The sequence below is a fragment of the Stigmatopora nigra genome, chromosome 7 (genome assembly GCF_051989575.1).
Source record: "Stigmatopora nigra isolate UIUO_SnigA chromosome 7, RoL_Snig_1.1, whole genome shotgun sequence".
Lineage (NCBI taxonomy): Eukaryota > Metazoa > Chordata > Actinopteri > Syngnathiformes > Syngnathidae > Stigmatopora > Stigmatopora nigra.
The window spans coordinates 455021-697781 of record NC_135514.1 but is presented as its reverse complement, the minus strand read 5'-3'; the positions used below and the strand labels follow the sequence as shown (position 1 = coordinate 697781).

Sequence of the window (242761 nt, the reverse complement as noted above, 5' to 3'; positions counted from 1 at the left end):
TCTGTTTTTAGTTTTTATAGCAGTTAGGCTTGAAAAGCTCAGCTCACAGATATGTTGTGGAAAATGGGAGCAATGTCAGAACAGCTTTGTTGGCCAGAATGGGGAACTCCTTGGCAGCAGTCAACCAAAAACTGTCCAAAGGAAGATCAGCAAATCTTAGTTTTAAACCACGATCCTGTTTCAGTTCAGTTAGTTCCTCCTGCTCTTGTAAAGTCATGTCCTTTCCAACAACTGATGCCGAGCTGTATGGGTCCCTAACCCAGTCAAAGCATTCAGTGGAGGCTGAAGAGAAATAAAATGACAACTTCTCCTCAAGACTTTTCAAATGTTTACCTATTACCTCAGACAGTGCAGCAGTGTTGCTTTGCTGTTTGTCTGTGAGTGGGAACATCTCCAGGTTGGCACGTTGCACATGTTCTTGCCAGAGGTGCACCTTTAAACGGAATCCATTTATTTTATCTGTGCTTGTAAGCAGGTTTTCATTTCGGCCCTGCATCCTTGTGTTCAGTTCATTAAGATGATGAAATATATCAGCCAGGTATGCCAACTTTGCGCACCACTCATCACTTGCAAACAGATTTGAGTAATCAGACCTCTCATTTGTCAGAAACATTTTAAGTTCCTCTCGCAGCTCATACACACGGGTCAGCACCTTACCGCGCGACAACCATCGGACCTCCGTATGGAGCAATAAGGCTTTATGCTCCGCTCCCATTTCCTCGCACAGAGATGCGAATATACGGCTTTTCAGAGGTCGTGTCTTCACAAAGTTCACTATGCGCACCACATCGTCCAACACAGGAACCAGTTCTACTGGTAAAGTCTTCGCAACGAGGGCCTCACGGTGCAAAAAACAGTGCGTAATAATCAGATCTGGGTTTCTTTCCTTCACTCTACTCACGAAGCCTTTGGTGCGCCCGACCATGGCTGCAGCTCCATCAGTGCACACACTTGTGCAGTTTTCCCACGTAAGTCCTCCCTGGTCAAGATATTCCGATGTGACCCGAAAAATTTCCTCTCCAGTTGTTTTTTCTGGCAGTGTCTTGCAAAATAGGAAGTTTTCTCTAATGGCATCACCATCCACAAAACGCACATTGGCCAAGAGCTGAGAATGTCCACTAATATCCGTAGACTCGTCAACTTGCAACGCAAATTTCCTACTGATGCGTATCTTTTCCAAAACATGGCTTTCGATGTCTGTAGACATGTCATCAATACGCCTGGCAATTGTGTTATCAGAGAGCGGGACTTTATCTATGTCTTTAACCGCATCAGGGCCGAGCATCTCGTTGACAATGGCTTTACAGGCAGGTAGTATTAATGTCTCTGCCACAGTGTGCGGCTTTTTTGATTTAGCAACAAGTTCGGCGACTAGGTAACTAGCTTTGAGCGCTTTCTCATTTACCTTTGTGTTTTTTCTCATAAACGTTGCCTGTTTCTCTGTGTTTACATGCAGGCGAACAAAATAGTCTATCGGCTTGTTTTGAAGCGACGGGTGTTTCGTTTGGAGATGGCGTTTAAGCTTGCTTGGCACCATGGCGCTGTTGGATAGCTTCTCGCCACACACCAGGCATAACGGAATAGGTGTCGTCTCATCCCCGGTGAAAGTAAATCCAAACGAAAGATAGCTTTCACTATATCGCCTTGAGCTCACCGTCTTTGCTTTCTTTTTCCCACCACTCATACTAGGGCCTTTATCCGGGTCAGAATCTTGTCCAGGGCCCAGTTCGGAGTTTGCAGTTGTCCTTTTTAAAAACTTCTCCATGACTGTCACCACGGCCTCTTAGGTGCATCACTAATTTTCTTGGCGGAACGAGGCAATCAACTACGTGTTGCCACACGGACAAATATTACATTACGCTGCCAGCCTTTACAGCACGGACACTGGACAATGACATCATATTTGCAAAAAACTATTAATAAATGTTAATTTAAAAAAAAGGATATTGGATAATTTCTCACGGCACACCTGACGATCTCTCACGGCACACTAGTGTGCCACGGCACGGTGGTTGAAAATCACTGGGCTAATTGATGTGGTTGTGTTGATTTATCACCGCTAGAGGTCACTAAAGGACGTCACGTTTTTCCATGTCACCTATGCTCCGCATTCTCTCCTCTAATTCTTTTTACTTCATACACTACAGGCCAAAAGTTTGTTCTTTTCATGTATGTTGAATGATCATGCTATCTATTACTTTTTATTATTATTATGTACTTGGCAAAAAGGGAAAAAAAAGGTAAAATGCCTGAAAACATTCATATTCCAATCCGCTTATCCTCACAATGATGGCGGGGGGCCCTGGAGCCTTTCTGAACTCGCTATCTAATCAATCACTTTATCTTTATTTCCATATAAAATTCTTAAAACCACATAAAAGTGCACTACGAATGTCATAACAGTGCCATTGTTTGAAATTAACCTTTTTTTTAAAGCCTGTATGGTTAAATGTAATTAAAAGGTCGTCTCCAATCGGGTAGTGGTTAAGTAGAAATTGCTCCCAGTTCTGCCTGCTTGTGACTCAGTCTTCTTTTTTTATGTGGGGGCAATCCTATTGGCTAGACCACTTCAGGTTGGTGTGGTGGGAGTGGACGGTAGTGAGATAAAAGGAGAGAATGTCTCTTGCCCTGTGTACACCTCCACATCTAGTCATTAATACACTAATGTCACATTATCCATTTATTTACTTATTTATTTAACACCAAAAGGAGAGGAAATATCCACAATATACCACTTTCCAGGCTGTCCTCTGAAAATGTGAGTACACGCACACATACATGCACACACACACACGCACACACACTTCTAATCCTATTTCAGATTAGTGTAAGGATAATAGGCCAGTCTCTTAAGTGGAGAAAAGGTGAAGTACACTTGTTGCACAATTTAGAATTAGTGCAAAGCAAAGCCAATGATTATTTGCTGTTGTGTATTGCATCAAAGGCGAAATAATATTGACACCTTATTTATATTATTTTTCCATTCACTCCTTTATATGCTGATTGTTCCTTCTATTACATATTCGTAAGCAATGTGCTTATGTAAAATGCTTATATTTTGTTATTCTGAACTTCACAAGACAAAAGAAGTTATTACTGATACAAGATACACACTTTAATTCATGATAATGTGACTAAAAACCTTAAATTTATTGTTTACTTATACTTCTTGAATCTGATTGTCTTATCATGAGTACTCTAATTTTAACTTGATTACAGATTACAATATTTTTTTATTCCTTAGTTCATCTCATGGCTGATTGAATTGATTCTAAAGTATCTTAATTAGGATCTGAAATTTAATTAATACAAATCTATCAATGTGTTACTTTTTTGTCTTTTGAAAAAAATATTGACCACTGTTATGATTGGACCAATAAACACTTTGATTAAAAATTATTATGTATTCCTTATAGAGTCCGAATCATGAATGCAGCTGAGTTCCGACGTCGTGGAAAGGAGATGGTGGACTTTGTAGCTGACTATTTAGAGAATCTGGAGCAGAGACCGGTCTATCCAGATGTAGAACCGGGATATCTTCGATCCTTAATTCCGACTGAAGCACCCTTGGAACCAGAGAATTTCGAGGACATCATGAAGGATGTGGAGCGAGTTATAATGCCCGGGGTAAAGTTTCTCCTTATGGATGCCCAAAATGTTCATGTGTATTTTTCATTCTGTATTTTTTACAACATAACAAGCTACAGATTTATTTAATGCACTGGTATTGGTTACCCGATAGAATAAACTATCTAGCAGCCCATACAGTCGAATCTAGATTTACAAGTTCAACAATTTAAAAGTATTTTGACCGTTTTAGACTCAAATTTAGCCAAATTTCATTGCTTTGTGCAGAAACAAATTAATTAGTTTTTTAAATACTGTATTTGGAATGGGTTCTGTGGTGCAAATTCATTTTGAAATTATTAAATCAAGGTACTAAATTAGTTTCAGAGCAATTACACCCACATATTGAGTTGAGTTGGAAATGTGGCATATTTATCAATGTTTAAAATGCATGCACCACATTCTCAGTTTGGCAAATGAAGTTAAAAGCAAGGAAAAAAATCACAATGCCCCTGTCTGGTATCTCTTTTCTCAAATATATCAGTATTGCATAAACAGGCAAATCATCCTGAATTTAGAGGATGTCAGATGTATGGATGAAGACGATAACTGTCTATTCATGATGAATATACTTCACTCAAAGAGATGAGCTACACACTTAGTCATTTTAGTATTTGAACTGTCTCTTTGCATGACCTTGTGATCTCAAATTGCTTGTGATACCACCCATCTTTTTGATTCTAATTCAAGTTTGCCCCCACCCCAGTTCATTTTCTCAAATTTATATTATATTATCATCTTTATCTTCCCTTCATTCCAGATCACCCACTGGCAGAGTCCTTACTTCTATGCTTACTTCCCTGCTGCTTCCTCTTATCCTGCCATGTTGGCGGATATGCTGTGTGGAGGAATTGGATGCATTGGATTCTCTTGGGTTAGAAAAAACTAAACATTGCTGCCCATGAGACTATTTTTTGTAAATATTGAATATTTGATTCTGTTGTTCTCATTCCCAGGCTGCCAGTCCAGCTTGCACAGAGCTAGAGACAGTCATGTTAGACTGGTTAGGGAAGATGCTGCAGCTGCCAGAGTGTTTTATAGCTGGAACTCATGGCCACGGTGGAGGAGTCATTCAGGTAAATATGAAACCTATATCTGATTTATTTCACAGAATTACACACATTTCTCCATCATAGAACCAACTAATAATCAAACATTATTCCTTGAGAGCCATCCTCAGAATTTAAAAGTAAAAATACACGTAAATGTGAGCATTTATTATTCATTTCACCACTTAGAAACCAAAAAAAGAGAATTCTTTTGAGAACATTATTTCACTGTTCTTAATCAATGAGTATCAATGGGAGAATGCATGCAAAAATGAGCCACATATGGCTCCCAAGCCATAAGTTCCCTACCTCTGGTATAGTACATCAAATCTAAATTTGTTAAGTTCCCAAAAGTGCATCATTCATATCATTTACGGACAGGGAATAGTCATTTGTGGGAAATTAGAGTATTTAATTTTGAAAAATGAGCCATCCTTGAAATTGACCGCTAGTGTTTGTCTTCTTTGACATGTCCTTTGTTTGCACAGCAGCTAACATTGGAGGGAAATTGCCTTTTAATGTTGTTTTTTATAGGCACATTGGGACATCAATGTTTCGTTAATGTTTGTCACCTCGATATTTGAGTTCGTCAAACACAAAAGCAGTGAAGGATGCTGTTTGCATGCCTTGTATGTGCGTGTGTGGGAGGATGCATGTTGAGAAGTGGAGCATGAGAGTGCACTCTGATGATGGATCATTTCACGCACCTTTTATTATGGCCACCTGTGTGTGTGAGAGGAAGTGTGTGTGGATGTGCTTGCTCATTTGATTCATTGTGAGATTGTCGTTTATGTTTTGCTGCTGTCACTCTATCTGTCTCGCCCTCTTTCCCTTTTTAAGCACAGCTTCCGAGCTCACTATGGCAACAAATGGCCGCCTCTCACAGCAGCAGTGCTACTGAATGATGTGACGACACATTGCAATTGTGTGTGTGTGTGTTTTAAGGAGCCTTCATGTAAAATTATGTTAAAAAAATGGCTTGATGTTTCAAGCATTATAATTTATGAGAGGAAGACCTGTACTCAATTCTCTAAAGAACATATGGTACATCTCAATACATAAAATGACAGACAAATTCCAGCAAATTATAGTATGACATGAAAAAAAAAGTAGTAAACGCCCATACATAAACATGAGGACATTGTAAAGATGTTTGCTTTTATACATAATTAGTAGTAATTTCACATGAGAACTGGCATACAGAAAATCACCTGTTGTAAAGTGCATTGAAGGATGAGGAACAACACATGACTGCCAAAATGCTTCAAATATTATTGCTTTTTAAAGCTATTATTGCTGACAAAATGTCATGGAGTTTCTGCTTGATTTGCCCCCACTGTGTGGTTTGTTGATACACAAAGGACATTAACCCAAGCTGTTTGGTCGTTTTGTGTTCATTGATGGAATGATTTCAACATTGCATTGATTTGGCTGCCAGTTATGAAGCCAGGTGCCTCACAAAGCACGTTGCACATCAATATGCAGCCTTGAAAAATATTTACCGTATTGGCCAACAACCTCATTCCAATCATTTTCAGTTTTGGCAGCATAAAAAAAAATCAATACTACATGCAATTACAATATAACATTGGCATACACACGATCTGATATGCATAAAAGGGAAGGAATTAAGATTTTAGAGTAATTTAAGTTTCATACCTTGTAGGATTTAAAACATAATTTTTTGTTCCCTGTGTTCTTTCCTTATTAGTTATGCCTTTTTTTCCCCTCCTATTTATCTTATGCGCCCTTCAAATTCCCTAACAGGGCACAGCTAGCGAGGCGACCCTCATGTCATTGCTGGCTGCTCGTTGTAAAGCTGTCTGTCGAGTCCAGTCCATCAACCCGGAAAAGTCTGAACCCGAGATCCTCAAATGTTTAGTGGCCTACTCATCAGAGCAAGTAAGCAAAATATATTTCATTTCAAAAAGTCTAACACATGTTCAGTAGCCTGGTTAGTATGGGCTGGAAGATGAATGAACGAATGAATGGATAGGGATGAAAAGTATAAGATTCTATTTGTATTGCAATGGGCCACAGTCTTTTTCAGGTTTTTAATTTAAGGTCATCTAGCAACAGATGGAGATAAGACCATAGATCAGTCAGGCAATAACTGGCTACGATCAGGTTAAATAGCAGGCAGAGACTCAGTGATTGAATTAGGCACCACCTGAGGGCTGCGGAGACCTTTCAAAAGTAGAATTTGTATCGCCGGTCTCGTAACTTGCGTGTCTTGTCTTTTAAAACACACTAAATACAGGAAACCTATGATATATGAATGCTTCTACCTTGTAGTTGTCATTGTTTCAAAATGTTTTTATTCTCTAACCCTTTTTTTCCATATAAAAACAACCCTGAAGGATTTGTTCCTCACAAGAATTGTCATTGTTTGTACCTGTCACGTTTCCCTGTTTAGTCTCATTCATCTGTGGAGCGGGCAGGTCTGATTGGTGGCGTGATGATGAAGAAAGTCCCGACAGATAGCACTTATGCTGTCTCAGGTGACGCATTGAAGAAGATGGTAGAAAAGGACAAAGAAGCAGGACTCATTCCATTCTATGTAAGTGGAAACAACAAACACAAATTTGCTAAACCAACAATTGGCCAGACAGTTACTTTGTGCTTGTGGTACCAGCATGTATGGAATGCTAGTATGTATTCAATATTGCAGTCTGAAGTTTGCATACTATGCCCCCACTAATTAGACATTGGACCATATGCATGGCTTGTTAAAACTTCTCGTAAAAAGGTCACATAGTGCAGAGGTTTCTGTCAATAAGTGACATTTTGCAATGACATCAACCCTGGAGTTAAAGGAGAGATGATGAGTGTTTGCGGAACAACAATTTAAAAAATATATTGTGGCGGTAAACAAACCATTCAAAAATATCATCCACTCCCAGCCAGATAAATGCAATTTTATACTCATTATATTATAATATTAGACCTTTCAGATGGTCTAAATCAGTGGTTTTCAAAGTGGGCGGTACCGCCCCCCGGGGGGCGGTGTGAACTTTCAGGGGGGCGCTGACGAATAAACAGGCGAATGGGGGGCGTTGAAATAGTGAAGGGGGCGATGGAGCAATTACAGTAAAATGTGACGTTGGTGTTTGTAGAAAGACCGGAAAAATTGATTGTCTGTAATAAAAAGTCGACAAAAAACAAGCTTTATTGAAACAAGAAACGTTGTCTGCTCGAGCGCTCACGAGCAGCGCGCATATACCGTATATCACTAATTGTCGCGAGTTTATCGTCGATGCAGGCGACTGGGGAAACCACCACCATCCAGTCAGCCGCAGAGGAGCACACAATAGCGCGCCGGCAACGCTTAACCACAGACGTATGCGCACAGCGACCGGCTTAATGCATCAGCTATCAATTTTTATGATTCGAGGTGAACTGCGCATTGGTCTATTAAAAGAAACGAAATTAGCGAATAATATCTGAGGCGCCTGTCTTCTATTTATTTAAGCTTCGTTCGTTGGAAAGGGGTAAAGAGGGGGGCGTTGGCATTTTGGCCCGGCGGTGAAGGGGGCGGTGGCCAAAAAAGTTTGAAAATCACTGGTCTAAATGGTATAAACCCTCCATTTTGCAGTCTGCAGGCAGATCCTTCTCAAAGCGGACACTACTTTTTGGCGTAATTAAACTTTTGAGTTGACTTAAGGAACATGCTTAAGCACAACACATTACTTATATAATGTTCATGAGCATGTTTGTTTGTTTGAGTAATAGTAATACAAAAGATCATAATATGGATATTCTATGTGCTCAATGTCTTACAGTTCTGTGCAACTCTTGGGACCACACCATCATGTGCATTTGATCACATTCTTGAGCTGGGACCTCTCTGTGAGTATTTGCACGTATTATTATTATTATTATCATTTTGCTATTACGCAGCACATTTTGACCTTTAAAAAAGGATTTTAATTGCAAAAGCTATGTTTTTTTTGTCATCGATTTATCAATTATGTGCAATCTAATGGAGTATCATTAGACCATCTTAGATTGTATGATTGCAGCTTACACAATATCCTGTGTTGTGTTGTTATTGCAGTACAAAAGCATTCAATTTACAAATGATCAATATTGCTGTTTTTATGGCTACTACAGGTAATAAGGAAAACATGTGGATGCATGTTGATGCTGCATATGCTGGAAGTGCATTTGTCTGTCCTGAATTTCGGTCTTTGTTGAATGGCATAGAGGTATGTATGGGAATATATATATAAGTCAAATAAATACATATTGGCTACATTATTTGGCCTCAATAATGTCCAGTTGGACAATTCTATGAAATTCATCAAAAGAGATATAATACATAGTGTGTTTTGATGGACACCATGGGAGGATATTCATTTCACAATTTGTCATAGACTTTTATTTATATATTATTATTACTATAGGTTTTCAGGGAAGTAGAATTATCACTTGAAACCTTAAAATTAATTTCACGTATTTGCTATATATAAAGAACCTGTGGCTCAACATGTGTGAAATATCCCTCTTCACGCTTCATTTTGTGCTTGCTTTATCCTGTTGCTTTCTTCGGTTTTGAGATTCATTGATGTTAATGTCAAGTAGGAAGCTCGTCAGAGAGAGTAACAATCGGCTCTGCGTCCATGTCGAGGCTGTTTCTTCTCCTCAGGCTGTGCAGAGACGCAGAGATAAGGCCAGAGTCATTTCCTGGGGCAGTGTTAGACCTTTACATATCACTCTTTATTATACGCACACATTCAAACAACAGATGGACTTGATTTAAAAGAAGAAGAGGCTACTAGAGTCTACATAGTGTATGCAAATAGACATATATTTTTATGTACATATTTTATTCATCTACATGGAGGTTTAAAAGACAAGAAAAAGAGGAAAAAAACTCCTTTGTGGATGATGGATGGTTGGTTGCCAGGGGTGATGGACTATTAAGCATCAGGAGGCATGGCAACTGTCTTTTGCACATTGTTTCCTTTATATTTATATATTTATTATTTTAACTGCAGCGATTATTGCATCTGATGCAGGTCGGGTGGAAAGGATATTAAAAAGATAACACATAAAAAGACAACAAAAAGAGAGAAACTGATAAGAAAGCGTGCCTGATGCTGTGAATGAAGCCTCGCTTTTTTTCCCGACTGCTTTGTGGAAGCAGTTTTTGTAATGGTTGAAAACTACCTTGAAGTTTAGTTGTTGCAACACTTCATTTTAATTGACACGAACAAATTGTCTGGAGCAAATTTTTGGAAGATATTTTAACATTTGGTTGTTTCCTACCTTGATAAAAAATATCAAGCACATGTTGGTTTCCATTAATAGCTAAATGAGTACCAAAGCACAACAAATCCATCTTATACAAATGATTAATTTTCTTGTACATATAATTTGATGACAGCAAAAAGTCAAATCATTGCATCTTTCCCGTGTCTGTGTTCCAGTTTGCAGACTCCTTTAACATGAACCCACACAAATGGCTCTTGGTCAACTTTGACTGCTCTACCATGTGGTAAGGTGTCATTTTCAGCTCATACACACACACACTTGGGTAAAAGTTTAGTACTGTAATTACTTGTGTTAAGAGTGGCCCCGACAATAGCTTCTTATGATAATATAACAAGTTAACCCAATGTTTTAGCCTTTTTCCCACTGGGTAAAGGTGAAATAAGTCAAATGACCAGATATGCTATATTGTTCTTGTTTGGTGAAAATTGCTTGACTATTCAACAATCATTTTTAACAGGGTCAAGAAAAGGCAAGACCTTATTTGTGCCTTCAAAGTGGATCCACTGTATCTGAGACATGAGAATCAAGAGTCAGGTAAGTTCACACCATCAGAACTCCATAGCAATATCTCGGCTCTTAGTCAATATTAAAAAAAAACAAGAATGTTGCTACTTAGTACACATGGAAACATAAACTCTTGCGATTATGTTTACGGCATGTCTTATTTCTGTACTGTAAAATGCGTCCAGATACACAGCAAAAGAAGAATGTTTTGTTATAAAGGACAGGTCTCCAAAATATTTATTTTATTTCTTTAGATGTCATTGGTTTGTCAGACTTGCAGAATTACGTGCCATCTGACGAAAGCTTTCTCTCATTCAATCTGTGTCCTCCAATCTAATTAGTGGTTATTAGCAGGAATAAACATGGGGCTACATTCCGTGGGGATGATCCGGTTGCTTGTGACTTTGTGCAGTTCTTGTGCAACATTGTGCTTGTTGTAATATGTGGGATTGCCGCCTGGAAAACAAAAGAACACAGACACAAGAATACTTATTTGAGTATTTTTCAGAGGATAATGACGGTAATGATAATGATGAAAAGTGTTTAGTTTCTAGTAAGGTCTATGAAAACATCATGACAAATTGAATTTAGGCTGTCATGTATCAGACCTTAACACAGGCTCCTGGTAGTTTTCCAAAAATGGTTTCTAGTTGTATTGGTGGTGTGGTGATAATTATATAAGTTTGATATTTGATGTTTATTTTTTTTTCTTTTGTCAATAGGGCTAGTGACAGATTATAGGGTAAGAACACATCTTTATTTAATTCAATTTTTGTTTTAATAATTGAGCTATCCACTATTCATAAAGTTTTATTTATCTATTTTTTTAATTTCTCCTAGCATTGGCAGATTCCATTGGGCAGACGATTCCGCTCTCTCAAAATGTGGTTTGTTTTCCGCATGTACGGCCTTCAAGGATTACAGGCTCATATACGCAAGGTAATTCATTAAGACTACATTTCTGTGGCATTTGTCTTTCCATTGGTATTTAAATTTGTAAAAACAATTCATTTTCCATTGATTGATCTACTTATGTCTTTCTGGCTGCAAAAAAAAAGCTATTTATTACAATTGCATATTTGTCATTGTCAGGGTTAATTGCATCTCATTCATTTCTTGTAACCTTCCTGATACCACCAGTGTCTTCAGTGCCTTGCTTTATTCTCCTACCATTTCTTAATCCTGTCACTCACATGCTACGTAGTATACATCTGGTCTGTATCTTTTTTTTTATAGTAACATTTTCCTACATTTCCACAACCCCTCCTCCATACACCAAACCCATGTTCACTCCATCCCCCTTCCATTTATGGTGTTTCATGCCTGTCTTTCCTCTTCATCTTCCTATTTGTTCCCTGCAGTCGTCTCTGTCAATCAAATATGTCTGTTTTGAGTTTAAGCTCAATTTCACTCTACTCTCAAATTGAGTTATGAACGCTGGACTTCTAGATGACGTATGAGTAAATCAAATATGGAAATATGTTTCCTTTTGTTTTACTGACAGTGTCTGAACTGGGTCCTACTGTACATATGATGATTGGGATTATTGCAAAAGGTTAATGTTTCATAAAATAGTCATTCTCTCATGACTCACTAATATTTCAAAATGTTCAGTTGAAGCTCAGAAGTTAAATGAATGAATGAAAGAATGATTGCAACCCAACATTTTCATTTTATGTAAAATATCATTTTATTTCAAGCATGATTGCATGATTGCATAACAGCCTAAATTTATATTCATTGACACTTATGTAGAGGTACGGGGTTTTAGTTGTTGGATGAGTTTCGAAAAAATATCAATTGCTTAAAATCATAATAGTATTTAAATACATTTGATGTCAACCCTATTTTCAGAAGCAGATTTGGCAAAGATTGTGGTTATATGTATTATGGCACTGCCACCTGGCGGATATAAAGAGTGGACAGTAATATTCTCTGATATTTGCTTTTTTTTTCAACAATTAACCAAAAATGTACCTCAGATGGCAATAGAGTACGTAATGCAAATTTTACACATGTATATATTGACCACTTTTTTTTTTTTTTTTGCTTTAGCATGTGAGCCTGGCCAAGGAGTTTGAGAGTCTAGTACGGGCTGATAAGAGATTTGAGATCTGTGCTGAGGTCATCATGGGTCTGGTTTGCTTCAGGCTCAAGGTAAAAAAAAAAAAAAAACATTAAAAATATAATATTGGATAAAACCTTTGCAACTGCAGTGAGCCTTGGTTGCAATTGAGTTTGTCTATATTGTTCTATTCCTACAAAAGTTTGGTATAGACATTTATAGAGCCATATTAGTGGGATACTTCTAGTATTAAAGTGATAAGTGAGGCAATGTGTTCATATTTCCCTTCTCTCGCAGGGCTCCAATGAGTTGAACCAGAATCTCTTAAAAAAGATCACAAAGAGCAGAGAGATCCACTTGGTGCCTTGCCATCTCACCGGACGCTTTGTCCTTCGCTTCGCCATCTGTTCACGCACGACCGAATCTCGTCACATCCAGCAAGCGTGGCGGCATATCACAGAGTTGACCTTTGAACTTCTACAGGATTCCGTTCAATGACAAATGGAGAAGTGAGTCACACCCATTTTAATGCCTTGACAAGTGTACAGCTATAAATGTTGCAGGTAAGGAGAAAGAGTAAACATTATAAAGCTTCTTAAGAGGTCAAATGCTGCTTTGAACACGTTATTATTGCTGCTTTTGACCGCAATGGACTTTCAATCTATTTTAGCTTCCAAGTATAATGTATTTGATGTCTATAGCTGTCAATGGCAGCTAAAAAAAAAGTAAAATGGGAAAAAAAGTGTCAATGTGGAGCATGTGCGCTTAAATCTGTTCAAATGTGCTCTTTCCCTTTTGTTTGTGGTTCGCATGTGATCTCTGTTCTTGAGTGGATTTCTTCTGGGTATACTCCTGCTCCTTCCCAAATCTCCTATAGATATATACACATTTCTTAACTATTTATTGGTTATGTAGATTTGGAGTCCTGTGCAAAAAGTGGGTGGAGCATGGAAAATGAACTGTGGTTTCCAATGAATGTACAGTATTGCACTTTGTATGTGTTTTTTTTAAGTTTACGTGTTTACAGCTGTATGCACCCACTCTCATTAGTCCTAGTTAGAAACTAAAGTGAGCTGAATTAACTGACCGCTAATTACAGGTGTGACTAAATGGAACCAAACTATCACATCTATTTTTGTTCAATAACTATTATTCATATTTTATGAGAGGCATTTATATCAACACTGTTTATACATATTTAAATATTGCAATCTATTAGACAATTTAGCGACACAATGAAAGAGTGGGTAGCAAGTCTGTCTCACAGTTCTGAGGGTTCAAAATCTGGTGGGTTCAGGCCTTCCAGTGTAGAGTTTGGAGGTTTTCGGCGTGCCTGCATGGTTTTTTTTTTTTCTTCTGGGCACTTGGATTTCCATTATAAAAACATGCGTGGTAGCCTGATTGAACACAACAAATTGTCTATAGGTATGAGCCTGGTTATCGCCATAACCCAGGTGAGGATAGTCGACCTAGAGAATTAATGACATAAATTTAATCAGAGTTAGTTTCCCTGACTACCCCAATATGGTCGTAAGGGAAGGGTATTTTCGGGAAAATGATTATCGTGCTGATAAATCATGTTAGGCATAGCCAGTCGTGAAGATTGTTTTAGAATTGTGACATTGATGAGAATGGATATCAAATATTTGACCTCAATCATATTTGGTGGCCTTATATTGAATCATCGGTGAATGTTTAGGGAAGATGAGTCGAAAACTGCGTGAGAAAAAGGCGTTGTGGATGAAAGAATATTTAAATGACACACAAAACCCAACCTCCACTTAATTTAATGAAGGAACAGAAATGTTTACATTACTATTACTGTATTTTTATTCTTCTTATCTCATCATTGTGGAACACTCTTACCAAACAAAACTGCTGCTGTTTTTCTTGTGTCCAATGTCTTTGGCTTGGCTGTGTCTGTAGATGAATATCACACCCATTAAAATAATACATTCCAGTGATGTCTGGGAGAAAAAAAAAAATATTTTCTTCATCATACACACCAAAATTATTATTTGTGGAGGGGTAGCATCTTGCTCTATAATGATCATCATTCAAGAACTCAAAATCCTCGGTTTCCTTTACAATGTCTACTTTCATAATATCATTTTGCCAAACAATATCACTTAAAAGAGTGGCCCCATCATTGATACTGCTGGTATTATGTCCAATCCCAGTGAAAGCCTTCTGGCTGAAATGAGATTGTGTTTGCCAATGCCAGTAATGACTTCTCTAACTGATCCCATTCCCATGTTGCTATTAGAACCCTGTTCCCAGTTGCAATTCAACTTTTTTGGACTAAGAGACTATTCCAAATTGAGTGCATTTATGGGAACAGAACAAAACAGCTTAGGAAAGCCTGATTGCGTTGTAAAAACGTATTAAGGTTTTAATAATGCATTTATAGCTACAGTTCACATAAAGCTCTGACTACAAAATCTGACCACAAGAGGAAGCTGTTTTACACACCAGTAATACATCAATATTACCCAACCATTGTTCTCAAAGAAGATACTATGTAACACTTTCACTTACTGAGACATAATAATGTTACCTAGAACACTAAAATAATGGGTGATAGACTCTACTCCAACAAAGACAATACTTTTCCGTTTTATTGTAAAATAAGTATGATTAACACTAAACAGCAAAAAAAACTGAAAGAATTAGTGAAAATAGGAATTATGTGCCAAGACAAAGATTAAGAGCTACAAGAACAATTGATAGTTGATAAAGTCAAGAATTATTTGGTAATTTTACCATTCCTAACTGTCAGTGTCATGTTCACATCCCCGACTGACTGTCACCACATTTTTTTTCCAATTTTTTTTTATTGCAGACCCGCTTCACTTGGTTTCTAATTGTTCTTAACTACCATTTCTTGAGACCCCTCCATGCTGAACTTCTTTAATTAACAATACAGTACGTATTAAAAACAAGTCATACCCCTACTTCTGATGAATAATACGGATAACAATAGTTTCCAGTGTGAGCCCCAATGTTTAGTGCACTTTCATCACAATAACCTGGCATTTTATAGTCTCTTTGTATCTATGGTTGTAATGCTATCTTTACACATGGGGGCCATCGTGAGAACGCAATACAATTGAGCTGCCATTAACACATGACCCAAACGTGTTCTTGTTACATGGCCCGCATTTAATGTATTAAGTTGGTCTAAACTCTGCTAAACTCACAATCGATTGCAATGCTATTAGAATAAGTGTTTCCACTCACATAATTTAATATAAGTTGTGTGTGATATTTCACACTATTATGCCAGCGGTATAGTGTTAGGTTACAACTTGCCATTCTGAAATGGCATCAGAGTTTTGTTACTCTGCATGGTCAAAGTTATTAACAGTCTGTTTTTCTGTATTTTATACAATTTTGGATCATTTCAAATTGTGTGTACGCCGTATAACAACTTTTGTACAACTTTTTTTTGTATTTTTTTTGGAAAACCGATCTTGTCTTGCCCATTTCGGTTCTAATCCGTTTCACCTCGGTCCTTAGTTTAAGACGAAAGCATCATCGTTGATTGCTAATGTTGTCAGCTTTGAGCAAGATATGCGCACGTGCGTCAGTCAATTCCACCCTATTTACTATGTAAATGTAGCGTGTCAGCAAGCAATGTACCCAGACAGCCAAGCTCTATTCTGCTGTGAAAAACTGACCTTGATCCCTTTACTCACCCTATTCTGATTTGGGATGAAATAGAACACAGATAGCCAGCCAGGATCTCCCCCAAGAAAGCCCCCACCCAACTGCCTTTCTCGACCCTAGCACACAATGACCTCACTACAAATATTCTTCTAGAGGAATGGGCATAAATTTCCACAGACACACTACATCATTGAATAGAAGTAGGAAAAGGCTGGACAACAATGGTATATGGTACAATTTCACTTTTTTTGACCAATTCATTTTGTCTATTCTGTGTGATAGCTGAGAATCGTAGTGATGAAAAAAGGCACAGTGCAGCAGTTAGAACACTATTATCAAAAGACAGGTCGAAAAAAATAAGACAGTCATAAGACAACGAGTTCAAGTTGAACTGCTTGAAACGTGAGGCTGCTGTTTTTTTTTTTCTTTTCTGTGGAATTGAAGTGCTTCTGTTTACTAATTGATCTGGCCGCAACATGGCCAGAACATTTCCTCTTTGGTCAGGGGCCATTGTATCATCAGAGTGTTTAGTGCATTTTTGAAAGCCTCCATGTTGGGATGAGCGCAATTAGCATCAAAGCTTTTGGAAAGTTGCCGAGATCCCTCCTAATGTATGGTTAGTAATGGTGCAGGGCTAATGATGGATGCTTCTGTTTCTTTGTTATATTTCAGATAGCAGATAATGGATACTTTTATATATTATTTAATGGATGAGCTGTCGTTCACAATGTTATTTAAGTATGTTTTACAATGAAGATGTTATAGACACACTGACTGGTACAATTCTGCATCCTATATGCCAGTTAAGAGAGAGGAAATAAATAAATGTGCTCACTGTGATATTGAAAGCTTGAAATGGACATAAAAAGTACTAGATCATGTTTAAAAAAAGACTACAATATATATTATTTAAAATACCAAATTATAGGCCTGAATGTATACATATTTTGGAAAATCAGTCAAGAAGATCGCATTTGAAATGACCAATACAGCACAAGAAATGCTATTTTATTGACAGAGAGTTTGAGAGCCTATTTTACTTTCGATATGATGTACTGTTAATTTATAAGAACTTTGAGTCCTGACAATTAAGTGTTGACTGAATTTGTCAAAACTTGCCCTACTTGCTGACTTTGCTACTTGATTGCTTAATTCATGTGTGGGATTTTGTAGTCTGGGTGGTCTGCAACACCAACTATTGAAATCCATCTAAATTTATATTCAAGAGAAATAAAGAGACCACCCCATCACTATATTATCAATATGAAAACACAGCAAACACTTTTAATTAAATGTTGTTGATGGCTAAATCCCCGCAATACTAATTGCACATGTCCATATTTATTTTTGAGTAAGTGAAGAACAAAAATACTATAACTACTTAATTATATAGCACAGTGTAAACATTTTATGTGGAGGAACAAATGTCATTAACACGTGTGAAACCAAAGCGGTTCTGCATCTGTTTGGCACAGCTATTTCACCAGTTGCACATAAATCATGACGACTGAGGTCATGCAATGGAATACGTTTTACAGACTGAAAACATTAAAGTAGGATAGTTTCCTGACTTAAAAATCTAATAACCTTTCCTCCGTGTTCTCCTTTTCTCAGTCAGCGCTAATCAAATTGCATTTTCACTTCATTCAGGTCAGAAGCTTTCAAGTCATCAATTGAGCGTCTAAAAATATTTGATTCATTTACAGCATACTGAATTATATTCTAATTCATTTTAACCCACCAAGTCCATCTATTCGCGTTGCTATTTCATACCCCAAATCCACCAAAAGTAACATAATCCAATGCATTCAAAGTGAGCAGATGAAAAAAAAATCCCTTCAGTGGGAGAGGCAAGACAATGTTTTATTTTTGGCTTGCATTTTATTTGAATGCTTCCTATGAATGTGTCAAAAGACTCTTTCATGTGTCATGTCATGATGAATATGTTTTATGTGGTAATGAGAGTCTTACAACATGTCAAAAGAACCATTCAATAGATTTGTTTAAAACTAATTGCCTGCTGTTGACAATGATAGTTATGCAACTCCTTTAAACTTGGAAGTTTAGCCATGAATACTCATCTTTCAGTGCCATTGACACCCATAAACATCCAATCCATTTAGACCGGAAGTCCCTGTCCACACTTCCATTGTATTATAGCTCCACACATCATCATATGTTATATGGAAAATGACCTTTGCTCACCTTTACACCTGAAAACCAGCCCACCCATAAGCCCCCGGCTACACCACCAGTCCAACTCAAAGTTCTGCCCATGGTCTGAATATTCCCTAGTTCCTTAAGCACAACTGAAAAAAACATGCACAATTTCTTTCTGCTAATTTACAATGTCAAAGTGAACAAGCTATAAGACAAGTGCTGGTAATCTATTTTGGAGTTGTCAAGGAATGTCTTATTGTACGCTTGCCAGCTTCAAAATAAAAGTCAAATAACTCATGTGTAACACAAAGCAGTACTTGAAATTAGTAATACTTGAAAAGTACTTGAAAGGCTTTTAATTTGAAGTCAATTTCAATTTCTGCAGTCAATTTGACTGCAGTCGTGCCAATAATTATTCCTTGCTGCTGCTAAAAACCTGTTTTGTGAGTACTCAAAGTTTCCAAAAAGAAAACAATATAAAGCCTCGGATAATTGATTCCCAGCATCCTGTTAGCCAATACACAGCTCAACAATCGTTTAATCTCTGGATTACTGGAGGATTTTTGTTTGGATTGAGGAGATACAATCGCATTTTTTTGTCCTAAATGACTTTCTCACAGGTAGACGTCCAATCCAATTAAAGTGGGAGGCAGTGTCTATCAAAGACATTTTCAAGTGAGTATGGAGCACATTTGTCTTATAGGAAAAAAAGTGCTATGAGTGCAATATTGGCAACCACGTTACCACATAGAAAAGTATCGAAATTGGTCCCTGGAGCCAAAAGATGGTAGTGGTGCATCACTATGGTTTACAGAAGACAAAGGGTTGCCAGTTGTTGTAACAATGCATTCTCATAAACGACTTGTGGTAATGTCACAGTGAGAGGGTTTCCTGTGGTTTTTATTCAAACAGTTGTGAAGTAAGTCTTTGAAACGAATCCTTCCACTTTGGAGCCCACAATTGAAAGCCTGCTTCTTTGCCCTCAGGATTCATAATCCACGACAGATCCATAAAAACAGAAGTGTGATCCACAGATTTTGCTGTTTCAGCATCTCTGTGTAAATGGCCCTTTATATTGATTGTTGGATTTTATTTGGGTAAAATTTGAAAACTAAATGTTCAGTCAGGCTCGGCCGACTGGGTCTGAATCATCACTTTGAAAAGTTTCATTCATTTTCTGAACTGCTTATCCTCACAAGGGTCACAGGGGGTGCAGGACAAGCAACAGAAGAGCCTGAATTGGTGGCCAGGTGAACAACCTTTCACACTCACACTCATACCTCTCAAATTTAGAGTTCAAACAGCCTATAGCACATGTTTTGGGGATGTGGGAGGAAACCAGAGTACCTGGGGGGAACATACATTCTCTACACAATGAGAACCGACCTGGGTTCGAACCCATGGCCTCAGAACTGTGAAGCCGACACGCTAACCACTCACTGGATTTGATTGATATGTTGAATTCAAACCTGAACTTTGATATTTGGGGCGGAAATGTTTTATCAGGAATAACTGACAGGAATGAATTAACTGGGGTATCCAGGAACAGCTGTTTTAGGGTACGAGCATATAAATACTGGGAAACGGAATGTTCAATGTCTGTATGATCTGTTCGGGGAAGCCAGTTAAGATTTATTTGGATTTCCAAACAAATGCTCTCATTGTATACAGATGAATGAGATTTTAATCACAACCTTTTGTTTAATCAATTTGGTTGTACGCAGAATTATGTTGAAGCCTAAAAGTATACAGAGCTTCATTGGGTGTTTCTGTATAGACTGATGTTGGTGTTAATTTCTGTTAGATAACGTTGTCAATGTTGAACTCAGGGCAGCCATTCTTTGGACAGCACTAAAGTTATTCCAGTTGCATCCATCTAAAAATGAAGTAAGCATTGCAAAATATTGACTACAAATTCTTACTGCATCTTTTATGCACTTAATTTGTATTGATTCACTTTCACAATTTACCAACAGTTTTCTGTCCATTAAAAAACACAAAATGTGACATTTTCGTCTCTATGCATTGGCCCATCAAAAACACACGGTCTGTCATTTTCTTCTCAATCCTGTGGGTGGTGATGCATTTGTAGTAGTGGGAGTGGTAAAACAACATCCTCCGCCTTCCTTCCCCTGCACTGTTGTTGGGGTACACCACTCCTGTTTCTGGTGGGCTCGAAAATCTTCAGACATCTCCCACGCACAAGAGAGCCATCTCTTATGGTCTCTGTTTCAAGCCCCTGAGCAATTCCCCAAGGTAAGAAGCCTCTATGATCTCCTTTCTTCGAAAAAGATGTTTTGCATCAGATGACATGATTTAGAAGAAGGATAACAGTAGTATTTGTTGTAAAGCGGCAGCCTTCAAATGCTTAAGTATACTAGTTTCAACAAGCCAAAGCAATTGCATGTGCAAATATGTCATATTTGCGGGTTGTTACAAAAGAGATGTGATGAGAGTTGTCAGTTTTCCAACACTAAGAATACATTTTGTGTGCAAATAGGGCTTGGTCATTAGGGTATTTTTTTGATTTCTTTTAGATGTTACTTTGAAAAAAGTCAAGGCCATATTTCTTATTTAATTGGTGTGAAATGCTACAAATTTGTTGTGATCTAAACTCATTTGAAAATGAACTGCAATTGAAAGAAACGGCTGAACATGCTGTACATGTTACGCATCACCTTCCTCAAAAAAGGTCGATTTAATATGGTCTCCAGTATTATGGGAGTGAGAGGCCGTGACGTTACCCAAACATTGTCTGATTCTCCAAACAAGCATGACAAAGATGCAGCACCAATGCTGACACACTGACGAACAGTAAAGCCATGAATCAATGAGCTCGTGTTACTACATGCTTTTAGGAACCTTTTTTCTCCCCTTGCCGAGAAACACAGTCTAATCCTATTAAACATAACCACTCTTACTGGTTTTACACACTTTACCTGCACAAACAAAGATGCTGAGTTGTCAAAATTATATTCTATGAAACAGCAATTTAAAATATGTTCTTATTTGAACTTAAGGTGTGTTTGTGATTTCCACTGGAACGTTATGATAAGGAATAAGAAGCATACACTGTAATGGATGCACTGTAAAACTGACAGAAATATTATAGAAAAGACAATCAAAAACAGCTCTGAATGCAATGCAACATAACACAGAAAGTTGACTAACTTGTGTCAAATTAAACAAAAACTTACTCTACTTTCATTATGACTGCTGAATATTTAAAATCTATTCTGTATCGAATGTCATCAAGTTGTGCCAGTTTGCATCATATTAAGCCCATATTTCAATGTTTTCACCTTTTGTTTAAAATTACGATTAGGAAGCTGTACCATTAAATTGTGTCCTAATTACCATCTTAATTTGAATTTCAGTGGAGGTAAATGTTGATCTTAAATGGAAGGTGACTCTGAAAGTCTGTCATTATAGAGAACATCAATGAAGGAAAACCATCATTTGTAGCACATGGAGATGTGATGAGTTTCACAAATTGGAAAGTTTAATCATGTTTGGTTTTCTTTCTCTTATTAGTGGTGCAAATATGCCAAATGCTTCAAATGTGGTTTTAGACGAAGTGTTGGTAATTACATAGATGCATGTGTGCATTTGCTGGTTTGTGCAGTTGTGGCTGTGAACACGGCAGATTTCATACGCTGCCAATCATAGCAGCTTCTCTTTAAATAATGTGTGCAAGGGACAGGATGTGACCGGATATAAGAACAATTTGATATTGTTGAGTTCTTTGTGTTCTCCTGACATTTATGTCCCATGGTCATAGTGTATATTATTAATTCAGGTGAAAATACCAAAAAAAAAAGTATGCAAACCCAAAGATATCATTGCCACATTTTTGTTGTGAACATGTTTTCAGGATTTTTTTTCTATTAAGAATGAATTATATTGTATAAATTCAATACAGTATATAAAAATGATATGATTGGATTGGATTGGATTGGATTGGATAACTTTATTCATCCCGTATTCGGGAAATTACATTGTGGCAGGTAGCAAGAGGGTGATTAGACAGAATAAACAGCATCAATCATTAAAATCATCAAATCATTAAAACATAAAAGCCGCAAAACACAAAACGAACAAGAGTGGACAAAGCTACCGTGGCCGCCGGCTGCCGCTTAAACAGCGCCATTTGGTTGCGGTAACTGAATCGGACTCAAAAAGACATTGTAGAGTTGGACAAAAACTGGAACCCCACAGAACCCCCACAATTCACATTTTAAAGTAAAAAGCATAGTTTTGAAAAATCACCCCACACTGAATCCACCCCAAAAAACTAATAATGGCTTTTAAATGGATCCTATTTATGGTAAGATATTCTTTGTCTTCTCAGAGTAAATAACCTGAATTATAATTGTTCATAATAATAATCTTCCAAATACATACAGATGCATGACCACATCATTATAGGAAGCTTTTAGTTACAACCACAACATTTTATTTTTTGCCAACAGGAAATGGCATCACAACTGAAAGTGGGATACAAGTGTCGTATAGCCACAGTTCTACTCCTCCTCTTGGGTAGTATTGCTGGGCTCATTGCTGTCGTCGTCATCCAGGACCGCTGGAGGTCCACAGAGTACTCTTTGGAGGTGGGCGTAACAAACTGTCATTTACCTGATACCCCGTATACTCATTCACGGACACCAAAGTAAGCACAGAGCATGTAAAAGCTTCTTAAATTGAATCATTCATTCATTCACCTTCCAAGCCACTTAGCCTAAGTTGAATTCTTTCATTCATTCATTTTCTGTGCCGCTTATCCTTACAAGGGTCGCAGGGCACAACGCCATGGGCAAACATTTAGGCTCACAATCATGCCTAAGGGTAATTTAGAGTGTCCAATCAGCCTAATTTGCATGTTTTTGGAAATTGGGAGGAAACTGGACTACCCTGATAAAACCCATGCAAGCCCAGGGAGAAAATGGAAACTCCACACAGGAGGACTGACCTGTCTGGGTTCAATTCCCACTCAGTGGCAATGTGATTGTGAGCGTAAGTGCTTGTCTGTTTCATTGTGCCCTCCAATTGGCTGTCAACCAATTCAGTGTTTCCCCTGCCTGCTGCACGTAGTTGGTCGGATCTACTCCAGCACCCCCACAACCCTTGTGAGGAAAGGTGGTATGGAAGATGAATGAATGAATGAATGAATGAATAAAATAAAGAATACTGATGCTTTTCCTTTAAATGTCTGACATTTCTAACAATCTAATTCCCTCAATTGCAAAACATGAATACTATATTATTGTTCTTATATATACTAAGGACAAAGACAGGTTCTACTATTTGGATGGATTATTTGAAGTGAATTAGACAGGTGTCGGTCGTTTTGGAGAAAAAGGCTGTATTAGACTTTAAATCAGAAACCAGCTGTTTAACTGTGCCAAAAGTTACAGGAATTCTAAACGGTGACATTCTTTCTCTGTCTGCAGTACGGCATCGTGATTGACTCAGGATCATCTCGGTCTAACATCTATCTGTATGAGTGGCCAGGGCAGAAGGAGAATGAAACAGGAGTGGTGATGGAGAAAATGAACTGTCAAGTTACTGGTAAATCCAATCCACTGTTATAAGAAAAGTAAAAGAATGACATCTTGCAATTTTTACCATTATAATTCTGGAATTTATACCGAACCTTGTACTTGTAGGTGATGCAATCTCCTCTTTGACAACTGACGCAAAGAAAGATGCACTGACATGGCAGGGTTTCCAAAATTGTATGGCAAATGTCTCTGAAGCCATTCCCGCTAGAAAGCATAAAAGCACTCCTCTCTTCTTGGGAGCTACAGCTGGAATGAGACTCTTACAGTAAGTAAGCAAGGGAGCTTCCTACAGCATATTTTCAACATTCTCTTAGCAGAATGACTACATTCTCTCTTAGAGGCTAAACGCTCTAATATTACACATACAACGTGTAGTTATAGAAGACGTTTTTAGGGTTGCTTGGTTTTATTATGCTTTTTCCCTCTGGTGTCATGTCCGAGTGATTGCCCATTGTATTCAGCTGTCGTTTCTCCGCCCCTGGTGTATCTTTCCTCCCTCGTGTGTTTCCCAGGTGCTCCTTATTGTCTCGTCCACCCATGTCAGTTTATTTAAACCCCACTGATTGCTTTGTCATTGTCATATCGTCTGCTTTGTTTGTACTATGCCAAGGTGCCAAGTGGCCAAGTTGCCAAGCCATGCTCAATGTTCCCTGTTCCTTATTACCCTACGTCTTCCCGTCAAGTTTGATCCCTAAGTCGTTATTTTCTAAAGATCCTGCCTAAGCTATTAAAGATTTAGTTTGAGCGCCACTTCCCTCATCCTTTCCTGCTTCCCTCCAATTGGGTCCTATTCATTGTCTCCTCGCCACAACATGGAAAAATGTGACAAGACATACAAAATCAGCAAGCCAGTTGTTGTATAGTTGTCAGAGCAACATTTACAATTATATATGCCATCTAAAGAGCTCATCAAAATAATGTTTCTGGACTTGATTCAAACACAAAACCAATTCTTATGTAGGGTACTTTTGAAGATTGGTGAATATTTGGATGTGTTTGCAGTTAGGGTTACCATCATTTGACTTTTTCATGTATGTTTTGTTGTAAGAGAGAGTGACATGCAGCGAGCAACAAACATCATGGATAGTCTAAAGGAATATCTGAAGTCTCTGCCCTTTGACTTTCAAAATGCATCCGTCATTACTGGTCAGGAGGAGGGACTATATGGATGGATTACTGTCAACTATTTGATGGGTAACTTTCTTGAGGTAAAACTAACTAACAAACATGACAACATCTCTCATTAAAAGGCAATTCCAGTCATAAATACTGTGTTTTTGCAGGGTTTGCAAAGTTTGTTCTTCACTGGCTTACACTCAAATGTGAGAAATTAAAATAAGAATTGTTTCGGCACAATTTATTAGTGTAAAATGGAGTGATGTTCAGTATATTTGGATTCAAGATTAATAATTGGTGACATATGTACATTATTAATCCATGAAAATATTAAAGACCAGTAGGAGCTTTGTTATTTTGATGACCATATGTTCATGCAATTTATAATTGGATGGCTAGTAATGAGTGGTGAAGTTTCCTTACGATTTGAGTTTGTGACATTATCGAAAGTTCATTTCCAAATCACAATGAGTCAGTAAACAAGTTAAGTAATCCTTGACAATGAATAGTAAAGTTTTTACTACATATTTACTTTGCATGCGGATAGTCAAGAAATGTATTATTTGATATGTTAGGCGTGTAAAAAAATATGTTACACCCCATATTATTACAATCCAAGTTATATGTTCCTGTGCAAAACAGATTCGACAATCATTGAAATTGTGCCTTACATATATACTTCTTTTTGTGCTTGCAGAAAAGCCTATGGAACGCCTATGTCCGTCCACAGACATCCAAGACGGTGGGCTCGATGGATCTTGGTGGTGCATCGACACAAATTGCCTTCGCGGTGAATGACGACCTGGAAGGGCCTGACTACTTGCATGTCAAGCTCTATGGCTACCCTTACAATATTTATACTCACAGTTTCCTCTGCTATGGCAAAAATGAAGCTGGCAATAGGCTTTTGGACAAAGCTATCCAGGTAAACCGAGTTGAGGCAGGCAAGGTGCAAGGATGTGTGCAATTTCTAAATATTGAACTATAGTCTGTAAATAATTGATTGGTGAAGATAAGTATCTTCTCTTGTGCGCCCAATAAACAGGAGGCAACCAGTTAAAGACATGGAGAATAAGATTATTCAAATATTTATGGTCATGCTATTTATCAGTCTGAGAGAAATGCATTAGTTGCAGTTGCCTGTCACTTTTCGATTGTTACTTTACTTTTCTCCCCATTTTACTACAATCTAACTCTAACCTTGACTTCTTCGCATCCAACTTTCAGGAATCATCGGATCCTGCCTATGTTATCAACCCCTGCTACCCCGTTGGACTAAACGAAACCCTTATTGCCTCGAAGATTTATGGCTCAGGGTGTACTAAGCAACCAAGGAATTACAATCCAGATGAAAAATACAACTTCATAGGGTCTGGCAACTCAGAACAATGCAAGAGAATGACAAAATCCATATTTAATTTCACCACTTGTTCCTCTGCTCACTGTTCATTCGATGGCGTTGAGCAGCCACCAGTCACTGGAGAATTTATGGTAAGATAGATTGGACAAAAGTACTACACATACAAAGAAAACACGGACAAACACTTTGCATGAGTGACGTGTTTTCTTCTGGGTCTTCCAGGCATATGCAGGCTTTTTCTATGTTGCCAGAGCGTTGTTGATGAACGACAAAAATGACACTGTCACACCATCCGAATTTGATGAATTCAAAACCTCGATTGATGAGTTTTGTACAACACCGTGGAATGAGGTAACTGCTATTATATCACAGACTACAAGGGTATTTGCAGTTTTTCCTTAGTTTACAGCATTCTGAGTTTTACATGAAAATGATTTCAACCCAGAATGTAGTTAGTTAATAATTGGGATATGAGTAATTATTCAAGTATTTAATAATGTTGAATTACCCAACAGAACTTAAAAATAGGAAATAACATGGGACAAATTACCCTAAAATATTATAAAAGCTTTGACAGAAAAGCTTTGAGCTTTATATATATGTGTATATATACATATATATGCATATATTTGTGTATCCAATTCATATTCATATTTGTGGCTTAGAGGTTTGTTCACCTGACTCCCATGTGGGAGACGGGTTCAAATCCTGGTTGGGGTAACATTTTCCCTTAGTTATTTCTATGTATTTGTAGTCAAGACCTTCCAATGATGACAAAGGAGAGTGTAGCCAAGTTGTGGCGCAGTGGTTAACTCACCTGTCTCTTGTCTGGGTGGCCTGGGTTCAAATCGTGGTTGGGACATATTTTCACTTTGTTGTTTCTGTGTACTTCTTGTCAAGACTCTCAAATGATTACAATGGAAAGTGTAGTCACTTGGTGGTGTAGTGGTTAACTCACCTGTCTCCCATCTGGGAGACCTGGGTTCAATTCCCGGTTGGGACACTTTTTCACTTTGTTGTTTCTGTGGACTTCTTCTCAACAGACTCAAATGATTACAAAGAAAAGTGTAGCCACATGGTGGCACAGAGGTTAGATCACTGGACTCCCATCCGGGAGACCTGGGTTTGATTCCCACTGTCGTCATTTGGCTGATCACTACACCATGTAGTTCAGAAAATGGAATAAGAAGAAGAAGAAAAAAAAGAAAAATCTTTTTAATTTAAATCAAACACTTAGTCATATTTTTCAGTAAAACAATTAAGACAGTTGGAGGGGCCACTTTATGGCCACTTTATGTCGGGTTCTCGAGTCGGCCTGCGGCCGACTCTCGACCGCTTGCTCAGGCGTCAACCGCCGACACCGGGAAGCGAACTCACGTTCTCTCCGGCTGAAGGCGAGTGAGCAACCTACTACACCAAATCGTGCCCCACTTGTACGTAGGTGTTGAAACGTTTTATCCAAGGAAATGGGTGAAACACTTGCAAAATGCTTCATCCACCACTGAAGACTTATACACTGAGACATTAGAACTTATTCTTTTAACTGAATAATATTGGGAAAATCTTTGCTTGCACTTGGATTTGAACCCAGGACCACAGAGGTGTGAGACTGATGACTTATCCACTGGTCCACCACCCTGTGAGAGAAAGCAGTAGTACTTGTAAATTTATCTTGTTTATTCACCTGAATATCATTGGAAAAAACCTTTGCAGATGCTTGGATTTGAACCCAAGACCAAAGAAGCAGAAAACTGATGACTTATCCACTGGGCCACCACTCTCCAGTATTAGGCAGTAGTATTTGTTGTTTTGTCTCTTTTCACACCCAGATCATACTTAGTCCTTTATTGTACCTTTTTTTTAAATTAAATTCAAATTAAGCATTTTTGAAGGGGAATCCCTACTTCGCGGAAATTCACTTATCGCGGGTGGTCCCGGTCCCCAATAAGCGCGATGGCCGAAGGAACACTGTAGCTAGACAGATGTTTAGTTTTCTGTTGAAATGTTAATTGTATGACCACAAGGCATTTAACTTTAAAAGTTTGACAGTACTTGCTTGACTGATCTATATATATATATATGCCACTTTAAATAGCCAATTCAAATTCCTCTGTTTTTCTTTTAGCTGAAAAATCAAAAGCGTTGGATCCTGGTTAAGTACCTTCGCCTCTATTGCTTTTCATCTCATTACATCTTCAGTTTGCTGACTGATGGTTACAAATTCGACGCAAACACATGGAAAGACATTTACTTTCAAAAAGAGGTGAGTTGAATGAATGGCAAAGATCCCAACCAGTATATTTTTAGTATTGCTCACTGTGTGTGTGCTCAGACATGCAGCAAAAGTATGTGAGAAGACATCTCAGGCAAATAGATGAGTGATATTGTGTTGGAGCTGTTACCACCCTCTCTTAGCTGTTCCAGACACATTGTTAATGGGGCCACCCTTCTGAAAGATGACATGGTAATCATCCGCATTGGGAAGAAAAAAAAATGAAAGGAAGGCAATGTTTCGCTTTGGGATGCCCCGAGGATGTGGAACACTATTTTCCCCCCAATGAGGCTCCCTCAAATGAAGGGGGTTCCTCATGTGTGACTCAAGAGAAAACAAAAGTTGCTGGCACGTTTGATGTAGCATTGCAATTCACACACAAGGGATGTTCCTCAACAGCTGGCCGAATTCCCAAATGACAAGCCGACTGACAAGAGACTCTGTGTGCTGTGCGCTCTTTATCGCCTCTGGGTGTCTGGGAGGATTTTTTGGCAACTGTTACAAACAGACATGCTTGGAGGCTTTACAGCGACCCGCCATGAAGATTTAGATTTTCTGACTCATTCCTTAAGCTGGAACATGGAAACTTTTTCACAGGCTTTGTGAATTTACAATACAAGCAAAGTGCTGTTCAATTATTAACAGCGACAGCATTCAGTAGTCGTGGCTTAGTGGGTGACTGGTTAGCATGACTGTACTGCTTTTAAGAGGTCGTGGGTTCAGATATGGAAAAAAAAAATGGTTCTCTTGTTTGGTGTTTGCATGTTTTCTCTGTGCTCACATCCGTTTCTTTCTTCTCACACGTTATGGAGACCCAAATGTAGGTTAACAGAAAAAAAATAGAACGTGGTAAATGGTTTTATGTGCACCCATTTTGGTTTTTGGAAATGATTGTTGCCACACAAGTAATCTTGCTAAAATTGTCTTCAAAATAGACTATAATGCAAGAAGCTAATAAGATGACTCTTTTTCTTAACGCATCTCCACCTTGTGGTAGTTTAAAAAAAAGGTTTTGTTAAAATAATGGGAAACAAAAAAAAGGCATATCACCACACGTTCACTTGGGGGTTAAAATTAAACTTAGAAAACACACTTCATTCTTTAAATTATAATAGGTCAGTAATTAATTGTGAATTAGTTTTTCTTTGAGCATTTGTGGAGGATTTTGGGAGTTTGATATACTTATTCCAGTTTTCTAAGATATTCTTTTATTGTAGTAACATTGTCTATTCTCTTCTTTTCAGGTGAAGAACACCAGTGTAGGTTGGAGTTTAGGTTACATGCTTAGTAGCTCTAATATGATCCCGTCTGAGGTGAATGAAATCCTCCCATTGACTGATCCTGTCTTTGCCGGCCTAATATTTTTATTTTCAGCTCTGACTATTGTCACTGTCATTTTGATTTTCATCATTCTTATCCGCATATGCTACTAAGGAAGTTAAATGGTGTTCAAAAAAAATTCCAACCAGTAAGCATCAATAATTCATTGATGTATTAGCTAAAATTCTATAATGTAGCTTTTAAGTTTCTCACAATGTTGAGAAATTTCTATATGAAGTAAATATGAATACAGTAGGTCACGTTAAATAGATCTATTACATAGAAAAGTGCTGCAAACAGCCTAAGAAGGATTGGAAAAGGAAAAAAAGAGGTCCCTGTCCAGGCTACATTCTTGTTTGAGCCAGAAAAATCTACATGTGTTATGGGGCTCTGGTGAGCTCGCTCAATTGCAGCATCGTGTGGTGCACACCTAATTCCTCATCACAGAAACATCTGAGGAAATATTCAAACATTCACCACATTCTTCTTGTTATGAACCCACATTGTGCTTAACAGATCATGGAATGACAGAAAAAAAATACTATTATGCAAACAAACTTTCTTCTAGGGACTACTAGCTGTGTTTTTCAGTGGAATCCTTGAGTTGAAGCAAAATGAAAACTGAACATCAGGCTTCTATCCTATTTTTATTTCTATTTTGCAAAACAATAGCCCTTTTGTTATTGCTTGATATCGACTGGGTTGTATTATGTGGACAAATTTACTAATTTTCTTCTATTCACTAAATGAACACCAAAATATTATCAATGCAAAATAAAATTGACCGTTAAATTAGATATAATGTTACAAAACATTGTATGTGTGTGCATATTTATTTTTGTGTTGTATGTATCTGCTTAACACATTAGGCACCCTGATTATTATTACTTCAAAAACAAAGAATGTACAATTTCTTATTGTTGTAATGATTTTTTTAAATACTTGCAAAGAAATGAAAACCACTAACAAGGATTAGGATTTAGGATTGGTTTTCACTAGGTTGAGTTGATAAAAATGTTATATAAATATTTGGTTGATGTTTGCAATTGCCGTCCAAATGAGTCTACTCTATTTAGCAAATTACATAAAAATATGTGACAAAAAGTCATAAAAATAATGTGAGCATGCATTTCACAGACTGTATCAATATCATTGCATCAGACAGAATTATGCATGATTGGAAAATAAAAAGCATTGAATATGGCATCTGTCATTAAGGTTTGTGATGTTATTATGAGCCTATCTGTGGAGTTTGAATGTTCCATTGACATGCATGACATACATGTAGGCTGATTAGACATTCTGGAATGAAGGTGAGTTGATGTAAGATACTAAGTAAAATGTTACTCAATATTTGAGTGTATTAACACATGCTGTTTTATAGCATCACGACCACAAAAATCACGACAATCCTATGTCTACTTCAAAACATAGACATTAAGTTGGGAAGACATACCAGCTCGTGAAGCACAGTAAGCAAGCCACCATTTTTCCACATTCCAGACTTTCCAATAATGACAGAGTAACGTGTGGCCACTCCATGGTGTAGAGGTTCACTCACCTGGCTGGCATCTAGGCAGTAGGGGTTTGAATCCGAGGTAGGAATCATTTTCCCTTCAATAGAAACAACCATGTGTAGTCAAGACTTTCCCAAAATGACAGTTAAACTCAATTAAAGTCAGGTGCTACTTACTTTAGATGGCACCTGATTGGTTAAAATGTCGGCACTGGATCGGTTGGAACGAAGACCAGGACCCACTGTGGTCCTCGGCGGAATCGGTTTGACACGTGGGTCAAAGCAACAGTTTTATCGGCGCTTGTTTTATGCAGCAGAGCCTGCAGAACTGATTGTGAAGGCCTCAACGTAGATTTCTGACCTTGGCATCAAATAATGGCTGAAATGTGAAAACACATCTGCAAGAAGCGCAACCAGGGAAAAATTAAAGGAAGCTGACAGACAAATTTAATAAGCATTCATGAACAAAATATATTCAACATCAGTCTGTGATTAAGATACCTTTTAGGCCAGCAGAGAAGGCTTTCCAGGCCCTGAAGGTCCACCACAGTGAGCATGATAAACGCACCTAGAAAGTATGTGATCTGTTTGCTGTAATACTGCCATCTAGCGGTTCAAAACAATGCCTGCACAAGGCACACAACTTTTTTAAAGATTTGCATAGAAAAAAAATAACATTTCAAATTAATGTCAATATCCACTCAATCTACAGAAACTCTCAGAGCCACAATACTATGTAAGGATAAATCAACATAGTTTGGTCAAAGATGCACTTTTTCACGAGACTGGAAGGCAAACATATACTGGATTTTTTTTCATATATCATCACGAGTACTGTAACCTTATTATTTGATGAGTGTATACAGAACTTCAGATATCTTGTCTGTATACTACTCAAACCACTTGTAAAATCAAACATTTTAATTCCCCGGGACTGAAATCTCCTGATTAATGAAAATCTTTTTATTATCAACCAGTTGGTTAAAAAAAACAGTTGGATGCAAATTAGTCTTAATAGAAACCATTGGACATAATGATCGCCCATGGCATACACACTTTGATCCAGTGATCAATGAATAAGGGAAACGCAACAAAATGAAGAGATGTTCTTAGCTATTTTCTTCATCTTTGGTATAAAATATGCCACTTGCAGGCTGCAGGTTCATCACTGAAAAACAGCATTTTACTACAACTATTGCTTTTTCTCTGAATAATTTCAGCTTTTTTTTTAACAAAGTCAGAAAAGTTCTTTCTGTTTGTTTTTTCCTGTGTGACATGTAGAGAAGATAAAACAATGTAAAATTTAAACCAAAAAAAGAAAGTAGACAAAAGTAGTCCTCAATAAACTGCAATTAATCCAACCTTTCCCTTCGTTCCCCCAGTTGCACCATCCAATTTAGAATCATCTTCAAACAAATACAAGTCCTATACAGTATAATCTTTGTGAAATCTCACAAAGCTCTAAACCCACTTAGAGTGTTTTTCAATAGGTTCAACACAAGGATAATGGATTTCAATAATTTAAAGAAAATGAAGGCAAGAAAAACATGAAAACAAAGACCCTAGAAAACGACTGAAACAATGAAAAGGATTTAACTGATGCACAGTACAATGGATATATAAAATGTTCACACCCTGCACGAGGTTTCTGGGGTATGAGAAATTGAAATAATTACCCACCTCACTAATTAGTGTCACCTATAACCTTTTCAAAACTAATTAAAAAAAGAAATAAATCAGTTTTGAGAAGGTACACAATTGAAATAATGTGGTTGTCCAACTTAACAATAGAAATGAGGTTCTTTAAGAGACATAATTGGGTTTGTTTGCTGCAAACAAAGCCTTTTAAACTTCAGTAAGCGCCCTCCCGGAAAAACAAACAAAAAACAACTATGGACAAAACAAACAAACAACAACAACAACAACAACAGAAAACAATGGTAAATATAATACTACTATGAGAAAAAAAGATGCTTACCAGGACAGACTTCATTAGGGAGTAATCATAGGCACTTAAAATAGTATGTCAGGTGTGCAATTATGCAACCACATTATTTCAGCTGATGATGTACTTAGGTATCAGATTTTAGTTGTATAAGTCACAGATCCGATTCATGGTGGTAACCATTTTGATCTTACGTCTCCAAAATGTGGAATAGGGTGCACTTTTTATTTTCAATTTCGCTGAATATCAAATCAAGACAATCTTGTGTAGTTTTTATTGGAATTGTTTTTTTTCTTTTTAATAGAAAAATCTGAAAACCTACCACATTCAAATGTTTTTCTTTCCTGTACAGCATGTTGCTTGACAATTAAGTCTTTCCATTTTTTTTGTATTCCTTTGGAGGCAAAGTCCAGTCTTACTGGAAGAAAATGATCAACTCAGTGATCATTGTTGTCATTGTCTTTAAGTTCCAAAAAGATCGCCTCATGTCGTTTTCTTGGTTCAAACAGCTAAAAATAAAAAAAAAGATGGCAAAAAAAGTTTGATTTCATGTGTCAGCACAGCGGAAAAATTCACTGTCTGTCATTTTGTCCATGTGGCCTCAGTGTGTCCCTGTTTGGTTGGCGCTCTCTCAGTGCAGTCCTTCACAAGCCAATTCAGCAATCAGTTTGTTATCTGGGATAGAGACAAGTCAACAAAAAGGAAAGTGGAAATACTTCAATCATTGTTTAATCTGTCTGCCTGCACACAGCAGCATTTCGATAAGTGCATTTAAATCATGAGTTTCAAGTAGACACAACAAACCAGACGCTCATACACAAAGAGAATTGGGTAATGTGCCTTCACACGATAGTACCGCCTCGGGGCTGGCGGTTGATCCTATCACAACAGAGTGTGTTTAAATTGGCCATGAGTTAGCAAGCAGGAATTACAAAGATATGCTGATAGTTATCCTCAAATGCTACTGTCAAACACTCTGACACACAGTAACGGGACAATTTGAAAGCTTAGAGTCCTGTGCTGCCTTTCAGAGGCGTACAGGTCTACATTTCCTATGACACTTACAGGAACTGAAAAGAAGTGGAAATAGACACATTCCACTCTACAGGGAAAATTTTGCAAATTAGTTTACAGGAATTTGTGTGGCAAGCACACTTATGGGCAATACTGTACACGCATTTGACTGGAACATTTATAAAATGTATGTATTCTACATTTTCCGTACATTTCACGACACAATCTTTGGAAGCATGCTTGCAATTTTCCCTTATTGTTTGCAAAAAAATCACTGTGCTCAAACTAGGACACTAAAAGGAATTGGCCGCTGTCAGCCATGGACAATTCCACTGCTATTATTTTGATTAATCTGATCATCCTGTTTACAGTGATTAACTGTGTTCACCTCAACAGAAATTGGCGCAACCTTGACAGTGATTCGTTGTAATTCTGGCATTTTACTGCTCATTAAATTACAAAGATTAAACTTATGTCTCAATTGAAAGTAGGGTGAGATGGATTTAATGATGAGTAAAGGAATCCAAATGCAATCCAATCAAGGATGCAGCATTCACGTAGATTACACGAGTACCATTAAGGTACTAGTGTAATCAGGTAGCTTATACATGTGAAAGGACTACTCAGCTGTCCATGATTTAACATTGCAGCTCTAAATGGAAACAAAACAAAGTATACCCCTAAACTCAAACAGGCATGGAGCCAGGAATAGAACCCTTGATCTTACAACTAAACTGTAAGTTCTGATAAAATGAAAACATTTTGTATAAAAGCACTCTTATATTGTCAATTCATCCTGATAAAATTAATAAACAGTTACTATTTATCAGCACCACCAGAATTAGCAACATTGGTAATGTTACTGACTGCGTTTCGCATGTAAATGGGTGCTAGTGAGCTTCCTGGATGTTTACTTCAATGAAGTCAAAATAGAAAGAGGTGTCTCCACATACGTAGTCTGCTGGTAAGAGTAGGCAGTGCCATGTTCCCCTGTGTTCTCCACTGGTAAAGGTTGCTGCCCACTGTTGTCCTGCAAAGAAGGGGCAATAGTCTGTGCCGATGAGTCCGTTACCACACCCTGAACACAAAAGAGAACAATGCAAATATTGATACATAGGCAGCACAAACTGAGCAACACTCCTATTTTGAAGTAGGAAATGTCGGCAAGAGCAACAGTGGCCTGCATTCTACATTATGAAATCGCTCCGAGAAATCTTTTAAGTCGATCACAGTCTGTGTGCTTACTTCCACTGTGATGCCAGAAGCAGGCACTTGAGTGTACTGGGGAATGTAGGTTCCTTGCATAGGAGCAGCTGCTGCAGAAGGCATGTACTGCAACCAAAGAGGGTTAAAGACGCACACATTTTATATTTCATGAGATAAAACATGCAGTATTCTACTACAACATACAAGATAGGAATATGTCACATTTATGAATCATAAAATCCTGTCACTTATCCCATGGTGGAATTCAAAAATATTTAAATTTACTATGTTTGTGTATGCAGTAGTTGTTATTTTTTTATTTTATGCAAATAGAATGTTTAATACCAGACACATGCAGAGACACACAGGTGAGGGAAAGTCAAGGAGACTCACAGTGCCAGTTGTTGCCAAGGACAGGTGGTTCATTTGCTGAGTGAGAGGAGCCATCACGCCAGAGGGGTGAAGAGACAAGCTGGGCTCTATGGATGCAGACGGCGCTATTACAGCACCCTGAGGCACCGGGGAAGAACACAGACAAAATAGAATTATACAGAGACATATTTAGTTGGAAACTAAAGCAACGTTATTATCTCCATTTTGCCAAATCCATGTTTGTATTGTAAATAAATGTAATCGTGCATAAAAATAGTCTGTCTGACTGAGAAAAAGAAGGGAAAATGGAGAATAATCAATTAGAAAAATGGGCAAAATGATTTAAACATTTTGTTTACATTTGCAAATTACAAATGAGAGATGAGCAAACGGATGCCTATGCAAAAATAATATAGACTACATTATAACTGTATGAATGCAGTAATTACTGTGCATCGATATAGAACATAGGTGTCAAAGTGGCGGCCCAGGGCCAGATCTGGACCGTACTCAGTAAAATATCTCAAACCATACTAACCCACTTCTTATTTTAGTTAAGAAGATAGATTTTTATTTTACAAAGCAGGTATCTATTTAATTTCTGGACACGCCCCCTACTATCGAACCGATATCAGTTCAAGAATAGTCAACACAAGAAATGATACCATGGCCGTTTTAGTGTGATGTGCCATTGCCATTACATTTGTGTGGCATTAGAATATTATAAACAAAAGAGTTGATTGGTACAGCTGTGACTTTACAGCTCATATACATGTGGAACTGAAATTGAAATACTCTTCCAGATACTTCCTTGCCCTTCCTCAAAACTGAATTTAAAGTAGAGACAATGCAAGAGGTATGCTAAATTTTTTATCATTCCGGTAAAGTTTTTTAAATCAGGTCAGGAGACCCCATCCTAACTAAAAGGACTATAGAATGTAATTGTCATTTTAGGGTATTAAACCCAATGAAGCACAGATCTTGATGCACACTTTACCATATGAATTTAGTACTATTTAAAGTGATTTGTAGGATGGCAGGTGTAATATTTAGTTGCTTCACTGAAGCAATACATTTCACATACTAACCGAGAAGTAATGAAAGTTCAATTAACATGAAGCTTTTTGCCATGAGTTCACACAAACTGTTAGGACTGTATTCAGCAATACGTAGCAATATTGCGACAGCTGTGCTTGCTCATTGGAAGAACATAGCAGGCTTTTATCAACACCAACATCACACGTGAGGAGGAAGCACATCTGCATACTCACACAAGCATCACCCGATCTTCTAACAATTTATTGCACAGTAGTTTTGTCAAATGCAGCAGAGGCTTGACAGCCATGATAATATTCTTTTTAACTAGCACAACAACACTTTCCTTCATTTTGAGGTGTCTCATCCTCCCTCTCACTTTTTGGTTCGTTAGCGTGACGTGATCGCACAGTAGGTTACCGTGAACAAAGAATGCATCTTAATGTGTAAATACCAAAAAATTGTCTGAAATGATTAATTGCTAAAGGTCTTAGGTCTCCTGCAATGCGTACTGTGCACATTGGCTTCATAAAATATGAAAATATGAGCTTCAGTCTTATTCATTTTTTGAGAGAAGTGATATTTAGGAATGTTATTCTGTAAAGACATCCTCTTTATCCGCCTCAAAATTAAAAGTTTACTTTAGACAAGGGGGGAAAATACAATATGTACAATTACTGTAGCTCCTGCTTAACATTTTATGCAACCTTTTCATGACAAGCCACTTGCACATTGTTCTTCACATTTGTTATATTCCTCACAAAATACGAAAACGTGGCATGAAAAGGTTAGGGTATCTGAAATATGCCAACATATGTTCATGCCACTCATGAATTGGGATTTCTTCCTTATTAACATTTGGTTTATTTGGATGTCTTATCATTGCCTTCTCCATTTCACATCTCTCTCTGAATGCATGGTTAAGCAATGCACTAAATTCAAATAAGGATATGTCATTAATTATGAACAGAAAAATGATATGATTAATTAAGCAGTAAACATAATGAGTTCAAGTAGGAGGGAAAGGGTGATAAACACATCTTAACACACTGCATTTTTGAAATGAAATGTATTATTCCTATACGATTTCTCTTATTTTAATCTTTTGGGAGAGAATATAGTCTTGCTATTATGAGCGATTAGCATTGCTAGGCAGGGAAAGAAACAGAAGGCCAGAATTAGGATGCAGGGTCTTTGAGTCTCCCTCTTGGATGTGGCTTTACACCTTTAATGCATAACAGAGATTTTAAGACAGTGCAGGTAGGGGAACCAGACCAGATTTGTTTTTGTAATAGTTGGTAAATTGATTCATGGTTTGTAATGGAAAAACATTCTCTTTCGCTTTAAGTTTGGCCTGTGAATAAATTTCTACCGGTAGGGGGTAGAACTTTCTTTTAAATCACAGGCTAACGTCTTTGAGCTCTTCCATCTCGGAAAAGGAGATCAGACGTTTGCTGATTCAGCCAGACACATCTGACTTTTACTTGAGTGCCTTTGTCAGACTGTCAAAATGAGCAGACAAATGAGCAACTGTAAAAAAAAAAAAAAAAATCAAGAAATTGGCCCCTGATATGTATTGAATTTTGAAAATTGATAGACAGGAAAATATAGGAGTTTACTATGGAGAAATGCACCATGGACATGTGACATGAATAGTCAAAGAAAATTCCCAAAGTGAATAAATTAATGCTTTCAAAAAGAATGAAGAAAATGACTAGTCAAACTTACTGTTGGTTGCATAACATAAGGTTGATGTGGCATCCAGGATGTACTTTGAACCTATAAAGCAGAGAAGAATGAAATTAAGTGTGGTGCACACAAATGATAGGCCAAATAAAATTATCTAAAACACTCAATCTGAGGCCATGGGTGATGAAAAAGTAATTAAAAAAAGAGGAGAAGGGCAAGAGGACACAAATGAGAAGATTATAAAGATGTTCATTGTGTGGAGAGATAGATGGAAAGAAAAACTTAAAGGACAAATGGAGGGGCAGCAAATGTAGAGAAAATGACAAAAGAAGAAGAAGACAGAAAATGAATGATTAACCCATGCTTCTATGGGAACATTGCAGTCAGTGCTCTAGTCCCTGTGGTAACATGGCTTGAAGAATAATACAGCTGCAACAGAGGGTCCACAACACTATGCTGTAATTACAAAAGGAAAGAGATACCACAGAGAGCAATATAGTCTAATAATTACTGTTTCACACTCCAGGTTTCATCATCAAAGACAGTCTTTGACTCAAATCACCACTTTCATCTTTTACTGCTGTCTACTGGTCACATATTACATTAAGAGTAATAACTCTCTGAAGAAATCATACGTTGTTATATAAGGACAAAGACCAGGAGTGGGCAAAGGGCCGCTGTGGGTGCAGGAATTGGTTAAAACCCATCAAGATGACACCTTTTCACCAATCTGTATTCCTACAAGTGTCATCAGTATCTTGCATTCAGGTGCTTGTAGTTTCCACTAAAACCTTATTGGTTACACAGCCTACATTGGATTGTTTGAAACAAATAATTTATCTATAGTATAGCAACTACACTATCTCAAAAGCTCATGTGACTAGTTTGATCCACTTTTGTGTTCATTTAGTATCCAACTTCCCGGACTAAAGGAAGGGTAATAAAATAATAGTGCCAGCGTCTGCATTTAATGTCCTTAGTGCCTTATTAAACACATTTTCGATTAATGTACTTGATGTAATTCATGAATTTGGACAGTTTTTTTTGTAGTACATCGAGAGAAAAAGTGGTTTGAAATGATAATGTTGCTCAGTGTGTGGCTGACAGGCAGAAGAAAAGATAAGTAAACTACCTAGTTAAAATTACATCATGCAATCTGGCACAGTTAAAAGACCAACAGCAGGTGAAAAAGATGGGAATTTTAGATCAACTGCTGGAGAGCCCCCTGTGTGTTATAGAGCACTCATAAGGAAACCCATAACTGCTTTAAGCGGTCTGTCAACAGCCTTTACTGCCACTCCAGTATTTGACAATACATCCTTTGAGATTAGTAAAGATAATGTGTCCTCTTTCGGTCCTCATAATACCTGTGTCAAAAAGGAAGTTCGAAGTCATATGCTTTTTTACCTTTCAGTTTTTCATGGCTTTCCTAGTACAACAATTCTATTTACCATGGTTTGCTATGACACTGGGATGTAATGGTGCCGAGGCTATAGTCAAGATCTAATCCAGTAAAAGGAGAGGCACCAATTTGAAATGATGCACTATGAATTTCATGAATGATTTTTGGCTAATACCTTAAAATGAAAGTGATTAGGCAGGCTGACCTTGACATGGTTTGCAGTGGGGACAGAAAAGGCTACAGTATATCCTAAAGGGACCCCCAATAACACTCCAAAATTATTAAACTTTAGGTAAAATATTTGACTTTAATCTGTATGATTTTTCCTTCATTCAAGTTACACCCTGACCCTTTTGCTTAATGTCAAAAAGTTTTTTTTTGGTCAATAAATTTCAAAGATGCTACACCAACCTGATATGTGGAAACAGGAGAGGCAGCAATGAAGGGTGTGATTGACGTCTGAGCAATCATCCTATTGGTGGAGATGCTGTAGGGTGATGAATAGAACCTGCAGAGGCAAACAAAAGAAATGAAAGCTTCAGAATTGCGACCTTAAATTGAGGATGTTTCAGAAAATCGAGATGTACTGTAGCCTGAATTGCGAACCTCAAAGACGCAAGCACATTTGACATTTTTGATGCTAACAAAAGCCGAAAATAGCTGATGACAGAGTTCACAAATACATTATTAGATTTGTCGGGTAAACACTAATATATCAGGTTTAGCCGTACCACATCATCAAAGCGAATCAAAATCAGGCTTGACATCTAAAGGCTGCGGGCATCATTTATCACCTTAGCAGCTATGCATAATAATGCATTACTCTAATGTGTGAGTGGGAGATTTTCCAGTATTGCCCTTTATGATTCCACCTCCACATATTCCACTTCATGCAGCAGCAGAAATGGCATCTGTTACATATGCATTTGAACATATTCATTTGACTTCATATATCTTTGTTTGCTCTTGGGACTTTACTTTCCTTTACTGGAAACCCTGCACTCATCAGCTAATCAATCCCATGTTCTCTTGCCTGCCTGTGCTGAATTGGAAAAGCTCTAAGTGCTTTATTTAACATTGTGTAACTTGAAAGGACATGTTTCATCTGCCAGGCCATGTTTCTGTGCTCAATCGATATCTGATTGTCTATTCACTGAATAATAGAGGTAAGCAGATGCAAAACAGGTCCATCTCCTCAATGGCAACATAGCCACAATTCTTTAAAAAAATAATAACCATCTATTGACTAATTAGTAAGTAAAAATAAATAAAAAGCGCTAGATATTTTTCAACAGTGAAATTCAGGCTGGTTGGATGTAGACAACTACCACCCAAAAAGCCAGCACCCCCCCCTACCCCACCCCACAGACAATGATAATGTAGTAGCTCCACACATGGACAACTCCCTCCATAAACCCAGTAGGCTACCATCCCATTTAGTGTTCCTGGTTCTCTTTTAAATCCTCAGCAAAAACAAAGTACAAGAATATAACATTCCAACCCCAAAGACAATGTTACTCGCTTAGCGGCAGGAATAGAAATCTCATGAATTAGTTGCAGAACACGAGCTTTCTTGACAAGGCTTAGTTAAGGTTCATGTGTGTGTGTCAAGCTTATGTCTAGGTCTGTTCACTTGAAATTCTTAAAGTTTAATGTTTTTTGTTCATCAGTTTTGAAAGACAAAGAAACTGGATTCTCGTGATCTTTCTAAAATACATACATTTATAGGAATACTCAAGGTAGAAGAGAAAATGTACAGTATGTGCTAGTATAGTAGTGAATAATTAAAACAACTTGAATAACTATGTTAAAAATTTAGGAATTTCCATCTTTTCCCTGGTATAAATAGTTTTTTCCCCCCAAAAATGTAGCATTTAGACATAGCATTTTCCTATTTAAGGACAATCATTTAAATTATTGTTGTTTTTCTTTCATTTCTGCTTATTTCTAGTGAACTTAAAAATGGATCAAACCTTGTGTTTGTATGCTAGTCAATTGCTTGTTGCTTTTTTAATTTATAAAGACAAAAGTTTCTGCTTGCAGTGCACACATTTCTTGTAGTAAAGTTGAAATGGTCAACACAAAACTTTGCTTGCTTTACCCTGGGGGAGGCATAGTGAGAAAATCTTTGTCACTGTCTTAAAAGCTGCTGGTTTTGCCCAGCTGTGCTCTCATTATAAAACGGAAGGCATGCTGAAGCAGTAGCATTGTGTACTCATGGTAACTTGCCATATATTTTTTGCACTGTAAAATTGGGAGATATGAAATTATATAATGTTCATTACATACATTCCATAAGAGTATTATTTGCCAAAATAACCGATGTAATTAGTTTTGAATTTCTATTTTGAAATAAACATGAGCTCTCATTGAACAATTATGAACAAATCAAGTCAGTTTTGAAGAAATCTGATTTGCGGAGGACATTTGCAACTCTGCAAGAGAAACAATATGATTACTAGTGTATGAATAAACCAAGATGAATATGAAATCGCAAAGTGAGCAAAATAAAAAAGAAAAATCTCTTAAATACACATACTCAGAACCTTTGTGAATTACATACACTCACTTACTGTATTATATCACAAATGAATATGAATGAGCCACTGCTGCCAAGTTTTCCATTGGTCTTGTGGCTGTTTATTGTATTTTCATTAGAGTGATATGTACGGAGAGGGGAAAAAGAGTAGATAGAGGACAGATCCAAGGTTATTGATGGAGGCTATTAGCTCACTGCAGCACTTTGTCAATAAGGACTCAGGTATGGCTGTTTAAATAACACACAGAACATTGTAATTGTAAACACCCTGGACGGCTCTGGATTTAATTTAAAATCCATCTACGAATCCCTGGTTTGACCTAGCTTTACTGTCAGGAGTACACACTGAAAAATTAGTGAATGATTTAGTCCTGACCTATGAGACACTGGGCAGCAGAAAAGTGTGGGTGAGTATGCTGGGATATATTTGTGTGTGGGCAGAGAAAGATAGATGGCATGAGAAACAAGGAAAAAGCCGCAGAGAGACAAAAATGTAACCAAGGTAGGAGAAAAGTGCAGAAACTGCCTAAGACTTGGAAGTGCCATTACATTAGATGGGCATCGGACTCGAACGTCCAACCATCCTCACAAAGACATGTCATTGATTGCTGTCTTTCTATCTTCCATGGCCTTTTTTCATCGTTGCCGTTACCCTGCTTCTGACCCACTCCCTTTTTATTCAGAACCTCTCCTCCTTACGTCTCGACTCTGATTAGCTGCATTAGCATTTCCCAATCATGTGGCTCCGAGCCGAAAGATCTCTGCCGACCTCCGACAAGATGTCAGAAAGGGTTTTAAGCACATAAGTACACAAACGTGAGCGCATGCAGACCAAAAAGGAATTAGAAGAGAACAGGCATTATGTATGTGCCCTATGACTGACTGGTGACCAGTCTGGGGTGTAGTCTGCCCTTTGCCAGCAACCCCTGCAACCCTTTTGAGGATGGGCAGTACGGGAGATGAATGAATGAATGAATGAACAGGCATTCTGTATCTGTATGTATGTATACGTATGTATCATTGAAGGACACACATCACAAAAGTTAAAGGCCATAAGGATATGTAATACATTTACAAATATGATACTATATGCAATTAGGAGAAGTATAAAGAGAAAATGCTGTGCTGTTAAAGTGACAATGCGTCAAAAGCCCACCAGGGTGACTGCAGGGGAAGTGATAAAAGAGCCAAAGTAAAAGGCAGGCCGAGACAACAAGGAGGAGGAGAAGAGAATGGGAGCTGGAGAAGAAAAGCGTCTCATGGGATCACATCACTTGCCACATTCACACCAGACAGGTCCGAACTTCAATCGTCCCCTTGAAGAAGGCCGTCTAATCTCTATGGAAGCACTGCAAGGGGTCTCGGCTGATGAAAATCTTACAGTGGCACTGCAACAACGGTAATAGATGCTCATTTTGCTTCTATGACATCTACGGTACAAACCGTGGCCCCAAAAAAATGTACCAAAAATCTACAGTCAACTGGAACCTCTGTGGTTGTAAAATAATTGAACACGTTATTTTGGCAGGAGAGTAAGATGAGAACACAAGGGAGGTGGAAAGACTTGTGTTCGGAAAAGACCAAATTGGAGAGTTTTTGCTATATCAACAAATATGAGCCCTCGGTTAAAAGATGTTTTGAAAGTATTCTTAGGCTTTTGTGCAACAGGTGGAATGCAGTGTTCTAAGTACAAAATTGAACTATAAAAGACAAAATAAAGACATTTGTAAATCTGAAAAGAAACTATTCATCTTACCCGTTTTGTATTGTGGCTGGTTCATATGTCAGTGCCATCCCATTCTAGAGAAACAAAAGGAATGCAAAGTTGGTTTCAAGGGGAAACAATGTAAAGGTTAGTCAGCCTGTTATGATATCGTGAGAGCTTAAGCTCTTTTGCCTTCCAGAGATGCCTCCATGATCTTTAGAGTTATAGTATATAACTATGCTACATTCTGAAAACTATTGACCTCAAATTATTCTCAGAGATAGCTAATGAAGTAACATTAAGAAGGTATTTTTTCTGACAATTGTTACTATTATTACTACTAATATATAAAGTGGACAATGACACATTTGCACATATCTTAGATTACATTCATGTGTCCATAATAAGATCTCATTTTTAAAAAGACATTTCCAAAAGCAGGATATGAGAAAAATACACAGTTTTTGAAACACACGGTGTAGTTTTCAGACTCTTTCTTCACTGAAACAAATGACCATGGATGTAGATGAAAGCACAACTGCTCTGGCAGAGTTTAAAAGCACAAACAAACAAATGATTAGTGCTGTATGTCTGGACAGAGCGTGAATGTGGTTCGTAAAAAACAATCGTTGATTATTCAACTTTATTGTATTGCCCAACAAACTCAGACAGCAAAGACAAAAACAAGTCTTTAGAGAATGCAAGCCAATATAAATTTGCACTCCAAATTCATTTAAAATAGAATAGTGCAGGAAAAGCAGGTGCATGCTAAGAGTGGAATATGTGCTGTCACATATATGTATATATTATGCCAAAAGAATAATCAACAGATTTGTTTTCAAAGACAATTCCTCAATGATCTCCCCTGCACAGCCATTTAAATGTGTAATAATAGTATAGATTTAAAGCCTATGCCTGCTAATTTATTATCAATGGCAATGCAATATCCCACTGGACAGATCACAGTCTTATCATGAACCTAATTTCTTAATTCAAAATATGGTTTGGGATACAGATGTTTGGCGTTTTAAAATATCAAAAATTCTAATTACTAGTAGCGAACCCCAAAACAACTTTTCCAAACATAACACTTTAAACACTAAACTGCTGCATCAGTGTCAGCACAATAGCACAAAAATGAAAGACTTGAAACAGTCTCGCACAGTCTCAAATTAATTGCTGAATAAAAAATGGAAACTGTAAATGGGGAGAATTTGTGGCTGGCCTTTTCTCAAGCAAGACTTTTGTTCTTGTACTAATCAACCACACTTTGGCAAGCAGCGCATAAAATGCTGGATGTCCTCCATGTAGCCTCCATTTCTTTTGATTGAACTGTTATCACATTTTTCTTATACACCCTGGGGTAGAATTCAAAGATAGATCTTGGATAAGCATTACAAATATAATCAGGGAGAATTAGGATATATGACTTGTTTGAAATGGGACTATCGAGAACTATCACATGAACATTGCACACTAACGTGTAATTTAGTCTTCAATTAACATAGATAGCTTGTTTTAAGACTGTTGGGTTGAGGTAGAGAGCCCATGAAAAAACATGTTCCCCCTCCTCATTTACAGTCTAAAACATGAGATTTTGCTCTAAGTAGGTACTGTTAAGTGTCTGTTTGTGAATTGTTTGTCAAAATATTGTTTTGTCAGTAGATTGTGGTTCAGTTCTTGAGCTTTTTCACAATTTGGAAAATTCTGCTACTGCAATACTTTAGCTACATATACAGTAATGGTCTCCTTGGGGCAATGCATACCCACGGTGGAAGAAAAAAAAATGCTTGCCTTTATATCTCTGAAGAAACACCCCTCGTAGATATATATTTTCATTTGTCACAAGTTCAATATATTGAAAATTGTAGAACTCTATAAATGTTGACAAAGTCTTGTTTTCCTATGAGAAATGTGTATGAACCAGCATACTTGTCTTTAAAGATGCATTTTTGGATAGTTTCAACAAATAAAAAAACAAAAAAAATGGGGTCTTAAATGTCATCCTGTACAGTATACATGGCATTTTGCTTCAATTCTCTTTCAGTATTCTGTGTGGGTAGTGACATTCGTCACCTCCTTTGTTCTGGTAATTGAGGCTTTGGTTTCAAATTTTCATTTTCGACATTGCAAAACAATGTATCAATCTACTGCATTCAAGTGAAGAATTGCTCATGTCACTTCATTCACAGATGTCAGCGTGACGGAGGGAACAGACAGAAAATGGTAATCCATTGTTTTCATAAATCATCAACTGTAGTATTGGTTTAATTTTAATATCTTTATATGACAGCGTTCATATTCTCTGCGGTATCTCTAAATCCTCCTCAAATGTGTTATTCAAATTAAAGCCAAAAATAGTGTCATAAAACGCATGCCAAGCTCAGTTTTAAACAGTAATAAAATACAATGAATTGTGATTTTGTGAGTGTCTGTTAACAATATTCATGCAGATAGTGATTTAAAAATAAGAAGTGTTGATAATGACAGTGTTTATTTATGAACAAGCACATCTATCTTGTCTAGAAAAATCAAAATGTGACAGAGTTTGGCAGAATTCTCTAAGTAATGTGTTAGTTTTCTGTGTAAAATAATTACAAAGAAGCCTCACCTCTCCGTCCCGTGTCCACGGTCGTCCGTTCTGTGAATATTTGACCTGGGTTTGTCTCTTCTTTTGGCCTCCGTCAGCAAACTTGCACAGTAATGGCTCCGAAGGGGCTTTATCATTTGGCAGCAAATAAGTGGAGAAATATACACACACAGACAAAACCTTATTAAAACCACGCACAATGAAAATTCAACAAATTGAGTGCTTTATATGTAAAGCAATAAGTTCTGGCCTAATAAACAAAAGGTATTTTCTGTCCTATACACCCGACCCCTAAAAAAAAGCAAAGAAAACAATTCTAAGCCATCTTTCCCTGAGTCCCCCCCTGCTTTAACAAGTGCCACACTGCTTCCCTATCATGCTTCCCACCTCCCCTCCCCCTCAAGACAATTTGCAGGTAACCCTACAGTCATCTTATCTAACACTTAGTAGTGTTTGGGAAAACTACAATTAGGAGGAAAAATGTACAATGCCACATGTTAAATCAAATAATTTACTACGATGTTGAAGTGGAATAATGGCACTATTGCAATTTTAAATGCACAAAATGCACTCTAATATTGCTGTATTTTACCATTACATAGTTATTCCATCCAAAACAATGCACTTTAATATTGCTGTAATTTACCATTACATAGTTATTCCATCCAAAACAATGCACTCTACATTCTGAATGCAACATCACAACCTTAATTACATAACTTTCTAGTGCTGCGCTCTCTAGTACATATTGATGGAATGGCAGAATGAATACAGAATACATTGCATGGCAAAGACAGCAGACAAAGGAAACTAAATAGACCAAGCTTCATGATCAAGCCTTTTATGTCAATTGTTTCCATAAATTTCAATTTAAAATGTACACTTGTATCATTTAAAAGTCACTTGTTGGAGTATTTCATAGCACCTTGAAGCAGTTATACATACACATAAAAGAGCAATGCAAAGACTAGAAACATTCTTGAGAACTATTAAATGTATTAGTGTGGGTGCACTGTTACCCACCTTGTAGAAACACTTGAGGCCATACAGAAGCAACATCTACTCAAATCACAAATACGACCAGTAAATGAATATTATACAAATTGCCAAAGAACAGAGGAAGCACATGGTATGGGGACTATTCAAAACACTATTCCAACAGTCAAGCTTAGTTAGTTTTCCAATATACTGCAAAGTGGCGACAATACTGCCTCCCAGGGAAAATAAATGCAAGTAGAATTGGCTTCTTAATGGAGCACATTAAGTGGATCTTCACTGTTTTGATGGCTTTCATTACATTTCTTTATATATTCATGTTTTATTTATTTATATATTTCCATACTATTTTTGCTGCCTCTGCTGTTTGGTAATTGTTTTTGCTGCTGTATCTGCATTCAGGGGTGTTTATATTTGCAGTGGCTGAACTTTAACCTCAATCATCAAGGACTTATTAATATATATGTATGGCAAGTAATTTATTATTTATATTTCATCAATGGGATTGCAATCGTGAGTCTTTTAAATTGTCTGTCTAGTGCCTCTAGTCTATTACGACTACGGGACGATTCAGTTTTTCAAGGGACGGTTGCAAACCCTATTTGAAGGTGAACTATACCGTGGAATGACACCAGACAATACCACAGCAAATATTTTTATATTTACTGCTGATATGTATCCTTATTCCAAGTTATTGACCCAGTGCTGATGCAGTGGTCTGAGGGCTCTGCTGCCATTATGCTGGCCTGGGTTCAATTCCTGCGGCTGCAGGTTGCATCAAGAAGGGCATTTGACATGACACTTGTGTGACAAATTCAAAGAGGTAATTCTACGGTTTCACCATGGCGACCCCTGTGGGAATAAGATGAAGGTCCACCACCATTCTAGGGTATTATACAATTTTGCACCATCGACCCAGCAGTCGATATGTCTAAACATCCTTTCCTAAAGTTGAGGGGTAACTTCACAAGATCAATTTGCAAGAAGGGTTGGTGTTTAACACATGTCTATTTTTATTTGAGTAAAATTACTCTTCCTAATAATCGTGGATGTCCTTCAGTGTGGTTTCTCTTGTGTTAAGGCAAAGGGGGTACAATATGGAGGTGGTTTTAATGTAGTAAATTAAAATATATAAAGATTTCCTCTATATAATTACATTTTGTGATTTATCTCTAATTTTCTTGATAATTTCCATTCATTTCTTTTCACAGAGTTGACAGATAGAGAGCAGCCTGGATGGAAGATGACACCATTAGTCATGTTTCCACATGAATGTGCTCACTTTAATCACATTTCCATTAAATTAGCCAATGTAATCTATGCACGTCCACACATCAGCATGAACAACAGGAGTTGGTCACATGAAACAGAGCAGCTGGTGACATTTGCTCCACTCAGGTAGCCAAAGGATAAATAAAAAAAAGCCACTGATCAAAACTCAAAACATCACAAACCATTTAGAGAAAATGTTGGAACAAAATATATTTTTTGGCTCATTTGTTAAGGGGTAATGTTTCCACATTGGCACTTGGGAATTATGTATAATCTGTTTAATGGAGCAAGCATTAAAAATGGCATGAACAATATTCATGTGTGCAAGAGGAAACACGGTATACATTTATTCATCATTCAGAATTTTGAGATGGAGATGCTAAACACAGGAATGCCAGAAGTGGAAAGATACACTTGTGAATGTATAATAATGTGATACGAATGCCTTTGTTTCCTTTTGTGTTGTTAAATTTGGTTAAAAATATAAATAAAAAAAGAAGAAAATAGATGAATACACTTTTTAGAGCTGACTGAATTATTGAATTTCTTCACATTTTCTGTGATTTACCTCATTCAACCTTGGTCTGCTCACCTGTCATGCCTGGAGGAGTTTTCAAGAATTTTCCATTGAAATTTTGAATCACTACATCACACTTCTCTGTTGACTCCATCCTAGGAGATAGGAAGAAGGGAAAACATAAACATATATGAACATAGCCAAGGAAAAATTAGTTTGCCTTGCTCTTTGATTAGGACATCAGATTATTATGAGCTATGAACTGCTATACATATAAAAGCAATATTTCTACAGGGTTCTGTGTGTGTGCATATATTTAGTCTAGGGACTTTCCTCTTCTTTGTCCTCATTGAAAAGCTCCATTCAGTTTGAGCTGTTTTGTGTCATGTCCTCTTTGTATGCCCCCATTCAGCTATGTTCACCCAATCACCGCTCAATGACTAATTGCCTCCTTGGCAAGCAAAGCCAGTGTGTGAGTGTCACAGAGAAAAATGGTGACAAGAGAGATTGTGAGTGTTTTAGTGTGAAGGTTTGGTTTTATATATGGGTGGGGGGTATTTTCCTTCTAATAACAACTAACCCTGAAGAGAGACCTGACTGCATGTTAATCTCTGGCACACTCCTAAGTGAAACAGAGAGGATCACATGCCCCCACATGAACAAAAGCCCATAAACACACACACGTTTTGCACAAAATAGTACTGTATTAATTAAATGAAGGGAAAATCTCTTCTCTGGAAATACAAGCAAATCTTGCATTGCCCTTTTATTAAGTGGTGTATGTTTGCAGGTTTAACTTGTTATAATCTAACAGAATGATTTTTTTCACATTACTATACTAGCCTTAATATAATAACAGGTGGTGAGAAATAGAAAAATAATCCCATAAGTCTTATTTGAATATTAGTCGCATACCCAGCCAAACTATGAAAAAAGTGTGATTTATAGTGGAAAATATAGTACCTAAGTTGCAGTACTGTATATTTACTGTATGTACAGAGTAAATACTCTATTGTTAAATGCATACCTACAAGACATGAACATTAGTGATAAATAATGTCAAATTAAAGAAACTGCAATTATAATTTGTACCTGGCAAAACCAACCCCTCTGCTGAGTCCATTGGCATCCCTCAGTATCCGTGTTGAAATGACATGACCAAATGGCTTCAGCATATTCTCTAGCTCTTGCTCATCCATGAACGCAGGCAAGTTGGAGATGTAAAGGTTGGTTGGGTCCTGTTCTTGTTGCTGCATTGAGTAAATATGGAAGACATTGCATGTGATTAATGTCACAGTAATGCAGAAACATGGTATGCTTATTTTCTAATACTGCGTAATCCTTCACAGATAGATTTGTGTGAAAAAAAGAGACCAATGCTAGCCGTTTGAAAAGCTTGAATGCAAACGTTTACGTTTACATGTCATCTTTCTGTTCAAAATAATACATTGAAAGCCAGTTATTTTACTACCAAGGGCAAATCTGCTCTTTGCTTAATGTCAATGTAAAAACATTACATCTAAAGAATAGCACAAGAGTTTTGGAGTAACTTTTACACAGCTAATGAGTAGCCATACTGAGCACCCTTTTATCTGTTAAAAAAGGAATGTTTTGTTTCCTGTGAAAATATATGCAAGATTCCAGTTGCCACAAAGGACAAAACAACCTCCACCATCCCCTGCTTTCCGGATGATGATTATAATGCATGCCGATGCTTTTCCATTGCCTACCCGTGTTGTAAGAACTTATAAGTGCTCTGCAGCACCTGTGTGTGATTGTGCTGCTTGACTTTGTCAAAAGTTTCAGGAAACTTTGTGCAACAACGTTCTCACTCTTACACACTAAATGTTATTACCGCCCGCTCCCTCTCAATATGGATGCACTTACTCATTTTCACTGCAACATCTGTCATGAATTGGCAACAGGTAAGCTTTTAATACCCAAAGTCAGCCAGTCACCCTGTGTTTTCAACCACTATAAAAGATCACGATGGCATTGTTGCCTCAAATAATTGATTGTATTTACTCTATTTCATGATTAGGGATGATAGGGGGTGTTTTTACATCATCATAGTTGTAAAAAACCTCTTATTTTGTGTTATTATTATTTTTAAGTGTCCTAAAGTACTTTACCATAGTGTATTAAAAATGTGGTAAAACTATTTGTTGCTCAAGTACATTTCAAGTCATACAATTCTACTTTTACCAATGCAATATTTTACAAGGTGACTTTAGCCTCTACAAAAGTTATTTTCGATTAGAGTACTTATTTTACATCAGTTTTCATCTCAGGTGCTTAATACATGGGGGTTATTTTCCAATGATACTTTCGCTTCCACTTCTGCTCCTTTGTCAGATTAAACTATAATCTCCTGTAATAGTATAGCACTGCTGTCCAAAATGCAATCTGAATACATGATTAATAATTAAAGAGCAGACTCCCTCCTCTTTCATTCCTGGTTCTCCTGTCACTTTGTCACCTTGCATATTTTTTATTTTTTTTACTTTTTCCACCGTCCCTATCCTTATATCATTTTCAAGTACACGTCACTGACACCTTGCTCCTTTTCCATATTTCTCTATCTTCCATTTTCCCCATCTGACATCCAATATTTCATGATGACCGTCTGGGTGTCTAAACACTTTCTAACGGCTTAATCAATACTTAATGAACATATCATAAATACTTTATGAACCCTAAACCCTGATATCCCTAGGGTTTCATTAGCCAAGAAGATGTACACTTTTCTCCGTCCTCACAATGACTGGCGGCTCAGTGAAATCAACAGTCAACCAACATCTTTGAGCCTATCCTCAGTTCATTTTGAATAATTTGGGGCATTTTACTGCAAATGTCGAGCCATCTATCTTTTCTAAAGTGTGGAAAAGGAAAACCCAGACCACACCAATGAGACTGATGAAAAACACAAACAAACATTCGCAGAATGTCATTCATGTTCCGTACCTCTTATTCTCACAAGTGCCATTGGAGACTATAGGCTATAGGTAGGGGACACCACGAATTGGTTCCCAGGCAATTGCTAAAATATTTCTGATTTCATTAAATGCTTAATAATGCCCACATTTTGAACTGAGAACTACATATTTCCACCAAATTCCTTTTAATTGGAAAAAAATGTTAAGCAGTAATAGAATAAATTAGTTTCATGAGGTTCCATTATTTCTGTTTTCTTAACCACAATAACTACTTTTGTCATGGACCAAAACAAATTATTCTAAAGGGACAACCTCATTTGATTCGTGCAATCAGTTCTGGAATAGCCATTTCTATGGCTAATTGGCTATAAAGGTCATTAAACACAGCTAACCTTTAAAAGATTCAACTCATTTTAAAACCTCATTAAATACAAGAACCAGCTTTTAAAAGTGGTGTCTCAATCAAATAAGAATATAATTTTATTTTCATTCATTCAACTGCTTATCATCACAACAGTCAAGGGGGTGCTGGAGCCTATCCCAGCTAACAACTGGCACTGAGCAGGGACATCCTGAATCGGTGGCCAGCACATCGCTCGGCTGTCGTGCCACCCAATATAAATCAATATAAACAAAAATTAAAAGGTTGTTTTCTAGTCTCATGTTTTTCTTTTACAGAAACCATGGATCCCTGGCTGTATGACAGACATCACAGCTGGCTAGTGAGAAACTATCTGTCCAGTGTTGAATGATAGTTTGTGGCAGTTAGAGCACTTATTCTTTTTTCTGGTATTTGGCAACCAGCTGCCAGCTTCTACTTACGGTGGGCTTCAATTTAAGTATTACAATCATCCTTTCAAAGTAATTGAGACTAAAGAGTATATTTTCTGATTCCACAAATTTGTCTCTTTGAAATGTGTCTTCTTCTGCCCTCTCTTTTTTGCTGTTATCACCTCATATTTCTCTCGCATACCTACTTTGTCACTTCTATGTCCATTAAAAAGACGGTAATTCATCATAGTATCAGACACGGCTGCATACCAGCATGCAGGCTATTTCCTTACTTTTCGGCCAGCAGCCCAGAGTTGTAATCAATCACCCTGTTCGTGACAGTCGAGCCATCAGGGAGGTTTGGACACAGAGGAACCAGAGACAGTACTACAGATGGTGACGGACATGAATGGGATGAATCTATCACAGATGCCCTTAACTTTTCAATAAGTTTAATTTGAGGTGGATGACCCAGTAGTGGGAATGTCAAACCCATTATCATTGGCTATTGGACATAGTAGTTATATTTTGGCTTAGTTACTAGAGTGAAACCAGAAAGTGTATAATTGACAGATGTATGCAAAATAATTATAAAATAATTTAAGAAGTGAATCAAATTAGCATCTTTGTTTTTGAAGACATATACTTGTTGTACATTGGTCCTAATTCATAATTGATTGTCCCTGCATAAGATTATGGTAATTTTAATAATTTATGACTAATCTGGAACAGAAGTAAAGGAAAACCTGTGGAAAGCTTTCATTGAGCACATTAAATGAGGTGGAGGGCTGGCTCTGGCCCAGGGGTTTTGAGTTTGACACCTGAGCCCTAAAGAGACAGAAAAAAAATGATTGGCCGGGTTATTTTTTTTTTACTGAGATCTTTTTGTTGTTGACGTACATTTTATATGGTGAAACGACCACAATGTATGAATCAGGGCTTGAGTCTGTAAAGCTGAGGGAAAGGCAGTGAAATTTGCTCTGGTACTGTGGTATACGTCATGGTATTTTGATGTTACTGGCATCTGATTATTAAATGAGTAATTTGAACTGGAAAAAAATGATGTTAAATGTGAAAGTCAGACTCTGGTAAACACATTAGTCACTTGTTATAGTGGTGTTGTAAAGTTACAATCCTTATGTACTGTATGTTCGTAATATGTTGTTAGGGACATCCGGGTATCATTATCCTCTATTAAAAAAAAAAAAAACAAGGCATGAATGCATTATGCTTAGAACTTAGAAGGGAGGCAAAACAACCCATTTCTCATGTAGTTGGATCATCACCCACATTCAAAAACTAACTACGTACATAATATTGAAAAGATGATCAGCTTGCACGCCGTTCATTCTCTGATGTTCTCAACTGTCTCTCCTTCTGTACTCTATGTTGTAATCTCTCATAATGGGACTCAGCTGTTGGTCGGTCTAATTACTTGGAATGCAGACAGATGATCTGGATGACATGCTGACACGCACACATGTACCCCCGCCTCCCAACACACATGCACACATTTACACATGCACGCACATCAAACCCCAAACACACCTACTGTAGTGTCAAGGGGCTTGCATAAATTATTGTTGTCTGTTTATGCACTTGTCATTCAAAATGAGTGTGTACATATGATAGCAGCATATGAGGGTTTCTCAGCACCTTTGGTTGAATGCTAATTTCCTTTGGGTGCCAATAAACAGTGAATGTGTTTATGACCGCGGGTATTTATTCAAGGTTCAACAAATAAACACACAAATAAATATTTCTATACACACATAAATGAATGACTAAATAAATAAAGTGCTTTAATAAACTTTCCTGACATCTATCCCAATTTTACTCCCAAAATCGTATGACGTAAACCCCGGTATAAAATATAAACTCCCACTCCTTGGGTGAAGGATCTTAACCATTAGACTACAGGGTAGCATGCTTTACACTCCACTCAAGGTGTTTAACAAATTAAACAAAGGGAAAGCTCTGGGACTCAGATGGAATATGCATAAAATCTCAATTATGCGGTTGGATGCTTCAAATAATTTTCCCACAAATGAGGTGGTGTTAATGTAGACTGTTTTTTTAGTTGACCGAGGGGTCAAAGTATATATTTTCATTAAGCCCTGCTACCTGTGAACATGGCCTCGGTCTCCAATCTTGCTGTCAATGGTGGCTGGTCTTCAACATACCCAATAACCCTGCAATGCTTACTAAAGCAGATTAAAAGCAAGTCTACTAAAATAACTCATTGACTACCTCCTTCATCTCCCTGGTCTCTCTTTATCCTTCACTGAATAGCTTCTTAACTGTCTTCCTGTTCCAGAATTTTATTGGAAAAATGCAATAAGGCAGAAGGCCTGTCTGCTTGCAGGATTAACACTGGGGAAGCACTTGCTGAGATAAGGGAAGAGAACATTTTAAATCGTTTTTCAGTGATCATGTTTCAGTGACATTGATAGCGATAGACATCCAATCCATTTTGACTGGTATGACTTGCAACAAATGATTGCTACCATCTCTCCCAGACAAAATGGATTGGATGTCTATACTTTCGAGTCAGCAATGGCTGTCATGATGAAACATCAGTGATACTTTCAGTCATACAGCAGATATGTGTTGCACTTTTTCTTTGCAAACATAAGTTTTGCCCATTTTCTTGATGGTCTCGAAAACTGACAAATTTCATCAAACCTGTTGTTCCATCAACATCTTTCAGGCTGTAATTGGACAATTTGGGTCAAGTATGCAAAATGTCAAGATTTTCATACTATTATACGCTAAACAAGTCAATCAATCGTTGTATTTATAGCTGTTTGCAATCTAAACTAGTGCAAGAAAAACAGATTGAAATTTGAATTTAATTTCCCTTTCAATGTTACACATACATCATACAGGTATTGACTTGCTCAAAATTGGGCAAAAGGGTACTTTAAGATATATATACGGCAGTGTTTCCCAACCAGTGTGCCGTGAGCGAAGCTCAGGAGTCTCGCGAGAAATTACAGGTCATACACCATAATAATCTAGAGAGAATTCTAAATATTAAAAGATTAAAATCGAACTATAATGAGGTTATAATTGAAATATGAAGTCATATATTGTACTATAACAAGACTTGAATTGTAATATTATGAGATTAAAGTCATTTTGTATCTTACTTTTATGTAAAGCAAAAAATACTTAAATGGCATATAGACAAACATAATTTACAATCACATTCTTTTGCTGTCAACATGGAGGGTTCAATTAACCTATCATGCTTGTTTTCAGTGGTCGGAGGAAACTGGAGTACAGCAGGCACAGTGAGAACATGTTAACTCCGCACCTCTCAGAACTGTGAGCGACATTCTAGCTTCCCAACTTGGTTTGGCCATCCTTAAAATTTCCACTTAGGCATCCACAATTTCAGTTTAGGGGCTAGTGTTGTCTATTTAAAAAAAAGGTTATTCTGGTTCCTTGTTCATTTATCTGAAAAAAAAACCCAAACCTTTATGAGGATGTGCGGTGCAGAAGATTAATGTATTCTTTCTTTAAACACTTTTCAATATGCTGCATGTGAAATAGTGTCATGAACAATATTTCAATCATTACAATCCCTTTGCTAGCAATTCACTCTGCACTTTGCAGCGCATTTAGTGTTAGAGACCACACAGGGATCCAGATCACATCTTCAGATGTCATTTACTGTGCATATTAAAGCAAATCAAACATGTATGTGTACATGGTGGGCAAGGCAAACAAGGCTTTAAAGTGATGGTTGTTGCCATGGTTCTCTATTTGAGATCAGTGGGATTAACCTCCTGTGGAGGGCTTGAGGGAGACATGGATGCATGTGAAAAGAGCAGTACAAGGACAAATCAAAATGAAAACAGCTTTGGGTAAGAATACATCAATAACTATAGAAGAATTTGTTTTGTCCATGGCATGGCCTTTAATAAATCTAGATACTTTCCCTTGCAGAATTCAAGTCGAGTTGAAAAGGTAACATTAAATATTGTTTTCTACCATTAAAAAGATTAATATACTAAATTTTCACAGCAGTTTTGGAATTTTCCTTTCTATTACTTTAATTATTATTATTTTTAAGTACAGCCATAGACTCATAATTTATAGCCGCTGTTGCTTCACGGGGGTTCTTAAATGCTCTCAGAGAAGGCACAGTTGTTTAGTGCTGCCTCTTTATTAGCAAAAGATTTAGAATTAGCATTGAACTATAACTCTTAATTAAAAAATAAAAAACTAAGAAAAAGAGAATAGAGACAGGTGCAGTCACAGTTAAACTAGTATTGTATTGTTTATCTCACAACTGTGGTTTAAGTTCAGTTTAAGTATCTGAATATAAGATGTTTGCACAGTTTCAGGTCAAATGCAGTATCCACTGTTGATTTAGATTTTTTTAAGGGAAAAGTCCCTGGGTGTATTTTAAGCATTATTGAAATTGTAAAGGCAAACATGCATAAACAGGTCTTTGATTGAAAAAAATAAAATGGAAAATATAGTCATTACCCTAAATGTTCAACAGATTTATCAACTTTTATCAAGACAAGTCTAATTACCATTGCATCCTTCGCCAAGGGCATCTGGCAGGCAATAAGATGTCAGAATTAGGTAACTATCATACCTATCGCAACTACTATACATTCTGTTCTGAGCCATAAATTTGAAGCTTAAAACTGTCATCGTGGGTAGGCCACGAGGGAGGTGCCAGTCCCCTATAAAGATGTATGTATCTCGAAGACATTAATCTAGGTACATACATTTAGATTTTACAAGGACCCAAGGATGCATTTTGAGCCCAATACACCTCTTAAAAAACAATAAACAAAGAAACAAAAAAATCCAAAGGAAGTTGGGGAAGAAACTCTGAAAATGAAGATGTGAGATAAGTATGTGTCAACTGAAAGAGAAAACCGTAAGACACAAAAACAAAGCTTAGAGACTGACAGAGTGATAGGTTCTTCAAGGGGAAAAAGCCTCATTGGATTTCAGTGAGCATGTGCAGGAATACTAAAAGGTTACAGCGCTTGATTTGTGATATCCAACTCTGAAAACTCTCTCTCTTCCTCTTTGGCATTGCCTGTCCACAAAGTTTGATCGATAGCTGAATTGTGCCATCGGTTTGTGAATCTAGCCGACTCTGCTGTCTACTCAATGACAAACAACAAACAGGTCTGGCCACCAATAACAATGAGAGATGTGAGGACTGAGCACTCCCGTGGAATATAAGGCTGAATCATGCTAGTATAGTCCGTTTCAAGTATGTGTACAATGATCTTTTACAGTATGTGCTCCATGCATGGAAGAAAAAAAATGACCACTCAAATTCAGTCCATTTTAGTACCATCTGTTTTTCTCACATATTTACTCCCTCTCGTCTTTCACTTTGCATTCCTCCTTGGAGTTGAAGATCAATGACCACACCATATCTCCACATTCAGTCTACTCTGCCTCGCCCGGCTGCCCACTCGCTCACTGTATTCAACGTTCCTTCCCTCACTTGAAACAGCCCACTCAAATACTAATTCCACAGACGAACAAAATGTAAGGCATTTTATGATGTTTTGAAGTTAGTGCTATCCCAGCTTCATCAGAACAAAGCGCTGCCCCCACACTCAGCTGCCTACTGCATTGTTACCTTGGCATGGAAAATGTTTCAAAGTATTATTGTGGATTTATCATAATATAGTCAGTAATAATCATTCCGAATTACTCTCAAAAAACAACCAGTCTTTCAAAGAATGCCCTATTCTACTTGACAAAAAAGCCGGTCTGTTATTTATGCACCTATATGCCAGATGCTAAGGATTATTGTTGGTCCGGGCAAATTATCTGGTCAACTGAAGCATTTTTCCTGTAACAGGTATCATACACCACAGTGAGTCTAGTCTAACTATGAACCTGTCAGACACCTCCCCTTTAACCCTGTAACCCTTCCATTCTTTGTTTTTCATTTCTCACTTATCCACTTAACTCCTCCATCCTTCTTGGTACATGTGTGTATGTGCCCATACACAGGCCCAATCCATGGGCTGGTAATGCTGGGTTAATAAGATTGGAGAGCAGCTGATGGCTGTGCACATTCAGGCTAAATTACATTTAATTCAATTGGGTTTCGCTCACTTGGCTCCCTCCCACTCCTCTCCTATTTCTCTTCTTTTGACTCATTGTCTTTATCCGCTTCACATGGAGGTGCACACACAGACAAGAACACAGGATACAGTTCATATTTTATTTTAGAGTGATCCACACAAATTGTCTTTGTCCACCTGTCACTAAAAATTGGATTATTTGTAGTCTCCCAAAAAATAAGTAATACTGAGTTTTATAAATGAGTAGGGCATCTTTCATATGACCTTCCAGAGAAAATCTGAAGACAGATATACTAAAAATAAAAGCTGATATGAGCAATTCAATCAAGTCTCATGACTGGCAGTTGAAAATGTTCACGTTATGTGTGTATGTGATTAAATTAAACAAGTCATCAGTAGCTGAGTGCTCAAATCAACAACTGGGGTTTGTGTCTCTGATTAAAATTAGAATCCAGGGAAATAATCTCTTTTGATAAATGTAATTGTAATATGAGGCAGGTTTTTTTCATTAAATATTTCAATATTATTATTTCAGTTTGGCTGATAGTTTGTTTTTAATATACAACTACTTCTACCTTCATACTGTTGTCATGCATGCTGGACACTAGGCTCACCTGGCCGCTATTTAGGGATGGCTGACATACGTAATATTCTACAAGTATGTGGAATTTCTTTTATCTGTAAATTAGTAAACTTTAGCACTCCTGTTAACCAAAAAAAGTACATCCAAGATAGGAGAAAGAAAAACTCTCTCACTTTCATTCTGTCTCTCTCTCTTTCTTTCTTTGTTTGATCCTGCCCCCTGCTATCTCTCGCTCATGCTAGTGCAGAAGTAAACCCCCCTTTCAAATAGATTGAAAGCCTTATAACATTCCATGCAGTGTCAAAAAATGTAGCTATAGCTTTCAGTGATTTACCACATGCACACATCTTTCTTATTTGTATGAAATGCCAGGAAGCAACACTAGTAATAATTAACTTTGATTATTTATAACCCATTCATTGACTAGCGATGAAAACTCCTTGGAAAGGTTATGCCACCCACTCACAAACAAATCAGAGTGGCTAATTTGCTTTTTCCATTGAGAACATTCTGAATCCGTCTCATGCAATATATCCAGTTTCAATTGGTTTCCAAACATTCCAATCATCAGGGGAATTGATTTCATATGACAGACTTTCAAACATATTTTCATGTTTCAGTTTCCTCTGCTGTACTGTAAAGGCATTATTTTAACGTAAATGGATTTCCTTCGGGTCATGAGAAGTGCCATGTGGATATAATGTGCAAGCAAATAAATTCCCTGTTGTACGAGTAGTGTGGTGCTGATGGAAGGGTGAAGCTGCAGCTGCGGCTCAGCTAACGTGCTGTTTTTGCAGTGATGATCGAGCCATGTATGGAAAGTCGCCTCCGGAGACATTTCTGGCACACAACTGCATGGTACAATCACACCTTGCTATGGCAGTGCAGTCCATTTAAAATGGTGCAGACCTGCCTATGGAATGCCAAAACATTAAGGGCATGAGCATTGACATATAAATACAGTTGAAAACAGGTGTTGAATTGTAAGCCCTTTTCAAACTTGACTAACAACCCATCACACTTTGGAACAAAGAAGCTCCAAATCAACCTGAGAACCATTTACATACAAAGTGTCAATCCTACAGTCGTACCAAAATATCAGAATACACGCATAAGATTAGTGAGCAAGGATGAGATGGATTTGAATTCTTTTCTGATTATTGTCTTTGATTAAAAATGAAAGTTCCATGACCACCATTTCTCCAAAACTTTGACCTAAAAACTGAGTGTGTGTGTGTGACTGTGTATTATTTTATATTACTTCCAATGCATTCCAGGTCAAAAAGTTAGCCAGGATGTCAGAAACTCAGTTCATAATTGGTTGACGAAACATTGCACAGTTTGTGTAATTTCATTTCACTTCGCTTTTCCTTCCGTTACCCCGGAAACTCAATCTCACAGGAATGGATGACTCTTCTCCTTAATAGCAACTAAACACATCAGAACTGCTCTTTCAAATGAACCCCCCACCCCCAAGCCATTAGGAACAATGCAGAAGATAGAAGTCTAATGAAAAGAGGTGTAATAGAAGAGCAACGTGGCTCAGAGCCTTGCTACTGTTTTAATTTTGCTCGATGGTTGTGATGCTTGAAGAATGATGCGTTTTAATTGGACACCTCACAAACATCTAAACGAAGAACGTCAGAATTCATATAGTTTTAATAAATGAGAAAGAAAATCTGCTTAGTCCATTTTCCCAAACACAACTACAAGGCAGGCAGGCATATGCACAAAGCAAAATAGCTAGTTTGCATTTTTTGATATAAAACACACACACACAAAAGCTAAACTGAAAGACACTTGTGGGACCTGCTGCCATTGCTGCCATGTCATGCTGAAATACATGATAATGTATATTCTACATTTTTGTGCAGTCACATGAACCTATTGGTATGCACATACTATACCTTCAATCGGTGGTATAAATAGAAGAAACAGCTAAGAACAACATCAAAGCAAAATAAACTCAGCCGTATATTCTTTTTCAATCAATAATCTTGTCCTATCCATGCTGGCTGATCCCTTTCAGCATATGGGATTCAATTTATCAATAATAACCACACCATTGACCATTAAAAACTGCACATACGCATCTGTCTGAAGTCAATCGTAATCAACATCACAATGTCATTGCTAGGAGGACTATAGTTGACATGAGATAACAGCGGTTATCATCTCCACAGCCACAGTTTTTATTCTTTTTATTTAAAAAAATTGAATAAATGGCTGCAAAAGTCTTACCTTGGCCATCTGTGCCTGAACTCCACTGGCTTTAAGAGAGGCCACAGCTTTCTGTGCAGCTGAAGGGTTGTCAAAGTCAACAAAGCCATAACCTGCAATTCAAAAAATAAAAGACAACTTTAATGACATACTAAAAAGGCTCAGGTGAAAAAGTTTGATGTGGATGTGTCAAAAGTCAGGTCACGTTTTAATCGCAAGACAACACCATAATAGTGTGCATCCCAGGAGTCAAAAAAAAGTTTAAAAGTTTGGAAAGCAATGATAAATAATAACATTTTAAATTGTAAATTTGTGGGGTCGATGGTCATCATGATATGAGCATGTCACCTTAGTAGTTTTAAACAAAACAAACATTGTCACTAGAAAATGGGTCTCAATATGCGAGCTAATATTCATCATGCCGGCTAATTTCTATCATTATCATTTCTATGTGTCTAGTGTGTGTCATCATTTATCTTGTACCTACACAAGGGACTAAAGATGGAAATTAGCCCTTGGCTACAATCTTATCTATTTACATATATATGTTCATTAACTTGACTATAAATATGTTCATTAATATGTGCTGTCCCTTATTAAATAAATCAATCAATCAACATTAACTTTAAAAATGTGTTATCTTTTTCTTCTTTATACGTCTTTGTAAGTTCAGCATTTTCATGCTGTGCGTTAACAGTTCCTGCTAGTTTTATATTGCAGATAAAGCCCAAACATCAGAATATTTTCATTTATATGCAACAGTGCATAATAAAATTGTCAGTATGATAAACGGTTCCCCGCATGGATTTCTCTCTTTGTTCTGATTGACACACGGATTATTTGGCTTGCCTCAGCCTTTAATTTACCTCCAGGACAAAGGAATGTGTGTATAACTGAAGTCACATTTGTGACAAAATAGGAGCACCAAGAGGTTTCAGTGAAAGCCAGAAAATAGACACTAGCTGCTTCACTGTTTTAATGGTTTAAAAAGAGAGGGCACATAAAAAGAGCTAGTCCAGCTATGAAAATATGGCCTCATTGAACTAATAGCTTTGTGTCATGATCTGTTTGATCATGTTTATGCGATATATTAATAAAAGCTTGCACACTTGAGTGGAGCCAGACAGGCGTAATTTGAAAGCAATGCAGCTTTGAAACCCCTGAGTTCTAAGTGGGTTGTGTGATAATACAATTAAATGATATTACCAACGCCTCGACAAAATTGAAAATGTAAATATATTAGGTAGGGAATACTGGTTCCTTGCCTCTCTCATATAAACATTTAATCACATACTGAAAAACATGTGTTCTCGCCTCTCAGTCATCTCCAAAATTTGGTACAAAGGATAGTTTAGCTGACATGCAGAATCGTTCAAAGTTAGCAATCTGCTTTCACCGCAAGACCTGCCATGCATCCCCGGTAGTAAATTGTTAATATTTAAGTTTAATAAATTAAATATTTTTTATTAAATAAAAAAAGGATATGTTATGTATTAAAATTATAATGCTACATGTATTCAATAAATACCTCTATTTATATTGTATTTATATATTATTATATTGAATTGAATTATTGTATTGTATTCATATATTATTACATTGAATTATTGTATTGTATTCATATATTATTATATTGAATTTAATTATTGTATTGGATGGAATTGTTGTATTGAATTTATATATTATTTATTAAATAAATAGATTTTAATCTTTGAACATATATTTGTTTGCACACAAACATCAACACACACAGCCTCACACCAAACTATTTTCACAAGTTGAGAACTCTGCTTTAACATGACAACAATGCCAAAACAACAGACTGATCTGATCTGTCTTATTCTATTACTCTTTTGACTCAGTCAAATCTTACCCGAATAAAAGGCATGTCTGCTAACTCATCAATTTGAAAGGGTACCCTTCCTTTTCTGTCAGCCGCAAGCTATTTTTACACAGTCACTCCGTCTTCCTTGTTCAGCTTCCTGTCCATCACTCCATCCTATTAGAGGCTTCTCTACCAATTTGTACTCCCTTAGTCATGCTGAGCACTAATCTTGTCCCAAATAAATGCATTTGCAAACAACCCAACACTTACACCATTTTACTACATTTCACTGTAACTCAAAAACTGTTTAACAATTAGACAATACAGAAATTCAACATTTTTAAGGGAAGAAAAGGATTAAGGAAAGGGAATGCTGTAGCTGCTTGATTTTCTGGAGAAAATAAAGTATGAATATATACATATTTCTTCTGCCCGCATGTATCAATTACATCACTATAAAAACACCTCCCGCAGTTATACTGTCTCAGCAACAAGTCGCAGAAGAGCATTTGTCCAACAATGAGGCACAATTCATAAAATTGGTGACTAGAGTACAACTCAAATACTGTGTAACTTTAGTTAAAGTATGAATTTGTAAATTATTACTGTTATTGAGAATTGACATTCATCATCAGACAATACACACACTTGTGACTGACTCACCTTTGCACTGATTGGTGTTCTTGTCTAGAATTGCCTTTGTAGAAACAATTTTGCCATATCTGCAAAACGACAAAAAAAAAGGTTCTTGTGAACTCTGAAAACAGTTACCCCCTGCACATTAAAAAAAAATCTTGAATGTAGATTCCGACCAATAAATGATGCTAAAAAAAAATCTTGAATGTAGATTCCGACCAATAAATGATGCCAAAATGCAGAGTCCGAAGAAATCTTCTGATTTTTTTTAACATTGAACTAGGGTTAGGTTGTTTAATCTTCATCTCCCCATTAACTAACATTGTGTACAGTAAATCTCTTATTTTGCCTGCTCAAAAATTGCAATTTACAACATGGATACTCCATTACAGATAGCTTATACTGCGCTCTCTCACTTTTTAACTTAGTATCGACTGCACATTAAATCAACCAGCAGTACACAATTAATGAAAATCTTAACCTCATTAACGCATTATGATTTCTATTTGTGAATATAGTATTTGCAAGGGACCAGTTGTACAAGGGTTAGGCACAAAAAGTCACCAGGATCAACAAACTACCCGCTGTGATTGGCATACATAAACCATATATTTTGTCTTATTGTAAGTCTTGGCATCGCTACCTTTTTCTTTGTTATATTCTCTTCATTAACCCTCCTACCACTCCCGTTGGCCTGCTTGGTGTGCTCTGAAAGAAGTTAATAATATATCTTATCAGCTCTGTCTTTTAGTTTTCCTGAGACTAAAGCAGAGGAAAAGGCAGGCAAGCAATGAAAATTCACTTTTTCATCTAACAGTGTAACTGTGCAGCTTAGTATCAGTAGAATAATTCCTGGTTGTATAGCCCCACTTTTTAACATCCTTTATTTGACTTACCTGTAAGGGTTGACCGGTAATATCGCATATGGTGGTAGTACAAAAACTTCTTTTAAATTAGCTTGTTATGACATAGTGCACAATTTTTTTTTGATTGCAAATACCTGATATTATTTTTTTGCATTTTCATTAAATGGTTGACTTATAGATCTGAATTCTTGGTGTCACATAATTTGGAACATAACAAAAAGATCAGTACGTGAATCGGGTTTGAGTTATTCTTTTTATAGTAAATTATAGACCTGACAATCATCTGACGTTTGTTCCCATATTCCACTGACGTTTGTTCCCATATCCCAGCACCATACAGCATAACTATAGTCAAAACCTCAATCAATAATTAATAGTACAAAAAGATGTCCTATATCAGTTATCTCTAGTATTTGTCACAAATTAATACAATAGGAACACATACAAATGAGTTCCTTACTGAAGAATATAATGGCAGTGATTGGTTAAATACCATTACAACCATCATAGTGAAGAGGGAAGAAAGCATGGAGGAGTTAAGACACGTCAGTGCGTGAGGTATCCGAGAAAAAAAATGAAGGAAGTGAGGGAAATGTGTAATGGGTGGTGAGCGAGAATAGTCAGTCACAAGCTAAAATGAAATATTGACGGCAGGGAGGAAGCAATAGGAAGATAGTATGGGGTGTTTAATAAATAGGAGCTCATTTAGCTGTCACAAGCAGGAGCGTCTCTGTCAGCGAACATAGACTTTGTCGCCTGACAGCCTCATATCAAACTCTATTGGGATAGGAGATTTTGGATGTATAAAAAAAGACATTTGAGAGTATTAACAAGTCTACGGTCTCTGGCAGACTAAAACGATGCTTGCCAGAGTAGTTTTGACTGAAGTTGTGCCGTCTAGTGAAGAACATATTTGGCTTGTGGTTTGAGGCAAAAACCAATGAATGCAAGGATTGAAAATAAAAGGCAGAATAAATCTCCCACACATTTACACACACACGCACACGCCATCACAGATGAAAATCACTAAAGCAGTAATCACGCACTTTACACATGCCATCTGGAAATGCCCAAATCTTTGTTAACTTCGGCCTCCATGAAATATAAACACTATGTATGTATGTGTAAACTCCTATAATGCATGTGTGGCTAAGTGAGGCAGGACATGTTAGAATACATGTGGGTGTTTTCTCGAAATGATGTGATTGTTTGTGTATATTTGCGGGGTGATTCAAATTGCATGCAAAGATCTAATGGACCGGTGTTTTTCCATGTTGTTTTTTGCTGTGCCAAGAATGTAAAAACACTCTGAAACGATGTTGGCGTGTGCGTAACTTGCGTGTGTGAATGAAAAATAGAAGAGCAGAAAAGCGAAAAGCAGATACCTGGCTTGACACATTGTGATCCTTGAAACAGTATTCACAGTTGTCTCGCTTTCCAATGTGGAAAACGCACACAGCATATGTTATGGTGTTTCTGTTATCCCCAGACAACTGCACCTTTACTCTGTTGATAGGCTTTCAGAGTTAGGAGGAAACAAGACATGAAGGAAGGTACGAAGAGCAAGCCCTTTGACAACATTCTTGCACCATGAAATATAATGCTGTATGTTCTGGGTTTCCTTTATTCCTATTATCCGATTTAAGAAAAAACAAATTATCTGTTACTGTAAGATGGTGGGCGAAAAGAATATTAATATGGTGTATGCCAGTAGGGGGTTGCGGATGTGGACTACAAAAGTGCAGAACAAAGTGTCAGATATACAATTATGTATCCAAGTCAAAACTAGAGTTATTTGATTTCAGTAGTGTATAAGCAAGTGGAAATATTTTCAACCTACCCTTGACCAAACAACAATGATAGATTGCATTTTTATTCAAATTTTCTTAGAATGACAAGAACCAAGATGGCCAGGGTCATTCATTATTTTCCCATGTACCAAAACCACATTAGATAAAAAAAAAGTGTGGAAGAATGTTAATTGAATAATGATACATGTCAAATGGTCAAGCAAAATAAACATCCAATGCTAGAGTATTAGAGCGTTCTTCTCTTTATGAAACGTTTTAGGAAACAGCTGAATAAATTATGCACTGTTGTTTAAAGTCACGTGTCAAGAATCATGGCTTTAAATTCATTGGTAAAGTTGAGTCACGCGTTTGTCATGTAAACACGATTCCACAAGTATAAATAAAAGGACAAAAACATGCTATTTTCCAATCAAATTTCATGATATATATGAATGGAAGCAATTAGGTTCTTAAAACATAGTTAGCACATAATTTCCGTTAAAGATTTATATAGCAGTTCTGAATTTTCCACTTATCAAACACAAATGGATCTGCTTTAAAGGAAGAATTGTAAATCAAAAACAGCAATCATAAAATAAAGAGGAAATAGTTTGGTGTACAAACCTTTATAGTGCATTTATGATAGACTGATAATATTGCCCCTGGTTTTAGATTTACATTCTGCTCACATTATGCTCTGTCCTCAGACATTAAAAGTGTCCCCTCAGTTCGGGCGAAGGAGGGGACCGATTGGAAATGTCAGCTGACAACAGCACTTTTCAGTGACACTTTTAGAACTCACACAAAGAAAGATGGTACAATTGGGAGGGAGGTATGACAGTGTCATGTAAAGAGGGGATGTAAAAGATGGTATAATGTGAAGGCAGACAGGAGAGTGGGATAATATATTATTGCTGGCACATAAAACGTAACAAAACAAATCGATTCCTAAAAAAAGGGTAGACTAGTATATGTCTGTGTTAGTATAGAAACAGGAGACTGCAATGTTTTTTTAAATTAAAATTATGGCCACATATGGAGGATCTGAGTGTGTAAGTGTCAGGGTTAAAGCTTTTTTTGGTCTGGGTTTGTTGACTGTGTTTGTGGAGTACACACGCATACGTTCACCAATACACGTCATTGCCATGAGTGGCAGGAAATAAACACTCAAAGTATTTCCGATAGGCGTAAAGAGAGCCAAGGACAGGCGGTGACCCAAAAGCATGCATCAGGCGCCTCCCACAGTGACCTTTGTGAAATGTTACTGGCCACTTGGCACGGTGACTGAGGCTCTAATGAAACTTTTATTGGCCACCCATTTCTCACTCTGTTTTTCCAAAAAGCCTCAAGGGCTAAACTGAAAAATTGCAGTCTTGAGCTACAGAAGGGCAAATTATGCTTGCAGTGTGTGTGTGTATGTGTTTCTGGGACTCTTCCTGTCTTTGTGGTATTTTATTTTAATTTTAAAATAAATGAACATTTCCTGGGAGGCAGTTTAAACTTTCAGTTTAAGTGCATAAGGAGTAATAAATAAAACTGAAACCTCACCATTTGCAAGTCATGCAATGGTGTTATAGACATAGGTGGAGAATATATAATATTTATAATGGCAAAACAGTATTTAAAGCTATACATTTAGCCATCAAGTTTTGTAGTTTCACATCTATAATGTCAAAAATGTTTAACATTAACACTGTCAAGCTTTGATGTCATTAACCTTTCACTTATTACGGATTATCCTGTTCAGTGTTGCAGACGGGTTGGAATTTATCCCACTGGACTTTCTGGGATGCAGACTGAATGTGTCTGTGGCATTGTTTTTTTTTATATATACTAATGAAAAACAATGGATATGCATTTAGAAATGACATGTTCCTGATCAACATATGCCTTCATAAGAATAGAGAATACATTCAGATAGAATGCATATGATGATGTTGAAGCACAGCAAACTCCAAACTATCAAATAGATCAATCAAGAAACAACTTCAGTATTCAATATCCATACAGGTTTCCATTATTATTCATCTGTATTAAGTTTTTTATTTTTATTTTTTTTTATAGAAATCATATTTTGGGGTAGTACAGTTGATCATAAATCAGGGCTTGTTGTTTTTGTTGGTTCTCATAACCTTGACGAGGATGAAGATAGAAAACCAATAGATGTTACCATTTGTGGATTTTATCTAGTATGCTTTGCTTAAATATAATGTAATCCTCCTATAGACTCCCTGATGTGGGATTAAAAAGTGCACTGTACTCTAACCAACCCTACTCTACTTTACCCTAATTAAAGTCTAATCTTATGCTACTCCATTCATACTGTTATGTTGTTTCTGCTAGTTTTAAATGAGGCACACAGTTAGATTTCCAGTTTAATTTAACAGGTTATAGATAAGCAACTGATGGATGATATACTGCTGTGTTTCTGTTTCTGTGTGGAGGACTCAGTGCAAAGGCTAACGGATGGGTTAGACCGAGCTGGGTCTTGTTATTTCCTTATAGGAAGCACAGAGGGGGAGGCATTGAGGTCAATCGTACACAGGTGATGGCCATTAGAGCATTCCATTGAATTCACGGAAACACTAATTGCAAATAGCTGTGCTAAAACAAGCATTGCTGTATTGGTCATGTTCAAAGAGACAGTGGTGTCAGACTTAGAATAGAACTCACGGTTGGCACAGTTTGATGAGATCTTGATCAGTGGTGGCTGGTGGTAGGCCTCTGATGTATAGGTTGGTCTTACTGAGCTGTTCCGCTATCCCTCCTCCCTGACCTCCACCTTCTCCTCCTGTAGTGCTGGGGCAAGGCGGTGCCATAGACGGAGGGGGAGGAGCATACGACTGCTATAAATACAGAAACAACTAAAATTAAACTATGCTAATATATAATAAAAACATTTACATATATAATATAAATAAAATTTCATTTTATATATATTTTAATTCATTTAAAATTATATTTAAAAAATAATAATGAATATATATATATATATATATATATATATATATATATATATATATATATATATATATATATATATATATATATATATATATATATATATATATATATATATATATATATATATATATATATATATATATATATATATATATATATATATATATATATATATATATATATATATATATATATATATATATATATATATATATATATATACACACACACATACAATATTTGAAAATATCAACATATATACCCTGTCAGTAATCACATTTCTGGTGGATAAATACAGGCAAAACAGTTAAATGTTCCCACAGTAATAAAAGATGATAATATTAAAAGAAAAAGTTGCTGATTAAAAACTGCAGGGAAAAAATACGGAAAATTAGGAAAAGAAACAACAACTCTTTAACAGTAGTTTGGGGATTTTTTTGTATTGATAGTATTGTCCAGTTTAAGCCCAAATTCATTGAATGGGTAATCTCTCATCTCATCTCATTTTATGAATCGCTTAATCCTCATTAGGGTCGTGGGGGCTGCTGGACCCAAATCCAGCTGTCTTCCAGCCAGAGACGGGGGACACCCTGAATTGGTGGCCAGCCGATTTTGTGGTTGAAAATTTCGTCCCATTGTCAACACAAAACCAGGGCCTTGTAGTATTTTTTGTTTTCGCCCAACTTTATAGTTTGTACATTTCTGGCAGTGCAAGGATTAATGAATTCTTGGAGTTTACGGGTTCAGAGTGCACACCCACCTCTTCCTGCCAGCTGTCTTTGGCAGACAAGTAGGAGGAAGTAAACAAGCTTGATGGCTCACACAGCAACAGCAATAACAACATTCTCTCTGCTGTCTTGATGTTTGGAGTCAAACATCCACACTGGCTCTAAAAGACGTCACCATCGGTTTCATTAATGGGACCCGAATGCAACTAAATCAAGAACCTGCAACTGTTGAGATGAACAACACCTATATCCACTAAGCGAGACAGAAAGGCAGCTGATAATATGTGAACAAGGTGTATGTGTATGGTTGTTTATATTCTGTCATGTCTCTTCTACACTGTGGAAGGTCTGCAGTTATAAAAGATAAATGCAACCCAAACAACCCAAACTACATAATGTGAGTTGTTTGTCATTTATTTGCTGAAGGTCCACATTGTGTTAATAATCAGACTCATGCCAACATCAAATCATGTCCACCTCATGAAATATGTTTAAAAATGTGCAGAGTGCTGCATCTTGAAGTTGTAGCAAAAATAACATTTGTCTGCCCACCCACTAGGATTTTTTAGGTGTGCCAAAAAAAGAGGATCAGGTAATGATCAACAAAGAACCCTTGATTTCTCGCCCACCCCAGCAACATATGAAGGCGCCATCAGTGGGTGACACAAAGCATACATCCAGCTGTCTTATTTACTTCACAATGAAGTTGTGCCGCAAATGTTACTGCCAACAACCCACCAAATACACCATCTCTCACACATTCTATTTGTGCGTGCCAATTAGAAAATTATAATATCCTGAAAAATGGTTGTCTTAATGAGCTGAAAATCTTAATCAGCAATATTACACTAAGGAGCTGCTTGAGACATATCAACTAGTGTGTAATGGCTCAATAAACTTGAAAAAAGTGGTATCATTTACCTCATGAATCTAAGCATTGGAGGGATGAAAGGAACACCAGATCAGTGCGTGCAAAGCCCAAAACATTTCTTTTGTTTGGTCTCAAAACCACATTAAACCCATGTCTGCTGAACCGCTTTCAGCCAATTTGTTCAGCTGTCAGCGTTTGGCCAATATTGAGCTGTGGATGTGTCAGAAACTGTAATAGGGAAACCCTTTGGAATGTTGATTCATACTCTTTCTATACTATACTCCTGCTTTCACCTAAAGTCAAATTCAACTCCCATTATGTTGTTCCTCGTTGCTCACTTCCTTCTCTCTTTTCACCTCTATCGCTTCACTTTATGAAAAGCCTGACACGAAAACTTCACTCTTTGCCTGCTCTCTCTATCAGTGTCTTTTCCTGCAAAGGATTATTCGGCAGTGGGAACGTGCAGACTGGAGGCTGCCTCTCAGCTGGTATTATTGACACTTACTACATTGGAGCAGCTCTCACAGTGGGAGTACCGGCTTTGAGGCAGCGACAGAAACTGTCACACAAAGCAAACAAAGCGTCACCAGGTTTTACGAGATTTCATGCCTGGTTGAAACTGAAAGCAACACAACTGCAAAATTGATGTGCAGTGTTGAGAATGTGCAGTTTGACTACCTGCTGAGCATAACTGCATCATTAAAAATAAAAGCCACCATTGTACAATAATGGTAAAAATATCAACAGCAATGAATGTAATAAAGATTCTTCTATAATTAGATATAACCCCCTGTAATATTGACACAAAAATGGATCTAAATAAGAAGTATACAACTCTGTTGGAAACAGTTTTGGCATGAAAAATGCACTTTGCCAAAGAAACGTGAACAAATACAGATGCACAATGACCTACCGTTGTTTTTATTCATTACTAACTTTAAGTGGTCACAGTAGAGGAAATCTGAAAGTTTTGAAGGGAACAGCTTAGAAGTTTAGTGATATGAAGGGTAGAAAATGAAATGGCAACATCCCAGAGAGAGGTGAACTTCAGGTGAAAAGTAAAGAAAGGGGGAAGTGGAGATGGTGAATTGTGGCGAATGGAAGAAGCCAAGTGAGAAAGGATCAAGAGAAAGAGTATGTCACCTATGAGGAAAGAAAGGCAAGATGTTTAATTCTGGCTGTTCCAGCCTCTTCTAATCCTCTCTAAAAAGATGAGGAAAAAATCTGGGGTCCAGAATAGTTCTTCTCGTACATTCTCACTGTGTAATCACAGAAGCAGCAGGTTTTAATGGCTACTGTTGTATAGACCTTATATGCTGAAGTACAATCCTCTCTTTCTGCTAAATAAAACGTACAGACTTCGCCATGGGTTTGTCTAACCTATGAAAAGAAGCATTTCTCTGGAAATTTGCAAAAAAAAATCTTCTCTGGGGGATGCAAATCATCAGATGCACAAATGTTAAAAGAAAATGATATTGTCAAATTGCCAATGGGTGGAATGGCAATTGAGTAGTTAGCATGTCTGCCTCATATTTCTGAGGTCAAGGGTTCTATCCCTAAAGGGTTACAACCTTTCTGCATGGGATAGTAGGCTGATTGAACACTCAATATTGTTTGTGGGGATGAGTGTGAGCATGAAAACCCCCCAATTACTGTCCATAGTTGGCTGGGATAAACTTCAGAACCCTCATGACCCTTGTGAGGATAAGTGGAAACGAAAAGAAATTAATGAATAAATGCCCCAAATGGATGTGTTAAGGTATCAATGTCAAACAGTAAACAGTGGCTGGATTTCTAGTTACATCATTTCATTTCAGAAGACATTTATGTGCTCATTCGTGCTTTGTAGGTATGTAGTCCTGGGTATGTACTGTATAGTAGGCGGGATTTTCGTTGGGCCTCAATATATAAGCGGTTCAGTCTTGCAGGCTGGTCTACATTAACTTTTCTTAAGCAAATGTTTCTTGGAGCTATTATATATTCTTAACCATGTACCATCATCCAGCAGCTTTTTCATCCCTCTTCATCTGTTTCTGCTATTTCCATATACTATAATCGCCACTGGACTTGCATTTACTTCAAGGCTTCATTGTTCTTGTCAAACAAGCTGTCTTTCCTTTAGAGTTAAACTTCTCTTCGTTGTTCCTCCCCCAACCACCCTGTAACTGCTGTTATCATGTGCCTTTCCTGGTCCATTATCTCTTCCCCTCTCGTCTCATCTCTTCCTCATGCTTGCATTCCTCTTATTGGCTGCCCTTCTTTCCTCCAACTTCGCGCAGGAGATTAAAATATGAGGAAACAATCAAGCACTGCCTTATTAGCATATGAACAGGGGCTGACAGACAACTGCAGCCTCCACAACAGAGCGCTGTAAAATTCAATGCAGTTAGTTTTTTTTTTTTTTTTAAATACCAGATTTGACTTTCTAACGCATTTTCTTGAATGAGGCAGAACAATCCTTTGCCAAGCCTTTTGCACAGCCAAATTACCATCTGAATATAAGAGTGTGTGAGGAGACAGAACGATTATATAGCGTAGGGTGAAATAATGGAGACTATATAATGTGTGTGCATAAAAAATAATGTTTCTCCACGGTTACAACAACCTGACAAGATAGGAATGTCATACTTTCACATATTTCTCTGTTGGATTTAACTTGATGGAGCAATAATGAAACATTTAATATACAAGAACTATTATTCATGCCTCTATACAGGCGGATGTGCCTTGTGTCTCCTACACTCATACAAAATGTGTAAAAGAAAAGTATATGAAGAACATGTAACTTTCTATATCATTGGAACAACCTATTTGTCTCAACCCTTAAATGGCTGATTGACTAAAGCTTTGGTCATGCAAACAGATGTGAAAGTTTACATACTAACTGGAAGAAAGTAAGATCAGCTAACACCAAATTGCTGTGCAGATGTGCGTATTCCGGGAATACTGCAAAAACTCTCTCTCTCTTTGTCTCTCCGTCGCTATCGCTCTCATTCCCTTGCTCGCTTTCGCTGTCTGGCCTAATTCAATTCTTTTGAAATTTCTGAGAGGAAATATTTAGGAGAAGGAAAAACAAGAACAAGGAGAACTTGAAGAAGCAAGGCAGAGATCAGCACTCTCTAATCCAAAACGCCTAAATATCTAATCTATGATCAGATGATCCTGGATTATAGATAGAAAAGTCAAAATATGGCATGCTAACATAGAAGAAGAACAAGTCAGGTCAAAAATTTAATTATTCAACAGAACATTGTTTGGGTAAAGGGGTTTGCTAGATTTGGGAAGGTATCCAAACTTGCATTTGTTATTGTACTAAAGACATGGCATTTCCCCTGACACAACTCTTTGTATGCTTGAGGTGTACTAATTTAGTATACTGATAAGGCTGTTGTACCGATAATGATGACAACCAAAACGAAATGCAGCATTTTCCAGGCTGCAAATCAAAGCATGAACTACTTCCAGATTTCAAATCATTATGATGTGAACCTCACTTCATCCTAACAATGAATCGATATCAAATTACAACTCATATCTTTAAATTTATAATCTGGTATTGAAGCTTTCATACCATGCAAAAGACATTCGTTGTCCCTGAAACAAAAAAAGGCTGAAATTGCAACATCTGTCAGTAGATTCCACAATCATAACCCAGACATGCTGTGCACTTGCATTGATTTAAAAGCCTCATCAAATTACCTGGAAAAGGTTAAAAGTATCCATTACTGACTAACACGCTTTTGCTATTGTGCACGCTTGTGAAAAAGGAGAGTGCAGCTGCTCAGAACAACAAATAAGCTTGACTTTATCCAGGAGGCAGAAATATACCAGAGTATTGCACAAAGAGAAGAAATATTTCAGTTAACAGCTGCAAGGTGAAAAAAGGCGCTACTTGTAAATAGAGAAAGGGGAATTAAATCTTTCTCAAACACACATAACTAAATTTGCTTTACTTTTCACTTGGCCATTTGAGGATAGAGTTTAATTTTACAACACTCAGCATAAGTAACCAGACTTTTTTTTAATAAATATATACAGTACTATATGGTGTAGAGAAAAAAAATCTGACAGTTTTACAAACACCCCAAATAGCTTGAAGAGGTTTCCCAAGGACAGGCATGGAGTGATGAACACAAAAGCAAAAGTGGAGAAGCAAAGGATATAAACAGAAACCTGGATAAAAAGGACACTGCAAAATAAGGTTTGAAATGTGGTGAAAGGTGTGTGAGGATGACAGGAAAGGACAAAACCACAGTGGTGGGCCACAAGGGCACCAGAAAGGTTCCTTCTGCCGTTGTTAAATCTATCCTTTAAAAATATATTCTGAGGCTTTAATTGGGGCTGCGGCTTAATCCAAAACATTTGCATACCGCTGGGATTCCTTTAGCATATCCGCACTAGAGCTCAACGCGTTAGAATGTAGCAGTGAGACAGGATTCTTTCAATCAACTATCCAAACAATGTCAGCCATTGTTATACTTTATAGCTAAGTCAGAACTCATCTTATTTTGGTTATTCTTTAGCTAAATAAATTTGTGTGTGGATGCTGCATCAATGGCTTTCAGCATGATTTGAAAAGAGATTCAATCTATAATTTAAAGTAATGAACTGGATCAACGAAACAGAAAATGGATTGTTAACTCGAAACTCGATCATCTGACAGAGATTAAAGTGCAAATTTGATCATGTCATGCCTACAGTTTGATCGGTGGTGGTCCCACTGGGAAGATCCAAGAAGATGAGGCACATTGACAGAACTTCTGAAGTGGCTCATTTAAAAAAAAAAAAAAAAAAAAAAAGAGGTACAGTTTATGGTAGAGTGACCAAAGAACCTCAGCATTTCAAAGCACAACAACTACACAATTGCTTTTTCTTTCCAAGCATTTCCAAACCGGAACAAGCAATCCGTATTATGACAATCAAAGCATATAATATTCCCCTTCCAATACTTACACTCTCATAAATGTTTCTGTTTCTTCTTTTGAGAGCATATAAAATGTTAATAGCAATAATTCCATCGTAAAGTGTTTCATGCCTTATTTTCCCTTGCACCCCCTTCCAGTTAATGGAAGTTCCTCTTATATCTGAGTATGAAACTGATGAGCACATTTACCACCCCTACCTCATATCCTCATACACATCAGTCCAATTGTGAGATAAACACCAATGTCTCCATTTTCTTAGCTGTTATCTGCATCATATATCTCACTCGTACGCCACAATTCCTTCAAGGAAACTGATACGGCCCATTAAATACGTACATTTTCTTTTATGATTAGTCAAATGATTATCTGGCAAGCAGTCACTCAAGAATATATAGCACCATGCGTCTTGGAGCGCTGATTGTGTTGCAACGGCCATTTTGCCTCCTGCCCCCCAAGTTGGCGGGGGCAGTCTCAGACCTGTCTGACGGCTCCCGGAGTTTGATTAACACACCCTTAAGATAGAGTAGGTACACACATGAATAGGTGCCGTGAGAGACATACCGATATATAAAATTGTTTGTGCCAGAATTAACGATCAAATAGCATTATTAGTAATACTCACAGATGATTTGTCCCAATGCTAGGTTCGCCACAACACATTACCAACAATGTTCACACACTTATCTTACTCCAACCTATCTTCCCTCTTCTTATCCACCAGTATCCTTCTCCCTAAAGGCTGCCACTTGGTAGGAATAGTCATATCGAGCAATGCGACTTACTTTGGGTAGAAATAACTGAATATTTTTTCATGTTTTATATTTCACCCTCTGTTAAATATTTGTCTTTGTCAATTCTACGAATAAACTGAACAATATAAACAACCACAATGAGAATAAACAAAACTTCCATTGGAGGGCTTACTACATACTAGAGTGACCAGACTGATTGCCAGTCAGGTGTAAAGCGCAAAGAGACAATCTTTTGCACTCACAATCACACTTCTAGTATGGAAATCGATCCTAGGCTGTTCACACCAAAGTCAGGCGAAAAAACACTGGACTACATCATATTGTATGGGTAAAATATGCACCACACAATTAGCACATTTAAGATTGTTGGGCTGCACACAGAACACTACCGAGAAAATAATTAATCTACCTGTCGCAGTACCCTTGCCAATTTAAAGTAATAAATGAGATATCAGAATATTTCTTCTTTAAGTTAAGTTGTTTGACAGTAGACAGTTATGTTAATTATTATTAACTACCAACACTGAATCTTTAATACTGCATTTTTTAAATTTGAGAATAATATTGGCAGTATGAAACTACAACGCATGCAATTGTTACCCTTAACTGTCCAGAAAAGGCCAGGCAGCAAGGTTGTCACCAAGATCTGTGCACCATGAGAATACACTCCATCTAGCAAATCCTATTGTTGCATGAAATGTCACGGCACATTACTACATGAGAGATTACCCGTTCTAAAAAATAAAAAAAAGGAGGGAGGGTAGAAGCAGTCATTGAATGAAGACAAGTAAAAAAAAAGTCAAGAGAAACTAAAAAGAAGCCATTAAAATACTCTGTAAGTCAATGATGTAAAATTAATAGCTGAACACCCAAGGGACTGTCATGTCATTGACTCTGATTGGGACATTAAAAGATTCAGTTTATCTGAATTTGTTAATTATATATTGTCAGAAATTTACATTGTAAATGTTACAGTTGATGTAAAATTATTAAAGTATTTATATGTTAAATGTGAGACTACTTACAAAAAAGTACAAGTTATGAAAACACTTCTGGCATGAATTAATTTTGTAAGTAGAGGTACTGCTGTGTGTGTGTGTGTGTTTGGTTTATATTATATGCTCTCAGGTTGATTAAAGTTTTGATAACGTAAGAGTGGGTAAAAAGAGATTTACAGTTATAGCTGAGAAACGGCTCCTAATGCAAGGAAACAATAAAATCCAACAAATCACTTGTCTCATAAGGGCTTCATATTTTCCCTTGACCCTCCCTTTTCCCCTCCACTGCCTTATCTGTGGCATATTTTTTACCAATATCCAATCCAGAACACTCAGTGGGGACATGCCTCTTCTCCACTTTGGAAACATTATGTTTTACACATTGCATTAGGACAATATATAGAGCAGTTGGGTGCACTGATGCCATCTTGTAGAGTATGAAGTAGCTGGACCAAAAACTGTTTTCAACAGCTTAATCCCAATATTGCCAACATCACGCCATTACTGACAAATCCACATAAACATACACCCAGAGCACAGAAATTCCAAACTCCAGGCAGAACGCATCAGTAGTGAGTGCCATCTTAACGAGGCTTTTTATCCCATGTCTACATCCGTTCCCTATTTACACTTCAGCTAACACAGCATTGGGAACCACAAAGGTAGTTTGCATGCATGCGCTACACACATACTCACTTCTCCATCATTGTTAGTTTATTTCTCTGGCACACTTGCATGATGTTACCCTCAAACAAGCATAAAGCCACAACACATGCAAGCACAAAATTAACATACATATGCATATGTACAAAGGAACCATGCATGTAAAACCTGATGAACATCTGTGTAGGATTGTTATTATAATCCTGCTCATACTTCTGAATTCAATACACTGACAACCATACAAGTGGAGAATACGAAATTCATGGGGACTGCCTAATCAGTTTTGCTTGGATTTCTTCATAAGAAATGGAAGTTAACCTTCCACTGAATATACCAGTTTCACCCTCTTTTAGGTAGAGCATGAACTGCATCCACCAAAGTGCCATCATTTAAAATGTATATTGACAGGGCTGATGAGAAACAGTCTTTTGCCAGCCTGTAAAGTCACCAAACCTGATTTAAAACACCCCATCATTAGTGTTATCTATAATCTAGATAGATTTTTATCTAAAAAAAAGGCAAGTACCTTATATGGTGTTGACATCCTGACAACGTCTTCCCTCCATTTTAGTGGCTCTCTAAGCATTACTTGACTAACCAGCTCACCACTGCCTCTGTTGTCTACTGCTTTGAAACATTATTAGATCAGTGGACAATCTATCAGAAAGTGTTGGAGCGCTCAGCACTTTCCATGGTGTAACTGAGGTGGAGGGGCTTTGACAGGAGCTTTTAAGAGGCACAGAATCCATTAGACAAAGGTCGGTGCAAAGTGGCCAACTATTAAAAATGCAACAGCCCTATTATTGCTTCACCCAACTGACAACTTCTAGTTCCTTCACTTTATCATTCTTTCTTTCACTTCTCACTACATATCCATGATTTGCCTCTTTGAAAATGTTTAAACCAGCTCAAGTATACATTAGATGTTGTCCTCCTTTTTCTCCCTTCATCATTTTCTTGAAGGAGCAATTGCATTTTAATGTGCATGTCCTGACCCACTGAAGCCCTTTTAACAAAGACAGGCACCAGTCAACGGTCACTACTGTACAGAGACAAAAATAGAACAGCCCACTGAAAATAATAAAAGGGCATATATGGCTGGTAGGAAGAGTCATTTTCATGTAGAAAAAAAACTACACAAGCCAGGGAAACTGAACAGATGGCAGGAGAGAGGGAGAGTCAAAGAACCCAAAACACGGTGGGAGAGATAGGATGAGTGGAAGAGTAGCGTATTAAAATAAGGCACCAGAAGGACTTTCTGTATTCTCTATGTTGGCATATGATGCTATGAAAGGCAAAAAGAACCAGCAACAAAACTATGTTTTTAACATTTCCCAAAATCATCAGTATTAGAAAAGCATCCATGGTGGATCTGGGGAGAGATTTGTCCCTGTGTTTACATCGCACAACACCTGAGTTTCAATATGTGCTAGTATGGTGTGCTCTGCATAATTTATGGATTACATTCCTACTAGGATAAAGTGCTTTATAATTGACAAGAGGAACAGAAACCTGAAAGGAAAAGCCAGCAAGTTTTGTGAACAGAAAACCAAATGAGTGTAGATAGTGTGATGAGTTTTCTGTCCATATTTTGACTGTATGATATGCAGTCTTCTAACCGAGACCTGGGAACTGTTTCACTTGTAAACAAAAATTGATCAGTGAGTCCAATCATTATTTGGATTAATATACTTTTAAGATAGTGACACAACAATGCCTCTGTTTACTACCAAAACAAAACCCAGGTACAATAAGTGGTATTGTTAGAATGTACCAGTAAAGAACCTTTTGGGGTTTAGGAAGCTTTTTTTTTTTAAATTAGATTTCTCTATCAAAAATTAGACTGTAATTGAATGTGAAAAGCTCATTTTAAAAAGCATGTGATAGTTCCTTTAGATGTCCAGGCATGTCTGCATGTGTCATTACTTTAATGTGGGCTGAATGTAATTTCTCATCACCTTAATTAGGATCAGCAACTGCCACTAAGCAAATTAGTAGACTGATCTACAGAAAATTAATGATCTGATCATCTGGTTCATAGTGTAACCTTTTTTCTTTCAGTTCTCACTTAATGATTAGTCCAAATATCAAAACATTATAAGACAATTAAACATATTTTTTTTAAATAAATCATCATAATTATTGAATACATAAGAGACAAAATCCTGTTGCAACCCTCTGGTAATGCACAAGAATGCTGCCTATCGTAGAAGCAGAGAAAGAGCAAATACTCATATAGCCTCACCTTCATATACAGCATCAACTAACCGAGCATGTTCAAATTAGCCATTTCATAACTACTTTAAATGTGAAGGGGATGCAGGTTTAAATATTGCTTTTGTAAGAGCGAAATGTGTGTACACATAAACACTTGCACAAACATGATTGATTTCCTCAAGAGGAGAGGCTTCAGTCTCTGGAATCAAGATTAATAAAGGGTCATTTAAATCTCCAATCAAATCCCTAAGCAACAAAGGGAGTGTATGTGCAAAGCAGAGGGAATACAAGTGTTTTTTCTCAAGGAGTAATGCATTTTTTCAGAGGGTATGTTTAGGAGACAACAGTCTAAATCTGTTGTGTTATTTGGATTTTGGAACTTTCACATGTTGTTGAAGACAACACTGGCTAGTAACAAAGGTGTGAATGCCAAAGAAGAAAAGAGGGAGAGACAGAAAAATGGGAAAAGATGGAGAGAAGGATGGAAATGAGGAAAGGCGGAAACAAGGAAATGAAAGAAAAGAAAGAAAGAATGTTTGGAGAAAACCCTGTCTAGCCAGATATTTTAAAAAGCTGCATTAATGATCAATAGCCCAGTCCAAATACGATCAGATTTTAATAAATACCCCTTGACAACATAGTGTGTAATGTTACATAGTGTGCAATATTTCCACTTAGGAACAACATGAAATCGAGCACACTTACACTTTCAGCCTTTTTCTGAGATCCAGAAAACTTGAATGAATGCTTGCTGTACTGGGAGACCTGTCAGTGCAGGTGAGACCACACATGCACTCGCACTCACTCAAACATACTTGTTGACATACACAGGACATGTTTGTCCCCATCTGTTTTAAACAAATGGAATTTGAATAACGAACTCATGTCATCCTTACACAATCCTCAACCGCTGTTGACACAGCTCCAGACCCACAACAAGGTGTAAAGTACATTATTAATACAACACTGAGATAGCAATGAATACAATGAAGGGGCAATTGAGAGGCAAAACTTGGGAATCGTTAGACACAGTTTAATTTGACCTTGACAGTTGGGTGATAGAGAACCAATGGTGCAGGAAATGATGTGATGGTCTAGGCGAGATTCCTATTGTAGATATACTTGAGAAAAATGAGATGACCTTGTACTGGTATAGATAAATAATAAAAGAAACATGTAGGGCTAAAATCACATTAACAACATGACTCACAAAATGTTTAACTTAATCTAACCCCACAGAACATGGCTATATAATATTTAATATGAATAATGGAGCTTCCCTTTGTTAATAATTATTGGCATTTCTTGTTAGGTATTTGAGCTTGTTTAAAAACAAACAAAAACACAGAAAAACCCACCTCATTAACATGTATTATCCAATTAATGCAAATTATATATCTATATCTATCTCTATCTCTATCTCTATCTCTATCTAGATATATATATATATATATATATATATATATATATATATATATATATATATATATATATATATATATATATATATATATATATATATATATATATATATATATATATATATATATATATATATATATATATATATATATATATATATATATATATATATATATATATATATAGATATATAGATATATAGATATATAGATATATAGATAGATAGATAGATAGATAGATAGATAGATAGATAGATAGATAGATAGATAGATAGATAGATAGATAGATAGATAGATAGATAGATAGATAGATAGATAGATAGATAGATAGATAGATAGATAGATAGATAGATAGATAGATAGATAGATAGATAGATAGATAGATAGATAGATAGATAGATAGATAGATAGATAGATAGATAGATAGATAGATAGATAGATAGATAGATAGATAGATAGATAGATAGATAGATAGATAGATAGATAGATAGATAGATAGATAGATAGATAGATAGATAGATAGATAGATAGATAGATAGATAGATAGATAGATAGATAGATAGATAGATAGATAGATAGATAGATAGATAGATAGATAGATAGATAGATAGATAGATAGATAGATAGATAGATAGATAGATAGATAGATAGATAGATAGATAGATAGATAGATAGATAGATAGATAGATAGATAGATAGATAGATAGATAGATAGATAGATAGATAGATAGATAGATAGATAGATAGATAGATAGATAGATAGATAGATAGATAGATAGATAGATAGATAGATAGATAGATAGATAGATAGATAGATAGATAGATAGATAGATAGATAGATAGATAGATAGATAGATAGATAGATAGATAGATAGATAGATAGATAGATAGATAGATAGATAGATAGATAGATAGATAGATAGATAGATAGATAGATAGATAGATAGATAGATAGATAGATAGATAGATAGATAGATAGATAGATAGATAGATAGATAGATAGATAGATAGATAGATAGATAGATAGATAGATAGATAGATAGATAGATAGATAGATAGATAGATAGATAGATAGATAGATAGATAGATAGATAGATAGATAGATAGATAGATAGATAGATAGATAGATAGATAGATAGATAGATAGATAGATAGATAGATAGATAGATAGATAGATAGATAGATAGATAGATAGATAGATAGATAGATAGATAGATAGATAGATAGATAGATAGATAGATAGATAGATAGATAGATAGATAGATAGATAGATAGATAGATAGATAGATAGATAGATAGATAGATAGATAGATAGATAGATAGATAGATAGATAGATAGATAGATAGATAGATAGATAGATAGATAGATAGATAGATAGATAGATAGATAGATAGATATATATATAGATATATATATATATAGATATATATATATATATATATATAGATAGATAGATAGATAGATAGATAGATAGATAGATAGATAGATAGATAGATAGATAGATAGATAGATAGATAGATAGATAGATAGATAGATAGATAGATAGATAGATAGATAGATAGATAGATATATATATATAGATATATATATAGATATAGATATAGATATATATATATATATATATAAATATATAAATATATAAATATATATATATATATATCTATATCTATCTATCTATCTATATCTATCTATCTATCTATATCTATCTATCTATCTATATCTATCTATCTATCTATATCTATCTATCTATCTATATCTATCTATCTATCTATATCTATCTATCTATCTATATCTATCTATATCTATCTATCTATCTATCTATCTATCTATCTATATCTATCTATCTATCTATATCTATCTATCTATCTATCTATCTATCTATATCTATCTATCTATCTATCTATCTATATCTATCTCTATCTATCTATATCTATCTATCTATCTATATCTATCTATCTATCTATATCTATCTATATCTATCTATCTATCTATCTATCTATCTATCTATATCTATCTATCTATCTATATCTATCTATCTATCTATCTATCTATCTATATCTATCTATCTATCTATCTATCTATATCTATCTCTATCTATCTATCTCTATCTATCTATCTATATCTATCTCTATCTATCTATCTATATCTATCTCTATCTATCTATCTCTATCTATCTATCTATCTCTATCTATCTATCTATCTCTATCTATCTATCTATCTCTATCTATCTATCTATCTCTATCTATCTATCTATCTCTATCTATCTATCTATCTCTATCTATCTATCTATCTCTATCTATCTATCTATCTCTATCTATCTATCTATCTCTATCTATCTATCTATCTCTATCTATCTATCTATCTCTATCTATCTATCTATCTCTATCTATCTATCTATCTCTATCTATCTATCTATCTCTATCTATCTATCTATCTCTATCTATCTATCTATCTCTATCTATCTATCTATCTCTATCTATCTATCTATCTCTATCTATCTATCTATCTCTATCTATCTATCTATCTCTATCTATCTATCTATCTCTATCTATCTATCTATCTATCTATCTCTATCTATCTATCTATCTATCTATCTCTATCTATCTATCTATCTATCTATCTCTATCTATCTATCTATCTATCTATATCTATCTATCTATCTATCTATCTATATCTATCTATCTATCTATCTATCTATCTATCTATCTATCTATCTATCTATCTATCTATCTATCTATCTATCTATCTATCTATCTATATCTATCTATATCTATCTATCTATCTATATCTATCTATCTATATCTATCTATCTATCTATCTATATCTATCTATCTATCTATATCTATCTATCTATCTATATCTATCTATCTATCTCTATCTATCTATCTATCTATCTATCTATCTATCTATCTATCTATCTATCTATCTATCTATCTATCTATCTATCTATCTATCTATCTATCTATCTATCTATCTATCTATCTATCTATCTATCTATCTATATCTATCTATCTATCTATCTATCTATCTATCTATCTATCTATCTATCTATCTATCTATCTATCTATCTATCTATCTATCTATCTATCTATCTATCTATCTATCTATCTATCTATCTATCTATCTATCTATCTATCTATCTATCTATCTATCTATCTATCTATCTATCTATCTATCTATCTATCTATCTATCTATCTATCTATCTATCTATCTATCTATCTATCTATCTATCTATCTATCTATCTATCTATCTATCTATCTATCTATCTATCTATCTATCTATCTATCTATCTATCTATCTATCTATCTATCTATCTATCTATCTATCTATCTATCTATCTATCTATCTATCTATCTATCTATCTATCTATCTATCTATCTATCTATCTATCTATCTATCTATCTATCTATCTATCTATCTATCTATCTATCTATCTATCTATCTATCTATCTATCTATCTATCTATCTATCTATCTATCTATCTATCTATCTATCTATCTATCTATCTATCTATCTATCTATCTATCTATCTATCTATCTATCTATCTATCTATCTATCTATCTATCTATCTATCTATCTATCTATCTATCTATCTATCTATCTATCTATCTATCTATCTATCTATCTATCTATCTATCTATCTATCTATCTATCTATCTATCTATCTATCTATCTATCTATCTATCTATCTATCTATCTATCTATCTATCTATCTATCTATCTATCTATCTATCTATCTATCTATCTATCTATCTATCTATCTATCTATCTATCTATCTATCTATCTATCTATCTATCTATCTATCTATCTATCTATCTATCTATCTATCTATCTATCTATCTATCTATCTATCTATCTATCTATCTATCTATCTATCTATCTATCTATCTATCTATCTATCTATCTATCTATCTATCTATCTATCTATCTATCTATCTATCTATCTATCTATCTATCTATCTATCTATCTATCTATCTATCTATCTATCTATCTATCTATCTATCTATCTATCTATCTATCTATCTATCTATCTATCTATCTATCTATCTATCTATCTATCTATCTATCTATCTATCTATCTATCTATCTATCTATCTATCTATCTATCTATCTATCTATCTATCTATCTATCTATCTATCTATCTATCTATCTATCTATCTATCTATCTATCTATCTATCTATCTATCTATCTATCTATCTATCTATCTATCTATCTATCTATCTATCTATCTATCTATCTATCTATCTATCTATCTATCTATCTATCTATCTATCTATCTATCTATCTATCTATCTATCTATCTATCTATCTATCTATCTATCTATCTATCTATCTATCTATCTATCTATCTATCTATCTATCTATCTATCTATCTATCTATCTATCTATCTATCTATCTATCTATCTATCTATCTATCTATCTATCTATCTATCTATCTATCTATCTATCTATCTATCTATCTATCTATCTATCTATCTATCTATCTATCTATCTATCTATCTATCTATCTATCTATCTATCTATCTATCTATCTATCTATCTATCTATCTATCTATCTATCTATCTATCTATCTATCTATCTATCTATCTATCTATCTATCTATCTATCTATCTATCTATCTATCTATCTATCTATCTATCTATCTATCTATCTATCTATCTATCTATCTATCTATCTATCTATCTATCTATCTATCTATCTATCTATCTATCTATCTATCTATCTATCTATCTATCTATCTATCTATCTATCTATCTATCTATCTATCTATCTATCTATCTATCTATCTATCTATCTATCTATCTATCTATCTATCTATCTATCTATCTATCTATCTATCTATCTATCTATCTATCTATCTATCTATCTATCTATCTATCTATCTATCTATCTATCTATCTATCTATCTATCTATCTATCTATCTATCTATCTATCTATCTATCTATCTATCTATCTATCTATCTATCTATCTATCTATCTATCTATCTATCTATCTATCTATCTATCTATCTATCTATCTATCTATCTATCTATCTATCTATCTATCTATCTATCTATCTATCTATCTATCTATCTATCTATCTATCTATCTATCTATCTATCTATCTATCTATCTATCTATCTATCTATCTATCTATCTATCTATCTATCTATCTATCTATCTATCTATCTATCTATCTATCTATCTATCTATCTATCTATCTATCTATCTATCTATCTATCTATCTATCTATCTATCTATCTATCTATCTATCTATCTATCTATCTATCTATCTATCTATCTATCTATCTATCTATCTATCTATCTATCTATCTATCTATCTATCTATCTATCTATCTATCTATCTATCTATCTATCTATCTATCTATCTATCTATCTATCTATCTATCTATCTATCTATCTATCTATCTATCTATCTATCTATCTATCTATCTATCTATCTATCTATCTATCTATCTATCTATCTATCTATCTATCTATCTATCTATCTATCTATCTATCTATCTATCTATCTATCTATCTATCTATCTATCTATCTATCTATCTATCTATCTATCTATCTATCTATCTATCTATCTATCTATCTATCTATCTATCTATCTATCTATCTATCTATCTATCTATCTATCTATCTATCTATCTATCTATCTATCTATCTATCTATCTATCTATCTATCTATCTATCTATCTATCTATCTATCTATCTATCTATCTATCTATCTATCTATCTATCTATCTATCTATCTATCTATCTATCTATCTATCTATCTATCTATCTATCTATCTATCTATCTATCTATCTATCTATCTATCTATCTATCTATCTATCTATCTATCTATCTATCTATCTATCTATCTATCTATCTATCTATCTATCTATCTATCTATCTATCTATCTATCTATCTATCTATCTATCTATCTATCTATCTATCTATCTATCTATCTATCTATCTATCTATCTATCTATCTATCTATCTATCTATCTATCTATCTATCTATCTATCTATCTATCTATCTATCTATCTATCTATCTATCTATCTATCTATCTATCTATCTATCTATCTATCTATCTATCTATCTATCTATCTATCTATCTATCTATCTATCTATCTATCTATCTATCTATCTATCTATCTATCTATCTATCTATCTATCTATCTATCTATCTATCTATCTATCTATCTATCTATCTATCTATCTATCTATCTATCTATCTATCTATCTATCTATCTATCTATCTATCTATCTATCTATCTATCTATCTATCTATCTATCTATCTATCTATCTATCTATCTATCTATCTATCTATCTATCTATCTATCTATCTATCTATCTATCTATCTATCTATCTATCTATCTATCTATCTATCTATCTATCTATCTATCTATCTATCTATCTATCTATCTATCTATCTATCTATCTATCTATCTATCTATCTATCTATCTATCTATCTATCTATCTATCTATCTATCTATCTATCTATCTATCTATCTATCTATCTATCTATCTATCTATCTATCTATCTATCTATCTATCTATCTATCTATCTATCTATCTATCTATCTATCTATCTATCTATCTATCTATCTATCTATCTATCTATCTATCTATCTATCTATCTATCTATCTATCTATCTATCTATCTATCTATCTATCTATCTATCTATCTATCTATCTATCTATCTATCTATCTATCTATCTATCTATCTATCTATCTATCTATCTATCTATCTATCTATCTATCTATCTATCTATCTATCTATCTATCTATCTATCTATCTATCTATCTATCTATCTATCTATCTATCTATCTATCTATCTATCTATCTATCTATCTATCTATCTATCTATCTATCTATCTATCTATCTATCTATCTATCTATCTATCTATCTATCTATCTATCTATCTATCTATCTATCTATCTATCTATCTATCTATCTATCTATCTATCTATCTATCTATCTATCTATCTATCTATCTATCTATCTATCTATCTATCTATCTATCTATCTATCTATCTATCTATCTATCTATCTATCTATCTATCTATCTATCTATCTATCTATCTATCTATCTATCTATCTATCTATCTATCTATCTATCTATCTATCTATCTATCTATCTATCTATCTATCTATCTATCTATCTATCTATCTATCTATCTATCTATCTATCTATCTATCTATCTATCTATCTATCTATCTATCTATCTATCTATCTATCTATCTATCTATCTATCTATCTATCTATCTATCTATCTATCTATCTATCTATCTATCTATCTATCTATCTATCTATCTATCTATCTATCTATCTATCTATCTATCTATCTATCTATCTATCTATCTATCTATCTATCTATCTATCTATCTATCTATCTATCTATCTATCTATCTATCTATCTATCTATCTATCTATCTATCTATCTATCTATCTATCTATCTATCTATCTATCTATCTATCTATCTATCTATCTATCTATCTATCTATCTATCTATCTATCTATCTATCTATCTATCTATCTATCTATCTATCTATCTATCTATCTATCTATCTATCTATCTATCTATCTATCTATCTATCTATCTATCTATCTATCTATCTATCTATCTATCTATCTATCTATCTATCTATCTATCTATCTATCTATCTATCTATCTATCTATCTATCTATCTATCTATCTATCTATCTATCTATCTATCTATCTATCTATATATATATATATATATATATATATATATATATAGATAGATAGATAGATAGATAGATAGATAGATAGATAGATAGATAGATAGATAGATAGATAGATAGATAGATAGATAGATAGATAGATAGATAGATAGATAGATAGATAGATAGATAGATAGATAGATAGATAGATAGATAGATAGATAGATAGATAGATAGATAGATAGATAGATAGATAGATAGATAGATAGATAGATAGATAGATAGATAGATAGATAGATAGATAGATAGATAGATAGATAGATAGATAGATAGATAGATAGATAGATAGATAGATAGATAGATAGATAGATAGATAGATAGATAGATAGATAGATAGATAGATAGATAGATAGATAGATAGATAGATAGATAGATAGATAGATAGATAGATAGATAGATAGATAGATAGATAGATAGATAGATAGATAGATAGATAGATAGATAGATAGATAGATAGATAGATAGATAGATAGATAGATAGATAGATAGATAGATAGATAGATAGATAGATAGATAGATAGATAGATAGATAGATAGATAGATAGATAGATAGATAGATAGATAGTTATGTTGCCGGACATATATATATATATATATATATATATATATATATATATATATATATATATATATATATATATATATATATATATATATATATATATATATATATATATATATATGCTTAGCAATATGTGCCTTCGTATGTATAAGGGGCCAGGAAGATAGATGAATGAATGTTTATACAGCTGCATGTACACCAGTTATGTTGCCGGACAAGCAAACGTGAAGGCTGGTTTATTTACAATAAAATACAATAAACCCAAGACAATTATTGCACTCAAATTCACTAACACGCTAAAAAATATTGCTGGTGTGTTAAATTTGAGTGTATGCTTTAATATGAACATCAAAGCCCTGTCTCATCATAACGTATCATCGGCCACAGCATTGTGCATACAATGCGCACTAATTAGACAAGATGGAGGAGGAGGTAACGCACCATTTGGTTGGTTCGCCGACTACCATTGACCCGGAAAGATGAAACAGACACCGAGGAACAATCAACCAATCAGATAAAAGAAACTGTGGCCGAACCTCAACATGCAAACTCCCCTCCGGAGGGCACCGAACCCTTGATCTTTGAACTCTGGGACCTACATGCAAACCACTCTTCCACCAGGCACCCCACAATGCCACATATACAGGTTAAATAGGATGAAAAACTCAAGGCATGGGGTCTTTAATCAAAATATTTTCATGGGATTTTACCACAGAACATGACTTCCTTCTATACTTTATTAAATATTTAATATGCTACAAGCTGAGGCCTTTTTTTAGTAAAATAGATATTTAAAATTGCTAAATTTAGATCCTAAAGGAATTACTCAATATTAAAACTGTTCAATCACAGTTGCACTTTAGTTATTGCTTTGCTATTTTGATTTCCTACATTGTTCAGCCAGTGTTGGTGTGATAGACATACTGTATAAAAAGGCTTTTGTTCATTACTCTTACAAAAGGTAATATTTCCAATGCAACAGGTTTGCTTGTCTGCACTTTGATGATCAAACTTTTTGAAGAATCAATCTCGATATCATCGGTATTCTTCTAACAATGTTGCCTTCAGATTTTAGTGAGTCCACTTTAAACCCGTCAATGAAAATGTATACTACAATATTATTTTTTTTAATTCATCAACTCAAATGAAATCTGCTTGAATACCTGTATAATCTACATATACTATGAGATTGTTATCTAAATTATATAATGTCTTCTATAAACTATATTTCTGTCAGATTCAGACCCTCTTAGATCTAAGGGAAAAGAATGCTAAAACATGTTTATTTCTAGTCCCGAGTAAACATTTTATAATCCTTTCTCAGAGTGGTCGTATACAATATGTGTTTGTGCTTTCTTAGGGTTACTCTTAACTACCTAATGTTGAAAAGTACAATACCTTTAGACAGGATGACTTACCACATCACACAGTCGCTATTTGATAACCATCCATTCATTCATTTATCTTCCATATTGCAAATCCTCGAAAGGGTTGCGGGGGTTGCTGGAGCCAAACCCAGCTGACATTGGGCAAAAGGCAGACTACACCATAGACTGGTCACCAGTCAGCCATAGTACACACAAAGAGACAAACAACCATATGCACTCATACAATCATAACGCCACCAGCGGGAATCCAGCCCCGCCTACCCGCACGCACCACAGTCTGGCGAGTGAACCCCTACACCACGAGTCGGCGATAACTATCCACTATTGAACAATTTGACCTGATCTTCCCACACTCTTGTTCGAGACCGGGAGAATCCGACTCCTACACTTTTATCCACTCCGCTACCTCTGTATCAACCATTCTTGCCCACTGACTTACAAACGGCTGAAAATTGCAACACGCAACAATGTTACTACAAGCCTGGGGGGAAATAAATATAGCAAATGAGGGTTGATTTTGATGAAAAAGCAGAAACGGCTGGTCATGCCAATGCAGGTTATTTTTAACACCAGTCGTAGAGAACAATGTTAGTATGATTCTAGATATGGAAAGTGTGAGGCTCAAAACTGCCAAAAAGATACAACGTGCAAGATAATAGGGCAACTGTGTCAGATATTTATCACAAAGAGCTTTTGTGAAAAGGAACTAAGATGACTGGTGATCAGTTTTAAGAAAGGACAGAAGGCAATGGTGGCTTGATAAATGCACATATTTGAGTCGAGGGAAGGCCTCATGCCCCGAGTTTGAACTTGTAACTGGTGGTGTGGGATTGGGGGGACGGGGTCAAGTGATAATTAGGAAAGTGGAACATGTAGTAAAAACCCTGCTCTACATAACAAAAACCTCTTGTATTTAACATACAAATGTTAGAGAAAACAGTGCTGTATGAATTGAATTTGAACTGACTGAATTTATTGTCATTATACAAGTATAATGACATTTAAATATGTTAAACCATCTTAAGGTATGACACATTTTAACAGCCATCAACTGTTTTAGTGTGTGTATGTGTTTTTTTCCATCTTAAATGAAAATATCAATCTAGGTTTCAATTTCTTAAACACTTTCAACAACCGCATCCGGTATCACCTTGATCCCTTTTGTACTTTGCATTTCCTCAAAAAATGCACCTGCTTAAGCAATTATCATAATTCATATTTTCTGGAGAGGAATGACATTATGTATGGTTTGCAGCATATAATCATGTGTATCAGTGATACCTACCTTGGTCTGAAGGTAGTGGGGGTAGTAATATGTGTACTGGGGGTACATTTGGTGCTGTTCCAAACGCTTGCCCATGTAGCTGGAATCAAACTGGAGGTCCCTGTGTTTGGAGATGTAAGCTCACAGGAGGGAAATAATCACGCTGAGGTTCTCGCCTGAATCTTTTCAGATGATCCCCTTTACAAAGGCAAGGATGCACGGGGATAAAAACTTGCCAAGAAGCTCAGAAAAAAGTCTTAATGTCTATCAAGACCCAAGAAGAATCCAGAGTGGCAACAATATTACGATTTAAATAGAGGGTAAAACAGGGTGAAGGAAGATGAGGATAGGAAGTGGTGATACAGGAAACAATAGAAGGGATTGGACAACAGGACAGAATGAATCTTAAGGAGGAGGAAGAGGAAGGGAGCAAAGAGAGGAGGAGGGAGGAGTGGATAGGATCTGGTTGCCGGTTCTTTGCAGTCTCTGCTCTAAAAAGCACACTCAATCTTTTCTTTTCACTGCTGCCCTGCAGATGCCCCTTAGTTCGCCTTCAGTTGAATGTGTCTCTCCTCTGTCGCCTTCTGTCTTTTCCTCTTGCTGTCTGTGCGTCTGTTTTGTTCTGATCCAAGTCCTCACTCCAAACAAGACCTTGATCCCACTAGAAGCTCGGTCATATCCGGGGGAACAAACACCATTCTGTGTTGTATCCTCCAAAGTCAGTGATGAACTCGCACTTGGATGGGGAGCTGGGGAAGGAGGGTGGTCTGGAGCGGTGACTGTTTTTTTCCTACTCACTCTCACTCACTCCCTCTTTTGTTAAGCTCCAGGAATATATAGGTAGAGATGGTACTGGACTCCAGCGTGGAGGATGAGCAAAAGATAAAAAAGGGTTTAAAAAAAACTCTCACTCAAGAAGAAGCAGTCTAATCCAGACATGCACTCTTACTGAGGAAAATCCCCTCTGATCCTCAAGGTGCCTCTTTCAACTCTCTTTCCTTTTCTTCCCCTCAGCGATGCCGCTCTTTTTTCGCCGGTTCTGTCTATGACGGCTTGGTTTCCACTGCGCCTGGCAGCCGTCACTGTCTGTGTGTGTGCAGCCTGGCAGCGGTGTGAGTGATGTATGTGACTGTGCATGTAACTGAGAGAGAGAGGAGTGTGTTTGTGTGGCCACTGCCGTCTGCTCCACTCTATGTTCTCAGACATAGAGGGCTCAGCTTCAGTGCAGCTATGCTCCTCCCTCATCCTCCCTCTTCTCCTCCTCCTCCTCCTCCTCTCTCTCCTTGATTTTTTTCCCAGGGAACCACAAGAGAACAGTGGGAGTGGTCGGTCCTTCCCTCATTCGTGTCCCGAAGCACGCGTGTCTGTGGCCTGAACAGAACTGGAGTGGAATGTGTGTATGGGGTGTGTGGGGGGTATTTTTTTAATCAATTTGAACATAAACTAATATGAAATCAATAATGTTGAAAATACTATATAGAATTAAAATCAATAAAACAAATACACTGTGGTCATTATCCCAATAACACGCTAAAGCAGTGGTTTTTAACCTTATTTGAGTTCCCGAACCCACCAGTTTCTTATGCAGATTCACCGAACCCTACCTCGGTGTAAAATAAATCATGACTTTTTTTCTAATTCAAGATATATAAATTCCTCGCAGCCTAACCCAGCTAACTACATGCACCAGGCAGTGCTAACCATGGCCAGCCAATCACTAGGCACATATAAACCGACAACCATTCGCGCTCAAACTCTTTCCTAGGGGCATTTCTAGGGGCAATTTGGAGTGTACAACCAACCTACTCTGCAAAGATACCCATGCAGACTCGAATGCCTCAACCGCAGGCATTCTTACCTGGAGTTTCTAGTAGGCTCACTATACTGCAGATGAGTGGCGGTATGGCACAGTGACCCACTGACACAGTGCTGCCTCGTGTGTGACATAGCGAGTTTTAAGTAGTGCTCTTACATCAGCAGAGTGAGCCATGCATGAAAGCCCAATCTGCCTTCATACTACAGTATAGTGAGTGCATAAAGATAAGATTTACAAGCATCAAATGAATTGAAAGTGTGTGTGTATTGTCCAGAAAAAGTAAAATTTGGTTTCTCCTAATGGGCAAATTAAACACTGTGGATCCTGCTCCTTTATATTCTTAAAATTGAGAGATTAATGAGAAAGTCACCCAATGGTTCTATGGTAATTGTCGAGCTCAAATGTTTTGGTCACACACTGCCTCGCTCATAATCATTAATGTTGCGACTTGACTGTTGGTGTACTGAATAGTTTCATGGCTGTAGTAAAGTGGTTGATTCAATTTGATTGTTATTCGGATTCAGGACATTAGATTTTTATTAATCTTCAAGTGCCTTACAACATTACATACACCGCTCCAAAACATAGTGTTTTCATTACTACAGGTTATTCCAAGAAACACTGATACAAGATACAACACGAGAAACAAACCACTCATACTCATATTTGGGCACCAACAGCTGTGAAGAGACAGTCTCATAGTGAATTCCCTTTCTTAAGAACTCCTGTTGTTGCATTTTTGATGGAAAAATTGTTGCAGTCTAAACCCCAATTCAAATAAACTTTTGACATGATGCAAAAGGTAGAGCCACTATTGCTTATAGACTTTAGGCCAGGAAAAAATCACAAGGAAGGCATCCAAAGGAAGTTTCTCTTAAAACGCACATTAAAAAAGTTTTTCTTTCTACAAACTTTTTCAAACTATAGTGAATTAACTGAATGGATTACCAAAACAAAAAAGGTCTAACTTATTAAAGTTACTGTTTTGAATTATCTTGCAAAAAGGTATGTGCTGCCATTCTCTGAAGCTGCTCCCCACATGCACAAGGACTTGCGAGTAGATAGCCACAACTGACTGACGAGTGCCCATGCTTGCTGTGAATCCTTAGAGTAATTAATTTCCGCAAACGACCAGCACGTCTGTCGATTTTTATAAACGAGCGTTTACACTCCATGGACAATTTAACCACTCCACTGAGCCTGTCTTGACAGAGACGAGTTGCAAGAAGGGAACGAGAGCGAGGGGATTGGGACCACACATCTTTGTGACTGATGAGAGATGCAATCAATATGTAAGCACATTTACTCTCACAAAGCTCACCATGCATCCATATTCATCGTGCTAAATCTCCATCCGCCTACACTGCTATTCAACACAAAAAGTAACATGGCATGAAAGATTTGATCTCATCAAGCCACATCAACTGCCAATATTATTACAGCTAATTATGTTGAGCATTGTGACAGTAGAATTTGTGCATGATTTTTTTTGCTTGATGCAAGATGAGTTTCAGTGAAATAGCACATATGTCAGTTATTATTTACATTCTCCTTAAAAGTTTTGCCAATATTAGAATGAATCTTGATTCAACATGTTCCCTCTCTTGCACAAATCTATATTCATATCGACCATTCTGCCTGTTCAACAAGCAACATGGTGCAACTTAAAAGTATGCCAGTAAGCTACGCCAGTATCATTAAGGCAGCCAAATGGTTTACCACTCAGATAGATAGGATTGATTAAGGAGCCCCCATGTAGTAGAGAAGAAGTCACAAGGGGCTAGGGGTATCTCTCATCAATGAAATGAAACCTTTAATTGGGATCTTCATGGGGACATGGACAGGACCACACCATAATCAATCAGCAGAATTGCAGTTTAACTATAAAAGCATACTATATAAAAACATTAAACTAAAATTTACAATCACAACCCCTACATCATATAACTAGGTTGCCCACATAAAACAACTTGGTCACAACACGCAATTTTTTTTTAAAGAATGATGTTTGGTTCCAACATTGTGACAAAACAAATACAAAGAGAAAAAGGCTAACCATGTAAATATATGATTCTATAAAATTGTGATAAAGCTATCAGCATGTGACAGGAAACAGCCTAACCTTCCTATCTTGTTTAATTGGTACCTGACAGGCTCGATGTAGCTCACAATCAAACATTACTGCTACTATAGCCTCCTGCTCCATTAAACTCAACAAGCTTAAGCCAATGGCCTTCATCCCTCAAAGCAATGTCTCCTGCTTCATACCCCAGTGCCTTTAAATGTGAGGGGCAATATTATTGGAGGGGACCAGCATCTCCCTTGTTATCACAAAATATGTCGTACATTACCCTTGTTAGTTTTAAAAGAAAAATCTCTGTCAGCAACATTTTAGCTCATCTGCTGTCCCTGATTAGGACTAAAGAGTATTGCTTCCATGTGAAGGCCTCCGTGTATGGGTGTGTTTTGTGACTCAAAAGCAATGTGTTCTAATCTGTTTAGACAAGATATACGTGGATTATTTTCATTTAATTGACAGCTAGTGTTACTTTATGTGCAATGTGATCTCAGAGTATCAGCTAGAGAATAGTAACTAACTATAGAACCATCATCCACGAGACATGGTATGCCCTAAATAGGCTAAACAGTGTAGTAGGAGAAACATGCCCATATCACGATTCTTGCACACCCATGCTTCACTGTCTTTAGAGAATACTTTAGCATGCAACTTTTTTAAGGGACTTTTTGGCTGTTTCTTGTAAATAGATTAGCTTCACACAGATCACATAGATGTCTTCTCACTGTCACAGAGCTTATAGATAACTCCAGACTGTCTTTGATCGTGTTGGAGCTCATCACGGGCTGAGCCTTTGTTATTCTGCGATTCATTTTGATCATTAGCTTCCTTTTTTCAGATTTTTTCTTTGTGCTTCAGTGAACATACTCAACTCATTTTTTAAACTGCTTTATCCTCATTAGGGTTGTGGGGGGTGCTGGAACCTATACCAGCTGATTCTACGCAACAGGCGGGGGACATCCTGAATCGGTGGCCAGACACTCACACCGACATCTAGGGGTAATTTAAAGTGTCCAATCAGCCTACCATGCATGTTTTTGGACTTTGGGAGGAAACCATGGTACCCAGAGGAAACCCACGCAGGCCCAGGGGGAACATGCTAACTCCAAATGGATGGACGTGACCTGGATTTGAACCCAAGACCACAGAGCTGTAAGGCCGACGCACTAACCACTCGCCCCACCGGGCCGCTTAAGTGAACAAATAAAAGTAAAAAAAAATCCTGTGATGGATGGTTTTCACTGGAAAGTTATAATATGATTGAAAAATGCCGATGTACATCATATACAGATAAGAGGTAAATGATTAATTTCTCCAAAACTTCCATCCTAAAATGACTACCACCAAGGTACATCCATCATTCTAGTCCATTTACATTAGAACATCCCAATGGGTTTAATGCTTGAGACCAACTATATGCATCCTCTCATTGTCAAGGTTTTTGGCACACTTGACTGATGCTAATATAATTCTTGGATCATGTAAAGTGCTTCATCATATCCGTGATCCTCTTTTTCTTAGTGTCTCAAAGGGTGGATGTATTCATAAATCTACCAAACACATTGCAGGGAATTCAAGTTGGCAGAGAGATGGAGGAGAAATTTGGGAAGATGTTAAGAACAAACAGTCCATCTAGCTATGGTCTAATCTGCAACACGTGGCCAAGGAGTCTCAAGATAGTATATAAATGTTTCAGTCTCACATTTACAAAAGCCAAAGAAAAGTTTTCAAATAGCAATTATGTCTGCACAAGTAAGGGAAAGTAAATTGAAATATTTGGAGTATTCACCTCATACTTTATCAACTAACAGAGGGGTGCCCAACTCCAGTACTCGCGGGCCCCTATCCATATCTCCTTCCACCAACAGACCTGAATCAAATAATTAGGGCCGTGATCAAGCTCCTGGACAGCTTGTTGATGAGTTGATCATTTCATTTAGTTGTGGTAAATGAGGGACATATGAAAAACAGTAATAATACGGGCCCTCAAGGACCAGAGTTGGGCACTCCTGACCTAACCTGACTCCCATTCTCGATCTGTTGTTACCCCCACAAGCCAAATGCATGTGGCTGTAATGTTAATTTTAACATTGAAGCCATTGATATTGGTCTGTTATAATTGAGGCTTGACCTCATGTTTAATGCGGCACATTCGACTCCAGTGGAGTCTTTGCAATACATCACACACTTTGTAGGATTGATGTCTAACGCCATCCAACTGATTTATTCTGCATGCTTCCCACTCATGGAGGAAAAATGATGAAAGACAAATTATATACTGTGTCCATTTCCACCAATCCATTGCATCACACATTATTGACCTTGCTTTGATCTATTTCTCAGTCTTGAGAGTCTTACAATTACATGTGTCTGTATAAACCCAAAGACACATCTGTGTGGGTGGTTCTGAATAAAATGCTCACACCTGCCACATATTGAAATACATGTTCAAAAATTAAAGTTGTCGCTATTCACTCTTGTATTTTCCTAGTGCTGCATCACCAAAAACTACACTCACCATTGACATGATACTGTATTTTATTTGCTGTCCATTTCAAATTATCAAAATTGAGTGTTATTGTTGTTTTCAATTTATATTTTCAATCATGAAAACAAGTTTAGAAGTAAAAAGTAGCTATTCAAGTAGCTATTGCGCATACAATGTTTATCGCATGTACACTAACTAAGGTCCTTCAGCTATCTAGAACCCACCCCCTTGCTTTAACATTTAAAGAGATTAACAATCATTTCCACATCTTTGAGCTTCAATGGGAGAAGCAATGTTACTTACATAGGGGAAACAAACAGGAGGCAGAAAGGTAATGAAGATGAAAGAATTAAACATAATATGAGAGAAGCCAGGATGTATTAAAGAGGTGTTAAGATGTGATGTAATTATGTTCTATCCCTCAGTTTGACACTGATTAATGTAGTAGGCGACTGGTTTTTGTCCGTGTTTGTGTTTACACTACCTACATTTTGGAAACCCCGAGTGGGTTTGCAAAATGACTTGTGTGAAGCAGACTGGGGCATTTTTCTTATTCTGCTCTTATCTGCTCATATCGTCACACACATTGGCTCTGCTGCTCAAGGTCACTGTAACCTGGTCGAAGTTTGGAAGGTATATGAGGGCTAAATGATAAGTCAGCACTTCTGTGCACTCCTGCAAGTATGAATCTTTTACACTGCATTATATTCTCTCACATCTGTGCATTGCCCAAATCATCTCACTGCATAACAAATCTGATGTTTTATATAACCTGCAGGGGTTCTAGTAAATGTATTGTTGATGCTGTTTTCCGGGCCAGTGCTATGTTTCGTATCTCAGTTGTCCTGGCAATCACTGTGGGGTGAGTCCTTTCATCAACACCTGCGGGCAATCTGTGATCAGTTGCTCTTGTGGTAACAGAAAACTATAGCCCGCTCACTATTCATGCTGGCTGTCAATGCTGCTACAATTCAAAAGTGCCCCATTTTGGGAGTAAAAACTAATGTTAAGTTTAGCCAGAAAACAAAGATCTTACACCAATCTTTCACACATGAAAATAGTGTATCTCAGGTAATCACCTAAGCAGCATGTAGTACCTGGGGGTCTATTTTCGCCCAAAAAATAAGGCTCTGAAATTAGCCTATCCCAGCTAACTATGGGCACTTGGCAGGGGACTCCATGATAAAATGCAGGTTGTCGTGGATGTCATTTAAATGGGAGTATAGGAAGTGGCTCTGCATGACTACCCCAGGTGGGTGATTCATGATGTAAAATGAATGAATGGAATGCAAATGAAACCCCCGATGCTCCCGTCCGAGCCTGACAGCATAATAGAAATAACCAATGGTGAAACCTTTTTTTAAACATTTATTGGGAAAATCATTGTATAAACTCAAAGATGTGAATGGAAATATATTTTCACCACATTGGCAATAATATCATGCAATTACCTTTACCTTGGCCTTTTAAACTTTAAACTGTCTACCCACACAAGGCAAGAAAGTGAGAACATGCCAGGGGGAAAAATATCAGAATTTTGGTGAAGCTGTCCGTCATCCAGTCTACCACCCACACTGTCAGTATGTAAAATAGCCAGCCAGTTAAACAGGCCCAGCATTAATATTAACAGGCTGCCAATGGACTTGTCATTGCATTCCTCTCTCTGTGAGGCGGCATCTGACTCACAGAGGTGGACTAAAGCAATTGAGTCATAATAACAACTGCAGATGGAACACGGTAACTTGCCTTCCAAATACTTGAAAGAAATTCTCTTCCAACACCAGCCACCAACAAATGCTGCAATCTGCGTTAGTGAAAATGGCTTTCTGGTCTCCCCAATTGACACTGACAAGCCGTTATGCAACAAGACAAGTGACTGATTGGTATTTGAGTCAATTGAGATAGGAAGGAAAAAAAAGTCTGATTAACTATGAGAGGAGAGGCCAACCTTTGCCGGTAAACAAGCAGAAAAGTTGGCGGGTAGTTGCGGGGGGAAAAAAGTGACAAAGACAGAACTGATCATGCGACAAAATAATTGAATTAAACTGCAGCAAAATGAGATTTAAAAATTTGAAATATTACTTTAATTTAGACCCTATACTGGATGCTTAATGCACCACATGTTGGAGGCAGGAAATGTAACCTCCAGATATCCCTCCCTATAAAAAATGTAATGCAAGAAGAACAAAGGTATGACGTCACATGGTGATCAGGTTGAAATAATTTAACTTGCAAACTAGAGTCAAACAAAAACATACATAGATACCAGACTCCAATGTTTACATATATTACATTAGGAACAGTTTAAAGTATTGGAAAATTACATCAGGGCCTCTTTAAAAAAGCATGGACATTATGATAATGTGGAATAGAGATTGATACTCATAAAATGTTACAGTGTACCCAGATTGTATGTGTTGTGAAGAGTATTAAATTGCTTGTAAAACATAATTCAGTAAGAAAAAAAGTCAATGTGTTGGTATAAGACACTGAAAGACAATGAAGCACAGGCAAAGCGTGAGACTTTCTGAGTAGAGATATGCAGGAGAAATGAGGAAAAATAAAATCAATAATGAACGGCTTCATAACAGGAACTTAATCAGAACAGCAGGTCCTCATATTGCTCCTGACTCGGGCACGCATCACTGCTGTTGATTCAATTTTCTACCAAACTACAAAAAAGAAATTAATAAAACATAAAAAATAAATTGAAATGCTCATTCAAATTCATTCAAATGTCTCCCTGTGTGGTTATAGTACATAATATTCACTCAAATTAATCATAAAACTAGGCTTTATCTGTAACAGCACAAAACACATCACAACATGCATTGTCTTTTTATAAAAGAAAACAGAATGTCTAACTGATGTTTTCTTACTCTAAAGTTGATGTAGTGTAATTAGAAAATCAGAATCAATAATCTTCCTAATATTTTGTCCAGACAGATTTAAAATATGATAAAACACCAATTCATGTAACGCAGCTGTAAGGATGTCAATTCCGACAATATGAATTATAATTGTATATAATGAATCAAAAAAGAACATAATGACATTTTGCAATAACCTATTGCACCAATAATGTATTGTTGCATGGATTAGTGCCAAGCTGTATAAAGCTCTAGTGTGAGATTATGAAGGTATCCTTTTGAATTTTGTTGAAAGAAAGCTAATGAATGAGGGAAATGCTGTTTGGATGTTTTCAAAAGAACACACGACACCACACTAGCACTGTTTTGAGATTTTTTTGTGATTCTACAGTGAAATATGAGAGAATCAGTTCCATTGTCCTTCTCACACACCCACACATACAGACACCATTGTGTATGAGTATACATTATACACAATTAGCACTCAATAAATACACCCACATAGAATGTATCTTCACATATATGCAAAGTTCATTAGTTCAAAACACTCATTCTCCAAACGAGGCACTTTTTCAAACTCAAGTCGGCAAATAACAAAGAAATCAGTGAATGCAATGGTGCAGAAAAGTGGAAACAGGGCAGTGAGTGTTCAATGCCTGTTTTTATAACGGCATTGTTCAGCTAGATCTACATCTAGATCATTGTGAAAAACATCTTCCTACTATATGTAAGGTGTGACTTTTTCCAATTTAACTGCGATTGTTTTTCCCTATTAGCTTGGAAAAGAACAACAATTCCTTTAGCAGTGAATCTAAAATAAACGATGACCCACTCTCTTTCAAACAATCTATTACAGTGTCAACTAACAACAGAAGCAAAATAGAAAGAGCATTCAAAGAAACAGATGTACTAGTCTGAGATTAATTGGTTGCATTGATTAATCATCTATGTTACTATATTTCCATATTCACTTGCAAACAAGAGTACACATGTCTGCAAACCAGATTCCAGAGTATTTTTTTTTATTTTTTATCCCAATTCGGCCAATCTTGCCTCCTTTGTTCTGATTCGGTAACACTAAAAGCAAACAGTGAATACTCCTCTGATACGGCAGCTTGAGTATTGTGCAGCCAGAATACCCATGCGGGTCCAGGGCAAATAACGTTCCTGTTTAGTGTTTCTCCAGCTGGGCTGATCTAAAGCGACAGAAATTCAACCAACAGCCAAAGAGACTCTCAGGAGACAAGAGGCTTCAGATGTCGGCAGCAGCGCCACGGTTGCAGCTGTTGAAATTATCTGGTAGCGAACAGTGCTAATCTACAACCTTTCATGGGGATTTTGTGAAAATCTAGGAAAATAAAAGGGAAGAAGAGGAGTTGACTGCCAAAGCGCAAAATGAAAAGTGTTAAAAAAAAGAGGGAAGACTTGACATTAACACATGCACACTAGTAGCAGGATCGAATTTGCCTTCCTCAAAACAGCTGATTCCTCTCAATCACTGACTATTTAGTGTGTCAACTCACATGAAAAGTCATGGAAAATACAGTAACCAACAAAGTATTTTCTTGCCAACAAAAACAGTTTTTGCATGTAGATGTCGCGCTATCATGTTCAACACACAACATCGTTTGCAACCAATTACAAAGACGAGTTCCAAAACAAGAATCACACAAAGACAGTATCACTTAACTGGCAATTTCTTTAAGTATGCTTAGAGGCGGTACGTCAAAACTCATGTCACATTATTCCTTGACTCTTTAACATGTCCCACCTCTTTTTATGGTAGATTATTACAATTCACTGTCAAGAATCTTGCCCTTATCTAGGAGTAGCACATTTGCAAACAAATACCTCTCAGGTGAATTTAGTGATAAATACATTCAAGCATGCAGACATCCCTTTTTTAAACTTCCGGCTCACAATAGTAAGTAAGATATAAACTGGAGTGCATTACAGCAAAATGCCAGTTCAATTGTTCATCAGACTGACTGGGTTATCATGCATGCTTTTCCCAGACCACATATGTCGCTCACTCACTCTCCTTTCTTCTTTCCAACTTAGCTGACATTTCGAATCAAGTGAAGGCTGAAAGGAAGACAGGAAAATCAAAGGATGAAAGGGGACTCTTCTATCCTCGAAGAGTGTGACATTGTCAACTCCATTACAATCATATTGGCGGAATTTACGCTGTCATTCATATTGTTCTAATTTTGTTCTCAATATTTCATAAAATATGCCAAAACATTACATTTTCTATTTGAATTAATAATACTGGGGTGCAGATGTGATTTGTTTGATCAGAATTAGGGATTATTCATCAATAATTCCATTTTTAATCTGACTAGATCAATCATGCTTGGCATGCTATCCTTCCTGACAACATACTAAGATCATTTTAACAGGTAATTAAACAATTTAGCAATAGCAGGGGGAAAAAACATTGATTTCAAGGCAACAGACTTTTTATGAGAAGCATGTTTTTGATAAATTTTTGGTATCTTAATTTTCAGTTGGGACACAGAGCTGTCATAGAACATTAACCAGGGCTAGTTCTCCTAAATTTTCCTTCTTCTTTGTCTGTTTTTTAGTTTGTAATTGCCACCATTTTTTCCCTTCAGGAGGAACTCAAAGAGCCAAATGCAGTCATGCATTTGAGTAGCACGAACAGCCATTTCCTGTGTATAATTGCATTTACAGTATTCATATTACCACTATGCATCACTGCTGATGACATATTTTAGAACACTTGTCTTAATTTTAATTAGAAATGGAAATTTTCAATTATATTTACAATGAATCTAAGCTTGACTTTTCACTTGAAGCGCAGGTAAAAATGTGAGTTTTTTTGCTTTTTAGTTCTTTCTATTTGAAATGGTTTATTATGACTGTTATTATCCTGATCAGTTATCAAATTACCTAATTATATTTGTTTTGGTGGTTCACTCTGCCTCAATTCCAAATTAAAGATGGAATGAACAGCTAAAGTTGGGTTTAGTGAAATAGCGGACTTCTTGTTGTGTGCTGTAAAAGAGACAGAAAGGTGGATTTGTATTCCACCAGTGTTAGGTTCTTTTTATACTACTCCAGCTACTCATGATCAAACAAGTCCTGAAAAAGTTTGCATGAACGTGATAAAATGTGCATCTAAGTCGTTACGAAAACAGAGAAACCTCGGTATTGATGATTTCACCTCCACCCAACTACCCAGTGAAAATATCTCCCTTGCCACTGTCACACTGTCAAACAGTCAAGAAAAGTAAAAGGAAGATGGGCAGGCAATGTAAGCAAAAATCTTTCTTCAGATCTTTGATGTTGAGAAGAGGCAGACACAGTCAAGGCCCAAATATTATAAGCAGTAGTGAAATGGTATAAGGTTTGGCTTTAAGGATCAGGGATTTCTTTCAAAAAGCAAAATAAGGTAAATGGCCTGATAATGGTGGATGTTCACCTATATGCAAGTAATGCATTCAAATTTAATTTTAACCTCCTTGGAAATGCAAAATATTGGAAATAATTGGCTTTAATGGTATTTCATTTCTCAAGATGATTAGAGCAGTCTAGTGTTTCGGTAAAGTTGGGAACCCCAGCAGGAATATTACAGCCACGAGGAGCTGTGTTAATGAATACATGGTAGATGATAAATGTTGCCATATGGTGGAGCCAACTGGCCAAGTCAGGGGTGGTACCTCGCACTGCTTAATGCTAACACACATAGACATGTGTACTTGCATGCATGCATCCCTCTTTTATTTATCTCTTTTCTCCCCTTATCCATAGAATCTAAGTCATCAAAGTCTACCCAGTACTAGAAAGCAGCAGGTTGGATTAATGACCTCCAGGTTGTTTGGCAAGATGAAGCATTATGGCCAACTGTGATCATAAAGGAGTGAGGAAAGGTAGAATGACTAGTAAAATATAGAACTTCCCCTTTTGACAAGCGTCTTCATTATGACACACGATACAGAGTTTGGCAGACAGTTGGCAAAGCACCGTTCTGCCTGTTGGTCTCCTGATCCATTCTTGTCTGACTTGTGAAAAGAGTTCAGAAAACTTGAACTCCTTCACTTGAAGTGGGATTTCATATCTAACTTGGAGAGGGCAGTCCACCTTTTTCCAACTGAGAAAGAACCATGCTCTCAGCTATGGAAGTTCTGATTATCATCTCAATCACTCCACACTCAACTGTGAACCACTCAAGGGAAAGTAGAAGAGCACAGCTAGCCAACAAAACCACATTATCTGCAAAAAGCAGAGATGCATTACTGAGGTCACCAAACCAGACACCCTCTATTGTGGCTGTGCCAAGATGTTCTGTTGATGACTCCAGGCTAAGTATCAACTCTGATTCACTTTAAGATTATTTGAAAGAAATAAAGACTGTTAAATGTTTGTATTGATATTTTAATGACAAACCTTAATACGATCTTTCCAGCAAAAATCCAAGTATTAGGAGTGTACTGTATGTCCCGTATTCCCTCAATGATAACGTGAATAAGGAAAAGATTTGACTGGATTGCAACAGCAATGTACTGTCTTGTCTTTGAAGTCATTTCTTCTTCTGTTCCTTTACTACAATATACTGTATAGTACCCCCCCCCCCCCCCCTCCCTAGGACTATTCAAGACACAATCCACATGCAAAAAGACTTAGGCGCAATCACCCAGTAGCCTACAGACAATCAAAGACACATATGCACACACAATCCAGAAATATTGACAAAATGTATACACACACAAAAACACACTGACAGGCAGTGACTCAAACTCTGTGGAGAAGCCATTGTTCTACTTTCCAGCAGATGCTATCTCTATGTAATTGGCTTAACAAAAACAAAGACAGACCCTTGAACTGCCTACTGCAGCCAAGCTCTAGGGGTCTGGATTGATACCCTCTGTTGTATGTATGTACACACGTCTGGACAAGGAGTCGAACAACCATTCATGCTCACACTCATACCGAGGGCCAAATTAAAGTGTTCAACCAGCCGACCATGAATGAACCCTAACCCTAACCCTAACCCTAACCCAAACCCACACAGGCACAGGAGAACAGGGTAAATCCATGCAGGAAGGCCAGAACGCAACCAGCATTGAATATTTGATCTCAGAACTGTGAGGCGGACATACTAACCACTCTATCACCTCGAATTATCTTAAAATAAATAGGCTTAAACGAGGGTTATGTATATTAATGCTTAGATAAATGTTTTAATGAAGGTTCAAATTTAGAATAGCTATGTGAAAAATGACTTCTCTGCTTGCAACATGAGCGTCAGTGGACAACGCGGGGTATCATCCTTCAGAGAGAAGGCTCATCAAGTGTCTCTCAATGCCCCAACATCTCTATCTTCTTGTTTTCCACTTATCTTAAAGATTCAATCTCAAAGTTTATGAAGTATTCAAAGACAAATGGTCATTCTGGCTCTCCACTGAAGTGGGATTCATAATCTGTGCACTTCATTGCCTTCTTGTATAACGGGAGGACTAAAATGTCAAGGAAGAACAAAACAGCCTCCTCTTCTGGTAGTAAAGTATACAAGCACGCATTTTATTATATGTCCTAGGTTCTAGATCCTGTCTAAGCATCAGTTGTCTCAAAGAAATTTAAACACAGTATACCACCTAAAAAATGAAAATACTAGGCTGCTCAACTTCCACAATCAACATTTCTGAATCTTTTTCTCTGCCATGACACACGCTGAATGTTTTTCTATCAAGTTTATGTGCAGCCATTTTTTTTCTCTGATGTTAAACCTAACCCTAACCCATTTTCATATTAAATTAACATTCTACATATAGATGTAAATAGAGAGAGCGTTTATCCAACATTGTAATATCCGTATTTAACAACTGTGATTTAATTTTCACAGGCTGGTGATTAAAATATAATTTAATGATGCAAATAATTAGGTTTGACTTACAGTACCACACCAAAATACATTGTAAATGCTTAATAGAAGCAACTTTGTCTTTTGACGATTGTTGGTTTATGTAAATGGAATGACAATTAGTAGAGGTGTGTATGGCAGTACAGAGCAATAGAAGGCAATGACACTTTAAACTAAAAGACTTGCTCCTCATTAGCAGAGAAGATTGCCTCTACAATTGAAAATTCGCATGTCCAATTAAACTGAGAAATTCCAATTTTAAAAACAAACACATTGCAATATATCATTCATAACAATTATTGCATAACATTCAACTCAAAGCATCTTTCACAAAACTGAAAAATAAAGTCAACAATGCATTATATAGTCTTCTTAATGAATGTTACGTGTTGAACGTGCTTATCATTAGCCTTACTCCAATCATTTTAACATATTTGAAGGCCATCTGTCTATTACTAATAGATCTTTAGGATGTCTGACCTTGCTTGGGTCCAGTGATGGGGGCAGAGTAGCCATGATCCTGGTGTGCCTTTCCGCTACTGTCAGTCTGTGACCTCACCTTCAGGTCATCCTTACTGACCACACTCTCAAACCTGAAGCCCTTAATGATCAAGGCTTCGCCATTCTCTCTGCAGGACTGTACCTCCCGTTGGACCTGTCAAAATATTACCAGAGATCCCAAAGATACTATTTAGTATTATTAACTGTAAATGTAGGTTGTGTGATGTATCACTATCATTCAATCATTCACTCATTCATTTTGTGAACCACTTATGCTCAAGGGTCATGATGGATCAAAATCAATTTAGTTATTTTTGTACTGCCAAACAACAGTAGCTCTTCTCATTTCATTTAAATGTGGCACACTTATATTAGCTTGAAAAAAATGACTGTGGAAAAGAAAGGACTGAAACTGAATTTGGCTGGTGAAGCCCTCTCATTATCATTCATGCATCTATCACCATTTTTCATTTGCCCTCCTTTCATAGCAGTATGTCGTCCAAGCAAAGGGATGATTAATAATAATAATAAAATGTGTCAGATGTCTGCCTGAATTATAGCAAGATGTCTCACAGCTAGTAGTCAAATCTACATGTAATCAAAGTGTAAATAAATGTATAAGTATTTGGTCAGGCTGGGTTTGAGGATAAATAGTTGGAAGATGAATGAATTCATTAACTGCTGACTCATTAAAGTTAGACATCTTTTGGCACCCAAACACTTAGTTGTCATTGAACTCAAAAAAGCTTATACTATACGCATTCGTACATACCTTTTTGCTGCTACGAGCAGATGGTCTGGCTGGTGCACACTGTTTGATCACCTCATTTATAGTTCCTAACAGTAGCTGAGCCTCTGATAACACTGTAAAGGCATTGGTTCAATTTTAGCATTCCCAGGACAAGACAAAAAAACAAATGATAATTATCAAGTAACTGCAGCACAGGGGTTGATTAAATTCTCTAAAATTTACCATAGGTGTGGTTGAGAGTGTAAAAAGTTGTTTGTCTCTATGTGCCTTGCGATTAGTTGGCAGGGAGTGTAGGGTGTACCCTGCCTTTTCCCTATAGTTAGCTGAGAAAAGCCCCAGCACCCCCATCATTGTAAATCTAAGAGTAGAATAGACTACATTTCAATGGAAAATCTTATAATGGAAATCATATGAAGCAAGTATCGTTACGTGAACGTTGCTTAATTGCTTTGGACATTGTGATTTTAATTTACAACAGCAGTCATTCATAACAGAGAGACAGACAGATCAACAAAGACAGACAGAGATGGACAGAAAGAGAAATACTGAGAAAAGTTTATTGAGGGGGGGAAATAATAAGTTTTTGGCTTACAGTTTACAGTCTCAGAGTAGAGCTTCTCATGGTCCTCTTTACAATTGAAGTCTTCCATCTTCAAAACCAAAACAACAGTCCTTGGATTGTTCCCCTTGTCAAAAAGATGAGAAAACGAACAGTCTGTCTGGAGAGAAAAAAACATAAAAACAACTCAAGTTTGCAACACAGAACTTGAAAAATTGAAAGAAAAATATGCCTCATAAAGGTTAAAACTCAATTGTACCCTTAGAAATACGAATGCAACATATACATCTTTAGTCTCTTCTGACAGTACAATGATGCCCTATTTTACCCTGTAGTTTTGTCCTCATACTTTTTGATGGGAACACTTTTCTAACTAGAATCCTATTTTGTAAAAGACTAATGATTTTCAGCATGGAATTTTCCATGCATATCTTACACTAACATTATGCATACATTTATTACTCACACTATGTATGAACCATCATGTATTGGCACTCAACTGCCCACACACACACACACACACACACACACACACACACACACACACACACACACACACCATGCTGATCTACATTAGATCAAAACCACCCATTAGCTAAAGTTCCCAAACATTATTCAGGGTTCTTCTCTGGGCTAATTCACATTAAAACAATATGCATCACACTGTATGAAAGAACTAGAATAAAGATAAAAGTTTAGAATCTCTCCAGTTGGCTGGGTAGCTTGCCCCAGCTTCCAGATGTGCTTCAGGGCCCCTTTGCTCTCAATAAGTTGAAAACCTACACCGTTCTACACCTACTGATAAAAAGACCTCCCCTTCAATATTCAGTCCAAGGCTAGTCTTTAATATAAGGCTACATCACTGTTTGGTAGTAGTATGATACTAATAATATGGGTGATCCTACTTCATGGATTTTCGATTATTGCAGCCATGTCTGGTCCACTCGATCCGTGATATTCAAGGAATAACTATAATCACATGTGCTTGAGTTTTCTGGAGTCAAATCTTAGATCAGAAACAGCTTTTGTGTAGCACGATCTGCGAAGAATTATGTTTCTAATATAATTTTGTTGTGACAATTTTCATGCAGTGACGTCAATCCCGGAAGTTTTTGTTTCCTCGTCTGTCAGCTTTGTCAAGCTCCGAGTGATCAGGCTCACCTTATTGTTTTCCTCACAAATACGTGGCTTTTATCATAAATGAGATTTCCTTCGTGGACACCGCACCTCTAACAAAGGACAGCGTTTTTCTTTACACGGTTAGTAAATCCTGTGCCCAAAACAAACGGTCGTCTTTGATGAATGCTACAGATAGCAGCAGAAAACGGTAGCATTTGCTAGCTATTATCTCAATCGAGCGCTGTTTATATCAATTTGTCAATTCCCTGTCGCTGCATAACACATTCAGCTATAATTTGGCCAAGTGCTAAGAAATACGTTTCCTTAGCATCTCACGGAAGCCAATTTTTCTTTCGTGTTAATTTATTTTCATGGATGTTTTGAATGTTGACGTACCAAAGATGCGTTCCTCTTGCCTCCAGAGCTGCGTCTCTTTTGGGCGTGACCTCGTCTCTTATTATGTGGTTGTACTTTTAATTCATTTATTTTAAATTCAAGGGATAATATTACATCTTCTAGCTGAGCAAAACTGCAAAGAAGTTATTTATTTTGGGCTGCGGTAGCCGCCTTTAGAATTTTGCTCAGCTAAAACATCCCTCAATGTGTGTGCACCTTTCCTACCGATTAATAATATTTCCGCTGTGCCCGAAGCCTAATCAAGCATCTTGACTAATTTATCACAGTTCACAATGAGTTGTTATTGTTTTTTAACCCAGGAAGTGAGTCATTTTACAATATCACCTGGAGATGATGCACAATGGAAATGAAATATCACAAGATTTTTCTGAGTTATTGTTTGAATGACATTTTCAAATCGAGCTAATTCCACTTGTCTTCAATATTCTGCAGAGTAGGTCCATGCAGCCATGGAGCATCTGGCTGTGGATGATGACATCTGCATCCTTAAACACGAGACAGCCTACACTGCTGCTGGAGAGAGCCCTGTATCGGTGTGCGCTGGTGATGAATCTGTAGCTTCTCATTTTGCCCTCGTCACAGCCTATGAAGACATCAAAAAGCGACTGAGAGAGACTGAGCGTGATAATACTTTCCTCAGGAAACGTGTCAAGCAGCTAGAAGATAAGGTATCTGTGTAATTGTTTACACTGTTAAAGTTTGGTATCGCTGCAACATTTCATCCATCAACAACTGCCACTCACTTGTCAAATGTCTTACGTTTTGTTCCTCATTAACTTAAAATTCTCCTCATCCTTAGAATTTCAGGCCCTCAACAATAAATATTGTCAGATTTCTTAAAAATATTCATTTTTTTGTCCATTTTTCAAACCAAAACATAAATAAGTTGTGCTTTGAAATTTTCTGAGCTGGTATTTTCAAATGCTGTCATGTTTTTTTAATAAAGACCTGAAAATTGAATAAGCAAAACAATCTAAATTATAATTGACAGATAAATCAATTTAAAAAAACAGTGATTGTGACTATCACATAATTGCTTTTTCCATTTGAGTTCAAAAACTATTTTACAGTATGTAGTGATCAGTGAGTAACATCTACATATTTTTGTGCACCCTTCCATCACTAGCTCTTCCGGCCAGAGGCTTCAGAGGGTCCTCAGTATGTGAACAAGGCCTTCAGTGCCTATCGGGGTATCTATATTGAAAAGGAGGACCTGCAGATGGAGCTTAACAAACTGGTGTGTATTTAGCGATGACAAGAATATTTACAACACAAACATTTGTTGTTGTTTGGTTTATTTGTGTCAAGAACATACAGAAAAGTCATTAGTAGTCATTTCCTCCTTGTGTGATATGTGTGACCTGACAGTTGACTTTCCTTCTGCCTGTGTCTCATTGTCCTCTCAGAAGAAGGAAAAGAGTGAGAGTGAGAGGCTGCTGACAGAACAACTTCAAAGCAAAGAGCTGGAGCTGCTTCAGTTTAGAACTGAGATGGAGACTAGCCAAGGTTTGTTGGGCACAGTGAGAACTCAGAACTGCTCTGATTTTGTGGACTGGAGAAACTTTGGCATTTGGCTGTCAATTAGATAAAAATGTTGAAGGAAATAACAAGAAAGTATCAGTTAAAGAAGGACATTGAAAAAAAAAAACAATAAAAAAACTTGCAACATTGCATTGGTTGGATCAGGTGGGATCAGAAAATATGAAAAAAATAATATTAAAAAAAACTTTGAACCCAATAGGTATGAAGTTGGTAAAATTGTACTTACTTGGTTAAAAAACATTTAATGTGAAATTGTATTGATATATTTGCATGCACTTATATTTTTCTAGTGATGAAGAGCCTAAATAGTCCTCAGGACTACTGGCAGATGGACTGTATCAGTGCTGAGCAAAAGATACTTAAACTTCAAGAAGAGCTGGAAAGGTTGACCCTTGAAAACAGAAGACAGCTGGAAATGAATGGGGTAAGAGTGTGTGAGATGGAAAATTTGGAATGAGTGGGGAGAAAGTTAAGGACCAGGAACGAAACAATTTTCATGATCTGGCCAGAAGAAGCAAGATAATGTTTAGATGGATTTGTTTAAAAACCTTGTACCAAGTACCATAAGTTCAGGGTGGCCTCTGGCTAGTCCCCATAGTTAGCTGAGATAGGCTCCAGCACCCCCACGACACTTGTGAGGATAAGTGGTCCTCAAAATGAACGAATGAATACTAACTAGTTTTATTGCAGGAGGAAACATGTGACCTAAATGGAACAAACTTGGAACAGATGTGGCGTGACAACTTCAATTGCAGGTACAGTGATTTGTTAGTATCATTACCATACCAGTAGCATGAACATTTTAAAATGTCTTTGAATGACGACTTTTTCATAATAGTTTTGAGGGTTATCCAGTTTTCTGATACTTTTTCCCAAAGCAGTTAAGCTAGTGTAAGAATTATATTAACATTGTTCAACTCTAAAATTAGGAATAGTGGTTTTCCTCACAGTCAGGGAATTCAGGTTTGTATCGAAATACTATGATCTCTGTTTACTTTGCATGTATGGACTAGAGAATACTACATATATTTGGATTAAAAAAAACATGTAATGTATTCCATAATTAAGTGCTGCAGTAGTCCTGTACGACCACAAGAGGAGTGTGAAACCTAACATTCTACAGCAAAGTAAAAATGATACCTTAATCACTTCACTTCAAGTTGGTTTGTCTTTAATACATGTGGCTAAGGGAAGCGCGATCCTCGCCTCCCTTTTCTTCCATAAGTGCTTGTAAATGGACATCACTGTTGTGCTTTGTGTCAGCAGTTTTCATATACTGTAGTGTTTATTTTCATAATCAGACAATTCTTTTTCCCCTCACCATTGTCATCTTCAACATTAGTGCTTTTTAAGACTGATTATTAGGTTAAAAGGATTTGTGAATTAGTATTCCCGGATGTAATTAAAAAAACAATCAGGTATTTCCATTTATATTCCCTTTCCGTTTTTACTTTAGAATGATACATATAATAGATAATGTATATGTATCATTCTACTTGTAAAGTCTGATCAACCAAATGTTCTATGCACCTGCAGGGATAGGAGCGCCCAGCAAGCATATGAAGCTTTGTGTTCTGAGTTTGCTCATGTCCATTCGGGGCTGAGATACCAAACGGGCCTCATTCAGAAGCTCAGACCATTTATCAGTGAAACAAGACAAGGTGAGTTGCTGCAAGGTGTACACTCATTGGGCACCTTAATAGGTATACTTCTTAGTAAAGTGTTGGAATCCCTTTTGCCTTTAGAGTTTATTTATTCATCCATTCCACGCATCCTCGCAAGGGTTGCGGGTGTTTTCCCCGAGCCTATACCCCAAAACCATTAGCCTTTAGAACCAAAACTCCCATTGTTCATATTACAAAGACCTCTTGTGGCCATTGGCATTGGTGGTGTCGGTGGGCAAGTTTCCATACTTTCAATAAATACACACTTTATGTTTACTGTATTTTCTCACATAGACAACCTATTTGTTGCTAAAAAAAATGGTGATTGAATCGACGGTACGGCTTTTATGAACACAAATTAGACTTGACATGCACAAAACACCATAACGCAAGTCAATGCGGCCAATCGGGTCTTTCATTTTAAAATAGAGGAAAGACAGATAAAATGCTTAGCAAAATTTACTTTGGCGTCCATAAATGAATTTCAGGGGGGGAAAAACATATGTTGTCTAAAACGTGAAAAAACTCACTCACTAGCAGGCATGCCATCTTACCTAAGAATGACAGACTAGACCGCTACAGGCACATCCATACTGCTCACGTGACGTCCTTTTAAAATTTGTCTATGTGCCGGCAGCAGCCTTTAGTAGTGTGCAATCCAGCATTTGTACTCCGTATTAAAACCCTGGAGGTGAAAATTGTGAATAAGGGGGTGTCTTATGCAGAGAAATTGTAAAATAAATGATTTTAGGGCAATTTTAAGGGTATGGCTTATATGTGAAGGCGGCTAAAATGTGAGAAAAATACGGTAACTTTTTCCATGTCATATATATTTTGACTTCTCCAATGCATGAAACAGTGTGGAATATATTACAATTCTGCAGGAGACAACTATTAACTTCAATTTCCAGTTGTTTTGTTTTAGATGAATACTAAATGAATTATGATAATAATAATAATTCAGTATTTTGAGATAAAGCGGTCAAACAGACTTTCCGTAATGTAGTACCTTTCAGAGTTTTGTCAAAAGAATGTGTAAGGATTGCCAAAACTAGAAGTTATGACTTTTTTATGCTCAAACCTGGATATCAAAATAAGATTTTATTGACACATCTGACATTTCACAGAGCTTCTTTGTATGATGGATGTCATTTGTCATCAGCTGCATGCTTTATCTGATGTAGGATCACTCCTCTAACAAAACCACTCTGGTTAAACTGAACATAAAAGGGAATTTAGACTTTTTTCAGAATATTTTTTTCTTAAGAAGTCCCGCTTTCATCTCCTGCTGCGTTTTGTTGCAGTTTGTATAAGGGTGTGAGAATACTATGTATATAATCAAAGTATTCCCAACAGTTTGATAAAAAGAACATATTAGTTTGCCTCTTCTCTGACATATTATACTGTTGGGAAGATTGCCTCCCCTCTACTGCCAAAGTAGAAGAGAGACCATGAAGTGAAAATGTGAAAGAAAATAAACTACTGCCTATTTATTCCAATGAATCAGAAAGTAATCCTGTAAGTATGATGCAGACAGAGGGAAATGTGAAAAGCAGGAATGGCAAACAAAGACATTTAGAATACCATGGAAGTGTATGGACTATGCAATGCAATCATCTTATGTTGGAATCACTTTTATTCAAATTTCAGACCCAGGAGACCATCTTAGAGCCAGCAATAGATTGATGTTTTGATGAAGGGACAATGGAAAAAAAGCATAGGAGTCATATTAAACATGTGATTTGATAGTGATGTTGTGTTGAGCATTGTATGTAGACAAAACACCAACACCATTATTATTATTTTTATTAAAAAACACTAAATCGCAGTTAGCTCACAAATAGATGACAAATAAATATGACATTGATGCTTCTCATAATGTGTCTAAGTCTTAGGAAAAATTCAATCACCTAATTATTTTTATTGAAAATTAGCTGCTTAGGGGTTTGCAAAAATCATTTCTATGACAAAATATACTCATCTTTTACAATGTAGCTCCTTTCATCGATCAGCTGTGTTTTAGTGCTTTCAGTGTAGTGAGTGATATGCTTTAAACTGCAGCTGAGGAAATAAAACCAATAACATTTATTAACCTCTCTTAAGATAATAACAAGAAAATTATTGTTTTTATTGTCTTTATTCCTGAGAATTTTACCACCCCCAAGTAATCAAACGACAACTTTTTCTGTTTCTTCTTCCTTAACAGTTCCAATACAGTGTCTGGATCAAATTGAGACAAATCACCATGCAGCTCTTCGGGCATCAGTATCTGGACTCCCCGGCGCCCCCCCTCTGCCCTCTTGTTCTGGACGCCCGTGCCCTCCTGTGGGTGGCCCGACCAGCATCCAGCTCCCAGACATTTTGAGAGAGGACTGCTGGTACAATGGCCCATGGCCGACCCAGCAGTGCTCCGAAGAGGCCTTGGTCGGGAATGAGAACTCTTCTGTCGTATTGCCACCACCGCCTCTTAATCAGGCCTCCATAGATGACAGTTCAAGGTCCTTCCCAAGTCCTCCTAAACCTAGTGACGCCCTTTTCTGGGAGGGACACTCAGCTGCATCCAATTCATCATCCTTGATTGGAAACTGCAGTTCTAGGAGCCCATCAAGTACAGAATGGGTCAAACCCTTTTGAGAGGAACTCAAGAACATGACAGTGACTTAGCAAAACTGCCACATAGCAAGCACCTAATCTGCCTTAAATTAAGAAACCCGCTTTTTGTTAGCTGGACTAGAACGGATTTGCAACTCGTGGGACCCACATGAAGACCAGAAAAGATATTTTTGAGGTAAAAGACACCACTGATGACTGTATACCACCCAGTAGAAACAAGACCTCAACAAGTTCCTCAAAAAGACACAGTTGTTTGGATAATGTGCAGTGGATATAAAAGGTCTATACAGCCCATTTAAATGCTCATCTCATTTTCTGAACTATTTAATCCTCATTAGGGTTACGGGGGGTGTTGGAGCCAATCTCTGCTGTCACCCTGAATCGGTTGCCAGCCGATCGCAGGGCACAAGGAGATGAACAACCATCCACACACACACACACACACACACACACACACACACACACACACACCGATACCTAGAGGCAATAGTGTCCAATCAGCCTACCATGCATGTTTTTGGAATGTGGGAGCAAACCAGAGTGACTGGAGAAAACCCATGCAGGCCCAGCCAGGGAGAACATACAAACTCCACACTTGATTTGAACCTATCGCCCCTGAGCTTTGAGGCCGACACACTAACCACTCGTTCCAATGGGCCGCCACATTTAGATGCTACAACTCTTTCAAATAAATAAATAAAAACTGCAGCTATAACTAGTTGTTGTGGGGGGGGGGGGGGGGGGGAGCGTTTTTTCACATTGTATATATATTTTATAAAATGACTTCCAAGAGGACCTAAAGCCTTTTCCTAGTGCATTTAAAATCATGCAATTTCTTTTGCTGAGTGTAGTTCAATATAAACAACTGAGATAGTGTGGTTTCAAAAGTGTACACACATGGTTATTTGGCATTAACAACACTTGGCCAAAATCAGCATTTTTACCTAAGATGATTTCCATATCATGGTCACTTGTAATAACATGTCCAAGCCCATCAAATATTACACACCCACAATTATTGGCACTTCCCATCTGGAAAGGCACCAAACAATGCGAGCTTCCAGACAGTAAGTTTACCAAACACCCCTCGTAGCAGTAAAATGTGACAGATTATACTGTAGCATTTGCTTAGATGACAAACTGAGGATAAGTTTGTGGAGAAGCACTATACAATTTCGTCATACGCTGCTACTTACTACTAGGCTTTTTGTCAAGTCAATGATGACGACAATGCCTATGTCTGATTTTCATTTTTCAAGTAGGGCATTGATCACCCACCGTTTTATATAGAAATGCCAAACAATTACCCAAATTGAGTAAGATGTTGACTTCAAATATATAAATTACATTGAGTCAGCCTCTTCAACATTAATTTTCATCTTGACTAAATTGTGTGCGCATATTGTACTAATTGGTTAGGTTGCCTCCTTCAGAATCAACCAGTGACATTCAAAGTCGTGTTAAATGGGTCTCAGCATACACCTGCCACCATTTACAGTGAATCCACAGATAGCTCAGTTATTGCGCATTTTTCTAAGTCAAGGTTTTGCCATTTAAATGGGTGTGCAGATTTATGATGTCCACTGTAGGTATGTATGTGCCTTTTTATATGCAGTTTGTTTTCTGCATTCTGCCTGTTTGCGAAGCATTGTGTAACCATCACTGGCCGCTGTATCCTAAAATCATAATCTATTTAAGTCTCTGAAACTGAGGCAAACATTATTTATGTTGCTGTGCAAGTACTGTATTTATGTTTAATCTCCATAAGTACACAATAGCATCATCATTGAGTGGTGTTTAGGAATGAGACGTTGATGTGTTTGTATTTGTGTAGTGATGAAGATAGTCCAACCTCTATACATAAAATAGTGAACATCTTTGTCAGTTCATCAACAGATTTGCCAGTTGTGTGGCACTTTTCCAAGAGGATGTGATTTATTACTCCTCTCCATCGGCTAAACATTGAATAAATTACATGAAAATAAAAAGTGTTCAAATATTGGTCAAACACCAAATTTCCCTTTTCCTCGAAATGACTTCATTACTTGCCTTGTGTTTACATTCTGTAAGATGCGCATCCATATTATTTCTCTGAAGGACCTGTATATTGTGTGTTGGAAGTTAGATTTAATGGGAGCTATTGAATCACAGTGTACTTACACCTTGTAACGCGCTTGATGTATATTTATGATGTGTTTTGCATTATGCAGGATGTTGGCTTACATCAGGGGTGCTCAATACGTTGATCGTGATTGACCAGTTGATTGCCAAAGTACTATTGGTAGATAGCACCACAGTAAGATTTAACCTGTCTGTTGATTTTCTTTAGGCCTTAACTGTGTCTCGTTTGTACCGCAACATCACTTCGCTTAGATGTGCGGAACAAACAAACCAAACTGCTACTGCTCATTAAGTGATACATTGATCTTGGAAACTTCAAATGTGTGCCACAATTAGTATATGCTTCAATTCAGCGCCCTCTGGTGGTAATGGGACTGAAACGGACTAGGCTACCCCTCTCCCAACTGCCGAGCGATGTACATATACGGTTATGCAACATACATCAAGTTGGAAGAAAGTAAAGTAAATCTTGAGCAAAGAGTTACATTATTTAAGTGTAAGGCAAACATCAATTGAAGTAGTTTTATTCAAAACCTTCTCAGAAGGGATCATGTAATTTAGTTGTATAAATGAAGGAAAATGTTTTATAATGGGTTATTACAGTTTTGCACTAACACCAACATGCTCTATGTTGACTTATTATGTTGCTGTAATGGCAAAACAATTAAACGGGAGTGTTTGGGCAAGGGTGAAAGGTTAGTCAAAAAAGTTTGTCGTTTTTTCTTTTTACAACTCTTCATTTAGGATTTCATTTTACAGAATCCATTTTCTATTTCTGCAAACTATCAAAATGCAATGTATTGTCGATAAATATTTTAGAGTTACTGCACTTGAGACTGTTTGTAAATACAATTGACTAAAGAGATGAAAAGCAACTGAAGTTCTGCTTGTTTTTGTTGGTTTGTTACCAAATTGTACAAAACAGAAATAGCTTCAACTTTTAAGACATCTATAACTACATGACTTAACGGTATGTGTAAATGATAGTGTTAAGTAATATCTAAATGAGTCATTGAACAGAAGGATAACCACATCTGAATTTGAAATCATTTAATCATAATTTAGTAGTTTTTACATCATGTGAGTCAAAGTATATGTATGGAAAATAACTTTTTACAGGATGATAACTTTACAAAGAATAGGCCAAAACAGAAGCATTAAGCTTTTTTTGCTTGTTTTTACTATCAGTAATGTTCTTTTTTATATCCACAGAGGCAGACAACAAAGAGAAACCCCATCCTTTATAAAACAGTAAGTATTTTTTTTATGTTTAATACCATTTGTATATCTTTGAATACACTTTATATTTTCTCAGTACTCTCAGTGGACTGACCATCCACATTTAAGGGGCAAAAAAACCATCAAATGTGTAATCTACTGTTTACATGCTAGTTGGGATCTTTTGCTTTCTATTCTTTGAAGGGATGCCCGTCCTCTCATATTCCATTTTTTCCTGGATGTATTCCTGTTTACAAATTTCAAAAAACTCAGGGTCCCTGTAGCTGGTGAAAGACAAAAGGAATAATATATTGTTAAAAAATCTTCTAACAATAGTTTAATGTAAACCTGAAATGTTCCATAACAAAAAGTATGCACGATATGAAAAGAAATTGCTAGGTACTTACTGTTGTGTCAGACACTCCTTCAAGGCAGCATTTTCCTCTCGACACTTGAACACCATGAAAAAGCCTGATTCTTTGCAGCAATGGTTGAAAGCTGGGAAGAAAAGGAGATGGCAGAGAGGGAGATTAGAAGTCATCAGAACATAAAATTTAAACATCAAGCGGCGCTAGTAAATAGTTCCATTCATGACTAAAGTAAAAGGGGCGAACTAAACAGGCATCAACATGATTGCCATCAGTGAAATCAGTATGGTTATCACACAGACACCGTCATCGGGATGTGTATATGAACACAGTCTAAAACCAATTTAGAAGAGCAGAACAGTGCAACTAATCTAATCAAGCAGTGCCTCTCCTACATCCCATGGTGCTAAAAGAGGATTGCCTCTCTCTTCAGCGGCTTTGTACCAGTCTGTTTCTAAAGAAACACCTCATCTCACTGTCACTGGCAAGGGTTCCACCAGTGATCCTGAGCAGTTAAAAACCAAAAGCTTATATTTTGGGTAGATTAAGAGCATTGTAATGTGGGATGATCTTTTTGAATCTAACACTTCTTTAGCAGTAGATAAATAAGTATGTGATGGGAAAATGAAATGACTATAGGATGCTTAGTTCCCATCTAGTTCAAAGAAGCAGACAAAGCCAAAAAAAAGTAATGCCAAGTGTCCACTTATTTGTATAGGCGATCCAAATGTATCACAATTATATCAAGGGACTCTAACTAAACTAAAGCTAACTCTAAACAAAACTGCAGTATTTTCACCACTTGTTTGCCATCACTATTCTTTAAATGCTTTCAACAGAAATGCGTAATGCATCACCACAGTGCATCACCAGTTAACAAAGTGATGGTTAACCCATAGATGTTATCAACAAACAAATATTACACTAAACAATATGAACTCAGCTGCCTCTATTTGCATGCAGCTGATAGGAAAGCAGCCATCCTCTAAATTCATAATGGGGAGAAAAAAAAAAATTAAATTTTAAAATTATAATAATTTAGCCCACCCGGCAAGTGGTTAGTGCGGTGGCCTCACAGCTCTGGGGTGCTGTGTTCGAACCCAGGTCACGTCCACCTCTGTGGAGTTTGTATGTTCTCCCTGGGCCTATGTGGGTTTTCTCTAGGTATTCCGGTTTCCTCCCACGTTCCAAAGACATGCATGGTAGGCTAATTGGACACTAAATTGCCCCTAGGTATGAGTGTGGGCATGAATGGCTGTTTGTCTCCTAGTGCCCTGCGATCGGCTGCCAACCGATTCAGGGTGTCCCCCAGTCAGCTGGGTTTGGCTCCAGCACCCCCTGCAACCCTAATGATGATAAAGCGGTTTAGAAAATGAGATGAGATAATTTAGAAACACAGTGACCGCGCCCCCTTTTTGTCACAGTTATGTCATGGATGAACGTGTGCAAGAACAGGAACACACCCACTTAGGAAACTTTTTTTAAAATGTTGACTCTCATACGATAAACACATTTATACTCAACAAAAGACATTTCAACTTTCTAAAATACACATTTTACTGTCCAAATGTTAGATCACCATATTAACATTCCATTGAGAAAAAATCATACACCACAAAAATACACACCTTCAACTTTGTCGGCGCATCTTTCCTTGGCTTTTTCCCTCATCATTTTGGGGATGAGTACGTCCGTTTCTACATGTCTCAAATGGATCTCCTCTAGAGCAAAGGAAAACAACAGAGAATGACAATAATAAATGTTGTTGTTGTTGTTGCTGCTCCTGCTAACTGCTTCTCTTCAGGCCGCCGTGCATTGTTTTTACAGCATTCACTTCTTATAATCAGAAGCATTTTTGTGCAAAAAAAATGTGTAAAATATGCGTTGTCTCTTGCTTGAGATAGCAACAAAGCTTGCTGCAACGACGACTATTTGCCGAGGAGCTTACATCTGTAAGGACAAATAGATCGGGCGAGTAATGCCCCAAATAATTGATTACCTGCTTTGGTTGCTTCCATTGTAGTAGACTAGTAGAGCCTATTATATCATTACAAAAGTCTTCCAATGTGACCTAGCGAACGTGCGCGCACTGAGTTACTTCCGGTAGCGGCGAAGTAAAACATGTAAAAACTACAAATCCCAAAAGCGCCTCGCTTTCCAACGAGACAGTGATATCAGCCCCACTGCAGTAAAATTGTCGGATCAAGATCACGCCACAAATTACTACTTGGGTGGTTGAACGTACCAGAAGTATTATTTATTTATCACTTATTTAATGATTTTAAAAAATTATGTTTTCATTATTTTTCAGTTTGTTTGTTTCTTGTTATTTGTGCACTTCCCTACTTATTTATGTTGTTGACTACTTATTATGGTGACTATTCATTTATGTATTTATTATTTATTGATTATTTGTGGTTATTAATTATTGATTATTCCTTTGTCTGTTTTTTGGGGGATATTTGAACACTTTGTGGTGAAGTGCATCAACCTCACGGTTCTGGGGTTGAGGGTTCAATCCCCGGTCGATCCTCACTGTGTGGTGTTTGCATATTCTCCCCGGGCTTGCATGGGTTTTCTCTGGGTACTCTGGTTCTCACAAAAACATGCGTGGTAGGCCTGGTTGAACACTCTAAACGGCCCCTAGGTAAGAGTGTGAATGGTTGTCTGTCTCCTTGCACCATGCGATTGGCTGGCCACTGATTCAGGGTGTCCCCTGCCTCGTGTTCGTAGTTGGCTGGGATAGGCTCCAGCACCCCCGAAACCCTTGTGAGGAGGATAAGCGGTTCAGAAAATGGATGAATTCCTCAATACAATTCTGCAGCATGTGTGTAAAATAATGTTTTTTACGTGTTCCAATCTTTGTATGCCAAAAAATAAATCGGAATATGAATTCAACTAAATGACTACGGTGGGTTGTTCATAAAGACATTTACAGTATATGTAGGTGCCATATCAAATTCCCAAGGTTGGCAATTGTGAATATTTGGAAAGGAAAAAAAAGAAAGAAAGCAAAACCAAAATTAATTATGTACCACGAACACGTAAATATTGGCTACATGTAAACGTGGCCAGTGTGTTCAGCATTCCAGGGTTTCATGCTGATAATGCAGGACCATGGGCTGCCGTTTCTGATCCAAAATTCAAGCAGCAGGGCCCTTGAACCTGGCAGAAGGAGGTTAGCAAAGTTAAACCCCCTTACTACATGCCTCAGTGACTTGGGCCCACGACCAGCTCGTCCAGCTGTCTATAGACATACAGAAAAATAAAGAAAGCCCCTGTCAGAAAAGGCTGACGGGCCATTGCTACCAACAAGTCTTATCTTCAAAGTCTGGAAGAAAAATACACCAATGAACATTTTACAGGAATAAAGCCATCTGATACTATTAACTTTGTCTCATTTGTTTCAGATCCCACAGAAACCTAATAAGGACAAGCACTATCAAATATGGATGGATTTATTATTCAACGTTGAAAACTGTTTCTCTAGATTGAAATGAAGTTGCTTCATGTGTCCTTCCTTCTTCAGGCTCCCGTCAAAATGGCGGTCTGGGGGCCAAATCTGGCCCGCCGCATAATTTTGTGTGGCCCGGAAAAGTAAAACATGTAAGTAAAACATTCTTTAATCAATTTCTTTGGTGTTTTTAGTTCAAAAAATATTTTGTATATCTAAAAATATATATATATATATATATATATATATATATATATATATATATATATATATATATATATATATATATATATATATATATATATATATATATATATATATATATATATATATATATATATATATATATATATATATATATATATATATATATATATATATATATATATATATATATATATATATATATATATATATATATATACATATATATATATATACATATATATATATATATATATATATATATATATATATATATATATATATATATATATATATATATATATATATATATATATATATATATATATATATATATATATATATATATATATATATATATATATATATATATATATATATATATATATATATATATATATATATATATATATATATATATATATATAAAAAGCTAAAATAAACATTGTTTTAGATCTATGAAAAACTGAATACTCAGGGATTTTAATCCAGTTCTTCTAATCAATTTATTAAAAAAAATCTAAATTATTATATCTAAAAAGATCCGACACCCGTGAAATCAAGTTGACGTTAAAGCGGGCCAGAAACCAACCCGAGTCTGACACCCTTGCTCTAGTCCTTCATATCCTGTCCTAAAAGATTCAGTTGGCAGATGGGTTCTAGAGGTAAAAACCATGGAGTGTATGTAAGCCCCAGCCATGGGGAGCTGCTTCAGGTCTGATAGAGGGCACATAATCCTGTGGTATGGGCAAAGGATTACAAAACTCCAGATTTATAGATCCTGCTGTGGGACACCTAAGCAGGTCACCACTGAAAGATCTGGACAGTTTTTGCACAATACAGATCAGTATTTTGGTGGTTGATTAAACATTTTTATGAATTAACAGAATTATTTTGTACATAAAATAGGTTCAAGGTCATTCAGCCCAACCATATTTTATACCATTTCATGGATTTTGAAGTGTATGTATTTTAGCTTTTCCTGCAATATATTTGTTCATTTGATTAAGAATAAAACATATTCTTGCCTGTTTCTGGTCATGCTGGCACCACCCGACTACTGTCAGAATGCATTTCCTCTCACGCAAGTGAAAGAGGCAGCCACTGCGCCACAATCTGTAGCCATTTCGCAGAACGACTAAACGCTTTGACACCAAGGTTTTTAATTAAAATTACATTAGAAGTAATCAACCGGAAGAGTATAGTTAACAGACGACCTGAAACTTTACTGAATATACTGTGGTTTAAAGACATTGGGTATTGTCTGTTTGAAGAATAACATAACCTTTGACTTTGGATATTTAGGTTAAAAAATATTTCCTTTAAAATTGTATATAATGAATTACCCGTGATGTTTTTTTTTCTTTTTTGGATTACAATGCTGGTAGTCATTGCATTGTGCTCAAAATTGATGTCGGCTTAAATTGCCAGTTGCCTTTACTTCTTTTTGTTCTTTAGTAAGATTCTAAATATGTATTGATTCATACAGATGCAACTGGTAAATAGTATATATTCCAGTTGGAGACATTACTGTCATCCTCTTAATTTTTTAGACAATCTTAATAAAAACGGTCACAACTGATTACAGCCTTACTTGTCCTGTTCAGCATCTGACTAACAGAAATCCTTGAAGAAATACGAAAGCTCTTGAAGAAATACTACAGCTTTTCTAGGAGGTGACATGAGAAGACCTTACCTTTCTCAGAGATCACTTAGAACAGCTTTTAGTGTATCACATTCAACTGAGTTTTTGGTTGAAGGTTAGTCTCTATTGAATATAGTATCAAGCAAAATATTGAAATTGTTTGTTACTAAGATAACATACAGTAAAAAAAAACAAATCAATCAATTCCAGTGGTGTTGTTATATCATTAATATGAATGTGAAATTCATACCTATGCTGTGCTGGTAGATAATGACAGTTATGTCACGTTTACATCTGATTTCTCAACACTTTCATTGTATTCCGGTCAATCCCATAGCTTTTCATAGATTAATGACCAAAGAGTATTCTTGTTATCTTTATAAATACTCTGATAGAAAAGATCCTGTAGCTAATGGTCTATATGAAACGAGGCCTGTCTGGCTTTCACGTCGCATCTGTCAAAGAGTAAAATATTAACGAGAGAAGAAGGCTGTAGATAGAAGGGTACAAAGACCCTATTCGTTCTCACTTGAGGGCTCTCGCCCAGGTAATTATAAGCTTTATAAAAGTAAACCAGGAAAAGTGGCAGGAGCCCACCAAAAGAATTGACAGACGGGGGAAAGAAAATTACTTTTCCCCTCTGCCTTTGCTGTGTGCCCCCTTCAGCAAGATGAAGCAGCATTAGATGGAGGAGGCCTTCTTCACAAGGCATCCTGGGACTTTTTACGTGGAGGAAGTGCAGCCTTCCACTCTTCTTGTGTTTCTCCTATTCATTAAGCAAGCCAGCTAACCTCTGATCATCTAACAATGACATGAGTTTCCCCCGTGCCTTTTCGGGTCCATCCTGATGGAAAGATGAAAAGCCTAGAGATAAAGAGTTATGATGGAAGTAGCATTTGAATAGGAGTTTGGTATAGAACCCACTTGTACTAAGCAACATTAAAGAAAGAGAGCATCTTATCATTTCATGTTTCCAGCCCCAACTCTCTCCTTTTTTTTCCTCCTTTCTTGGCTTCTATACCCACATAGACCTCACTGTACTGATTGTCTGAATGCGGTTAATTATCGAAAAGGAAAAGTTTGTACCTGTTGAAAAGCTATCCTCAGTTACTTAGCTTGTTAATGGCAACAAAAAGCACCCATATAGCGGACGGTCAGAGGACACCACATGCTGCGGGGGCCTTTCAGACATGTCTCTAATAAGATTGCGCTCGTGAAAGCTCTTCTAAATGCACGCAGAGGAGGAAAAAAAGCAAGGTAGGAGGGAGAAAAGAAAAGAATGGGGAGGAAGACATCTTTTTTTACCTACCCTTCTGTAATTACTACAAATGAATAAAAGGCTGAAGAAACGGTCATAAAGACTTTCCATTACGACAAAAAAAATATCAAGAAGGTAAGGCATGTGATCGATTATTTTTTTGACTTGATGAAATACGTGTTATAACATCAGAGTAATAATAAGCCATTTGTGTGTGTATGTGTTCATTGGTTTTGTAGAATTACATTTAGGACTAAATGTTCAAAAACTCTGTTCAAGCTCAATGAAAAGAGCTGTTTTTTCCTCCATTATATTTGTGAGTGAGCATGCTTTAGTTGAATACTGTTTGTGTACAGATGCATGCTTAAGTCACTGAATTAAATTAGATATTCTTATCCTCAGATCATTGTGTATTACTGTCAAACAATTACATCCGGGGTTCATTTAAATAATCTGTATCTCAAATCAGGATGTATGTACAGAGAGGAATCTCCATTTTTATGTTCCCACAAGCATTGCATGTACGTAGATGTTGTGCTACTTGATGAAGTCTCATCTCATCTCGTAAATGACCTGTGAATCATTTCACACTTGCAGAAGGAGAGTCATGTAGTGCTGGAGATAGGGAGGGATGTCAAGCTTGGCCCAATTTGCCTTGTCATAAAGCCATTCACACTTTAGGTTACATACACACGCCACACTTGCATTGTGCAAAATACCATTAATCCACTCGCTGGCATATGCCTTTAAAATTTAAGTAAATGTACTACCAGATATCGGAAACGTGCCTGAAGAATTAAATATTCCAGCTCTCCTTATGGTGATTTGGACATGCTGCAAGCCTGCAAATATCTTTGAAATTCAATATGAATTGAGCGAATACATTCTCCTTTTTCATATGATTAAATTGTGCACAAAAATATATACATTTAGCCTCTCAAATTAAGTTATTTCTGTTTCCTATTGTAACCTCCTCTGGCTTAGTTTGGGCTGTTTTCTCAATGCTCAAATGACCCTCCTAATAAAAGTACACCCAAACCAGATGATATTTTTAAACCAATACATATAGAAAACATTCCCAATTGGGTGTACTAGATGTTCAAATTGCACAATAGATCTACCCCTGTACACAAAATACAAACATTCTCAATATATTGTTTTTGAAATTATACTAAATCTGCAATGAAATGCTTACCTAAATAATAACACAATACAAGAAACAACATGTTTATTCAATGTGGACTCATTGAGAAGAAGTACTACATGAGGGGGAATATGGAGAATATACGCCTAAAGCCGAGGAAAGGTGCTAAAATATACAGCGAGAAAAACTCAATATGGCAACCGAGCAGCAAAAATGGGGTGGCATGCCAGAGTCGGTTTCTGTAGACAATAACAATTTTACACTCAGTATTGATATAAATTTTCATCAGGAGAAATGCATCAAGTGAAATATTGTTTACTAGAAAATGATTGTTTCTGTTATTAAAAATACAATATACAGGATATACAGGGCAACCCTTCACATCTGTCCTATAATACTGTCCCCCTCAATGTTTTTCTGATACGGCCCCCTCTATTCAATACACCCACACACACACATACACCTACTCATATGCACACACACACACACACACACACACACACACACACACACACACACACACACACACACACACACACACAGCACAGGGAGCAAAGAAGCCGCCAATCAATTATCGACCTCTTTATAATATACGGCTCTCAACACCTCGTGTTATTCTGTTAATGACTGGATTATGACACTGATTAAGATGCACTTAACCCATTCAAAGGAGCTCTAATTCACATATCCAACAGAAGCCAATTAAAGAAAGTGGCCCGTCAAACATCTGAAAATGTCTGGACAAGATTGGCGGTGGGTGAAAATACAGAAAGGGTTTCCATTCACAATAAGCCTTTAGCAAGGGATTATTTTAATATGATTAGTACGGTACATATGGTATGTTATGATATATATAATATATTAAGGTTATGTTGTTATATTTTATACTGTGGGGAAAACTGATTAGAATAAGATCAGCTGTTGTATTAGTGGTATGTTTTATCTTAAAATTATTTAAACATGCATGAAGAAACTGGCACTGTTTGAAGAACAACAGTGCATTTAAATGGCTTTAGTGTTAGGAAAATATCCAAACAGTTTTGGCTTCATTAATGTCACCCTTCTAGCCAATCAAATGTTGATCTTTTGTTTTGACAAGAAAGGATTCTGGAGCAAAGGGACTTTCAAGCACTTAACAATTCAAACCACACTTCCAAACTTCTACACAAAGCAGATTAATTAACTTTAAGGCTAATGCAGTACATCTGAACCATAAACATCTTGCAAATTACCTCAGGGGAAGTGATTACAACTGTGGAAAACAATAAATCTATCAATGAATCTAATGAAGCTTACACACCATCACTGGAATTTGATTCTTATTCTCGTTTGCGGAATGACAAAAGAATAGAAGGGGTTTATTGGTAAATTGTTAATCATAATGTGATACCACAGTCAGCAACTTTCCCTGTATAGAGGGGGCTGAGGGGGGGAGGGGGGGGTCAATATGCCGATTATTATGCCTGCCAATGAGAAAAGACCTGAATCAAATTATTTTCCCCCAGAAAAGGAAAATAAAGCAAAGCCATAAAAAGTCACCAATAATCTTCAGATGGAAATTCATGTTTTATGAATTCCAAAAGCCATATGATAACTGCACACACATTGAGTTGTTCATTTGAAATCAGTTCTATCACAGTATTGTAATTCGGCTTTTGTTGGCGTAGGACTATAGTGCATTTGTAGAGGTGTCAATATTTTAGGCCACGTGGAAGGAAATCCACATTAAAGTCATTGTTAAATGACGACATTGATGGTGTTGCGCAGATTTTTTTTTCTGATTTACAGAAAAATCCTTGTCAATGGTAAGAAATAGAAGAGCTGATTGTGATTTCTTGATTGCGAAACACATGTTACCTCATCTCTAGTGTAGAGGTCAAAAGGAGTAAAAGCAGTCCTTGACATATATTGTATTGATGTATTAAAATGAAAATGAAAATCAGACATAGGCATTGTCGTCCTCATTAACTGACAAAAAAGCCTAGTAGTCATCATACCCTCAGCAGCGTATGACGAAATTGTATAGTATACACTTAAGTAATTTACCATAGAACTGCCTCAAAGGCACACGTACAAATCCACACAACATGGGCTTTCCTAGGCTTTTGCTTTTATTTTAATGGCAACATAGAAGTACTGTATGTTACTGTGACCTAAGATCAGCTTGCAACTGTTTAAACAGATTGGTGGGAAAGAGTTCTTAACAGTGCAGACCGGGTGCTAATGAGGAGATGCGTTAACTAGGTCTCATTTGGCATTTTGTTGAGCCTTCTGCAATTTGGTGTCAGATTAGTGGCTATGGTAGTCATGATTCTTGGCTGAGGAAAGTTGAGAAATCTTAGATGGGATGTATGTTGTCATCAAGCTATATTTAAGGGTTAGAAACAGCGACTGAATTTCAAACAGATTGCATACGATGAGGAATTCCCAATTTCTTTACAACAAAAGAGATCTAGTGCAGGAGTGGGAAAAAGGCATTATCAATCATATCTGTAACAACAAATGATGGGCAAATGATAAACATTCAGTAAATGTTTTAGTCGCATCATTTTAAATGTAACACATTTATTTTCAAAATATCAACTGTACAGTAGTTCTTAGGTGGTGCTTTATCTGAATTGGCCTCTTTGAACCTAACAGCACTAATTGGTTAATCAAAACTAACCAGATAAGACTTAATCTGTTTGCTGTATTTGTATAGGGTTAGTCTGGGAAAAAAAAGCCATTCAGTATAAAGTCATGCAAACAGGATCTCATTAGCAAATGTAAATTAGAAAACACTGAATCTTTGCGGAGAGGCAGAAGTGTATCTCCGTGGGATAGCTGGAACATGTCAACTCACCAAAGCGCCCCCACACTGAGCACCAAATGTGATGGTACTGTTCCTGCTGCAGCTCTTAACAGGATGTGGAACCCCACTATATAAATATCAGGTCTCGACAACCTTGATAATCTTTGAATTCTTACATATGACATTGTAAATTCAGCGTTTGCATACTTCTGAGAAGGTCTTTTTTTAATAGTAGATGGCAAATGGGCTAGCAATAATGTTATGAAATGAGGATTTACATTCAGTATAATATGTACACTGGAAACCAACTAAAACGCTACTTTTCCTTTTTACAGGCGGGGGAACTACCTCTCAAAGTGAGAAAGATGGATTGTCAAAGCCAGTCAATCTTTTGTCCAATTGGCCACTATGTGCTGACATCAAGAGCAGTGGACAGAGTTTCTGCCATGGCTTGTGGCCAACGGACCTTCTGCTATCAGATGGGGAGCAGTGGCCCGGGACAGCACGCTGATGGCCAGGTCACCCTCCTCTCCGGCCTGCCTGGTATGAACGCTGCGGGAGTGGGAAGCCGGCAGGATGGCTCAGTGTCAGAGAGAAGCCTTTAGATGTGTCAAAAAGCAAACACAGCTAGGGCAAGATGTTCAGAGAGGCCACTCGCAACACACGTTTTACACCCAAGTCAGTAAAACTGGTTCATTTAAAAATGGTTGGATGAAATATAATGATAAACAGCCTCAAGGGAATCACTTTGACATCTGGGATATCACTAATTGACAAAAATTGTTATTGGGAAAGTTACCTCATGCATGTTGTTAAGGTAAAGGAAACTAAACATTTTTGGAGAATTGAAAGTGAATTTTAGGTGAAGAATCTTTGTGGTTTTTACGGAAACTTTATTCATGACTTTCTGCAATACTCAAACTACTGCAGTCAGTCCTTCCTTTATCACTCAAAGCACACAAGCTTGTAAAAATTGCATGAGACTGTTTGTCGTTGTAATAGTTTACCCAGAGAGTTGATTTGCCGTGTTTGATGTGAGATGTGTTTATTTCTGGGGTGTCGACCTGTTTCTCTAATCCTCTCACTGCCTTTCACATGCAAATGTCTCAAAACAAGCAAGATCAGCTGTAGCTCGTCTGGCCCTCAACTCTTGAGTGGAGTGCACAACTCAAAGGTGTCCCATTATCACACGAATGCAGTACGATTTGAACTCTCAATGTGGTTTGCTTTGAACTGGGGAAGTAGAGGAACCCGAGACTTGTGGAGGTGTCAGTGGAAAATATGCCCATTTCCAACATTATCCATGAATTGTTTAGTGCCTTTCCAAAAAGCTTTTTCATCTATAATAGTTTATTTTATTCCTTCCCCACCCCCAAAGCATCCAACACAGGCTAGGTGATATTTTGCCTTTTTTAAAATCCAAGTGTAAAACGGTGCACAGTGGTTTAAAAGTAGACCTATTAGCATTCCACTCAATGGAATAATACAAAAAAAGCCAATTAAACAACAGATTTAGAGCACAATTTTCTGACTCAGGTTTCAAATGAATGACTACAGTTTTCAATGTAAACATGACTTTTTGTATGACTTGGTTGTCTTCCCATGTCGAAGTTTTCCGGTTTCAAGTCTACTTCATTGACGATTGTTTTAATCCATGAAAAAATCCAATTAGTAATCACAAATAACTTCCTTCCTTTGTAAGACAATTCTGTCTGTAATTTCTCTCTTGCAGTCTTGATTATTTATAATTATGACAAGGTAATTTACCGGCTATGGGTTCCATGTTGTTGATTAAAAAAAAACTTCAGTAATAAACAAAAGTAATATGAATAAAAAAATCTAATTTAGTGAGATTGGCACTGAAAATGAGAATAAACAAGAGTAAAGCCTTTCATGTCTATGGGTAAGCAGTCGTATTTCTCAGCATGTGATGCAGAGGATCCCCTGCCCCTCCCCACAGAGACAGGCAAACCACTGATAATAAGCTGCTTGAATGGGAACTGTGGCCACAAGGACAGAGCTGGTGATCCCATCCAATACAACCGCACGTCATGTAGAATGAAATCTTCCACTTACCTACTCTTTTTTTGAAGAACTGTCTACAGGACGTAAGGAAAATACCTGTTGGTAAGTTTATTTATCTGATATTGTATTGATTTGTATGTTCTTGTCAAATTAATCATTGATGTTCAAATTTAAAGACTGCGATTTAAGAAAAAAACTCTCCAAGAAATGGATTTTTTTCACTTTTTATATTTTGAAATATATCTACATTTCCCCGTGATACACAAATGCCTGTCTGATCTATGTAACATCACAGGTTTCTTCAAATGGAAAAATAATTGCCTATTTCCAGTTTTCACATCAGGCATCCCCTTGGGAAGCTGAATCGCATCAGAAAAGGAATAAATCAAAAATCATTAATTGAATGAATAATAAAGGTAGGGATTATCTGCAGCATATAATTAGGGGGAGAAACAGTGTGCATGTGTTTTGAATCACTTGTGTTTATTATGTGCAACTAAACATAGATGACAAGATTTTTAAAAAATTGGACGTTCAAGTTTGAATAAAATGTAGTGGTTTCTATCATTGTCATAAATCATGATGGGTGAATGTTCATCATATTTCCTCCTAAATCTGAGTAAAGTTTATCATTCATGTTTGCCAAATCAGCATTGCACTATAATGAGTTCAAATTTGATATACTACTGTAATAAAGATGAAAAAACATAAAAATATAATTCATCTGATTTTAGAGCAGATTTAACACTTTAAATATTTAAAGTTTGACACTACATTTATTTTGATGGGTAGCCAAAAAAAAAGAACTGGTTTGGTTTCAGTCCATTTTTCGTTTGGTATCAGCGTAAAGCCCCACCTTGGTGTGTTTTTGTCTCTTTCAGGTCCAAAGAACTGGTCCCCGAGGAAAAGTAGGCCCCCTACAATAACTTCATTTGGATCCAATGAGCCGATTAAACATGCACGGTGCTGAAGGGAAAACGGATTCGTTTTCCTCCAAAAGCTCGGGGGAAGAGGGCACCAAATCTCCGCTTACAGGAGGAAAAGAGCCGACCCCTGACAGCCGGTACGGGGAGCATCGTTTCGGCCCGGAACGCTACTACATTCCGCCCACTGCGCCGAAACCAACTACGGCAACTATGGACGCAACTACGCCCTGCTCTTTCATCCCATACAGCCCCGGTGGGGGCATTTATGCCCCGGCCAGCACAGCCAGGTATCCGACATCACTTCACTTGGGGTCCGTGGGGTTCTCCCCAACGGCCGGCTCGCGCGGACACTTCAGCCCGGCCTACCAAATAGGGCAGAGCCCCGGCTGCCTTTACCCGCCGTACGGTGGCTCAGGCCCGGCTCTCGGCAGCGTGGCCATCCCGGCGAACGGGCCGGCCACCAGGGCCCACGTCTACCTGTGCAACCGCCCTCTGTGGCTCAAATTCCACCGACATCAGACCGAGATGATCATCACCAAACAGGGCAGGTAAACTGAAAAAAAAAATTCATATGCATATACAATAGATGGATTATGAACTGCTTTTTTAGTTGTTAGTTTGTGTTTGAATTGACTTATTTAATAGTGGCCAGCACATATTAATGAACACATTCATATTCATGTTAATGAACATATATATGTAAATATGTAAGATTGTATCCGATGGCTAATTTCCATCTTTAGTCCCTTGATTAAAAAAAAAAATATATATATATATATATATATATATATATATATATATATATATATATATATATATATATATATATATATATATATATATATATATATATATATATATATATATATATATATATATATATATATATATATATATATATATATATATATATATATATATATATATATATATATATATATATATATATATATATATATATATATATATATATATATATATATATATATATATATATATATATATATATATATATATATATATATATATATATATATATATATATTTCGAACATTTTTTTGAGTTAGTTAAGTTTATTGAGTGGGTTTATTAGATATACCTTGGATGGTACAATAAAGATTTGTTTCTTGAATTGTAGTGTTTAGTATTTTTATTATTATTTTTTTGCAGGCGAATGTTTCCTTTTCTGAGTTTTAACATCGCGGGTCTGAGCCTGACTGCGCACTACAACGTGTTTGTGGAAGTGGCACTAGCTGATCCGAACCACTGGAGATTTCAAGGTGGCAAGTGGGTCACCTGTGGGAAGGCGGACAACAGCAGCCAAGGTGCCATTCGCCAACGGGTCAAAAAGACAAAATTGCACTTTAAATTAAATGTTGGATTTGTTTCATTTGTAGGAAACAAAGTTTACATCCACCCAGAGTCACCGAATACAGGGGCGCACTGGATGAGACAAGAAATTTCTTTTAGTAAATTGAAACTCACCAACAATAAAGGCACCAATCATAACCTATCACAGGTAAATAAATCGCTAATCCACTTATAATGGTTACGATTTAATTGTTCATAATAATTTAAAAAATCGTGTTGGTATAATATAAGGTAACATATTTTCCATTAGGGATTTTTTTATTCTTGTGAAAACATTCCAAACTAATTTCCAATATCTGCTTGGCATCATGGTTTAATTATTTGTATAGACTATATTGATCCTTATTGTCACAATTAAATTTCAAACTTCTGACCTCTTTTACAAAGTTCTGAAACATCTAATCTGCTGTTTTAAATGTTGTGTTTCAAAAAGATTACAAAGTTTCGGTCACAATATGAGTGTAGTTAGAAATGAAATAATAAAAGTGTTATCCTGTATTGTGTACATCTCCGTAGATGATCGTCCTGCAGTCCTTGCACAAGTATCAGCCAAGGCTGCACATCGTGGAAGTGACTGAAGAGAGTGTGGAGGACATCAACACTGATGCAAAGACTCAGAGCTTTATCTTTCCAGAGACACAATTCATAGCAGTTACTGCTTATCAGAACACTGATGTAAGAGAGGAAATATACTATATATCTAATAAGAATAGTTGTTAGTGATGTGTCAAGGCACGAGGCATGATGTATTATTTTTCATATTTTCTGACATTTGCCATTTTATACTGTAATTTCTTACATTTTATTTTCTTCTCTGTGCAGATTACACAACTGAAAATAGACCACAACCCCTTTGCCAAAGGTTTCAGAGATAATTATGAATCGTGAGTAGTGCTTTACATTCCCAAATATGGTTGTAAAACCCATTTTCCCCCAAGTTAAGGTAAAAAGTGGAATAAATGCTATTGTTTCTGTGACATAATAAAAACATAAAGACATTACAATTATATATCGTATATCTGCATCAAAATGATAAATAGAAATATTTTTGGGTCAGTTTAATTTCATATTATCCCGAATATATTCACTGCATATTCATAAACATCATTTTTTTCTAGGATGTACACCGCACCAGAGAATGACCGCCTCACCCCTTCCCCAATCGACTCCCCGCGTGCCCCTCAGATTGTCCCAGGTGCCCGCTATACCATGCAGCCCCTCTTACAAGACCAGTTTGTCAACAACTTTACCCCAAACCGTTTCTACAATAGTGAGCGAGCCGTGCCTCAAACCGGCAGCCTCCTTTCACCTCAGTCAGAAGATGGCTGTTCACAGCGATGGTTTGTCACCTCCATGCAACATGGGACTGGCAACAGCACCAGCCACAAGTTGGACCTGACCCCATACGACGGGGATTACTCCAACAACTTGCTACCTTATGGTATCAAATCACTTTCCATGCAGACATCACATGGTCTAAGCTACTACCCAGATTCTGCTTTCAACAATATGTCAGCTGGATGGAGCACCAGGGCAGCGTACCAGAGAAAGGTGACTCCAAGTCTGCCATGGTCACCGAAGCCCAATCCCACTGCTGCTTTCCCTGAAGAATATGATAAGGGGAAGACTCAGTTAGAAGACGAGGGAAACAGTGGATGCCTGATATCCTCCTGGGCAGAAACACAGCCATCTTCTCTTTCTCTTGACAAAATTAATTCCTATACATCCCCCTGCAAACGAAGACGCTTGTCTCTTCACGGGCCAAGTGCAGATGAGTCGCCCGCCGACATTAAATGTGAGGACATAGTGTCAGTTGCAAATGGTTCCTATAGCAAGGAAACACCTTCATCTCGAGGAATGACTGCTTACCATTCCTTTTACACAAGTTGTTAAGTATTTTGTCACCCAATTTTCCTCTGCTGTGATGTTTTCTCTGTGTTCATGAGCAAATGCAATATTGAATACTTATTATTTAATATTTCTACTTGAAAGTAAAGACGAAGTTATGACACAAAGTGTTATCTGTACTTTTCATGCGTTATTCTACTATTTCATGACTTTGATTGACCGAATGGTTCTGGGCTATAGATTGTTTCTAAATATTTTCACTTAGCTCAATTTGTTTAACAAACTTCTGAAAGTTGCATTCTACATAGATCTCAGATCAGAATTTGCCTTTGCACTGAGCTTTTATGCTTAGAGATATTTACTGAAGGGCAGTATGAAAGTAACGCACTGTCAAGTGAGTGGAAAGAATGTTGCTTGCATACACTAAAACTGTGATTGCAATGTTGAATTGTTTGATATTAAAAAAACATTTTTCTTTTATGGAATAGGTGAGTGATTATTTTCCAAACAATCTTGCGTAAATACTAGTTTTTTTGTGGAATTAGTCACAAACAAACACACATTCTACTAACAATAGTAAAATAGAGAACAGGCTAAATAAATAGGCATCTATTCTGAGTGACACCAACCATCCGAACCTAGTCCAGGCCTCGGTGGACTTTATCCAGCCAGTTTTTCATGTCTACCCCCATCAACACACTTGAATCAAATAATCAGTATCGTTATCAAGCTTCTAGAAAGCTTGTTGATGAGTAAGCTCTGAAAGTATTGGATAGATAGACATAAAAAGCAAAAGAATACAATCACTAACAAATATTAAAAAACACAAACGCCTGATCTTGGACAATACTGTTAAATATGCCATACCTAGAACTCATTTCCAATTAACATACGTGAACACCTGTCTCTGAACCTCTTCAACAATCGTCTTAAAGTCTGGCTGTTGGATGAACAACATTGTGATCACAACACTGCCTAGAACTGTGCTACTTGTGTGTATCTCTCATTGTGTTCCTTAAGCTAATATATATTGTCCCTTTATTAAATAAATCAAACTCAAAGTAAAACTCAAGTTGATCATTTGATCCAGGTGTGTTAGAGGAGGAAGATATGTAAAACAGACTGGATAGAGGCCCTCGAGGACCAGAATTAGTCACCCCAGCCATATCACCCCATTTTTCATAATACTTTGTCGCCCTCTCGTGGTCAAAGTTTATAACTATACATATACCACGCGCACGTAGCTGATGCCCATGTTGCCTAGGGACGTAGTTGACGCGTCTTCCGTATTGCCTGGGTGTTAATAATTACCCATTTAACTAGGCTTTCCTGTAATGAAAATTATGTTATATGTAATACAAGATATTATAACCATTATCTTCACAAGGGTGGCAGGGGGTGCTTTAGCCTATTATATTAGAATTTGGATAGTCAACGTTGCCATGTTGTAAAGTAAATGTAGCCTCAGTTATAAGGAAGGCTGTATGAAAAAATAAGATACTATTATGTGTAATAGTCTAGACATTGTCGCTTACACCGATGTTTAGCATTAAGTCACACACCGAACGCCACGCCTCTCCCCCTTTCTGGGGGGTTTCCCAAAAACCTGGCAACCCACGAGCAGACAGGCAGCGGAGTTGACAAGCTCGGTCTTCGGGCACAACATCACTGGCCGCCCGCGTTGACACTATTCGGTGCGGAGAAGAGAAGAGCGTCGTTTTGAAAACCCGAAATCTTCGTTTGATCGTGGCAGCAAGTGTCTGTTTACAGGACACGAGCGCAAAGCAGATGCGTGTGCAACCCGTGTAAGTCAAAAAATACCTGTTACCCACTGTTTCCATTGAGTTTATGAAGTGTGCAAGCTAAGTTGTGTAGCAGCGCGACTAGCTTGCTAGCTGAGTCGCCATCGTTATTCGCTGACGATTTTAACCAACGCAGATGCTACCGTCATGTTGTTTTTTTCTTTTTCTGTTTTTGGATCGTATTTGTAATATCATATGACAGCATTTATTTAAAAAAACGTGATCAGACTGCATTTTTTGAGCCAACAGTGTATAAGGATAGGTGATTGCCATACGATTACATGTATTTATGGGACAACTTTACTCACAATGGAGTGAAAATCAAATACAAAACACCGTAAACACATTTGAGGTCGCAAAATTGACAACAATAGACGAGCAGGCCTAAAAAAGCGACAGGGTGCAAGCTAGACAGAGCGATTGTCAGTGTTTAAACTGTGGCTGCTAAAGTCAGCCGTTTGTTTGCTTGGTTAATCAGTCAAAACACCGCTGCAAGAAAACTTATCGAATCGTGTGAGTTTAACTGGATTGGCTTTTTTAAAACTGTGCTAAGATCACTTGCTGAAACTAATTGATTGAATTAGGACATCACGTTTATTTTGTTTGTTTTTTCCCCCCCAGGTATTGCAATTCGGGACCGGTTATCTTGCAATGCCGGTAGTCAAAAGCACATTAAGACAAAATCTTCCTCTCCAATCGTAATCACTTATTTATTTTTAATTCTTACAAATTATTGACCAATCTTACTTGCCTCTTTTTAATGAGCTGATGTTTGTGTGCGTGTGTGCGTGTAGGTGCGTGCGTGTAGGTGCGTGCGTGCGCGCGCGCGTGTGTTTGTTTGTTAGAGGGCAGTTTTTTGTTGTGGATCAGAGTGTATCCTTTGAACACTATGATGGTGTTGTCACCCTTTTTTTCTCTCCAAGATCTACTTTTCAATGAGCCAACCTCCTGCTATCTACTTTCAATTTTTTGCGGTATCAATGTGAAATTGCTGTTAAATTGTATTCTTTGGTCTTCATATAGTCTTAAAAAGTCTCAAATTTGGCATGCCCATGTACCTTACACAAAATTTACATGAGCATCCCTATGCTAACCATATGGCGTTCAGATGGTTGAAATTTCAAAGTGCTGACTGTGCTTAGTGTCCGTGATCTGAGGATGTATTGTCGTCGCACGCTGACACAATCAGTGGGATGGGCAGCTTTGGCATGGGAAGGCAGAACCTCCTGATGATGCCAGCAGAAGTCGTGTTCTTCTCTCACTGAGAGCTTTGTTGGCACTGTGTTGAGCTATTTAAACCAAAAAATTGACGGAAGCACAGTGAGGCGTTTTGAATGCTTTCATGATCCTGACATGACGAGTGGCAGAATAACCACAGCAACCTAAGAGACTACCTAGGAAATTTTTCTAATTTTACTCCTCTTGGATCAACAATTTAACTATATTGAGAAGGATGGATTGATATGTAAGTAATTACAAGAATATTTGTGAATATGGCTCTTTTTAAAATTAATTATTTGGACTGTGGAAATGTGAAACCCTTTTCTTGAATTTTACAGGACTTTCAGTATGCATCTATATTGAAGAAGATCCCTGAGGCATCAGCGTCCGATCCTGATCTGACCACAAGAGGGAAGATGGGGAACACTGCGACCAAATTCCGTAAGGCTCTCATCAATGGGGACGAGATGCTGGCTTGCCATTTGTATGAGAGCAACCTGCAATTCAAAGAAGCTCTGGATCCAAATTCTACATATGGAGAGTCCTACCAGCACAACACTCCACTGCACTATGCTGCCCGACATGCCATGATACGACTACTCAGGTCAGGATACTGCTGAAAAAGTACATAATTTAACTAGCAAGCAAGGACTGGGCAATTGAACGATCATGATTCCGAAATGTATATTGTTTTTAGTGATCATCCGTGACATATTTGCATGTGTACTAAATATGGAACACCACACACATTTTAAAGGGATAGTAAAGATATTGGAAGAATAATAAAGCCAAGTTCTAAATGCCAGGAAGCCATTGTAATTCTGTGGTTTGCTTCTAAGAGAAGAGGTGAATACATGATAATCCAGCCATCTTCATTTCATTCAAGGTTCGAGAGCTATGCAGCATAGGGATATTATTAGAAAAACTACAATTTCTTTGATTTGGTTAAAATATATCAATAATAATAAGAATTGCCTTAGTTTGTTTTTTTTATGTAAGTGTTGCACTGTATTAATTATTTTTCATCTATGTTTCACTGCCATCTGTATTTCCCTATAGCCATCTGTTATCAGCTTGTAAGAATGTGGCATGCTGGGATGGATTTGGATAGGACTGGAAAAAACCTTCCATCCAACAAGCTAAAATATTTAATTTATTTCAGTTCACACCACTCTAAAACTCGCTTTGCTTGAACTATTCTTATACATATTTGTGGGATTGTCAAATATAAGAAAGACTATCCAAGAAAATGTATCTTTAACTCAACATTTTTAGCAAGCAACTATAATTTTAATCAGTGCTATAATTTACCAAGTTGTATTTAACATGATCTTGTGAAATATGCCCTCGTTAATATTGCTTTTTTTTTTTAAGATGAATGTTTTTAACTCACTTTTACTTTTTAGGTCTTTCCTACTCAGTAAAGATGGAAATCCTAATAAGCGCAATGTGCAAAATGAGACCTCTTTGCACCTTCTCTGCATGGGGCCCCTGATCCTGACCTCAGAAGGAGCCCTTCTACCTCGGATCTCAAGGCCATACGAAGACGAACAACGGCGTGCGGAGTGTCTAAAAATTGTTTTAGCATGGAATGGAGCAAAGCTTGACCACGGAAAATACGAAAAGGCTGATATCAATGCCACGGACAACAAGAAAAATACCTGTCTTCACTACGCAGCTGCTTCAGGAATGAAGACCTGTGTGGAGGTAACATGACACATTGCTTGTATTTGTCATTCCACCTAATGTAATATATAGTTTATGACCTTAAGGTACAGATTAAAGATATTTGGGACAAATATGACGATACACTCATCTTAAAGCGAATTCAATTATGAATGGATCATATCCATTACATGCCTTAAAATGCAGTATGTTGTATCCTATGTTAAAAAGCTTTAAAAAATATTTGTATTAACAGCGTGTCAGAAATTGTACTGTACTGCACCCAATATGAAACATGTTAAGAGACGGCTACTCAATTAATTAGTCAATTTTAAAATAAATTTTAATCTATTTTATAAAGGAACAAAACCTTACTTTTTAACGACATTAGTTTTAAAAGATCCATCTAAAATCAATGATAATTACTAAAACAACCAGTGGCACTATAACCACAATCAGTTGACCTTTTTGTAGTCATTTGAAGAATATGAAGGTCAGAAAAAGCAGACATTATTAGATTTTCTTAGAAACCATATTTAGTCTAACAAAATAAAACAAAAAAAGTCCTCTGCTTTATTGAACATGGTAACAAAACAATAACACACAGTAACATTATCCTCTTTCTCTAAAATGCACCCCCCCCCCCCCCCCCACTTGTTCAGTTTCTAGTGCAGAGAGAGGCAGATCTTTTTGCAGAGAATGAGAACCGCGAGACTCCATGTGACTGTGCGGAGAAACAGCACCACAAGGAGTTGGCCTTGTGCCTGGAGTCGCAGATGGTCTTCTCACTCGCCCCTGATCCAGAGGGTATTGAAGCAGAGTACGCAGCTCTCGACCGAAGAGAGGTATACAATATCGTATTTATAGTATGTTGGTTCATAGACTCACATTGTTTCACTTTATAATTTCTATCTTTATTGTGGAAAATTTTGAAGTTTTGTTGTACAATATTTATGCAAAATTGGTAGGCAGGTGACCTCTTATCATCTCAGTTGTATAGCTCAGTTTGTTCTATTTTTGGATCTACAGTGTTTCCTGTCCTCTCTCACTTATCTTTTTGATCCACATTTTTTTTCTCGTCCTTTGTTGCACCTTGTCCACTGTGTATTTTTTTTATCCTTCCCGACCGGTTCATCCTCTCTACTGTGCTCGCCACCTGTTTAGCTGTATGAGGGTCTGCGACCTCAAGATCTACGGAGGCTGAAAGACATGCTGATTGTGGAGACAGCTGACATGCTACAAGCCCCACTCTTCACTGCAGAGGCACTACTGCGTGCCCATGGTATACTATGTTATGATGTTTTTATATGTTGAATACCGATTTGAAGGGTAAACAAAACCTTAAAAGCAAAGGTTTTAATTTGAGTTCTGTCCTTATACCAGTAGAGGGTTTGTGGAGCATTCCATCATTGCTAAAAAAAATAAATAAATGTAACCCTTTGCTTGCAAGCATTGCGGTGGGTGTTTATTAGCACTAACAAGAATTATGTGCGTTCACCCTTATTGACCTATTATTTAGTGTATTTAAGGAGGAGGAATGCCATTCAGGATTTAGCTTGCTTTGATTACTGGAGAATTTTGCAGTTGGTTTTCACAATACCTCGCCACTATACGCCTAGCTAGTACTTTCCGAGAGTTGCGCCGTTAAAACAGAAACATATAGTGTGTGTATATATATAGATGTATACATAAATATATATAAAATATTATATATATTTATATATCAAAATTATGGGCCCGTGTCTTCAAATTTATCCATTACTTTAGCCATTACTTTTCAATGACCGTACCTATTCAAATACTACTCACTGGTTCGAAGTGATCTCACGGATCTCTCAAATACTGTTATTAAGTGGGCCAAGAGTCTCATGTAAATAGTGTGCTACATTTGAGGCATACTTTTGGGTACTGATGGGAGAAATGACCCAAAACTGTGCTCTATTTATTTGCCACCATCATTTTTCTTGTCTATCCAGCTGCACGTTGTCAATGCTTCTTGGAATTCTTGGATTTGCAAATTAACCTCAGCCCTGAAAACTTTTAATTTCAACCGGATTTTATTGTTTGAAAGTATTAAGATAGGCTGAGCCTCGATTAAGTGTTTTAATTAGATGGCATTGGAAGAAATTGTTGTAATATTCATTATCTAAATGAGGCCATTTAGAGTGTGGGGCGCTTGATTGGCAGTGAAATGTGTCTTGCGGCTGATAATGGCCTAATTGCGCAGTTGACCGGGATGTTTTCCTTAAGAGAGATCTTGTCTTGAGAAATGTTAGTATGTTCGCAATTTGGTTGATGTTCATGTAGAAGAAGTTTTTTTTTTTGTGTGCCACCATTAATTAGAACAGCTATTCTGAAAGAGGAAACTAGGTGGCAGCAGCTTTATACGGTTAGTTCCGAGGCTTTGGTGGTTACTGGATCTCTGGGAGCTGCAGTGCAATCAGTGGGATGATGGAATAAAATCAGACCATATAGACCACACAGTCGGCTCGCCTTTAATTAACAATGTTTAGCTTCACATTATTAAAAGCTTCAAAAGGTATCAGTATTTAAAAAAATGTTTTTTTTCTTTTTTACATTAGACTGGGACAGAGAAAAACTCTTAGAGGCATGGATGACCAATGCAGAGGACTGCTGCCAACGCTCAGGGGTACAGATGCCCAACCCGCTTCCAAGTGGCTGTAATGCTTGGGATACCTTGCCCTCACCTCGAACGCCACGCACCACCCGCTCTTCTATCACCTCACCAGACCATATAAGCCTCATTACTGCTGATGAAGATTCTGCCCTTGTGAGAGAAGTTGTCTGACCACATTACACCATTTAATAGTATACGGAACCAATAACCCACTTAATAATGCAATAAAACTATTTACCTTGTAGTTGAGCTAAATGTACATTATTAGGTATGCTTCTGTTTGATTGGAATTGAGATAGTTACGTGGATCATATAAAGCTGTGATCTTTATTATACTGTAAGAATAAGTTGAAACTACATTGATTCTTAATGATGAGTAGGTTTAGTGCTAGGGATTTATTATGCATACATAATAAGGTTGGAAAAACTTCTAAGTGGATTAGCTGCTCTCATTATTAGCACCCATATTATAGTCTGACTGGCACAAAGTTATTTATCTCATCATGTGTTTAAAAATAGCACAAATGATTTGGTGTAATTCTGAGAAATGTGCTAGCAGTGCTTTTTGACCAGTAACTCTAGCAGCCTGTCTAAAGGTTACGGTTAATTAGATCAAATGCTCTTTTACAAATCAATACATTCTCTGAGTATTTTTCCCCCTCTATATCTCTTTCGTACGACTCCACATTTTTGTCTCCCCTTATAGTGTGGTATCTGCATGTCGTCAATCTCAAATTTTGAGGAACCTGTTGACATGACCTGTGGCCATGAATTCTGCAGAGCCTGTTGGGAAGGGTACGTGGCCTGAATATTCTTTGGACTAACGTGAGATGGCCAAGTTTTTGACTATCCACATTTAGTTGGCAATCGTTGTGTTTAATAGGTTTCTCAATCTAAAAATCCAAGAGGGTGAGGCCCACAACATTCTCTGTCCAGCCTTTGACTGCTACCAGCAGGTTCCTGTGGAAGTCATTGAGAGTGTCGTGTCCAAAGAGATGGACAAGCGCTACCTTCAGTTTGACATTAAGGTGGACAAATGAAACTGTGTACTTAGCTTTCTTTCCAGAGAGCATGCATTACAATACCAAAACAAGAAAAATAATCACTTGTCAATTGACAAATCCAACATTGGAAAACGCCAAGAGAAAATATTTAACTTGAACAGCAAAACAAAACACACAATTTGTTTTCTATAATGGTATCTGCAGTGATGTTGACCAGGTGAAAGGTCAATTCTCCAATGCTTATAATATTTTATAGACAAAAAAAACAGACAAATTAGCTTGGGTATTTATATGGGATTTGGATCATATTTATGCAATTTCATGAATACAATTAATGAAACTAATCTAATTTAGCCATTATGTTCACCATCATTTTATGAGTAAATGTTTCACACGGATGTCTGTCATCTTAATTTAGTATATTTTCCAAAAGTAATTATTGAACATTTGGTATTTTTGGGCATAACAACAAAGGTTTAGACTCAATTTCGGGCTATACCGCCATGTGTTTGTTAGTCTTTGTGCTTTTTTTTCCCTGATACAGTACATATGTGTTATTCCTCAATTTAAGAGTTCTTTGTCCTGTTCTTGACAGGCATTTGTGGAGAACAATTCAGCAATCCGCTGGTGTCCACAGGCAGGCTGTGAAAGGGCAGTGCGGCTGAAGACAAACGGCCCCGGGACATCCTCCTCAGACCCCATGAGCTTTCCATTGCTTCGGGCACCCGCTGTAGACTGTGGCAAAGGCCATCTCTTCTGCTGGTAATCATTGCCCTTCTACATTATATGTCAGAATAAAGTTTTTTTTCTTTTTGTTATTAACTGTTATTATTATTATAAAATAGTAAGCATTTAAATAACTCTTTCCATGTATAATGTGGCAGTATGAAAAGAGCATTTAGAACTAGTTATTCGGTTATAATTCTCTAGTATGTAAAACATGACCTCGCAAAATCACCTCTCAAAAGAATTTTTCTTCTCTACTTATTCACGCCACAATTCCAATTCACTGAAAAATCAACACTTAAACACACACACACACACACACACACACACACATACACAAACATCAATGCGCTGTATGAATGAAAGTACAATGTTTTCCATAAGTCCTTCATTCTGTGATACGTTCGAACATCGAAAACTAGTCTTGGCATTAACACAGCTCTGAACCACGTTTTGAAGGTCTTCCTCTTGTTTCAACTCCCGAAAGACTTGCTTCTAATTTTATGATTTTCTTCAGCTATACTAATTTGATCATAAGTAGACAGACTAAGTAAAACAGGAAATATCTTCAGTTCTTGTGTTAATAATCTTCCAATATCCCAGTAAATGACTAGAAACTCAAGAATTTCATGGCTTGTCTTGGTTCTGTTCTCAGCATGTCTTGGTCTTGCTTTTGGTGAGTTCTGGTCTATGGTACAACACTACGTACTACTCGTAAATATACATTTTTTTTCTGGTGGTGCAGAGCACAACTAGATAATTATTTTAAAATGCTAGACAAGAATCCAACAGAAACGGGATGACGAGATAAAATCATCATGAATATTTGGAATATGAAGTATGATATAATTATGTATTTCAGGGAGTGTCAAGGTGAAGCCCATGAACCCTGTGATTGTGACATCTCGAAGATGTGGCTACAGAAGGTCAATGAAATGAAACCTCAGGAATGTGAGTGTTGATCATTCATTTTTGAAAGATTAAAATGCAGTGGTTGGCCTCATTGTGCCCTGTGATTGACCCATTCAATGCGTCCCCTGCCTACTGCCCATAGTTGGCCAGGATAGGCTCCAGCACCCCTGCAGCTCTTGTTAGCAAGAACATTATGTAAAATGAATCACTTTTTAGATTATCTCACAAGAGAATACAAAATGTTTATGCTACTGTATATTTTGTTATCATGCTACCCGATTTCAATGCCTAGATAGTGTAGTATAGGCTGCTCTGAATGGCATCAACAATTGATTGAATTGAATGCCTTTATTGACATTATACAAGTACAATGTGATTTAAAGTGTCACCACAAAGTGCATGCTTAAATAGACATAAAAACTCATATGCAATAAAAAAAGAAGAGGCCAAAAAGAGACTAAAGTGGTTAGAAGCCTGTAGTTGCAGTGCATAGAGTGAAGGAAAAGCCTAAGAACATTACTGATTGATATACATTGTGCAGTTTTATGACATTTTATTGTGCAGTGACAGTACTTAATTTAGTCTAGATTAGGTCCCTGATGCAAAACTCCAATTAGTGTAGTGAAGGCTATTGAGAAGAAACAGTCCCTGAGTCGGTATGTTTGTTTTGGCTGGTATGGTCCCATAGCACCTGCCAGAGGGCAGCAGTTTGAAGAAGTGGAAGATGGGATGTGTATAGTCTTTTGTGATTCTCTTTGCCATTCCTAGGCACCATGAGTTGTAGACGGTGGACACCCTCTGTGTTGATCACCTTCTGCAGTCTTTTCATGTCTGCTTCTGTACAGCTTGAGTGCTACACTGAATGAATACCCCAGCATGCTCTCAATGGCTGACTGGTAAAAGGTGACCAGTAGGTTGGTGTCGAGTTGCTCCTTCCTGATTACTCTCAGGAAATGTAGCTTATGCTGCACCTTCTTGACCAGTGCTGTGGTGTTTGCTGCCCAAGAGACGACAACAGAAGTATGGAGCCTCAGGAATTTAAAAGACTCCACTCGTTCCACACATTTGCCGTTGACATGCAGGGGGAAGGCAGTTTTGTTCCGTTGGAAGTCCAGAATGAGGGTGATTATTCTGTTAGAAGCCAAGCTGTAGTCGATGAAGAGCATTCTGTCTTAGCCCCGCTTTGTTCTTAAGATGGCTCAGTGCAGTGTTAGAGGGCGGTGGTTATTGAATCTTCAGTCGATCTATTTAGCTGGTTTGCAAATTGATGTGGGTCGTGGACGAGGGGAATGCAGCCTTTGATGCGTTTCAGTGATTTTAGGCATGCTGGAATGGTGGCTTGTTCTTGTGACAAGTTGAAAATGTAAGTGTAGACTGGTGATATTTGGTCAACATATTCCTTGAGTACTTACCCTGGTATTCCATCCGGTCCTTTACACTGTGGCCTTCGTGGGGCTAACAGCAAGGAACACACGTTCCACGTCCACAACCTGCAAGGTGAGTGTGGTGGTTTCAGAGGTTGGTCTGGAATGTAGTGGAAGTTGAGGTGGTGTGACTGATTGCTGGGCAAACTCAAGGAAGTATGCTGACTGTTTCAAGAAAACATCATTAACAAAGGCAAGGAAATATGTACTAACCAAATTATTTAGTTGTCCCTTCAGCGCTGAGGAAGATAATGACCAGAAATTAAAACAATAAGGGGGTAAATTGATTGTATTTGTTGTGCATAATCACAATAATCTTCTTTTCTTAAAGTGGCTGGTGTGAGTGAAGCTTACGAGGATGCGGCCAACTGTTTATGGCTTCTCTCAAATGCTAAACCATGTGCCAATTGCAAATCCCCAATCCAGAAAAATGAGGGCTGCAACCACATGCAGTGTGCAAAGGTAACTTGAATCTTCCAAATTAAAACCACAAATATGGAGGTGAAAATTGTGAATCAGGGTGCTTGTTGAGAACAAATATTTCAAAATGTATAATAGCTGGCTCATACCTTTTTTAAGGTTGAACATCTTAAATGAACCTAATTTGTTTTGACAAAATCCTGAACAACAAACTAAAATGTTCAAATTTCTTACATGATCCTAGTGTAAATATGACTTCTGCTGGATCTGTCTGGAAGAATGGAAAAAACACAGCTCATCCACTGGTGGCTACTATCGCTGCACCCGATATGAAGTTATTCAACAGGTGGAAGAGCAATCAAAGGACATGACTGAAGAAGTATGTGAACCAGCTTTCACATTGGCTTGAATATATTCTTCCTAAAACATATTCAAACTTTTCAAATGACAATACTATTGCTAGTTGTGATCAACAGTATGTGGCATTTAATTGGGGTTGTGGGGGGTTGCAGGCAGAGAAGAAGCATAAGAGCTTTCAAGAACTGGATCGTTTCATGCACTACTACACACGCTTCAAGAATCATGAACATAGCTTTCAGGTAAACAGCATTGGTTTTCCATTAATGTGGTCTTCATCCAAACTGGCACAGAGATGAAGGTTATGTTTAGTTCATGAATATGCTTGCCCATTATTATACATTGTGGTATATTATATTTTTCTTATTAAATGTTAAATTAGATCACATCTTAAGTCACCAGGACCGGAAAAGTAAAACAAATTCTTTGTTTGTCAACATAGTTGGAGCAACGCCTCATAAAAACAGCCAAAGAGAAGATGGAGCAACTGAGTCGGGCCCTACGTGGAAGTGAGTTTGCAATCCATCTGTGCACTATTTTTTACTAGATTTGATTGATTGAAATCTAGTTGTATCTATTTCAGGGGAAGGAGGACCTCCTGACACGACATTTATTGAAGATGCTGTCCTGGAGTTGCTAAAGACTCGCCGCATTCTCAAGTGTTCTTATCCTTATGGGTTCTTCTTGGAACCTAAGAGCACAAAGAAGGAGATCTATGAGCTCATGCAGGTTACAGTCCCACTTATTAAGAATGATCAAAGCAGCAAGTCTTAAATGGGTCATACAATTTTTGGGCTGCTATTTGGGCGCTCTCTATTCTAATGACTCATCTGCAATACACAAGCATATTATTTTGAGTTAAAGTTCTGACGTCGTGTTCACTAACTAAATATGATAAGCATAATTTTAGAAACGGGCAAATACATTTTCACAACACTGTTAATGGGGGGCCAGTGTAAATGCACAAAGTATGTACCATCTGTTTGTTTGCAACATCATTCCCCAAACACTTTGGACTTCTTATAAAATAAAATGCCATTTACTGCTTTAATATGTTAAATCAAGTTTGGAAGGTAAGGCAAACGCTGTTAGGTTATCAGTCTTTACACTGAGAATAGTAGGCCTGTAGTAATCATCAAATTTACAGGTGCTCTGAGAATGTGGCAAAAGTATATCACACCAGAACCGAATTCCAGCTTAATTTTTAGACATTTGGTTCTCAAAAGGTGATAACATCAGTTGACAAACTGAACAGAGCCATTTTGACCAATCTCTTCAACAGCATTTATTCAGAGGCTTTATATGTGCACTTTTTTTCCATGTAAAGTCCCAGCCTATGTTTGTCATATTTTCAGACGGACCTGGAGATGGTAACTGAAGACCTAGCACAAAAGGTTAACCGACCTTACCTTCGGACTCCGCGCCACAAGATAATCCGTGCAGCATGTTTGGTACAGCAGAAAAGACAAGAGTTCCTGGCCTCAGTAGCAAGAGGAGTGGCCCCCAATGATTCCCCTGATGCTCCGAGACGCAGGTACATCGGCTGGCTAGTGTAGCTCACACAGTAAAACTGAATACAATGAATGTTTCTAAAGTACATGGAGAACTTATCAAAACAATTGTGCTTCAGGAACTCTTCAAATGACAATTTACTAATACAACTTATTTTACTCACTTACAGTTTTGCTGGAGGAACATGGGACTGGGAATATTTGGGCTTTGCATCACCTGAGGTAACCCTCAAATTTTTCATCCCAAAGGTCAAATATTGGTCACTTTTAATCATGTCAACACACATTGACATACATATTATCCATTAGGGGCGGAGGGGTGTTGAACCTTCAAAGTCAGAACGTCTTAAACCGTGGGGCGGTTTTAACTTCTGCCTTCTATGCATTGTTTTTTTTTGTAAAATATGTTGATAGTAGTATTGACAAACAACCTTTCACAATCGTGCCTGATCATTCTGATGATTATTATTTTTTTCTTTAGGAGTATGCAGATTTCCAGTACAGACGAAGACATAGACAGCGGAGGCGAGGTGACATGGCCAGTCTCCGTAGCAACACGCCTGACCCTGATGACCCCAGTGATAGCACTTTAGGTAATGTTAATGACGTTGATTCCTCCATCTTTTTTTTTCAAGAGGCTATTACATTTCACTCAGCTCTTATACAATGCCTGAGAAAGATCAATTTGCTAAAAGGATACGGTTAGCCCCTGAAATTATTATTTTTTCCTCATTCTTGTTGCTGCTTTGTTTTTGTTTTTTTAAGACAACCCAGAAGTTGGAGACGGAATTAGACATGGACGATTGATGGTGAGTGATATTTTATTTTAACGCAAATATTTTTACCTCACAATTAGTATAACCTATAGCCTGATAAAACTCTTGACTTCATTGGAAAAAAAATCTGGAAGATAACAAAAAAGATAATATGGTTCTACAAATATGCACATCAACGAATCAAGTGGGATGTGACTGCGTTTAGAATTACCTACATGTCCAAAGATGTAGTTGAAAAAGACCTCAGGGAATTTAAATGATGCTTGATTAAATTATTACTAGTTAATTTGTTATAGTTGGATTTTATTAATGTCATATGATGTAATAGGAGCGATAGATCTAAGGCTAACATACTCCATTTATAATCTGTTCTCGATTACTCATTACCTTAAACAATAAATGATTAATGCAATGATTCAGAGGTTTTGATGCACACGGTTCACATATTTATAATTATGAATGAAACATACGTACGTGCGTGTTTGCAAAGCTCACATATCTGTCAGGTTCACCTTTATTGCCTCAGACCAACTGTTTATCTAACACTGAGAGGTAGACCACCTTTGATGAAGAATAAAAATGAGGGACATTAACTCAGGAAATTGTCACTTGCGCCCATCATGTTGTCTAAGACATTCGTTCCCTCTCGTAGCGTACAATGGTCTGCCAAATTGTGAAACCAATTCAAAATCCAGTTACAGCACATTTTAAGAAAGAGCGGAGCTCTTCCCTCCACAGATATAGAACCCTACTATAACCTAACATAATTCAAATATTCTTGGCATGAAAACGTTTTTGACAGGTTTTTTTTTACATTTATGTATATGACTGAGGAGTGCCGACATATTGAAAATCATAATCATCGTGCCCCTATGTTGGTGCATTTTCTTTCAGGGTTTTGGTTCGATGGATGATGATGACCCTAACATTCTATTGGCCATTCAGCTCTCACTCCAGGAATCAAGAATGGCAGAAGAACAGTCTACTCATGAAATTCTTTCTAATGAAGCCTCGCTCGGAGCCTTTGGCACCTCTTTACCTTCTAGGCTTGAACATTGTGCTCCAGGTGTAGAGGGTCTCCCCAGAGTGTCCTTAAGCAGCTCAGAACTGCTTGAGCTGGGGGATAGCTTGGCTCGACATATTAACATCACCAGCCATTACCCTGCAGCCACCTCTGTTCAGCTCTGTGACAGCCATAACCGAGCCAATGGCTCCTCAGTGCCAATACCAGCAGCACCAGGCAGCAGTTTCTCATCAACAGGTGTCTTCTCGTCTTCTGATGACGGGACAGACTCGACCACTTTCAGCAGCCATGACCCATCCGCTTCCTCCGCATTAGCAGTAAATGCTAATCTGCTCGGAAACATAATGGCTTGGTTCCACGACATGAACCCTCAAGGTATTGCCTTGGTCCCCTCAAGCTCTTCTACTACAGACACAAGTGAGGACCTGCTCCATGCAGGTGTTGAAGATTGCCTACAGGAAGAACAGAAAAGTGGGGTCGTTATCCTCTGTGAGAATAGAAAATCCCAGGAAGGAGTTGTGGAAGTTGGTGGTGTTTGTGAAATGGAGAGGAAAGAGTGTCCTGTTGTAGAGAGACCAACTCAACTCCATCTTGTGGGGCTGGAGCCCATGCAATTACCTTTGTTGCCCACTCGTGATATAACTGGGGTCCATGAAGAAAGGGTAGATGCCAAGGTATCTCGTCCTGGTACACCTCAATGTCCACTTGACCAGTTGCCCAGCAGCAGCTCTTCAGAGTGGGAAGAGCAGGTGCATTTGGTATGATTGGATTGCTTTTTTGGAATTGATGAGCTTTTTTTTGGCCAGGTTAGATAAATCACTCTGGTCATAGTGGCTTTATTCAGTTGGAATGTATAAAAATCAACTTGTCAATTCATGCATGCTCGGAAAGTATGCAGAGTATTTCAACTTGAGCTAGTGGGGATAAAAGAAATAAGGCCTGAACATTGTTTTGTCTACTGAAAACTCCTTATGAAGGAAAATGGTAAAGTAGCACCAGAGAATATATTTTCCCTCAATGGATTATGCCCTGATGGAGCTGTCAATTTGTTGCTTTTCCTGCAATCAGAGGCAAATTGAAATTGACCTCAACCAGCATAAGTATTCACTTTGTTCACTCTAGAATTTAACGTGTTATAGACAGGTTTGGAGGAGACTACAATTTGGGTTGACTACATTGGATCAGTTACATAGTCACTTATTTTTAACCGGTTATTGATCCTAAAGGGTGCTAATCCAAACTGACAAAGGCCATCTGTTCTTAGCGGCACTCTACCAACTATTTCTTCCGTGATGCTGATTATCTGCAGCATTGCAGCGGTAACAAACCAAGCAATTTTGTAGTATTTGGTTGGAGTTTTAATTGTATAGGGTTGGGAAACAACTCATTCCTGTCCACAGCCATCTGCTTTATAGTGACTAAACTCTGATTATTCCAAGCACAGTTTACATTCACCAAGTGGATTCTTGAATTGAAGTAAATTATACCTGTCTAATCTAATCTCAGCAGCTAGATTACCTTTGAAACTGATGTGGCTTGTTTTTAGTGGTTCGTTCTTGAGATGACAGCATAGATTAAGAAAGGATTGGTCGAATGTTTTGGTATGAGACATTTCACAAAGGTTTTTTCCTAAAATGAAGAATACATTATTAAAAATGTAATATATTAAAATATGAAGCAGAGGAAAACTTTAATTTAGCAGCTAACTGTACGTCAGGAGATCAGTCCTTTTTTTCCAAAGCAAGTGGTCTTATTTGAACTGCAGAAAGCGACCAGCTAATGATATGAGTACAAAGTGTTATTCAAACCTTTTTAAACGTGACCTAATCAGACCTTTATAAATTATATCTGATGGCATATTTTTACATAATAAAAGCATTCATTAGACTGTGCAGATGTCCAGGTTAAAGCATTTCGGAACAAATCACAAGTGGTTGTTGTGACATCTCAAACAATAGAATAGCTATGATTCATAATCAGTCATCGACACATAACTAAAGATATAGTGCCTTTTTTCCGCTCACAACGGAATTTCAGTTGTTTTTCATTTTGCACAGTATTTACAGTGTACATGTACTGTGGTACTTTAATTATTTCTTAATATATATATTCGATTTCACAAATGAGTGATTTATTTTTGCAACATTAGAATTTAGACGTCTCAAATTCCCAGACATTAATCTTTTTTCTTGTGGTTTAGGAATAATGCCGCTTTTGTAATTGGGCTACTGCAGACACTAAAACAGGAAAGTTGCAATATAAGGTCAATATTTTTTTAAGGAAAAAAAACATCCACTGAATTTAATGGTTTAAATGAACCCGAAACACGTGATGAGTGTTTTACCTTTTACAACTTTTATTTCAGCTTTATGCCTCACTGGTCTGAAGTCAATTAGCTTTTGTTTTCTAATATCGCAGGTTACAAATATAGATTGCTTTGGCAGGTTTCATGAATTTATTCAACTGTGAGTGCCATGTGATTTGTGGAGCCAAGTTTCTTCAGATTTGGTTCATTTGTGGTAGTTAAACACCGGATTTGAGATAGTAGCCAAGTAACAGTATGCTGTGCATTACACTTCTAATTGTCCTGGTGATTTATTTTAAAATAATATTTTTAAACTCATTTTCTTATTGTCAAGCAACTAATCCTTGAAATTCTATTTGCACTTTCATAATCTATACTTGATACATTCCCAATTTATATGAATTGTTTGCTGTGTCATGCCAATAAACTGTGTTTAATTTTTTGCTTGATTTTATTTATTTTTGGGGTGGATATAAGCTCAAAGTATTTTTGTTGTTTTGCTTGATTTTGGCTTATACTTAACCCTTTAAAGCCCAAAACACTTAAGAATTGGCAGAAAATTTAAAATCTTTAAAAGACGACAACCTTTGAAATATAATTTGTCATGATCTGTTGTATTTATATGATACATTAGTTTTTAGAGACGGAAAAAAATATAACAATCCTCAAAATTTATGTATCATAGTAATATGAAAACTAACCTTTGCCATTGTCTAATGTTTAATAACCTTGGATTGTGTACTATATCTTATAGTTTGATTATGTTTCCCCAACCAAAATACAGGTGTATATACTCCATCAACTTGGATTTTGAATGATGACAACATTTTAAAGTTAAAACACAATGGTGCCTTACCTTTAAAAGGTTGCGTCGTGCAGATGCAGATTAACTTTGGAGTTGAATCTTGATGCATTTGAGCCATTTTTATTCCTCATGAAGGTCTGCTGTTGGCGAGGTTAAAATTAACATTACAACACTGTACAGGAAAAAGGCTGAGAATAGCAAACAACTAACTTTTTAGGAGAGACTGCTTGCTGCCCACGGTGAGCTTGGGGCTGAATTACTGCAGGGGAGAGGGAGGAGATGCTTCAACTGCAGCAGAGATGACGGCTTGTTTGTGTGATTAAAGATACAGTAATGGAGACAGTTTGAAAGAAAATAACAGGGCACATCCTTGAGAAAAGCTCTAGTATACTCAATTCTGATGACATTGCGAAGCTAGACTTGCATGTAAAAGTCTTTGAAGACAAGGAAACATGGGATCATACATAGTCAGTTAAAATGAAGACCCTCTTTCCAAAGCGGTGCAAAACTGAAACAAAAGGCCACAAGGACATCAGAGCCTGTCTACTCAAACTGGTACCAGAGGTTTGCAGCGTAGCCCTTGAATCAAACCTTGCAGCTCACTTTTACTGGTGACATTAAGCCCTCTTTGATAGTGATTTAGTTCACTTGAAAAGGTCAATGTTGGAGCGCTTATTTTATTCCTGACATGTGCAAGAGTACTTAAGGGGAAGGCCTTCTCTACTGGCCAAAAACATTTGAATCACAGACTGATGTTAATTGTATTTTGACTATGAATGCTTAAATCATTCAAAATTGTCTATCTGCTAGCTTTCTTCCATTGCCTGGTTGTGCTGGTTCAATCTGTATGTTTTCATATTTAAGCATATAACCAATCACATTTCATCCATTATCTGTAGCCAGGGTCAGAAATCTACTTGGTGTCAATCAGATTTCGAGTTAACGACACCAGTAAGTAAAATATGGCTATATTCCTAAATAATATTTCAATTGCATGAAGTTATTATTGATGATGTGTCGCAGCTGTAGTTGAGGTTTTATAGCCATAAAATAGTTTTTGAGGGTTGGATTGATTCCGACAGCTGAAGGCGTCACTAGGAAATTCAGGGACTGCCACTGATAAAATTGTTGCAGAACATCATTCATTTATGTTCATTAGTACAATAAAGGCCACTCAAGGTCATCTAACATTACAGCAGGGATCTGAGGCATCCCAGATTACAGAGTGATGAAGACACATTGGCGTTTTCCCCGTGAATATACGATTACGATTATGGGCATAATGATCCCGGATAATTAATCAACCAGATGCAAAACTGGCACAGAGGAAAGGAGGCAGCATTTGTGGCCTGTCTGCCCTTTTCAGAAAACAGAAAAATGGGGGAGCTACCACAGGAGAATCACTATCAATTATTGCCTGACCCGTGACTGCAAGATCAATGTTTAGTCCAAATCAAAATACACAAAAGAGTCACAAGGCCCGTTAAAATGCAGTGATGTTGTTTTGTTAGTACCAAGACTGATTTGATGTCTATTAATTTATGGGATTTGTTCATTTAATACATTCATAGTGTACTGATCGAGTAGAATAAATATTAGTATTTAAGGGATGATGCTACAGGGCTGAATGCCTTAAGCAGCATTGTGTTATTACTCCTTGTAGTGCTAATGACTTTTTTCTTCACAGAATATATCTGTCTTTTACTCTACCTCGAAGGGAAAAACAATATTCAAAGCTACCAGGCCCTTTGTAAAGAAAATAACTGCATTTCCCACTCCTATTAACCTGTTGGGTTCTATAACTGGCAATGAATCTTATGCAACTTTGTGAAGAGATTTTGTTGACTGAATTTTCTTGCAGAATGACATTAAATCAGCAACACAAGAGGATTTTCAAGCAGAAAGAGTCAACCAATAGCATTTCTCAATCAAATTCTAGACTGAATATTTCAGAGGAAAATCATGTTTGCTTCCCCTAGTCATTCAGAAGTGGTAAAATGAGCTCTCTCAAATGTCATCTCGAAGTAATCTAGGATGTTTATTGTTTTTTAACAAAAGCTTTACTATACATGGTCTATTTTTATGTGATAAAAAATAGCCTTATTATACACAGTCTTTTTTAAAAGGAAAAAAGTGTGAGTCTAGATAGAATACATTAGAGCAGTACGATCAAATGGGCACAAACATTGTTCCTTTGTATGTGTTGTATATAAAGATTGGAGAACAACTATGCCATGCCATCTCCACCCTGAAAGAGACGAGTGGTACGAAAAAGAATGTGAATGCCTTACAAGAACTATTTTTTAGTGCGAATGCAATGAAAGTGAGAAACTGAGGTTACGCGTTGCTTTAGTGGTTGGCTGTGTGCAACTAATATTCAAGCTTAGGACGATGTGGAGGTCTCACTGCATAGTAAGTCCTTGATGGCTAACAATATCCAAATATTTCCGTATAATACAGAAGATGTTGTAAACAGCAAATAAAGAGGGTATCAAAAGAAAGAGAAAAAAAACTGCATTCAGTTCAAGTTGACTTGAAGAATTATTCACAACGGAGCCTGCATTTTCATTTCTGGCAATTAATGCTCTGACTCTGCTTGACTTTTTTTCTTCATTTTCATTTCGCTGATGTAACAATATGAGAGCTTTGGGCCTTTGACATGTTTAAACAATGGGAATGAATGTTTTTAATGGCTTGGTAAGTGCCAAATGAACTTGATCTACTCATTCTACTGCATCAATTTTTTAAGTGAATCATTGTGAGTTTTAGAATAAAGCAGAAGAGGAAGGCCACGTTCAATTGAGTTGCTATTTCTTTGACAGAGGCACAAAAATCATTGTATTAAATATTAACTGAGGACAGAGCATCATGCACAAGGGAGCTGAATGCAATTTATGAAAAGAAATTACTATTGTAGAGTTTGACCATATCCATTATGCAACGCAAAGCTCGCTCACCACTACAAGCAAATGTCTTGGAAGGGAGAAATTCTTGTTTGTGTTCTACCAACTTGCCACCAATTATTTCTCTCAAAATGTTTCTTAAGCAATATCCCTGAAGTTTTGTCTATGGTATAGCATGAGAAAATTCAAGGGGGGAAAAATATTAATTATACGAGTAAAGGGTGTACTTACAGGTTTCCTTTCATGCTGTATTAAACAAAATGTTAGGGTAATACCTGGAAAGTTTGACATCAGCTTGCCTTTAAAATGAGAAGAAGAAAAATACATGTCAATGGGTTCAACTGTATATCTTTTCTTCATTGATTTATGTGCTATTCAAAAGTCAGTTATCTAAATATAATAGTGATATATTGGTACAACTAGTTGTAACAAAAACTTTCAATAACAAAGGGAGATGACTTCTTTGTAATGTTCATATTTTATCTTTTGGCACACATTGTGTGACCAAATTGACGGACTTTATCAAAAATATTCCAAACAGCAAAAACTATATTACCATTTAGTGTTAGTTGAATTTCACTCTCAACTGATTGCTTTTCCTTTGCTCTGTATCGAATATAATATATAAAGTGAAGTAACAACTAAAGTCTTAAGAGACAATAAAAACATGAAATAAAGGATAAAAAAACGTAAAAAGCTGTACAAACACAGAATTCGAGTGAGGGTTTAGGGAGCTATTGCAACAAGCAGCCGCTTTGAACGGCGCCCTATTTTCATATATAGTTCAGTGGTAGAAATCTCTTTGAAAATACAAATCTGAGCAGGAATCCCAAATGTCTAACAGGCATTGGTAGTTCAGTGGTAGAATTCTCGTTTCCCATGCGGGAGGCCTGGGTCCGATTTCCCAGCCAGTGCACTGTGTTCTCTTTATACTGTTGATTAGCCGTTTATTCTACAGATGTGGGAAGGCAAAGACATTCTGCCAAAAGCATGTCAGCCTACTTTGTTGTTTCATATGGATCTAAGAATGTCAATTTTGAAATATTAAAGGAAGTTTGACCAGTTCTCACTAATGTGTAACAGGCATTGGTAGTTCAGTGGTAGAATTCTCTTTGAAAATACAAATCTGAGCAGGAATCCCAACTGTCTGACAGGCATTGGTAGGTCAGTGGTAGAAATCTTGCTTGCCACGTGGGAGGCCTGGGTCCGATTCCCAGCCAGTGCACTGTGTGTTCTCTTTAAAATGTTGATTAACTGTGTATTCTACAGATGCGGGAAGACACAGACATGCTGCCAAAAGTATTTCAGTCTATTTCTTTGTTTCATATAGATCTAAAAATGTCAATTTTAAAATATTTAGGGAAGTTTGACCAGTTCTCACTTATGTGTGACAGGCATTGGTAGTTCAGTGGTAGAATTCTCTTTGAAAATACAAATCTGAGCAGGAATCCCAACTGTCTGACAGGCATTGGTAGTTCAGTGGTAGAATTCTTGCTTGCCATGCGGGAGGCCTGGGTCCGATTCCCAGCCAGTAAACTGTGTGTTCTCTTTGAAATGTTGATTAACTGTTTATTCTACAGATACGGGAAGGCACAGACATGCCGCCAAAAGAATTTCAGTCTATTTCTTTGTTTCATATAGATCTAAAAATGTCAATTTTAAAATATTTAGGGAAGTTTGACCTGTTCTCACTAATGTGTGACAGGCATTGGTAGTTCAGTATTAGAATTCTCTTTGAAAATACAAATCTGAGCAGGAATCCCAACTGTCTGACAGGCATTGGTAGTTCAGTGGTAGAGTTCTCGCTTGCCATGCGAGAGGCCTGGGTCCGATTCCCAGCCAGTGCACTGTATTCTCTTTATACTGTTGATTAACCGTTTATTCTACAGATGCGGGTAGGCATAGACATTCTGCGAAAAGTATGTCAGCCTACTTCCCTGTTTCATATAGATCTAAGAATGTCATCTTTGAAATATTTTAGGAAGTTTGACCAGTTTTCATTAATGTGTGACAGGCATTGGTAATTCAGTGGTAGAATTCTCTTTGAAAATACAAATCTGAGCAGGAATAACAGCTGTCTGACAGGCGTTGGTAGTTCAGTGGTAGAATTCTCGTTTCCCATGCGAGAGCCCTGGGTCCGATTCCCAGCCAGTGCACTGTGTTCTCTTTATGCTGTTGATTAGCCGTTTATTCTACAGATGTGGGAAGGCAAAGACATTCTGCCAAAAGCATGTCAGCCTACTTTGTTATTTCATATGGATCTAAGAATGTCAATTTTGAAATATTTAAGGAAGTTTGACCAGTTCTCACTAATGTGTAACAGGCATTGGTAGTTCAGTGGTAGAATTCTCTTTGAAAATACAAAGCTGAGCAGGAATCCCAACTGTCTGTCAGGCATTGGTATTTCAGTGGTAGAATTCTTGCTTGCCATGCGGGAGGCCTGGGTCCGATACCCAGCCAGTGCATTGTGGGCTCTCTATTTTTACTGTTGATTAGCCGTTTATTCTACAGATGCGGGAAAGCAAAGACATGCCGCCAAAAGTATGTCAGCCTACTTCATTGTTTTATATAGATCTAAAAATGTCATTTTTTAAATATTTAGGGAAGTTTGACCAGTTCTCACTAATGTGTGACAGGCATTGGTAGTTCAGTGGTAGAATTCTCTTTGAAAATACAAATCTGAGCAGGAATTACAGCCATCTGACAGGCATTGGTAGTTCAGTGGTAGAATTCTTGTTTCCCATGCGAGAGGCCTGGGTCCGATTACTAGCCAGTGCACTGTGTTCTCTTTATACTGTTGATTAGCCGTCTATTCTACAGATGTGGGTAGGCAAAGGCATTCTGCCAAAAGCATGTTTTGGGTTTATTCTGTATTACTATTATAGATATAGTTGTATTAAGTCATTTCTTTGTTAAATCATTCTCTTATTATTCTCAGTGTTGCGAGGTCACCAATAACCGCCAAGTCATCTTTAACCTGGACTACCTGTTCCAGGATGTTTATACAAACAATTCACCCAATCTGAGTCTTCGAGATTCGGTGGTCCCTTTTGTAACGAGGCCAGGGCTATTCGGCCAATAACAAGAATGTTGTTTCTGTTATTTACAACATAGCGACTATACCTCGTGACGCACTTCGGGTTTTTCTTTATGTAATTGTTATATGATTCTTAGGTCAAGGGAAGGCATAATTGTTCTAATCCAAATGTTGTTTGGTCTAGTCTCCTGCCTTGTTATTGGTAAAATACTTTGATTGTTATTGTAGTTCCAGATGTTGTTTTTACTCATACGTGATGAAATGATCAACAACTCTGTAAATTGTTTTGATTCATGGCAATAAGAGTCGTACGAAAATGTCTATTCGATGAGACGTTCTGAAGTTGTAGGAGAAACTCTGGCTTGTTGAATCTCCCCTCTGAGGTTTTATCCGTGATCCATTCTATTTAATTAAATGTCAATAATTGAATAAGATGTCTGCCTGCAGTTATTGATAATTACCGACGAAGGTAATTATTAATGAACCTAACAGCATGTCAGCCTACTTTCATTGTTTCATATGGATCTAAGAATTCTCAATTTTGAAATATTTAAGGAAGTTTGACCAGTTCTCACTAATGTGTGACAAGCATTGGTAGTTCAGTGGTAGAATTCTCTTTGAAAATACAAATCTGAGCAGGAATCCCAACTGTCTGACAGGCATTGGTAGTTCAGTGGTAGAATTCTCGTTTCCCATGCGAGAGGCCTGGGTCCGATTCCCAGCCAGTGCACTGTGTTCTCTTTATACTGTTGATTAGCCGTTTATTCTACAGATGCGGGAAGGCAAAGACATTCTGCCAAAAGCATGTAAGCCTACTTTGTTGTTTCATATGGATCTAAGAATGTCAATTTTGAAATATTTAAGGAAGTTTGACCAGTTCTCACTAATGTGTAACAGGCATTGGTAGTTCAGTGGTAGAATTCTCTTTGAAAATACAAATCTGAGCAGGAATCCCAACTGTCTGACAGGCATTGGTAGGTCAGTGGTAGAAATCTTGCTTGCCACGTGGGAGGCCTGGGTCCGATTCCCAGCCAGTGCACTGTGTGTTCTCTTTAAAATGTTGATTAACTGTGTATTCTACAGATGCGGGAAGGCACAGACATGCCGCCAAAAGTATATCAGCCTATTTCTTTGTTTCATATAGATCTAAAAATGTCAATTTTAAAATATTTAGGGAAGTTTGACCAGTTCTCACTTATGTGAGACAGGCATTGGTAATTCAGTGGTAGAAATCTCTTTGAAAATACAAATCTGAGCAGGAATCCCAACTGTCTGACAGGCATTGGTAGTTCAGTGGTAGAATTCTCGCTTGCCATGCGGGAGGCCTGGGTCCGATTCCCAGCCAGTGCACTGTGTGTTCTCTTTGAAATGTTGATTAACTGTTTATTCTACAGATGCGGGAAGGCACAGACATGTCGCCAAAAGAATTTCAGTCTATTTCTTTGTTTCATATAGATCTAAAAATGTAAATTTTAAAATATTTAGGGACGTTTGACCTGTTCTCACTAATGTGTGACAAGCATTGGTAGTTCAGTGGTAGAATTCTCTTTGAAAATACAAATCTGAGCAGGAATCCCGACTGTCTGACAGGCATTGGTAGTTCAGTGGTAGAATTCTCGTTTCCCATGCGAGAGGCCTGGGTCCGATTCCCAGCCAGTGCACTGTGTTCTCTTTATACTGTTGATTAGCCGTTTATTCTACAGATGCGGGAAGGCAAAGACATTCTGCCAAAAGCATGTAAGCCTACTTTGTTGTTTCATATAGATCTAAGAATGTCAATTTTGAAATATTTAAGGAAGTTTGACCAGTTCTCACTAATGTGTAACAGGCATTGGTAGTTCAGTGGTAGAATTCTCTTTGAAAATACAAATCTGAGCAGGAATCCCAACTGTCTGACAGGCATTGGTAGTTCAGTGGTAGAATTCTCGCTTGCCATGCGAGAGGCCCGGGTCCGATTCCCAGCCAGTGCACTGTATTCTCTTTATACTATTGATTAACCGTTTATTCTACAGATGCGGCTAGGCATAGACATTCTGCGAAAAGTATGTCAGCCTACTTCGCTGTTTCATATAGATCTAAGAATGTCATCTTTGAAATATTTTAGGAAGTTTGACCTGTTTTCACTAATGTGTGACAGGCATTGGTATTTCAGTGGTAGAATTCCCTTGAAAATACAAATCTGAGCAGGAATAACTGCTGTCTGACAGGCGTTGGTAGTTCAGTGGTAGAATTCATGGTTCCCATGCGGCAGGCCTGGGTCCGATCCCCAGCCAGTGCACTGTGTGTTCTCTTTACACTGTTGATTACCTGTTTATTCTACAGATGCGGGAAGGCAAAGACATTCTGCCAAAAGCATGTCAGCCCACTTCGTTGTTTCATATGGATCTAAGAATGTCAATTTTGAAATATTTAAGGAAGTTTGACCAGTTCTCACTAATGTGTGACAGGCATTGTTAGTTCAGTGGTAGATTTCTCTTTGAAAATACAAATCTGAGGAGGAATCCTAACTGTCTTACAGGCATTGGTAGTTCAGTGGTAGAATTCTCGTTTCCCATGTGAGAGGCCTGGGTCCGATTCCCAGCCGGTGCACTGTGTTCTCTTTATTCTGTTGATTAGCCGTTTATTCTACAGATGTGGGAAGGCAAAGACATTCTGCCAAAAGCATGTCAGCCTACTTTGTTATTTCATATGGATCTAAGAATGTCAATTTTGAAATATTTAAGGAAGTTTGACCAGTTCTCACTAATGTGTAACAGGCATTGGTAGTTCAGTGGTAGAATTCTCTTTGAAAATACAAAGCTGAGCAGGAATCCCAACTGTCTGACAGGCATTGGTAGTTCAGTGGTAGAATTCTCGCTTGCCATGCGAGAGGCCTGGGTCCGATTCCCAGCCAGTGCACTGTATTCTCTTTATACTGTTGATTAACTGTTTATTCTACAGATGCGGGAAGGCAAAGACATTCTGCCAAAAGCCTGTCAGCCTACTCCGTTGTTTCATATGGATCTAAGAATGTCAATTTTGAAATATTTAAGGAAGTTTGACCAGTTCTCACTAATGTGTGACAGGCATTGGTAGTTCAGTGGTAGAAATCTCTTTGAAAATACAAATCTGAGGAGGAATCCTAACTGTCTAACAGGCATTGGTAGTTCCGTGGTAGAATTCTCGTTTCCCATGTGAGAGGCCTGGGTCCGATTCCCAGCCAGTGCACTGTGTTCTCTTTATACTGTTGATTAGGCGTTTATTCTACAGATGTGGGAAGGCAAAGACATTCTGCCAAAAGCATGTCAGCCTACTTTGTTGTTTCATATGGATCTAAGAATGTCAATTTTGAAATATTTAAGGAAGTTTGACCAGTTCTCACTAATGTGTAACAGGCATTGGTAGTTCAGTGGTAGAATTCTCTTTGAAAATACAAATCTGAGCAGGAATCCCAACTGTCTGACAGGCATTGGTGGTTCAGTGGTTGAATTCTCGTTTTCCATGCGAGAGGCCTGGGTCCGATTCCCAGCCAGTGCACTGTGTGTTCTCTTTATTCTGTTGATTATCCGTTTATTCCATAGATCCGGGAAGGCAAAGACATTCTGCCAAAAGCATGTCAGCCTACTTCGTTGTTTCATATAGATCTAAGAATGTCATTTTTGAAATATTTTAGGAAGTTTGACCAGTTTTCACTAATGTCTGACAGGCATTGGTACTTCAGTGGTAGAATTCTTGTTTCCCATGCGAGAGGCCTGGGTCTGATTCCCAGCCGGTGCACTGTGATCTCTTTTTACTATTGATTAACCATTTATTCTACAGGTGCGGGAAGGCAAAGACATGCCGCAAAAAGTATGTCAGCCTATTTCGTTGTTTCATATAGATCTAAGAATGCCATTTTTGAAATATTTTAGGAAGTTTTACCAGTTCTCACTAATGTGTGACAGGAATTGGTCGTTCAGTGGTAGAAATTTCTTTAAAAATTCTAATCGGAGCAGTTCTCCCAAAGTTACGACAGGCATTGGTAGTTCAGTGGTAGAATTCTCGCTTGCCATGTGAGAGGCCTGGGTCCGATTCCCAGCCAGTGCACTGTGTGTTCTCTTTATACTGTTGATTAACTGTTTATTCTACAGATGCGTGAAGGCAAAGACATTCCGCCAAAAGTATGTCAGCCTATTTCGTTGTTTCATATAGATCTAAAAATGTCATTTTTAAAATATTTCGGGAAGTTTGACCAGTTCTCACTAATGTGTGACAGGCATTGGTAGTTCAGTGGTAGAATTCTCTTTAAAATTTCAAATCAGACCAGTTCTCACAAATGTGTGACAGGCATTGGTAGTTCAGTGGTTGAATTCTTTATTAAAAATTCAAATCTGACCAGTCCACCCTACTGTCCGACTTTGAGATATGAATTGTATTCTTATATTCAATCTTGCACCCTTTTCACTATGATGTATTAAAAGTTACTAAAATAGAATTTAATTTGCACCTATTTGTTAAAATGTACACTACACCTTTTGTACTCCACCTCCTTCGTTTGTATTAACGCCTCCCATTTTTATGACTTGTCTTATCTCTAATAAAACCACCGTTGAAGCAGCTTTTCAGCAGGAGATAGCTTTGAGGAGCTTGAAGAGTAGTCACACTCTCGGGCATCTGAATTGTTGACTCCCCCGCCTCTGCAGCTGTGGCCTTAACATTCATTCTATCTCCCTCAGTGCGTGTTCCTGTGTTCGAGTTTTTTTAAGTGTTGGCCAGTAGCCCCAACAGGGCATCGTATACATGAAAAAGTTTAAAATTCAACAATTTTAAGGCAATGTTAAGGGTTTATCTTATGCGAAAATACGGTAGTTATTAAAATGTACGTGGCCCCCGAATAAATAGAACGACCAAAGTCACATATCAATATTGAGCCTAAATAGATCAACATTTTCAACTTTAGATCTATATTTCCTGGTCGTACTTTGGACTCATAATTCTAAAACCTTTTAGAAACTGTTCAGGCCAGGATGGCTAACAGTCCTGATGATTAGCTCCAGACTAATGAGGGACTGTGCGGATCACTTTGGAGGAGTGATTCTGTATATTTTCAACCTTGTGTGGGCTTCCTGTGTGGGATTCCAGTTTTATCTAAGTCAGAGGTGTCAAACTACCTTTGGTCCGCGGGCCGAATACAGCTTAATTTGAGATCAAGCGGGCCGGACCAGTAAACTCATTGCAAAATTACATAGAACTAACAATAAGCCCACTTTTTTCCTTTGTATTAGTCACTAATACTTAGATAATTAGTGCAAAGAATGAGTAAATTATCAAAATGTTTCTTAAAAGAATTTTCCTTTTACGTTATGAACAATATATTATGAACAAGAGAATAACATCGGAACATAAATAAAGTATGTGCAATTTTAACAACACTTTTAGAATGTTAAACATATATTTAAGTTTGTTGTACATAAAACTGATCACAGAAATAGTCACAATGTTCCAAAAACATTTAGTACTAGCCTTGTGGAACTTAAAAACACTGTACCCTGTTTTACCAGTGTACTAAAACACTGCGCCCCTAGCGGATAATACAAGAACTACAAATTTTAAAGAAAAATCCTTTTTTTATACAATGCAGCTTTCTTCCCCGGGCCGTACCAAACCACCAGACGGGCCGGAACCTGCCCCTGTGTCGTATGTTTGACACCCCTGATATAAGTCTACATTGTCTTTTCCTGTGTCTGTGCCTGCTACAGCTACAAACTGAATTTCCCGAATACGGGATGAATAAAGGTTAATGTAATCTAATCTAATACTTTAAATACCACTTCCACCTCTAGTCTATTTTTTTGGTAGCTCATTCCAATATACACACTAAACCAGGGGTGTCAAACATACGGCACCCGGGCCGGATCCGGCCCGTCTGGTGGTTTGGTACGGCCCGGGGAAGAAAGCTGCATTGTATAAAAAAAATATGAATTTTCTTTAGATGCTGTAGTTCTTGTATTATCCGCTAGGGGGCGCAGTGTTTGAGTACTTGCAGACAACATGAATTGACATTTATTTATGTTCTTATGTTATTCTCTTGTTCATAATATATTGTTCATAATGTAAAAGGAAAATTCTGTTAATAAACATTTTGACAATTTACTAATCCTTTGCACTAATTATTACTATTAGTGACTAATACAAAGGAAAAAAGTGGGCTTATTGTTAGTTCTATGTAATTTTGCAATGGTCCGGCCCGCTTGATCTCAAATTAAGCTGTATTCGGCCCCCAGACCAACGGGAGTTTGACACCCCTGCGCTAAACAGTGAGCAAAAATGAATAATATTATAAAACTAGTCGCTTTTCCTCTCTTCCTGTGCCAGGTCCTCCCGTGGCCTGGATCCATGAAGCACCGCCATTCCACACAATGTCAGAGAGATCCCCAACCAGTATAGACGTGCTTGACTCTCTCCAAAGATTAAAGTCCCCAGTATGGCCTAAATACACATACAGGAGTCATCTCACATTGCACATATTTAGCATTCATTAGAGAATTTAAGACGGCTTACTGAAAAGATAAAGTTTCCCGCGCTTGTGGTTGCAGTAGCCATGGCTGACGAAGAGCTGTAGCGAAGAGCTTTAGAGAACAAGGTCCACATGACAGCGTTGCAGAGGAACATCGAGCCGATGCACACCAACCTCAAAGGGATGTGCAGCTGTAAACATTTCCATAAGAAGTCCTTACGTTGCCATGACAGCAGCAAATGTGAAAATGGATTTAATCAACAGGTAAATGGTGATCAGAAGCATCCCAAAAAATATCTAATATTCTACTAATATTCTTCTATCTAATGTTCTACTATTGTTTTCCCAACACATATTGATGGGTGCAATTCTCCTCGTGCGCAAAGCATCATCAGGAAGTCATCTAGAGAAGAGTTCATTTTTTTATGTTGATCTTACCCATGCAGGGCAGCCCGGCGGATGAGTGTTTAGTGTGTCAGCCTCACTGTGGGGGACCTTGGTTCAGCTCCAGGTCGGTCCATCTGTGTGGAGGTTGCATGTCCGCTCTGGGCCTGCGTGGGTTTTCTCCGGGTACTCTGGTTTCCTCCCACATTCCAAAAACATGCATGGTAGGCTAATTGGATACTCTAAATTGCCCCTAGGTATGAATGTGAGCGTGAACGGTTGTTTTTCTCCTTGTGACCTGCGATTGGCTAGCAATCAATTCAGGGTCAACTGGGATTGGCTCCACCAAGCCCCGCGGCCCGAGTGAGGACAAGGCGGTTCCGAAAATGAGATGAAATCTTACCCAGTAACAAACAGTAGGTCCATCTTGTTGCATTCCGGAAGTGCCGCGCACACTAGCTTCACACATTTCATTTAGGTAGTCTGCGCCAAGAGTGAGCTTCGCCGAGAAAGAGGCAGCAGCACCAGAACAACCTGCTAGAAATGCGTACAAAGAACCAGAAAACATTACAATCCAATTTAGGCGCCTTGGTTGCGCTCTGCCATTCACAGGCATAGGAATCCTGTCGACTTGTTAAGAGAGTATGAACCAACTTTGATTTTCGAAGTAAAAGCATTTTGTCCGTGAATTTATTATAAGAGATTAAAATAGTTTGGTGGAAGTTTGTGAAAATATATAATGTTATCTTTCATATGAATAAATTATTCAGATGTTTTTTTCAGAAGTATTCACGGAAGAAGTTGCCATTTTATTGTATTATTTTGAAAAAAGGTTTATTTGCACTGGATCTTGTCCTCTTGAAATGTAAACACGCTTAACCACACTTCTACCAATCGCAGAAACCCCTGTTGGTCATATGACATTTCGGGCGCATTTTAATGACGTACTGATTGCGCCTGTTAGGCTGTTAAACATTTTTTCTTATTTAACAGCTTTAATTGTGTTTTCGTTCGCTGTAATGAACAAGAACAAAGGCAGAGGTGTGTCATGGGTGAAACCAGCGGAACCTTCCTTTCTCAAGAAGTTTAAAACTGATGTTGGCTACAAAGAAGGCCCGACTATTAACACTAAGGTTTGTTGTACACTCACTGCATGTATGCAATGAAGGTAGCATTACGGATAATGTTTGATCATTTAAAATTTAAAGAAAAATGATCACATGATCTTCATAAAAGAATACAGGAGCATATTAAATATTTAAATGTTGTTATTATTAAAAATCTTTTTGAGCACGAGGAGGTTATTGAACACATTTTCATTGTGTATTTTAATACACTTGTCCGATCAAGGGAGTTCTTATATTCATTCATTTTCTGAACCTCTAATCCTCACAAGATTGGCGGGGGGTGCTGGAGCCTATGCGAGCTTACTTTGGGACACCCTGAACTAGTGACCAGCCAATCGCAGGGCACGAGGAGACAGACAACCATTCACGCTCGCACTCCTACCTAAGGGCAATTTAGAGTGTCCAAACAGCCTACCATGCATGTTTATTGAATGTGCGAGGAAACCCACACATGCAAACTACGTACGCACAGAAGGCCCGACTTGGCTTTGAACACAGGACCCCAAAACTGTAAGGTCGACGCGCTAACCACTCATCAGCCGGGCTGCCCTCAATGGAGTTCTTACGGATTTAAGTGATATCATATGCGCTATGTGAGCAGTAGTTTAACCTGACCCTTATATCATACTTGCAGCGGGAGGAGATGCCATCATTGGACAATGACAGTGGAAGTGATCGGGAGGATGAATTACCTCAAGTTGTTGTCCTTAAAGATGGAGACCTGACTTCAGAGGAAGCAATAGAACACAAGGAAGGATCAAAACCTAAAGAAAATAAAGATAAAAGTAAAGTTTTTTTCCATTATCCTTCTAGAAACATGGGGTATATCATTTATAATTAGACCTGGGCAATATGACAAAAATTGTTATCACGCTAAACAAATATCAGTCAATATAAATAATTATCACAATAACTATAACATCTTTTTCCTTTCAAATTTGAAACTTTAAACTTCTGTGAATTACTAAATAATTTACTTTCCTCATTATTCAATTATGAAAGTAACTGGTACCTTACATTATAAGAAGAGATTATAAAATATGATTTAAAAATATATAATTTGTTGTTGTTCTGTTGTGCAATAAAGATAAGATAATTCCCTCCTTACACTATAAAAAGTAAAGAATAAAATCTTCAGAAATGTTGACATGCATATTTATTTTATAAATTTGCTTAAAACCAAAAGTTGTTGTGCAATATAAAATAAATAGAATAATCAACTGAAGACCACCATTGGCAAACAGACTATTTCAGCATCACAAAAAAACCAAATGTACCTCACATATGGCCATTTACAAAAAAAAATGAAATAAGGTTGGAGGAACTTAAGCCAAATTAACGAGTTTTTGATATTTGAATTGTTTTCAGAACATTCACATAGAATGGGTTATCAGGTAAGAAATATATTACAAGGTGTCCTCAAATGAGGACAGTGGGTTAAGGAAAATTTCAATAAGGCTGCTTTTTGTGAACAGGTATTTACAAGGCATTTAAAAAAAAAAAAAACTTCACTTGGATAAACTCTAGTGCAGGGGTGTCAAACCGGTCCTCAAAGGGCCGTGGTGGGTTAGAGGATACCTTTTGCATGTTAATCGGTTAATTAAAGTCAGGTGCTACTTATTTCAGAAGACACCTGATTAGTTCAAATGTCGCCGCTGGATTGGTTGGAACAAAGACCATGACACACTGTGGCTCTTGGCGGAATCGATTTGACACACGTGCTCCATTGGGTCGGCTTCTTGTTGTCCTGCCTCTCATAATCGCTCATTGTCCTTTTGCGTTCATGCTCCGGGTTATCGGTCTTAATAATAACACATTATCTTCTCCTCCTCTTCTCCTGAATGTTGATCTGGAAATTGCGTTCATCTCGCATCAGCGCCCCCGTTCTTTGTGGTGGTCGCGGTGTAATTGCAGTTTAAAATTATTGAATTTTTATCGAAACTCTTTATTATTATTGTTGACAAACCGATTTGACAATAATAATCGTTATATCGCCCAGCTCTAAATATAATATCCAAGATAGCAGACTGCTTCAGTGGCTCTTTTTACATTTAGCTGGCAATTGGGTCAGGGCAAAGGTGTCAAACCGGTCCTGATAGGGCCGCAGTGGTGCAGGTTTTCATTCCAACTGAATTAGAGGATGCAAGAATAATCATTTGTTTAAAGTCAGATACTACTAATTTAGAAGACACCACATTGGTTAAACTGTAGGCACTGGATCGGTTGCAACAAAGACCAGGACCCATTGCAGCCCTCTGTGGAATCGGTTTGACACCCCTGTGTGTGTTTTTTAAGTACAGTGGTACCTCGAGATACGAGCTTAATGCATTCCGGGACTGAGCTCGCATGCCCCATTGAAATAAATTAAAAACAAATTAATTTGTTCCAACCCTCTGAAAAAACACCAAAAACAGGATATTGGATTGGAAAATTTTGTTTGTTTGTTCTATTTTGCCAACTAGTGGTTTAACCGTACTAAAATTTGTTTAATAGTACTAAAATTAGACGAATCTCGCTGAGGGTAGAGAGAGAGGGACAGAGATGGGGAGGGGGGGGGGGGGGCATTATTTTATCACGACTGCGCTTGTAACATGACAAACAAATTTAAATGAACTTGGATTCTGATGCAGACACACTCAAAAATAAATGTAATCTAACCTTACACTAAACTTTATTCTAATTTTGTTTTAAATTTTTATACCTTTGTTCTCCCGGTTTGGCTCTATTTGCCAATCAGCCTAGTATGTATGTTTTTATAATGTGGGTGGAAACCGGAGCACCCGGAGAAAATTTTGCCTCCACCCTGACTTTCAGATGCAACCTATTGAAGGTTTTTTTGCTTTTGTCTTCCCTTCAAAATGTTCCCCAAATTATGCACACAAATGTCCTCATAATAATATAACGCACAACCACTTGCCAACGAGAACTAGTATGCTCCTTTCGTATTAGCGCTCAAGCTCTGCCATTCTGCACTGACTAAGGGGGAAAAAAACACTGAAAAAAATGCGATGCTCCGCCCAGTGCTCGTGGAGACATTACAAGAGGGAGTTGCAACCAGATTGACAGTGCCCATGATGTTCTTATCAGCAGCCTCTCGTGTCTGCTGTATGCTCATGTATATTTAAATTTGTCTCGTATTTCAAGATACATATTTGCTCTAAATTGTACTCGTATTTCAAATTGCTCGTATGTCAGGGCACTCGTATGTCGAGGTATTACTGTATTTAGAATCTAAATGAATTTGGAAAAAATGTGCTCTCCCTCTATATCTTCCATATAAGTATGCCTAATGAGTTTTACCTTTTGTGCTTATTGTGAGGAATGTTTATACCAGTATTGAGTAATAAATTATAGTAGTTCAAATGCATGATCATCACAAATGTTAACTTCAAGAAAAGTTAACTTATAAAGAAAGTTCTACTGTAAATTGCTTTGTAATCTCAGGGATGATTTTGAAAGACCTTTTCCAATGAATCAAACACCTTTATGCCTCACAGGTGACGAGACTCCCACAGATGGTAAAATCATCTTCAAAAAACCAGCAAAGCGCGCCTCCACTGATACATTTCAAGGCATAATTGCCAGCTCCAGCAAAAAAGCACGGAATGTAGTTGAGAAAGAAGTGAATAAGGATGTGAATCCCGTGAAAAGGGTGAAAAATAGTAGCCTTTTGTCTTTTGGTGTCGACGAAGAGGAAGAGGAAGATTAGGACAATGCTCAGTTTTGGTGGTTAATCAATTATCAAAGTAAATTAAAAACGAGTGTTTTCCCTGTAAGGCATAAATATTATGTAAGAACTGCGTTTAAGTTCATGGCGTTCATGTGTTTTTCTGTTTAGCCCAACCTTTTAAGGCATTTTTTTTAAATCCGTTGTAATTGTGACTTCATTGTGAAAGAGTTCCTGCTCAAAAATAATTTTGAAATCTCTGTCAAGTTAAACCTGCCACCCAAAGGTGCACTGGTTCTTTCACCCCAATCCGGTGTGGACAGCATGATTTTGATTTACGCTCCGTGGCGGTGGGATTGTGAGCGTGAATGGTTGTCATTCTCTGTTTGAATGTATTGAATGTAATATTTTCTGGCTTCAAATGGAAGCTGTAAACTTGTCACTGCATTAGTTTCAATGCAAGTTTATATTTTTATGCATCATGAGTACATTAAAAATGTCGACCTAGTATGTTTTTTTGTAGTCTTTTTATAGATTTTAAATTTTTTACTATTCAATTAATTGTGTATGTTCCTGTCATGGTCCTACAGCAAATTTAACACATGGTGTGAGTCTCTGCCTGATGTGGTTGGCATGCCCAGATTAAAAACTAAAAACCATTGAGGTCAAGCAGCAGTAATGTGTATTTTGGTGAGTTCATTTAGAAAGTGGTGAGAAGAAAGATTTCTATGCGATAACAGCTTGGAATATTGGCAGACCTACATTGCTAACAAAAAATAAAGGAGAAATGGAAAAAGTTACTAATCATGTGTGCTGTGCTCTAAACACAAGACTATATACCACTCAGTGCCACAATTCCTCTGTACTCATTTGTTTTGAAAATAAAATAAAAAAGGCATAAGATTTTCATTGGTTATCATAATACTGTTTTAATGTCATGATATACAAACACTGAAGATGTGGGACAAAATGTGTTGTTTTTAAAAAGACATATTTAATTAGAATGAATATCCTTGTGCACACTAATAATGGGCTCAACCTTCACCACCTTTTGTACATATTGTTTTAGCAATCCTCATTTCAACGTCCACATTGAGAGTGCAGTCAGTGCTGTTTATTTCAATGCACTGGTTAGTGTTGATGTATTGCCATTCATTTCACATAGTTCCAATGTAAAGGTATTTATGTATCATTGGGAGATCAAACGTTTACCTTACTGTCATTAATCGTCCAATGCTTCTGAAGGACCAGCATCTTTCTCTCAAATTATCCTTTTCATTTGTGCATTTTGTATGTTTCTATATGTAGCCTTGTTCAAATATACTGCACACCATTCTAGCCCTGTTGGTGAGAAGGTAACTGCTAAAAATGATTGCATTGTGTGTTATTTTAGGAATGTTAGAACTGTTCTCTTCGTCTTCAATAATACGACCATATTTAATCAGTTTGTGTACAAATTTTCTTTGGAAAGCACTAGCCAAAGTATTGATGTGGAAATCCAGCTAATTATCGTAAAAGTTTGAGGCATTTAGACGGCCAATGAGAACTGGGGTCTTAAGGTGGCTGAAATATATTACCATAGATATCACAAAAGTAAAACATGATATCTGATAGGTATTGAAGATGGGTGTCGTTTAGAACCAAAAGACATTTTAACTAGAAAAAAAAAATCTTGTGAAAAATGGGTTAGACAAGAAAGGGGGAAAATGGTGTTTCGAGACCACCTGAAAACTCGCTGGTGGAAATTCTTCCAAGAATGACGTGGCGTCCTACCTTACAACTAAATTGGGTCACCCCGGCCAGCACCATCGTGCCTCACCGAGTTTTACCGTCATAACAGAAAAAAAGTTTTCCAGGAGCACCTAAAAACTTGCTGGCGGAAATTCTTCGGAAAATGACAATTGTAAATGACGTGGATAGGTGTCTTACCTTACGACCAATCATCCATGCGGTGCGTTTAGGCACATCATGTAAAACAATGATTCATACACCAACTCTGCTTTCAACTTTAACAAATAAAAGATTGACTTTACACACTTAGAAAAGGCGATAAAATTCAATCACTCATCTGTTAGGATCCAAGAGCTACATCTGGCCGGGATGAAAAAATTCAACTCTACGATGCACGGTTTGGACAAACATAGCGATAGAATCTTAACATATACACACACAAACACACACACACTGATCCATAAATCGCACTTTAATAGAATTATAGATAACTTGTGTACTTTGAATTAGCTGTAAATTGCTCAATATATAACCTATTTTAACAAGGTGTTTTTATAATCATCTGAAATATGATAATTCCACCCGATAGGTAAAATTATCTTTTCCAACATCATGCATTAATCATAGCCCATTAATTCAAGATTTTTAGTAGAAAAAAATCACATCTTATAACTGCTACATTGAGCCCACCATAAAAGTATCTAAACTCAAGGTGGTCGTCATTTCCTTATGTCACCGACACTGCCATTAGACAGCCAGCTTTCTCTGTATATGTGATATTTCTTTCAACTCAGGTGTTCTCTGAAAACACTATAGGCTGGCCTAGTTTCCGAAATGCAACTTTGATGGTCACTAATGCAAACCCTCAAATGTGTAAGAAGATTGGCTTAGGCTATGGAACATGATTAATGGACCACTTCAAAAGAATCTCAGGAGGGTGGTAATTTATAAATTGGTCAGCCACCTTCATTGCTAGTATGATGCTATATTCTTGTTGCATCACTCATGCATTTCTTACCCAGGTGGACCGACGGATTCGAACCCAGAATGCCAGAATATGTTAAATCAATGTGCTAACCATGTATCCGCTAGGGCGCCTCCTGCATGTTTTTATTTTTTTATTAAGCTAGCCAGCAAAGTCATATTTGGTCATCCATAAATTTGGGTATTCAATTCTCGAAGCAAACTGGTTGTCAACAAATTTTAAACCCTTACACAAGAGGCGTTCAGGGTCATTATCATTGGCGTCTTTACTGTTGGATTTATTCATTTTGGAGTCAATATGTTTCCACTATGGTGACTATGCAGACTTTTTTTTGAACAGGCTTGCAATTTTCCTGTCCATAGTTTTTCCCAGGCTTCCACCACACATGCAACACACATCACACGTTTGGAGTTTATATACCGGTAGAAGTCACCGACGCACTCTTTTTATAGAGTTTTATAGACTAATATTCTGTCTGTACACCTGGGACTGACTAGTATTGGTAGGCATGAAATTACCCATTCGGAATCCATTCACGAATGGACATTCATATGAACAATTTACTCGCCTGAGATGTGTTCCCCTGTTTTGGATACGTCGTCAAGCTTCGGTACCCAGGTGTGGAGCCCAAGTCCAGCTCGTTAAAAGAGTCTAAATTGCTGTGGCCACAGATTTCCCTGGATGTCTTCCTTTGGTATATTGACTTCCAGCTCAAAAGGAACATTAAAATGTCAAGTTTGCCATTCCCAAATTCATGCAAAAAGAAAAAAGAAAGGACACTCTTCTGGAAAGTTCACTTGCAAGAACAGGACAGCTTCCCAACTCCGTTCTGGCCTGACACATGTTTTATGTTGTTTTACTATATTCGGGGGCCTTGATTACAGAGACGTCTCAACTCTGAAGGGAAGGGTGAAAGCACAAGTGAGACGTCTGAGCATGTTTATCTATGTGCATGTGCATTGAATCTAACACATTTATACCAAAACACCTCTGCAATAGTCAAAAGAAAGGAGGATTGAAGCATCAGGAAGGCTTGTGGAGCGTCCGTGGTGGAGGCCAGGTGACACAGTTGCAGTTCTCAGAGCAAGTTTCCAGTACCCCGAGGCGTTCTGGCTCCTGTTTGTTAAGACTAAAGTAAATGTGACAATAATAATAATGATGAACTAAGCCGGAGAAAAGCATTCTTTAATAGCAAGGCCAAGCTTACGTATACTTCTTTGTAAGCAAATGAATACCATATTTTCTGCCATATATGCCACCCCGCGTATAAGCCGCACCCTTAAAATTCCCTTAAAATTGTTAAATTTTACAATTTCTCTCGTATGAGACCCAATTTTCACCTCTCCATTCATTGTTTTATTAGGGAGTACAATACATCCATCACTATCTTAAATTTGTGAAGTTTAACGTATAAATGTTGATTTTACCCAATATTGCACCTGGCGTACAGTATTGTAGTTCTCTCAAATGTATGTGTTGAGTTAACATTTGCATGCATTCGTGGTTCAGGTGAGAGCCATATGGGCGATATGGAAATGTGATACTGTCTGCCAAACTGGACTGATTAAATAGTAGTTAAATAAACGAAGTATATATCAGAATGTGAAGGTTTAAGTCTTTGTATGCTTACCTTTACTTACAGGATGTGAACTCCCAACACTATCATTTTGTCCTGATGCTGCCAGTTGTGTATTTTGTAATTTTTTTATCTAACATGTGATGTAAGGATGGACATCAATCTATGTATAGTTACAAAATATTTTTGTTGCATATTGATCTTTAATATTTGTGACCATTCTAGTGTTTTAATAGGGTTAGCTCTAACTCTGGTTCAAATGAATTGATGGAAAGTAAATACTGCCTGAGATATGTCTACCTTTCCATTAAAATAACAGCTTGCAGTGGTGAAGTTTGGCGTGACCGTATTATTTTTTCTTAACAGCCTTCTCGAAAAAGCGCCACCTTTTTGTTTTAGTATCTCTTACCACAGTGCAACAATAACATAGCATTATTCTATGTACTTAGCATCTAGCCATGACAGCATATTGATTTATGTTTACATATCAAATTTTTTTTCTTTGTCATGTCTCTCGTATAAGTGTCCCCTCCACTTCTCCTGATACACAATCCATGGACAGCAAAAGGTATAGTAATTTTGCATCGTCTCCTAGTTATGGTGCGAATGAACCTTAACAATTTGATTTCTAAATATACAACTGTATTTCTCTTTTATGCATGATATGCTATATCCAAACATACTGCAGAAGAGGTGTTTTCGATAATTAAAGGTTTCACACCTTGCTATGTCAGGTCTTTTTTTAACTAAAAGTTGGTGTGAATTGTGATATAATATCTTTGCCTGATAAAAACAGACACAACAAATTAGGAGGTTTTTCAACTTTTTATACACTGCTAAACCTCACGCACCTTTTTATAATTTATAAAAAATACAGTTGTAAAATGGTTTTGAAATAAGATAGTTGGTCAATTCACCAATTTCGTTATACACAGCTACGTATAATGACAATAAAGGCTTTTGATTTTTGATTCACCAATTAAAGTTCCTCAGCTATATAGCAATATGAAATACATAAAAATCTTGTGGAAAGTTTGTGATAAACAAGATGCCAGTGTCTACAGTACAACACATCATTCAATAGAAGCTGTTTGTAAATCAGAGAAACTTCTGAGTATTCCTAGAGATAAGGTTTTTTTTTTGTTTCACTATTTTTATTTCAGTCAGTAACCGGTATGAAAAAATACCTCACATTCGCCAAGAAATTACAGACAATATCCAGAATATAAAAATTAATAGACCCTTTGAATTAAAGTATTGACATTCTGTACAAGCATTTGGGGCTCTACTTTCATACAGGGCATAATTTTACTTGATCGTGATAAGCTGTGTGACCTTTAAATTAGTGCAGATGCTGGTGAATTTTGGAAAAGGTTCACATTAGCAACGGAAGTTGGGGATTGATACGTGAGGTCTGTGTATTGTGGTTCTCTTTGATTCATACTAGTTTTTAATCTATACATTTCCCATACCACTTATCCTCAAAAGGTTTGTGGGTACAGAGCTGCCAGATATCAGAATCGTAGCCACATCAATTCATGATTAAAAACCAAACAGTTAATAGTAATTTAGCGGAGTCACTCAGTGCCCCTAGAACTCATCTGTTGGAAACTAACTACCAATTTGTTATGAAGAATCAACGTGACATCTGATATGTTATAACCCGTTGATTCTATTTGGGGTCTTTCCAAACGTGGAGCGCTCAACGTAGGAACCGTTTCGTGCGTAGTGTGTTGAGACGAGCACATTTAGTACTTGTACATGCTCAAATGTTAATGTGTTTGTGTTGTCGAGCAAGTTTTTGCTGTTTTATTTTCTTTGACAAAAAAAAAAAACTACCATCTGTGAATTTCATGTTGATTCTTTTTGGGATCTTTCCAAACGTGGAGCGCTCAACGTGGAGCGCTCAACGTAGGAACCGTTTTGTTAGTCGTGTGTGTTTAGAGACGAGCACATTTAGCACTTTCACACGCTGAAATGTTAATATTAATGAGTTGTCGGGCAAGTTTCTGCTGATTTATTTTCTTTAATAAAGAATATGTGAATTTTCTTTGTCTTCTTTAATAGTGGTTAAGGTTAGCGGTTAAGGTTAGGCGCAGTGTCTGGTGACAAACTGTCCGGCAAAGAAGCGTCCGGGGACGAAGCGTCCGGGGCCGAGGCGTCCGGGGACGAGGCGTCCGGGGACGAGGCGTCCGGGGACGAGGCGTCCGGGGACGAGGCGTCCGGGGACGAGGCGTCCGGGGACGAGGCGTCCGGGGACGAGGCGTCCGGGGACGAGGCGTCCGGGGACGAGGCGTCCGGGGACGAGGCGTCCGGGGACGAGGCGTCCGGGGACGAGGCGTCCGGGGACGAGGCGTCCGGGGACGAGGCGTCCGGGGACGAGGCGTCCGGGGACGAGGCGTCCGGGGACGAGGCGTCCGGGGACGAGGCGTCCGGGGACGAGGCGTCCGGGGACGAGGCGTCCGGGGACGAGGCGTCCGGGGACGAGGCGTCCGGGGACGAGGCGTCCGGGGACGAGGCTTCCGGGGACGAGGCGTCCGGGGACGAGGCGTCCGGGGACGAGGCGTCCGGGGACGAGGCGTCCGGGGACGAGGCGTCCGGGGACGAGGCGTCCGGGGACGAGGCGTCCGGGGACGAGGCGTCCGGGGACGAGGCGTCCGGGGACGAGGCGTCCGGGGACGAGGCGTCCGGGGACGAGGCGTCCGGGGACGAGGCGTCCGGGGACGAGGCGTCCGGGGACGAGGCGTCCGGGGACGAGGCGTCCGGGGACGAGGCGTCCGGGGACGAGGCGTCCGGGGACGAGGCGTCCGGGGACGAGGCGTCCGGGGACGAGGCGTCCGGGGACGAGGCGTCCGGGGACGAGGCGTCCGGGGACGAGGCGTCCGGGGACGAGGCGTCCGGGGACGAGGCGTCCGGGGACGAGGCGTCCGGGGACGAGGCGTCCGGGGACGAGGCGTCCGGGGACGAGGCGTCCGGGGACGAGGCGTCCGGGGACGAGGCGTCCGGGGACGAGGCGTCCGGGGACGAGGCGTCCGGGGACGAGGCGTCCGGGGACGAGGCGTCCGGGGACGAGGCGTCCGGGGACGAGGCGTCCCGGGACGAGGCGTCCCGGGACGTGGCGTCCGGGGACGAGGCGTCCGGGGACGAGGCGTCCGGGGACGAGGCGTCCGGGGACGAGGCGTCCGGGGACGAGGCGTCCGGGGACGAGGCGTCCGGGGACGAGGCGCCCGGGGACGAGGCGCCCGGGGACGAGGCGCCCGGGGACGAGGCGCCCGGGGACGAGGCGCCCGGGGACGAGGCGCCCGGGGACGAGGCGCCCGGGGACGAGGCGCCCGGGGACGAGGCGCCCGGGGACGAGGCCTCCGGGGACGAGGCCTGCGGGGACGAGGCGTCTGGGGACGAAATGTCCGGGTACTGACTTCAGCATGTCGCATGTTGGATTTAGTGACATGTAGAAGGACCCAAACACAAATGTATATACAGTGTTCCCTCGGTTATCACGGTTAATGGGGACCGGGACCACCCGCAATAAGTGAATTTCCGCGAAGTAGGGATTCCCCTTCAAAAATGCTTAATTTGAATTTAATTCAATTTTTTTACCCCCCTGTATACAGTACACCATAGAGAATGCGGTTAGATGGAGTGAAATTCATGTTTAAAAAAAACTGTTAAATATGTTGTTTCAATGTAATATTTGTATATTTTTTTCCCAAAAAAATCCGCGAAGCTCTGAGTCTGCGGAAGCTGAACCGCGAAGTAGCAAGGGAACACTGTACTTAATATTTTCATTATGCTGTACTTTTTCAATAGTGTGCAAATACGCAATCTTTCAATTAATTTCTGTATTACGCTTCTTTATCATTGCCACTTTTGTTTCAAATGAAATGGCTTGCCTCATCTTTGCACCTCCCTCACTAGAAGCCTTTTGCTTTTCACCAACCATATTGAATAATGGATGCACGAGATATTTAATGATAGAAATGAAAAAGGTTTTTGCGCACTCGGGATACGTCACACATTTCCGCACTGCAACGAACTGGGCAGAAGAAGGTGGATGCTGGGTGAGCTGAGTTCTCACAGCGCCAGTCGTCAGTATTAGCAGCCGAAAGAAGCACTACTCGGAAAAGGCGCGCTATACAAAATCGAACGTACGCACATTTTTCGACATAAACGCAATTTGCAAACATGTTCATATGTACCGTTTGTTCATAAGTTGAATGTTCGTAAGTAGGGGAGCGTCTGTATACAGTATTGGATTGGATTGGATCACTTTATTCATCACGTATTCAGGAAATTTCATTGTGACAGTAGCAAAAAAGGCATTATAACTTAGACAGTACAGTCGCGAAGGCTGCAGAACAACAAAGCAAAAGCAGAAAGTACAAAGCAAATCAAAGTAAATGGGATCATTAAGAATCACCTAATCAAATCATTAAGGCAGAAAAAGTAGCAAAAACACAAAACGAGTGTACAGAGTTCCTGCCACTGGCTCCCTCATGAACGGCGCCATCTTGATATATATTCATATATAGTATATATTCATTCCATCATTCATTCATTTTCTGAACGGCTTTATCCCCACAGGGGTATTGGGGTACCGTGCCAGAAGCAAGGGACACCCTGAATCGGTAAACAGCCAATCGCAGGGATCAAGGGGGAATTTAGAATGTCAAATCAGCCTATTATGTATGTTTTTATAAAGTGGGAGGAAACCGGAGTACCCGGAGAAAACCCATGCAGGCCCGGGGAGAACATGCAAAATCCACACAGGTGGACCGAGCTGTATTCGAACCCAATACCCGACACGCTAACCACTCACAGTTTAATTCAGGATTGGACCTTCAACAGTGTAAATTTCCCCTAAGTAAATTTCCCCCCTTGTGAGGATATGTTACGGAAAATGAATGAATATTTTCATTTAATTTTTGAAATTGTATTTTTCACCCAATTACTTGACAGCAAATTGTATTTTTGTACTTACATGTCTTGCCCATTTCCTTTTTTCTTTTCTCAGCCATGGAATTTAATTTGCTATTGTGTTTGGCTGTGGCTTCACTGATGTCAGGTATTGATAAGGGGCGGGCAGTGAAATCAATGGGCTTAATAAGAAATTCATGACAATAACGCTCATTTGCCTTTTCAGTAAGTCACGGTTGTTCGACAGGAAAAGAGTTCATCACGACTTTTCTTCCTAACTACAAGAAGGGTGCTTCTTTCTGGCGGAAAATCTTCTCTCAGAGTGACCATAAACTGGAAGTGGTACTCACAGCTGTTGACTCTTCTGCCAATGTTGAAATCCAGGTCAGAAATACCTTGCAGTTCTGTCTGGCATTATATGTTATTGTTTGATTCATTTATTCATTTTTTGAACCGCTTATCTTCACAAGGGCTGTAAGGGGTGCTGGAACCTATCCCAGCTGACGTTGGTAGACACCCTGATTTTTTGGCCAGCCAATCCTAGGGCACAAGGAGACAGACATCAATTTATGCACGCAGATATACGTCAGGGCAATTTAGAATGTTCGCGCAGGCTACCATGCAAGTTTTTGGAATGTGGGAGGAAACAGGGGTACCTGGAGAGAACCCACCCAGGCTCAGTAAGAATATGCAAACTCCACTCATGTGGTTGGACCTGAATTGGAACACAAACCCCAGAAATCTGCGGCTAACGCACTAACCCCTCAGCCTCTGGGCCACCCTTTGATGTATTCAATGTTTTGTTAAAGCTCCATGTGATAAAAGTAAGCAGCCAGTCGAGAGAAGCTAAATGGAGTACCAGTTCTTTGATGCTGGGTGAAGGATGTATTCAATAAGGGGTCAAACTGCTTGGAAGTCAAGTTGTTGTTGTTGTTGTTGTTGTTGTTGTTAAATCACTCAAGGCGCCTGATGATAATTCTCAGAAGCGCTAGACTCGCGTGTGGGAGGCTCCGTAGTTCTCCAAAAGAGAGTCCCAGCTGACGGTGGTAACGGGCATTCTGAAGTGCGGGGCACCGGAGCCAGAGATGCTCAGCCGATTCTTCTTCTTCACCGCAGAGACGGCACCGATCATCTTCGCACTTCCCCGTCAAATGTTGCCATCTTCGGAGGGAGGGATGGTGGCCGGACCGGAATCGGATAAGATTATGAAGGTCTTTCTTGGATAGCTGGGACTCTTCCTCCGGATTGGGACGGGAGGATGTGAGGGAAATGACGCGGGGATGGGTTGATGAGGAGAGTTTGCAGCTCCTGCGAATAATAGCTAGACGTGTTTGTGGTTCTAGTGGAGCCGTTGGTTGAGGGATGGTGGAGCCAAGTTTCGCCTGCTCACCTGCTATGTCATTGCCTCTGAGATTGCAGTGACCGGGGACCCAGATTAGCTGGATCTTTTTGGATGGGCGAAAGGCCGCAAATTTGGAGTTTAGGGCAGTGGTGGGGGCTCAAGGTTGTTTAGGTTATTAAGGGATTGGAGAACAGACTTGCAGTCCGTGATGATGGAGGCCGAGGTCCAGTCGTCATACTGCCCGAGCCAGTCGATGGCTGTGTTCAGTGCAGTCTTTTCGGCTTGGTAAGAGCTGCTAAAGGACCCCGTTGGTGCGTGCCAGGAGTGGATCAGGGAGTCGCCTTGGAAGACCGCTCCTCCATTCTCCGTACCGTTGTGGGTGAAGCCGTCGGTGTAGATGTTTAAGTCTGTTTTATCTAGTGCCGCAATAGATTTGGTGGCTGCGGCTAACTGTTGGGAGGGGGATGAGGATTTCTGGATGGGTGTAAAATGAATAGGTGGAGGGAGAGGTGGTGGCCACGGGATATTAGGGTTGTATACAGTCTCCGCGCCTGCCGGGATGAGGTAGAGGTTGGTGAGTATAGGGGTGGTAAGAGTTTGCCAGTCACCCTCTTAAGGCATTCAGGACAGGGTGTTTCGAAGAACACTCTCCTGTCATCTTTGGGGGGGAGGTGGGACCAGTCGTCCGGCTTTTTCAGACTGGCTAGTCGTAGGCGGTTGGATAGAGGTGAGAGCTGGGCCTCGTGGAGGAAGGCATCAATGGGAGTCGTACGTAGTTGACCCGTAAGGGCCCATGCCGCGTCCGACTGTGCCCTCTCTAGCTTCTGGATGTTGGTTGAAGAGGCCCAAGGTGCCCACGCAGGAGCTGCATATTCTGCGAGCGATCTGATGGTCGCGATGTAGATCCTCCGCATGTCCATAAGTCGCCATCCCCAATACGTCCCCGTCAGTTGTCGCAATATGTTGGTGCGTTGCCTCATTACTTGACTCAATGTGCTCATGTGTTCGTTGAATGTGAGACGGCGGACATACTAGACCCCTAGGAAGGTAGGGGTTGGATTGAGCTTGAGTCTGGCACCCCCGACGGTGATGTTTGGGCACCATGAGGATTCGGCAGCGTCCATTGTTAAGAAGGCAACCTCCGACTTGGACGTATTGAGGGTGAGGTGGTTATTCGCAGACCATTGGTGGACTTTGGCGGACTCTGATTCTAATCTCGTCTCCACTTCTTCTTTGTTACGACCGCTACAGACCAGCGCCAAGTCATCAGCGTAGCCGGAGACGAGGATGGTAGACTCAAAGGAGTTAAGCAGGTCGTTGATGTAGATGGTAAAGAGAAGCGGCGACAACACCGATCCTTGGGGGAGGCCTTCCTTGAACGTGCGGCAGCGTCTTGTTGTACCGTTGACCCTCACGCGTGCCGTTCGGTTGGTGAACCAGGTTTTGATCCACTCAACATACCAGAGAGGAACACCAATCTCCAGGATCTTCTGGAGTAGGTTGGCACGCCACACCTTGTTTTATCTAAAAGATTGGTGAAAGTGTAAAATACAGATGAGGAATTCATTGGATCATCTATCCTTTTGTCCTAGTCTAGATGGGAGTCCCTGCATTTACGTGTGATCCAATATGTAATGTCAGTGACTGCGCTTAATGAGTGTGTACCCCAATGTAAATAATATGATTAGGCTTTCAGGCCTATTCAGCAGCAGGAATCCAAATGGCCTCAAGTTTCACATAGCAGCAAACTACTGATTAGCCCTGAATTGTAGTACAATACTGGAACATAACCTAAGTTTGAAGTATTAATGATGGGTAATAAACCCATTTTTGGACAAAGCAGGTAAAAGAGAAGGCAAAGGTATTCATGTTTGATATTTAGAATGATCAAATTTCTATTCTTTTTTTTATAAAGCCCTGTTGGTCGAGTGGTTAGCACATCTACCTCTCAGTTTTGGGGTCGAGGGTTTAATCCCAGGTTCCACCCTTCCTGTGTGGAGTTTGCATATTCTTCCCGGGTGTTCAGGCATTTTCTCTGATTTATCCAGTTTCCATCCAGATACCAAAAACATGCATGGTAGGCTGGTACTCTGAAGCACCCCAAGGTATGAGTTTGAGCGTGCATAGTCAGCCCTCTCCTTGTGCCTTGTGATCAGCTGGTCTAATGGAAGGTCTGCCCGCCAAGTGTTCACAGTTGGCTAGGATTGGCTCCAGCACAGCACGCAATTATAAAGCAATTTAGTAGTGGTTTAGTTTGATGTTTCTTAACTTTTAATTTGATGAGTACTATCATATAAAAATTGGGGATTTTTTTGTTCAAATTTAGGCTATTTGAGGTTAAAGTACTTCTTTAAATTAATATAATTGACATGATTTTGTTTTAATTTATGTTGACCAATATATATTTGTTCTGTGATTTGAATGAGTAGATATTATTTGATACTCACTGATAGTGTCAAGTCTCACAAAGTATATGTTACACTTCAGGTGGCTTCTGTGGACTTCATCACTAGGCTGAGCCTCTCAGCTGGTGAAAGCCGCTGGGTTAGCCTGCCTGTCGAAGCAGAACTGCAGAACCCATATGTTTCTGAAAAGTCAGCAGTTCGCATTACATCGAATGCAGAAATTTCAGTGGTCTCTTTCAACCGGAGGCTTAGGACAGGAGACGGAACCGTGGTGCCTCCAGTGGCAGCACTCGGGACAGAATACATTGTATTCACACCACAGGGAGGGCAAAGGTCTATGGACAAGCTCCTGGCTATTGTTAATAGCAACAGCTCAAACCAAGTGACCATTTTACCTAATAGTGATGTGTTGCTACGCGGTCGAAGGCATTGGAAAAGTGAGAAGCCAGTGACCTTTACCTTGGCACCCTATGCATCCTATCTAGTGCGTAGTCGGAACTCTTGGACAGGTCTCATTCGATCCAAACTGCCTGTGGCTGTTGTAGCAGGTCACCAGTGTTTGGCAATGGGTTCGGGATGTGAACATGTCTACGAACAGCTTCCTACTGTGACCAACCTGGGTAAGAGCTACATGGTGCCCAGGACTGGGAGCTGCAAGGCCACAAACTGGGCAGTGATTGTAGCGGCTGAAGACAACACTGAGTTGACACTGCACAAGAGCCATCGTTCGCCGAACAAACAGTTGAGTTACATATTGCCAAATACTTTACAACATGTCAATTATGCTATGTATACTAGAGTATGGTCTTTTACCAAAAAAAATCAACCTCTGACATCAGATGACAATAATTTTCAGATAATATTTCACTTAGATTTTTCTTGAGGTTCTGTAAAAAAATAATAATAAACCTGCATAAACTCAAAGCCTAGCTACTTGCTGCTCGCCCTCTGTGCAAATTTGCTGTCTTAGACCCTACCATGAACGAAAACTAGAAGATAATAGAAACCGCTGGAGAACCTAGAAAGTATCTATCTCTATGAATTATGTTTATACCAAATCTATATTATGTTAAAATGATATAAAAATATTTAATAACTGAAACTAATCAATTTGCTTCAACTGTTCTACAGTGTGGCACCGTGTAATCTAAAAAAGACACCTGGCAATAATGAACAATGTTATTAGCTAAATTAATGTGTTTGTCATGTATATAACAATAGTCATCTTTGGTGGCAAACATAACCTATCATGTGTATGCATTAATGCATCTTGTACATCTACAGGATACTGAAGAAAGCTGGATTATTCATCCGCCAGAAACTGATTAACAAACATCCTCTAGTTGTCAAAAGCAACAAAAAAGTCATGGTGCTCCTCCTGAGCAACAATAAACCACATGACCCATTTTTAATTACAGTCACCCCCACCTGCAAGCTATCCACTGATTGGACCGCTGAGACAGTGGATGGGCTCAAAAGTACTGTAGCTATTTTGGCTGAGAGGGAAGGCTCGTCCAGTGTCAAAGTGTGTCTGAAAGGACGATGCTTGTCCCCTCATTGGAATAGCTTCATTTCAGACAAAGAGTGGGTGTGGTCTAATCTTGCCGTAGGGTCACAGCAGAGTCATGTGACAGTGGAAGGTGACACTCGTATGGCTGTCTACGTCTATGGGGGTAAAAATCGGCATGCTTATGGAACTGCTGGTGTTTGCGCTGCAGGTAGATACACAAGCTGATTCACATTTCCCAGTTACGAACAAAAACAGATTCACGCTAAGGCCAACGCAAAATAGATAAAATCCCTAAATATACAATGTAATTATATCAGATGTGTGTCTTGTAGGAACCACGAACACTACACCACCAAAAGATCCCTGTAATTCGGTCAAATGCCAAGAAATGGAACGCTGTGTGGCTGGAAGATGTGTGCACACGTCCACTGCCACATGTCATGCTCTCGGTGATCCCCACTACTTGACATTTGATGGCCGACGTTTTGATTTCCAGGTAAGCTCAGGACACTCTCAACTGTTATTTGAGAGCTGAATATACTTCAAAAACTATTGGTCTGTGATTCTAATGCCTTTGGTGGAGTTGATTCAAGTGTGGTTGATATTTTTTCTACTAGGGTTCCTGTACTTACATTTTGGCAACTTTAGCAAAGAAGGTGCCTGGCCTTTTGCCTTTTACTGTGACCACCAAGAATAACCACCGGGGTAACCGTCGGGTCTCCTTTGTGAGGACAGTAACCATCACCGTTCACGAGCAGACAATTATCATTGACAGACACAGAAACCAAGTTGAGGTAATACATCTCATCTCATCTCATTTTCTGAGCCGCTTTTTCTTCATTATGGTCGCGGGGGCTGCTGGAGCCTATCCCAGCTGACTCTGGACAAGATGCAGGGCACACCCTGATTTGGTGGTCAGCCAATCACAGTGCACAATTTTACTAATTTTGTCATACGCAGTTTCTGGGTATGATGACAATTAGGCTTTTGTTGTTTGTTGAGTCAATGATGATGACAAAGTCTATATCTGATTATTATTGTCCAATTATTACAAGGAGACAGACAATCATTCTCGCTCACACTCATGCATAGGGGCAATTTAGATTGTCCAATCAGCCTACCATGCATGTCTTTTGGAATGTGGGAGGAAGCCGGAGTACCCGGGGAAAGCCCTCACAGGCCCAGAGAGAACATGCAAACTTCACACAAATGGACCGACCTGGATTTTAACCCAGGACTCCCATTGTGAGGCCGACGCGCTAACCACTCATCTGCTGGGCCACCCTGAGTACATTTCATTAATATGCATTAATATTATGAAACGCTTATCTTCACATGTGCTGTGCCGGGTGCTGTAGCCTATCCTAGCTAACTACTGGTACCAGGCCGGGTATACTCAGAATTGGTGGCCAGCCAATCACAGGACACATAGTGACGGACGGAGGCCGGGCCGCCTCATTGCATTAATAATAACAATAAATTATAAAACTATCTCTCCCAAATAAAACTGATGTCAGCACTGGAGAACTTTTTCACACCCAACAAAAGAATAGGTCGTCATACTATCATTGTTTTTTTTTTAATACCATATTCAGTCATATGAAAATTCCAGTGTTATTTTATCCTCCTCTGACCTTACTTATCATATATTGGACAAAGCGTGACTGGTCAAGGCACTTCATTATATTATTGTGTCTCCTAAAGGGTTGGTCTTGTCTTCACAATTTTCCCATTACAAACAGTTATTGTGACTGATATTTTGAACTTTATTTTTAGGTAAACGGGGAACTTCAATACTTACCAGTCAACCATTTAGATGGGCAGATCACCGTGAGCCGTAGTGGGGCATATGCTGTCCTCAGAACTGACTTTGGTTTGATTGTGAAATATGACTGGAACATGAAGCTTTACATCACGGTACCATCCTCATATTATAAAAACTTAGGAGGCCTCTGTGGAAACTACAATGGAGTCAAAACAGATGATCTGCCAGAGCCAAATGGTAAACGAATGAAAATAAGGAGTTAGAATGCACAGCAAACAGTGGGAAAGAATGCGTTAGTTATCCTATTTTTAGTCTTTGAATATGTAAGAAAGTGTTTTCCATAAAAGACTTTATGTTGTTATGTTACATTACTACATGCCACATTGTTTTACGTTAGATTTGTGAGTATGAACAGCATTTTATTAGAGATACATTTGCTCTTGCTCTTAAAATACAACCAAATACACTTAGCTGAGTTAAGTATGAAAGTGGCACTGCATATGACCAACATCGACGCCCCATGTAGATTATAACATGGGTATATTGGCATTGGTTTAATCTATCAGGATCTAATCAAGGGCATTTATTCACAGCCAAACAATAGAACAACAGTATAAATCAGGGGTGGCGAAGTCGAGAGCCCCTATCCAGTCTGTTTTCCATGTCTACCTCCATCAACACACTTGAATCAAATAATCGGGATGGGTATGAAGCTTCTGGCTCAGCTTTCTGATGAGTTGACCATTTGGTTCAGGTGTGGTAGAGGAAGGTGATATGGAAAACAGACTGGATAGGGGCTCTTGAGGACCGGACACGGCCACCCATGATATAAATGTATGATATTCACCTGTTGGTGATTAGTTTCCACTTGTGCCTAGTGCCAGAGTGATTTACAACTGTGTCATGTTAAATAGCTGTGGTAGTTATTTTATTGCCTTGAATGATCACCTAATTGGATTGATGACTTAGAAAGTTATCACAGTTAAACAACCTACTGCCCACAGTTGGCTGGGATAGGCTCTCTTGATTGCGGAAAACAAATCTATGAATTAAACTGATTATCTACAGACATTATGTATTACTTATGTCAGTGGTCTCAAACCGGTCCTCAAAGGGCCACAGTGGGTGCAGGTTTTCATTCCAACTCAACAAGGATACCTTTTGCAAGTGCAATCAGTTAATTAGAGTCAGGTGCTACTTATTTTAAAGACACCTGATTGGTTAAAATGTCGGCACTGGATCGGTTGGAACAAAAACCAGGACCCACTGCGGCCCTATGTGGAACCGGTTTGAGACCACTGACTTATGTGGTCACAAACTTTCATTCAATGATGAGAACTACCTGATGAGGTACCAGAATTTCCCTATTTGAAATGGATATTAAGTTATATCAACTTCAATTGTGAATTACTTTTCTTTGAAACCTAAAAAAAACCAAAAATGTAACGCATATCATAAAATAGAAATCATAAATTTTGTGGGATGAAAATGGAAGAGAAAAACATGATAAATCTGATATTACGTAAAAGAGAGAAAATGATCAATCTTAGATAAGATTATTTAAAATCACCAAGTCTTTTAATCAAAATAACTGTGTTTTCTATTTTTTAGGCTCTCGCCTTTCGGCTGTACTGAAGATGATCCAGGAGTGGAAAATAAAAGATCCAGATATGTTCTGCCATGATAATTGTGGTGGACGCTGTCCCACTTGTTCACCAGATAATCAGGTCCATTTCCGCCACTCCAAACTATGTGGAATTATAACAAAGGCAGATGGACCGTTTGCATCCTGCCACGAAGTGCTCAACCCCTCTTTGTATCTTGATAACTGTGTCTACGATGTCTGCATCAATAAGGGTAGGCAAAATGTTGGGGATAGAAAAAGGAGTATTTTTTTAATACAGTTTGGAACATCTAAGTTATCCCTGCTTTAAGAATAAAAAATGCCTTATTGTGGCCTTACAGGTGCAAGACAGATTCTCTGTGATAACCTGAAGAGTTACAACGATGCTTGTCTATCAGAGGGGGTGAAAGTTAATCCCAAGTGGAGAATGGTCACTAAATGCCGTAAGTCACTGAGTAAAGTTGAACAAAAAAGTTGATTGCTATCTGTTTGGAAACAGATGGTCTTTTAAGGATTTCTTTCCATCACCACAATTTTGTAAAGTTATTCTTAAGAAAAAAAGTGTAATACTACCTTTTCCTTTCAATGTGTTTATGATATACGTTCCTTCCTTCGCAGCTCTTCCCTGTCCTGCTGGCAGCCACTATGAGGCATGCGGCTCAGCATGCCCTGCTTCCTGTGGAGCCACAGTCAGTGAAAAGCGGTGTGCTGAATCTTGTGTGGAGGGATGCCAATGTGATAAAGGACTCGTGCTCAGTGGAGACAGGTAGAATGTTGTACAGATTACGAGGCATCAAAGGCCTTCACATTTTCAATCCCATTAAGTACCGTATTTTCATGACTGTAGGGCGCACTAAAAAGTCTTAAATTTACTTCAAAATATACAGGGCGCCTTATAATGCGGAGCGCCGTGTGTATGCCCCGAGTTTCAAAGCCTGATTGAGAGCACTTCTGGCCAACACTTTTGTTATATAGAGAAAAGGCGGACGTGGGTGGGGTCAGGCATGCGGAGGGTGTGTGTGTAAGAAGACGCTTAAGGCAGGCCCCTACCAGGTACGAGTATATATAGTGTGGGCATGTGCTTTATTGCAAAATAATTTCAGTTTGGTTTTTAAGGCCCCCCGAAAATGAATAATACAAATAGACACGCTTACAAAGCTCAGTACAAACTTTAAGCCATCAATTATGCAGGGGAACATGGGAATAGAGCATCCGCGAGGGAATTTAAGATCAACAAATCCATGGTTTGCAATTGGAGGAAGCAGGAGAACGAGCTTCTCCAACTCAAGAAGAAGAAGCTCAGTTTCCGTGGAAACAAGGCAAGGTGGCCCAACTTGGAAGACCAACTGGAGTGGTGAAAATCCAAGTTACGAAAATGAACTCTGAGCTTGCCATCATTCCTGAAGGCTTAACTAAAGAACTCCAATCGCTGGACATCGGCATCAGCTGGGCGTTCAAAGCAAACTTGCGAGCGGTATGGGAACAATGGATGATAGGTGGCAAAGAAAGCTTTATGGAGACTGAGGCAGTGCCGGGCTAGTTACGCCACTATTTAAGAATGGATTGTGTCGGCTTGGACTAACGTGTCTGCTTGCACTGTTGTCAGAGCTTTTGCCAAAGCCGGCATCATTTCTGTGGAGCCACATGGCAATGTGAGGGACTGACAATGAAAAGAGGGAACCGGCGATTTTGATGAATCATTTGCACCATTGTTCAATTCGGCCACAGAAAATGAGGACTTTAGTACATTTCTGGGTGATGATTGTTTAAAAAACGCGAGAACATTGTAAAATGGCTAAATAAAGTACAACCGAATTCAGTTTTGCTTCCTTTGCCTTTTTAAAAATGTGTTTTTAGTGTGCGTCCGTATGTTTAAGCTAGTGTATGTTTTGCCATGCCTAACTGCGTGCATTAGTGCAGTGTGCCTTATGTGTGTGTCACAAACAGAAATAGCACCTGTTACTGAGACTGCACCTTTAAATGTGGTGCGCCATATAGTCGTGAAAATACAGTACATTGGTATCTTGACTTCTAAACGATTTGGTATGCCAGTGTTTGTAATTTTCTAAACTTTGTCATGGAAGGGAACACAGTGAACCAAAAACGGGATTAAGAATTGATTCTTTGTGATTCCTTCAGGTGTATTCCTCTGTCTAGCTGTGGATGCAGGCATCAGGGAAAATATTATCCAGCAGACATCACTTTCTGGGCAGATAAGACTTGTACTACCAAGTGTCAATGCCATAACAGCAAAACTGAGGTACTAGTGTATTTTGTACTGAATGTTGAAATATAAGGAAAGTAAGGACTTTATGATTAAAAAGATGTTGATATGTGACATATTTACATGATGATTGATGATTGTTATTGTTAATCAATTGTTTCACAATTTTCTTGTTCTATTTTGTTTCCCGCTGCTGAAGTGCACACCGGCTTCCTGCAGGAAGAATGAACAATGTGCCTTGAAAGGAGGCATAAGAGACTGCTACCCAGTTTCTTATGCCACATGCCAGGCCACAGGAGACCCCCACTACAGAAGCTTTGACAATCGGCGGTTCGATTTCCAGGGCACTTGTACTTATGTTCTGTCTCAAAAAAAAGAGGATTCAAAACAGGACCTGTTACCCTTTCAGGTGCTCGTCCAAAACGAGAACAGGGGACGTAATAAACGAGTGGCATATACCAAATCTGTCTCTTTAATGGTACTTGGCTACACAGTCAGCATGAGCCGTGCAGAACAAGGGAAAATACTGGTGAGTCTAATGACGTGTTTTTCATTGTTTCTTCTTCATGAAAGAGTAGTATAATTATGTGTGCTGGAAATACAGTAGATGCATAGTTTATATTTTTAATAAGATTTATAAACGTGTGTCCAATGTCTAAAATGGTTGAATATATTAGTTCTATCATTCATTGATTCATTCATTCATCTTCCACACCACACATCCTCAAAAGGGTCCCAGGGGTTGCTGGAGCCTAGCCCAGCTGTCTTCGGGTGAAAGGCGGACTACACCCTAGCCAGTCAGCTGTAGGATACACAGAGACAAACATCCATTTGCAATCATACCACCTGGCACCGACGGGAATCAAAATGTATGCATTCCCATGGGCTAACCGCCTGTGGGAGGGGACAAAAAGGTTGGTGTGCAGACAGTTGGGTGGCAGCTAAAAGGGGTTGGATAGGACTTGGCTTTGGCTTGATCACCAGCTGCAGAAACCTCTCTGGTTGGGGAGAACCCTGATCTACTGCGTGAGGCTCACCTCTACGCACAACTTGGGTTCCTGTACCATTCCTGGAGTTGCTCACGGTGAAAGGCGTTGAGCTGGTGTGGGCATACTTATTGCCCCCCGGCTCGATGCCTATACATTGGGGTTCAGCTTGGTGGACGAAAGGATAGCATCCCTGCGCCTTCAGGTGAGAGGGGGGGGGGGGGGGGGGGGGGGGTTGACAGGCCCTGACTGTTGTTTGCGCATATGCACCGAATGGCAGCTCTGAATACCCACCCTTTTTGGAGTCCTTGGAATGGGTGCTGGACAATGCTCCTTCTGGGGACTCTCATTCTAAGGTCTGCTGGGTAAGCCTGGCAGAGCCTCACATCAGAAAGAGATTCAACTTCCACTTTCAGCAGACCGTCTGTAATGTCCACAAAGAGAATGTAGTTTTGCTTTACACATCTGCAACATCGCGTGGACATCAGGGACAGTGCCTCCGGATTGGTAAACCAGGCTGGTGGCTTTCCTGTTTAAAAAGAGGGACGGGAGAATGTGTTCCAATTGTTTCGACCAACCAGTCTACATTTGCTTTGTGGACTTTGTTCGACCGTCTTTCACAGGGGAGTCTTGTGGAGGGTGCTCCAGGAGTATGGGGTACCATAATCCCTGATGCGTGGGCTCCGGTCACTGTATGTCTGATCTGTGCGGCTGGCAGTAAGTTGGATCCATTTCCAGTGGGTTTTGGAGTCCACCAAAGCTGGCCTCTGTCAACGATTCTGTTCATAACTTTCATGGACAGAATATTTAGACGTAGTCGTGGCATTGAGGGTAAGATTTGGTGGCATCAGTATTGGATCCCTGCATTTTGCAGCTGATGTTGTTCAGTTGTTTTGCGTTTGGACCAACGACCACCTACATTACCACGATTCCGAACCTGTGCCCTGCAGTCTTGCTTTGCCGTGGCCAGTCTACTTGCCGAAGGACATTTAGCCGACTGACATCTGGCCGACAGCCAACTCGCCAAAGGGCCATCTGGCCGAACGTAGAATTAGCAGAACGACTATTTGGCTGACCGACTATCAAGCCGTAGAGCATTTAGCTGACGCGCTCGCCCCGTCCCTGGGCGTGTGTGTCTAGAAGCTTTTCAACCTCGGCCCGCGGAACATATACGGCCCATTACTGATAACAACATTCATTTAGAATAACAAGTTGCAGATCATAACATTCATTTAAAATAACAAGTTACAGATAACAACATTCATTTAGAATAACAAGGGCATTGATATGATCTTTTCGCTTGTAGGTTAACAACCGATCCATTAATTTACCATACACCTCAGAGGATGTCCGGATTTCCATGTTCCGTCAAGGTTATTTTGGCATTGTGAAAACAAATTTTGGTTTGACTCTCAAGTTCAACTGGAATAGCCATGTAACCCTGACTCTTCCCAGTTCATACTCCTCTACTACAACTGGTAAGAAACTTAAACATCCACTTTGAATCTATATTTTACTCAGATGTGCTGATTTCATTTTTAACCATGATGCAATGACTGATTTTTCTGATTTGTTTTATATACGTTTCATTACATTATTCAGCAACATGTAGTACTTTTAAAAATGAAATTGCTGTAATTACGCTTTTATTAGTTAACCTTTTAACTTTTAGTAGCTTTTATTAGTTAACCAGCACGTGAGATAAATGACGTAATTTGGCTATATGTAGAATTTATTTTGATGTACATACATTACTTTTTATGCCATGTATGTAGAGATAAGCAAGGTGAGTGCCAAAAGTTTTGGAACTTCAGCTTTATTTGCCCATCACTTGTTCACCCAAGTTGTCGTTTTTTTGCCTACTGCAAAGGCACCCATTGGGTGTGGATAAATTTGTTTGAAGCCCCACCGAAGACCCCCACTCGCCAGTATAACACTACTAGATTGTTGTCGCATCACTCATGCCTTAGATTTCAAATGAAAAGCCAGGCACACTGTTAAATAGTAGCAACCACAACACACACGCTCAAACTTGGCTGCTCGTTTTGTGTGAGCGAAATTCCCATAGCACCCGAACCCTACCAACCACCAGTCATTGGTTACCAATAAATATTAACTGGCCCTATCTGAACACCCACCTTTAAAAAAATGCGGCCACTATTGGCCTTCTGTTTTGATGCACCTCGTTTTACATTCCCTCGCCACCATAACAAACAGTTCAAGTGAGTCTTAAATTGACAAAGTCACAGTCTGTGATGCCGAGCTGCCTTGCTAACCACAATTTCTGCTGATTTCGCAATTTCACTTACTGCTCATTTGCACCAAAATCTTGTTGTTTGCACCAACTGTCTGGGTCAGATAGTGTCTTGGTTATGTATGATGGGATTTCAATCTGGGCCTAAGTAATTTTTTTTGGGCGGGAGAATTGTAGATCAGGTTTTATACTTATACTGTATAGGTATATATTGTATTTATTACTGTTACACTCTTGAACCCAAGCTGCAACTCAATTTTGTTGTACCATGTACAATGACAATAAAATATTCTTTCCAATTAATATTTTCCTCTACAATAAAAAAAAATCATAAAGTACAAAGCCATACTGTTATGAATTGTGATGGCTGATTAGTGATTTGTCTGTTCTCCAACAGGATTATGTGGAAATTACAATGGAAATCCTGGTGATGATTTGCTGCAACGTGATGGCACGCAAGCTAAACATATAAATGAATTTGGCCATAGCTGGAAGGTGTGTATTCGTAGGTCATTAGAAATTTTATCAAAAATCATTTTTCTTTAAGTAATTGAGTTGGAGTTGGAAATGATTGAATGTTTCATTTTAAAATAAAAAGGAAAAAGAACATACAACATATAAATTACATTCTACATAAGGCACATCGGTCTTTAAATGTGAATTAGAGATTAGAGTTAAAATATATTATGATATAATAATAATGAATATTTACTCTTTCAAATTACTAAAAATACAGTAGTACCTCGAGATACGAGCATAATTCGTTCCGGGACTGAGCTCGTATGTCGATTTTCTCGTAACTTAAACAGACGTTTCCCATTGAAATGAACAAAAAAAAAATTCATTCGTTCCAACCCTCTGAAAAAACACCAAAAACAGGATTGGAAAAAATGTCTTATGTCTTCCAATCCGCCATCTATTAACAAAGTAACACATAACTAGTGGTTTAATATGACAAAAATGTGTTTAATAGTAATAAAATTATACACATTTTGAAAGGGGAGAGAGAGAGAGACGGACAGAGAGAAGGAGAGGAGGGTGCTTTTTGCACGTCAATGCCATCGTAACATAACATAAACTAATTTAAATGAACTTGTATTACGATACAGACACACTCAAAATAATAATCGAACATAACACTAAACTTAATTCTAATTTTGTTGACCATTTTGGGTTGGCTCTTTTTGCCCCGCCTCCACACTGACTTTCAGTCAATATCAAGGGTTGTTTGAGTTTGTATTCCCTTCAAAATATTCCCAAAATGATGCACACAAATGCTCACAATAGAATAACGCACGACCACTTGCCAACGAGAAGTAGTATATAGGCAATTCGCACTGACTAACAGGAAAAAAAACAACGCTCCGCTCAGTGTTTACAGAGACATTATAAAGATGGAGTTGCGACCAAAGACATTACACGAGGGAGTTGCAGGGTGAGAGACAGTGGCCATTGTGTTGTTATGAGCAGCATTTCGCGTCTGCTGTCTGCTCGTATATCATAATTTTCTCGTATCTCAAGATAAATATTTGCCCGAAATTTTACTCGTATCTCGAATTGCCCGTATGTCGGGCTACTCGTATGTCGAGGTACCACTGTACTTTCCTTTGGATTGTCCAGTAATCATTGTCACACACTTGAAGGAAATTCTCTCTGCCATTAACGCAAAGAACAACCCTCAAAGCATTTGTTTGCTGTTCTCCACCTTCTCACTTAAAAAGACCAAGCAAGGAGAACTCAACACTTTGTATAATAATAGAGAATAGAACAATTTAAAAATATTTTCAATCTATTTTTAATTGAAAGCCCAACAAAGCAAAAATTACGTGTTAAAACTATCACCTCTTTTTCTGCAAATATTCTGTACATTTTGTTCTAATAACTTATACAAGTATGCATTATTAAGGTGGGTGGAGACTTTGGCTGCACGAGTGACTGTCCTGGTAATAAATGTCTTGAATGCGAGCCTGCACTTCTGCTACGTTATCAGCAGAGGCAATACTGTGGTATAATCTCTGACAAATCTGGTCCTTTCAGGTAAAAACATCTTAAAATCATTACAATTCATAATTTATTTAGTGCAATTTGCTATTCCGCCTCTTTTTTTTTTTTTGCTCTTGTCTTTACAGCGAGTGTCACAAGAAACTTGATCAGTCTGACTTCCTCAAAGACTGTTTGTTTGATTTGTGCATGTACAAAGGCCATGCCTCAGCCCTATGTAACAGCATTTCAACTTTCACCACCTCTTGCCAGGAAGCAGGAATTACTGTTGAGACTTGGAGAACAGAGGACTTTTGTTGTAAGGCCTGCACTCACACAAAGAAAGGCTCAGTTCTTTTGTGTTTGACGACTCAATTTCAAGCAGATATGCTTAATAATTATAAAAATAATAATAATAATAATACAAATTGTAATAATGTCAGGATTAAGCAGCAAATTTCAACTGGGGCAAGTAAGGCTTCCAGGGCTTAATTTGTGCCAAACCTGCACGGAACAGGATTTGATCGTTATTTATCTTGGCCTCAATGTGGACCACCATTACCAAAATTAATTGGTTCCAGAACTTTTTTCGTAACTTGAACATTTCATAAATAGAGCTGTAGAGCTGTACGTTATATGTAAATTCTCTAATTCGTTCCACGGCCCTCACTCAACTGAAGCCTTTAAAATTGGTCAAAGTGTCCCAATTTTGTATGAAAGGTGTGGTGAATACACAAAAAGAATAGAAACTTATTAGAAAATTATTTATTAATGTCTTGAAATGAATAACAAGCATAAAATAGTTCCCTTCCCTGCCGTTATAATGGGAGAGGTAATACTCGTGTTTGTCCGCCAGATAAAAGCAAGAGCCCGTTCCATAAGGGCCAAAAGCTGTACACTTTCTACTACATTTTAGACTTTTACGTGTGCCCTGTGTGTATGTGTGCGGGCGTGTGTGCACATATGTGTGCGGGTGTGTGTGCGCATATGTGTGCACGTGGATGAACAATTGTATTCTAAACATTTCTTTCACAAGCCAAACATAGATATTAAGTATGCCAGAACTATCTAAAATGGAGTCCCGTAACGTAAACTATGTACATTTTAAGAATTGTAAGTGTATGTCTCCTATTTCCTATCAGCCCTATAAGGATGTTGCATAGTAGAATCATTGTTTAATTGCTATGCTGTTACTGTCTCTCTGCTAGCACCATCATGTGGCCTGAACAGTCACTACGAAGTGTGTGCCTCAAGTTGCCAGCCTACTTGCAGTGGTCTTACTCCTCCTGAAGGATGTGATGAGAGCACGCCTTGCACTGAGGGTTGTGTGTGTGACGATGGATTCATGCTCAGCCATGACAAGTGTGTTCCTCTGACAGAATGTGGCTGTCAAAATGAAGGACAATATTATAAACATGGGGAGGTAATGCAACTTTGAACACTTTGAATTAGTAGCTGTGACAACACTGGTTTATTGTTATTTTTCCCCAACTGCTGTTCTTAGGTTTTCTATCTCGGAGAGAGGTGTAACACTCAATGTGTTTGTGGAGACAACGGACAAGTGCAATGCAATCCTGAATTTCACTGTTCGCATCATGAAAAGTGTGTTTTGACAGACGGTGTGGCCTCTTGTTCTCCCAAAAGTGTGGCTTCTTGTTCTGTTAATGGAGCCAGATCAGTCCACTCATTTGATGGGAAGGTAAAGATCGCTCTGTCTTGCAAAGTTGCTACTTTTCTAAACAAGGATTCTCTAAATTTTGTTTTCTAGGGATATCCCCTGTTGGGAAATTGTTTGTTCATGTTGTCAGAGGTTGAAGAAGGAGAACACTTGCCATCTTATTCTGTGTTGGTTGAGCAGGCCAGTAAAGATGGCAAAGTCACTCGTAGTGTGGAGATACAAGTGTACGACGTGGAGATCACTATGGAAACAGGAATTGTTTGGAGGATCAAGGTATGATTTCACAAAACATGCTAAATCAAATCAACGGTCTATTTTTTTTGGGGGGGGGGGGGGGGGTGAACAGACATTTCACACATTTGACCCTGTGTTTCTGTGAATCAGGTTGATGGAGTCAGTTTCTCCTTACCTGCCTCACTGGCAGATGGACAGATTCAAGTGTATCAAAATGGCATTAACATCATTATGGAAACTGACTTTGGTCTCAGGCTGACATATGACACCATAGCTGGCATCACGCTGCATATCCCCTCTACCTATCAAGGGTTACCCGATGGTCTGTGTGGCAACTACAATGGCAACTTGTTGGATGACCCAACATTAGAGGGAGGAAAGTTGGCAAACCTGTTGGCTTTGGTAGTAGAAAAGGACGACGTCACCTGTGAAACTGGATGTGGAAACTCTTCCTGTCATGACCCAGATGGAGGAATAACCCCTGAAAGCGAAAAGGCTTGTGACATCATTAGAGATCCGCATGGGCCATTTGCAGGATGCCATGCCACTGTGTCTCCAAAACCCACCTTTAATGCTTGTGTCAGGTCAGGAAATCAGAGTAACCCTTTGATTTTACATTTACCCACTTTTAAGAAAGTATTTGATTTTTTTAAATTAATATTTTATATTAAATGGGTGGATCTAGATTGATCTAGACAAGGGGTGCTACAACTTTTTTGCTCAAAAATTGACTTTTCAAGAAGGCAACTTTGCGCGATCTACCCTTTTTTCCCGGGCCTCTGTTCTCCCATGTTTGTCACTGAACAACAAAATCACCTATTTATTTGAAGGGAGATGTCTTCTGGAGAAAAAGACCAGGAGGTTCTGTGCCGTCACATTCAACATTTTGTCCTCACCTGCCAACTAGCTGGCATCAAGATTAGGGAATGGAGAAGTGACACCTTCTGCCGTGAGTCTCATATGAACTATTTAAATATTACTGGTATTCAGTGGTGGTCCGGGAATTTCTTAGCGACGCCGTCAGCTGACAGAATTAATCCCACCCTCAAGAACTATTTTATGGCTATAAAACCTCTACTGCAGCTACAGCTGTGACACATAAAGAATCATCATTAATAACCTCATACAATTGAAATACTATTTAGGAATATAGCCATATTTTACCTGTATACACTATCCATCCTCCTTTCTTTCCTCCTTTTCTATTGCCATCGAAGCTAATGCTGAAAGTCGAGCCTGTCCAGTCGTATTTCTGGCATACGTTTTTATTTGATTTAGTGCTGAAAATGTTCGTTCCCAGTTGTGACAGGCTCGCTTGCTTTGAAAAGTCCGTCTTCAAAATGGCTTTGACAGTGACAGTACATCTGCAAACAAATCAATTTCTTCTCCTCCTGCAGCCATTGTGGGTTGAATCAACACAACAATATATTTGCTTATGCAGTTCGTTCCAGATACAGTTTGGTTGCTCTGACTAGTCCACTCTATCACTAGCCAATCATAGTTGGTGAAAGCGATGACGTATCAATGCGCCTGCGAGAAGGCAATGATGTATCCCTACACCTGCGCTTGTTTTATGCAGCAGAGCCTGCAGAACTGACTGTGAATGTCTCAAGGCAGATTTTTGGCAACAAATAGCTTTAATGTGATTGGTTAGATGCTTTGATATGAAAACACATCTGGAAGCAACCAAGGGAAAAGTGATGAAAGGAAGCTGACAAACAGTTTGTAATGATAATAAGTATTCATGGACAAAACATAAATAATATCAGTCTCTGATTCAGATATTTTTTAGGCCAGTAGAAAAGGCCTGGCAGCCAGTGGTCTCAAACCGGTCCTCAAAGGGCCGCAGTGGGTGCAGGTTTTTATTCCAACTCAACAAGGATACCTTTTGCCAGTGCAATCAGTTAATTAGAGTCAGGTGCTACTTATTTTAAAGACACCTGATTGGTTAAAATGTCGGCACTGGATCTGTTGGAACAAAAATGAGCATCCACTGCGGCCCTATGTGGAACCAGTTTGAGACCACTGCGTGAGTGAGTGGCAGCCCATGACGGTATTACATGTGGACTCACCCGCCGGGCTGCCTCCGACATAAATTAAAATTAGAAAAATTGCAATACATGTATAATAACAACATATTATCTCCTACCGTTGTAGCTCTGACATGTCCATCTGGAAGTCACTACAAGCTGTGCTCATCCTACTGCTCATCCACCTGTGCCTCTCTGGAGAGGTCAGATCCTTGCCCTATGTGCCAAGAAGGATGCCAGTGTGACGATGGACTCATGTCAGATGGTGAACGTTGTGTGCCATTGGAGAAATGTGGCTGTGTAGTGGATGGGTATTATTACAAGGTCATTGCCAACACTAAACTATCACATCCCTCTTACCCCTAGAGCCTAGAGCAGTGGTGGGCAAACTATTCCACAAAGGGCCGCAGTGGGTGCAAAAACCCCATTGGTTAAACTGTCTGTGCTGGATCGTTTGGAACAAAAACCTACACTTACAGTGGCCCGTGAGGACCAGTTTGCTCACCCCTGGCCTAGACCCATTTCCTACTGCGGCCATTCAAACAAAAGATAGAAATAAGGGCAGAATGTTGTGGTCCCTCATGAAGGGGAGAATCCAAGGATTTTCTCAACATAATCTTACTATTTTAAAATCATTTTACACATGCAGGCACACACTTCCCTAACATGTCACACACACACACACACACACACACACACACACACACACGTGTCAAACTAATATATTTGTCATGGGCCACGTTTGAGTTACAATATGGGTTCTGTAATGATGCCATCATAACTGTTACCACTGTGGATTACTACATGCATACCAAATTTATTGAAATCAAAACAATGATATCAAAAACTTTTTAATAGACGATCTGCAATATTCTCTGGAATTTAAAACTTTTAATCATGATACATTTTCTTTAAAATGAATTTAATTTCATCTTGTCAGTCTTAATTGGCTTCACTTGCATATACAGTGTTCCCTCGCTACTTCGCGCTTCAGCTATTGCGGACCCAGAGCTTCGCAAATTTTTTTCAGGAAAAAAAAAAAAAAAATTAAATATATTAAGTTAAAATTATAAATTACATCATTTTACAAGAGGTGGAAACAAAATATTCAATAAGAATTAGTACGTAATTGCATCAAAAAAAGCCAAAGAAATGGTTAATAACATGGTGAGAGTTCAGGAATCGCATTGATGACGTCATGGCTGTTTACAGGCGCATCTTCACCGCCCAAAAAAGACAATGTTCACAACTCCCAATAACGATGTTTCTTACGTGCAAAAAAACTGCAGAAGATCCTCCATCCGGACTACTATGATGTTTTTGCTTGGTGGTGCTTTTGTGCAAGTGTTATACGGTTTTTTAAGCATTTTTGGAGGGGCACGCCTACTTCGAAGAAATGCAACTATTGCGGGGGGTCCCGGTCCCCATTAACCGCGATAAGCGAGGGAACACTGTACAGTCAAATCTCATTACTATGCCATCTGTTGGGACCAAGCAAAAGTGGCATAGTAGTGAGAGTGGCATAGTAAGGAGGGTTTTTATGTTATCCATCAGCTGAGTCCAGAGCTCTTAAAAAATGTCGCTGGCGCATCTTCTTTCGGCGGATCTTGAGCATCTCATTGTCTAATTGGAGTCGAGGTTCTGCATCAGCTCGGCCAGTTTCATCGCCTTCACCTTGATGAGATAGCCGCTGACAGGCAGACTTTGTCCTCTTGCTTACTTCAGCCACATGAGAACTCATCGAGCTTTGGGTGTTGGAGCCTGCGTCAGCTTCATGCGCTTTGATGGAGCTCCATCCTAGATTGATTGGATTGGTTCTCTTAACTTCGACACCCCATTTCTTGCTTATCTCCTTGGACTGATTAGACATCGACTTCCAAGCATCGATGATCTCCTTCTCCTGCAGTGTAAAGTCGGTTCTCTTGCGTTTCTGAGCTGACATTGTGGGCTAAAAAATAAATGAATTTGAAAGTACAACATAGTAGTGAGAGTAGGGGGTGGCATAGTAAATGTATTTTGTATTTAATTTTTTCGGGACCGAGCAGAATTGGCATAATAGCGAGAGTGGCATAGTAACGAGCTTGCATAGAAACAAGATTTAACTGTAAGAGTGTCAGAAATGTTCTAATGTTCTAGCAGGTACAAATTTTGAAGATCGCCTTTAATTATTTTCTAACTGGTCTTGAAAATCTCTTTGAGTCTTAAATTTCACAGAGTGAAAGCTGTTGGAACAAGGGTTGGCGTTGTGCACAAAGCACGTAATAGATGGACATGACTTGCTTTCACAGGCCACACAACATGATATGGCAGGCAAGATCTGGCCTTGAGTTTGACACTAAGGGTGTAGACCAGGGGTGGGCAAACTTTTGGGCCCGGGGGCCACATTGACTTTAAAAATTTGACAGAGTGGCCGGGTCAGCACAAGATACGATAACATATAAAAAAGTGCATCCGTTAACAGTACATATGAAACATAAACAGAAAAAAAGGACTAAAGTATTAAGATACTCATCACTCATCATTAAAGTAAAAAGTATAAAGTACAAAGTAAAGTAAAAAGGAATGTATTAAGAAATATTAAAATGTAATTTAAAAAAAGATAGAGGGGCTGTAAAATACGAAAAACAAATAAGAGTGGACAGAGCTACTTTGCACCATCTTGGGGTAAAACCTTAATTTGGACAACGTCGGCGGGCCGGATTAAAAGGCCTAGCGGGCCGGATGTGGCCCGCGGGCCGTAGTTTGCCCATGTCTGGTGTAGACTGTAGAATTTAAGAATCAATTTGCATTAAAGGAGCAATACTATGTAAAACTGGTGGCTAAAACTGTTACGATCGCGTCGCGTAGTGCGACGCGATCGGAGGGGAAAGTGAACCCAGATGCAGAGTCGCCGAAGCAAATGGAAAAGGGGAGGCAGATATGTTGCTCTTGTAGCTTGATTTAATAAACGGGGTAACATAACATAAACAACTTAGCTTGATCACTTATTACAAACGAAAAGAAACATGCAGCGTGGCGTGGCGTCAATGTGAACGGCAATGACTAAGAGGAAAAACAGGGAATGAAACCAGAACGATCCGACAGCGTTCACAGAAAACCATAATGCTTAAATAGCAAAATTAACCTAATCACGTAATTAGCCACAGCTGATAATAATCGTGACATCATGCCAGGAGGGGCAATCCAGCCACTCCTGACAAAAACTGGTATTGTCATCAAGAGAAAATAAACATTTCCATCTTTTAAAATGAGAAAATATCGGCTTAACCCTTGAGATCCTTCTTAGAAGTACAACCCCCCACCCCTCATTTTTTTTCTTTTGAAATAGTAGGCCAATCTCATGAATAATTGAATAAAAAATCTTACATAATGCTCCTTTAAAGTCAAAATCTTTAACAAATAGTTTAATTTTCATGGATAAATGTACATTTCTTTAAATCACCTCCACTAATATAGACCTAGGTTAGAAAATAAATTAACAATAATTAAAAACAAAAGAAGAGTGCATTGTTTCTCTTAAAGATTCTCCCAGAATTACTATACATGTGAAAGACTAACAGACACATAAATGCACACACCGAGATAAAATTCTGCATAGATCAATTCCCCAACATTCAACATCCTCGTCATGAAATATAATGGAATTATTATTCTGTGTTATTTACTACCCATACTTCCCACCTCTATCTTATTTTTCACAGTGGCCATTGACCATGTTTCCCCGTTTCTGTCTATTTGCAGTCAAGTACATCAGTGTTTAAAGAAGACTGTTCTGAGCATTGTGTGTGCCACTCTGGACAGTTTATCTGTAAGCCCACAAGTTGCAAGGAGGGGGAAGAGTGCGCCACCATGGATGGAATAATGGGCTGTTTCTCTACAGGTCAGTGGTCAGGAAATTGACACATTGTCTATCCAATACAGTCATACCTCTACTTACGAATGCATCTAGATAAAGTTTCAGGTTTCGATTTTTTTATATACAAATGAGTGACTCAAGATATGAAAGAAGATCCAAGTTACAAAATACCCCAAAAAGTAAATGTATTTCCTTATCTGTTATTTTATTTTGAATTCTCCTTATTAAGTGATTAAAAACTGTACAGATGCAATGTGGCACATTTGCAATCACACACACGTATACAGATATGAGACATATAAAAGTCTAAAATGTGCTACTAAGTGGACGGCTTTTGGCCCTGGTAGAACACCATCTTGTCGCCGTCTGGCGGACAAACACGGGTATTACATCTATAACGGCCACAGAAGGAGATATTTTTGTTGCCCACGGCACATTTTCACATGCTTTATTTATTTTAAGACATTAATCAATTATTTCTTTATAAGTTTCTCTCATTTTTGTGTTTCCTTACATCTTTCATACAAAATTGGGACACTGACCAATTTTAAAGGATTTAGTTGGGTTTATTTATGGGTGATGATTGATCAAAAACATGAGTACATTGTAAAATGGCTAAATAAAGTACAACCGAACTCAGTTTTGCTTCCGTTGCCTTTTTAAAAACGTGTTTTTAGCGTGTGTCCGAATGTTTAAGCTGGTGTATATTTAAACTAGTGTATGTTTAAGCTGATGTATGTTTTGCCATGCTTAGCTGTGTATTGGTGCGGTGCGCCTTGTGTCAAATACTGAAATAGCACTTGTTACTGAGACTGCGCCTTTAAATGTTGTGCGCCATATATCCTAGTAAATACGGTACTTGCGAAATTTTCAAGTTACGAAAAAAGTCTTGAAACAAATTAATTTCATAGATAGAAGTATGACTGTACATGGAAACATTTTCACACAGTAAAAAATGGTGTACCATTGACTTACAATATCTAAAAATCTGCTAGTGCTGTAAATCATTTGGTTCTCATGAAAATGTCCTAAAATAATACTAAACCCTGCTTTGTTGACCTTCACTGAGTTTCGAATTTGCTCATTTCCAGACCCATGCGCTGATGTTAAGTGCAGGACGAAAGAACACTGTGATGTATCAGAAGGAGAAGGAGTGTGCGTGCCTGATACCAGTGTTCTCTGCTGGGCTTTTGGCGACCCACACTACACCACATTTGATGGCTGGAGTTACTCTTTCCAAGGAACCTGCACTTATGTTCTTGTGAATACTACAGGTTTGTCATTTAATCAATTAGTAGGACAAAGCTCTCAACAATAGATGTTTCATTTTCAGTATGCAACACCACATAGCAATAAATCTCTATACTTTACTGGTCAAACTGAACATTGACCATTCCATCCATGAAGTCTGATTTAGAAAAATAATATTTGTAACCCCTTCAGGGCACTCGAACTCCAATCTATTTTTGACTGGGAGGGGCTAATGAACATTATAGTGCCGTAACTGCCGTAACATTCATAGCCGCCAATGGCATTTAATAAGAAAAAGTACATCAATGTTGCAGAAATCCCTCGAATATCAACTTTCGTGGCTTCAATTTTTTTTTCTGGGGGATTTTTTTATCACATTTTTGTTGTAAGTTCATAAAAATGAAAGTAAAATAAAAACTCGCAAGCAGAGGCCACTCCCCTGTCCTCTGCTTGGTACTGGAACTCAGCACTGTAAAAAAATAATAATGAAAAAAATTAATGCGGCCATGCCTGGTCTACATTAACCGCAATAATTGAGGGATTACTATACTTAGGCGTTCGCTGCTTTTATTCATTTTACATTCCTTAATTTTATATTATTAACATTATAGAGTATTATTTTGTTATGATAATGAATAATTTATTTATTAATAGTCTTTTCCACTTCTGACCTCCTTCGAGCCGCCCCAAGACTTCTTAATGGCTCAGGCTGAATGACTTCTGTGCGAAGTACGTGAAAAACTGGAGGTTTTTGCGGTATTCTTAATTTTCTGAGTTTTTTTTTGTTTGTGGCTTTAGGAGGAAAACTTTAATCTGAAAATTTACAAAGGACTGCTGGAAATTTTTCAATTTGTGAGTAATAGCTCAATAAAATTAGTTGGTTTCATCTTTATGTCGGTGTTGTACCCGTGATTTTCTTCCACGGGGTGGTAGGTGGTAGTGTTTCGCCTTTAAAAGACGGGTGAAATAATCAGACAGGCTCTTTGTTGTATTTCCAAAACCAACTTTAGTTATTTAAGCAATTCACACAAAACATAATATACAATAACACTCAAATATATACATAGTAACAATATTAACAACCCGTTATAATCCAAAGCAATGTACTTGCTGCATAAACGATTATAAATTATGAGTATTGTAACTTGTTACCTTTTGTTCCGGCCGTCATATACTGCATACTATTATGCTACTGTTATAACGGCGGCCGAAAGTAGCCTGCTGTAGACAATGCACCCGAGACGCGCACATTCGCGCACACACATAAAAAAAAAAGTAAACAACCCACGGTCGAAGGTAGCTCGCTTTAAACAATACCCGAGACTCGCACATTTACTCGCACACATGAAAAAGTAAATAATCAGCGGCCGAAGGTAGCTTGCTGTAAACAATACCCGAGCCTCGCACATTTACGCGCACACATAAAGAAGTAAACAAGCATCACTTAAGCATTACGTTCTTTCTCACATGCTACTATTGCCTCTTGCACATCTCACACTCAGTCGTTATTCAAAACAAAGCAACATACCTTTAAAAGACGGGTGAAATAATCAGACAGGCTCTTTGTTGTATTTCCAAAACCAACTTAGATAAATGTCTGAATAGCCCGTTATTATACCCTACCAAGGTCTATGACCATTGGTTAGTCATTACGTCATCGCCCCTTGTTTAACGCATGCTAGCGGCATGAGTCCCCTTTCAACTTAACACCTGCACTCATGTCTAACATCAACTACTTAACCCTGTCACACTAGCGGCATGAGTCCCTTTTTAACTTAACACCTGCACTCATGTATAACATCAATTACTTCACCCTGTCACATCGGCGTATAGCTGGCAACCAATTCAGGGTGGACCCCGTCTACTGCCCACAATTAGCTGATTTAGGCTCCAGCTCTCCTGCGACCCATGTGAGAAAGGGCGGTGAAGAGCAATTTTTTTTTTAATAAACACTACACCTGGTCTACATTAAATGACAATGTAAAAGATAGTTCAGTCATTACTAACCACTTATTGTTAAGAGGGTCGTGGGGCTGTAATTATGTAACTAGTCAATTTCTTAGACTTCTAATAATAATGAAAATAACACTTAAATACAAAAAAGTAAGACCGCTTGGAAGCACAGACATTTCGTGACATTAGTTACACCAATGCTTATACATAACAAAATGAGGTTCAGTGTTTTTTTCAACTTTTCAAACAAGATGTTTCTGTCCCTTTAAAGATTTTGAAGATTGCATCATATCAATGAGGAAAACCTTGCCTTGATTATGTCCTTTTCAAACTAATCACAAATCTTTTAAGATAATTTTTCTATGCAATGCATTTTGATATTGAAGCTATTTTAACCCCCCCAGGTAAAGATTCCTCCTTGCCAGACATAACTGTAACAACCAAAAATGAGCTCCGTGGGAACTCTGAAGGCTCTTTTGTGCGTTCAGCCACTGTCGAAATGCTAGGTCACACTATTTCCATTCCAAGAGATAAACAAGGGTTTGTATTGGTGGGTATCATTTATTTTACTGTAAGATTCTGAAAGATTACGACTTTGTCGTGCACAAGCTCCCTGTAATGGTATGCAAAAGACTTTCAAATGAAATTAAAGTTCAAATCCACTACATTGCAAGTATATTTAATTCTAATTTAGTTTAAAGAAGAGATTCATTCATTCATCGTCCGTACCGCACATCTTCTTCAAGGTTGCGGGGGTTTCTGCAGCTTGTCCCAGCCGGCGGAAAGCAGACTACACTCCAAACTGGTTGCCACTCAGCCGTAGGGCACACAAAGAGACAGATAACCACTCAACCTCACATTCACACTATCACCGAGTGGGAATCAAACCCAAAATGACCGCATCAAAATCAAGTGGAAGAAACTTTAATAAGACAACAGCATCAAAACAATATTCTACCACAATGTTGAAATTACACTTGGAAGTTACCTTTACTGACCATATAACTGCTCCAGAGGTTGCTCATTCTGGAAAAATAAGTCAAACTTCTTTGGAGGGGCATTTGGAGGGGCTCAGAATAACCCTAAATTTCTTTAGACTGCTGACACTCGACAAGGAACACATCTGACAACTGCCACTGTGTTGACCGTCTAAGCCTCTAAGGCCATCCTAAGAGTACTACTAACAATAAACCCAATCCTTAACTACATTACCATTTCTCACATGAACTCTAAGCACAGACTTCATTTTTGTTCAATTTGTGCCTTAAAAAAAAGAGCTGAATACAGTAATCCCTCAATTATCGCAAATTCACTACTTTGATTTTTTTTCCGCTGTTTTTTTTTTAAGTTCATAAAAATGTGAAAATCCACGCATAAACTTGCAAGCGGAAGCTACTCTTTCTACTAGGACTCAGCACTGAAAAAAGAAAATTGTAATAGGGGTGACCAACTTTGCAATTTTTCGATTATCGCGGCCATTTCTGGTCTACATTAACCGCGATATTCGAGAGATTACTGTAAAACCTTTTTTTGGGAGGAAAAAAAATGGGCTTATACGACAACTGTATTTCAATTTTTGCCTTGATAGGAGTACTCAATGGAGTTATTTGGTGTAAAATGTTTGAGATCTTCTGTAGGCCCAAGCTGATCTAGAAAAATATTTACCGGATGGGTGCAAATAGGGGGGGCAGGATGATACATGATACAATATGGCACTTGATCCATCTGGCTTTGGTGCAGGCAGCATAGGTACGATTCCCACTCATTGGCGGTGTGATATTGAGTGTAAATGCTTGTCCTGCGATTTGCTGCCAACCGATTCGGGGTGTCCCTCGCCTGCTACTCGTGGTTGGCTGGGATAAACTCCAACACACTTGTGAGGGAAAGCTGTATGGAAGATGAATGAATAATAAATGAGCAATATTCTCTAACGATTCAATTCAAGGGTTATTCAATATAATCAAAAATTATGAACACATTTAACACAGCCAGCTCCAGTTTAGAAAATGCAATAAAAAGTACAAATCAGTTTGGATGTCTATAACAATTTTGTTGAAGACCACATTTTTTGTTAATAAAACAGCATATCAAAACTACAATTATTTTTGCATTTTGATAGACTCAAACAAGTAACTTTGAAATTTCTATCATTGAATTAGATCTGCTGAAGACCCTTTGGACAATAAGCATTCACTTTTCAGGCACTACAACAAGCAAATATCCCAAAATTTTGTATTCAAGTTTCTCTCTTCTGTATTCTCTGTTCGACTTCACCATCATTGATTGACTGAGTAAATATTGGGTGGTCTCCCTATCACTGGGGTCCAAGTATTGCACATGGATTACCCCATAGTTTGCAGAGCATAGTACAGATACTGAAATAATAGTAGTATGTTTGAGTTGAGTTTTTGAGTACAAATATAATTGAAAGTAGATATCTGCACATTTTCGTGTGTGTAATTGATCCCATAGTATCAGATTTCCCTCATTGTCACAAATCAAGTGACGTCCCATTGCTCTTAATTTTCCCTCTTCAGGTGGATGGGATTAAGACTGGTCTTCCTGTCTTCCTAGAAGGAGACAGCATTTCAATAACAGAGTCGGGAATAAGAGGAATCCTCCAGAGTGATATCGGAGTCACTGTCACCTTTGATTGGATTACCCTTCTAATGGTTTCCCTTAGCAGCAGCTATTATGGCAATGTGGATGGGCTCTGTGGCAACTACAATGGCGACAAGAGTGATGAGATGACAACTCCTGGAGGCAAGACAGAAGTCAATGTAACAGAGTGGGCAGGAACGTGGAGTATTCCTGATGGAGACCCGTTCTGTTACCATTACTGTGATGAAGTTTGTCCACAATGTTCTCAAGAGGACCGCATACGGTAATATAAATCTAACAAGTGCAGATATTGCCAATTTGATGAATGAGATGAAAGAACAACTGTGGTTTTATTTTCCTTTATTCATAATACAGATACACTGGTCCAGAATATTGTGGTATCCTGAGTGATAAAAAGGGACCTTTCTCTCACTGCCATGGGAGTGTCCCAGTCAAGGTGGCTGAGTCAGACTGCTTGTATGATGTCTGTGTCAATGAAGGACGACATGAAGTATTGTGCGAGTCTTTGAGCAATTACCTTGTTGAATGCCAGGAAGCTGGTGCTGCTGTTTTACCATGGAGACAACTAGCCAATTGCAGTAAGATTTTTTTAAAATTATGTATTCTTCTAATACTCATATTTGAAGAATGAGACTAAAGGGAGCAAACAACTGAATTTAGAAATCGGGTGTGATGTCAAATTTAAGATTCGATCGACAAATTTGAATTGATTTAAGTATGAAAAAATAGGTCGCCTAGTGGAAAAGTGTTTAGCGTGTCGGCCTCAGTTCTGAGATCGCAGGTTCGATCCTGGTTCCCAACCTCCCTGTATGACGTCTGCATGTTCTTGCTGGCTCGCATGGGTTTTCTCCCAGTACTTTGGTTTCCTCCCACATTCCAAAAACATGCTGGTTGAACATTCTAAATTGCCCCTAGGTATGAGTCAAAACGTGAATGGTTGTCCGTCTTCTTGTACCATGCAATTAGCTGGCCACCAATTCAGTGTGTCTGGTGCATATAGTTGACTGGAATTGACTCTAGTCCCATACCACACACCCTTGTGAGGATAAGTGGTACGGAAAATGCGGTAAGGAATGAATATGAAAAAATATGGATATTGATTTTCAGTCAAGAAAAATACATCATAAATGGATATTGTTGAAAATGTCAGAATAAATTAATATTTATGAATTTTTATATGTAAATATATACATGTTAAACTTTTTCAAATCACATGTTTTGGGTGTCCAAATTAGATTAGATTAGATAACTTTATTCATCCTGTATTTGGGAAATTTCATTGTTACAGTAGCAAGAGGGTGAGAATACAGACACGGAAAGAGTATTTTTAAAACAAACGCTAATAATTGAATAAAATGTCTTGTATTAAAAAAATTATGCAATACTACTTCATCATAACATCACAGAAATTGATTAATGGGAATGTTTGCACATATTTCCTACCCTAGCTATTGAATGTCCAGCCAACAGTCATTATGAGGTGTGTGGGCCAGCCTGTCCAGCCAGCTGTGGTGGTCTGCCTGATGACTGCCACGAAGCTTGCACTGAGGGCTGTTTCTGTGACCAAGGATATGTCCTCAGTCGAAATGGGTGAATCATAATATTGTCCAGTTTTTCATAAAATAAATGTCGTAAATCTCGCGTAACTGAAGAACCTATATTTTTTACAAAAAAGGAGACTTTTACGATGACATGTTCAACCTGACACAGTTATATTGGTCATTGTATTTACTTGACAAAGCGTAGGTACTAGTCCAAAAACAAAACAGGAAATTACCTGGAATTGCCACATAATATGCATGAAGTGACCGCAAATCATTAGGTTGTGCCCTGGAAATGCCCTATACTCAAAAAGAGTAGAGAAGACAAAAAAATCAACAGGAAGGGTTAGTCTCAGAAATTGCACAGGATTCCACAGGAAGTGACCCAAAATCACCAGGAAATGACCCAAAAGCAACAGCAAATGCTCAGGAGTTGCCCTCAAATCAAGAAAGTGGATGTATGTCAAAATCCTCTCTAGCTGACCCTGTCCTGAGTTGAATGGTATTAACAGTGAATTCCCTTAACGATTTAACTGTAAAACAACCTGGTTGAGGAACATAGATGTTTAACCTGTGCAACATGTTTGGCCAAGCCTCAGATTATATGATAGAGTTGTACCTCTACTTATGAAATTAATAGGTTCCAGAACTTTTTTCGTAACTTGAAAATTTCCTCAGAAAATTAGTACTTTATATGTAAAGTCTCTAATTCGTTCCGCAGTCCTCACACTACTGCAAACCAAACCTTTTAAAATTGGTCATGTCTCCCAATTTTGTAAGAAAGATGTGAGAAACAGACAAAAATGAGAGAAAATCCTAAAATATGATTTAGTAATCACTTGAAATTAATATAATGGGCAAAAATCCCAGTTAAAATGTTCCTTTTGCCGCTAGAATAGTTCCCTTCGTGGGAGACGTAATATCAGGCGGCAAGATCCTGCTCTACCAGGGCCGAAAGCCGTCCACTTTGAAGTAGATTTTAGACTTTTACGTGTGGCGTGTGTCTGTGTGTTTGTGTGTGTGTGTGTGTGTGTGTGTGTGTGTGTGTGTGTGTGCGTGTGTGAAAATATGCCGTGTTGCATTGTACAGTTTTTAATCGCTTGATAAAAGGAATTGCAATCATTAATAAGGGAAGCATTTAGCCGAGGTGGACAGGTACTGTTGTGGTCAAAAGTTTACATACACTTGTGAAGAACATAATGTCATGGCTCTCTTGAGTTTCCAGTTATTTTTACAACTCAGGTTCTTCTCTGATAGAGTGATTGGAACAGATACTTCTTTCTTTTTTGACTATATTATGGGTTAAAAGAAAAAGTCATCAAATCTGCTAGGTCAAAAATATACATACAGCAACACAAATTAGCAATTTTGGTGACTTAGAAAGTTGTGTCAGTGAAATGAGCTTCATAGCATGGCCTCTTAAACTGTGAGTGATTATGAGTGACTACAGCTGGTGATTTCTCTGAGGCCATTTAAATGGGGCTCATTGGATGCAAACGCCCAAAAACGCTACAGTGGGAAAGTCAAAGGAGCTCTGCATGGATCTGAAAAAGCTAATCCTTGACTTGAACAAGTCAGGAAAGTCACTTGGAGCCATTTCAAATCAGCTGAGTCTTGGGCGCAATTGGGTGTTCCAACAGGACAATGACCCCAAACACATCAAAAGTGGTAATGGAATGGCCAAATCAGGCGAGAATTGAGGTTTTCGAATGGCCTTCCCAATGTCCTGACTTAAACCCCATTGAGAACTTGTGGACAATGCTGAAAAAACAATTCCATGTCAGAAAGCCATCAAATTTAACTGAACTGCAACAATTCTGTCAAGAGGAGTGGTCAAACATTCAACCAGAAGCTTGCCGGAAGCTTGTGGATATCTACCAAAAGTGCCTAATTGAAATCAAAATGGCCAAGGGACATGTTACCAAATATTAGCGCTGCTGTATGTATATTTTAAACCCAGCAGATTTGATCACTTTTTTTTCTGTTCACCTATAATAAAGTCATAAAAGAACCAAACTTCATGAATGTTTTTTGTGACAAAGAAGTATCTGTTCCAATCACTCTATCAGATAATAATCAGAGTTTCAGAAATAACTGGAAACTCAAGAGAGCCATGACTTATGTTATTCACAAGTGGACGTAAAATTTTGACCACAACTGTATGTAAGAGAGAACCTTAAACATGGATCGTGTTTGTTGTGAGACAGCCAATGAGAGCCCAGTAGAGGGTAGCAAGGGAGTATCAATGCATCGGCGACAATGTAAAAATAAAAATCAAAATAAAACAACATAAGGAAATGCATTTACTTTTTGGGGCATTTTGTAACTTGGATCCTTTTCGTATTTCCAGTCAGTCATTTGCAAATAAAATATTTTGTAATTTGACTGTATTTTTTGGGGGAAACAGAATGATAAACACTTAAGAGGCAAATAGGTGCAAATGGTTTATCATTTGGTATGTGTATATATCGAGGATAAAAGTGGATCATGATTTGATGGCCCAGGAAAGATGTCTGCCATATTTCAAATGTACAGTCAAATGTCCCAATGTCAAATATGACACGTATGTGTTTAATATTAGCAATTGGTTAGTATATCACATTGCTGAAATAATTTTAAATGTTTTTACAAAACATCTTCTTCGTAAATAGCAAAAACTCCTCAAATGATTCAATTATTTGTTTCAGATTTTTGTTTGAATATCTAAAGAGGGAGTTGATCATTTTTAGCCAATCTTTAAAGTTTCTGATGTATTTCTGTGAACACATGAGGGCAGGTGTGACATGACGTAACATGGATCACCCTCTGACAAGGACTAAACCAGGGATGGCCAAGTCCGGTCCTCAAGAGCCCCTATCCGGTATGTTTTCCATAGCTCCCTCCACCAACACATCTGAATCATATAATCTGGATTGGTATCAAGCTTCTGGACAGCTTGCTGATGAGTTGATCATTTGATTCTGGTGTGGTAGAGAAGGGAGATATGGAAAACAGAATGGATAGGGGCTCTTGAGGACTAGACACAAGTCAGAGTTTTTACTGACACATGGGTGAATGGGCAAGCTGAATGGACGACACAGCAGTAGTAGGCAACACGAAATAAACCATGAAACAATCAATCGACTCAAAACATAACACTATGTTACCTGCTAAACCAAGACCAGATCCCGCACATTTTACCTCTAGAAAATCATTAAGAAGCTTTGTCCTATCAACAAAGTTCCCCCCATGCTGCACAGACACTCTAATTCATTCTATCCAATGCACCAATGCTAACACTACACATTCATATCAAATAGTTAATATTTGTAAGAAAAGTAATCCATAAAAGTGACTCAATCAATAAAAACAATGTGTATTCTAAAATCCGACTCATTTTTTTTTTGGGTGACATTGATAAGCTTAAAATATTGCCCATAGGAATGGGATCCAATCTCCTGTATAAAACATAGGCACTATGAAATGTATTAAATATTCTGATATCCATTCCCAATTTTGTCAGGTGTGCTGAAAAGGAAAAAGGCTGTGGCTGTAACCATGATGGCCATTATTATCTTCCGGGTGAAGCGTTCTGGGCTGACTCCAAGTGTAAAGAACAATGTGTCTGCGATGCTGGGACACAAACTGTACAGTGTAAGCCAAAAGGGTGTCAAACTGGAGAACAGTGCAAAGTTGTAGATGGAGTCCAAGACTGTTATCCCATCAGCTTTAAAACTTGCTCTGCCCGGGGAGATCCTCACTTCCTCACCTTTGATGGATTCAAGTTTGATTTCCAAGGCAACTGTGTCTACCAAATGGCCACAGTATGTAAAAACGCTCAAGATCTTCAACACTTTGAGGTACTATTCATCAAATAGTTTTGCAAAAAGATTTATTAAAAGTATTTTTGTACTCATCCCTTCTTTTTTGGTACGTTTGGTAAATTGTAGATCAACCTGGAAAATAATAACCGTGGGAACAAAAGAGTTTCCTATGCCAAAGTGGTAACTGTAAAAGTCTTTGGAAACACATACACATTCTCAGTGGACTACCCACATAAAGTACTGGTAAGAAACACAAACGCAAATACACATAAACTCAATGAAAGTTGTCATCCATACTTTGTTGCAGGTGGACAATGTGAAAAAACTACTGCCCTTCACATCCAAGCAATCATTGGTTAAAGTTTATCGCAGGTACAGGCTGGCTGTCCTTGAAACCACCTTTTTGAAGGTACAAAAAAACATTATGAAACAGTTCAGTGGTTGAATTATTATCAAAATTGATCATATCAAAGACATATTGCATGTGTAAAATAGCTGGTAACTTTTCTTTTAAAATCTCACTATCCCAGGTTTTAACACACAAATTAAATGGTAGAATAATGTTAATAAATATGAAAAATAAATTATGAAGACTCACACAGATCCATAAATATTGAAATTGTACTATACAAATTATTTAATGGTTTCCTTCGTTCTGGGTTGATTTCACCATACAAATTCAAACAGGGGACAGAATCACCATAACATAGCCCAAATGGGTGGGAGAAAAAGAGAGCAAGACTGTCCGACACAAAAGCATCTTGGGCTCCATTTTCATTGACTCTCGGGTACTTATTGGATAATGAATACCTCACATTTACGTCTTGCAACTCTATAAGCAAGTGTTGTACCCCTGAATTTACGGGGTAGTTGTATTTGCCTTTAAAAGACGGGTGAAATAATCAGACAGGTCCTTTGTTGTTTTTCAAGCCAACTTTAGTTATATCAAAGCAATTCACACAAAACATAATATACAATAACACCCGAATATATACATAGTAACATATTAACAACCCGTTATAATCCAAAACAATGTACTTGTTGCATAAACGATTATAACTTAATATTGAAACTTGTTACCTTTTGTTCCGGCCGTTATCTACTGCATACTATTATGCTACCGTTATAACGGCGGCCGAAGGTAGCTTGCTGTAAACAATACACCCGAGACTCGGACATTCACGCACACACATAAAAAAGTAAACAACCAGCGGTTGAAGGTAGCTTGCTGTAAACAATACACCCGAGACTCGCACATTCACGCACACACATAAAAAAGTAAACAACCATCACTAAGCATTACGTTCTTTCTCACATGCTAACTATTGTCTCTTGCAAATCCCACACTCAATCAATCTTCAAAACAAAGCAACATACCTTTAAAAGACGGGTGAAATAATCAGACAGGTCCTTTTGTTGTTTTTCAAGCCAATTTAGTGAAATGTCTGACTAGCCTGCTTTTATTCTATACACAGGTCTATGACCATTACGTAATCGCTGCGTATTTCGCGTGTACCCATTACGTCATAGCTGCGTGTTTCGCGCACGCTTCGCGCGTCAAATCTGCGTACTTTGCACACGCTTCGCGCGTCATAGCGGCGTGAGTCCCTTTTTACCTTAACACCTGCACTCATTTATAACTTCACTTACTTCACCCTGTCACACTAGCATAGCGATTGAAAAAATATTAGCTTATCATCTGGCAATAATAAAAACGGGATTTTTTTACTGCCTTGCTCTGGTTTCCATGTAGTTGTTAAAAACTCTGCTTTGGCCACATTCACTCAACGCACCATTTGGGTCGGACGGAAAAAAACAGAGGCTCGGCAAATTGTCTTGCCTGCGGAATATTTAAATGTGTTTGTTTTGAGATTACAGTCGTACCTCTACTTACGAAATCAATTGGTTCCAGAACTTTTTTCGTAACTTGAAAGTTTCGTAAGTAGAGCAGTACTTTATATGTAAATTCTTTAATAAGTTCCAAGGTCCTCACACAACTTCCAATAAACCCTTTAAAATTGGTCAGTGTCCCAATTTTGTATGAGAAATGTGGAAAAACACAAAAAAATGTAGGAAAATTATTTATTAATGTATCAAAATGAATAACAAGCACGGAATGGTTGCCTCCGCGGTCGTTATAATGAGAGACGTAATACCTGTGTTTGTCCGCCAGATGTTGGCAAGTGCCCGTTTTACTAGGGCCGAAAGCCATCCACTTTGTTGTACATGTTAGACTTTTACGAGGTTCTAAAGTGAGAATCAATACATCCACGACCATATTGTCTAAATAATATAACGGATAAGGAATTTCGTATCTCCAGTCACTCATTTGCACATAAAAAAAACATTTTTGCACCTAAAGGCATCGTAAGTAGAAGTATGACTGTATATGGCCATAAATATTTCTTTTTAAAACCTTTTCTTGCTTCATGCTTAGGTTTCTTTTGACTTTGTGAGTGCAGTCACAGTGGAACTGGCGACTAGTTATCAAGGTACCGTATGTGGTCTTTGTGGAAACTTTAATGGTAATCCTTCTGATGACTTGACGTTGCCAAATGGGACACCAACTTCAAATGCCAATGAGTTTGGAGTGAACCAATGGGTGGCTGATCGGCCAGGTTGCTCCAAAGACTGTAAGAAATCTACAGATATTTACTCTTTTATGCTGTATTTATATGTCATATTTTATATTTGGAAACTGTGTCACTTTCAAAAATTTTCCCATGAGTTTTGTTTGTTTACACCAAAGTGGCCAATATGTAAATTGGTACAGACTGCTAGATTTTAAATATGGTGGCACTTACGTCCTCGTTTTGGATGAAAAAAAAAGTGTGCTATTATTTCTTTCCTTAATGTTAGATTTGTCTTCTGGTGATAAAAGCTGTGATTGACACTCAGCAGAGTGGCTGTTTGCATTACCCACAACACATGCACAATCAACCTTGTCGTCCTTTGCAAAACACGTGAAAGTGGGTGCTGAATTAAATTAAGTTCTGAAAATGTAATACAGGAAGCACTGGGGCACGTCTTCTCGAAATACATCAAGCTTGCTCTGGAATTTCCCTTTTCCCATGTCAAACCCCAATGAGTGTGTAAACTTAATCGAGCGGATGCCAAATTTAGTAAAGTTTGGCAAATTTACCACTACCAAGTAGAAAGGTCCAATATCTGTCCCCCCACGAAATTATATTGGGACACAGTTTCTAGATACGTCATGACTGATTTCTTTTCAAATACATATGTACATACACATATATATGTATGTCTGTATATAAATATATATATATATATATATATATATATATATATATATATATATATATATATATATATATATATATATATATATATATATATATATATATATATATATATATATATATATATATATATATATATATATATATATATATATATATATATATATATATATATATATATATATATATATATATATATATATATATATATATATATATATATATATATATATATATATATATATATATATATATATTTGTGTCTGTGTGTGTATACATATACATTTATTTGTTCCAAAATAATATGTGCATACATGTGTGTTTATTACTTTACATTTTAAAATCAAAATGAAATGATGCTAATGTACTTCTGTGTGCAGGTAGGGACTGTGCCCAGCCCCTCCCCCCTGGCATAAAACCCCCAGACTTTACGTCAGTCTGTGACATTATAACAACAGAGAATGGGCCTCTGGCTGACTGTATAGATCGAGTGGATTCCAAGCAATATCGTGAAGATTGTATCTATGACATGATTCTTACGAATGGCAAACAAGATGCTGCCTGTGAAATCATCAGTGCTTATGTAGAAGATTGTCAGGTGAAGGGTGGCTGTGTGAAGGCATGGCGAAACAGGCAACGTTGCTGTAAGTGTAAAATAGTTCATCAAAAGGGTTTAATTTTAAGTATAGTTGAAAATAAATGGGGCAACCCGGCGGTGAGTGCTTAGCATGTCGGCCTTACAGTTTTGGGGTCGTGGGTTTTTATTAAGATTGGTCCACTTGCGTGGAGTTTGCATGTCCTCCACAGGCCTATGTGCGTTTTTTTTCTTGTCCTCCCACTGCACAATATTTTATAAATCAGAGTAGTGATTTTCATTTGGATCTATGCATACTAGTCTGAATATTCATTCATTTTCTGAACTGCTTAGTCTACTAACAATGGGGGTTCTGGAGCCTATCCCAGCCAATTATGTGCACCAGACAGGTGACCCCATGAATCGGTGGCCAAACAACCACAGGGCACCAGGAGACAGACACATGCTCACATGCATACCTAGAGCCAAGTTAGTATCTTAATCACCCCACCATGTATGTTTTTGGGATGAGGGAAGAAACTAGAGTACCCAAAGAAAACCCACGCAAGTCCAGTAAAAACATGCAAACTCCACACAGTGAGGACCGACCTAGGATCAAAACCTCGACCCCAGAACTGTGAGACCGACACGCTAACCACTCGCTTATCGGGCCAATAGTTGTCTGAATATAGTTACCAGAAAGTGGTTTAGACGGATTATCAACATTTTCAGAATCGTGAAGAATGCAGCTATGTAAAATAATGAACTACAAACAGGTCAATGCTGCAGTTTATTTCATCTTTCTTAAAGTGGGTACCTTATTTTCTTGCATGTTAGCCGCCTCCGCGTATAAGCCATACCCTTAAAATTGTCTTCAAATCTTTTAAAAAATGTGGTATTTCTGAGATACCGTATGAATCGAAAGGATCGTCTGCTGGATTACTTGGAACAATATCATAGGGAAGTTAATACGCCCATTTTTGTAAATGCAAAATATCAAATGAAGTGGGTTTTTTCATGTTTTGTTCAAGATACAGTTTATTTTTTTCTTGAATTTTGTTCATAAACATCAAAATACTTTTTTTTTGCGTTTAATCAGTTTACCTTTTCTCTATTTTGAAATAAATGAACATATCGGCCACATCATCGTTCTAATATTTCGTCTTTGTAACCTTGCAATTTCATGCATGTCATCTTTTTTATCCGCACATAGCAAATATGGTAATATGCGGGAAAATCATTTTTTTCTGATCACTACTGTCAGTTAAAAACATTTGAAAATTGAAAATGAAAACAGTAACTGAAAAAATGTTACGGCAACATTTTTACAAAGTTGTGTATTTTCTGCTTGTTATTTGAATATGCAATTTATTGCAATGATGACATCTTTTCAGGGATGCATTGTCCAGCCTACAGTATGTACAGCATCACCGCTCCTGGTTGCCCACTTAGCTGCAACTCTCTATCGGTGCCTGTGGAGTGTAAAACTCCCCCCAGTGAGGGTTGCGTTTGTAACCCTGGATACTTTTTGAGCCAGGTAAGTTAAATGTGTGAATACCATTAGTGTTAATCACTGTTTAGGGTGATTTTTAGCTTGTGACTTGATGTTTGTGATTTTTCCAATAGGACCGCTGCGTGCCACTGAATGAGTGCGGCTGCCTCTTGAGAGGTCAATACATTGAGTCAGGTGGTGCATTCTACCCCGACTGCCATCAGAAATGCGAATGTAATGGAGGGGTGGTGTTCTGTAAGAGAGTCTTATGTAGAAAGCCTCATAAATGTGGTTTCATTAATGGGTCCTTGGGCTGCTATGAGATGAAACAGTTTTCAGTCAACCATAATGAGAGCAATATTCCAAACTTCTTCCAAAATCAACAGTAAGGCCACTTTTTGCTTGGTAAATTAAGAAATTTCAATCTGAATTCTTCCTAAATCTATATTTGTAAAATCTCAGATATTCTGATTGTTTTGCATGAATAATCAAGGGAATTTGTTGCTTATTAACTATCGGATTATAAACCCCACTCAGTTGTGGAAGGTATAGTGAAAACTAGTCAGTTTAGGCTGATTTTGTTTACCATCCTAATGTTTTACAACTAATAAATGAATTTCTACAGCATTGACGTTATTTGTAGATTATTTTGGACCCAATCAACGTATTCGGTCACGATAGCTGATTTTGTTTACCATCCTAATATTTTACAACTGATAAATGAATTTCTACAGCATTGATGTTGTTATCTGTAAATTCTTTTGGACCCAATTAACGTATTCGGTCATGATAGAACAAGCTATTGGCGCTATATGGCGGACAAACACGGGTAGCACATCTCTCATTATAACGGCTGCGGAGGGAACTATTTCAGCTGCTCAGAGCATTTTTGTATATTCTTTATTCACTTTAAGACATTAATAAATCATTTTTGTGTTTCCTCAGCTCTTTCATATAAAATTGGGACACTGACCAATTTCAAATGGTTTACTTGGTAGTTGTGTGAAGAATGTGGAACGAATTAGGGAATTTACATATAAAGTAATGCTCTACTTAAGACATTTCACAAAAGTCACACCAAAAAGTTTGGGAACCAATTAATTTCATAAGTAGAGGTACGACTGTACATGAAAACCAATCAGGAAAAAGAGTGGAGAAAGGAAGGAGATACTGATACACCGGTATAAATAAGCTGCGCTCAGACTAAAATTAAACCATAGTGCAAAAACGCTTCGTTCACGACCAAATGCATTACTGTGGTCAGAGACCTCTTGTTGCCGGCAGTCAAAGTCAAACAACTTACAGCTCAACATTTTTGATTAGTTTATTTAAATACTGCCTTACCAGCAGTTGCCATACAAAGTGTGCTTGGAAAGAAATGTCACAATTCAATAAAACAGCATAAGGTCAAGTAGAAACAGTCAGGGCAATCTTCAAAAAAGTCCAATATACACAATTTGATCACAAAGTGTAAACAAACCATAGTCACACATGCAAAATACGAAGAAGGACGCGATTATATGTTTGCAAGAAATGTTTATCCATTTTGATATACAACAAGCACCCAGGATCAAATTTGCTTAGTCTTTGGTAAATTGGATTGAATATGTTCTTTTCATTTCAATACCAAACAGTTGCCTTGCAATTCCGATGTTGGGTGTTTAAATCTAGGCCAACCATCTGAGGAACATGTGCATTTTCTCTGATGTGCTTGAGGGGGATTTCTTAAGGTTCTGTAGCTTTCTCACACATTTACCAACTCCAGCTCACATGAAGACTAATTTGTCTGCTACTATAAGTAGTTATCGTTATCAACCCTCCAATTGGCTGCCGACTAAAACAGGGAGCACACTGGCTGATGTTCAAAGTGAAATTGTATAAGTTCCAGCCCACCCACGACTCACGTGAAAATACGCAAGTGTCAGTTGTGAGTGAACATAAAAAAGGAAATAGCTGGAAGAATCAATGTCAATATAGACATTACACTCTAATTTCATAAAATGTGTTATCTACTTAAAATGTCTATAGACCCGAGGGCACGTGACAATGACAGATTATTGAAGATGCATAAATTATTATACATATATATTGATGTGTTATTTAAAATGGTCTTAATAATGTGACCAATATTATTATTGTTTTTGATTTTACAAGTTGCTTCAACTTCTCACTATACTTTGAGGAAAATATTGTTTTTGTTGCTAATTTAGTCTACATGCTGAAAAAACTCCAGGGCAAAGCAAATTCAAAAATATGAAGAGATTTCCAAAATACTATAAATGCAGTATGCTTTTTACAAGAAGTAACTTCTAAAGAGCTTCAAAACTGACAAAAATTAAAATTTTCTCCTGAATCAATTACTTAATTAATTAATTGGCTGAGTTTAAACATGTACACGTATTGTATGGAATAGAATGTTGTTCAAAAACTTTTTAAATGCAATTTTTAACATGTTGAGGATTCATTTAAAAAAAGAATAAAGTCAAAGATTTGCTTTAGAGAATAATCCAAACTTATTAATAATCCTTAGTACATACTGCTTTGTAACAAATAGAAAATAAATAGTTTAATATTAAACATGATAAGGATTGTCTTTGTAAATTGTCAGGCAACTCCAAACCTCTGGAGCAAACATAAATTGTATAAATTAAGTCAATGGAATACAAACGTGCGCAAAAAAGACGAAAACTGACATCATAAATGTATTTAACGAATAAGCACATTTAAAAAAAAAAGATTAGATAAGAGTTTGAGGACGTAGAGGCTCCATAACAACCTGTTTGTTCTGTTCGTCAGGATATCCAAGTTCGAAAGCGGTGATCTGATGCAGTTTGCACATCCGTTAAGCACAATAGGGCTTAAAGTGTATCCTTTCTCATTTCCTTTTCTTTAAGAAGAAACTGTGACAGAAAACTATTGTGCAGGAACCAAAGAAACATCTGTAGATAAATGACATGCACACATTGAATGCATTTTGATTTGTCTATCTATTGCATTGTTTTAAAGATAGAAAGACAACTTGTGTGGGCTAAGCAGGTTCTCTGAAGTTCAAGTTGGGTGGGGGCAGTAAAGGTTATTGCATTTAACCCCCCCGAGTCATGTAAAAGGGCACAGCTGTTCAGTTACCCACATGGTATGCTCTCTGGTGAGTCACTGTCATCAGAAGCGTTGACTCGGTCAACCTCCCGCAGGCCAACCAAAGTCATATCCATCTGAACTTCTTCCTCATCTAATTGCACTACAGGCTCATCACTGTCCTCACTTAATCCTTCTTCATCTTGGACATGTTCAGAATCCTCGTCTGACAAGTGGTTTTCCAGATCTGGGAGTCGACTCAGTGGACTGCTTAAGGATTCCCGAGAGCCCGACTTGAGATCAGGACCTGTTTGAAATGACAAGTACAGTTCTTCACAAGACTAATAGATGGGTTAGTTAAAACTAGGCATGTCCCGATGGACATCTTTTTTCCAGTCCAATTCAATATTTTCAAATATGTTTGCCCATATTTTGGACCAATAAAAATAATGGAAAAAAATCATGAATCAGTAGAGGACAAATTGAATTTTTTTGTAATGAAGTGAGCTTTCTCGATACTTCCAGTTAATAAGTGCCACAGCTCGAATTTCTGATGAATATCCACCCTCACACGGGCTCCGGGCCACTCAGAACGATAACACACTCGTAACGGAACAAACTAATTAAAATTAACTAAGATTAGTATATAAAGACACACTCAAACATACCTTTAATGTAACTTTACACAAAATTGTATTAATTCATTACATTTCCTGATTTTTCCCTTTTTAAAAGCAATTATTGCAATTTTTTAATCAATTTTTTTCTTTTCTGTTTTTAGTTCAAAAAGCATTTCGTAAAATCTAAAAATACAAATATTTTCCATTTTCAAAAATGTTTTGTTTCCATTTGAAATAAAAAAAACATGATTAAAAGACATTTTCCAATAATAAGAAAAAAAAGCTCAAATTTCTGTAGATCTATAAAAACGGACTATTATATATAACGGCTTATGATCCAGTTCTTTTAATCCAATTTAAAAAAATAACATCTAGATATTAGATCTAAAATGGTCCGGCCCACATGAAATGGAGTTAACGTTAATGTGGCCCGCGAACCAACCAGAGTTTGACACCCCTGCATTTGACAATCGTTAAGGTCTCATCAAGATCTAGGTGAGGTGCCGACACCCTCCGACAACATTTCCGAAATGTTAGTAATGTTCTTTTAGTAAAATGGAGAACAAAACGCTAAATAAGCTAATCTGGTTGCATAACTTATTAGGCTATAGCTATTCAAAAAACCTTAACAACAGGCGGTCAAAGGGAGGGAAAAAAACAGTCACAGGCACGGCCAAGATGTAAGAAAAAATAAAAATATGGGTCATTTCAAAGACAATATTCTATAAATTGTCTGTTACCGTTATCAATTGTCCTGAGTAAAAGACTTACCTGAGGTGAGTGTTGAGCCAGAGGTTAAATCATCAGTAGAATTCAGGAAGTCGTCCAAAGCCTCCTGGTCTGAGGGGTTGGTTACTGTCACCTGATCAAGAACCACCCCATCTGTGTCTGTCGCTTCTTCAGTCATGCATACAAAGAGACAATTCACATCAAATAGTTAAGTCAATACATTTCTGTATCAGCAAGATAAGATATAACAATACTGAATGGAAACTGATGTTGCCAAAATCTCTGGCACAAAAAAAGTAGACTGTTCACCTTTGTGGTGAAGATATCCAGTTGACCGGTATATTTCCAGGTCTTTGTTAAAGGCTTCTTCAAAGACTTTTTGGCGTTCCTTCAGTTTCTGCTGCCTGGCCTGCTCAAGCTTTGCAACTTTTTGAGCATGTTTGGCATTTAGCTCCACTACAAACAGGGAAACACAATTTTATAAACAGAATCAAATTTACATATTTATTTGAAATCCTTTTATCGTTTGTTTAACTCTTCAGGTCTTACATAAATTTAAATGAGCATTGATTAAGATTTCCACTTCCATTATTTCAGCCACCCGATGATGCAGTGGTTTTTCCACCTGACTTTCGTTACCTACTCGGGCGGCAGTGTGGTTGTGAATGGTCGTCTGTCTCTCTGTGTGCCCTACGACTGACTGGCGACCAGTCCTGGGTGTAGTCTGCCTTTTTCCCCTAAGATAGCTGGGTCCAGCAACCCCCGCAACCCTTTTGACTATTAGTAGTATGGAAGATGAATGAACGAACTCCCATCATTTCATAAATTATATTTGAACAGAATTCAAATAAACCATTTTTTGGAAGGACTGCTAACTGAGGATGTAATTTTTCCATTTTAAAAGACGATTTTGAGACCCTGAAAATTGTTAATGTTCTGATTCTGTGTTTGCAACGGATGTTCCGGGCCCCACACTATGAGCAAATTATGAGATCAATTCTTTGTCCAGGTTGGCATAGCACTGTAGCTAAGCTAAGGTTGCTACATCATTCACAGTGAGAATGAACTATTTTCTGGACCAATTGAGCAAATTTCATTCTGAATGTCAAATGAGTTATGACCAATATGACTTTGAACGATGGAGATAAGTGATAAGGAGGCGAAATTTGTCCACAGACGTCAACTTCGTTGTTTTCCTTGAAACGCAATGTATTTTTTTTTACTTTTCTTATATTACTTTTCTATATGGAAATTGTAAGGCTGCAACAACTAATCAAAATCCAAATGTGTTGCAAATAATTTAATTATAGACTATTGTCGGCAACTACTGTATTTTCACACCTATAGGGCACACTTAAGTCTAAAATTTTCTTTAAAATGGTCGATGCTTCCATTCGGATAAAAATGCACCTTGTCTGTGCAATAAATTCAATTTTTGTATGGCCCTGACCACGAGTGACTGGTTTTATTCCTTCGTGGCATGCTACCTATTGCAATCAATCCAACGGACTTTCACCCTAAAAATAGGAAAATCGGTAGATACGGTAAATTCATTTAAAACATCACAGAGGAGTGGCAAGGCATTTGACTACGTGTGCACGCAGCACTTCTAATAATCAAAAACACTCATTACTAAAAAAAACAGCATATCAGAGCCTTAGAGAGGAAATGCCTGATGTGGATGACAACAGAATGTGTGAATGCTTAGAAAATGGACTAAAGCCATATGAATACATAGTTTGCAGACTACACATTACAAATTAAATTGTAATTTGTTAGCATCTGTCTTTGTGATTGAAGTAAGACATTGGTATGAAAACACAGCATGATCAATTATGGCAAAAAGCTTTACTAGAAACTCAAAGGTTAGATGTTGTGCTGGTCAATATTTGGATCGTGATTGCAATACTAAGTGTAGCCGCCAGTCTTAAACATTGATCTTTTAAAATAAAAGGGCAGACAACAAAACGAACTCTTCATAAGTGGATGAAAAGTATGCTGCCTAACAACAATAATGATGCTTACCTTCCAGTGCTTCTAATTCTCTCCTGTAAAGACAATTCAGCTGTTAATGTATTATTAAACAGATTTTCCGTTAAGTAAAAAAAGGTTTTGAAAACCATTTACTAAAGTAGAAGCATTCAACATTTTTATTGCAAATGAAACTTGCAAATAGCGTATTTGATTTGAAAACCATTTACTAAAGTAGAAGCATTCAACATTTTTATTGCAAATGAAACTTGCAAATAGCGTATTTGGTATATGGCATGCTTAAAAGTCTAAAAAAAATCTGCAAAATGGTAACTGCACCTTCCTTGTGAATGCAGTAAATTCTAAAATCTGTAGATCCTGTACGCTTGACTGACTGATGCATTCCTTGCCGACACGCTACTTGTCCACAAGGGAAAGGGCTGACATGAATGACGACAAGATGTCAGTGTGAAAGGTCCAAGGGCAGGACGGATGGGTTGATCGGAGTTGTTATTTCATATTATTATACATTTGCTTGACCTTGCTCTTAAAGAATGCTTTGCTCTTGGAAGCCCAGTTAGGCTAAACAAAGAGACGCCAGAAAGTCTTGGACTGCTGGGAACTCCACCTGGGGTACTTGCCCCCCACCACGGACGCTCCACAAGGCTTCCTGGGGCTTCCGTCCTCATCTGCTTTGACTATTGTGGATGTGTTTTGGTACACATGTATTAAACTCAATCCATATGCCCACACATAGATAAACACGCTCAGAGATCTCACTTGTGTTTCAACACCCTTCTTTAGAGTTGAACCATCCATGTAATAATACAACAGAAACTGACACAATGGTCATTCTTCTTGCAATTGAAAATCCAGAAGACTGTCTTTCCCTCTTTATTCGTGCGTGAATTTGGGAATGTCTAAGTGGTGAACCTGACAGGGGAAATAAAAGATGTACCAAGAGAAACTGGAATATAGTGTATGGTATATGCATTTTGCAAAACAAAATCGGTTTGATCACCAGTTCAAACTAGATGCACGCTGCTATGTGGAGGAACATGGAAATCGGGCTGCAACGAGGTACCTCAACATAAACAAGACCATGGTTTGCAGGTGGAGGAAGCTGGAAATACAGCTTGGCTAAGTAAAAAAATAAATGTGGAGTTTCTGCGGATGTAAGGTGAATAGCATAGGAGCAATGGATGGCAAACAGTTATACAAAGACTGGCAGGCAGCGTCAGGGGAGTTAGGCGACAATTTGTGAATCGATTGTGGATGCCTGACCTAAAGTGTCAATTAGCCATGTAGATGGAGCTTTTGCCAAAGCGAGCATCACTTTTACGGAACCCCACACCGACAACTCTGACAGTGAGTTGGAACTCAGTGTAATAAAGAGCAATCAAACCTAATTTTTCTGCCGCTGCATGCTAGCGTATGTTTCATGCTATATGCACCATATGTTGCGCCCATTGAGCCGGAGCGGCTTGTGTATGGGCTAAATACAGAAATTGCACCTGCAACTGAGACAGCCTTCTTTAAGTTAGTGCACTCTATAGTCGTGAAAATACATTTGGCCCTAGAGACTAACTCAAACACATCTATTGATGTCAATAGCCGCAAATGAGGTCGGTACAGTAGGGCTACTTTAGATCAAGACATTGATTGAAATAGGCAATACGTATGCAAATAAATTACAGAGATCTCACCTCTTTTTTTTCTTATAGATCTCTAGTTGGTCGAAATGTTGCTGCTTGAGTGTCTGTTGTTCACACTGATGGCATAATGTCTCCAAGTAGATCAGCCTGCTCTCCAACTCCTCAAAGTCACCTTCCAGATGAGCTGAATATGAAGACAAACACACAAATCCTTTAACTACTATTAATTTATACACAAAATTAACTGTGTGCCATTACTGCCCAATACAAGGACAACTTGAAGATAAGAGTGCATGGACTATAAAAATGTATTATTATGGACACTAGCGCAAAATCTCAATGGGATTCTCATACTGACAAATGATATTACACCTATTGAAGCAGTGATGGAGTCAAGTTCACTGATAAAAGTCGGCAAGCTTTGTAGTTGTTCCTGTAGTTGTGTCAGTGCTGATCGGCGCTTCTCCCAGTGCGCAGAGAGCATCACCACCTCACCGTCAACAGCCTGACAAAGTTAAAATAAAAAAAATACCTGTCAAAAAGCCTCAACAAGAACGCACCACTATGATTTATGCAAAATTTCACATGACACATCTCACACCTTTCTCGCATCTCAATTATTTTCTTGTATCTAGGGCAAATTATTTGATAGAAATTTTCATCGTATCTCGAGCACCTCGTAGGTCGAGGTACCAATGTACATATTTTTAAAGTTCATAAAAATGTGAACATCTACGCTGAAACTTGTAACCGGAAGCCACTCCCATCTTCCGCTTGCTATTAGGACTCAGCACTGAAAAAAAAAAAAAAATTAAAAATTCATAAAAATTTGAAAATCCACGCTGAAACTCGTCAGCGGAAGCCACTCCCCTAGGACTCAGCACTGAAGAAGAAGAAAAAAAGGTAGTTACAGTAGAGGTGACCCTACTTTGCGATTTTTTGATTATCGTGGACATCGGATCTACATTAACCGCATTTGAGGGATTACTGTAGAATCTACAGAAATCCCTCAAATATAATATAAAACGATGATTATCTAGAGTGTAAATAATCATTGTTTTATATGTATGAGGCAACACAGTGACCAAGTAGTTGGCAAATCCACCTCACAGTTATAGCGAGGATTCAATCCCCAATGACTTCCGACTTTCCTGTGTGGAGTTTACACGTTCTCCTCATGCCATCGTGGAGTTTCTTCAGGTACACCATTTTCCTCCCACATTCCAAAAAATACAGGGTATATTTAAAAACACTATATCAGGGCTGGGAAAACCGGTCCTGGAGGGCCGCTGTTTAACCAATGAGATTTGTGCTGAAACAAGAAGAACCTCACAGAAATCCACTGATTGCACTTCTAAAATACCAGATTGGGGGAAAGGTTTACTCTTAAAGGTTGGAATAAAAACCCACATCCACTCGACCCAATGTGGAATAGTTTGCCCAGCACTGCTCTCAATTTTCCTAGAAGAGAAGTGTGTGGCTTTTGTGTCATTTTGCCTTGTAAATGACTCAGTACCAATTCAGGATATCCACCACCTATTGCCTAATTGGTTGGTGTAGTAGGTTCCAGACCCTTGAGGATGAATGCTAAGGAAAATGAGTGAATTTTAATGAAGAATAGACAAATACTTTTAAAAGAGATTTGTATATCAAGATGGGACCTAGAACAGAAATATTGTGGCATAAAAAATAAGTATAAGAAAAGAACATACCTCTGCCACCTGGGCACAGTCTTTTGTTTTTTTGTGGAGCAGGAACCAATTATCTTCATAGCTACAAAAGTACATTTATACTATTAGCATAATCATACAATACTGTCTCTTTATCAATCCATACCTGCTGAGGATGTCGAGTCCAGCACCGCAATGATAAAGATTTTCTTCATACCTGGGCAAAAAAATTGTCAACGGTACTGGTTTCAAGGTTCCAATTCTTAGCTCAATTGCACAACACTTGCGATGAAAACAATAGAACCATGTCTGCAAAATACAAATATGGAGTTCTGAGGCCACCAAAATAACATGGACAAGTGCAGGGTGTGAAAGTGGGCTGGAGTGATCCAAAACGATGCTTTGATTTTGAAAATATGACAGGAACTGCAGAGCTGTAGTGGAAGACTTTTTCAGGTTACTAACACTGGTACTCAGTGTGCTCAGGGAAGTTATCTTTCGTCCCAGACAAACAAAAATTTAGAGGGAACATTGGCATATATTGGTTTTATTTATTTACTGTTAAGGGACCCAAGATCTTGAAACTTCGGTTTAACAGCCCTGACAGCAGATTGCGAACGAGTGTCGAATTTGGCGAGAATCGGACCATTTTTTAGGAAACCCGATTTTTTTCGATTATCGATTTTCGATAGTTGGCGGAAACATCTCTATACAAAATCTATTTGATGACATCCCAGACGTAGAAAGCATAACTGTGAATATTTTCAGATAAATTGACTTTGCCATTTTAGAGTCCATAGGGAATGAACATAGATACATACATACACACACACACACACACACACAGACAGAAGGACAGACAGATAAACACACGCATAAAGATGCATTTATTATTAAATTTAGATTAGATATTGGAAAAAACTCTGAAACGACTTGAGAAAAATAAGTAGGAATTATTTGTGCAACATAACTCGATAAACAGTACAAAAGGAAGATGAGTACCATATGTACATATGGACCTGACACCTCAGCTATATTTTTAATTAGTAAATTAAACTTACCTGGACTTTCTTCTGCTGCTTTTGGATTCCTTCGATTTTTCGCCAAGCGTTTTCAAGCTTTTGGGAGAAAAAGTTTATGATCAAAGCTTTTGCTTGAGTCTATTCTTTAACACATCAAAATCAAAAGAGAGTACTCAAGGAAAAAAAAAATGTAATTTAATGATTTAAATCGCAGTGAAGGAGAAACTGTCAAATTTGAGTCCACAGTCATCCACATACTTAAATGCCATGACTCCAGAACAATAGTTTCAAAGACCCTAGTAATTCTTGTGTTAGGTTAGGTACCAAACGACGGTATAAATTTGGCACCGTTACAAAACAAACCGCTGTTAACCGGTAGCCACTGCCCCTTGATGTTTGTGCCTTGGAGAAATATTGCTTGCGAGTTATATTGTGCCTTTGTGACTTACATATAAAATGAATCTTTTGTATGACATTATAAGGATTATTTTATTGTTTACATTTACAGTTAAATAGCAGAAATGTCATGTATGCAATGTTACAGTATAAATTAACTACAATTTTACATGGTGTTACATTGAAAGTTTTGCTCTGCTGTTCAAATCAATACGTCCCAAATGTTGTGCTATTTGCAGAATAAATATTTGTGTTTCAGGTTTACAAATTCAGTGCTCTTGTCGAGAGAATGAAGACAAGAATAAATCACATTTAATATTTTTAAAAGATGTATTGTTTACATTTTTAAAAATACAAGCAATTTGAGTCATTTTCCCACGCCTTTTTGTACCGAAATGGAACTGAACCAAGGACTTCAAGAAACTGAACAGAATCAAAATTACATTTAACTATTCAGTGGACTGGTGACCTCCTAGGACCACGACCATATGATTAATTAGGTATTTGTTATTGATCCTGTTACTATAAACAACATTGTGAATTCATCTAAAATGTTTTTTTTTTTAATTACAGTATTTTTTATATAACAGAGTTGGGAATTTTAAGAATTGTGTAGCACCGCCCTCATGGTAGAAGACCATCAAGTGTGAGGACAAACCCTTGTGGCAACATAGTGTTGTAATGTTCCAAATAATAGCAGTCCATAATGACCAAACAGATTAATGCATGTTTTCAGTATATATTTTTTTATTGCAACACATTAAATAAGCTAACCATTAGGTGAAATTGATTCTCAGACATTCCAAAGACATGCATGGTAGGCTGATTGGACACTCTAAATTGCCCCTAGGTATGTGTGTGAGCGTGAATGGTTGTTTTTCCTCCTTGTGTCCTGCAATTAGCTGGCCACCAATCCAGGGTGTCCCCCTGATACAGTACTTCCAGGTCATTGGCTAAGACATCTGGTTATCCTGTGATCCATTTCGAGGGTGGTTTTCTGTTTTCTGCCACGCATCTGTTTTTTGCGCTTTATTTAAGATTTTAGCTGAACAGTCTATATTCAGTATCTTTATAAGCTTTCCCCTCTGCATTCAACCTATATATCAAAGGACACCGTTTAATTGAATGCCAGGCTGATATTTATTTATTTTATTTTAAATCAAATTGCCCAATTGCACAGCTTTTAGAGTGGGTATATCATGAATGCCGGGTTATGTCGTTTTCTGTGAATCTACTGCACCTACTGGTAAACTTGTTTGATAGGTAGCAATAAAAAACTGCAAACGTCGATTAATCTGGTTATATTATACTGCTATAATTTTGTACACTAGGTTTAAGATCTTTTACTAATAATAAAAAAAAACTTTTGAGACAACTGACAATTTCTCTATGAAAATGGCTTGCATTCACAAGTAAACTGATTAGTCAGGATCCATCCACTTAATTTAACCAACTTAACCATGTCACATGATAGTCAGCTGAGAGCAATAAGTAGCAATGGTTCATGAACAACGACAAAAATTTCAATTTGCCTCTTAATGGTAAACAACTAATGATCGTGAATAGTCCAATTACCAAGTGCATTCGTTTCAGCTTTATTTAGATTTTTATACATTAAAAAAGAAATTAGAAACCAATAAAACTACTAGTACTCCACCTGATCAAACATTCTCGAATTAAAGAGAACTTTAACAGAAGAACATAGAAGTGTGACATAAATGAGACAAACCCTGTCGTTAAATCCTGTTGCACCATCTGAAGTCTTTCTCTGAAGTTCTCAAACATAATGCCACTTAGCAGTTAGTCTTGAGTGAGGATAATGTCGTCTGAAACGATTCGGTTCCCTTAAAAGTAGAATCGTGTTCGTGTTGTGAAGCCTGCATCACGTCTTCCGTTATTCTTCTTCTCGAGCCAATTTTCGGCGACGGGAATAGATCACTGCCCCCACCTGGCATTACAGTTTCATCTCGGTTAACCACTAAATGACATTTTCAGTGTACAGACGCTCCCCTACTTATGAACAAGTTAGGTTCCGAGCGCTTGTTCATAAGTTGAAAGTGTTTGATAGGTTCATTAATAATTACCCTTCTCAAATAATTATCAATCACTGCAGGCAGACATCTTATTAATTTATTGAGATTTAATTAAATAGATTGCATCACTGATCTTATAAGGGTAGATAGATCAGAGCGTCAAGACTTCCGAAGACATCTCGATTTCCAAAGTGTCTCCCCGAAACATAATTCCCGTACGGCTTTAAAGCCATAAATCGAAAAAATTACAAGGTTATTGATTAATTCAACATGCGTAAGCAAAAACAACATCTGTAACCATAATAACAATCAAGGTACTTTAACAATAACAAAACAGGAAACTAAAGACAAACTTCATTTGGATTAAAACAATCACGCCTTCATTTGACATAACAATTTTATAACAATTACACAAAGAAGCCCGAAGTGCGTCACAAGGTATGAACACTATGCAAGTGTTGCTGGAAGTGGCAGATCAACAGTCCTCGGAGCCCGATACTGGGTGAGATGTCAGATAAACAGTCCTTGTGAGAGAACTAGATGACTGGTTATGACCCCGAGCACTCTTCGAACAATTGGAAGAATGATTTAACAAAGAAATTATTAAATACACACGTTTAATAGTATTACAGAATAAACCCAACATTGTTCATAAATTGAATATGTTCAAATTGAAGTTGATTCAGTGCTAGATTTTGTATTATAATTTATGTTTAAGGCCTATATAAGTGTGTATGTTTAGGGCTTGTATAAGTAACTGATAGGTTCATTAATAATTACCCTTCTTTGTAATTATCAATAACTGCAGGCAGACATCTTATTCAATTATTGACATTTAATTAAATAGATTGGATCACCGATAAGAACCTTAAGGGAGGATGCCTTCAAAAGTATCCTCTTGAACAGTATTTTGCGTACGGCTTTAAGGCATTTGGATAAAAACAATCACGCCTTCATTTGACCTAACAATCATATAACAATTACATAAAGAAGCCCGAAGTGTGTCACAAGTGTTATGGAAGTGGCAGAAACAACATCTTTGTTATTGGCCAGTGACCCTGGCTCCGTTGCAAAAGAGAACAACCGATCTCGAAGCCCCAGACTGGGTGAGTTGCTGGAAATGGTCCTTGCTGCCTCCAGTGACCCTCAGAGCCCGATACTGGGTGAGATGTAGCATAAACAATCCTTGGAAGTCCACGTGAGAGTGAACCAGGTGGCTTTTTATGACCTCGAGCCGAACAATAGAATGACTGATTTAATGATTTAACAAAGAAATGAATTACTACACGTATATGCATAATAGTAATACAGAATAAACCCAACAGTAACAAACATTGGTTTGTACTGAGAAAAAATAAATAAAATGGAGAGAATACCTACAGTACTGTATACATACATTAGAGAGATGGAGAGAGATATTTACGATAAACTGGCCGAAAGAAGCTATCATATGACGATTGCAGTTTTCTTTTTTTATTCATCATTAACACTTAACTGGCAAATGCTGAACACGTCGCCATGAGAAAACATTTATTCACAAAATATGCTATGGAAATCTGGTGAAAAAAAACTACCAGTATGAACACATTTCTCATCAGGAATTTACAAAATGAAGTACTTAAAGTCTAATTCAGGGGTCTCAAACTCAATTTACCTGGGGGCAGCTAGAGGCAGTCTGGGTGAGACTGGGCCGCATCAGGATCTCCACAAGAAAAGCACTGATAAAACATTCCAACGTTATCAAATATCTTTATTTTTTAACAAAAAATAATGAATTAAATAAATCAACTTAAGATGAATGAAAAAAAATCAATCAATCAGTAATAAAAAAAAAATAATAATAATGAGCATAAAGTAGATATAGAGTGGCTGGCTAAGCAGAGAAAACAGTATTTTTATTCCGTTTCAAATGTCTGTATTAACGGCTCTTTAACCTATGAATTTTTGAACTTGAATGGAAGATTGAACATGAAATATTCTGAACACGGCTTCTCTTGCCTACTTCTTGGAGAAGGAACAAGATGGCGGCCCGCACTGACGCAGCGGATCTGTGCTCTCCAGTTCGGGGTCGTTCGATGTCCTACAGTCGCCAAGATTCAATCACCATCGGAAGGAGAGGCGAGATACCGGATTACACGACATACAACCAACAGACCTTTGATATCCTCGAAGACATCTGGAGACCTCCAGGATTTCTGTGGATAGCCAGCCCACCCAAATTACGTCGCAGACGCCGAAAGAGAAAGGATGCAAAAGCGTGGATGCCAGGTGGGCCTTGCTGCTAAGCTACGACCTCAACCACTCCGAGCACCGCTTCCTAGTATCTTTCTGACCAACGCCCGATCCATCACCCACAAAATGGATGAGTTGGAACTTCGAATTGCTACCAACAGCTTTGTTAGGTACTGCAACATTATTCTCATCACAGAAACGTGGCTACACCCGCATATCCCCGACGCTGCGATACCGCTAGCTAGCCGAACGCATTTTCGGAACGATCGTTCAAAAGAACTAAGAGGAAAAAGCAAAGGGGGAGGACTTTGCATGTTCATACACAATGAATGGTGTTGTGACAGTAGGATCATTGACGCTCAGTTCCCCGGGTTTGGAGATATTGGCAATAAGATGCAGGTTATAATATCTACCGAGAGAGCTAACGGTCGTCATAGTAACGGCTATCTATATACCTCCAACGAATGTTAACACGGCACTCAACCTGATGGAGTCTTTATTGTCGCTGGAGATTTCAACAAAGAATGTTTCAAGACTGTTCTACCCAAGTTTATTCAATACGTCAAATGCAATACTAGAGAAGACAAAACTCTTGACCATGTCTACTTGAGCATCAGACATGCTTAGAAAGCCACTTCCCTGCTTCACCTACCTGGATCAGACCATCTCTGCATATCTCTCACCCCCACATACACTCCACTCTGGAGGCTAACAAGGACAGAAATCCAGGTTGGTCCATCTGTGTGGAGTTTCTGTCTTCACCTCGGGCCTATATGGGTTATCTCCGGGTACTCCTGTTTCCTCCCACGTTCCAAACACATGCATGGTAGGCTGATTGGACACTTTAAATTGCCCCTAGGTATGGGTTTGAGTGTGCATGGTTGTCCATCTCCTTGTGCCCTACGATTGGCTGGCCCCTGATTCAGGGCGTTCCCCCGCCTTATGCCCGGAGTCATCTGGGATAGGCTCCAGCACTCCCCACGACCCTAATGAGGATAAAACGGTTCAGAAATGAGATATTAGAATAAGTGTGAGGACAAAATGACAAAAAACAGTTTTATTCATGAACACGTCACAAAGGTTTGCCACTGAACGAATGTATGACAATAAAAAGCCTGCTATATAGTTAACCCTTCAATATCGCAGTTGATGTAGACCAGACATGGCCGCAATAAATAAAAACCTGCCAAGTAGGATCACCTCTATTTAAACTACTTTTTTCCCTTTAATGCTGAGTCCTAGTAGCAAGCAGAAGACATATGAGTGGCTTCTTCTTGCGGGTTTCAGCATGGATTTTCATGTTTATCAACAAAAAAAAAGTTTCAGTACTGAGTTCTGTTTTAACCCATTTTCCTTGTAGCAAGCAGAAGAGTAGAGTGTCTTCCGCTTGCAAGTTTCAGCATGGATCTACACATTTTTATGATCTTAAAAAAATAATTAAAAAAAAATCCGGATCAGAAAAAAATTATGTGATGTAGTGAAGCCAAGAAAGTTGAAGCAGCGATATTTGAGGGATTACTGTATAGACAGGGTTGGAGTGCAGCCCCCTTTCCAAAGATAGTTGCTCACCATTAACAAATTCTTCCTCACATGTAACAGATACTTTTGTAATCACTTGCAATACCACACATAAGTAAAAAAAACAGGAAGGGAAGTTCCCAACGTTGAATATCAGACAGGTTCCAGGACAGGTGTCAATATAGGTACAATTCCAACCCTGTATATAAGTTTTTACTTTCAATTGGTGCTAGACAATCAGGGAGCACATTTACTGAGAGATACTGCTGCCTTTGTTTTTTTTATTGTGTGCAAAGGAGCCACGGATGTGGGAGGCAATTTGTGGCTTCTTCACGATGACAACCTGCCCGGTAACCATGCCCTGAGCATCCCACAATCACACCATATGTTTGGATTTTGAATAATGAATGCATTGAACCACACACCCCAGATATGTCAATACTAGTGGAGATGGCCCTTAAAATGAAGGAGCTCTGGATTCATGTTTTCTTGGTACAAAAATCAAGATATTACAGGGAAGCACCTGAAATCATTGTTTGCGATAGCGTTTGGTCACTATGTCCAATAAATAGACAAAACATGAATATTGCTGAAATTATTTTGTCTATACATCTACATTAAAAACACACATCATAACAGATAGATGTACAGAAGAACAAACCATACTATGTAACAGCACTATCCAGTGTTTGTCTTTTGAATACACTCACTGGTCACAAGGTTTTGTAAACTTGCACATTCTAATGTGAATCAGTACAGGAGCTGTATCAAAGGTGTCACCTCTACAAATATATTAAAACTAAATGTCAAAACCTTTTGAAGTTCATTTCACAAAAATTAATTTAACTTTTATATTTCAAGATTAAAATTGAAGTACATTTTTTACCCCCCTACATTGTAGGGCCTACAGTAGCTAAAAGTACTGTAATTAAAGAAGCATTTCTTACAATGCTTTTCTGTAAACTCGTTGAATAGAAATTACTACTTTAAACATTCTTAAATCTTCTAGTCTATATTAATGCTAGGCATGATTATAGACCATGATCTAATAATAAAAATATTCAATTAATACCCTACTCATACTGTCAAATCAATATATTCATAAAGTAGCAGCATGGTAGGTAGTGTTGATTAATTTGGTAGATTTTGAACGGTGCCTCCAAAATAATTCTAATGTTGTCATTTTTCAGTTGTTTAATTGCATTCCAAGGTAGGTCAACGGTTAAGGTAAAGAAAAATGCACATATTTTATCTCACCTGTTGTCAGCTGCATGGCTTCAGTTCACATGCACTCTAATGTGAACCATTAGTATTGAAAACAGATGGCTTAATTAAAGAAAATATTTTTTTAGACAGATCCTGAATTGGAATTCATTAGATGCTATATATATACATA

General features: G+C 37.8%; 12 protein-coding genes, 2 long non-coding RNA genes and 8 other non-coding genes across 36 annotated transcripts in view; 15 read left to right on the top strand and 7 right to left on the bottom strand.

The window, feature by feature from the left end:
• Window positions 1–2636: 2636 nt before the first annotated feature.
• ddc (dopa decarboxylase) lies at window positions 2637–14486 on the top strand. The gene is made up of 14 exons (XM_077721835.1): window positions 2637–2758; window positions 3417–3627; window positions 4388–4501; window positions 4584–4703; window positions 6444–6578; window positions 7093–7236; window positions 8459–8525; window positions 8790–8884; window positions 10109–10176; window positions 10411–10487; window positions 11180–11199; window positions 11298–11396; window positions 12513–12614; window positions 12820–14486. Exons 2-14 carry the CDS (start codon window positions 3427–3429, stop codon window positions 13018–13020), a joined length of 1443 nt encoding a protein of 480 aa, XP_077577961.1. The 5' UTR covers window positions 2637–2758; window positions 3417–3426; the 3' UTR covers window positions 13021–14486.
• A 5987-nt stretch (window positions 14487–20473) lies between these two features.
• On the top strand, window positions 20474–31184 carry entpd3 (ectonucleoside triphosphate diphosphohydrolase 3). The gene is made up of 10 exons (XM_077720750.1): window positions 20474–20607; window positions 22824–22961; window positions 23802–23919; window positions 24018–24177; window positions 24961–25120; window positions 25726–25953; window positions 26256–26519; window positions 26611–26739; window positions 28514–28651; window positions 29905–31184. The coding sequence occupies exons 2-10, from the start codon at window positions 22827–22829 to the stop codon at window positions 30091–30093; spliced, it is 1521 nt and encodes a 506-aa protein (XP_077576876.1). The 5' UTR covers window positions 20474–20607; window positions 22824–22826; the 3' UTR covers window positions 30094–31184.
• LOC144199245 (uncharacterized) lies at window positions 30609–31855 on the bottom strand. Its single transcript, XR_013326871.1, has 2 exons — window positions 31674–31855; window positions 30609–31594 (listed from the first exon to the last, which is right to left on the bottom strand). It is a non-coding gene; the product is annotated as an uncharacterized LOC144199245 (long non-coding RNA).
• Window positions 31856–32502: 647 nt separating this feature from the next.
• On the bottom strand, window positions 32503–109780 carry LOC144199099 (RNA-binding motif, single-stranded-interacting protein 3-like). 6 transcript variants are annotated; one of them, XM_077720486.1, is made up of 14 exons: window positions 94013–95194; window positions 70162–70334; window positions 64860–64918; window positions 62393–62484; window positions 50871–51028; window positions 49854–49933; window positions 47015–47121; window positions 44455–44498; window positions 40571–40667; window positions 38797–38847; window positions 36055–36171; window positions 35701–35787; window positions 35409–35533; window positions 32503–34116 (listed from the first exon to the last, which is right to left on the bottom strand). In XM_077720486.1, exons 1-14 carry the CDS (start codon window positions 94085–94087, stop codon window positions 34113–34115), a joined length of 1269 nt encoding a protein of 422 aa, XP_077576612.1. In that variant the 5' UTR covers window positions 94088–95194; the 3' UTR covers window positions 32503–34112. The 6 variants fall into 6 exon arrangements, with proteins under 6 accessions (XP_077576612.1, XP_077576613.1, XP_077576614.1 ...); XM_077720487.1 differs by lacking the exons at window positions 32503–34116; window positions 94013–95194 and adding an exon at window positions 109610–109780 and having other exon boundaries at window positions 34124–35533; XM_077720488.1 differs by lacking the exons at window positions 32503–34116; window positions 94013–95194 and adding an exon at window positions 107656–107729 and having other exon boundaries at window positions 34124–35533.
• A 2248-nt stretch (window positions 109781–112028) lies between these two features.
• On the top strand, window positions 112029–119019 carry azi2 (5-azacytidine induced 2). 2 transcript variants are annotated; one of them, XM_077720492.1, is made up of 8 exons: window positions 112029–112199; window positions 112914–113144; window positions 113603–113713; window positions 113883–113982; window positions 114309–114442; window positions 114709–114773; window positions 115555–115679; window positions 117889–119019. In XM_077720492.1, exons 2-8 carry the CDS (start codon window positions 112926–112928, stop codon window positions 118314–118316), a joined length of 1182 nt encoding a protein of 393 aa, XP_077576618.1. In that variant the 5' UTR covers window positions 112029–112199; window positions 112914–112925; the 3' UTR covers window positions 118317–119019. The 2 variants fall into 2 exon arrangements, with proteins under 2 accessions (XP_077576618.1, XP_077576617.1); XM_077720491.1 differs by having other exon boundaries at window positions 112030–112199; window positions 112909–113144.
• A 2432-nt stretch (window positions 119020–121451) lies between these two features.
• On the bottom strand, window positions 121452–124150 carry cmc1 (C-x(9)-C motif containing 1). The gene is made up of 4 exons (XM_077720944.1): window positions 124002–124150; window positions 123631–123723; window positions 122042–122132; window positions 121452–121918 (listed from the first exon to the last, which is right to left on the bottom strand). Exons 1-4 carry the CDS (start codon window positions 124018–124020, stop codon window positions 121798–121800), a joined length of 324 nt encoding a protein of 107 aa, XP_077577070.1. The 5' UTR covers window positions 124021–124150; the 3' UTR covers window positions 121452–121797.
• A 10360-nt stretch (window positions 124151–134510) lies between these two features.
• LOC144199229 (eomesodermin-like) lies at window positions 134511–139075 on the top strand. 2 transcript variants are annotated; one of them, XM_077720727.1, is made up of 7 exons: window positions 134511–134625; window positions 135405–135997; window positions 136620–136774; window positions 136847–136968; window positions 137337–137495; window positions 137643–137704; window positions 137939–139075. In XM_077720727.1, the coding sequence occupies exons 2-7, from the start codon at window positions 135465–135467 to the stop codon at window positions 138711–138713; spliced, it is 1806 nt and encodes a 601-aa protein (XP_077576853.1). In that variant the 5' UTR covers window positions 134511–134625; window positions 135405–135464; the 3' UTR covers window positions 138714–139075. The 2 variants fall into 2 exon arrangements, with proteins under 2 accessions (XP_077576853.1, XP_077576854.1); XM_077720728.1 differs by lacking the exon at window positions 134511–134625 and adding an exon at window positions 134746–134939.
• Window positions 139076–140279: 1204 nt separating this feature from the next.
• Window positions 140280–156895, top strand: LOC144198985 (ankyrin repeat and IBR domain-containing protein 1-like). Of its 3 annotated transcripts, none has more exons than XM_077720288.1 (20): window positions 140280–140473; window positions 142030–142295; window positions 143098–143398; window positions 144019–144201; window positions 144521–144638; window positions 145939–146147; window positions 146701–146789; window positions 146878–147022; window positions 147594–147760; window positions 148587–148675; window positions 150392–150522; window positions 150725–150859; window positions 150993–151079; window positions 151280–151346; window positions 151421–151566; window positions 152193–152371; window positions 152519–152570; window positions 152830–152941; window positions 153114–153157; window positions 154019–156895. In XM_077720288.1, exons 2-20 carry the CDS (start codon window positions 142108–142110, stop codon window positions 154910–154912), a joined length of 3336 nt encoding a protein of 1111 aa, XP_077576414.1. In that variant the 5' UTR covers window positions 140280–140473; window positions 142030–142107; the 3' UTR covers window positions 154913–156895. The 3 variants fall into 3 exon arrangements, with proteins under 3 accessions (XP_077576414.1, XP_077576412.1, XP_077576413.1); XM_077720286.1 differs by having other exon boundaries at window positions 151406–151566; XM_077720287.1 differs by lacking the exon at window positions 140280–140473 and adding an exon at window positions 141396–141935 and having other exon boundaries at window positions 151406–151566.
• Window positions 156896–161005: 4110 nt separating this feature from the next.
• Window positions 161006–161077, top strand: trnag-ccc (transfer RNA glycine (anticodon CCC)). The gene has a single exon. It is a non-coding gene; the product is annotated as a tRNA-Gly (tRNA).
• Window positions 161078–162246: 1169 nt separating this feature from the next.
• trnag-ccc (transfer RNA glycine (anticodon CCC)) lies at window positions 162247–162317 on the top strand. Its single transcript has one exon. It is a non-coding gene; the product is annotated as a tRNA-Gly (tRNA).
• Window positions 162318–163857: 1540 nt separating this feature from the next.
• trnag-ccc (transfer RNA glycine (anticodon CCC)) lies at window positions 163858–163928 on the top strand. Its single transcript has one exon. It is a non-coding gene; the product is annotated as a tRNA-Gly (tRNA).
• A 549-nt stretch (window positions 163929–164477) lies between these two features.
• trnag-gcc (transfer RNA glycine (anticodon GCC)) lies at window positions 164478–164548 on the top strand. The gene has a single exon. It is a non-coding gene; the product is annotated as a tRNA-Gly (tRNA).
• A 240-nt stretch (window positions 164549–164788) lies between these two features.
• Window positions 164789–164859, top strand: trnag-ccc (transfer RNA glycine (anticodon CCC)). The gene has a single exon. It is a non-coding gene; the product is annotated as a tRNA-Gly (tRNA).
• Window positions 164860–165716: 857 nt separating this feature from the next.
• Window positions 165717–165787, top strand: trnag-ccc (transfer RNA glycine (anticodon CCC)). The gene has a single exon. It is a non-coding gene; the product is annotated as a tRNA-Gly (tRNA).
• A 238-nt stretch (window positions 165788–166025) lies between these two features.
• Window positions 166026–166096, top strand: trnag-gcc (transfer RNA glycine (anticodon GCC)). Its single transcript has one exon. It is a non-coding gene; the product is annotated as a tRNA-Gly (tRNA).
• Window positions 166097–166643: 547 nt separating this feature from the next.
• Window positions 166644–166714, top strand: trnag-ucc (transfer RNA glycine (anticodon UCC)). The gene has a single exon. It is a non-coding gene; the product is annotated as a tRNA-Gly (tRNA).
• A 2646-nt stretch (window positions 166715–169360) lies between these two features.
• Window positions 169361–170693, bottom strand: LOC144198986 (transmembrane protein 42-like). Its single transcript, XM_077720290.1, has 3 exons — window positions 170461–170693; window positions 169718–169864; window positions 169361–169645 (listed from the first exon to the last, which is right to left on the bottom strand). Exons 1-3 carry the CDS (start codon window positions 170671–170673, stop codon window positions 169502–169504), a joined length of 504 nt encoding a protein of 167 aa, XP_077576416.1. The 5' UTR covers window positions 170674–170693; the 3' UTR covers window positions 169361–169501.
• Window positions 170694–170956: 263 nt separating this feature from the next.
• Window positions 170957–175760, top strand: kiaa1143 (KIAA1143 ortholog). Its single transcript, XM_077721450.1, has 3 exons — window positions 170957–171190; window positions 171819–171969; window positions 174682–175760. Exons 1-3 carry the CDS (start codon window positions 170975–170977, stop codon window positions 174891–174893), a joined length of 579 nt encoding a protein of 192 aa, XP_077577576.1. The 5' UTR covers window positions 170957–170974; the 3' UTR covers window positions 174894–175760.
• Window positions 175761–184161: 8401 nt separating this feature from the next.
• On the top strand, window positions 184162–225073 carry LOC144199045 (IgGFc-binding protein-like). Its single transcript, XM_077720385.1, has 35 exons — window positions 184162–184208; window positions 184287–184444; window positions 187890–188548; window positions 189092–189525; window positions 189650–189813; window positions 189935–190111; window positions 191094–191319; window positions 192694–192939; window positions 193048–193149; window positions 193325–193472; window positions 194846–194966; window positions 195130–195459; window positions 197223–197394; window positions 198568–198665; window positions 200077–200207; window positions 200300–200469; window positions 201359–201573; window positions 201655–201849; window positions 201919–202101; window positions 202213–202646; window positions 202893–203011; window positions 204220–204416; window positions 207834–207972; window positions 209040–209222; window positions 211557–211702; window positions 213690–214036; window positions 214129–214352; window positions 215223–215364; window positions 218818–219154; window positions 219245–219361; window positions 219426–219527; window positions 221556–221751; window positions 222759–223022; window positions 224347–224489; window positions 224579–225073. Exons 1-35 carry the CDS (start codon window positions 184202–184204, stop codon window positions 224831–224833), a joined length of 7281 nt encoding a protein of 2426 aa, XP_077576511.1. The 5' UTR covers window positions 184162–184201; the 3' UTR covers window positions 224834–225073.
• Window positions 201359–204773, bottom strand: LOC144199046 (uncharacterized). The gene is made up of 2 exons (XR_013326826.1): window positions 201983–204773; window positions 201359–201536 (listed from the first exon to the last, which is right to left on the bottom strand). It is a non-coding gene; the product is annotated as an uncharacterized LOC144199046 (long non-coding RNA).
• A 681-nt stretch (window positions 225074–225754) lies between the features above and the next one.
• On the bottom strand, window positions 225755–237527 carry LOC144199492 (dysbindin-A-like). Of its 2 annotated transcripts, XM_077721160.1 has the most exons (10): window positions 237312–237527; window positions 235226–235282; window positions 234331–234381; window positions 234207–234267; window positions 232867–232999; window positions 232546–232678; window positions 230894–230916; window positions 229178–229324; window positions 228911–229036; window positions 225755–227826 (listed from the first exon to the last, which is right to left on the bottom strand). In XM_077721160.1, the coding sequence occupies exons 1-10, from the start codon at window positions 237365–237367 to the stop codon at window positions 227567–227569; spliced, it is 1047 nt and encodes a 348-aa protein (XP_077577286.1). In that variant the 5' UTR covers window positions 237368–237527; the 3' UTR covers window positions 225755–227566. The 2 variants fall into 2 exon arrangements, with proteins under 2 accessions (XP_077577286.1, XP_077577287.1); XM_077721161.1 differs by lacking the exon at window positions 237312–237527 and having other exon boundaries at window positions 234207–234286.
• A 3362-nt stretch (window positions 237528–240889) lies between these two features.
• LOC144199814 (uncharacterized) overlaps window positions 240890–242761 on the bottom strand; it is a 33731-nt gene continuing 31859 nt past the window's right edge. For all 5 annotated transcript variants that reach the window (XM_077721688.1, XM_077721686.1, XM_077721685.1 and 2 more), the window contains one exon: window positions 240890–242761. This exon is cut by the window's right edge and continues 1957 nt beyond it. The gene's annotated coding sequence lies outside the window, so the exon portion shown is untranslated.

What these genes read in the sequence shown, in the direction of transcription:
- kiaa1143 (XM_077721450.1), top strand. Translation starts at nt 170,975, where the DNA reads ATGACATTTCGGGCGCATTTTAATGACGTACTGATTGCGCCTGTTAGG. An exon ending in GCCCGACTATTAACACTAAG is followed by an intron (nt 171,191 to 171,818) that starts GTTTGTTGTACA and finishes TCATACTTGCAG; the next exon opens with CGGGAGGAGATGCCATCATT. An exon ending in TAAAGAAAATAAAGATAAAA is followed by an intron (nt 171,970 to 174,681) that starts GTAAAGTTTTTT and finishes TATGCCTCACAG; the next exon opens with GTGACGAGACTCCCACAGAT.
- LOC144198986 (XM_077720290.1), bottom strand. Translation starts at nt 170,673, where the DNA reads ATGCCTGTGAATGGCAGAGCGCAACCAAGGCGCCTAAATTGGATTGTA. An exon ending in GACCTACTGTTTGTTACTGG is followed by an intron (nt 169,865 to 170,460) that starts GTAAGATTTCAT and finishes AAATGTTTACAG; the next exon opens with CTGCACATCCCTTTGAGGTT. An exon ending in CGGGAAACTTTATCTTTTCA is followed by an intron (nt 169,646 to 169,717) that starts GTAAGCCGTCTT and finishes ATGTGTATTTAG; the next exon opens with GCCATACTGGGGACTTTAAT.
- LOC144199045 (XM_077720385.1), top strand. An exon ending in TCCACTCATTTGATGGGAAG is followed by an intron (nt 201,850 to 201,918) that starts GTAAAGATCGCT and finishes TTTGTTTTCTAG; the next exon opens with GGATATCCCCTGTTGGGAAA. An exon ending in GCCAGGTTGCTCCAAAGACT is followed by an intron (nt 221,752 to 222,758) that starts GTAAGAAATCTA and finishes TTCTGTGTGCAG; the next exon opens with GTAGGGACTGTGCCCAGCCC.
- entpd3 (XM_077720750.1), top strand. Translation starts at nt 22,827, where the DNA reads ATGGCATCACAACTGAAAGTGGGATACAAGTGTCGTATAGCCACAGTT. An exon ending in AATGAACTGTCAAGTTACTG is followed by an intron (nt 23,920 to 24,017) that starts GTAAATCCAATC and finishes TTGTACTTGTAG; the next exon opens with GTGATGCAATCTCCTCTTTG. An exon ending in CAGTCACTGGAGAATTTATG is followed by an intron (nt 26,520 to 26,610) that starts GTAAGATAGATT and finishes TGGGTCTTCCAG; the next exon opens with GCATATGCAGGCTTTTTCTA.
- cmc1 (XM_077720944.1), bottom strand. An exon ending in ATGCGCCGACAAAGTTGAAG is followed by an intron (nt 122,133 to 123,630) that starts GTGTGTATTTTT and finishes TTTTCTTCCCAG; the next exon opens with CTTTCAACCATTGCTGCAAA. An exon ending in AAGGAGTGTCTGACACAACA is followed by an intron (nt 121,919 to 122,041) that starts GTAAGTACCTAG and finishes GTCTTTCACCAG; the next exon opens with CTACAGGGACCCTGAGTTTT.
- ddc (XM_077721835.1), top strand. Translation starts at nt 3,427, where the DNA reads ATGAATGCAGCTGAGTTCCGACGTCGTGGAAAGGAGATGGTGGACTTT. An exon ending in TGGCCTACTCATCAGAGCAA is followed by an intron (nt 6,579 to 7,092) that starts GTAAGCAAAATA and finishes TTCCCTGTTTAG; the next exon opens with TCTCATTCATCTGTGGAGCG. An exon ending in TCTTGAGCTGGGACCTCTCT is followed by an intron (nt 8,526 to 8,789) that starts GTGAGTATTTGC and finishes TGGCTACTACAG; the next exon opens with GTAATAAGGAAAACATGTGG.
- LOC144198985 (XM_077720286.1), top strand. Translation starts at nt 142,108, where the DNA reads ATGGGGAACACTGCGACCAAATTCCGTAAGGCTCTCATCAATGGGGAC. An exon ending in TGAAATGAAACCTCAGGAAT is followed by an intron (nt 148,676 to 150,391) that starts GTGAGTGTTGAT and finishes CTTTTCTTAAAG; the next exon opens with TGGCTGGTGTGAGTGAAGCT. An exon ending in CAAAGGACATGACTGAAGAA is followed by an intron (nt 150,860 to 150,992) that starts GTATGTGAACCA and finishes GGGGGGTTGCAG; the next exon opens with GCAGAGAAGAAGCATAAGAG.
- azi2 (XM_077720492.1), top strand. Translation starts at nt 112,926, where the DNA reads ATGGAGCATCTGGCTGTGGATGATGACATCTGCATCCTTAAACACGAG. An exon ending in AGATGGAGCTTAACAAACTG is followed by an intron (nt 113,714 to 113,882) that starts GTGTGTATTTAG and finishes TTGTCCTCTCAG; the next exon opens with AAGAAGGAAAAGAGTGAGAG. An exon ending in GACAGCTGGAAATGAATGGG is followed by an intron (nt 114,443 to 114,708) that starts GTAAGAGTGTGT and finishes GTTTTATTGCAG; the next exon opens with GAGGAAACATGTGACCTAAA.
- LOC144199229 (XM_077720727.1), top strand. Translation starts at nt 135,465, where the DNA reads ATGAGCCGATTAAACATGCACGGTGCTGAAGGGAAAACGGATTCGTTT. An exon ending in CCAATCATAACCTATCACAG is followed by an intron (nt 136,969 to 137,336) that starts GTAAATAAATCG and finishes ACATCTCCGTAG; the next exon opens with ATGATCGTCCTGCAGTCCTT. An exon ending in TTCAGAGATAATTATGAATC is followed by an intron (nt 137,705 to 137,938) that starts GTGAGTAGTGCT and finishes ATTTTTTTCTAG; the next exon opens with GATGTACACCGCACCAGAGA.
- LOC144199099 (XM_077720485.1), bottom strand. Translation starts at nt 94,087, where the DNA reads ATGGGCAAGCGTTTGGAACAGCACCAAATGTACCCCCAGTACACATAT. An exon ending in TTCAGGCACAGATGGCCAAG is followed by an intron (nt 51,029 to 62,392) that starts GTAAGACTTTTG and finishes TACTCAATGCAG; the next exon opens with CAACAAGAACAGGACCCAAC. An exon ending in CGTGGACACGGGACGGAGAG is followed by an intron (nt 44,499 to 47,014) that starts GTGAGGCTTCTT and finishes TTGTTTCTCTAG; the next exon opens with AATGGGATGGCACTGACATA.
- LOC144199492 (XM_077721160.1), bottom strand. Translation starts at nt 237,367, where the DNA reads ATGTTTGAGAACTTCAGAGAAAGACTTCAGATGGTGCAACAGGATTTA. An exon ending in ATCTATAAGAAAAAAAAGAG is followed by an intron (nt 230,917 to 232,545) that starts GTGAGATCTCTG and finishes TTGTCTTTACAG; the next exon opens with GAGAGAATTAGAAGCACTGG. An exon ending in TGGCTCAACACTCACCTCAG is followed by an intron (nt 227,827 to 228,910) that starts GTAAGTCTTTTA and finishes CATTTCAAACAG; the next exon opens with GTCCTGATCTCAAGTCGGGC.